General features: G+C 38.9%; 6 protein-coding genes across 9 annotated transcripts; 3 read left to right on the forward strand and 3 right to left on the reverse strand.

Moving 5' to 3' along the window:
* Positions 1-41,110: 41,110 nt before the first annotated feature.
* LOC130931771 (centriolar coiled-coil protein of 110 kDa-like) lies at positions 41,111-82,292 on the reverse strand. Of its 2 annotated transcripts, XM_057860786.1 has the most exons (14): positions 82,110-82,292; positions 81,541-81,700; positions 75,980-76,189; positions 73,403-74,501; positions 73,194-73,315; positions 67,101-67,239; positions 66,918-67,027; positions 66,734-66,850; positions 66,556-66,657; positions 63,891-64,007; positions 54,558-54,628; positions 54,379-54,444; positions 54,177-54,233; positions 41,111-44,706 (listed from the first exon to the last, which is right to left on the reverse strand). In XM_057860786.1, the coding sequence occupies exons 2-14, from the start codon at positions 81,685-81,687 to the stop codon at positions 44,622-44,624; spliced, it is 2,442 nt and encodes an 813-aa protein (XP_057716769.1). In that variant the 5' UTR covers positions 81,688-81,700; positions 82,110-82,292; the 3' UTR covers positions 41,111-44,621. The 2 variants fall into 2 exon arrangements, with proteins under 2 accessions (XP_057716769.1, XP_057716770.1); XM_057860787.1 differs by lacking the exon at positions 75,980-76,189.
* Positions 82,293-94,925: 12,633 nt separating this feature from the next.
* On the reverse strand, positions 94,926-106,726 carry LOC130931772 (uncharacterized). Its single transcript, XM_057860789.1, has 4 exons — positions 106,582-106,726; positions 102,256-102,872; positions 98,296-98,427; positions 94,926-98,193 (listed from the first exon to the last, which is right to left on the reverse strand). Exons 2-4 carry the CDS (start codon positions 102,856-102,858, stop codon positions 97,309-97,311), a joined length of 1,620 nt encoding a protein of 539 aa, XP_057716772.1. The 5' UTR covers positions 102,859-102,872; positions 106,582-106,726; the 3' UTR covers positions 94,926-97,308.
* LOC130931715 (keratin-associated protein 5-5-like) lies at positions 96,002-96,684 on the forward strand. Its single transcript, XM_057860693.1, has 2 exons — positions 96,002-96,260; positions 96,473-96,684. The coding sequence occupies exons 1-2, from the start codon at positions 96,002-96,004 to the stop codon at positions 96,682-96,684; spliced, it is 471 nt and encodes a 156-aa protein (XP_057716676.1).
* Positions 106,206-116,724, forward strand: LOC130931774 (RNA-binding protein with serine-rich domain 1-like). Of its 3 annotated transcripts, none has more exons than XM_057860792.1 (7): positions 106,206-106,809; positions 107,836-107,979; positions 109,978-110,139; positions 110,217-110,334; positions 115,189-115,342; positions 115,424-115,565; positions 116,179-116,724. In XM_057860792.1, the coding sequence occupies exons 1-7, from the start codon at positions 106,607-106,609 to the stop codon at positions 116,282-116,284; spliced, it is 1,029 nt and encodes a 342-aa protein (XP_057716775.1). In that variant the 5' UTR covers positions 106,206-106,606; the 3' UTR covers positions 116,285-116,724. The 3 variants fall into 3 exon arrangements, with proteins under 3 accessions (XP_057716775.1, XP_057716777.1, XP_057716774.1); XM_057860794.1 differs by having other exon boundaries at positions 109,981-110,139; positions 116,179-116,723; XM_057860791.1 differs by having other exon boundaries at positions 106,209-106,809; positions 109,954-110,139; positions 116,179-116,722.
* A 2,880-nt stretch (positions 116,725-119,604) lies between these two features.
* Positions 119,605-157,090, forward strand: LOC130931773 (arf-GAP with dual PH domain-containing protein 1-like). The gene is made up of 11 exons (XM_057860790.1): positions 119,605-119,759; positions 127,637-127,767; positions 127,912-128,003; positions 130,632-130,714; positions 136,645-136,757; positions 139,219-139,365; positions 143,052-143,135; positions 146,931-146,993; positions 147,061-147,132; positions 147,197-147,425; positions 147,494-157,090. The coding sequence occupies exons 1-11, from the start codon at positions 119,669-119,671 to the stop codon at positions 147,520-147,522; spliced, it is 1,134 nt and encodes a 377-aa protein (XP_057716773.1). The 5' UTR covers positions 119,605-119,668; the 3' UTR covers positions 147,523-157,090.
* LOC130931775 (ras-related protein Rab-26-like) lies at positions 153,095-240,387 on the reverse strand. Its single transcript, XM_057860795.1, has 9 exons — positions 239,974-240,387; positions 228,063-228,173; positions 189,190-189,231; positions 180,147-180,213; positions 179,797-179,849; positions 163,856-163,921; positions 163,176-163,232; positions 157,762-157,838; positions 153,095-157,695 (listed from the first exon to the last, which is right to left on the reverse strand). The coding sequence occupies exons 1-9, from the start codon at positions 240,139-240,141 to the stop codon at positions 157,596-157,598; spliced, it is 741 nt and encodes a 246-aa protein (XP_057716778.1). The 5' UTR covers positions 240,142-240,387; the 3' UTR covers positions 153,095-157,595.
* Positions 240,388-288,358: the final 47,971 nt, after the last annotated feature.

The raw sequence follows: 288,358 nt of genomic DNA on the forward strand, positions 1-288,358 counted from the left end.
AGATTGGGTCTTGGGCGCAGTTGGGTGGTCCAACAGGACAATGACCCCAAACACACATCAAAAGGTGTAATGGAATGGCTAAATCAGGCTAGATTTAAGGTTTTCGAATGGCCTTCCCAAAGTCCTGACTTAAACCCCATTGAGAACTTGTGTACAATGCTGAAGAAACAAGTCCATGTCAGAAAGCCATCAAATTTAACTGAACTGCACCAATTCTGTCAAGAGGAGTGGTCAAAGATTCAACCAGAAGCTTGTAGATGGCTACCAAAAGCGCCTAATTGAAGTGAAAATGGCCAAGGGACATGTTATCAAATATTAGCGCTGCTGTATGTATATTTTTGACCCAGCAGATTTGATCACTTTTTTCTGTTCACCCATAATAAAGTCATAAAAGAACCAAACTTCATAAATGTTTTTTGTGACAAAGAAGTATCTGTTCCAATCACTCTATCGGAGAAAAATCAGAGTTGTAGAAATAACTGGAAACTCAAGAGAGCCATGACATTATGTTCTTCACAAGTGTATGTAAACTTTTGACCACAACTGTAGTTCCTATAATTATAGGCCTCTCCAGTAGTTACAGGAACTATCCTTCACCAGGCAGTCGTGTTCGCACATGGGTACTGCACCAGATACGAACTGCTTTGACGTTGTAGTCCGCGCCGGTGACGCGTTATTTACTCGTCATACCCACCTCTAGCAAAATAAACCTGCGAAAACTAAGCTGAACGGAAAACAACGAAATGGAGACCGTCGAGGACCCGGTGCCAATTCTTGGATGTTTGAAGGGAATAGTTTCCATCAGCGAGCAAATCCAGCATTTAACGATGAGACTGTAATAGCACAAAGACAAATACAAGGAAGTTTTTTCAACACTAGAAAACCCAGCAGGCCGATTTGGCCTTTCCCAAGTCAAACACTCCTAATATTTCATAGCAATGGCCGATTTGGCCTCTCCTCCGTGACTCATGTCATAGTTTGTGTCAGTTGAAGTCAAGCTACATTTATTTAATTAACATTTATTTATGAAGTTTGACACTTTTCACACATTTTTTTAATTCACTTCTCCTACACTCCACACATAACGGCAGAAAGAATGGCTCAAATGTGTACATTGTTTTGAAGAAGAAAAAAAAAAAAGCGTTTTAGAACTGCAATTTGAGTGTAAAGCAGGAATTGTGTCTATATTTTAGATGGACTGAATCAGGGGCATGGAGAATGGATTGTGGTCATTGTGTCTGAAGTTAATGTATGTCTAGTAGTTGCATTTCCATATGAATGGCTGTTGTCTGTCAGACGACGACTTGCCAATTCAGAAGCACTTGGGTCATATTTGCCACCTCTGGGTTTTTCGGGGGAGAGGCCATATTGGCCATTGTTTGGGACTAGTAGGAGTACCAGAATTCTCTGGGACTTTTAGTGTTAAGTATGGCGGCTAGAGTACGGAAGGGGCGTAGCTGCTGATTTCAGCGAATCTACCAAACCCGTCATCGAGTTCCAACGACCCGACTGAAAGTCCCTACCTCAGAGTAGGAACTAAAATGGTTCTCGGAAACTTGTCCCTAGTTCCTCCACGTATGACATCAGCGTCCCCCAAAAGGTTCTAGGAAGTGCAGAGAGTTCTTAGTTCGTATAACTATAGGCCTCTCTAGTAGTTTCAGGAACTATCCTTCACCAGCAAATTGTTGCATTGTTGCAATTGGCTAACTTGCATCGCAAAAGTCCGCTAGCTTAAATGCTATATCATGCTAATGTTTACCAGATAGTTTTTAGTGCGCACTAGAAACAATCTAGTGCGCACCACATTGCTTAAATTTATTTGATTTCTGTCAATGTCCCTTTAGGAGCTCCGTAGAAACTGGAGCATTCGCAGCCAGTCTTTCCGATTATCTGAGCATTTACAGGTCACTTTCTGTTCATTTTAGGGCATTTACAGGTCACTTCCTGTTGAATTTGAGTCACTGCCTATTCATTTCTGGGTCATTTCTTGTTCAGTAACCCAAAAATCAACAGGAAGTGACCCATAAATGCCCCCAAATCAACAGGAATTAACTGAAAATCAATAGCAAATGACTTGAAATGCCCCCAAAATTAAACCCATTGGTTGCCATTGACCGCCATAGAATTATTAGCAGACCCATGGATAGATAATTGTTATGTCGCCATAGTGCGAGATAATCGTTATCGTGAGCCTTGTATCGCAAATCGTATCGTGAGCTACCCAGAGGTTTGGTTCAAAAGCATACCTGCAGGCTATTCAGCTTCCTGTCCTTGTGACCTCACTGCAGAGTGCTAAGTTAAATGAAAGCTGGACAAAAAGCTAAGTGTTGACTCTTGCCATGTCGGATTCTTTGACTATGCTTGTAATGAATGGACTCTTTCCTGTGTAAATCCATTAATATCATCAAGTGCGTCTTTCCCTTTGAACCCTTTTGCTATACGTGATGATGAATCACCGTGTTTGTAAAAGCCAGAATGAAAGAGTGAAGGAATGAAGTTCAAAAGTTCGAGTGACGTTTCTAGTCCGTCTATCGACACAGTCAACAAGTGGTTAGCGTGTTTCCTTACAGTCTCGATGTTTTGGGTTCAAACGTCATTGCGTGTTTTACCTGTGCCCGAGTGGCTTTTCTCACTCATTTCTCATTGCAGGAAACATGCTAGGTTCTCGAAAGACTTGGAAATTCATACAATGTCATATTTAAATTAGAATCCTGGTAGCCCCTTACAAGTGTGGTGCTTAGTGGCATGGCTATGGTCACCCTACTCCACCTGTGCAAACTGTAAAAAAATTTGTTTTTTCGTACACATAAAAGCACAATAAAGTAAACAACGTATAAGGCCACGTCAAACTAGTTTTTAAAAAGTTTCTTTATAGTATAAATAAAGTCAAATAAAATAAACGGACACACTTAAAATTACAACACTTAAGTTTCACTTTTGATGAGATATGCAGGGTCCAACATCAGGTTGCTACTGCAAAGGGGAGGAGCCCCACGAGGGGGTTTGCTGCTGCGGTGTCATTTTAAATTGCCACTTCTCGTTTCAGTTGAGTACATTTTGGCACCTCCGTGGAGTTGGCCCCCCATCAAACTAAAATGTATGTAAAAATGATGTCAATCGTTTCTGCTACGTTTGTGCTATAAATCCTGGAGTGGGGCTGCTGGGGGTAGTCTGGGGCGGGCCCCATCCAATCCCTCCTCCCGCAGCCCAGCAAAGGAGCCATCGTCCCCCCCCCTTCGGGATCCAGGGTGGTCCCCCGGGCCACCCGCGCTCCCATCAACCAGCCCTCAGTGATGGGAACAGGGAACGCGCCACCAACCCCACCCCTACTCCTGTCCGCCCCACCTGGCCTACGAGCCACAGCCGCAGCCCCCGAACCGGCACAGCACGCCACGGGACCCCCAGCAGCCAACCAAGCCCAGGGCAGTACAGGGTCCCCCGCCGGAGCATACAACATCCAGCCGATACACCGGCGTCCAGTCAGCGACCCGCGATGCGCAGGGCGGATACCCAACTCTGATACTATTCACTAAGCACTGTAACTATCTTTCACCTTGGCATCTACACACTCATTCAGGTCTTCGATGAGTGTAGGAACAGGGCCGTACAGTCCCAGGCCGGTTTACCTTTGATTTCAATGCATCACATGTTGTGGGATGGCTGGGACCTGTTGGAGGTGGGGGGGGCCCCTGGCGGCTTCTCGCCGCTCTCCTGCTTTCGCTGTCCCCTCTTTTCTACCTGGGTATCCTCCCTGCACACCGGTGTGGGTCGCTGGCTGGGTGACGTTGGGTCGGCCGGGTATCGCCTGCTCCGGGTGGGGATCCTGTCCTATCCGGCATTTAGTGGGCCGTGGGGGTCCCGCGGTGTGTGCTGTTGCTTGGGGGGGCTGCAGTGGTGGCTTATGGGTCGTGCAGGGCGGGCGGCGGCGGTGGTGGGTGTCATACTCACATGTGATACATTAAAACTAAATATGTCCCGATCGATCAGGATGCCGATCGATCGGGTCCGATTACGTCATTTTCAAAGTATCGGAATCGGCAAAAAAATATCGGACATGCCTTTTTTTAATATATATATATATATATATATATATATATATATATATATATATATATATATATATATTTTTTTTTTTTTTTTTTTATTAAATCGTTTTCTTGTTGTATTTAACGTTACAGACAAAATGTCTTACACTCATCCAGAGTCTTTAGTTTTGGCTTACAGTAGGGCTATCAAATTCATCGCATTAACGGCGGTAATTAATTCTTTAAAAATTAATCACGTTAAAATATTTCACGCAATTAACGCATGCACTGCACGACCCACTCACGCATTTTCGCGTTCAATCTATGATGGCGCCATTTTACTTATATATAGAGCTAAAAGGCAGCGTAAAATGAGTATAGTGAACTTTGGCAGCCTTTGGAGCTTTTTTTTAATTGGCTAAAGCCTTACTATCCCTCTCTCAACAATTAGAAATATCATGGGAAGCAATGTGGGGAAGAAAGGTAGTAGTTGGTAGGGTTGGTCGCCAACGGGCTTACACTTATAAGAGATTCACACGATCACTGGGTTCTAGATCACAGAACTGATTTGTGTACACTCTACGCCTTTCAATCACTTGTCTTATAGGCTTATAGACACCCCCACCCCCATCCCCCTCTTTCACTGGCCAATAGGCCCCCACATGGTGTAAACCGGAAATACATCTCGCTAACGATAGCACCAGCATATTAGTAACTAGTTTAGATGTTCAATGTATTTCTTGTTTTTGTTTGTGTATGTGTTTCTTTTCTTTCTTCTATTGTATTTCTTTTCTTCTGTCCCCCCATAATCCCTTCCTGTTCGCTGCTTTGTCATAATAAAAAGGTATTTTGAATGATCACAATGGGAGTATGTCAGACTCTCAATGTGAAACATTAAAACTGTTCAGACTATCCGGGCGCTTAGACTTCCATTCTCTGTGTCAAACAGCTGAACAGGACAGGTTACAATATATATATATATATATATATATATATATATATATATATATATATATATATATATATATATATATATATATACAGTGCCTTGCAAAAGTATTCGGCCCCCTTGAACCTTGCAACCTTTCGCCACATTTCAGGCTTCAAACATAAAGATATAAAATTTTAATTTTTTGTCAAGAAGCAACAACAATCGTGAAGTGGAACAAAATTTATTGGATAATTTAAACTTTTTTAACAAATAAAAAACTGAAAAGTGGGGCGTGCAATATTATTCGGCCCCCTTGCGTTAATACTTTGTAGCGCCACCTTTTGCTCCAATTACAGCTGCAAGTCGCTTGGGGTATGTTTCTATCAGTTTTGCACATCGAGAGACTGACATTCTTGCCCATTCTTCCTTGCAAAACAGCTCGAGCTCAGTGAGGTTGGATGGAGAGTGTTTGTGAACGGCAGTCTTCAGCTCTTTCCACAGATTCTCGATTGGATTCAGGTCTGGACTTTGACTTGGCCATTCTAACACCTGGATACGTTTATTTTTGAACCATTCCATTGTAGATTTGGCTTTATGTTTTGGATCATTGTCCTGTTGGAAGATAAATCTCCGTCCCAGTCTCAGGTCTTGTGCAGATACCAACAGGTTTTCTTCCAGAATGTTCCTGTATTTGGCTGCATCCATCTTCCCGTCAATTTTAACCATCTTCCCTGTCCCTGCTGAAGAAAAGCAGGCCCAAACCATGATGCTGCCACCACCATGTTTGACAGTGGGGATGGTATGTTCAGGGTGATGAGCTGTGTTGCTTTTACGCCAAACATATCGTTTTGCATTGTGGCCAAAAAGTTTCATCTGACCAGAGCACCTTCTTCCACATGTTTGGTGTGTCTCCCAGGTGGCTTGTGGCAAAATTTAAACGAGACTTTTTATGGATATCTTTGAGAAATGGCTTTCTTCTTGCCACTCTTCCATAAAGGCCAGATTTGTGCAGTGTACGACTGATTGTTGTCCTATGGACAGACTCTCCCACCTCAGCTGTAGATCTCTGCAGTTCATCCAGAGTGATCATGGGCCTCTTGGCTGCATCTCTGATCAGTTTTCTCCTTGTTTGAGAAGAAAGTTTGGAAGGACGGCCGGGTCTTGGTAGATTTGCAGTGGTCTGATGCTCCTTCCATTTCAATATGATGGCTTGCACAGTGCTCCTTGAGATGTTTAAAGCTTGGGAAATCTTTTTGTATCCAAATCCGGCTTTAAACTTCTCCACAACAGTATCTCGGACCTGCCTGGTGTCTTCCTTGGTTTTCATAATGCTCTCTGCACTTTAAACAGAACCCTGAGACTATCACAGAGCAGGTGCATTTATACGGAGACTTGATTACACACAGGTGGATTCTATTTATCATCATCGGTCATTTAGGACAACATTGGATCATTCAGAGATCCTCACTGAACGTCTGGAGTGAGTTTGCTGCACTGAAAGTAAAGGGGCCGAATAATATTGCACGCCCCACTTTTCAGTTTTTTATTTGTTAAAAAAGTTTAAATTATCCAATAAATGTTGTTCCACTTCACGATTGTGTCCCACTTGTTGTTGATTCTTGACAAAAAAATTAAATTTCATATCTTTATGTTTGAAGCCTGAAATGTGCCGAAAGGTTGCAAGATTCAAGGGGGCCGAATACTTTTGCAAGGCACTGTATATAAATAAAATGGCGCCGTTTTACTTATATATTGAGCTAAAAGGCAGCGTAAAATGAATATTGTGAACTTTGGCAGCCTTTGGAGCTTTTTTTTAATTGGCTAAAGCAAAAGAAAAGAAAAGATATATCAATTGGTGCCACTACGCACATTCATGGTTGCACTTCCCATCATGCATTTGGGCAGGACATTTAAATGGCTACAGTATCATTTACTGAAAGCTCAACAAATACACTAGATGGCAATATTTAGTCACAATATTCAAAGTCACATTTATCCTTAAGAATTACGAGTCTTTTATCCTTAAGAATTACGAGTCTTTCTATCCATGGATCCCTCTCACAGAAAGAATGTTAATAATGTAAATGCCATCTTGAGGATTTATTGTCATAATAAAAAAATACAGTACTTATGTACTGTATGTTGAATGTATATATATTCGTCTGAGTTTTATTCATTTTTTTCTTAATGCATTGCCAAAATGTATATGATCGGGAAAAATTATCGGGAATGATTGGAATTGAATCGGGAGCAAAAAAAAAAAAAAAGCAATCGGATCGGGAAATATCGGGATCGGCAGATACTCAAACTAACACGATCGGGAGCAAAAAAAACATGATCGGAATAACCCTAGTATATTTAGGGGTCTTGATAAAAAATCAGTCAGGAAGCTGCAGCTAGTACAGAAGACTGCAGCCAGAGTCCTCACAAATACAAGGAAGCTGGACCACATTACACCGGTTTTGAAATCGCTACACTGGCTTCCAGTGAGTCAAAGGATAGACTATACAATACTACTGCCCGTCTACAAAACACTTAATGGCCTTGGACCAAAATACATGCTTGATTTGTTAGATTCCTATGAGACATCTAGACCCCTAAGGTCGTCTGGAACCGGTCTCCTGCATGTTCCAAGAACAAGAACCAAGCAGGGTGAGGCAGCATTTAGTTATTATGCTCCTCACCTCTGGAACAAGTTACCTGAACGTCTGTAGTATGCTCAAACTGTTAGCGCCTTTAAATCAGGGCTAAAAACGCTTTTGTTTAGCAATGCATATCCATAACTGTCTATGTATTTCAATCTACTTGCTTTCTATTCCTCTTGTGCTTATCTCCATTGCTGATTTCAATTATTATTTAATAGTTTTTGTTTTATTTTCATTTATTTATTTTTATTCTATTTGTGATTAAATGCGATTTTTATGTATAATTTTATTTCCTAGTTTGATTGTCCTAGTTTTTACGTTGTATTGATTTAAATTAGGGCTGTCAAACGATTAAACATTTTAATCAAGTTAATTAAAGCTTAAAAATTAATTAATCGTAATTAATCGCAATTCAAACCATCTATAAAATATGCCATATTTTTCTGTAAATTATTTTTGGAATGGAAAGATAAGACACAAGATGGATGTATACATTCAACATACGGTACATAAGGACTGTATTTGTTTATTATAACAATAAATCAACAAGATGGCATTAACATTATTAACATTCTGTTAAAGCGATCCATGGATAGAAAACTTGTCTATAAAATCAGTCGCACCCAAGCACCAGCAGAGGGCGGCAAAACTCCATAAAACACAATTAACAAGTGAGCGTTTCACTGCACCGTATTTAAATCTGTCTAAGCGGGTAATCTGTGTCGGGTAATCTGTGTTAATTGCGTCAAATATTTTAACTTGATTAATTAAAAAAAAATAATTTACGCCCATTAACGCGATAATTTTGACAGCCCTATTTTAAATGTGATCTTTATGATCTTCATGTGATGTAAAGCACTTTGAATTGCCTTGTGTTGAAATGTGCTATATAAATAAATTTGCCTTGCCTTGCCTTTCTGATCAGGCAAAAGCAGAAAACAAGAGAATGGCATGCAGACTCCTTTCCAGCTCGTGTGTTTCTATCATTACAGCACCTCGGTGCCAACGTTTGTCCTTTTACACACTACCCGTCTACAGTGCGGTAGAGTGGAAAAGTCCAAATGGAGAAGTTGGAAAGTACAACCACAAGGATCCAATGCACAGGACACTTATTCATAGACTTTGTCTCTCACACACATGTGGAGGTGCTGCTAGCGCACGAGAAGCAGCAGCGGCAGTAGCAGTAAATTGGTACAGGCGTCCGTCAGAAGCCCCATGAGTCACCGGCTGGAAAACTCTCACAAGCCATACTCGATATCCATCAAATGTGATTGCGGCGGCGCGCCGGGCCCTTGCCATAACACAGCCAGATACACACACATACATAAGCATGTGCGTACCCACACATTGTAATTACTCCGCCAAGAGCGAAAACGACGACATGTGAGTGTATGTCGTGGGATAACGGCGTGTAGCGCGGAGAACCTCGAGGAGCCCTGCGTGACCATTTGTGCGTTTTTTTTCCCTCCCTTGACAGGGTAAACACCGAGTCCTTAAATCTCTCCTCTAATCTTTCAATAATCTTTTTGTCAATTCCAAACCGCAGGGAGTCGACACCTGCGTAGGAAAGAAATGGTCGGCTTGAGTTACGACGGCTTCCTCGCGGCAAAGACGAACTTGAGGCTTTCGCTTTTACAGTGGTATGAAAAAAGTATCTGAACCTTTTTGAATTTCTCACATTTCTGCATAAAATCAAGGCCGGCCCAGACTATACACAGACTATGCAGCTGCTTAGGGCCCCTGACCACTAGGGGGCCCCTAATCTGGCAACCTCATGTTATACGTTGTTAATAGAGCATCGCGAATAATGTGCCGCGTATTGCCGTTTATCCATGCAAACATCCATTTTCTTGTCATTACATGTCATTTGGGGTGAGAAGTTTGAAGTATGCAGTGCAACAAAATATGATTAATATTCAAAATATGGACATATGGGTTGGATTGCATGTATGGGTTTCACAGTACACTGTGACGAAATGGTTGGCCGAAAATATGGGCCCCTTGGCATTATTTTGCTTAGGGCCCCCAAATGGCCTGGGCCGGCCCTGCATAAAATCAGTCAAATTGTATCCGATCTTTGTCAAAATCACATAGATGAAAATACAGTGCCTGCTTTAACTAAAACCGCCCAAACATTTATAGGTTTTCATTTTTAATGAGGATAGTATGACAGCACAATACAATGACACAACAATGACGGAAGCGGGAAAAATACCGTATTGGCCCAAATATAAGACAGTGTTTTTCGCATTGAAATAAGACTGTAAAAGAGGGGGTCGTCTTATATTCGCGGTCTAGACATTATACCCATTCACGATGCTAGATGGCGCCAGATAGCATTGAAGCGATGTTCTGTCATGATAGATCTGATAGGGGCTCTCGAGGACCGGGATTGGGCACCCCTGACCTACGTCATTGAGTTCCTACAACCCGACTGAAAGTCCCTACCAAGTCCCTAGTTCACCAGACATGAACAGGATGAAAGAGGAAGCATGGAAGACGAAACCCAAGAATGTTTATGAACTCTGGGAGGCATGCAAGACTGCTTTCTTTGATGTTCCTGATGACGTCATCGATAAATTGTATGAATCCTTGCCGAACTGCATGGATGCAGTCCTTCAAGCCCATGGAAGTCATACAAAATATTTAATTTTGTATGCACCACAACTTAATTCGCTTATGTTATGTAACATATTTTTGTATTTGAAGTACCGTATTGGCCCGAATATAAAACTGCGTTTTTTGCATTGAAATAAGACTGAAAAAGAGGGGGTCGTCTTATAATGTATAGACCGCGAATATACCTATTCAGATGCTAGATGGCGCCAGATAGCATTGAGGTAATGTTCTGTCATGACAGATCTCAGCTACTCTCCCCATTCACGACGCTAGATGGCGCCAGATATTATTAAAGCGATTTTCTGTCATGACAGATCTCAGCTACTCTCGTTTAACCAGTTTGCATTATTTTATTGTAGGGCTGTCAAAATTATTGAGTTAACGAGCGGTAATTAATTTTTTTAATTAATCCCGTTTAAATATTTGACGCAGTTAACGCACAAAAGCCCCGCTCCCGCTCAAACAGATTAAAATGAGAGCACAGTGAAAGGTGTACTTGTTGTGTTTTGCGGAGTTTTGCCACCCTCTGCTGGTGCTTGGGTGGGACTGATTTTATATGGTTCAGCACCCATGAGCATTGTGTAAGTAATTATTGACATCAACAATGGCGGGCTACTAGTTTATTTTTTGATTGAAAATGTTATACATTTTATTAAAACGAAAACATGAAGAGGGGTTTTGATATAAAATTTCTATAACTTGTACTAACATTTATCTTTTAAGAACTACAAATCTTTCTATCCATGGATCGCTTTAACAGAATGTTAATAATGGTGATGCCATCTTGTTGATTTATTGTGATAATAAAGAAATACAGTACTTATGTACCGTATGTTGAATGTACTGGACTGTCTCAGGAAATTAGAATACACAATATTCTAATTTTTTGAGACAGTCCTGTGTATATATACAGGACTGTCTCAAAAAATTAGAATATTGTGTATTCTAATTTTCTGAGACAGTCCAGTATATATCCATCTTGTGTCTTATCTTTCCATTCCAACAATAATTTACAGAAAAATATGGCATATTTTATAGATGGTTTGAATCGCGATTAACTGCGATTAATTAATTTTTAAGCTGTAATTAACTCGATTAAAAATTTTAATAGTTTGACACCCCTATTTTATTGCAATGTTTTTCCTTATTCAGATTTGTTTCAAGACTACAGTTAGTTAGACTTCACTTTGATGGTTAATGCAATTATTGCAATTTTGTTGTTTTATCACAATAGATTGGTTAATTTACATTTCAAAACCCAGAAGCCATTCATTTATGAATGTGATTGCACTTTAGTTTACATATTTAAATGTTCAGATATTAAGATTTGAATGCTTTTTCTCTCAAATATATTGTTATAATCATTTGTTTCGGATGTACTGTAATTATTTTCTGTATAAAAATTAATTTGGTGTTCAAAAAGTCTTTTTTCAAACTTGAGTTTTGAAAAAGAAGGGGTTGTCTTATAATCAGGACTGTCTTATATTTTGGACAATATGGTATATTCTCTATGGCAAATATAAGAAAACAAACCTTACCGTGCACTGGTGAGTGTGTGTGTGTGTGTGTGTGTGTGTGGGGGGGGGTGCTCGGTCAGGACATCACATGAGTGACACAACCAAACACTGCTAAGATGCAGGCTAACTACACATAAAATGCCACATATGTGTGAACATGTGCGTCGTCTTATAATCAGGGCAGTATTATATTCGGGCCAATACGGTATATTCATTTGGTAGACAGTATTCATCAATGTTCTTGCGCTGCACATGTATTTCTTTGAACATAATACAAAGAGTTTCTGTGGACTGCCTTATCTGATTTTACTCCCTCTTGTACCAGCTACAGCTAGTTTCCAAGGTCATAACTCAATATGTTTTTTGTGTAAAATCCCCAGGTTGGGCTGTAATAAGTTTCACAGTAAGGAACCTTAGGTAACGCCCTTTCAATAGTACAAAGGAGTGGTAAACGGTGTTATACTTATATAGTGCTTTTCCCCCTTTCAAGGCCCTCAAAGCGCTTTACATTATCTTGCCATTCACCTACTGGTGACACAGCACCAGGAGCAACGTGGGGTTCAGTATCTTGCTCAAGGATACTTAGACGAGTTCATCAGGGCGAAGAATTGAACCTACAACCTCTGGGTTGGGGGACAGCTACTCTACCACTGAGCCACACCGCCCCAAGCAACTTGGCTCACTTTGTCTCACTGTACTTCTGAGCAGGGCCGGCCCAGCCTATACGCAGACTATGCAGCTGCTTAGGGCCCCTGACCACTAGGGGGTCCCCTATCTGGCAATTGTTTAATTTATATTTTATTTTGTTTACTACAGTTTGCTTTAGTTGACTTTTGTGAGTTTTGATGCTTAATTTCAAGCTTAAAAATAAAATTTCTTCCTTAACTTCTTTTCCTCTTTTAGAAAAAGGTTTGGCACTATCTACTGTAAGTACTGACAATCATTTGGGGTGAGAAGTTTGAAGTATGCAGTGCAACAAAATCTGATTAATATACAAAATATGGACGTATGGGTTGGATTGCATGTATGGGTTTCACAGTACACTGTGATGAAATGGTGGGCCAAAAATATGGGCCCCTTGGCATTAATTTGCTTAGGGCCCCCAAATGGCCTGGGCCGGCCCTGCTTCTGAGTGATCACAGCACTTGACTGGATCACATCATTTTTGTACCCTTGATATATATCTTGTTCATAAAGTCTTTGAAGCAGGCAATCCTTGGCTGGGTTTGATTCTTTCACTTATTTGAGCTATTGATTGCTACTTGACTTGGGGTTCAAAATTCAACTTTTCATATTTTAATGAGGATAGCATGCAAACAATGACAGAAGGGTGAAAAATAAGTGAACCCTCCGCTTAAAGAGTCTTAAAGAGCAATTAAAACCAATTTTTACCAAACATTCTAAGTCTGGTGTGTGCCTGCCCAATCACTGATGCGTGGTTTAAAGCTCCTCTAAAAGTCTGGATATTCATCAATCGACAGTCAGAGAAGTTGTCTACAAATGGAGAGAGTTTGGCACTGTTGCTTCTCTCCCAAGGAGTGGCCCTCCACCAAAGATGAAACTAAGAGTTCAGCGCAGAATACTCAGAGAGGTAAAAAAAAAAAAAAAGAACCCTAGAGTGTCTGCTACAGACTTATGGAAATCACTGGCACAGTCTAATATCACAATATATACACATGAACTATGTAAAGCTATGGCCAAAAAATGGGAAAAAGAGGCACTTGGACACTCCACAGAAGTTTTGGCAAAATATTTGGTGGACTGATGAAACCAAAGTTGAATTGTTTGGGAGTCATGTGTGGAGGAAAAACGGAAAAGCTCACCAACATCAACACCTCATCCCCACCGTGAAGCATGGTGGAGGGAGCATCATGATTTGGGGCTGTTTTGCTGCCTCAGGGCCTGGACAACTTGGAGTCATTAATGGAAGAATAAATTTAAAAGTTTGTCAGGATGTTTTGCAGGAAAACCTGAGGCTGCCCGTCAGACAGTTGGAGCTAAAAAGAGGACGATGATCTAAAACACAGGAGTAAATCAACTTCAGAATGGTTTCAGAGGAACAAAATACACGTTCTGGAGTGGCCAAGCCAAAGTCCAGACTTAAACCCCATTGAGATGCTGTAGCATGACCTAAAGATAACGATTCATGCCAGACATCCCAGGAATCTGACTGAACTACAGCAGTTTTGTAGAGAAGAATGGGCCAAGATTAGTCCTGATTGATTTGCCAGACTGATCTGCAGCTACAGGAAGCGTCTGGTTGAAGTTATTGCTGCCAAAGGGGGAGCCACAAAATATTAAATGTGATGGTTCATACTTAGTTTTCCCCCTTTTGTCATTGTTTGCATACTATCCTCATTAAAATATGAAAACCTGTAAATGTTTGGGTGGTTTTAGTTAAAGCAGACGCCGTTTTTTCATCTTTATGATTTTGACAAAGTCAGATCACATTTGATGGTGATTTTATTCAGAAATATGAGAAATTCCAAAAGGTTCAGATAGTTTTTGATAGCACTGTATGTGTGGAGTTTGCATGTTTGTTCTTCTGTATTTGTGGACCTTCACATGTTGTTAGAGCTCTGCCTCGGACGACTTGTTCATAGATTGTCGGTCAAACAGTCTTTATAGTTTCATGAGCAAAAGTGTTTTTTTAAATTTATTTTTTATTTTTATTTTTTAATGAGATTACTTGTACGAGTATACATACAGGCAAAGTTTTTCATGTACGTATCATAGTAGTTAGTAGAAAGTGTGCAACAGGATTATAAGACACAATCACAGGAATGCCATGTCAGCCAATAAAGTATTACGTCGGTTTCTTTCTTCCAAAACATTTGGTTAATCCAGAACTCTAATTAAGGTCAAGGTGAGAACCCTTAAAAAGATGAAAGTAAACACCTGAACACAACATCAGAGACGTGCCTCGCAGTGTGATGTGTTTATGCATGTGCGGGCGAGCGGGGTGTGTGCCACATTGTATTGCAAGCACATTAAAACTCTTTATAGGGCAAGTATTAATAATTAATTCACTAAAAACTCAAAACAAAAAAAACTGGCATCCACATACTGTATGTGGACATCACATTTTGCGTTTCTAGGCAACAATATTAACACTATAAGTGCCCTACATGTCCCAAAATGTGGTGTCCATGTATGTGGACACCAGTTCTAAAATATAATTACTAGAGCTGTCAAACGATTAATCGAATTAATTACAGCTTAAAAATTAATTAATCGTAATTAATCGCAATTAATCGCAATTCAAACCATCTCTAAAATATGCCATATTTTTCTGTAAATTATTGTTGGAATGGAAAGCTAAGACACACGACGGATATATACATACAACATAAAATATGCGAGATGGTCATTCACCCAAGAGCCAGCAGAGGGCGGCAAAACTCCATAACAACAAATGAGCTTTTCACTGTACTGTCATTTAAATCTGTCTGAGCGGGACATCTGCGTTAATTGCGTCAAATATTTTAAAGTGATTAATTAAAAAAATTAATTAACGCCCGTTAACGCGATATTTGTGACAGCCCTAATATATATATATATATATATATTATATATATATATATATATATAATATATATATATATATATATATTATATATATATATATATATATATATATATATATATATATATATATATGTGTGTGTGTATAACACGTACTGTATATATTTATTATTAATCTTTTTTTTCACCAGAGCAAGTCCCTTCGCTTCCGGCCGTTTTTCTCGATTTTGACTGATTTTGCAAGGCCCACAGAAAATTCTGTTCTATTGCTATATAAACATGGAACCCACCAAAACAAAGATTAGACTCTCTTCTTTCATCAGAAAAAAAGTAAGGTCATATCTTTTTCCATTCTTTAGAAATCAGTACTAGAAAATAGCTTAGTTTGAGCAATTTTCCAATTTCTGGTGAAAAAACTGAGAAAATTAGCTTTTTGTAAACGCATACATTTCAAACATAACTTTGATTTTAACAAAGGTATTTTTTGCATTAGTTACATCCCAAACATCTGAATAATGTTTTCCTTTTACAAAATACCATGAACAACCAGACAAATAGAGCTTTTGATAGCAAAGTAACAATTTATTTACACGACTACTGAGAGATGACGCTTTGTCGCCGAGATGACGCCGTTGTCACCACGTCAGCCGTGTAAACTTTTCCCTCATCATTGTCTGTCTCACAAAAATGGACTGTTTTTGCGTCTCTACGGGTCTGCTCGGCGAGCCGCTGCACTGGGGGTCCCACTCGTTTTGCTCGGTCGTCCAGCGTATGGCCTCCCAGGCGTCCTCTCTGTTGTTTTGTTCGGTCGGAGCGCAGCCTGGCATCATGCCGCCAGCGCTCTGACCGTGCTGCCCGGCCGTTCATTGCTGTTGAATCGGGTTGCGGATCTTCCAAAATGCGCTACTGCCCTCCAGTGGCCAGTTTTATTGCTTTAAAATGGGTCTGGAGCCTTGTTTTTTGTTTCTCAGATGGATCGCAAGCTATAGATGCTTCTTGTAAAAAAATAAAAATAAAAAAATGCAAAAGACATATAAATACGTTTTTGGGACAATGAAGCATTTAAAAATAGAACGTATTTATACGTTTCTGGGAGCAAATGAGTTAATATAAAAACTAGGGCTGTCAAACGATTAAAATTTTTAATCGTGTTAATTACAGCTTAAAAATTAATTAATCGCAATTCAAACCATCTATAAAATATGCCATATTTTTCTGTAAATTATTGTTGGAATGGAAAGATAAGACACAAGATGGATATATACATTCAACATACGGTACATAAGGACTGTATTTGTTTATTATAACAATCAACAAGATGGCATTAACATTATTAACATTCTGTTAAAGCGATCCATGGATAGAAAGACTTGTAGTTCTTAAAAGATAAATGTTGGTACAAGTTGTAGAAATTTTATATAAAAACCCCTCTTAATGTTTTCATTTTAATAAAATTTGTAAAAATTTTACTCAAAAAATAAACTAGTAGCCCGCCATTGTTGATGTCAATAATTACATAATGCTCATGGGTGCTGAAGCCTATAAAATCAGTCGCACCCAAGCGCCAGCAGAGGGCGGCAAAACTCCATATAACACAATTAACAAGTGGGCATTTCACTGTACTGTCATTTAAATCTGTCTGAGCGGGGCATGTGAGTTAATTGCGTCAAATATTTTAATGTAATTAATTTAAAAATTTTTAAAATTAATTAAAAACATGATCGGAACAACCTTAATTTTTTACTTTATTCTTGTTTAATAAAATGAAGTATTAGAATTAGAGACAGACAGACCATCAGAGGACATGACAGCAAATTTAATGTGGCGTTTTAGTAGAGTTTGTAACAAAATAGCCGATTTGCATGTAAAAATCCACTTGGGAATGAAATGATTTCATATGTTAAGGTACCGGTGTATTTTAATAAGTGCCCAAAAGAGGTTCAATTCTGTGAAAAGTAGATGAATTCACTTGTGTTCTTGTTTTCAGAATCTTTTCCGAGAAAGCTTTTGTGCTTTAAGGACTCAGCAGGTGGCTTCCTACTTATGAACCGATTTCAATGTTGGAGCACTGGTAGTCATGAGTACAGTTTGTCCCAGAAGACCCACACACACCTGCAGCAGATCTACAGAAAGCATCTGAAGAGGTGATAACAACGAGAAGAAAGACAGAAAAGATGAAAGCGGGACGAGCTGGGTCGGCCTCCGGACATTGTTTTTTCATGCTTTTCCCATCACATTGACGAGGCAGAGGAGGAGTGAACAATACCATCACGGGGAGAACGGCACAGTCAGCTCTTTTAGCGGGCCGGTAAGGAGAAGGGAGGGATGAGTGAAAGATATTTCACCAGGATTATGCAAAACGTGCAGCGACACGATCTGAGTAAAAGGCTGCTTTTCGAACCCACTTGTTAGGGTTTTTTTTTTTGTTGTTGCTTCTTTAGCTCGGAGGAGGCTGTGCATACCGCTGTGCAAAAATATTAGGACGCTTTTCAATCAGTGTGCTTGGTTCAATTCATTCAAGATTTTTTTTTTATATCAGATGGGGAGGAGAAATTTTTAAAAATAACTAGAAAGTGCAATTTCTGGAGAAATTGCCATGGAACTTTGCTGTAGTAAATACAGATCTAAGACCCGCCCAGTTGATTTTGGAGTCACTTCCTGTTGACTTGGGGACATTTAAAGGACACGTCCTGTTGATATCAGGTCAATTTCTGTTGATTTGGGGACATTTCGGGGACACGAGCTTTTGATATCGGGTCATTTCCTGTTGAAATTTGGACATACATTACCGTCAATGGCTTGGAAGTACATTAGTGTCAATGGCATGGACGTACATGACCATCAAAGGCATAGACTTACTTGGGCGCCAGTTGGCTGTCATGGTAACTGGTCAAAAATCACAAGAAGCCATGTTGGCCGGCCATTGAAAATTAATGGGCAATTTGGCCGTGCTTGGCTTTCAATGGCATCCGATTAGAAATGAATGGGAAAGTTTTGGGCACATTCTGTATACAACCTTTATGCCCCTTACCGTCCTGGAATCTTTTATGTGTAAGTGTTAAGATTTGTTCAAAAATTGAAGGACTAGATACATTTTGAAACTTTGTTTTTTCATAAAATCCCGCGTTCACTGGCGAACAGGAAATTCGGGGGAGGGGGGGGGGTGTCTTTTGAAAAATTCCGGTCATTTTGATATTGAAATGGTACCGGTCGGTCAAACAGTTTGGGCTGTGCGGCACGCCGAAAAAACGCGGAGAATAAGATGAATCAGAAGAAGAAGAAAGTTGAGGAATTTTATATGATATATGTATAATATATATAATAACTTCCTGTTGATTTGAGGACAATTCGGGGACACGTCCTGTTAATATCAGGTCACTTATTGTTAATAGTTGGACGTACATGGCCGTCAATGGCATAGACGTGCATGGCTGTACATGGCATTGACATACTTGGGCGGTAGTCGAATGTCAATGGGCTGGAATGGTAAGTGTATGGTCAAAAATCACAACAAGTTTTTTCGGCCATTGAAAATGAATGGGAAATTTGAACGTTCATGGCTGTCAATGGCATGGACGTACATGGTCGTCAATGGCATCGACTTACTTAGGCTCCAATTGAATGTCAATCAGCTGTAATAGCAAGTGTATGGTCAAAAATCAGAACAACACATGTTTTTCTGCCATTGAAAATGAGTGGGAAATTTGGACGTACATGGCCGTCAATGGCATCAACTTACATTGCCGTCAATGGCATCGACTTACGTGGAAACCAGATGAAAGTCACTGGGCAAGATTTTTTGGTCAAAAATCGCAACTACACAGGTTTCTCTGCCATTGAAAATGAATGGGAAATTTGGACGTACATGGATGTCAATGGCCTTGACCTACATGGGCCCCAGTTTAATGTCAATGGGCTGTAATGGTAAGCGGTAAAAAAATCACAACCACCTGTGTTATCCTGCCATTGAAAATGAATAGGAAATGTTTGCCATTAGAAATGAATGGAATGACATACATGGCTGTCACTGGCAGCCCATTAGAAACGAATGGGCAAGTTTTTGGCAAATTCTGTTTACAACTTTTATGCCCCTTACCGTTCTGGAATTTTTTATGTGTAAATTATGCGATTTGGTCCAAAATTGTAGGCTCAGAGACATTCTGAAAAAAAAAAAAAAATCTTCAAAAAACCCGTGTTTACAGGTGAACGGAAAATCTTGGGGGTCCATTTGAAAAATTCCCTGCGTGGCGCGAAAATTCCGTTCATTATCATATTTGAACAGTGACAGTCGGTCAAATAGTTTGGGCTGTTTTGGAATTTTACCATCTGGGCCTTTGAATTGCATAACCCCATCTAAGATGCCTGTTTGTGAAAATAATGAAATCATTTTTAACAGTGTGTTCGGAGCTGCCTTAAACACGTGATTAGCGATGTATCCGTTTCCAGCATGTAATGAAAAAAAAAATTGATGACTAATCACTCAGTTCCGCACATGCACATTCCTTGTGCACATGTGTGCGCTAGTATGACTCCACAGCAATGGAGACACCGGGACAGATGGCACCACACACACTTGACCCCGCCTGTGACAGTGGCATGAAAGATGATGCACGGAAAGGAACATCAACATGAAGACCAGTTTAGCTTGTTGCTGTGCTGGCACTCTGTTTAAAAAGAATAATTCCAATGAAAGTGAATTAAAGCCAGTAGCAACAGATGTTTGGAGCCTATAGACAAGAAGGAACTTGATACTTATCTCTATCCAAACTATGTGTTGGCACAGCGCATGAAGCCAGAGCATGGCTTGTGTTGCATTTGGACACCCTCTACAGGAAAAAAATATATTGCAGCACAGCGCTTCAATTCCACCAAAAACTAAACTCATAGAGGTGAAATTGCGAATATAAAAAGGCTTAAGAAATGGTCCACATCATAACTCCTTTGCTGCCATTGACGGCATCATTGTTTTTAATAGATGTACATTACTAATTACCATAGCACATAATCTGTGAATACTCAGTGGCGCCTCTAGATATTTTTCATAGGTGTGGCCAGATGGAGCCACTTAAAATCTTGGGGTGGCCAAAAGTAAAAGCCATAATTTCAGGTTTTCATTATATTATTGCAGTAAAAAGGTCAGCGGAAAACTATCGGAAAGACTTAAGGACACGGCTACTGATATACTTTGGTGTATTGTGTAATATTTGATGTTACTAATGATTTATTGTGCATAGTCCATAACTGTCCAGTCAACATTTTCAGTTCCACAACAATTGTTTTATTGTGTTATGTATATATTAGGCATAAGGTGTACATTTAACTAGGGCTGTCAAACAGACACCTTATTTGTTTCAACCCAGCCATAAAAAGAAAATAATTATATTTATTAGGGCTGTCAAACGATTAAAATTTTTAATCGAGTTAATCACAGCTTAAAAATTAATAAATCGTAATTAATCACAATTCAAACCATCTCTAAAATATGCCATATTTGTCTGTAAATTATTGTTGGAATGGAAGGATAAGAAAAGACGGATATATACATTCAACATACTGTACATAAGTACTGTATTTGTTTATTATAACAATAAATCCACAACATGGCGTTAACATTATTAACATTCTTTCTGTGAAAGGGATCCACGGATCGAAAGACTTGTAATTATTAAAAGATAAACGTGAGTTTGTATATTGTGACTAAATACTGCCATCTAGTGTATTTATTGAGCTTTCAGTAAATGATACTGTAGTGACTTAACTGTTCTGCCCAAATGTATGATGGGAAGTGGTGCAACCATGACTGTGTGTGGTGGCTGCAAGTGCGTTGGGTACACTACAGGGTATTAAGAAAAAGATCAACTCCTGTCATTCTTCCCCATAATATTTATAGTTGCTGTGGGAGATATGACAAAACTTTGGCCAATTAAAAGCACGACCCCAATGAATGCTTGTATCTACTCCACTCACTTGACACGGCCTCTTATATAAGTAAAACGGCGCTATTGTAGGCTGTTTGTACTGCGAATGCGTTAATTGTGATAAATATTTTCACGTGATTAATTTCAAAAAATTAATTACCGCCCATTAACGCGATAAATTTGATAGCCCTACATTTAAAAAAAATAATAATAAATTTGGGATGAAATGCATAACTGATGCTACAACAATCTAACGATATACTGGCAAGCAGGGTGGCCAGTGGGGTGGCCAACCAATTTATAGGGACGGCTGTGGACACCCCTGGCCACCCCCTGGTGGCGCCACTGTGAATACTATACAGTCCCTGACAAAAATCTTGTCGCTTATCCATTTTGCAGAAACAATTGCTAATAACTTTGAATTATTCAATTGGTTTCAGAAATGGCTCATATGAAAGCTAAGACCCTCCCAAATGATGTTGGATGTACAAAAATATATTTGTTTCACTGAAAAAAGATTTATCATTTAATGAAGACATAAAGGTCAAATTTTGGCAAGACAAAAGTTTCGTTGCCTACAGAAAGTAGTGTGAAAATTGAACAAAAAATGTACCTCAAATACAAAAATATGTTACATACAATAAGCGAATTAAGTAATGCTGCTGTGAGATCCAAATTTAGTATTTTGTATGAATTCCATGCGGTTCAGCAAGGATTCATACAATTTATTGAAGAAGTCATCAGGAACATCAAAGAAAGCAGTCTGGCATGCCTCCCAGAGTTCATCAACATTTTTGGGTTTCATCTTCCATGCTTCCTCTTTCATCCTATCCCAGACATGCTAAATGATGTTCATGTCTGGTGACTGGGCTAGCCAGTCCTGGAGGATCTTGATCTTCTTTGCCTTGAGGAACTTTGAGGTAGAGATTGAAGTATGCGATGGAGCACCATCCTGCTGCAGAATTTGTCCCTTTTTTATGGTTAGGAATATAAGAGTCAGCTAAGATTTGTTGATATTTCAGACTATTTATATTGCCTTCCACCCTGCAGATCTCTCACACACCTCCATACTGGATGTAACCCAAAACCATGATTTTGCCACCACCAAACTTCACTGTTTTCTGAGTGAATCTCAGATCCATGCGGGCTCCGGTAGGTCTCCTGCAATATTTGCGGCGACTGTGGTGTAATTCAATGGAAGATTCATCTGAAAAATCCACCTTTTGCCACTTTTCCAGCGTCCATCCTTTTGACAGGCTGTGGGCCTTGGCAAATCAACACGGTTTTTTAATTGTCTTTTGTTTAATGCTGGTTTCTGGGAACTGATTCAACCATGGAGGCCATTTCTGTAAACATTTCACTCCAGCGTTAACCCTTTGTACTGACTCAATTTTGAACGGTTTAAAGAGAGCTCACTGAGAACAGGTTGACAATTTATTTGTCGACAGTGATCAAAAAGCAAGGCAAAAAAAGACGACGGAGAGGCAATGTTGGATCCAGGGTCAGGAAAACAACGGATATTTCGAAATGTCCCCGAGAAGCGACAGTTGTTCGCTAAATGTTCAGTCTTTTGAAAACTGCGGTAGAGTGGGCCGGGCGGAAGGCATGCCTGGGTGTTGTCTTGGGATAATCCTTCTGTGGCAGGTTTGGGCAGTCAAGTTTGTGAGATATCTTTCGTGGGTGGGACGTGGTTGCCCCGGCAACTGAGGCATGTCTTGACATCTAAGGCGCCAAGCTATCAACTCGTTGTCTTGGTAGGGCAGGGGTGTGACCTCACCGAAGAGATGCTGACGTCCTTTCCTTCGCTTATCAGGCGAGGGCTGATAAGCTGGTACACTTTACTGTGTCAAAGGGCATGGAGTAACGTCTCCTTAAACTATGGTTAAATGCTTTACTATAATGAATGTGTTAGACTAATGCAAACAGTTATACGGTGTCTGCAAGAAAGGTAACTATCCCCTTCAGCCCACAGAAAAAAACGAGCATTATCAGGCTTATTCTTTTCTTCATTTAATTTTGTTCAAATCACTGTGGTCAAGCCTGTCTACTGCATAGTTCAAGCTAGGCGTTAACACTATTGCACAGCTACATCTCTGCCGTCTTGCCTGCCGCTCTCGCTCTTTGCTGACGTAATTGCCGCATGAATTCCGATTTGGGGGACTTGACAGTTCAGACTGCAGCCACATTCTGGAAAAACGTGGCCCAGATCGGATTTTAACGGTATACAAAGGTGACCCAGACTGGATTTGAAACGGTCCACTTTTATGCGACCTGTCCCGTTAAGACCGTCAAGTTAATGCCTGACTCGAGGCTGAAAAACACAAAAAAATCAGATTTGTGCATTAAGACCTGCGGTATGAACCTAGCCTAAGTGTCCTTCTATTTTGAACAGTTTTAATGTATCACATGGGAGTTTATAACAAGATTTAAAAATCCGCTGAGCACTGAAAGTTGAGCCGTGAAGTAGCTAGGATCACTAATATAAAAATAGATATCTTCTGCATGAAAAAATTAAAAATTAAGTCAAAAACATGACAAAATGGTTACATGTGGGAGGAAAGCCTCTCATTTTAGTGATCCTCTAACTTAAATACATGTAGGCTCTAATAAACCACAATTGTTCTCTTGTACTAAAATATGTTGTTAGAAACACATAAAATGTTAAATCAATGGCAGTATTTGATAATATTTACTACATATTTTGACCGTTAGTTGGCGCCATGGTTTGCGGGCTCGCAGTGATGACGTCATTGGGATCTTTCCAAATGTGTAGCGTGTTCAACAATTGCTTATTGCTGCCTAAACTTGCGAAGTAAAATGCCACGATGTGCTGCTTTTGGATGCAATTTCCAGTCAAATGGAAACAAGGGAAGTGAAGTAAGTGGTTAAGGTGGAATTATTATTTTTAGTGAATAAATGTGCATAAGTGGAAGCTTCTCCCCCTTTTTGGTCCCTGTATGCACGTATCCTACCCACCACGCGTTACAACTGGCGCCCCAACATTTTTCCTGGATCCTCAGTCAAGTAAGGGATCCGTCTATTTTCTGGATCCGACGGTTCCACCGCGTCTGCAACATTGGTTTCGGATCTGTCCATTTTTTTATTCGTCGGTCCCACGGCGGCTTTTTGGATTAGTCTATTTTGTGGAACCGACGGCCTGATCGCGGGTGCAACATTGCCATGGGATCGGTCTAATTCCTGGATCTTCGAGTGAGTAAAAAACGCGGATTTGGACAACTATTGCTATCTTTTTGTTGACTACTCTTCGTGGGAGTTTTCCCCAAATCGTACCAAATAATAAAAGCACTATGGCACGCTACAGTGAGGACAGTGACTCTGACATGGACCTTACAACAATGTTGGAGTTCGTCAGGGAACGTGTGTTTGCGTACTGCTAAGCTCCCGAGTGAAGAGTGGTCAAGGTGGAAATATTATTTTTTGTGAACACAAGTGCATAGCTGGAAGCTTCTCCCCTTTTTGGTACTTTTATACACGTATCCTAGCTACCACGCGTTACAATGTACAAGACATGGATTACACAAGGTGTGCTCTTTGGCCTGTACTGTATGTAAAGCACACGACAGCTCTGGATGCTAACAATCTGCGTAATTATGTTGGGATAAGTTTGAAAACGCAATATGCTTACCTTGAATATCTGCTAATAAAACCGGAGTTCCCAGCAGCATACACTCTCGCTCCCTACCGGAGTTCCCAACATTATACGCTCTCTCGCTCTGTTGTCATTGAGACTTTTGCCCAACTTTTGTCTTATCAGGTATTTGCTGCATGCATTTTTCCCTGAAGCTCGTCTTGTGAACGACCGACAGTGCTGTCCTGCTCCTCACTTTTCAGATCTGGTTCAAATAGGAAGGGTATAACCGACGATATGTTGGGAAAGTTAACAGGTGACACACTGGAATTTCGGCAACGGGCCTGGTGACGTCACACACTGCTACGTAAAAAGAATGGCGACCTATCACTTCAAAAAATTTTTACAAACTTTATTAAAGTCGATCGGGTCCGATCACGTCATTTTCAAAGTATCGGAATTGGCAAAAAAAATATCGGACATGCCTTTTTTCAATATATATATATATTTTTAAATTAAATCGTTTTCTAATTGTATTTAACGTTACAGACATAATATGTTACACTCATCCAGAGTCTTTAGTTTAGGCTTAAGGTAGGGTTTTCAAATTTATCCCGTTAACGGTGGTAATTAATTTTTTTTTTTTACAAATTTATCATGTTAAAATATTTAACGCAATTAATGCATACGCTGGACGATCCACTCACGCATTGTCGCATTCAATCTGTAATGGCGCCGTTTCACCTATATATAGAGCTAAAAGGCAGCGTAAAATGAGTAGAGTGAATTTTGGCAGCCTTTGGAGCATTTTTTTAATTGGCTAAAGCCTTACAATCCCTCTCCCTACATTAGAAATATCGTGGGAAGCAATGTGGGGAAGAAAGGTAGTAATTGATCTTTTTCTTAACACCCTATGTTATTTCCCAACGCAGAGAAGATATATCAATTGGTACCACTACGCACAGTCATGGGTGCACTTCCCATCATGCATTTGAGCATGGCTACAGTATCATTTACTGAAAGCTCAACAAATACACTAGATGGCAATATTTAGTCACAATATACAAAGTCACATTTATCCTGTAAGAATTACAAGTCTTTCTATCTGTGGATCCCTCTCACAGAAAGAATGTTAATAATGTAAATGCCATCTTGAGGATTTATTGTCATAATAACCAAATACAGTACTTAGGTACTGTATGTTGAATGTATATATTCGTCTGAGTTTTATTCATTTTTTTCTTAATGCATTGGCAAAATGTATATGATTGGGAAAAATTATCGGGAATGATTGGAATTGAATCGGGAGCAAAAAAAAAAAAAAAAAAAAAAAAAAAGCAATCGGATCGGGAAATATCGGGATCGGCAGATACTCAAACTAAAACGATCGGGATCGGATCGGGAGCAAAAAAACATGATCGGAACAACCCTAACAAAAACATTACGAGGGGTTTTAATATCAAATTATTATAACTCATACTAACATTTATCTTTTGAGAATTACTTGTCTTAAAAATAGAGGATCCCTTTAAAGGATTACAAGAAAAAAATGAACATAATTTTGCTATGTGTTTTTGATTTACAAATACAAGTTGAGCACGAGCGATTTTGCCACTTGTGCTAAGCGTGCACATTGAGTGGTGGTGGGTCCTGGCCTGAAAAGGCTCATTAAAAGTTGCAGGAACTGAGGGCAAGTAGAGGGATGCAACTCAGCCGCATGTTAACAAGCGGGCTGGGCCACACCGGTAGTGCAAATATTGATGCGGAGCTGCATGCGGCCACTCTTTTTTTGGACCGAAGAACTCGTACGTGCACGCGCCAACGAAAGACGGCGTCTCTCATCTTTGACCGGCGAACCTGTTTAGTTTTCCGCGTGGTTCCCATGCAAGCGCCCTCCGGAGGGAGGAAAAAAAAAGCGCTTGTAGTCAGCTGCTCTTCCTCAAAGTCTTGTTCTGTTTGGGAAGAAACCTTGAAGGAGGATCCCAAACACTGCCGCTCTTCACTGCCACTGTCAGAGAGGAGATGCCGCAGTCCGATATAGCTTTATTATGTTTGCACTTGTCAGAAAGGAGAAAATTATTTAGTCAAGCCTAGAAATAGAGAGGAGATTGATGGCGAGAAGCTTCGTTTACAAGCAGGCGATATGTATGCTAGGCTGTGTACAAGCCAGAAGGCTCACTTCAACTCAAATAATAACCAGGACACGTTTAACACTTAATAGAGCATTCATTGAACTCGTTAGCTACCATTAACGGCGCTCGACGTCCAATCCATTTTTATTAAATTACTTCGAAGACCTCTTCAATTCCACTGACATGCAGACGGGCACATATTGTAGCGTCTACAAGAACAACGCCAACTTGGTGACAATTAGTGTTGCACCGATACCATTTTTTTGCCCCGATACCGATACCTGGCTGTGCCGTATCGGCCGATACCGATACCACCCCGTGTATATATATATATATATATATATATATATATATATATATATATATATATATATATATATATATAGTGGGGAGAACAAGTATTTGATACAATACTTGTTCTCCCCAATATTTTTTTTTTTTCCAAAGAGCTACATAATTGGATGTGAAATCATTGCTATCAAGGCTTTGTCAGGCTGTTGCTTACCTTTGCAAAATAGGAAAAAGACTAGTACAAAGTGAATAGTCTACTAAACCCTAGTAGACAATAGTTGGATAAACCTTTGGCTCTCAAAGGCCAAAATAGTGCTACATTTGTGAAATTAATAAAACATGTATAATGCTAGCCCAATAGTAAGAAAGTAAAAATAAATTCATAATAATAAACTCTGAATGTACTGAATAAACTTTTTTAAACCTCTCAAAGGCCAAACAGTGCAACTTTCATGAAATTATTGTCACATTCTGCTGCTGGTTAGATTGTGTTTTGTTGCTGGCGTTCCTGACGTCGCACCTGAATCCAATGCAGGCTCATCAGCGCAGCATTTAAGCACAGCTGATCTCAAAGATATTTGCCTTGCTGACCGCCATTTGACATCTCGCACTAGTCTCTCGCTACATTTGCTTGTTACGCCCCTGCATTGGTTTTTTTTTCTGTTAGTGTGCTGCTCTCATTTGTAACCTCTACCCTGTGCAGGTATTTGAGTGTTTTTATTTTGGCTTTTTGGCTCGCTGCCTATCGTCTTAGTTAACCTTCGAGTTTGTAGTATTGAGCTCCGTCTACCTGCTGTCACGGACTCCTTTTGTTATTTCTTCTATCCCGCGATCGCGTGTTATTTTTTGTTTGCAATCATTAAACCCTTGTACGTATCCCCCGCTTGTTGTCTGCTTCGAGTTCCAACCTTGTTACCGCATTTGCGGACGCTAACAATTATAAGCAATAATTGACCACAGCATCCCGTCTCTCTATTAGCCTCCTTTTTTTCGGGAGGGGGGAGTCCCTTATTTCTATTTCTGAAAGGTGGCAACCCTACTTTGGAAACAGTTCCCAAATTACTGCGGCATTTCTTTCAGTAAAACACAATAAAAGTAAAGTAGACGTACTGAACTGACCAGAGATTGTTGCTCCGGTCCAGCGCGCTTCCTCTGGATAGCAGTCCTGCTCTTGCAGGTTCAAACTCGTTCTGTTCGTTCACATTTAGTCTTCAAATGTTTTAACAGGTTTGAGGTATTGAAATTGGCCGATTTAACTCCACATCTCGAAACTTTCAGGCCGCAAATCTTGCATGCAGCCATTGATTTTAATCGACGGGATTTCTATTTTGAAATACTTCCCGACCGCCGCCATTTCTCCTGGTTTGTTTTTCCTCCATATGAAAAAGCGGCCTTGTCATTGGTTAGGAGTGGCTATTGGCCCGCTCTCATTGGTCTGGAGCAGGCCAATAGCGATAGCTGCTTGGTGTACACGTGTCATCACAAAACACAGAGACAGAGTGTAGTGAGTGCCAGGAGAAAAAAAAGGCTGCGGTCAAATGTTATAATAATGGACCGGTAAATGGTATCGGCACCATCTTTGTTGGTACTCGCCGATACTGATACCACCATTTCGGGCTGGATCGGCGCCCCCTGCCGATACTAGTGTCGGTATCGGTGCATCTTTAGTGACAATACACACTCAGCAGGAAAACAGTAAATAATTTTCAATGAATTATACCCACCTGGACGCCACGAACTGCATCTAAAAAAACGTCCGAGAGTTAAGAGGACGCTCGCCCTTAGCTAGGGTGACCAAACGTCCTCTTTTGCCCGGACAAGTCCTACTTTCACGTAGTATCCTCGTCGTCCGGTTTGGTTTTATAAATTCATAAAAATGTCCGGTTTTTATGATTTTTCACGGACCGATTTGAAGAGAATCCCTCCGGCCGCTGGGTGGCAGCAGTTGACATGGCCCCTACTAGAAGGGAGGGAAGAAGTAGTTCTTCTTGTTTTTGTTGGCAGTTTACCCCTATCATGAGGCATTACCGCCATCTACTGGGTTGACGATTTGGCCACAACGCCTGCCCAGTTGTTAAGTTTTTTGCGATAAATACGGATATAATGGCAACTGTTGACTTCTGTCGGAGCTTTGACTGTAATGGGTGCTGACGCCTATAAAATCAGTCGCACCCAAGCGCCAGCAGAGGGCGGCAATACTCCATAAAACACAATTAACAAGTGAGCGTTTCACTGTACCCCCCGCCCGCCCGCCTTCCCTCCCCGGGCTGTGTGTGTGTGTGTGGGGGGGGGGGGGGGGGGGGCGTGGCCCTGGGGTGGCGCTTGCGCGGCATCTCTGCCCGTCTGCGTGGCTGTCGCATGTTTGGTGGGGCTCACACGCGGCTGGATGTGATTGGGTGCACTCAGGTAGGAGGCCCCGGTAACGGGATTGGTGATGGGGCGGCGTAGGGTTGGTCGCCGACGGGCTTACACTCACAAGGTATTCACACGATTACTGGTTTCTAGATCACAGAGCTGATTTGTATCGCAATTCAAACCATCTATAAAATATGCCATATTTTTCTGTAAATTATATATATATTCTGTAAAATAAATTGTTGGAATGGAAAGATAAGACACAAGATGGATACATACATTCAACATATGGTACATAAGGACTGTAGTGGGCATTTCACTCTACTGTCATTTAAATCTGTCTATGCTGTCCTCACTCCGAAGCGTCTACTTTTTCCAAAGCTAGACAGCTAGTGAACGACGCCTTAATAATTAGACTTCTTCCTTTTTCATCTGATTTATTAATAAAATGGCCTCAAACCATTGTCCTCTTTAGACCGTCGTAAAACTACAAAATAAAAGTACACAAGCATTGCATTAGCAACAACGTTAGCTTAGCACGCTATACAGGTTCACTAAACATAAACAAAAAGCGTCTCATACAAAAAATATAACATTTCGCTTACTAACATAATATGTACATTCTTTACAACAACCATACTTACGGACAAATCTTGTCCAAGGATCATATAAGCACAACATTATCAGCCCGAGACGTCGTGCAGCCATAATGAACTGGCAAGAAAACAATAAACCATGTCGCAGAGCGACCACAAGAGTTCGCTGTTGGACAGCACAAAAAGCCTTGCTGTAAAACTTACCAAAAGGCAGAATACTTTCTGAGCGGGACATGTGCGTTAATTGCGTCAAATATTTTAACGTGATTAATTTAAAAAATTAATTACCGCGCGTTAACGCGATAATTTTGACAGCCCTAATATATATATATATATATATATATATATATATATATATATATATATATATATATATATATATATATCGTGGCACCCAAACTGTGAAGTGGACAGTAGCGCTTTATGGGGGTTACATTGCTATTTTTTGTTGTTTAAATGACTAAAAATAGTCATGCACCCTACAACATTTTCATGTAACAAACAGGAAAACATCATGAAAAATATTGGAACTGTATTTTTAAATATAAAAGCCCACATAAATGCCCAGAAATGACTGAAAATTAAGTACGAAACATCAAGACCCAAACAAAAAAGGCAAAAACATCAACATCTTAGTGATTTTCTTTTCTAATATTACAGGAAATAAAAGGTAATGTCATGACTTTTTGTTTTAAAATCATTAAATCAGATAAATGAATACATAAATTTATGGTATAACTTTCCAGTAAAGACGATAAAATCTTGCGCCCCCTGCAGGTCACACAAGATGCTGAACAGCTCCATTCTTTATTTCCATTCCCATTTGCAGTCTTCAATGAGCACCCTATACATTTAATATCCCCACAGCTATTTGAAATAGCCCTATAAGACGCTCCATGACGTGCTTGTTTGTTGTATTTTGGTGAGGCCAAGAGGAAAATGGTGGCTTCACGCTAAGATTGAAAAGTTCCTGAACGCGCGCACGGAAAGTTGGAAATAAACACAAACGCGCCATTAAAGGAGGATTTCTCTAAGAAGTCTTTTGTGTGCTTATTCAGCGGCGAGAATGAATTCCAATTTGTTTTGAATGTAAATGACAAGAAAGGCATTTTAAATATTTGCCTAATTCTTCCACAGAACTTGAAAAATGTTTGGACTTCCGCGGATTGGCCCTCTTTTTAATAGCCGTTAATGATGCATCAAATAACAGGAAACTTCTTAAGTAGGCCAAGAAATACAACTTCCTCAATCATCAATAGGAATATTATAATGCACCAGAACAACATCTTGATTTATTGAAAACCAGTGTTCCACAGGCGAAAAATTGTAAAATTGTAAATCAATAAATTAATTAATTGTATTTTGTATTGTAATTAATTAATAAATTGTAAATTTATTATAATAAGTTGAAAATGAGCATTTTTTTTCCTCCCATTATTCTTGAGGGGAATTCTAAATCAGACTACTGGCAGGACAGTTATACTTTTCACAAAGATCATCATCCATTGAATATGGTACGCCCGCCGGTGTCGTGCCAATGTAGTTACCTCAGTCCAAAATTGTATCCCCTGGGCGGAGACAAATGGAGGTAGATTTGTGTCTTCATTATTCGATCAAAAAAAACAAACAAACAAACAAACAAACAAAAAAAAACACTTCAATCAAAATAAAAAGTTGCCTTAATCAAAATATATTTTCAATAAAAAAACGTGAAAAAAATGTGTTTGAATGCAAAAATAAATTTGAAACCCCAAAAAATGCATTTGAAAGCTATTTTCATTTTATTTATTTATTTATTTTTATTTTTTTTAATTGAAGCAACTTTGATTGAAGTAATGTTTTGTGTTTGGGCCACATTTTGGCTAGGACATTTGTGTCTTTATTATTCAATCAAAAATTAAGTTCATACAAAAAAAAATATATTTTCAAAATAAAAATCACTTCAATCAAAAAAGTTTTTGAATGTGAAAAAATATTTGAGGCTCAAAAATTTGCATTTGAACACTGAATTTTTCATTTTAAAAAATTGTATTTGATTTTAAAAATCCTTTTTGTGTTTGAGCCATATTATGGGTAGGACATTTGTGTCTAAATCATTCAATACCCCAAAAAAGTTCATTCAACCCAAAAAAAATATATATTTTCAATCAAAGAAAAATATCATTTGAAAAATAAAATTGCCCTCTATTTTTTTTTTTTTTTTTTTTTTTTGGGGTGGGGGGGATAATATGCAAAGCAAATGACCGTCTAAGGTACTAGTCACATAATCTGTTCAAAAAATAATTTTGACCCATTATAAAAATCTATTTTTTTTGTTCATTTCATTCATTTTTGTTGTTTTCTTGCTTTACAACTTTTATATACAGTGGGGCAAATAAGTATTTAGTCAACCACTAATTGTGCAAGTTCTCCCACTTGAAAACATTAGAGAGGCCTGTAATTGTCAACATGGTTAAACCTCAACCATGAGACACAGAATGTGGAAAAAAAAAAAAAAACAGAAAATCACATTGTTTGATTTATAAATAATTTATGTGCAAGTCATGGTGGGAAAATAAGTATTTGGTAAATACCAAAAGTTCATCTCAATACTTTGTTATGTACCCTTTGTTGGCAATAACGGAGGCCAAACATTTTCTGTAACTCTTCACAAGCTTTTCACACACTGTTGCTGGTATTTTGGCCCATTCCTCCATCCAGATCTCCTCTAGAGCAGTGATGTTTTGGGGCTGTCGTTGGGCAACACGGACTTTCAACTCCCTCTGCAGATTTTCAATGGGGTTGAGACCTGGAGACTGGCTAGGCCACTCCAGGACCTTGAAATGCTTCTTACGAAGCCACTCCTGTGTTGCCGTGGCTGTGTGTTTGGGATCATTGTCATGCTGAAAGACCCAGCCACGTCTCATCTTCAATGCCCTTGCTGATGGAGGGAGATTGTCACTCAAAATCTCTCGATACAGGGCCCCATTCATTCTTTCCTTTACACAGATCAGTCGTCCTGTTCCCTTTGCAGAAAAACAGCCCCAAAGAATGATGTTTCCACCCCCATGCTTCACAGTGGGTATGGTGCAATTCAGTATTCTTTATTCTCCAAACACGAGAACCTGTGTTTCTACCAAAAAGTTCTATTTTGGTTTCATCTGACCATAACACATTCTCCCAGTCCTCTTCTTGATCATCCAAATGATCTCTAGCGAACCGCAGATTGGCCTGGACATGTACTTTCTTCAGTAGAGGGACACGTCTGGCAGTGCAGGATTTGAGTCCCTGGCGGTGCATTGCGTTACTGATAGTAGCCTTTGTTACTGTGGTCCCAGCTCTCTGTAGGTCATTCACTAGGTCCCCCCGTGTGGTTCTGGGATTTTTGCTCCCCGTTCTTGTTATCATTTTGACGCCACGGGGTGAGGAGGGAGTTGAAAGTCCGTGTTGCCCAACGACAGCCCCAAAACATCACTGCTCTTGAGGAGATCTACTTGGAGGAATGGGCCAAAATACCAGCAACAGTGTGTGAAAAGTTTGTGAAGAGTTACAGAAAACGTTTGGCCTCCGTTATTGTAAACAAAGGGTACATTTCAAAGTATTGAGATGAACTTTTGGTATAGACCAAATACTTATTTTCCACCATGATTTGCAAATAAATTCATTAAAAATCAAACAATGTAATTTTCTGTTTTTTTTTTTTTTTCCCACATTCTGTCTTTCATGGTTGAGGTTTACCCATGTTGACAATTACAGGCCTCTCTGATATTTTCGAGTGGGAGAACTTGCACAGTTGGTGGTTGACTAAATACTTATTTGCCCCACTGTATATATAGGAAAGTCAATTACATGCAATGACACTTTTCGACCACCAAGGGGGGCCTGCCCCCCTGCCCCCCTTAAATTTCGCTTATGATTGTCAGGCATGAAAATGGGTGAGGGGTTAAAAAGGTGAGAAGGGTGTGGAGGAAATATGTTCCAGTACACTGTATTGTACACCCCAACAAAATATTGAGCTCTGTCGACCCACACTGTGTTTCAGCAGGGCCATGCAGAGACCGGTGGAGGGGTGGGTGCTCGTAGATCAAAAGGGGCACATGAACAAGTATTTAATACACCTTAAAACAACATAACTTCAATTTTAACCAGCTTTAGATAATAATTGGCTGCGACTGTGACATACTTTAATTGGGAGGGGGCAACAGTGAATAGAAATCAAAACTGTCATCAACACTTTCTGGCTGTGACTCAGTCAGTCTGCCTCTTTTCTTCTTTCAACGTCTGCATCAAAACTTCCTTCCTCAACTTGTTCATCTGAGAACAAACCACATCAGATGGTCAGTGAGCCACCAACAGCACAGTTTTCTTAAAACTATTATTTCATTATGATCCATACTTAACAACTCTAGCACCTAATGATTAATAAAGCAATGACATAAAAATCTTACAAAAAAATAACATTGTAATTGTGTTTATAATTGGATTTAATACCTGACTATCCTTGCAAACTTGTTCTTACCAGGTCTGCTATTCACCCAGCTGATGAGGTATCCAATGCCTTTAGCAGCCTCATCTAACTCCTTTTTTTATCCCTCAATCTCCCTTCCCTACGACGCATGTCTATGTAATGAAATATAAATATTTTAAAAAACAAACAGACTCCCCGGTGGCTTTTAGTTTTAAAGCTTTCTTAATTTCTTTCTCACTCAATAACGATGGAGTTAGATTTGTGTTTTTATTATTCAATCAAAAAACAAAGTTACTTCTATCAAAAACAAAGTTGCTTCAATCAAAATACAGTATATACTTTTAATCCCAAAAAGTAGCTTCAATAATTAAAAAAAATGTTTTTGATTGCAATAATAAATTTGAGACAAAAAAAGCATTTGAAAACTATTTTTCTTGATTGAAACAAATTTTTCCATTCAAGTAATGTTTTGCGTTTGGGCCACATTTTGGCTAGGACATTTGTGTCTTTATTTTTCAATCAAATAAGTTGCTTCAAACAAAAAAATATATATAAAAAGAAAAACTTTGCACATGTGCCAATCACCGTTTACCAAAGCCTGAGAGGGTTTGAGCAGACTCACTATGAAGCTTTTAATAAAGCCAAGCATTTTCTAACTACTTTATTCTTGTTTAAAAATAATTCGGTGGGGCAGTAACATGTTTAAAACTTATCATAATTCTTACATTTTGAAGTGCTTGAAAACCATTTATAAATGATACTTTGGTGAAAAAAGTGAAAAAACATGTCATATATATGTATCTTTTTTCCGATGTAAAATCTGAATAAATGCATTGAACACGCACAAAAAAATGGGGGGGGGGGGGGGGGGGCGCTACTTCGCGGTTTTCACTTATTGCGGCGGGTTCTGGTCCCCATTAACCGCGAAAAACGAGGGATCCCTGTATTTCTGAAAAGCTTTAAGAAGCAGGACTCATTCCCACCACTCGTCGGGCCGCTGTTGTGCCGACACCGGCCGTCAGCTCAAATCCAAGCCGAAAATAACGCGGACGACGGGAGCGATGTGAGGCGCCCCCTCCATCCGAGAGAATGCCACTTAATTTGACTCAACAGTGTGTTTCTTCGTTTATATCACCGCTAAATACACAAGCTTGACGCCAATTTAACGGGAGCTATTTTTTTTCATGGGAGATTTGGCTAGCTCTGGCAGTGTTCAACGCAAGCTGCAACGAATGGCAGTAACTTTTTTATATCGCAAAACGTGAAAACGATTGAAACCATTACTCACCAAATTCAATCTGCTGGCAAATACAGGCAAGTGTGTATGCTGCGCTCTGGTCTGCCCCGATGTGGATAAGGCCTGCTTTTTGTTTTCGCTGCTTTGCAATGCAACCGAAGGCTCTCCGAGCACTCCATGTACACGCGTAAGAGTGCGCGCGTTTGGAATAATGGAACGCAGCTTGGGCCGATGATTGGTTCTCGTCAGCGAAGCATCTAGAAGGATTTGCTGACTGTGTTCTTAAGTGCTCAGTTTACGTACCAAGTTAATCACATGATGATAATAATAATAATTAAATAAAACCGCCCGACCCCCCCCCCCCTCCCAAAAAGAATTTCTCCTCGGATCTACGCAATTCACGTAGGTCGCCCTTTTTGACTTCAAAACGGCGAATTTCGCCGAAAGGTGAGAGATTTTCATGCCTGGATTGTGACTTTATGATGGAAACTATGGCAAATTTCCATCTCGTTCTTGTGTCGTCAGACGAAAACTGGCATCCATCTCGTTACGTTTTAGTGTCCCATGATACGTTTTCAGCACTTCGTCGTGAAAAAATATTGTCGTTATCGTCATTGCTGACGAAAACAACACTGGAAAGCAGTGACTTTGTTGGGTTTTTTTCTAGTCACATGTGAGATACAATTGATGTCTGTTTTCAACAATGTACATCTAAAATAAAGATATTCTCTAGAAATGGTTCAAGATTATGTTTTCTCATGTATACTGTAATTTCTCTTCACCTAAAAAAATATTTTAACCGATTACTCGATTAAATTTTGAGTAGAATACTCTATTACTAAAACATTTGATAGTTGCAGCCCTACTTTAATCTGGTTGCTGATGTTTTAATTTATGTAAAAAAAAAAAAAAAAAAACAGCATTACCAAGTCAGGAAGGACAGAGAATGAAATATAGAAGGTGGTTCAGTGGTCGGAGGAACCGCAGTGACGAGGTGAAGCGGTACCTCGTGCCATCCATCACGCGGCATCCCTGCCTTTTATGGTCCCCTGCTGCTGGGCGGGCGAGACAAAAGGGTGTCGTGTTTGGTTACAGAGTAACCAAGGAAGATCACAATCTCCTGGCTCTGAAGCTTCGCCAGCACTGCTTATTTTTCCCATAAGAGACAACGCTGAAGAATGAGACGCACGACTCCGAATAAAAGCAAAACTCGAGTCGTTGCAAGTGTGTTTTGTTGTGTTGTGACGGCAGTGGAAAAATGGTGAAAAGTGTGAGCAAATTTGAACATCCAAGCATGTACATCAATTCCTTTAAATTATTCAGTGACTGCATATCTCATTTAATCATTTATTGTGGTCATAAAAAACATATCAAATTGACAGTTGGAATAAAACATACAGCAATGCCAGGAGATACACAAGCATCAACAGTACAGATATTATGCTAGTTACTGTAAATTAGGGGTGTGGCGATATATGGAAAAGGTGATATATCACAATACTTTGTAGCCCAAAAGGTTCTCAATTTATCGTTTTAAAAAGGAACCAACATGTTGCTATCAGAATCTTCCATTAGAATAGTACGCTACGTTAGCTCACTGGCTACCATTGACAGCGCGCTACATCCCATTCATTTGGACTGCATTGCACGTCTACTGCCGTCAATGGCACTGAAACCACAGCATTTTAGGTTACTTCCTGTTGATTTTGAGTCACTTCCTGTTCATTTGGGGACATTCTTGATTCACCTCCTTTTCAGTAACCCAAAATCAACAGTAAGTGAGCTGTAAAATAACCCAAAATGTACAGAAAGTGACCGAAAAACCACAGGAAATGACCTGAAATGCCCCAAATTTACTCATTGGCTGCCACTGACAGCCATAGATGTCCATTTTTTTTTTTCCAGTTTGCTGATTCGCTGCCGCCCCCCCCCCAGTCCAAATGGGTTGGGCATCTACTTATTCCAATTCACAGCAGAAGGATGCAAATAGCTTGTTTTTCTGTTTATTAGTTTTGTTGTACCACCATATCGTGAGATCATCGTTATCGTGAGCCTTGTATCGCAAATCGTATTGTATCGTGAGGTTCCTCCTTCTACTCTACATGTTCTATATTCATATTAGTGTTGTATCGGTCGCGAACGATTCGTTCTTTTTGAACGAATTGTTTGGGTGAACGAGACCGAACTAATCACCATCTGCACTGATTCGTTCTATGAAGTTGGTGGCGCTTGTTCGCTGCGTGGGAGGGCGTTGAGCAAGCGGCAGCGTCTTCTGACATCGCACACGACCAATCAGACGCCAGCCTCATCGCGGGCAGGGGAGGGAGCGGAAACAGAATCATGGCGTATGTCACTCATTTCCACGTGTGGCCAATAAGCAGCCAGCGTGCAGGCAGGGGGGAAAGACTGAGTTTTGTCACTTCCCGTTCAGTGATTCGGTCCTCCGGTTCCTGACCTAGCTTGCTGCTAACTTGACTTTCCAGTAATGACTATGCGGTGAACGAGTCATAAAATGAAAGGAAACGACTTTGTCACATATTTGTTAACGTGGAGCCTATCAAATGCTGCTCAAAAAGACAAAAACACCACACAAATCTAGCGAGCATGGTTTAGTGTTCTACTTTTCTCAACAGACTCAGGACTGTGCCTATGACGATATACTATCAAATTTACAGTAATTTAAAACACGCGTAGCTACGAGGCAAGCAAAACCTGAGCTGCGGTCGCGTGACGGCAGTGAAGCGGGCAGAGAACTGTCACTATATGGAGGCTTCATGGCAGCGATATGTACCTCATATGTGCACAGAAAAAAAAAAAAAATTTAGTATGATCACCATAATACTGATTTGCAATGAAACTGTATATACATGTCAATTTTTTCCGAGTGTTTTTTTTTTTTTTTTTTCCGTGTCAGAGGGTGTCGGTTGGTTTGACAAATTATGTCAATCCGTCCATCATGTGCTACTCAAGCGCCCCAAAAACAAAGCGCGCGGACACGGGAGATGTCGCAATATGTCTACATTTTTCATAACAGACTAATGAGAGTAGAAAGGCGAAATCATAAAGCAAACAATTATTTCTCGTCAGCATTTGACGATCTGAGATGCGGGGACGACAGGGGAGCTGACCGGATTATTTTATTTATTAATACCAGTGCAAAAATTCAAAACGATCATCTTAATAATAAAAAACAAAAATACAACAGAGCGAGAGGTTAATATGATGTGTTGGCCGTTCCATAATTAGAAATTAAACTTTCGATTTATTTTGATTTTCGTGACAGCAGGCATGCCGCGTTGGCTGTTAGCAGCAGCATTGTATATGTGAGCAAGATCATGCTAAAGAAAGTCCGTGCGCCCCCGACCCCAAACCCCGACTTCCCCCTCAAAAGGAAAATGTTTAACCGTGTCCTAATTCGAAATGCAAGCACGAGCCATGACTTTGAGCCCATAGAACTAGGACAGACGACGCGGAAGTTCTCCCTCGCTTTTGCAGCAGCGGGAGGGAGACGAGGCTGTCTCTGAGAGCAGAATGATATCGCCTGTCACTCATTTCTGAAACTACGACGAGTGGTCAATGTGCAAGAGAGGGAGGGACCAAGCAATGTCACTTCCCGTTCAGTTATACTGCGAAGCGGTCTTTGGTGATTCGTTCGGCAACGTCACTTCCCGTTCACTAACCGAACGATTCATTTGGGTGGGGAGGGAGATGAGGGGGGCGAACGATTCGTTGAACGATTCGTTTGAACGAATCGTTTTACTGAACGAACCGGAATGGATTCGTTTACTCAAGTGAACGACAGATCCCGTCACTAATTCATATATACTAAGAGGTGGGTAGTAACACATTACATTTACTTGAGTAACTTTTTGAGAAAAATGTACTTCTAAGAGTAGTTTTAGTAAGCCGCACTGTTTAATTTTACTTATTTAGATTTATGAAGAAGAAACGCTACTCCGCTACAATAGTCGTATATTTTTCCTCCTTATTCTACATATTTTACTTTATTTTTTTTCCCAGCGATGCCAGCAGTACCTCTATCAGTTGCACCAATGACACGTCTCACTAATAATCACAAGACCCCAATTTACCAATCAGATTAAAGCTTTCCGTTCTATCATCACGGCTGCTTGTTCCAACACGTGGCATCTTTAAAGCTCCATAAGTATTTAACAGAGCGCTGCCATCAACATGACTCAAAAGCGCGGATTTTAACCTTTCCCCCAGTTTTTATTTGCCACCGATTGACCACGAAAAACCGCAGATATTATCGTTTTAATTTCATACTACGAACAATAATGGAACTACAGTTAGTCCCCAGGTTATGAACGAGTTCCGTTCCTAGGCTGGCGACGTAACCTGAATTTCGGCGCTAAGTCGGAATTAACCCTTCAAGTACCTGTAATTACCCCCTAAATCTCAAAATAACTGTCCAAAAACATGTATTATTATTATATATATATTATATTAATATTATTAAGATAAAGTAAAAAATAAGATGCTGTGAGGCACGTTGTGCCGTTATATTAAATGACTTTTCTGGCTTAACGAGCAAGTGAGTTGCCTTGCTGAGAGAAAAGGACGCTGTGGTGAGAGTAGGGAGAGGGGAAAATCATGGCTGTTCAGGTCACCAGCGTCGCTTCTCTTAACACGAGCCCGCCATCCAAACTAAAAAAAACGGGTCACGACTCGCAAGAGCAGTCGGCGCTGGGGGAGAAGCAGCAGAAGCAGCATGAGAATAAGGAAGTGGGACCTGACGTTGTCAGGAACTTCAGGATGGTGGCAACGCTGCTGGGGGAGGAGGGGATCCTGACATGGCAAGAACAAGGTACTGTTCCAGGGCTGTGGGTCATGGGCCGGGCGGGTGTGGGGGTTGGTGGCGCGTCCTCTTATCCCATCCGTGTAGGCTAGCTGATGGGGCGCGGATGGCCTAGGGTACCGCCCTGAACCCGGGGGGGATGACGGCGACCCCTTTGCTGGGCTGCGGGAGGAGGGATGGGCTGCGCCCCCCCCCCCCCCCCCCCGATTGGCTTGGGAATGGCCATGGCCCTTTGGCAGCACCCGCACGGCATTTCCACCCGTCTGTGGCACTATCACATGTCTGATGGGATTCACGCATGACTAGGTGCCATTAGACACACTCAAGTAGAAAACCTCAGGTGTCAGGGTTAGCGATCGGGCAAAATAGAATAGGATGCCAACATATCTACATTCACAAGGAATTCACACAAATACTGGGTTGTACACCTCATATGGCTGATTTGTGAACACTTCACCCCTCCCAATCAATTACTCCATGGTCATCAACCCCTCCACATGGTGTCAAATACAATTAGCTAACGATAGCACCAACATATTCATACTAAGTGTAGGCATTCAATGTATTTCCTGTTGTTGTTTGTGCTTCTTGTGTCTCTCTCTCCTTCTTTTCTTCTGTTCCACCATAACCCATCCCTGTTCACTGCTTTCTCCTATTAAACAAGGTACGTTGACAGCTCACAATGGGAGTATGCAATACTCACATGTGATACTTTAAAACTGTTCAGACCAATCGGACACTCAGATTTCCATTCTCCGTGTCAAGCTGCTGAACAGGATACGTTAAAAAAAAAAAAAAAAAAAAAAAGAACGAAGTACTGTTTGTGCGGCTAAAAAAAACAAACAATAAAAAACCAACAACTGGAGATTGAATGGCGAACGGGACTCCAGCGTCGTAAAATCGAAATCACTTAAGTGGGGTACGTCGTAACCTGGGGACTACCTGTATTGACTATTTAACTATTCAAATCAAATGTATTTTCTCCACTAGAGGGCACTCATGCTCCTTGGCGGAATGATGCTTCAGTTCAGATTTTTCTTCTCGCCAGAATTCAATGTTTTTTTGGGGGTGGGGGGCTGCATGCGAATATGTAATAGGTTATAGTACAGTATAAAAATTACAGTTCATATAGATAACTTTGTGCTGAGAAAATTAAAATACCATTGCTTAAAGTGCATGTGACACAAAAAAAGCATGATTATTTCATAATACACGCGGTATTTTATGCTCCTGAATGATACCGCTTGGATGTATGTGGAAGTGATGGCTATATTTATTTAGTATTTTGAATCCCGCACCATGAAAATGAGTGACTTCTGCCTTCGGTCTTGCATTGAGGAGGAGGGCGCTGTGACGTGTACGGTTGAAGGCGTCCTCTTCACTTTCCAGTCGTACTGTTGTGTATGAGGACTATGGATTCAGCCGATTTTGCGGATTAATACATTTATTTTTTGCATCACACCAGCCAAACGGCTGCAGAAAAATCTTGCTGTATGAGGGAGAGGCGTGTGCGCCTTTTCGGAGTTTCAAAAGGTTCCCATTCACAGTGGATATTGGCCAAAACAAGCCCTACTATTGTGGGACCATTGGACTTGCGAGGAAGTGAGCAAACTTCTTGTTCTGTATTATGTCAAATACGAATACAGCGATTACAAAGTAAACACTACAAACTTTCTTTAAATAAAGGACTACTTACGTTTGATCATTAATAGGCATGTACAACAACTGCACAACAACTGCAGCCGCCCTCCTCCGGGGAACGAGCTGTAAATTGCTCTCCGCCGGGTGGTGTGCCAGTCCGCGAAGACCATTGACAACCCAGTCGTCATGTCAAATAATCCGGGCTAGTGTGTGTGTGATTTTCCACTTCGAAGACTTTGAAACATCACTCGGTTCGGGTTAGCATGTCGGCTAGCTGTCACGCCTCTTGGTTTGTTTACATTCTCCGAAGCCGGGGAAGGGAAATCTCATATGTCCGATTTAGGTGTCATAAAATATCGTTCGGGAGGTGCGACAGTAAAGGTGAAGTCGACAGTTTTGACCATTATGGAGTAATTTTGCCATGTCGTCCTGAATAAGTGCATTTTTATGATTTCATATTCCATTTAGCACAAGACTGTTATTTGTCATGACCACGCCATTTATTTAGCAGTTGGGGAAAATACTTGGATAAAAAGAATATCCTGTAAAAATATTAAAGTAAAAGAGACAGAAACAATGACATTTTGCAGCTCTCTTCGTCGCGTTTTCCTAGTTGTGAATACTTCCCCCTCGATGGGCTGACTGGTCCTTCTCAAGCCATTTATTTAGCTATAATGGAAAAATACTTGGATAAAAAGAATATCCTGTAAAAATATTGGAGTAGAGAGACTGAAACAATGACATTTTGTGGCTCTCTTCGTCGCGTTTTCCTCGTTCTGAATAATTCCCCCTCAATGGGCTGAATAGTAAAACCGATGAGCCCAGTCTTCAGCTGACGTCATCCACCTGTTGGGGACGCTCGAGCCCTATAACGGTAGGCGTGGCTAACCGGCAGATTAAAAGACTAATTTCTCGTCATCTGCGCTTTGCTAAATTGTTGTACATAGTCCGAATCATCTCAAAATATGATTATAATTCACATAATAATTCTATTTAAGACTTCTTTTCTCCTGTCGTACACTCTTTAAATAAAAAAAATCTAACATTATAAGCAGTTACTCACAATGTTACTCATGACTTGAGTATTTTTTCACCAAATACTATTTTACTTGTAATTTGGTACATTTTTTGGATGACTACTCTACTCTTACTTGACTACTATTATTTTGAAAAACTTTTTGGGCTACTCTACCCACCTCTGTATATACTGAATATTTGTGTCAGATATGTTCAATTTTTTTGATGAACATAATCAGGAACTGATCCCTTCACATGCGTTTTCTTAATTTCTCAACGATTTATGCAGAAATCCTAATCCCGAAATTCAAGCATATGCAATAAGTGGATATTCATGAGGCTACTGGATTTTTTTTTTTTTTTTTTGTCATTTGCTCTGTCTAGGGGTTTTAAGGCCACATAGCAAAGGAAAAATGTTCAACATTCCAAGAATAAAGATGCACCTTTGCAAGAAAAAATGTCACAAAATCCTGAGAAAAAAATTTATATTTCATAAATAAAAATAAAGTGAGAAATTGATAAGCAAAGTCATACATTAAAGTGGTAATTGTTTGCTAATTCATAACTAAAAAGTAGGACTATTGCACCCTACTATAATAATAATAATAATAGAGATGCAATAAAGTGAGGGTGTGCCAGTATGTAAACAAATACATTCAGGTTTCATTTGGTGATAACTTAAGACAAATATTTGCATTAATCAAAAGGTAAATTCAATACTATCAAAAAGAAACAAACAGACACTTAAAGCCCTTAACAGCTTGACAATTTATACATTTTTTAACCTCACACTGTGTGCTGTCAACTTTACACATCTACTTAAAGCACAGTTTGATATTAGAAATATTTAAGGTACAATTCAAACTTGAGATAAAGGCATTTTATATATCTTTAGGCACATTTCCAACAGGATTTACTGTATATACTGTGATAACTGTTGAATGCACTCGAGCCTTTTGTTTCATAGCACACTTAGTGAAATATTCGGAAATGAAATTTCAAAACTTGAAAATGAATACAAAGTATTATTAAGAAGCGTGCTGTATCATATATAAATTGTCATCGTGTTTAAAATCATTGCAGAGGTATCTGGACTTATGAGCAAAAGAGTTGCCTTGAGTTGCGAGCATATGTTTTAATTAAGCTCGTAAATCAAGTGACCACAGAATTACTCTTAAAAAATTAGGATCGCAACATTCAGCAGGAGAGCCATCATGTTCTTTTGACTTATTTTTGAGTTACTAATAATGAGTGCTCAATATACTAAGTGGTTAATACTGTATTTAAAATGATGTCAAGTGATGTGTTTGCCACCTGTTAGCCTAAAGAGTGCTGCTTCTTCAGGTTCTTCAAGTTGTCTGTGCGCTTCACTCTTGCTTCGGGGGTCTTTTTGTACCAGCTCCTAACAGGAAACAACTCAGATCAATGCCCAGATATGCTTAACGTTTTAAAGGGCACTCATTTAATTCATCTGCTGTCATTGAGTACTCTGGACATTGAAGGGAAATGTTATTTTTGTCAGGACGGGACCCAGAACAGGACTCAAACGCTCTGATAGTGAACTCAAACAGGTGGTTCACAAAAATATTTATTTCACAACTTTCTTACATAAGGCACAGAGTTCACTAACAGTTGACAGGACACGGGGCCGATCCGTAGGGGGCCTATTTTAAAAAACTTAAAATATTTTCAAAACCAAAGCTGCTAACGACCTAAAACCAAAACTGACACTGACTACTTTTTTTTTTGTAGTTTTACGACAGTCTAAAGAGGACAATGGTTCGAGGCTATTTTATTAATAAATCAGATGAAAAAGAAGGAAGTCTGATTATTAAGTCGTCGTTCACTAGCTGTCTAGCTTTGGAAAAAGTAGACGCTTCGGAGTGGAGGACAGCATAGACAGATTTAAATGACAGTAGAGTGAAATGCCCACTACAGTCCTTACGTACCGTATGTTGAATGTATATATCCATCTTGTCTTATCTTTCCATTCCAACAATTTATTTTACAGAATATATATATAATTTACAGAAAAATATGGCATATTTTATAGATGGTTTGAATTGCGATTAATTGCGATTAATTAATTTTTAAGCTGTAATTAACTCGATTAAAAATTTCAATTATAACAAAACTTAAAATTGCTATAAAATTCTCAAATTTTACGCTATATGCACAAAACAAAACAAAACATTAAAAAAATCACCAAATGCAGAGAGAATCACCCATATTTTCAGGATCAATAGCAATATTTAACATATCATTTAGGTTTTTGCTCAAAATAGTGACTTTTTTTTGTGTAATTTTGTTTAACAGCTGATAAATCACTCAGTTTTCACATCAGAAACAATACTTGAGGAAAGCATGCAGAATCATCTTAATTTTACTCAACAAAAGCAAAATTAGCATTTTTCTATATACTATAGAAACTATATACAGTACTATTCTATATACAATCACAACTTATATAGGTTGAATTCCGCTATTGTGTAGATATACAAAATCCAACATGGCGGCCGTCACGAAACGAACTTTTTACGTTGAAAATTCTGGCAAAAAAAAAAAAAAAAATCTTAAATCGTGGAATTTTAAATAGATATGAACGTAAAACAGTAGATTCTTGGTTAAAAGCAAAAATGGGCAGCTATCATTCTTTTTACGTAAATATTTCAAGCTAAAGTTAGGCTAATTTTTCTATTCATTTCATTGCATTCACAACGTTTCAAAGTGCATGCATGGTGCTATTTAATATAATAATTACCTTGAATCCTCGACCAAATCACTTTTGAGCCACTCCCGCCTGCTTATATGCAGTAAAACCTTTGTCCTATTTCTACCTAAATCCGGCGTTAGAACGCAGCATGTGTTTGAGTTTATCACAGTGAGTAGTGAAAGCCACCTCAATGCTTTATGGGTCGGCCCCCTACAGGAAGGCGTGGCGCTAAGTCTATGGGAGTTCTCTTGTCAACTGATGGTGGAGTCAATGCTTAAGGTAAAAACAAAGTAGGCAGGCTTTTAAAAAAATCCCTTCACCAAGGAGGACAAAAACGTTATCATAAACACAAAGTAGCCAACAAACACAAACAGGCCGACATACGATTCAGGGTCAGATTCTTTTCTTAGGCTGTGGACAAAAGGCTGGCTTGGGTGACACATCGGCGGACGATGACACTCTGGCACAAAACAAAGGGGAGACTGACTATATATACACACAGAAGGTAACGGGGAACAGGTGGAACCAATTGGTGATTAGAGAGGACATGAGGAGGGACAAGTGCTCTGAAACAAGGACGGACTTATTATATAACGCAGAAAATAGTAATCATGACACGACAAACATCACCACGGTGTGACAATTTTTGCTAACATGCTAATAGATAACCGAATACATGCCTGCTTCTAGTACTTTAGTTGCGGTGGCACTCGGGCTCTAGAAGGCCCGGTTTACAGGTATAGACCCTACTCACCTACGTCACAAAATGACGTGTCGCTGTACCCGGCCGCCATATTGTCCGTATTTTTTAGACCTATTCTCATTGTTTTCAATTAGTCATGCAAGTTATAGAGCAATTCATGGAAGCCCCGGTGTTATCTGACGCCGTAAACTCATTGGATGCGTTGCATAAAAGGCGTTATGTGGAAAAGCTTCAGTTTATCCATTCGCCAGATCCGTATTTGATGCCTAAATCGATGTTTTTCGACCCGCTGTCTTCGCCGTCTTTGCCTGACCCTGATATTTACAACTATCTTGTCCACACAAAATCAGCCTATTCTCACGAAAGTTTGAAAAACTTTAAGAGCTTGGAGGCTTATAAATGCTACGTTGCTGGTTGGGTGAAACAGGTCCTCGTACACGAAAATTCGGCAGGAATCTATCTTGTGCTCGGGAAGGTGAGTTACGAAATTTTCAATTCAAAATCTTTTGTTCTTGCTAACATCCACTGTCAAGTCTAATGTATTTCATTTCATTTGTCAATGGAGCTAGGGCTTTTAATGTTTATATGGTTTAGCGATAGCACTCTCACTACATACATATATAATATGTAATAAATATGAAGTGCGATAGCACTTCTCCAGATTGTCCCAAGTTGAATTTATTTTTTGGCTTTTGACCTCAATAGTGAAATTGTAAATTAATTGTATGACAACTGTCTTATTATCCCCTTATAATTATATATTTTCAGGTAGTTCATTCACAACGTCTGAGTGTATGTTGTCGGCGATTAGCCTAGCAATGATCTTAATTGTGGTTGTCAGCCCAAAACCCTCTAAATATATATTAAATGCATCTTACCAGATATAAAATGACTACTACATAATCTGTGGTAGTCGTCTGGAACCCAGTTTTCTCGTCGAATTGCAGCAGTCAATGTCGCTCTCCTCTCCGGAATACGGTAAAACTTCAAGTCTCTCCGTCTATCTTCTCTGTTTTTGCAACCGACTGCCACACACGACTTCACCATTTTGATTATTAATGTTAACGAGCAGAAAAACACGCCATAATAGGAGGAATTTACGAAGCGCTAATGCATTAACATGACGAGTATACGGACAACATGGCGCGGGGGCGTGGCTGTGACGTCACGTGAGTAGGGTCTATAAAGGGGGCGTAGTTGGGCCAGGGTAGGGTCAAATATAAAGGTAAGATGATGCACGGGCCTGGAATAAAGTGTTAACGTGTTGAAATATACCCCCACCGCCCAAACGCAACTGGGCCCGGTGTTCGGCCATTCCTTACTACGCGGCGAAACGTCTACACAATGCTCAGGGCGCTTGCGCATGCATCCACACGCATGCGCACATCGGTTAGAAGCGGCGAGTACTCACTATTTTTGTTTTTATTTAGTTATTTAGAACCTTTTCACTGCCTCGAAGATACTTTTTGCATGTATTACCCTCTCATACTTTTAACCATTGTGTTTTTTTGTGTTAGCGTTGAAGCTGTTGACCACATTAGTCACGTAGCGTATTTAAACCGTCCTTATTTGATATAACTACATTTAAGTATTTTCTACAGGCATTTTTTTAGTACGTTATTACTGTATGCATCTAAACAAAACAAGTTTAGAGCGCACGGTAGTACTTTAGTCGACTAATGTTGGACGTTTCGCCGATGTAGGATATTTTGGCAGAACACCGGTTTGTGGGCGACATCGGACGATCATTTAGAGGAGCCCGCGAAATTGTGGAAGGGATCACGAATAATGATCCACTAGCCCTAACCCCCACCCACTGGACATTCACCCGTTTATACTCACCGCACCCGAGCCCTGTTCACATTTGTTCCATCACTGGCACACAGTTAAAATTTTTAGAAAAATAGGAATTTTAATTGCACCTATAGTCTGAGAATAATTGCAATTAGAATTGAGACCTGGTGACCACTCCACATACAGTGAGGCAATAAGTATTTAGTCAACCAGCAATTGTGCAAGTTCTCCTACTTGAAAAGATTAGAGAGGCCTGTAATTGTCAACACGGGTAAACCTCAACCATGAGAGACAGAATGTGGAAAAAAAAACTGAAAATCACATTGTTTGATTTTTAAAGAATTTATTTCCAAATTAGAGTGGAAAATAAGTATTTGGTCACCTACAAACAAGCAACATTTCTGGCTGTCAAAGATGTCTAACTTCTTCTAACCATGTCTAACGAGGCTCCACTCGTTACCTGTATTAATGGCACCTGTTTTAACTCATTATCAGTATAAAAGACACCTGTCCACAACCTCAGTCAGTCACACTCCAAACTCCACTATGGCCAAGACCAAAGAGCTGTCGAAGGACACCAAAGACAAAATTGTAGACCTGCACCAGGCTGGGAAGACTGAATCTGCAATAGGTAAAACGCTTGGTGTAAAGAATTCTACTGTGTGAGCAATTATTAAAAAATGGAAGACATACAAGACCACTGATAATCTCCCACGATCTGCGGCGCCATGCAAGATCTCACCCCGTGGCGTCGAAATAATAACAAGAACGGTGAGCAGAAATCCCAGAACCACACGGGGGGACCTAGTGAATGACCTACAGAGAGCTGGGACCACAGTAACAAAGGCTACTATCAGTAAAACAATGCGCCGCCAGGGACTCATATCCTGCACTGCCAGACGTGTCCCCCTGCTGAAGAAAGTACACATCCAGGCCCGTCTGTGGTTCGCTGGAAAGCACTTGGATGATCCAGAAGAGGACTGGGAGAATGTGTTATGGTCAGATGAAACCAAATTAATAGAGGTGTGCATCGACACTGCCCTCATGATTCGATTCGATTACGATTCGGAGGGCCACGATTTGATTCGATTCAGAGGGTCACGATTCAATTCGGTTCGATTCGGCAATGCATTGCAATGCATTTAAGCCTGGGATGCATTAAAATTCTAAAGCAAAGCATATTTTTCGTGAATCATGAGCCAACACAAGCGGACAGACATTAAACAATTTTTTATTGGCTCTTGTGTCACTCCTGGTTGAAGTCAAATGAAAATAGTATACTTTCATATATATTTAAAAAAAAAAAAAATCAGATCACAGCATTTAATTAGTGCTTTGAATGAGACCAGGGCTTTCTCTTTTTTTTTTTTTTACACACAGCAGCAGCCTTTCACACAGTGCAACATCTGAACTCCTGTGCAAAATCAGTAATAACAGTCACTGTATTTTAGTCACAATGACCCATCAATAAAAATATTCAAGTAAATATTAAAGAAAACGACAAAGAAAATATTGTAGTGCAGCAGCATCTTTATCGCAATATCAATCCAGGGATCAGTTCAGTTGCAAACAAAACATCAACTAAATTGCAATGTAGAACAAAAGTAAAATGTAGGCCTAGCCTATCTTATATCTATAATATTTCTCGCTCCCTCTTTCTCCGTTTCAGCCATTGTTATGTTATGTCCTATCTCTCTGCTCTCTCGATTACAACTGCGCTTGTCTGTGACGTTACTCCGGTAAGGAAGCGGATTTGGGTTCCTCGTCCCCCCTGCATAGAGGTTAGATCTTGTGCCCGAACCAGACCCGACCCGAAATGTTAAGCATTCACGTTTCGGTGGGTCGGGTCGGGCCGCCGCGCCGGACTAATAAATTATTTAAAAAAAAAAAAAAAAAAAATGCGCAGAGGGCTGTGGCGCAGCCCTCTTTTTCTTCTTCTCCTCCCGTTATTTCGTTGTGTGAATGCTTTTATAATTCTCATAAAAATATGTAGACTATTTAAATATTGAGTAAACTTGCGTTTTTTTCCTGCCAACTGAGAATTCGTTACAAAAGACACTTTTATTTATGCACACAAAGGCAAATGTGATCCTTTTGAATCTTCTCCTCTGTGTGTCTGTAAAACCGTGTTTTTTGTTTTTTTAATTAAACTTTCCCAGCGTTATTTCGTTGTGTAAATGCTTTTATAAATCTCATAAAAATATGTAGACTATTTAAATATTGAGTAAACCTGCGTTTTTTTTTCTGCCAACTGAGAATTCGTTACGAAAGACACTTTTATTTATGCACACAAGGGCAAATGTGATCCTTTTGAATCTTCTCCTCTGTGTGTCTGTAAAACTGTTTTTTGTTTTTTTTAATTAAACTTTCCCAGCGTTATTTCGTTGTAAATGCTTTTATAAATCTCATAAAAATATGTAGACTATTTAAATATTGAGTAAACTTGCGTTTTTTTCCTGCCAACTGAGAATTCGTTACGAAAGACACTTTTATTTATGCACAAAAAGGCAAATGTGATCCTTTTGAATCTTCTCCTCTGTGTGTCTGTAAAACTGTATATATTTTTTTTTTCAATTAAACTTTCCCAGCGTTATTTTGTTGAGTAAATGCTTTTATAAATCTTTTAAAAATATGTAGAGTATTTAAATATTGAGTAAACTTGCGTTTTTTTCCTGCCAACTGAGAATTCGTTACAAAAGACACATTTATTTATGCACACAAAGGCAAATGTGATCCTTTCGAATCTTCTCCTCTGCGTGTCTGCCAAACCGTGTTTTTTTTTATATTAAACTTTCCCAGCGTTATTTCGTTGTGTAAATGCTTTTATAAATCTCATAAAAATATGTAGACTATTTAAATATTGAGTAAACCTGCGTTTTTTTTTCTGCCAACTGAGAATTCGTTACGAAAGACACTTTTATTTATGCACACAAGGGCAAATGTGATCCTTTTGAATCTTCTCCTCTGTGTGTCTGTAAAACTGTGTTTTTTGTTTTTTTTAATTAAACTTTCCCAGCGTTATTTCGTTGTAAATGCTTTTATAAATCTCATAAAAATATGTAGACTATTTAAATATTGAGTAAACTTGCGTTTTTTTCCTGCCAACTGAGAATTCGTTACGAAAGACACTTTTATTTATGCACAAAAAGGCAAATGTGATCCTTTTGAATCTTCTCCTCTGTGTGTCTGTAAAACTGTATATATATATATTTTTTTCAATTAAACTTTCCCAGCGTTATTTTGTTGAGTAAATGCTTTTATAAATCTTTTAAAAATATGTAGAGTATTTAAATATTGAGTAAACTTGCGTTTTTTTCCTGCCAACTGAGAATTCGTTACAAAAGACACATTTATTTATGCACACAAAGGCAAATGTGATCCTTTCGAATCTTCTCCTCTGCGTGTCTGCCAAACCGTGTTTTTTTTTATATTAAACTTTCCCAGTGTTATTTCGTTGTGTAAATGCTTTTATAAATCTCATAAAAATATGTAGACTATTTAAATATTGAGTAAACCTGCGTTTTTTTTTCTGCCAACTGAGAATTCGTTACGAAAGACACTTTTATTTATGCACACAAGGGCAAATGTGATCCTTTTGAATCTTCTCCTCTGTGTGTCTGTAAAACCGTGTTTTTTGTTTTTTTTAATTAAACTTTCCCAGCGTTATTTCGTTGTAAATGCTTTTATAAATCTCATAAAAATATGTAGACTATTTAAATATTGAGTAAACTTGCGTTTTTTTCCTGCCAACTGAGAATTCGTTACGAAAGACACTTTTATTTATGCACAAAAAGGCAAATGTGATCCTTTTGAATCTTCTCCTCTGTGTGTCTGTAAAACTGTATTTTTTTTTTTTTTCAATTAAACTTTCCCAGCGTTATTTTGTTGAGTAAATGCTTTTATAAATCTTTTAAAAATATGTAGAGTATTTAAATATAGAGTAAACTTGCGTTTTTTTTTCTGCCAACTGAGAATTCGTTACGAAAGACACTTTTATTTATGCACACAAAGGCAAATGTGATCCTTTCGAATCTTCTCCTCTGCGTGTCTGCCAAACCGTGTTTTTTTTTTATATTAAACTTTCCCAGCGTTATTTCGTTGTGTAAATGCTTTTATAACTCTTATAAAAATATGTAGACTATTTAAACAGTAAGAAAACTTGAAGAAATGAAAATAAATTGCTGCTGCTGCTGCATTTTTTTCCCCCATCACTCGGCTCGGGCATGCAAATCTATAGTTAATTGATCTGGCCGGTCGGGCTTCAATACCAGCGGGCCGTGTCGGGTTGGGCTGAAATGTTTTAGGCCCGATCTAACCTCTACGGGCTTGCTTTGAATGTAAAGTAGCTCTCTCTACAGGTAAACATGAGAATAACAATACAAATGGGGAAACCAAATCCATTGCATCACCGGAATTGCGCAGGGAAGATTTTTGAACGTACTTATATATTTTAAAATGCACTGAATCGATTCAGCGTGTTGCCCGCATCGAATCGAATCGTCCCTGCCCCGCAACGGGATGCATCGCCGCATCGATTATTGTTGACACACTTACAAATTAAAACTTTTTGGTAGAAACACAGGTTCTCGTGTTTGGAGGAGAAAGAATACTGAATTGCATCCGAAGAACACCATATCCACCGAAGCAGGGGGGTGGAAACATCATGCTTTGGGGCTGTTTTTCCTGCAAAGGGACCAGGACGACTGATCTGTGTAAAGAAAAGAATGAATAGGGCCATGTATCGAGAGATTTTGAGTGAAAATCTCCTTCCGTCAGCAAGGGCATTGAAGATGAGACGTGACTGGGTCTTTCAGCATGACAATGATCCCAAACACACAGCCAGGGCAACAAAGGAGTGGCTTCGTAAGAAGCATTTCAAGGTCCTGGAGTGGCCTAGCCAGTCTCCAGATCTCAACCCCATAGAAAATCTGTGGAGGGAGTTGAAAGTCCGTGTTGCCCAACGACAGCCCCAAAACATCACTGTTCTAGAGGAGATCTGCATGGAGGAATGGACCAAAATACCAGCAACAGTGTGTGAAAAGCTTGTGAAGAGTTACAGAAAACGATTGGCCTCCGTTATTGCCAACAAAGGGTACATAACAAAGTATTGAGATGAACTTTTGGTATTGACCAAATACTTATTTTCCACCATGATTTGGAAATAAATTCTTTAAAAATCAAACAATGTGATTTTCTGTTTTTTTCCCCCCACATTCTGTCTCTTATGGTTGAGGTTTACCCATGTTGACAATTACAGGCCTCTGTAATATTTTCAAGTGGGAGAACTTGCACATTTAGTGGTTGACTAAATACTTATTTGACCCATTGTTTGTGGACAAAAACTATTGGGCTATCTTGTCCACACTTGCATAGCAAATGTTAAAATTGTAGCCTGGACCCCCCCAAAAAATATTATTAATTTTTCAATGATTAATTAATTTAAATAGTCACTTGCCCAAGTGGTTAAATGAATTTATTTAGAAATTTCTCTCTTACGCTCAAAGTCAATTAAAAGTGTAAACATTGTGAAATGATTAACCCTGTGTTATTACATCACTAAAAGCTGGCATTTATCATGGGAATCTCCACTCTACTTTTTATATCCGCTGTAGAATGAGTGCCAACAGTTAAGCACTGTACAGTGAGCGAGACATGAACTCACCCCTGGCGGTTGAGCTGGCTTGGAACACATTTTTGGACTTGGCTGGACTTTTGAACTCTAGGAAAGGAATAAATCAGTGCGGATTTCGAGGCACGGTAAAAGAATAATAAAGAGCAGGAATGGGGAAAGACAAAGGACTATGGTAAACAGGCAGAAAAATTGTGGACATTTGGGCTGACAAAGCAGCACACATTTCTAGTACCTGATGGGAGTGGGACTTTTTGGCTTCTGCATCACCTTTCGTGCCTGCCCGGGAGACTCTCCCTCCCTGAAAGAGAACCCGCAGTGATGTCACCGTGCTTGATTTCATTATTACTAACGTAAACAATTGTAGAAAATGTCCCATTCAGAGTTGGTCTTTTTTTCCCCTCTTTACATTACCTCTTTTTTCGGTCCAAAGACCTTAGTGTGGCAGCAGACACCACTCTCTCCTTTTCCTTCTTGGCTTTCTCCTTCAGAATGAACATACTCAGTCACATAAAAAGCAAGTTTACAAAAGTATCTTTGTGCACCGCTGAGTTATTTCTTCCCCCATGTGCCATTTTCTATTGTGAATTTGTCATTTCTAGACGCGCTAAACAGCAAATTCATTTTGACTGCGAAAGGCTGGCAGCGAATGATTTTGCTTATAAACTTGCTTATAACCCTCCCAGTCCAAATGGATTGGACGTCTAATGCCGTCAATAGCACTGAAACATTAGCATTCACTGCCAGGCTTTCAGAGAATTGGACATCTATTACAACCCCTAGCAAAAAGTATGGAATCACCAGTCTCGGACGAGCACTCACTCAGACATTTCATCATGTAGCACAAACTCAGATAAAAAGCTTGAAAAAAATAATGAATTAGTTCAAAGGTGCAACTCTTTGGCATTCAGAAACACTAAAAGAAATGAATAAAAAACTGTGGTGGTCAGTAAATGTTAATTTTATAGAGCAACTGCAGGGAAATATATATAGAATCACTCTAGTCTGATGAAAAAAAACGGAATCATTAGAAACAAACAAAGAAATAACAATCAAAAGACATCGCGAGTATTTAGTAGCACCACCTCTGGCTTTGCAGTTGCCAGGTCATCCTTGCAGGTTGGAGCCTTGCTGTGGACCATTTTCTTCAATTTCCACCACAGGTTTTCAATAGGGTTGAGATCTGGGCTATTTGCAGGCCATGGCATTGACTGGATGAGTCTTTCTCCAAGGAATGCTTTAACAGTTTTATCTCTGTGGCATGATGCATTGTCGTCTTGGAAAATAACAAACATATTTTCAATCAAAGGGATAAGACAGCTGTCTAAAATTTCAATGTAAACTTGTGCATTTATTGAAGATTTGACCACAGCCATCACTAGAGGTGTGCAAAATTTCCGATTCTTAGATTATTCGCGATTCGGCCGTGGAAGATTCGAGAACGATTCACAAACATCCAAATTCCGATTATTGAAATATTCGAAGTAAAGCGGAAGTACACAACACTCAGCGCGCCGCGCGGTCTTTGGGACGGAACGGAGCGAGAGTAGCTAAACATCATGCTTCTCATTACCCGGCCCCTCGGGTAATGCCAATGCTCAACTCACGGCTGTAGCTCAACTCATGCAACGAGATAAAAAAACACAACAATATACCTGACTGCTGCCGAAAAGCTGCTTCAAAGTACATCCATATATGTTACGGTGGATATCATTTATATAGGACTAGATGCAATATAGATTTGGTAGTGTTAGCAGCACATCTACAAAAAGCTAGATGCGGGCGTTATCAACGGCCGCCATCTTAAAGCAGTACACTTCCCTGCAAGGCTGTTGTAGCAAACCTTCCAAGCAAACCTAATTAACTTTTTATCTAAAATACTCCTAAATCGGTAAAATATTGACTTGAATCTATCTTTAAAATAGTTTTAAAACTTTCTCATGTCGAAAGTAGACAAAAGGGAAATTATGGAATAACGGGGGCAATTTTACCAAATTTAACGGTTGATTCACAACATTAAATTAATTGAATGTAGTTTAAAGCTGCTGATACAGAATGGGGACTGGAGTTTTTCATTTAATGTTATTTTTGTATATTTGTTTACTCCTATATGTTAACTTGATACTGAAATAGTAGTGTGGTTTAGCCTGAGAGTATTTTTGAACAATTTTGGAACTAATGTACAAAACATTAAAAAAAAAAAAGAGAAAAAAAAAGGAGGGGGGGTGCATCAATAATAGTTTTATAATCGAATCGGAGCCTCTGAATCGTAATCGAATCGTTAGGTGCCCAAAGATTCCCAGCTCTAGCCATCACCTCAGTGCCTTTGCCTGACCTGCAGCCCCACATCATAAAGGACTGAGGGAATTTTGATGTCTTCTTCAGGCAGTCATCTTTGTAAATCTCACTGGAAAAGCACCAAATCAAAGTTCCAGCATCATCACCTTGTCAAGAGTCAAGAATCTGCATTTGGACAAGGTGTCAAGAGTCAAGAATCTGCATTGGACAAGGTGATGGTGCTGGAACTTTTGTTTGGTGCTGTTCCAGTGAGTTTTACAAAGATGACTGCCTAAAGCAGACATGTCCAAAGTCCGGCCCGGGGGCCAAATGCAGCCCGTGGTCGGATTTCATCTGGCCCCCAGCCTCTGTCATAAATTCAATAATGTCTGGCCCGCACACAGACTTAATAAATTGGTCAGCAGTACTGCTACAAGCATATGAAGTAGCTTACACACTAAATGCTGCTCCTCATCCACTAAAAGGGAGCGGCACTCTAAGCAACATTACCACATGTGACCCTTTACTCCCAATTTTCTAAAATGGCGACCATCAACAACAAAAAAAGTTGACTGCAACGGCTGGTGCTTCAAAGATAGGTGGAAACTGGGCTATTTCGTCACTAACATACGCAACGAATGTGTCTGCCTCATTTGCCAAGAGACAGTCGCTGTTTTTATAGAGTTCAAACAAGACACGCTGACATGTACGACAAGATTACAGGGTAGATACGTAGCGAGAAATTGAAGCAACTTGAAGCTAGTTTATTTTTCACAGCAGCAGTATTTCGCAAGAGCCCGAGAGTCGAAAGAGAACACCACAAAGGCTACTTGCAAAATTGTTGAAATTATTAATTAAAAAAAAAAAAAAAAGTAGTGCTGCAACAATTAATCGATTAACTTGAGTATTCAATTAGAAAAAAATATTCGAACTAAATTTTGTTGCTTCGAGTATTCGTTTAATTAAAGTGGCATTGTAACGGTTGATTTTAAAAGTGTTTGCATTTAATTTTACTGATGAGGGTGGATACAATGTCCTCTGGTCTGCCTCTTTTCACATGGCTGAATCCAACTGCTCCCTGTTAAGACCAACATAAGCTAAGTTTTTGTTTGAGTGAATGTTTTTTTTAATGCATTCTTAATTTAGTGTGTAGGTATATTTAGCCGTTTTTTGTGGGAATATGTGTCTGAACCACTTGTTAAGAGCATTGTAAAAAAAAATTAAAAAAACTAAAAAAAAAACTAACATTTTATAGCATTTAAGGTAGCAGACTTTTTCTATCCAAGTTAGCCAATTGTTCTTTTGTTGTACACAGATCCTCTTTTTTTTAAAAATTAAATTATATCGTTTGAGGCTCAGCTCAGGTGTTTTAAGTTTTCATGTTCCTTATCCGATTACTCGATTATTCGAACTAACTAGTCCATCGATTAATCGACTACTAAAATATTCGATAGCTGCAGCCCTATAATAAAACAAATGTGACACACAGAACAGCTTGCTAAAATTTGCTTAAATATATTGTTCTACGAAAAGGACGTCAGCCAAGGTCGGCCCCCCACATTTTTGCCACACCAAATCTGGCCCCTTTTGCAAAAAGTTTGGACACCCCTGGCCTAAAGAAAACACCAGAAGTCCCTCAGTCCTTTGATGATATGGGGCTGTATGTCAGGCAAAGGCACTGGGGAGATGGCTGTGGTTAAATCTTCAATAAATGCACAACTTTACATTGAAATTTTAGACAGCTATCTTATCCCTTTGATTGAAAATATGTTTGTCATTTTCCAAGACGACAATGCATCATGCAACAGAGCTAAAACTGTTAAAGCATTCCTTGGAGAAAGACTCATCCAGTCAATGCCACGGCCTGCAAATAGCCCAGATCTCAACCCTATTGAAAACATGTTGTAGAAATTAAAAAAAAAAAAATGGTACACAGCAAGTCTCCAACCTGCAAGGGTGATCTGGCAACTGCAATCAAAGAGAGTTGGTACCAAACTGATGAAGAATACTCATCAATTCCATGCCTCACAGACTGCAAGCTATCATAAAAGCCAGAGGTGGTGCCACTAAATACTAGAGATGTGTTTTGATTGTTATTTCTTTGTTTGTTTCCCATGATTCCAAATGTTTTCCCTCAGAATGGAGTGATTCCATATATATTTCCCTTCACTTGCTCTATAAAATTAACATTTACAGACCACCACAATGTTTTCATTCATTTCTTTTAGTGTTTCTGAATGCCAAGGAGATGAACTTTATAACTTATTATTTTTTTCAAGCTTTTTACCTGAGTTTGTTATACATAATAAAATGTCTGAGTGAGTGCTCGTCCGAGACTGGTGATTCCATACTTTTTGCTAGGGGTTGTATCATCAAGGGAAGGCATCGAGTTGAAAACTATGTTGGGTTGTAGGGAATTAACTTTACAGTGTTATTTAAGGTGATAATTAGTGTTTCTGTTCATTTTAATTAGAGGTCAACCGATATGGGATTTTCAAATGTCGCTGCCGATACAGATATATATACAGTGCCTTGCAAAAGTATTCGGCCCCCTTGAACCTTGCAACCTTTCGCCACATTTCAGGCTTCAAACATAAAGATATAAAATTTTAATTTTTTGTCAAGAATCAGCAACAAGTGGGACACAATCGTGAAGTGGAACAACATTTATTGGATAATTTAAACTTTTTTAACAAATAAAAAACTGAAAAGTGGGGCGTGCAATATTATTCGGCCCCCTTGCGTTAATACTTTGTAGCGCCACCTTTTGCTCCAATTACAGCTGCAAGTCGCTTGGGGTATGTTTCTATCAGTTTTGCACATCGAGAGACTGACATTCTTGCCCATTCTTCCTTGAAAAACAGCTCGAGCTCAGTGAGGTTGGATGGAGAGTGTTTGTGAACAGCAGTCTTCAGCTCTTTCTACAGATTCTTGATTGGATTCAGGTCTGGACTTTGACTTGGCCATTCTAACACCTGGAAACGTTTATTTTTGAACCATTCCATTGTAGATTTGGCTTTATGTTCTGGATCATTGTCCTGTTGGAAGATAAATCTTCCAGAATGTTCCTGTATTTGGCTGCATCCATCTTCCCGTCAATTTTAACAATCTTCCCTGTCCCTGCTGAAGAAAAGCAGGCCCAAACCATGATGGTGCCACCACCATGTTTGACAGTGGGGATGGTGTGTTCAGGGTGATGAGCTGTGTTGCTTTTACGTCAAACATATCATTTTGCATTGTGGCCAAAAAGTTCAATTTTGGTTTCATCTGACCAGAGCACCTTCTACCACATGTTTGGTGTGTCTCCCAGGTGGCTTGTGGCAAACTTTAAATGAGACTTTTTATGGACATCTTTGAGAAATGGCTTTCTTCTTGCCACTCTTCCATAAGGGCCAGATTTGTGCAGTGTACGACTGATTGTTGTCCTATGGACAGACTCTCCCACCTCAGCTGTAGATCTCTGCAGTTCATCCAGAGTGATCATGGTCCTCTTGGCTGCAACTCTGATCAGTTTTCTCCTTTTTTGAGAAGAAAGTTTGGAAGGACGGCCGGGTCTTGGTAGATTTGCAGTGGTCTGATGCTCCTTCCATTTCAATATGATGGCTTGCACAGTGCTCCTTGAGATGTTTAAAGCTTGGGAAATCTTTTTGTATCCAAATCCGGCTTTAAACTTCTCCACAACAGTATCGCCGACCTGCCTGGTGTGTTCCTTGGTTTTCATAATGCTCTCTGCACTTTAAACAGAACCCTGAGACTATCACAGAGCAGGTGCATTTATACGGAGACTTTAGCCACACAGGTGGATTCTATTTATCATCATCGGTCATTTAGGACAACATTGGATCATTCAGAGATCTTCACTGAACTTCTGGAGTGAGTTTGCTGCACTGAAAGTAAAGGGGCCGAATAATATTGCACGCCCCACTTTTCAGTTTTTTATTTGTTAAAAAAGTTTAAATTATCCAATAAATGTTGTTCCACTTCACAATTGTGTCCCACTTGTTGTTGATTCTTGGCAAAAAAATTAAATTTCATATCTTTATGTTTGAAGCCTGAAATTTGGCGAAAGGTTGCAAGATTCAAGGGGGCCGAATACTTTTGCAAGGCACTGTATAAAAAAAATAAAATAACCGAATGACGATATCCAGAGCCAATTTTGTAAACCGGTACTTGAGACCGAGATAATTTTTTAAAAGCACATAGGTCATGAAAAGCAATATTTTAAAAAATGACGACCTGAGACTAAAAGGATTAATTCGGTCACACGGCACTTCTTTTTATGATGATATGCCCTCAGCTCAGACATTATTTTCAAATAATTAAATCCACCAGGACGTCACGACGAGAGTAAGAGTTTAAAAGGATAGTAAAGGTGGAGGATGCTAAAGCTAATGCTAACGTGAATGATACGCTAAGGCTACGAGTTACATTTTGAATGTAAGAATCACTCAGTAAACACTTGAAATGGCTAAAGCAACATTGCAAGATAAAAAAAACAAATCTTACAATATTTACAAAACAGGCAAGTCTGAAGCTTCCTGTAGCAGCTTCAAGCTGCTGCAGGGTCCTTCCGGGGTCCAACTGTCAGTCAGTGGCGGCCACAGTTGCCCACCCAAATGCCTGATCAAAATTCTTTTTATTGGCTTTATTTTTGTTGTTGTTGTTGTTGATGGCCGATGGAAAAAAGTCCATATATCGCCCGGCCGATATATAGGTCGACCGCTAATCTTAATTTTACTAATTCATAATTTTATTTCCAGTGATCCCTCACTACTTCGTGGTTCGACTTTTGAGCCCTCAGTGTGTTGTGGATGTTATCATACAAAAGAGTACTTTATTTACACATATTTTTACTCACTTTATAGTATTTTTTAGGGCTGTCAAACGATTAAAATTTATAATCGAATTAATTACAGCCTCAAAATTAATTAATTGTAATTAATTGCAATTCAAACCATCGATAAAATATGCCATATTTTTCTGTAAATTATTGTTGGAATGGAAAGATAAGACACAGGATGGATATATACTGTACATTCAACATACGGTCCATAAGTACTGTATTTGTTTATTATAACAATAAATCAACAAGATGGCAGTAACATTATTAACATTCTGTTAAAGCGATCCATGGATAGAAAGACTTGTAGTTCTTAAAAGATAAATGTTAGTACAAGTTATAGAAATTTTATATTAAAACCCCTCCTAATGTTTTTGTTTTCATAAAATTTGTAAAATTTTCAATCAAAAAATAAACTAGTAGCCCGCCATCGTTGATGTCAATAATTACACAATGCTCATGGGTGCTTACGCCCCTAAAATCAGCCGCAGCCAAGCACCAGCAGAGGGTGCCAAAACTCCCAAAAACACAACAAGTACACATTTCACTGTGCTGTCATTTTAATCTGTTTGAGCGGGGCATGTGTGTTAATTGCGTCAAATATTTTAACGTGATTAAATTAAAAAATTAATTACCGCCCGTCAACGCGATAATTTTGACAGCCCTAGTATTTATACTTTGTTTCATGAATATTATTCATTTTATCAATATTTAAGTTTCAAACTCTTCTTTAATGGTTCAGTGAAAACATGTATTTATAGGGTTTTATATACACTTATTGATATTTTATATATACACAAAAAATGTATTAAAAAAATGATGGGGTGACACTGCGTTTTTTCACTTTACGCAGTCAGTTCTGGTCCCCATTTACAGTGATAATTGAGGGATTACTGTGTTCCTTTATTTACACATATACGAAGTTCGATTACTAATCAATGTTTTTTAAAAAAGTCATAAGAAGAATATAGATCGGGCCACATACAGTATCACAAAAGTGAGTACACCCCTCGCATTTCTGCAGCAATGCTGACAGCACTCCTGTAACGAGTCACATGACATTTTGGAGGGAAAATGACAAGCAGTACTCAATTTGGACATTTAGGGATGTACGTACTTCCCATGCGGTGTACTCACTTTTGTTGCCAGGAGTTTAGATATTAATGGCTATATTTGGAGTTATTTTGAGGGGAAAATAAATTACCTCTATTACATCAGCTGCACACAGACTACTTTTCATTGTGTCAAAGTCTCATTTTTGTCCCATGAAAAGATATACTTAAATATCTGCAGAAATGTGAGTGGTGTACTCACTTTTGTGACACACTGTATGTGGACATTGCGTTTTGAGTAAAGAAGGCAACACCAGGTGTTACAGCCTACATGACCCAAACGAAATGTCCATTTACTGTAGCTGGACACCAGGGTATATGACTTTAAGTTAATTAGCAAAAAAATAGTCACTTGCCCTATAAAGGGTTATTAAGGTGGTCTTGTGTAAGAATGTTTAAGTCAAAAGAAATAGTTTCAACAGCCCATTTTATTGAGTACACGAAGCTGCATTTTGTGACAAATTTCAAGTAACACAAATTGAGTAACTGCAGTTTAGCAATAGCACCACCATGTGGAAAACATTAGGGCTAAATATTATTTCTATGTGGCAGACTTTTTTTCTCAAACAACATGTAAGCGGGTTACCTCAGTGAAGTTGGCCCCCCATTAGACGCAAACTTATATAAAAATGATGTCAATTGTTTGTGCTACGTTTTTGCTTGTTGTCAGGACACCCCTCTGTTATTGAGAGAGTTTGTACGCTCCATCAGCCGCTGGAGTTTGTTACGGACAAACTGCGAGTGACATCATCTCTCGAAATTAATTTATCAATATATATGAAACGATAGCAGCACAAACGAAATTTTTTTACAGCACAAACCAGCACAAACATTTTTAATCAAAATGGGGGGCTGGTTGATTGACCTCAAAAACAATAACAGCACTAACGAAAAAACATTTTTAGCACTAACAAGCACAAACGAATGATATCATCATGGCGTTTTATTGGTTTGTTTTGAAAGTGTTTGCATTTTGGTTTATTGATTTGGTTGGATACACTGGCAACAGTGAATATGACATACATGGCAGAATCCAGCTGCTCCCTGTTAAGACCAACATAAGGTAAGATTTTGTTTCAGCTAATATGTGTTGTTAATGAATCCGTACTTTAGTTGATAGGTATATTTAGCCGTTAGCATTTTATAGCATTTAAGCTAGCGGACTTTTGCAATGCAAGTTAGCCAATTGTTCTTTTGTTGTATTTAGATCCTCTTTTTTTAATATACCTTTTGACGCTAAACTCGGGTATTTTAATTTATTTTGAAATGGAAGTGCAATTCTGATTAGTTTGGAGAAACAGTTGAAGAATTGTCACATTTAATGCTTTTTTGAAAGTGCAATCTTAGCAAGCCTTTGTTTTACATCTCCAAAAATTCTGCAACACATTAAATGTTCTTAATCCGATTACTCAATTATTCGAACTAACTAGCTGATAGATTAATCAACTACTAAAATAATCGATAGCTGCAGCCCTACAGTAAATGCTATCAAATGCAGTAAATTCTCCAAAACCGTACCATGTCACGTTGTCTCTTCTCAGCACAGAGCTCCCTATCCTGCTGCAGCAGTCCTAATCGATCCTCCAGAGGAATTTCAAAGAAGATTTCATAGATGTCGTAGAGAGCCGCACGCAACTGTTAAGGGTAAAAAGACTTATGAAAATGGAAGCTTACTATACACAAATGAAACAGTGATGACTGTACAGGTACTAGACATGTGCCGATTACCGGTTTCAAGGTATACAGTACCTTGGGATGAAAACGTCACGGTTTCAAAACCGCAAAAAATTTCCATCATACCGTCCCGAAGGAATTAGCTTTTTTTATGCATTGAGAAATCCCTCACTTGCAGCATCAAGGCTCAACCCTCCCCCGGCGGTTGTTGCTCAGTGTCAGTGAGTCAGCTGTGCTACACGATGGCTGAAGGAGGTGAAACTCCTGAACTTTTCCAGCCATCGAAGAAAACGAAGAGGAGGCAATACCTCCAATATTATTTCGCATTTATACAATTTATACAAGATAAAAGGATAGGTAACTCCAGCGTGTTTAGTGTGTCTAGCGGTGGTAAAACGTGTTTTTTTTTTCCTCTCTGGCAACTGTGTTGAGAAAGAGTGTGTGTACATAGGCGGAGTTTGACTTATGGGGCAGGGGGGCACAACATGTTGATGACCCCGAAACGCAGTGTCAGCAATAAAATTAACTTACAAGAATATTTATAATAGTAAGTTGAAAATAAGCGTGTGAATGTGTTTGAATGCAAAAATAAATTTGAAATGCAAAAAAATGCATGTGAAACATATTTTTCTTTGATCTTTTTTTTTTTGTTTGTTTTGATTCAAGCAACTTTTTTTGATTGAAGTAATGTTGATTTGTGTTTGGGCCACATTTTGGCTAGGATATTTTTGTCTTTATTATTCAATCAAAAAATAAGTTTCTTCAAAAAAGTATATATTTTAAAAAGAAAAATCACTTCAATCAAAAAAAAAGAAATTCAATCATAGAAAAGGTTTTTGGATGCGAAAAAATATTTGAGATTGAAAAATTTGCATTTGAACACTTAATTTTTCATTGAAAAAGTTTTCTTTGATTGAAGCAATCCTTTTTGTGTTTGGGCCATATCATGGGTAGGACATTTGTGTCTAAATCATTCAATCCCAAAAAAAGTTGCTTCAATCAATATTTTCAATCAAAGAAAAAAATCATTTGAAAAATAAAATTGCCCTCCCCTAATATTTTTTTGTGTGTGAAAATGATATGCAAAGCAAATGGCCGTCTAAGGTGCTAGTCACATGATCTGTTCGAAAAATAATTTTGACCCATTGTAAAAATATATATTTTTTGTTCATTTCATTCATTTTTGTAGCAGTTTTATATACTGTATATATAGGAAGGTTGTGTGTGTATAACGTAAATTTGATACGAGTCATACACATGTGCTTTTTATGGAAAATAATTCAATTATTTTTGTTCCAATGGTAATAATGTTGAGCTGTGGGTTTAGGTTCACCTTAAGGCAGTGCTTCTCAATTATTTTCTGTTATGCCCCCCTACAGGAAGACGTAAATGTTCCGTGCCCCCCCAACTCTCCGCCACCACTGTAAATATGCCGTAGTATCATTTGTCTACAAAATTATTATAATATAAGTACACCTTTGCATAACATTGTGTCCTTTTTAATATTAAAGAAAAAAAATAAAGTGTTAAAAAAAGAACACATCCGTACTGTAAACATACTCAAGATACATTGTTTGACCGTATGACACTGAAAAAAAGAAAGAAAAAAAATCAAAAAATAATCCTAAAGTCAAATCGATTAGCAACATTTACTCAAGAGAACAATATGCCAAACCATTAGACTGAAAAAACAAAAAATAATAGAACAAAAACGACAGTGTAATTGGACAGAAAGACAGTTTTTATTTTTGCTGCAGGCAGTATCAGCTCCTTTGCTGTGGTGTTGGGTTATTTTGCATTGAGCAACTTGGTATGCCACCTTATGTGATGCTGACAGTGCTCGCTGGTTTACTGATGTAACACTAACAAAGCGGGACGATTGTTGGCTATATTCGGCACCTTTTCGCTGAAAAAAAAAAAAAATCCTGTGCTAACATTTTTAGACAAAGTAAACAGACTGGTCTTTCCTCATCTCCCACTGTACTAAAAGTCAAAAGCCAGATGCTACATACGCTCAGTCATATTTCTTTGTCTTAGCTTTTCATATGTCCAGTGCTCTTTGCTGTGTGCTCTTGTTTGGTTAAAAAATACTGCGCACATGCTGAAAATGAGAGAGCCACTGCCACCCACTCAGCAGATGTGCAATTACACTTTATTCTAGTTCGGCAAAAAAGTTCCCCAAGGTCACATGCGCCACCCCCAGCATCACTCTGCACCCCCCTGGGGGGGCCCGCCCCACTATTTGAGAAGTACTGCCTTAAGGACTGCATTTATTTTTATTGAGAATATTTCAGTTATTTTTTTAAATCTATTTTAACTCATTATACTTATGCTCCAATTCGCTAATATGTTTTGAAAAATAAAAATCCTGTTATATCTCAAAGAAACACATTTTAGAGCTGTAATTGCAATACCGTGGTACTGTGAAACCGTGATGTTTTGGCTAAAGGTTATCATATCGTCAGAATCTCATACTGGCACATGCCTAACAGGTAAACTACATTTGTACCTGGGCTCGAACTCTGTCCTGAAGGGAAAGATCCTGAGCTGAGAAAGTGGTTTTCTTCTGTGGTCCTTCAGTCTGGAATGAACTAATGAACTCTTGTGTGTCCTGACCAAAAAATGCCCAAGTTTAATCCACGCCAATGTATAATTTGTGTGATCTTGGGTTTTCCTTTAGGCCTTACCATAATGGTCTGACGCAGATGTTGAACCTTGTGCGTTTTGAGCAGTCTGCGCACGAGGAAGCCACGAGCAATCGCGCCGATTCGACACAACGCCATCTGTTGTTCTGTTTTCAGAACCTGTGAACAAAACACAGTATTATAAAGATCGGAACATCTAAATGGTTTGAGGAAACCAAATTCTGACCTGATTGGGCCTTGCTTGAGGTTTGGGAGGTGCCCAAGTGGGCCCTCGTAGGTAGATGGGGGACTGAGCAGAAGGTGAGGTCATGTTAGGACTAACGGGACTAGGAAAACCTGGAGAAAAGAGAAAAACAAGGCAGTGATTCATCTAAAATATAAGGTTAAGAATGGAGACTGAAGACTATACTTTGTCCTGGTTTTGATGCGGATGGGCTCACAACTGGAAGCCCCTTGTTCACAGGCATGCGCTTCCACTGACAAGTATCCAGGTTCTGGAGCTTCGCGTTCTCCTGCTCCCTTAGTATTCTTTCGGTCTCTTCAAGCTCCTTTCACCAGACAAAAACACAGGTGTTAGTTGTCCAGAGCCAGCAATGAATTTGTTCTGATAAAGGATGTTGGAATTTGACCATTTAGCCATTGCCAGAATCACGCCAGCCAAACCACCGGAACTGCGCTAACGGAATTCCAACGACCCGGGCCGGTGCAACCCCAACGACCCGGCCAAAAGGCCAAACTCTGCACGTTCACCTTAGTTTTAACCCCTTGTACTGACTCCATTTTAAGAGCCAGAAAGAGGCTTCGAAACACAAGTTGACAATGTATTCGAGTGCAAACAGACAGTCGACAGCAAAAAGACAGCAAGGCAAATACAGCACAAAGACCAGATGAGGAGGAATGCTGGATCCAGGGTCATCATATCACAGGTCAAAAAAAGATTCCTGAAAAAAGACAGCGCTAGCTAAAGAATTCAGTCTTTTGGGCTCTGGTGATTCGGGCTGCAGTCCGGAAGAAGGGTGTGTTTGGGTGTTGTTTAGGGTAATTGTCTGTTTGCAGATTGGGCTGCGGAGTTCGTGCGTCACTGTTGAGTTGAGATTTTGTCAGCCTCGGTGCCAAAGGAGTGCTGAGTCTTCAAATTCTGGTCGTGGAGTCTTCTTGTTATCACGTGTTCCTTGTGGCAAGACAGGTTGTCCCGCCATTGTTCTGGACCAGTGTTGTTAATCTTACTTTAAAAAAGTAATTAATTACAGTTAAAAATTACTTCTCCCAAAAAGTAATTGTGTTAGTAACTCAGTTATCTGAATGTAAGAGTAATTAGTTACTTGACATATTGATAATATTCATGTTTTTTTCTCAAAACAAACAAACAAACAAACAAACAAACAAAAAACAGGCCACACAATGTGAAGTTTAAAGGGTTTTTGGGACAATTGGGCCTAGCCCAATTCTTTACCCTCCAGACACAGGTGTATTGCGGATATTGCAATAACTAGATAGTAACCTTTGCTATGTGTGGAAGTCATTTAATGTTGTGAATCAACCGTTAAAGTTGTTAAAATTGCTCCAGTTATTGCATTAGTTCCCTTCTGTCTTAAAGATAGATTTAAGTGAAGTTTTGCCGATTTAGGAGCATTTTAGATAAAAAATTACTGAGGTTCACTAGGAAGGTTCTCAACAACAGAGCCTTCCTGAGAAGTCTACTGCTTTAAAATGGCGGCTGTTTACTAACGCATCTAGTTCTTTATACTTGTTGCTAATGCCGCCGTGTCTGTCATTTGCATCTAGTTCTTTATATATGTGATATCTACCGTAGCATCATGTGGGCGTAGTTTGTAGGCTATTGGTTACAGTCAGGTATTATTGGAGACACCTAGCATAGTAGCATCGCGTATACAACGGCGTCAAAACTCCCTTGCATCCTCCCCACTCCTGCTCTGCTCTCTCGTCTCAGCAAGTCCATCTCTCTCAGACTTTTCTCGCATCTCAGTAAACCAACATAGTAACGCATAGTAACGCACACCTTTTCCGCCTCAGTAACGGTAACGGCGTTGCCAAGATGAGAAAAGTAATTAATTAGATTACTCACTCCATGAGTAACGGCGTTATATTCTAACACTAGAGATGTCCCGATCGATCGGCATCCCGATTGATCGGGTGCAATCAAGTCATTTTCAAAGTATCGGAATCGGCAAAAAAATATCGGACATGCCTTTTTTTTTATGTATATATATATATATAATCAATAGCTGCAGCCCTAGTCCAATCCATTTTGACCTGTCAAAACGTCGATTGCTGTCAGTAGCACTGAATTCACAGCCATTTGGTGACCCAAAATCAACAAGAAGTGTTGAAATTTGGTGTGCTATAATTAATTGACGATTCATTAACATAATACAATTTCAATTAGAGATGGGGATGCCGATTGATCGGGTCCGATCACGTCATTTTCAAAATATCGGAATCGGCAAAAAAATATCAGACATGCCTTTTTTTAATATATATATATATTTTTTTTAAATTAAATAATTTTCTAATTGTATTTAACGTTCCAGACATAATATGTTACACTCATCCAGAGTCTTTAGTTTAGGCTTAAGGTAAGGTTATCAAGTTTATCCCGAAAACGGCAGTTATTAATTTGTTTTAAAATGTATCACATTAAAATAATTAGTGCAATTAATGCATGCGCAGCATGACCCACTCACACATTGTCGCAACCAATTTGTAATGGTGCCCTTTAACCTATAAAGAGAGCTAATAGGCAGAGATAATGAGTAGGGTGAATATTAGCAGCCATTGGAGCCTGTTTTCAATTGGCTATAGCCTTACAATCCTTCTCCCTGCAATTAAAATTATCGTGGGAAGCAATATGGGGAAGTAAGGTAATAATTGATCTTTTTCTTAACACCCTTTATTATTTCCCAACGCAGAGAAGATATATCAATTGGTAGCACTACGCACAGTCATGGGTGCACTTCCCATCATGCAATTAGGCAGAAGTTAAATGCCTGAATTATCATCTCCTGAAAGCTCATAAAAATCCACTAGATGCAAATATTTAGTCACAATATACAAAGTCACATCTGTCCTTTAAGAATTACAAGTCTTTCTATCCGTGGATCCCTCTCACAGAAAGAATGTTAATAATGTAAATGCCATCTAGAGGATTTATTGTCATAATAAACAAATACAGTACTTATGTACTGTATGTTGAATGTATATATTCGTCCGAGTTTTATTCATTTTTTTTCTTAATGCATTGCCAAAATGTATATAATCGGGAAAAATTATCGGGAATGATTGGAATTGAATCGGGAGCAAAAAAAAGCAATCGGATCGGGAAATATCGGGATCGGCAGATACTCAAACTAAAACGATCAGGATCGGATCGGGAGCAAAAAAACATGATCGGAACAACCCTGTCTAACACCATTATTAACAACACTGTTCAGGACTGTTGGCCCCTAAAAGAGCTGATGGCCGGATCTGGTGGTCCAGACGTGGGCTCGTAGATGTCTTGACCATCACCGGCTCGTCTTGCTCCGTCAGCGTCAATCTTGCTCTGTCAGCTGAATTACGTGTACGTTGGGCTTCCGTAGTCAACAGGCATCCTTATCTACCCGTCTCGCTGCTGCAAATTTCAATCACTCCAACTCCACTCATACTTCAGATATATTCTACTGGTTTTCTTAAACGATGATTTAAATGCTATATATTTTATATTGAGTGTGTTACAGTAATACAAACAGTCAAACAGCAAATATGGGAGAGGATACTTTTCCCTTCAAGGATGTCCTCCTAATGAACTGCTTTTCACCTTCTGAATTGAGTACAGGTAGTCCCCAGGATACGACGTACCCGATAGGGCTGCAGCTATCGATTATTTTAGTAGTCGATTAATCGATGAACCATTTAGTTCGAATAATCGAGTAATCGGATAAGGAACATAAAAAATTAAAATACCTGAGCTGAGCCTCAAACAATATAAATGAGGATGTATGTACAACATCAGAACAATTGGCTAACTTACAAAGTAGGGCTGTATAAATTATCGTGTTAACAGGCGGTATTTGATTTTTTAAATTAATCACGTTAAAATATTTGACGCAATTAACGCACATGCCCCCCTCAAACAGATTAAAATGACAACACAGTGCAATGCCAACTTGTTAGTTGTTCTGCTGCCCTCTGCTGGCGCTTGGGTGCGACTGATTTTATGAGCTTCAGCACCCATGAGCATTGTGTAATCATTGAAATCAACAATGGCGGGCTACTAGTTTATTTTTTGATTGAAAATTTTAAGAATTTTATTAAAACGAAAACATTAAGAGGGGTTTTAATATAAAATTTCCATAACTTTTACTAACATTTATCTTTTAAGAACTACAAGTCTTTCTATCCATGGATCGCTTTAACAGAATGTTAATGCCATCTTGTTGATTTATTGTTATAATAAACAAATGCAGTACTTATGTACCGTATGTTGAATGTATGCACCCATCTTGTGTCTTAGCTTTCCATTCCAATAATAATTTACAGAAAAATATGGCATATTTTATAGATGGTTTGAATTGCGATTAATTACGATTAATTAATTTTTAAGCTGTAATTAACTCAAAATTTTAATCGTTTGACAGCCCTATTACATAGCAAAAGTCCGCTAGCTTAAATGCTATAAAATGCTAACTTTTTTTTACAATGCTCTTAACAAATGGTTCAGACATTTATTCCCACAAAAAATGGCTAACTATAACAACTATAAACTAAATTACGAATGCAATACAAAATTCAAAAATACAAAAATGCAAAAAAAAAAAAAAAAAAAACAAGCTCAAACAAAAACCTAGCTTATGTTGGTCTTAACAGGGAGCAGATGGATTCGGCCATGTGAAATGAGGTAGAAGAGAGGGCCGTTTATCCACCCAAATTAATAAAACAAAATGCAAACACTTTCAAAACAAACCCTTATAACGCCACTATAGTTAAACGAATACTCGAAGCAGCAAAATTTAATTCGAATCTTTTCTTTCTAATCGAATACTCGAGTTAAGCGATTAATCGTTGCAGCACTAGTACCCGACTTACCTGGTTTCGACTTAATGACGCCAGAGTCTTGTCCGCCATTCTGTCTCCAGTACAGCATCCTTCACTCGTCTCCCCATCTTTCCACATCACCCTTTTCTCTCAGCAAGGAGACGGATTCGCGAGTAAAGCCCGTTCATTGAATATAACAGCGTTTAACACAACCACCCTCAAAGTCGCTTACTTTTTACTGTATTTTATTAATGTGATTTATAATACATGCTTTTGGATAGTTATTTTGATATTTAGGTGGTATTCAGAGGTACTTAAAGGGATAATTCTGACTTACGCGGAAATTCGGGTTACATCGCCAGCGTAGGAACTAAAGATGTGCCGATCGATCGGGTCCAGTCACGTCATTTTCAAAGTATCGGAATCGGCAAAAAAAATATCGGACATGCCTTTTTTTAATATATATATATATATTTTAATTAAATCATTTCCTAATTGTATTTCACGTTACAGACAAAATGTCTTACACTCATCCAGAGTCTTTAGTTTTGGCTAAAGTAGGACTGTCAAATTTATCGCGTTAACGGCGGTAATTAATTTTTTTTAATTAATCACGTTAAAATATTGAATGCAATTAACGCATGCGCTGTACGACCCACTCACGCATTGTCGCGTTCAATCTATAAAGGCGCCGTTTTACCTATATATAGAGCTAAAAGACAGTGTAAAATGAGTAGAGTGAATTTAGGCAGTCTTTGGAACCGTTATTTAATTGGCTAAAGATTTAAAATCCCCCTCTCAACAATTAAAAATATCATGGGAAGCAATGTGGGGATGAAAGGTAGTAGTAGATCTTTTTCTTAACACCATATGTTATTTCTCAACGCAGAGAAGATATATCAATTGGTGTCACTACGCACAGTCATATTTGCACTTCCCATCATGCATTTGGGCAAAACAGTTAAATGGCTACAGTATCATTTACTGAAAGCTAAACAAATACACTAGATGGCAATATTTAGTCACAATATACAAAGTCACATTTATCCTTTAAGAATTACAAGTCTTTCTATCCGTGGATCCCTCTCACAGAAAGAATGTTAATAATGTAAATGCCATCTTGAGGATTTATTGTCATAATAAACAAATACAGTACTTATGTAATGTATGTTGAATGTATGTATTCGTCCGAGTTTTATTCATTTTTTTCTTAATACATTGCCAAAATGTATACAATAGGGAAAAATTATCGAGAATGATTGGAATTGAATCGGGAGCAAAAAAAAAAAAAAGCAATCGGATCGGGACATATCGGATCGGCAGATACTCAAACCAAAACGATCGGGATCGGATCGGGAGCAAAAAAACATGATCGGAACAACCCTAGTAGGAACGGAACTCGTTCGTAACCCAGGGACTACCTGTACACATTTGAGAGGAATGGTTTGTTCTTGTGATGTGTGCTCACCATAAGGAGGCGTTGTTGCTCTTTCTCCTGCTCGGCAAGGAGCAGCGACATTTGCAAAGCGTGTTCTTCCTGCAGACGCCTTTGCATGTCCTCCAGAACCTGCGCTCGTCTCTGTGTCTCCTCTGTGTGCCAAAACGTAAATGTCAATGTTTCATACAGCTTTGGAAGCTGTTTTGAGTCTGCCAATATTTAATAAATTGATCACATACCTATGTTATTGCTATGCAACTCCAAAACATGTCTGAGCGAAGCTGTTGACGTCTCGTTCGGAGACCCTCGAGGATCATCAGGTTCCATTCTGAGATTAACTTCAGATGGAATGTGAGGCCTTTGCAAATACGGTGATGGATTCTCTAACTTCTTGTTCGAGGAAGTGGAAGAGTTGCGCCAACTCGAAGGTCGCATGGTGACTCCCGCCATGAAGCGAGGTGTCCTTTCTTGACTGCGGTCAATGTTAACAGATTGGTCAGTGTGCAAGTGACTGTCCATGGTGTGGCAGCGCCGGCGGAACGTCGAAGACAGGCAGTCGTGTTGACCAAGCGGGCTAGGCAATGACGGACTCACGGGGCTATGAGTTTCCTGCATTGGACTAATGCCAGAATGACCCGATTGATGACTCCCCCGCCTGTTAAGAAGACCTAAACCGTTGCTTGATACTGAGTTGGAGCGATCCGGGGATCTTGCAGCTCCAGAGAGCGCTTCTTCCCAATCAGATGGCCCGGCTCCTTCCCCTGGTATTCCGGGGAACACAATGTGGATGTTTCCCGTGGAAAACGGCCGTGGTTTACGTTTCTGAACCCGGGGACTTAATCTAGACTCTGGGGTTTGGTATCGAATGTTCTGATCAGGAATGCTATGTGATATAGACTGTTTTAGTTGGGTAGCATCCAGATTTTGAGGGAAGGGAATTTTAGGAGGGCCAACAGGGCTACGATGCAAACTAAAACCAAATTCAACACCACTCTTTGGACTTGGTATGTCTTTTTCTGAGATGGCCTCTGGGGAAAGTTTCGGAATGACAACTTTTATCCCGTCCTTACTTGACTCTCTCCTGACATCTTTTGTTTGTTTGAGAAGGCTGTCCATACTAATATCTTCTTCATCACTCTTTTCTTCTGTCTCAACCTCTGCCCCATTCCCACCGATAAGACCATTAAGGATAGGAGTAGTTTGCTGATCGGTAGTTTGAAGTCCAAATCTTGAATCTACGGGAAGTCCAGGCAAGTCAGTTATCAATGTGTAACCACCCAGTGTCGTCGCTTTGGGACTCGGAGATGTTTCGGTTTTGCCGCTTGGTGCTTGAGGGGCCTGTTTCAGGATTAAAATTTGCAATGAATGATTTTTTTTAAGACAACTTTTGATTAGTTCAGAGTGTACACAGGACAGAAATTCTAAACAGCGACAGTGGGGCAAATAAGTATTTAGTCAACCACCAATTGTGCAAGTTCTCCTACTTGAAAAGATTAGAGAGGCCTGTAATTGTCAACATGGGTAAACCTCAACCATGAGAGACATAATGTGGAAAAAAAAAAAACCTGAAAATCACATTGTTTGATTTTTAAAGAATTTATTTCCAAATTAGAGTGGAAAATAAGTATTTGGTCACCTATAAACAAGCAAGATTTCTGGCTGTCAAAGAGGTCTAACTTCTTCTAACGAGGTCTAACGAGGCTCCACTCGTTACCTGTATTAATGGCACCTGTTTTAACCAGGGGTGAAAGTGGCTAGAATTTCTCGCCGGTACTATTTATTTATTTATTTATTTTTTCCCTTTCATTTTTTGGGGAGAAGGTCAAACCTGTTTAACTACTGAAATGCAAAGAAAACTGTTTTAGCACAGTTATTTCTATAACACATACAAAAAACAATTTTCATTCAAAATAGTATTTTTTTCAATAATTTGCAAAATAAAAGTTAACAAAAACAGCAATAACCCCAACTTCCATCTCCTAGTTTTTATTTTCCCTCATTTACTCACATATTAAATGCTAAATCTCAGTTTTAACTAGTTAAGAACATAGGATTTACAGTATATTAAAATTGAAGTTCATGTAAACATTTACTTTTTTTTTTTTTTTTTTTTACAATAAAGATATAAGGAATAGAGGAATGGGCCAAAATACCAGCAACAGTGTGTGAAAAGCTTGTGAAGAGTTACAGAAAACGTTTGGCCTCCGTTATTGCAAACAAAGGGTACATAACAAAGTATTGAGATGAACTTTTGGTATTGACCAAATACTTATTTTCCACCATGATTTGCTAGTAAATTCTTTAAAAATCAAACAATGTGATTTTCTGGGGGTGGGGGGGGGGGATTTTCTCCACATTCTGTCTCTCATGGTTGAGGTTTATCCATGTTGACAATTACAGGTCTCACTAATATTTTCGAATGGGAGAACTTGCACAATTAGTGGTTGACTAAATACTTATTTACCCCACTGTAACTAGGACCTGAATTCCAGGTTTCTTTTTACAGCCCTATTGGTCAAGTCACTGTCAAAAAATCGATGGTAGCATAGTGAGAACAGATAGAGGTTAACTGTTTTAGGTTTAGAGACTATTAGTAACTAGACGGACAAACGAAACAGTTTTACTGTAGTAGAGTGGACATTACAGAGCCAGTATCGTGTTATAAATAGCAATGCCTTCTGAGGAAAGCCTGAAGACAGACATATTAGGTTAAGTCTGCAAGCGTCATCAGGGATTCACGAGTTTGTGCTACATTCTGCAGAATCCTGAATGAGCAAACTATACTTGGAAAAAGCTGAGTTGACATTTGAATGTACCTTACAAGTGGGTTTGCTGCTGACTTTTATTTCATTATCCAGTGGCACCGGACCGGACCCCGTGCGTTCTTGTGACTGCACCGTACAATTTGTTGGTATGTCCCGAACTTGGGCGGAAGGCTTGTTCCTCTGCTGGTTCCGCCGCTCCGTTTCCAGCTGAACGGCCCTCCGCCTGAGGTCGCACATTTGTTGACGTTGCTCTGCATTCAACTGGGGAACGGTTCAAGTTTTCATTAACTGATTGTTGAGAATTTTGTCTGCGAACTTGGTGGTTGATTAATTACATCTTTAATGCAAAACAGAGTGAGCTACTTATTACAGTGGTACCTCTACTTACGAAATTACGAAATTAAATGGTTTTGAAAGTAGTTCCATAACTTACAAATTCTGTAAGTCAAGATGTTTTCCATGTAAACGCCCTAATCGGTTTCAACCCCCCCAAATTTCAGACATACGCTGCTGATGAAATGATTGCAATTACAAATGCTTTGGTAGTAATATCTTCATTTATTTTGCTAGCAATGAAAAAAATCAAAAGAGAATGTGGACAAAAAAATTAAATCATTATCATTTTACTAGGGCTGTCAAACGATTAACATTTTTAATCGAGTTAATTACAGCTAAAAAATTAATTAATCATAATTAATTGCAATTCAAACCATCTATAAAATATGCTATATTTTTCTGTGAATTATTGTTGGAATGGAAAGATAAGACACAAGATGGATATATACATTTAACATACGGTACATAAGGACTGTATTTGTTTACTATAACAATAAATCAACAAGATGGCATTAACATTATTAACATTCTGTTAAAGCGATCCATGGATAGAAAGCCTTGTAGTTCTTAAAAGATAAATGTTAGTACAAGTTATAGAAATTTTATATTAAAACCCCTCTTAATGTTTTCGTTTTAATAAAATTTGTAAAATTTTCAATCAAAAAATAAACTAGTAGCCCGCCATTGTTGATGTCAATAATTACTTACGCAATGCTCATGGGTGCTGAAGCCTATAAAATCAGTCGCACCCAAGCGCTAGCAGAGGGCGGCAAAACTCCATAAAACACAATTTACAATTGGGCATTTCACTGTACTGTCATTTAAATCTGTCTGTGTGGGGCATGGCATGTGCGTTAACTGCGTCAAATATTTTAACGTGATTAATTTAAAAAATTAATTATCGCCCGTTAACGCGATAATTTTGACAACCCTACATTTTACACAAAACTCCAAAAATGGGCTGGACAAAAGTATTGGCACCCACAGCCTAATACAACCTTTAGACAAAATAACTGCGAACAACCGCTTCCGGTATTCTTACAATGCTCTGCTGGAATTTTAAACCATTGTTCTTTGGCCAACTTCTCCAGGTCTCTGAGATATGAAGGGTGCCTTCTCCAAACTGCCATTTTCAGATCTCTCCACAGATGTTCTATGGGATTCAGTTCTGGACTCATTGCTGGCCACTTTAGAAGTCACCAATGCTTTCTTTCAAATCATTTTCTAGTGCTTTTCGAAGTGTGTTTTGGGTCATTGTCCTGCTGGAAGACCCATGACCTCTGAGGGAGACCCAGATTTCTCTCACTGGGCCCTACCTTATGCTGCCAAATTTGTTGGTAGTCTTCAGATTTCATGCCATGCACATGGTCAAGTACTCCAGTGCCTGAGGCAGCAAAGCAACCCCAAAACATCAGGGAACCTCCGCCATGTTTTACTGTGGGGACAGTGTTCTTTTCTTTGAAAGCCTCGTTTCTTTTCCTGCAAACTCTGCATTGATGAGCTTTCCCAAAAAGATCGTGGTCAGAACAAGAATTTGTGATGGACTGACTTGATGTTCTTCATCAACAGTTGCTCTTTCATTCCCAGCCAAGCGCTTATCTGATTACGGATTTAGAGGTCACACGTCCCACATTACTTAGCTGTGTGTCTATATCAAGGGTGTAGGTTTGGTCTCAATATTGGTAGGGACGATATAACAGCATAGCCTGCATGTACACTTTTTGCTGGGACGGGACATTAATAAAACCAAACAGATTGAGTGAACGGTGGTCAGAGCTACATTTTTAATTGATAGGGAAAATGATCAATGCAAAATAAATCTGGATTACTCTAACATTCACACTGCAAATTTATAACGTCTTGGTCTCTTAATTTTCTCCATCTTGTTTTGAGTGTTAAAGACTAGTTTCAAAAAATATGAGTAAAATTTTCTTGAAGCAGTGGCAGAAATTTTCACTTATTTCTAGTAGATTTACACTGAAAACAAGGGAATTTAACAAGTTATAAGAAGGTGAGATTGGTTATTGGTTCAGGTGATACATCGTTTGATTCAAACCTTTGTTTTCGGCACCTACTAAAGAAACATTTTGAAAACTTCCAGAATAAATGTCTGGATTTTATTAGCAAATTTAAATTGCAATATTTGAACATAAATTATATTAACAGACACAATAAATACAAACCTGTTAATAATCTCTTAATTACCTAGGTATGCCCAAAATAAAAATTAGTTTTAAGATTTTCAGGAGCAAAATTAGTGGTGTGTTCCCCGACTCCACAACACTGACGTCTTTTTACATTACTTACAGTGGCTGTTGCTGACGGGAAAAAAACCTAATAGGCGTGTGTGCGAGGCGGCATGTTATATTTCTGTCGGGGCTCAGGTTGCGTGTGTGTGGGCGCTGCCAGGGATTTTGGGCACCATGAAAAGATATCACTTTGGGGCTCACCACCACTGCCGGGACACACACACACACACACACACACACACACACGCACACACACACACACACATTTAGAGTATCAACTACGTAATTTCCTGCATTTTGGTGAATATTTACACACGGATTTGTGCATTTTCTGTATGAATTTAAGATGAAAATATATTTATGTAAACATACAGCGTATAGAGCAATAATGAATAGACTGATATCATCTATAAGAAATGTACTGAAGGCCATCTCTTACAATCTAAATATATTTTATTAGAAATATTCTTAAGGCAAATACCATAATGAATGACTTAGAATAGATGTTTTGTTTTAACTTAACTATACTACAGTATACATTACAGTATACCGTATACAACAGTTTTAGTATGAAGAGCTTGCTAAGGGTTTGCCCGCTGTACTGATTAAATGCAAGCAAAAAGTGGAGCAAACAATAGCTAGCAAAGAATTACAGTATTTCATTATGGAGTAGGCTTAGCCCCATCTGGAAACTCGCAATCTCCACTATAGGCTACATCTCCGACGCGAGGTCCCTTGTTAACAAACTAAATTCAATTGATGACAAACTAAATTCAATAAATTCTTGACAAACTGGATTCAAGCCGATTAAAAAAAAAATTTCTACTCCAACTTTCAACATCTGTAGGATACCAAAAAATGCCGTCATTATTTGGAATTCATGTTTTTGAATAGGTGAATGTCGCTCGTTGAGGCCGGGAAAATCCCGTATTTCTTACAGAGTGAGCTGGGACCTCGCTTCGGAGCTTTGTAATAGACAGCGCGTGGGTCCAGATGGGGCTGGAGTGGGCTAAGATAACAGGTTAATTTTCAGCACTACACTGACACAAGTAGTGCTGCAACGATTAATCGATTAACTCGAGTTTTCGATTAGAAGAAAAAGATTTTTGTTGCTCCGGCTATTCGTTTAAAGTTGCATTGTAATGGTTTGTTTTGAAAATGCTTGAATTTAGTTTTATTGATTTGGGTGGATACACTGCCCTCTAGTCTGCCTCGTTTCACATGGCTGAATCCAGCTGTTCCCTGTTAAGACCAACATAAGCTTATGTTTCAGTTAATGTTTTTTTTAATGCATTCGTAATTTAGTTTATTGGTATACTTAGCCGTATTTGTGGGAATATGTGTCTGAATCATTTGTTAAGAGCATTTAAAAAAAAAAAACGTTAGCATTTTATAGCATTTAAGGTAGAGGACTTTTACTATGTAAAGTAGCCAATTGTTCTTTTGTTGCACATAGATCCTCATTCAATTATTTTTTTCATACCGTTTGATGCTCAGCTCAGGTATTTTAATTTTTGATGTTCCTTATCCGATTACTCGATTATTCGAACTAACTAGTTCATCGATTAATCGACTACTAAAATAATCGATAGCTGCAGCCCTAGACACAAGACACCAACCTTCCTTTGTGAAGTACTTGGTCACATCCTGTTGGCCTTTTCTACCCCTCTCCTGTTTTGCTTTCTTTTCTTTACTCTTTTGATAACCAGAGTTTTGTTTTGAAAACATTCTGCAGTACCGCGCACTCAGAGTCATTGACTGATGTAAATGCGCACCGCTGCTCCTGGTCTGATCGAAGGAAGGGCGGACCAAACAATTTAATGAAAATACTGGGGGTGGCTGGCAATACATATGCTGTCTGGGTGTTTACTTTTTGCCAAAAACAAAACAAGAAAAATAAACTCTTCGTTTTATTTCTATTGAAATTATAATGATTAATATTTAAATTTGCAAACGATTACCTAATGTTCCAACTTCTTTGTGGGCCCCATCAGAGCATGGGCCCTTAGAATCAATTAGGGCTGCAGCTATCGATTATTTTAGTAGTCGATTAATCGATTACCTAGTTAGTTCGAATAATCGAGTAATCGGATAAGGAACATTAAAAAAATAAAATACCTGAGCTGAACCTCAAACGGTATAAAAACAAAACAAAAAAATGAGGATCTATGTACAACAAAAGAACATTTGGCTAACTTACATAGCAAAAGGCCGCTAGCTTAAATGCTATAAAACGCAAACTTTTTTTTTTTTTTTTTTTTTTACAATGGTCTTAAATTGTTCAGACACATATTCAGACAAAAATGGCTAAATATACCTATCAACTACTTTACAAATGCATTAAAAAAAACATTAGCTCACACAAAAACTTATATTATGTTGGTCTTAACAAGGAGCAGCTGGGTTCAGTCATGTGAAATGAGGCAGACTAGAGGGCAGTGTATCCACCTAAAATCATAAAACTAAATGCAAAAACTTTCTAAACAAACCATTACAATGCAACTTTAATTAAACGAATACTCGAAGCAGCAAAGTTTCATTCGAATATTTTTTTTCTAATCGAATACTCGAGTTAATCGATTAATCGTTGCAGCACTAGAATCAATATCACTTTTCACCCCTATACGGCGCCCCTGTGTGGGAGGGAAGGGGGTCAAGTCATCAGCCAATCAAACATCCGTTTGATTAAAAAAATAAATAAATAAATAAAATGACTGGCAGATTCAGCAAGTGAAAAGGGATAAATGTAAGTTTGAACATAAGGAAAGTAATTCACTTAATAGTTGTAGGGTCAATTCTAAACACTCTAAACTACCTATATATCTGGACTCATTATATAATGCAAATAAGGTTGCTTAAAAGTTGGTGGGGACAATTTGAGCATCTTGAAAAGTTGGTAGTGTTATGTTCCTACCTTCCCTATGCAAACCTACGCCGTTGGTCTATATGTTTAATTCATTTCACTGCATATCAAGTACACAGTTTGTAACAGCTGGGAAAGGCCTGACATGTTCATTTCCTTCTTACCAGAGGGGACAGAACAGCTTTCCCACAGTAGAGGATGACAGATGAGTACTTCACGGTCGGCTCACATGTCGTTTTCTTGAATTTGCCCTCCTCCTGCAGCGTGGCCACACTCCGCACGCAGAATTTCTCATAGCTTTCCATCCACATTGCCGCTGTTGGACTAAAGAGAGAGTTTGATGCACGCTTGTGTCAATATGTGACTGCAGGGACAGTGTAACAAAGGGAGATCTGTCTGCTTTTAGCCGTTTTCATCACACTCATCAAATTCCTGCCATTCCTTGTCTGACTCACCACACATACAGAAACAGTCTGCCGACAATTATCTGATTTTTTTTTTCTCTTCCCATTTAGAAAATGAACACTACTGACCAAGGTCAATGATACTTAATGCCAGGTCAGCCATTTAGCTGTAATTTAAGTTGGAGTCCTACTGACCCACATTTTAAAATTCTTACATATACTGTAAATGAGCAAAATATGATCAATTTTAGATTAGCAATTTTATTTTAGGATGCTGTAGTACAGATGTGCACACATGACACAGCTGATCCACCCATCTCATTGCCTACCCATTCTAGGGAGAACCCTCGACGTTTTTCCTCTTTTTCGCTGCTCGTTTGCTCTTTGGTGACAATGTACGTCCAGTGTGGGTTGGGGGGAAACGACAAAGCGACGGCAGTCATTAAAAACCTCCCATTTGTCCTCGTATTCCCGGCTTGTCCATCACCGCCGTCGACGTCCGCTCTTCCGGGCTACAACAGCGCCTCCTAGCAACAGCGCTCGGGCCGCGTCCCAATACGCTCTCTTGAGGAACTGGTCGCCTAACGAATTGCAAAATTTCTTTCTTAATGCAATTTAAAAAAACTTCAAAACAGTAATATGAGAATGTAGGGTTAAAAAAATCTATTCATAATTGTATATTTGGGTTCAAACCACTCTTTAAAAATGCAAATGGGACTTAGAGATTTGGGAAAAAGGTAGATTAGAGCGAAATGGAACCACTTTTTGTTACCTTATCCACAAGCCATTGAACACTAGCACTTAGCATTACATGCTTCAGTAATATTACTTAAAAAAAAAAAAAAAAAAAGTCTTACCACATATTTATGGATAAAAACTTTATTCTCCCTCTATTTCTTTTTAAAGAATTAAATTAAGGCAATGATATAATGTAGTATACAGTGATCCCTCACTTATCGCTGTTAATGGGGACCAGAACCAACCACGTAAATTGGAAAACCACGTAGTGTCACCCCCCCACCCCTCCCCACCCCACCATTTTTTACATATTCTTTTTGTGTATATATAACATCGCTTAATGTGTATAAACCCCTATTAATGCATATGTGACAATTAGAACATTAAAAAGTTTCAAACATGTAAATAAAAATATTTATATTATAAATAACATACCTAAAATCATTTAGAATAATATAAATAACACAGTATATACTGTATAATTATGGAACATTAATTCTCTCTCTCATATGACACGTGGGGGGGTGTATGTGTACATACATACGTAGATATAAATTAAGTGTACATAAATGTATTGTCAAAACTCTTTTATATATTAATATTAGGGCTATCAAACGATTAAAATTTTTAATTGAGTTGATCAAAGCTTAAAAATTAATTAATCATAATTAATCGCAATTCAAACCATCTATAAAATATGCCATATTTTTCTGTAAATTATTGTTAAAAGACGGATATATACATTCAGCATACTGTATATAAGTACTGTATTTGTTTATGATAACAATAAATCAACCAGATGGCATTAACATTAACATTCTGTTAAAGCGATCCATGGATAGAAAGACTTGTTGTTCTTAAAAGATAAATGTTTGTGCAAGTTATAGAAATTTTAATATTAAAACCCCTCTTAATGTTTTCGTTTTAATAAAGTTTGTAACATTTTCAATCAAAAAATAAAATAGTAGCTCGCCGTTGTTGATGTCAATGATTACACAATGCTCATGGTGCTTAAACCCAAGCGCCAGCAGAAGGCGACAAAACAAAAAACACAAGTAACAAGTGGAAATGACACTGTGCTGTCATTTTAATCTGTTTGAGCGAGGCATTTGTGTTAAATGCGTCAAATATTTTAACATGATTAATTAAGAAAAATAATTACCGCCCGTTAACGTGATAATTTTGACAGCCTTAATTATTATTTTTTTTTTTTAATGCCAGGACTCCAGACTGGCATTTTGCAGCTAAAATTAGAGCCAGAGCAAATAATTTTTTCATCTTCTTGCACATGCGTGACCAGTAGGATTGCGTTGTTTTTTGTTTTTAATTTTGCTGACAAACTCCTTCACTGTTAAATCGACTAGTTTGTGGTAATGTAACGAGCTGGTTTGCAAAGGGAAAATACAACAGAAGAAAAGGACTTCCTGGTCGTCTCTGGTTGTGGTTTGCCTGGGTTTTGACTCTTTATGTAAAACAGGTTCCCGACTCCTGACTTTAACCCATGACTATCAAAAGATTTTGCTTTTTTAAACTTCTTTTTCATTTATATAAATTATTTTTTTTGTCATGAATGGAATACTCCGCCTCCATGTTACAGCTGGGTCTCCCTAAAAAAAAATTCCAACATTAACCTAATTTGCAAGCAATATATTGGTTGATGTAAAAACTGATAGAGAATAAAATATTGACTGATACGTTTGTAGTTTCATGCATTCATTATGAAAGTATTTATCGGTTAAACAGTGAAAATTAGAGGAGCATTTAGCATGCCGATTTTAATTGTGCGCCCCTGAATCTTCTACCTATGCCCCTAAAATTTTAAGTTAGGGGGCAGTGCGCTCCTAGTTAAAAATGTTAGTCTTGGGCCCTGGATGCACTGAAGGCTGAACGGTTGAGCCGTGAAGTAGCTAGTGATCGCTGTACGGATGATCAATGGATGCCATGTTGCAGTGGTGGATGAAGTACTCAGTATTTTTACGTAAGTAAAAGTACAGATACAGAAGCAAAAAAGCAACAACAACAAAAACCTAAGTAAAAGTACAAGTATCTAGGAAAAAATACTCAAGTAAAAGTACACACTGTAAAATTTACTTTTACAAGTAAAAAGTAAGACTATTTTCTCCTGATGCAAAAAAATGTGATTTTATATACGTATATGGCAGAAAGCACTCAGGTGACTTGAAGTTCCGGTCTGAGACCCCCAATTTGGCCAAATATTAATATTGTCCGATATGCATGTCCAGAGGCGTAGCGTCCCATTAGGCATACGCAGGCAATTGCCTAGGGCCCCCAGCCAGCAGAGGCCCCCAGAGGGCCAACAGATTTAGCACGCACAGCTTTACTGCACTGTCGCAGCTACAAGTGTTGGGAGTGTTTCATTACCATGGAATCACTTGGCAGATTATCTAACGATTCTGTTATCGCTCCCAATCTGCATTAACCATGTCATGTAGATTATACATGTTTAAGAAAGTCCAGTCAGCTATTAACACCACATGATTGTTTAAAGAGTGACTCACCAAGTACTCTCTGGAAAGTCCTTGCTGAGTTGTTTTACGTTGATTTTCACAGGCCACCTCATTATTCATGTGACTACTTAAAGAAACTGTGATTTTTCCAAGAAAGTCTATTAATGGGTCTATCGTATTCCTCGTTGAATACTCTATAAGAAAAATATAAATTATATGCATCTAAAATCATCTTAAACGATTTTATTAGCAATTTTAATACTCCTTTTAGCAAGGTTCCTTGGGTATGCGTACGTTCCCATAGCAACCAGTCTTGTTATTATCCTACGTCACAAGCGCTGCGTATTCTGGGAGCAAGAATAGGCGTAAGGTGCGCATTTCGAGCCGAGGACGGCCACCTGATGTGTGTGTCCATGAACGAATGTAAGTACATCCATATGAGTCGGTGTAAAGTGCTTAGTTTTCACCACTTTTATGGCCAAGATGACCGCACGTGCACGCACCGCGCACTCGCACCCCCCACCTTTGTGTTCATTATACTGCGCGAGTGATGTGACTCAGAGTGAGAGTGGGTGGCGATCTGGCCTTTTTATAATTGGCAAAATGAAGAGAAGTTATCCTTCTGGAAGCGAAAAAAGAAAAAGCAGAAGAGGAGAAAAGGAAGCAAGACAGCGGTGAGTGTACTATGTTACTGTAGTTTTATGTCCTAGTATAGTAGAAGCACTGCAGACTAGTAGTAGTAGTAGTATTTTTATGTCCTAAACCAACTAACTGCCTTGACTTGTTGTAACTAGCTTGTTAGCGTTTGCTAACAGCATTGCAGCATGCTAGCGTTTCTTCATACATAAAGATGTTACCTAGAACATAAAATCAGTGTTTAGAGTCAACATACACACTGATCAGCCAAACTGATAAGATGTTACATGATTCACTTCTGTGCCAGAATGTTATCCTTACTAGGTAAAAGCAATATAACTTACCATCAAGTCAGTAGAATACGATACAGTATATGTAAAGCCTTTACACATACACATGTGCATGTCCCCCTTACTTGCACACGCTCAAAGGGCCCCATGTTGCTTGCTGCCTGGGGCCCGTGGGGACCCTTGCTACGCCTCTGTGCATGTCTGATACATCACTGGAAAGCTTTAAAATCTCAATTTTCTGGGGGAAGAAAATTTTTGAACAGGAGGGCATTTTAAAAAAAAAATTAAAAATTACACAGCAAAACCCTATCTGGAGGCGAGAGCATGAAAGAACAGAATTAAAGACGCCATGACTTTAAAGAGCATATGACACGAGAAAAAAAGTCCTAAATGGCATTATTATGTGAATTAGAATCATATTTTGAGACAATTCGACTATATACAACAATTTAGCAAAGCACAGATGACGAGAAATTAGTCTTTTAATCTGCCGGTTAGCCACGCCTACCATTATAGGGCTTTAGCGTCCCCAACAGGTGGATGACGTCAGCGGTAGACGACTGGGCTCATCGGTTTTACTATTCAGCCCATTGAGGGGGAATTATTCAGAACGAGGAAAACCCGACGAAGAGAGCCGCAAAATGTCATTGTTTCAGTCTCTCTACTCCAATATTTTTACAGGATATTCTTTTTATCCAAGTATTTTCCCCAATAGCTATATAAATGGCTTGAGAAGGACCAGTCAGCCCGTCGAGGGGGAACTATTCACAACGAGGAAAACGCGACGAAGAGAGCGGCAAAATGTCATTGTTTCTGTCTCTTTACTTCAATATTTTTACAGGATATTCTTTTTATCCAATTATTTTCCCCAATTGCTAAATAAATGGCATGGTCATGACAAATAACAGTCTTGTGCTGAATGGAATATGAAATGATGATTTTTCTGCAGCCGTTTGGCTGTCGTGATGCGAAAAATAAACGTATTAATCTGCAAAACCAGCTGAATCCTTCGTCCTCATACACAACAGTACACTGTAGCGTGAAGAGGACGTCTTCTACCGTACACGTCACAGCGCCCTCCTCCTCAATGCAAGACCGAAGCCAGAAGTCACTTATTTTCATGGCGCGGGATTCAAAAAACTAAATAAAAATAGCGATCGCTTCCACACACATCCAAGCGGCCCATATCATTCATGGGCATAAAATACCGCGTGTATTATGAAATAAACATGCTTTTTCGTGTCACAGGCACTTTAACGAGATATTATCGCATACTTACCTTGTTTTGCTCCAAAAACTCTATGTAGCATGTATCACTGAGTGTCAAGACACAGCTGGATTTTTGGGGGGATTTTATTGGTGAAACATGGTAATATAACATGAGAGCGAAAGCGAGAGAGGGAGAAATAGAGAGAGATTGCAAGCAACTATAAGGTGCACACCCCCACCTACTGTATAAAAGTGTGCAGTACCCATCTGCTCTCACTGTTGGTTTTTATTGGTCAATTCACCTGCCTAATCTTGCTTATAATCATGTTGCTGCCTCAATTACGGTATAGTTGCAAGGCGCTTATCGAATGCCCAGGAAGTACAAATACAAAGCCATCAATTCACAATGTGAAAACAAAAAAAGAAACAAAATTAACGCGTAACGCAGGTGACAATTTGAAATTAGTGGAGTAAAAAGTACAGATACATACTGTAAAATGTAGTGTAGTAAAAGTAAAAAGTACCACGATATATTTGTACTCAAGTAAGGTACGGATACACAAAAAATGTTCTTAAGTACAGTACTTTTACGTCGTTACATTCAACCACTGCCATGTTGGCAGAAGTTCCACCCTTTTCACAACTCATCTTTTGGGCCAGAATGTATAGGCCTGGAGATGCGTACATTTGCCTTATGCTCTCGAAGAAGAGCCTCAATGTGGTCCTCTGTGAACGGGATTTTGGAGCCCTAAGAAAAATGAGCATCAATTTTCAGTGTCTATTGTATGCTGGTATATCTTGATTTTGAAACAAACACTTTACCTCAAAAGAGTATCTTTTTACCCCGACACAAGCTTTGGACTTCTCATAGCACAGCATGACGTCCAGTCGATGTGGTTCGTGACTCAGCAGAGCTGAGTGAAACTGGTCGTAGTGGGAATCTGAACGTGGGATCAAATGAATGATCAATACATGAAAAAATGACTGTCAGAACAGCAAACTCACCTAAGAGTTGCATGCAGGCGGAGGTCAGCTTGTCTTTAGTAAAATGCTTGTAGGAATTCAGTCTGTTGCACACCTCGCCGGTGCTGATGAGATCCTCGACAAGCGCCCGTCGGCTATCAACAGGAACTTCTTGCAATTCTACCTCAAACTCTATAGGACAGCATATCAAAATCATGAAGAAATGTTGCGAAAAGATGGGAAAAGTGGTAGTTTGATGGTGTCAGGCACCATCTTGGCGTTATTCAGGCAAAATAATTGTTTTGACGCCATCTCGTGGCAACTGAAATAAGAAAAAAGTGCTTTGCTGCCGACTTGTAGGCAATTATAAAGTCTTTAGGGTCATATTAGTCACGGATTTTCACTCAACGCAGTAAGGCTGAACGTTTGCGTTATTGTGCTCACTCAGTCATGAAACAAAACTCAGAAGTCAGGGTATTGTATAGTAAGAGTGGGAAGCTCTGGGTACCTCATGACGCTGTACAAGGCTCACGATAACGATCTCACAATATGGCGATACAACAATTATCGATAGATTGGTGAGGAAATCATTCGACGATACAATTAATAAACAGGAAAAAAGAGCTATGAGGGGTATTCAAAAAGTAATGCACCCAACATTATTATGTACAAACAAATTATAATAGCAACATCTACAGTGCCTTGCAAAAGTATTCGGCCCCCTTGAACCTTGCAACCTTTCGCCACATTTCAGGCTTCAAACATAAAGATATAAAATTTTAATTTTTTGTCAAGAATCAACAACAAGTGGGACACAATCGTGAAGTGGAACAACATTTATTGGATAATTTAAACTTTTTTAACAAATAAAAAACTGAAAAGTGGGGCGTGCAATATTATTCGGCCCCCTTGCGTTAATACTTTGTAGCGCCACCTTTTGCTCCAATTACAGCTGCAAGTCACTTGGGGTATGTTTCTATCAGTTTTGCACATGGAGAGACTGACATTCTTGCCCATTCTTCCTTGCAAAACAGCTCGAGCTCAGTGAGGTTGGATGGAGAGTGTTTGTGAACAGCAGTCTTCAGCTCTTTCCACAGATTCTTGATTGGATTCAGGTCTGGACTTTGACTTGGCCATTCTAACACCTGGATACGTTTATTTTTGAACCATTCCATTGTAGATTTGGCTTTATGTTTTGGATCATTGTCCTGTTGGAAGATAAATCTCCGTCCCAGTCTCAGGTCTTGTGCAGATACCAACAGAATTTCTTCCAGAATGCTCCTGTATTTGGCTGCATCCATCTTCCCTGTCCCTGCTGCAGGCCCAAACCATGATGCTGCCACCACCATGTTTGACAGTGGGGATGGTGTGTCCAGGGTGATGAGCTGTGTTGCTTTTATGCCAAACATATCGTTTTGCATTGTGGCCAAAAAGTTCAATTTTGGTTTCATCTGACCAGAGCACCTTCTTCCACATGTTTGGTGTGTCTCCCAGGTGGCTTGTGGCAAACTTTAAACAAGACTTTTTATGGATATCTTTGAGAAATGGCTTTCTTCTTGCCACTCTTCCATAAAGGCCAGATTTGTGCAGTGTACGACTGATTGTTGTCCTATGGACAGACTCTCCCACCTAAGCTGTAGATCTCTGCAGTTCATCCAGAGTGATCATGGGCCTCTTGGCTGCATCTCTGATCAGATTTCTCCTTGTTTGAGAAGAAAGTTTGGAAGGACGGCCGGGTCTTGGTAGATTTGCTGTGGTCTGATGCTCCTTCCATTTCAATATGATGGCTTGCACAGTGCTCCTTGAGATGTTTAAAGCTTGGGAAATCTTTTTGTATCCAAATCCGGCTTTAAACTTCTCCACAACAGTATCTCGGACCTGCCTGGTGTGTTCCTTGGTTTTCATAATGCTCTCTGCACTTTAAACAGAACCCTGAGACTATCACAGAGCAGGTGCATTTATACGGAGACTTGATTACACACAGGTGGATTCTATTTATCATCATCGGTCATTTAGGACAACATTGGATCATTCAGAGATCCTCACTGAACTTCTGGAGTGAGTTTGCTGCACTGAAAGTAAAGGGGCCGAATAATATTGCACGCCCCACTTTTCAGTTTTTTATTTGTTAAAAAAGTTTAAATCATCCAATAAATGTTGTTCCACTTCATGATTGTGTCCCACTTGTTGATTCTTGACAAAAAAATTAAATTTCATATCTTTATGTTTGAATCCTGAAATGTGGCGAAAGGTTGCAAGATTCAAGGGGGCCGAATACTTTTGCAAGGCACTGTATTATATATCAAAAGACAGGTACAAGTGTGAGGATTACATTTTTACCTCTCCACATAGTCTCCACCTCTCTCAAGAGCTACAGTCCACCTATGAACGAGGGCATGTATATTATCGGGATGACGTCATAATTCCTATTATCGGACCGATAATTATCGGACCAATAATTATCATGCACCAGTACCTTCAACAGACTGAATGTTTAACTAATGGTGGTCATTTTTCTCGGGAACCTTTGGTTGGCTTCTGATATGGTGACCTTGGAATGAGTTTTCCTCCTCGCCTGAGTCTGTTTTGCCTTTCTCATTTATCACTGTCGACCCGAATAAATTGTCAACTTGTTCTTGGTGAGCCTTCTTTAAACCTATAAAAAGGGACTCAGTACAAAGGGCTAAGACTAAGGTGAACGCGCGAAGTTTGGCCTTCTGGCCGGATTGCCAGGGTCCCGCCGGCCCGGCTCGTTGGATCTGCGCCAGCGCAGGTCCGGCGGTTCAACTGGCGAGATTCCGGCGGTCTGGCTAGAAGGTCACATTTCTTCAAAACATAGTTGTGCTACACGCAAAAATGGACCAAGCCGACGAGAGTATGATCGAATAGGTCCACAAATAAACATGCTTTTTTGTTTAACAGGCACTTTAAAGCAGGACTCTCACATATAACATAGTAAATGCCTCATTAACAACGATGTCTTTTTCATTTTAAGTTGGCCAAGTCATTTATATTAAAAGTAAACCAATAGCATTTTTTAATGAGCCATGTAACTTGCTCTGATCCAAGGTTCTGAACAGGCGTGATACTGGTGTGTGGCCAACGTGTACCACATCTGGTGTTGTTCACCGTGGTCTGCAGTGTGCTTGCTCAGGGAGCTTGTGTGTCTGCTCAGACACATGAAAAATTAGAGGGAACACTCCTACTATATAGGCGTAGAGTATGGTTTTGGACTAAGCACTAGTGAAAAGTGGTGTCATGAAGTACTTTTTCACAAAAAAGGACAATGCTACAGTATGTAAACCAGAGATAAAATGCACCGATAAACATACCGTACCCTTGGCCATGATAATGCAACTTTCACAGAAGGTATCTGTTGAGTAAAAAAACAATGAATACAAAGAAATCACAATTTATTACTGTACAATGTGTGTACTTACCGCGGTCTATGTCTTCAGTTTGAACACGCAAAAAGAAGCAGCTGCACAGAGCAAAAAAGAAGATCTTCATGGTTTTTGACTGCACAACAACTATGTCAACTGACAACAACCAGGACTGAACGTGTAGAAATATAATCTTTTGCATTGCGTGCGGTCACATGATCTCAAGAGACAATAGGATCGCATCACTGGCGCGACACACAGGACAGATTTCGAGTTTGTCTGGTTTTCTCTGAAAGAAATTACATGGAAAAAAATGAAAAAGCCGTCTGTGGTATTTACGTGCTATTCTGTTATTACACATGCAAAACATGTATGTGCTTTGGTTTTGTTTCTAGTTCAAATCAATAGCTGTGTAATACTTGTTACATAGAGAACCTTACCAAAACATTTGAACTTTAAAAAATTATATCATGGAAAAGTTGATTTTCAGGAAGTTCTAATTTTGAAAAGCATATTGTTTTCTTTTGGAAAGGGTCTATAAATGTGGACATTTTTCATTTCGGTGTATCTAATACTTATAAGCATTAGTAAAATGTCAATCTTTACGGTTTAATGTACAAATTCAAATGTGCTGTGATGATACGTTGTGGCTTTGAGTACTCAACAAGACGCTGGATTTAAAAAGAAAACATTTTTTTTTAATATTAAGAAGGGATTCATTTTGGCTGAATATTCATACTGTAGCGACTTTTATTTTTCATGTGTTACCCCGCAAGGGATCATGGGTAGTTACGGCAACCATGACTGAGAGTTGTGGTTGCTGTTGTTGTGTTTTGGTGTTTTCTGTCCAAGAAAGGCGCTGTCTATTGGGGTCGCCAGATCAGCAAGTGTAAAACATAAAAACTTTCTCTCATTCTTTCAGTTACTCGCCACAACACTGTACACAGTGATGGAAAAGTGACTAACCCCTTTCTGGTTTCCTTTTACTTACATTCCAGCCAGTACCGCGGAGAGTGGGGTGCGGAGAGCTGCAGCACCCCCTGGTGTTGGGGGGTGTTTTGTTAGAATCTTTGTTGTTGTTGTTGTTAAAATATAAATAAAACCCATAGAAACAATAGCGTATTTAACTTTGGGGATTAAATATACAAGTTGAAAAAGTTTTTTTTTTTTTTTGTTACTAACATGGTCACCACCTGACACCTTGCTTGCTAAATCTACCTTTGGTGTCTTTAAATAGGACATGCTTGCATTGTAGCCATATTACAGTTTACTGTTGCTGTTGAGCTGCCGCCGTGCCGAGCGCTGTTGGATATTCGTGTGCAATTTATTTTAGTGTTGTGAAAAGGGGGTGTTAAACCTAGGCTTATTGGGCCTTTTATTTTTCAAATGTGTTCGTGTGTCATTGCGCTGTCTAGCTGTGGGGATTTGCATTATAACACACGGGCGTTTTTTTTTTTTTTCACAAAAGCTCCAACACACACTGTAGATGAAAGACAATGCTGTCTTTATAGTAGCCTAGTAGTACAGGTAGTCCCCGGTTTACGAACGTCCCAATGCTGGCAACGTAAACTGAATTTCCGCTTAAGTCGGAACTAACCCTTTAACTACCACAAAATAACTATCTAAAGTATTGTAGTTTGTTTAATGATGGAGGATACACTGCCCTCTGGTAGCAGCGTTGGGTATGGCTGGACTGAGGAGCAGTTTTGGATTGGCCCACATCAGGGCCATAAGTTGTTTCAGCTAATGTATGGGTTTAAGCTAACAAAAGTCTGCTAGCATTTAAAATAGCAGACTTTTGTCAGGCAAATTAGGCTAATTTAATCTACCAAATTTACATATTGATCAGACTGGATGGACATTTTTACACCAATTGTTTTGTGTGGAGTGTTTTATTTTTTAAATGTGTGTCATTTTGAACATAAGTGGATACATTCATACAAATTGTCAAAAGAGAAAGTATGGTAATTTTCGCACTATAAGGCGCACCTGACTATAAGACGCACCCTTCAAATTTGGCACGGAAATGGCATTTGTTCATAGATAAGCCGCACTGGACTATAATCCGCAGCTGTCCTCACTGTATTATGGGATATTTACACCAAAAGATATTAACCAGTAACATTTTATTTTACAGCGACATCAAAAGACATAAGACCAAATGAACCACCATGAAGATTTGCAGCCAGTTGGTTCAAAGCTTCATTGCTTCAAGAAGTTTCATTTGGCCATCACTGCTCCCTTTGGGGAGACAGTCAACCTCTGCTGCCACCTGCTGTCAACACTCTTTTCATCCAACATGCCTCCTAGCATGCAGTGCAGCGCTACAGTTGTGCAAATTATTTCTTCATTTACTGTTCCAGTTGTTTCATTAATTGCTAGTTATGGTATTTGGTAAGACTTTATTTGACAGTGGCGCCATAAGACTTTTATTTGACAGTGGCGCCGTAAGACTGTCATTAGACAATCATAATTACGACATGAAACCGTCATGAGCATTAATGAATGCTTATAACATATGTCATTTAGGGTTATGCGGCAAATTATATCACTTTTGAATGGATGTTAAAGATCCGAGCTGGACATAAATGGAGTTAGTGAGATAATTTGCCAGATTACACTTAAGAACATCTGTCATGAGCATTCAGTAATGCCCATGATGGTGTCATGTCATAATTATGACGGTCTTATGACGCCGTTGTCAAATAAAGTATTACCCATTAACCCAAATAAATCAACATATAAGCCGCACTGGACTATAAGCCCCAGGATTCAAAATGAAGGAAAAAAGTAGCATCTTGTAGTACGAAAATTACTGTAAGTAAAAAGCTTCAAAAAGCACAATTGCCTTGTTTGATGCCTATAAAGCTGAACAACTTCACGTTTAGTGAGGACAAAACATGTCATATTAGGAAAATAAAAAATAAGATACTGTGAGGTCCAATAAGGTACTATTTATGCGCCTAATAAAACAAAAAACAAAAAAACGACTGTAGACAAAATGGCGTACGAGATTCCAGCGTCATAAAGCTGAAATCGCGTAAGTCGAGTACGTAACCCAGGAAGGACCTGTAGTACGTAAACTATCCAGGATGCGTGTGTACTGCCATTATGCGTACGTTGTATGGAGAAATCGTCCGAGCATGACAAATCTGGACCGAAACGGCTGTTTTTGGATGGGGAAACTAAAAAAAAGATCCTCAGCACCCTGCTGTGAGTAACTTCCAGCTCCTCTGATTCCAGCTGCATCTCTAAGGAAAGTAGGTGAAGCAATGCTGGGCTATACCGCTCGATACATCTATCCAGCAAACATAAAAATAAAAATAAAAAATCATGGGGAAACTGATTTCGAGGTTTCTTATGTGTCGATTTAACAAACCTTGAACCCATTAACCCAGCACAAGTAGTATGCCCCGGACAAAAACACACGAAAAAAAAAAAAAACACTAAAACATTCATTCAAAATTTCAAACCTTTTATTTAGGTTTAGTGATATAAATAAAAGACTAAAACACTGGCTATGCTACATATGACTTTTCATTCAGCCATGACGGTGACCGGCATCTATAGTACTATGAAACCGTTATTTTGCTTTGTCATTGGTACAGAAGGCACCAAAATATCAAGGAGGAAGGGTGGGGGGAACATGATGACCTTGGGAGTGAAAAGGGCACGTATCAGTCTAAACGCCAACAATGGAAGACAACAATGCTCTCCTGTATTTACACCTCAGCATGTGGCTGTTGTCCACGATAAGGACACTAAAGGCCTTTGTGCCAACTCATTCGCTGTCATTGACGGCGATGGACTGCAAATCGGGAAGTTTGGCAGTGCACGATCGTTTTTCAGTGACAAAGAAGGCAATAGACGTTTAAATGGATTGGGCGTCTCTTGCCATCAAATTAGTTATAATACTGCAGCGTCCAGAGGTAAGGCACAGCAACAAAGTAAGTAATGCTAACACCTGTGCTTACAGACCTGCTCGTCCACCACGTTGGCTTTATCAGGTCACACGGTTGAGTTTGGGTTGGATTGTTGGGTGCACATTAATACATGGGCCACAAAATTAAGCAATTAGCAAGTGTCAAACTCAGATTTGGGCCTGCTCAGACCAGACATTATTGCCACACCTAACCGGTTGCTGTGGCAACAAAGGTGTCATCCAGCATAGAGTGACACCACGGAACGTCAAAACCCATCTTAGCTGTTCAGACTGAGACACATCTTGTCCATATCTGATTTGAAACTACCTCGGTATATAGTTTCAATCTGTCTTGCAAAAATCTGATTTGTGTGCTTTGTGACTTTTCAGACGACATAAGAGCCATCCAGTTTCAATCTGGATGGGCTAAAAATCTGATTCTAGCTGCCTATCTGAACAAGGCCAGTGTTATTTCTTGAGGTGGGACGTCCAATCCATTTTGACTAGAAGATATCAAAATGGTTTGGAAGTCTAGCACAGTTAATAGTAGCTAAACATGATCAATGACAGTGAATGAGTTTAAAACATTAGCAGACAATTGCACAAGTCACTATGATCCCGGTCACCAGTAAACCAAGAGTCAAGTTGAGTCGAGTCAAGGGTTGTGAGGACGAGTCGTGTCAAGTCAAGGGTTGTGAGGACGAGTCGTGTCAAGTCAAAGGATGTGAGGACGAGTCGTGTCAAGTCAAAGGATGTGAGGACGAGTCGTGTCAAGTCAAGGATCGTAAGGACGAGTCGTGTCAAGTCAAGCATCGTAAGGACGAATCGTGTCAAGTCAAGGGTCGTAAGGAGGAGTCGTGTCAAGTCAAAGGTTGTAAGTGCAAACAAGTAGTGTCAAGTCAAGGGTTGTAAGTATGAACAAGTTGTGTCAAGTCAAGGGTTGTAAGGACGAGTCGTGTCAAGTCAAGGCTTGTAAGGACGAGTCGTGTCAAGGCTTGTGAGGACGAGTCGTGTCAAGTCAAGGGTTGTGAGGACGAGTCGTGTCAAGTCAAAGGCCGTGAGGATGAGTCGTGTCATGTCAAGGATTGTTGAACGAGTCGTGTCAAGTCAAAGGATGTAAGGACGAGTCGTGTCAAGTCAAAGGATGTAAGGACTGGTCGTGTCAAGTCAAAGGATGTAAGGACTGGTCGTGTCAAGTCATAGGATGTAAGGACGAGCCGTGTCAAGTCAAGGGTTGTAAGGACGAGTCGTTCCAAGTCAAGGATTGTAAGGACGAGTCGTGTCAAGGATTGTAAGGACGAGTCGTGTCAAGGATTGTAAGGACGAGTCATGTCAAGTGAAAGGTTGTAAGGACGAGTCGTGGCAAGTCAAAGGTTGTAAGGACGAGTCATGTCAAGTCAAGGGTTGCAAGGACGAGTCGTGTCAAGGGTTGTCAGGACGAGTAGTGTCAAGTCAAGGGTTGTAAGGATGGGCCGTGTCAAGTCAAAGGTTATAAGGACAAGTCGAGTCACCGGTTAGTCAATGTCTAGAGTCAAGTAGTCTCAAGTCATCGTCTCACGAGTCGAGTCGAGAGTTAATGCCTCACAAATTGAGTCGAGTCTCGAGCCTCAGACTCTCCCAGCTCAAACGAGTGAGGTCCGAGTCTGCATTTTTCTTCTTCAAGTCTCAATAATGTTGAGAGTTATCAAATTTACGACTCGAGTTGACTCAAGTCCAAGTCCCGGGGACTCAAGTCCAATCATCTGAATATTAGTTCACACATTTGCAATGTTCTACAGTGGTGACAGTTCCAGATAGCAGAATAGATTGTTTCCATTCGTTTCTGAATAAATTGGTTTTCAATAATCTACTCTCTATAAAATATAAATAAATATGTTATTACAAAATTATAATAAAGGATGCAATATGCTACGATCAGTCTAGGGTCCTTCCACTTTTATAATATTGAGGTGTTGATCCTGCGTGGACACGCTGCAGTCCTGAAGATCACTTCCCGAACATCTGGTTTGGAATTCCGACGTTTTACTTCCTGGCTCCCTAAATGCCTGAGGATGCGAGCGGTCGTAAGCAGGTGTGTAAGACTGGGCATAGGGTGTAATCAGACAGTTTTGCTGAGGATACACGTCCGCGTACGCTTGCTGAGTCTGCGGTGGAGTGTGAGCGAGCGGGAGGTTGTCGGTGCCGCTGCATGGCGGGAAGCCGTTGACGCCCTCGGCGTTCAGGACTGGCAGTTTAAAGGCCTCCACGGGTTCCAGACTCTCCAGCGAGTCGTAAGCTGGCTGCATTTGGCTGCACTGGCTGAACGTGATTTGGTTGAAGTTGAACGTGTCTTGACCGAACGAGGAAGAGTTGGTGGGCAAACAGGAAGGGGACGGAGTTTTGTCCTGCGCCTGCCGGGCACTCTCGCAGGCTCCCGCTTTGGACGCGAGGCTCTGCAGGGTGTTGAGGATCTGCTTCTGAATGTGCGTCTGCTGCGCTTGCTCCCTCTCCATGCGGCTCTGCTGCTCCACCAGCATCTTCACGGCCAGGCCCAGGGTGTGCACCTCCGAGCCCAGGGTCCGGATCTGATCCTGAAGTCCGCCTCTCGCCCCGGCCTCCTGAGTCATCTCGCCGCTCGTCCCCGCTCCCGACGATTGCGTGTGAATGACGGCGCCCCCGGAAGACGGGGAAGATAAAGGAGGAGGTGCACGGTTGGGAAGCCGGATCCCGACCCGAGGCAGCGTGTGAAGGGTGCGTATGGAAAGACTTGCTCGCTGTGGGACAAACCGCCTACCTGTGGTCGCTTCTCCATCTGTCAATCCAGTCTGTAAAAGGAGGAGAATACATACTTCACTTATTAACTGCCAGTGACATGGTAGACGTCCAATCCAAAGCACACCATGTATCATATCATCGCATTTTGTCACCTTGTCTGCGGTCAGATCATAATGTGTTGATGCTGCTGCTGATGATAGTGGTGGTTGTTGTTGTTGTTGTGACACTGCGGTTAAATCGGATCTTTGGATATTTGATTGATCCCGCCTCAATAAAGCTGCCACCTGGTGGAAAAACATCAGAATATGGCCGGTGAGTCAGAAGGTGTGTGGGTTAGAGCAGCGTTTTTCATTCGACAGGCCGAGTTGCAGTCGGAGGAAAGGATTAGATAGAAAGTTGCAGTCGTGTCCAGATGAGTATTGCTCGTGTCGCGTTCAATAACTGCTCAGATTTCTAGCCATCAGCAACCTTGCCGTCCGCGACAATGTGGACCACAGCACGTCTACTGTACATCATTTAATTAGACTCGTCAAGAGTCAATATACACGAAAGTGTCCTTTCCATTTTATCCATATGTGACGACCGTCAATTTTCCCGTGTTTTATTCCAACACATTGTCGAGGACAGCAAAATGGCTGTCGGCTAGAAATCCGAGCAGTTCTTGAACGCACACGAGCAGCAATCCTAAACGTCATCTCTAAACGGAACACCTGTCACTTCAAATCTAGTCGATGGACTATTTTGTTCGCCTTCGTGAGAACACAGAGAAACAGGCAATTTTTTTGAGAAAAACTACACAGGTAAATGATAAAGCCCTCAAAGCCAGTAACCCTGTGTTGCTAAATAAAAAAAAAAAATAATCCCACACTGTGGCAGAGACCTTAATACTACCTGCCTGCAAAACCTATTGTCAGTGAGATGCTCTGCCCTGATGCGGTTAAAGACATTGGTAATGTCAGGGTTTGCGGGCAGGCAGGTGGTATGGACCCAAACACAGGAAAAACGAGTTGAGGCAAATGAACGGTGCAAAAAATGATTTAATTAAAGCCAACAAAAAACAAAGTACAAAACAAAGTCTGTGGGAATCCAAAGAAAGCACCGAGGTAAACAAAACTGTCACTAACAAAAGACTGCTTTTCAAAAAACTTACTTGGGACACGAGGACTTGGATAGATGCGAAAATGCTGACCAGAACGTGGACATGGACATTGACAATGACGCAACAAGGAGTGCAAAGAAACTGGGAGCTTATATACACACAGTGACAAGGGGTAACGAGACAACAAGGAACAGATGGGTGACACAGAATGATGCAGGTTTGCGGATACACTAGGAGCAGGCACAACAGGTGAAAACAATGGGCAATCACAGGAACACACTAGGAGGGAACCAACACAAAACCTAACAGCTAAAGTCCCCCTGTCTGATAATTCTGAGCTTTTCAAGCCTAACTGCAATAAAAAATAATAACACAGACTGAGAGCTGTTGACGATGATTCCTGCTAGGATATCGGCTTTGTGTTCATCTAAACAGGCTCAAGTTTCACACTGAGTAAGTATAAATATTGAGAAATAATTTTAAAATACTGTACAGAAAGTAATTTTGGAAGATTTTTGGTTTGTAGTGTGCCACGAGATTTTTTCCAATGTAAAAATGTGCCGTGACTTTGAAAAGGTTGAAAAACACTGGGTTAGAGGTCAACTGATATGGGCTTTTCAAAAGCAGATGCTGATACCGATATCACCCACCCCCAAAATTTCAACCAATTGCCGATATCCAAAACCGATTTTGTAAGCCGATAATTGAGGCCGATACACCGTAATTGTCGGACTATAAGGCGCACCTGACTATAAGCCGCCACTCACCAAATTTGACACCAAAATGGCATTTGCTCATACTGTAGATAAGCCACACCGGACTCTAAGCTGCAGCTGGCCTCACTGTATTATAGGATATTTACACCAAAAGATATTAACCGGTAACACTTTAATTGACAGCGGCATCATAAGACTGTCATAAGACCGTCAAAATTATGACATGACACTGTCATAGGCATTAACGAAGGCTTATGACAGGTGTCATTTAGTGTCATCCGGTGTAAACACATTGGCTATTTTCTCTTGCAAGATAAAAAAAAAAAAAAAAATCCAATATTTACAAAACAGGCAAACCTGAAGCTTCCTGTAGCAGCCTGTCTTCAAGCTGCTGTGGGGTCCTTGCCGGGTCCTACCGTCAGCCAGCAGCGGCCAAAGTTGCCCACATAGATGCCTGATCAAAATCCTTTTTATCGGGTATTTTGGATCTAATGTGAATTTTTTATCGATTTACAGGGTGCATATTTGAGACCTTGTCGCCTAGGAAGTTAGTTGACGTCTCTCGTTATAATTTCAGATGAGGATTTCGAAGTACAGTATTTTGGAAACACAAAAGTTCCTGAATACGAGGGTCTGCTAACAAAATGACCATTATTGTTGTGGTGATCTAGACCGTCACGTTTCTAAATACTGAATTAGCGTCTGAAGCTAATTAAATATTTCAGAACCAAATGGTTATGGCAAGCAGTGTATTTTAATGTTTATACAAAGTTTTAAATGAGGCAAGATCACAGCTGGAGACGCAGATCAGGAAAGCGCACAGTTCAGCGTAGGAGAACTCTCAACTAAGCAAAATAGCTAACAGAGAATCTAGCTGGGACCAAACATGCACAGAAATGGCAAAGTTCAAGTCATTGCTGTACCACACAAATCAAGGTGAGTGTTAAGAATCCTGAACCTATTATATTTATTAATCATAAATTATAAATTGTAATATTTTACCTTAAATTCTGGTGTTGAAAAAGGTTAATTGTCTATAAACTATAGACATTATGATTATTGTCTATAACCTGGCATATTCCTTATACAAAAAATTACAATACAGATGGCGTATTTACATTGAAAGAAGTATTTTTCATCTCATTGAAACAAATCATTATATGAATTTGCACTAACAATCAGAACAGTAACTCCAACAAAGACTTCAGTTTGAACTGAAGTCGGATTGACTAATGTAAATTAGACATATTTGATTTAAATCCAAATGGGTAAAACATTGAATGTGTTTCAGAATATGGACCAGGTCAGATGTCAAAAATGGCATCACAGACTGATGAATGGGGAGTGCTACTGACGGCAACTGTCGCCCATTGCATTGACAGTGCCCATCTCAACAGTGAACTGTGAGAGACATTTGTCTGCAATGAACAGAGTAACACATTTAGTCAACTGTACAATGTCAGTTAGAGATGCTTGAATGTCTTCATGTCCCAGATCTATTTTTTTCTTATTCCTGATTAGGTGAAGACAGACTTGAGAATCAGGGGGACCATCTTGCAGCACGCCTCACTAAAAATTGACCATTTATTGCTGATTTCCCTTTTTATTTATTTTTTAGTCCAGTAAAATCAAATGTTCGCAGGCAGGATGCAAACTTTGCAAAGGTTAACGTTCTTAGAAAAAAATAAATGTTGTGAAAAAAATCTTATTTGTCATGATATGAAACAAATTCGCCGCGGCACTTGATGGGGTTGTCCAACTCTAACGCGGCCCACCACCAGCACCACCACAGCTTCATAAAATCCTAAGGGAAACACTGCGAACTACATATATATATAAGGAAATGTCACACATTGTAAACCTATGACAGAAACTGGTGAATTTTTTTCTCGTTCTCTTCTCGTTAGACGGAAACTGGCATTCCTCCCTTTTTTTTAGTCTCGCAAGACACGTTTTTAGCTCGTCATCTTCATGAAAAAAAAAATAATTGACGAAATATTTTCGTTATCATTGATGAAAACGACACTGGCTCTCACAGGTCAAAAAACAGCAGTCTGATGGATATTACGGTTGTGGCTTAGCAAATGAACAGCTACATTTGTCAGTTTTCAACAGCTTTAGGAGGGTCGCCATTTTGTTAAACGACCCAAAATGACATCACAAAGCCCAGTGATGTGAATGTCATATGACTGAACCCAACTCGCACACTTTACATTATGCTTTAAACAAAACCTTTCAATCTGTAGTCATGCTCGTTTTTTTTTTTTTTAACAATTGTGACAAGATGAGACTCCAACCTTCATCCTGTGCGTCAGCGCTTTATCCAAAATGCGTTTACGGGCCGCCAGCATGGAACTAGTGGCTGGGGAAGGCGTCACTCTCCTCCTGGCGAAGGCCACAGAAGCGGTTCCCGGAGAAGAAGTCGCACTAGTTTCTGCTCTTTGCTGACTTGGCGCAAGAGAGGTAACGCTCACAATCTGAACGTCGTTATCGTCCACACTCGGCTGCTGTTGCTCCGGCCGGCTGTCCGCGCTGCTTTCCCCACACCCAGATGTTTTAGCATTACCGTCCGCTTCCGTGGACGCCTGTTTGGTGAATTTGGTAAAGCCGGCGTTATGTGACGTGCCCCGCAGCAGGTGTTGCAGACGTATATTGCTCCAGCTCTCCTGTAGACCTCCGACTAAATTTTGCATATGAGCTGGTGCAGTGTTACACCCGACCTCCAGAGGCCGGACCCTGCCTGGCCTTCTGCCTTGGAACTCCCTAAGGAACAGGTAAATAGCCTGCGCCGAAACCTTGATGTTCTCCAACTCCAGTACGGCTTTGATCTTGCGGAAACTCAGGCCGGCTTTCCTCAGCTCCACCACTTTGCGCTTGGCTGCGTCGTCCAGGCGACCCATGGCGTCGATTGTATCTACGGAAAGGAACATAACATAATACACACAATATTTGAGATAAGTCGAGAAAAGAATATTTGAAGCACACTTTAACTATTATTAGATGACAGTTCACTATTGAAAGTATATTATGTTAATGAATCGTCAATTAATTACAGCACACCAAATTTCAACAATTCCTGTTGATTTTGGGTCACCAACTGGCTGTGAATTCAGTGCTACTGACGGCAATAGAGGTTTTGACTGGTCAAAATGGATTGGACTAGGGCTGCAGCTATCGATTATTTTAGTAGTCCATTAATCAATGAACTAGTAAGTTCGAATAATCGAGTAATCGGATAAGGAACATTAAAAAATAAAATACCTGAGCTGGGTCTCAAACTGTATAAAAAAAATAAAATAAAAATAAGGATCTATGTACAACAAAAGAACAATTAGGTAACTTAACTTACATAGCAAAATTCCGCTAGCTTAAATGCTATAAAATGCTAACTTTCTTTTTGTTTTTACAATGCTCTTAACAAATGGTTCAGACACATATTTCACAATAACATGGCTAAATATACCTATAAACTAAATCACGGATGCATTAAAAAACATTAGCTCAAACAAAAACTTAGCTTATGTTGGTCTTAACAGGGGGCAGCTGGATTCAGCCAATTGAAATGAGGCAGACTAGAGGGCAGTGTATCCACCCAAATCAATAAAACTAAATGCAAACACTTTCAAAACAAACTAGTGCTGCAACGATTAATCGATTAATTTGAGTATTCAATTTAAAAAAAGATTCGAATGAAATTTTGCTGCTTCGAGTATTCGTTTGATTAAAGTGGCGTTGTAATGGTTCGTTTTGAAAGTGTTGGCATTTAGTTCTATTGATTTGGGTGGCTACACTGCCCTCTAGACTGCTTCATTTCACATGGCTGAAGCCATCTGCTCCCTGTTAAGACCAACATAAGCTAAGTTTTGGTTTGAGCTAATGTTTTTTTTTTGTTTTAATGCATTCGGAATTTATAGGTATAGTTAGCCATTTTTGTGGGAATATGTGTCTGAACCATTTGTTAAGACCATTGTAAAAAAACGTTAGCATTTCTAGCATTTAAGCTAGCGGACTTTTGCTATGTAAGTTAGCCAACTGTTGTACATAGATCCTCATTTTTTTTTTTTTATACCGTTAGAAGCTCAGCGCAGGTATTTTAATATTTTATGTTTCTTATCCGATTACTCGATGATTCGACTAAATAGTTCATCGATTAATCGACTACTAAAATAATCGATAGCTGCAGCCCTAAAACAAATAATTACAATGCCTCTTTAACTAAACGAATACTCGAAGCAGCGAAATGTAATTTGAATCTTTTTTTGGTAATCGAATACTTGAGTTAATTGAGTAATCGTTGCAGCACTAGATTGGACGTCTATCGTCATCAATGGCAACCAATGAGTTAACAATGAAAATGTAAAAATATCCCCCATTTCTATCATGAGTAGTACAAAATTCTAATTTCCCCCATGACAACAAATCTCTGGAGACCTGCAGTCGCACAAAAACAAATAATTAAGTACCGATACTTTTGCAATCAAATATGGTATCCGGGAACAACTTTCAGTATCGATACGACGATACGTTTGACAACCCTACAGTAGTACAGTATAAGAGACTAAATGCTCATTAAACACTTATTCCAGTTCAAGTACACAGCTGGCCAAAAGTATTGGCACCCCTGCAATTCTGTCAGATAATGCTCAATTTCTCCCAGAAATTGATTGCAATTACAAATGCTTTGGTAGTAATATCTTCATTTATTTTTGCTTGCAATGAAAAAACAGAAAAGAGAATGAAAAAAACAATCACATCATTATGATTTTACACAAAACTCCAAAAATGGGCCGGAAAAATGTGTTGGCACCCTCAGCCTAATACTTGGTAGCACAACCTTTAGACAAAACTGTGAACAACCCCGTCAGGTGTCCATCAATGAGTTTCTTACAATGCTCTGCTGGAATTTTAGACCATTCTTCTTGAGCCAACTGCACCACGTCTCAGATTTGAAGAGTACCTTCTCCAAACTGCCATTTTCAGATCTCTCCACTGGTGTTTTAAGGGAATCAGGTCTGGACTGATTGCTGGCCACTTTAGAAATCTCCATTGCCTTCTCTCAAACCATTTTCTAGTGCTTTCTGAAGTGTGTTTTGGGCCATTGTGCTGCTGGAAGACCCATGACCTCTTAGAAAGACCCAACTTTCTCACACTGGACCCTAAATACGCAGCAATTTTTTTTTGCAGTCTTCAGACTTCATAATGCCATGCACACAGTCAAGCAGTCCAGTGCCAGAGGCAGCAAAGCAACCCCAAAACATCAGGGAACCTCCGTCATGTTTGACAGTGGGGACCGTGTTCTTTTCTCTGAAGGCCTCGTTTTGTTTCCCTGTAAACTCTATGTTGATGTTTTTCCCCAAAAAGCTCTACTATTGTCTCATCTGAACAGAGAACTTTCTTCCAAAACGTTTTTTGGCTTTCTCAGGTAAGTTTTGGCAAACTCCCGCCTGGCTTTTTATGTCACTGGGTCAGAAGAGGGGACTTCCTCAGAACCTACCAGTGTCCTTTTCATTCAGATGTTGACGGATAGCACGGTTTGACACTGTTGTACCCTCGGACTGCAGGACAGCTTGAACTTGTTTGAATGTTAGTCGAGGTTCTTTATCCACTATCCGCACAACCTTTCATTGAAATCTCTCGTCATTTTTTCTTTTCCGTCTACATCTAGGGAGGTTAGCCCCAGTGCCATGGGCTTTACACTTATTGATGACACTGCGAACGGTAGACACAGGAACATTCAGGTATTTGGAGATTGACTTGTAGCCTTGAGACTGCCCATGCTTCCTCACAATTTTGCTTCTGAAGTCCTCAGACATTTATTTGGTCTTCTTGCTTTTCTCCAAGCTCAATATGGTACACGCAAGGAGACAGGACAGAGGTTGAGTCAACTTTAATCCATTTTAACTGGCTGCAAGTGTGATTTAGTTATTCCCACCATCTGTTATGTGCCACAGGTAAGTTACAGGTGCTGTTAATTACACAAATTAGAGAAGCATCAAATGATTTTTCAAAGGGTGCCCATACTTTTGTCCAGTCCCCCCCAATTTTATTTTGTATTTTGATTTCATTGCAAGCAAAATCAATGAAGATATTAATACCAAAGCATTTGTAATTGCTATCATTTTCTGGGAGGAATTGAGCATTATCTGACAGAATTGCGGGGTGCCAATACTTTTGGCCAGCAGTGTTGTAGTTCAAGTAAAATTATGCAACGTTTGAGCATTGAATTGAATCACACATATGTAGGGAAATACTGGGCTAAATTGTTCTGGTAAGGAACACAAAGTAAACTACTGTACATTGTTATGTCCTGGTTCCCCAAAACAACTGATCCGAAGGGTCATAACACATCACCAAACAGACCAATGAACTACGTTCATTCACGAGACTGTTGGTTTGAAAACCACCAGAAATATACCATATTTTACAACGCATTGCATATGAAAAACAAACTACCAATAAAGAACCCAACATATATAAATGAAGTTCAACAACCGTGCAGTATATGTACCGTTTTCTCTCCAAATATCAACATGTTAACATCAAACCTTGCTTTCTTGTACAAACAACATCCATAAAAACGATAGTTTTGCGTCGCCAACTACTAAAAAAGAGTCAACGCTCACCTGGTGGATGTAAGAAAGATTGTTGATGAGTTTCGAGACGGGCTTCGGTACAAAATCCGCTCCGTCTACAAGCTACAGTTTCATTTTTATCCCGGAGCGCATAAATAAACAAATGAGTTGTAAGTGGCGCTCAGTTAGTGTCGTCACTTCCGGTGAATGTCGTCATCAGGTAGCGACTCTTGAGGACCGTAGTCGCCCGGGAGTATTCCACCTGTATCAAAAGAAGATGTAAGTTTACTTGTTTATTCAATAGTTGCAATTGATATAATAACGTTATTTGCTATTTATTACGGCATGCAATGATTTACCGTCCAGCGGAGTGTTTTATATGCGTAATATGTCGAGCATTTTACGCTTTAACATCAGCCCCGTGGTGTCCGTCTGCCTGAGTTGAATCGGCCTCAATTAAATGAATGGATGGCGGCGTTTTTTTTCCGACTTCCAAAATTATTATTTTTTAAAATCCCAGTCGGCTTTTTGTTTCTTGAATTTAACCACCCCATGCAACTGCTGTTTATATAGGTTATATTATCCATTAAGTTGAGGCCACGATCCTATTCTGGAACCATTTGCGGTCATGGTGTGAAGCTAACAAGTTAGCATAAGAGCTGCTGCCTTTATTAATTGATATGTTGGGGATTTTTTTCAATTCATATAAATCGGCTGATGCATATATTCTATGACAATTTTTATGGGTACCGCAAGCAAGATGATTATACAACCATATTTCAGTATTTAGTAAAACTCATCATACTGAGGTGTTTCTAATAATTCGGTTGTCCCACTTATGATACAGCTACTTAACTCAAGGTCAGTTTTGTGTTTGTCGATGACACAAATGTCGACAGATGATTAAACAGGCTGTCCGAAATACAACTAGTAACGAAAGTAATTAATTAATATTATTACATAAACAATATTAAGAAAAGTAATAGTCTTCATTCAATTATTTCTATAGAAGTTGTTGCCATTTAATGTTGGTGGAGAAATAAAAAACAACTGGGGGAAAAAATTAAGAACTCAGATTTCTATGACATTTAGAAAATAATAATTAAAAAAACAGCAAATTGCAAAAACAACTAGTTTTTATGTGTGTTTTTCAGAGGTGGGTAAAGTAAAAAGTCTACTTGAAATCTACTCGAGTAAAAGAAGTATTGCGTGGTAAAACTAAGAAGTACATTTTTCTCAAAAAGTTACTCAAGTAAATGTAACGTGTTACTATCCACCGCTGTTTATTTATTTTTTTTTGTGTAGGGCTCCATCGCCGACCAAGCGAAAGGAAGAGGAGAAAACTAAAGACCGAGCCAAGGAAAAATCCGCTAAGGATGGCGAAAAAGACCGAGGGCGGGAGAAAGCCAGGAAACGCCGCAGCGCGTCCACTGGAAGCAGCAGCAGCAGGTCTGGAGTCCACAATCGCAAGTTATTAAAACCAACAAACACTGAAAAAAAAAAAATCACATTGGTATTGTTCAAACAAGTGCAAACACATGCTTCTGCCGTGTTTTTCCGACTTTTGCGTCAATAATTCTTAGAAAGAAAACGTTAGTATTAGAGGCGTGCAAAATTTCCGATTCTTAAGGCTCAAACACACCAGCAACGTGAACGTCGCGTCAACGATCTCGCCGCGATGACTCTTCGAAACGCGGCCGTTAAAGTCAGTCAGCCAATGCACACCAGTCGCAGTGCGTCCGCGTGTTAGACGTGTCCCAGAAGCGCTAAACGCGATGGACGTGAAAAGAACAGCAGAGTTTGTTTTTTGACGCGAGACGCGGCCCCCCTGCGTCAATACTACTAGGTAGGATCGGGCAGGCCGAAAGTCACTCGTGTAAAAATACGGTGGATCCGGTCGTTTTTCAAAATAATATGCAATCGTAACTTACTATATAAATAAAATAAACTGAAATGAGCTAAAACACATGCAATTAATACGAATAATACACAAATACTGCTACACAATTAAATTAATTCCTGCGTGGTGCTTTAACCTGAGAAAAAACATCAATAAAGCTTAGAAAAATGTTCATAAGACAAAAAATGTTAAAATCTTTGTCATTGGGATTGCTTTTTGCCTTAGCACGGCTTCTTTTTTCTTCTTTCTTTCAAAAAGAAAGCTGGCCAATACGCGGGGTCTGAAAGGCAAAGTGTTGTTGTTTTATTATCTTTTAATAGCCGCTATTCTCGCGCGATCTTGCAATCCTCGCGTGAACCGATCAAGCCGCTCCACAGACGCGCTGCTCGTAAAACGCGTCCTATGGAAATTGACGCCGAGCGTCACTGGTGCGTTATCGCGGCGGGATCGTTGACGCGACGTTCACGTTTCTAGTGTGTTTGAGCCTTCAGATTATTCGCGATTCGGCCGTGGAAGATTCGAGAACGATTCACAAATATCCAAATTCTGATTATTGAATTATACCAGGTAAAGCGGAAGTAAAACACAGTCAGCGCGGTCTTTGGGACGCAACGAGAAACGGACCGAGAGTAAATATAATGTTCAACTCATGCCGCTAGATAAAAAACCAATCATACCTGACTGCGGCTGACAGCCGCTACAAAGAACGCCCAGTTGCGAGTTGCTACAAACATACGGCTAAAGTAGATATCATATATATGTAGAACTAAATGCAAAATGACAGACAACGTTGGGGTTAGAACATGTATTATTGAACAGAGATGCGTATTGACAGACCTTCCGGCGTAAGTAAACAGCCGCCATCTGAAAGCAGTAGACCTCTCTAGAAGGCGCTGTTGTAGCGAACCTAATTAACTTTTTATCTAAAATACTCCTAAATTGGCAGAATCTTGTCTTGAATCTATCTTTAAATGATGAAATAGTTTTAAAACTTTGGCAAAAGTAGACAGAAGGGAAATAATGGAATAACGGGAGCAATTTTAACAACTGTAACAGTTGAGTCACAACATTAAATTAATTGAATGTAGTTTAAAGCTGCTGATACAGAATGGGGACTGGAGTATTTTATTTACTGTTTTTTTGTATATTTGTTTACTGTAATATGTTAACTTGATACTGAAATAGTAGTTTGGTTTAGCCTGAGAGGATTTTTGAACAATCTTGGAACTAATGTACAAAACATTAAAAAAAAAAAAAAAAAAAAAAAAAAAAGGGAGGGGGGTGAATCAATAATCGTTTTATAATCGAATCGGAGCCTCTGAATCGTAATCGAATCGTTAGGTGCGCAAAGATTCCCAGCTCTAGTTAGTATTACCTCCACGCTCTCAATCGCCGACTCCAACCTGGCCGGAATTTATTTTTATTTTCCTTGCTCCAAGCCCAAATTGTCGCGCTTTTGGGGATTCGCCACTGTACGTTCCCCTCGAACGAGTTGAATGCTGACCGGTCACGTCCACAATCAGGTCCCGATCGAGCTCCTCTTCCAGCAGCAGCTCCGGTTCCAGCTCGGGCTCGTCCAGCGGCTCCAGTTCCTCCGGAAGCAGCCACTCGGGTTCCTCCAGCTCCAGATCGTCGTCCTCCTCCAGCTCCTCGGGCTCGCCCAGCCCCAGCCGTCGGCGCCACGACAACCGCCGACGCTCACGCTCGGCGTAAGTCACGCTTGATCACCAAGTTCAAATCCAGTCGCTTTAGCGCGATTATCATGTTTGTTGTCGTCATTGTTCAGGTCCAAAACGCAGAAGAGGGGAGATGATAAGGATAAGGATAAAGAGAGGAGGAAGCGAACACCCAGCCCCAAACCAACCAAGGTTCACTTAGGGAGACTGACCAGAAATGTCACCAAGGTCTGCTTTCTTCTTTATTGATGGCGATAGACAAGCAGTCCATTTGAACTAGGGTTGTTCCGATCATGTTTTTTTGCTCCCAATCCGATCCCGATCGTTTTAGTTTGAGTATCTGCCGATCCCGATATTTCCCGAGCAGATAGCTTTTTTTTGCTCCCGATTCAATTCCAATTATTCCCGATAATTTTTCCCGATCATATACATTTTGGCAATGCATTAAGAAAAAAATGAATAAAACTCGGACGAATATATACATTCAACATACAGTACATAAGTACTGTATTTGTTTATTATGACAATAAATCCTCAAAATGGCATTTACATTATTAACATTCTTTCTGTGAGAGGGATCTACAGATAGAAAGACTTGTGACTTTGTATATTGTGACTAAATATTGCCATCTAGTGTATTTGTTGAGCTTTCAGTAAATGATACCGTAGCCATGCCCAATGCATGATGGGAAGTGGAACCATGACTGTGCGTAGTGCTATCAATTGATATATCTTCTCTGCGTTGGGAAATAATATAAGTTAAGAAAAAGCTCATTTGCTACCTTGCTTCCCCACATTGCTTCCCATAATATTTCTAATCGTAGGGAGAGGGATTGTAAGGCTTTTGCCAATTAAATAAAGACTTCAAAGGCTGCCAAAATTCACTCTACTCATTTTATACTGCCTTTTATCTCTCTATATAGGTAAAACGGTGCCATTACAGATTGAGTGTGACAATACGTGGGTAGGTCGTGCAGCGCATGCATTAAATGCGATAAATTTGATAGCCCTACTTTAAGCCAAAACTAAAGACTGTGGATGAGTATCAGACATTTTGTCTGTAACGTTAAATACGATTAGAAAACGATTTAATAAAAAAAAAAAAAAAAAAAAATATATATATATATATATATATATTTAAAAAAAAGGCATGGCCGATATTTTTCTGCCGATCCCGATACTTTGAAAATGACGTGATCGGACCCGAGGGACATCTCTAATTTGAACTGGTTAAAGCAGGGGTCCCCAAACTTTTTCCTGTGAGGGCCACATAACTTTTCCCTTCTCAGTTTGTAACAGAAAAAGTGAGACGATTGCAGGAGTGCCTAAATGTAAAAAATTATTGTTTTTCAGAAACTCACAACCAAATGACCCTTTCTGGATTTTTCAAGGCACAAAAGTAAATAAAATAAAAGTATTAATACAATATAATATAATAATAATAATAAATTATAATAACACTATTAATTAAATAGATAATAATTAGGGGTGTGCGAAATTTCCGATTCTTAGATTAGTCGCGATTCGGCTGTGGAAGATTCGAGAACGATTCACAAACATCCAAATTCCGATTATTGAATTATACCAGGTAAAGCAGAATTAAAACACTGTCAGCGCAGTCTACGGGACGCAATGAGGAACGGACTGAGAGTAAATATCATGTACAACTCATGCCGCTAGATAAAAAAACAATAATACCTGACTGCGGCCGAGAGCTGCTTCAAACAATGCATTTACTAGTTGCTACAAACATACGGACACATACGGCTATAGTAGATATCACATATATGTAGAACTAGATGGAAAATGATTGACGACGCCGGCGTAAAAACATATAAAGAGAAGTAGATGCGAAATGACAGACTTGCCGTTTAGTAGTTGCCGCGTTGTAAACAGCCGCCATCTTAAAGCAGTAGACTTCTCTAGAAGGCTCTGTTATAGCGAACCTAAATAACGTATCTAAAATACACCTAAATCGGCAAAATCTTGACTCGAATCTATTTTTAAATGAAGAAACAGTTTTAAAACTTTGACATGTCGAAAGTTGACAGAAGGGAAATTATGGAATAACGATAGCAATTATAACAATTTTAACGGTTCATTCACATCATAAATTAATTGAATGTAGTTTAAAGCTGTTGATTCAGAATGGGGAATTAATGGGGACAGTATTTAATTTACTGATTTTAACAGTTAACCGATTTATTAAAAGCCGGGGGGGGGGGTGGATCAATAATCGATTTATAATCGAATCGGAGCTTCTGAATCGTAATCGAATCGTTAGGTGCCCAAAGGTTCCCACCTTTTGTAGTCCATATACTACATTGATGTAGGGATGTCCCGATCCAGGTTTTTGCACTTCCGATCCGATACCGATATTGTTTTGCACTTCCGATCCGATACCGATACTGGCCGATACCGACCTATCTGAGCATGTGTTAAAGTTATTTAGCCTCCCTACTTAGTTGTCAGACTCATGTTGAAAAAGGTTTTAGTACTCTTGATAACAACTAGCCAGCTGAATTAGGTGAGTTTGAGTAACACATAACGGTTGGTAACAAGAAACTGACCTGTTTATTCAGTGACAAACACAAAACATTATAAATAACAAACAGAAATGGCATAGTCGGTCAGTAAAACGTGCTAATAATATTGTAAACTGTCTTAAAAAAAGCAAAACACACCAACAACCTCAGTGGAAATCCCACAAATCCCCCAAGCTATTAGATGCTTTTAATGTTTCGTGCATTAGTTACAAAAAATTGTATAAAAAGCCTTTCAGGTTTAAATAAACGACTATTTCAGTATCAAGTTAACATTTTAAAACAGTAAATAAAATACTCAAGTCCCCATTCTGTATCCGCAGCTTTAAACTACATTCAATTCATTTAATTTTGCGAATCAACTGTTAAAGTTGTTAAAATTGCTGCCGTTATTCCATAATTTCCCTTCTATTTTCGACATGTCAAAGTTTTAAAACTGTTTTGAAGATGGATTCAAGTCAAGATTTTGCCGATTAAGGAGTATTTTAGATAAAAAGTTAATTAGGTTCGCTTGGAAGGTTCACAACAGCCTACTAGGGAAGTCTTCTGCTTTAAGATGGCGGCTGTTTACTAACGCATGCTAACACAGTCGAGTCTGTCGTTTTGCATCTTGTTCTATATAACTATGATATCTATTATCTCCAGTAAAACGACGTTGACGTAGTTTGTAGCGGCTGTCAGCAGCAGTCAGGTATTCTTGTGTTTTTTTATCCAGCGGCATGAGTTGAGCTAAAGCCAAGAGTTGAGCATTGGCATTACCCGGGTCTATGACAAGCATTATGTTTACTTTCGGGACGCAATGCGGTCAGTTTCTCATTGCGTCCTGAAGACCGCGCTGTGTATTAGTTCCGCTTTACTTGACATATTTCAATAATCGGAATTTGGATGTTAATGAATCGTTCTCGAATCTTCCACGGCTGAATCGCTCAAGGATGTAATGACGGCTGGGCATGTTGTACCGTTGTTCTAAGTGTTGGAAGGTGCGTCTTTACTCACGTGAGATAATGGCTCGTCATCCAGAATGAATTCTTCGGCAATTACTCTTGTTATCCCCTGGGCTTTGGGACTGTCGAGTGCCAGTTTGTGATAAAGTTCCTGCCAGTGTTAGTTGCGTAGGACCTTTCTTTTTGTCTTCGGTTTTCTTAACATACTCCTCATATTGTTTGTGGTGGTATTTCGCTAAATGCTTGATTAGGTTGGTTGTATTAAAACTTTTTACAGCTTTACCACTACGCTGACTTTATTGTGGCATATGTTGCACTCTGCCTCTTCGTCTTTGTCGTCCTTTAAGGTGAAATGATGCCACACAGCTGACATTTTTACCGATAAAGTCTCTCGGTAAATTGGGAGACGGTAATGTAAATGTAGTGTGTTGAAGGTGTGCCGTAAAATGCGGACCGGAGTTTTGGGAAACCGAAGCAAAAACTGGAATGGATTATGTAAATCGGTGCGCTGAAAAACCTAGACCGGACTTTAAAAAAAAATAAAAAAAAAAAAAACTGGATCGGAAGTTTGGATCGGAATTTTTCCGTGTTCCTATCCAATATCGATGCGCATTTTTTTGCCCATATCGGCGTCCGATCCGATCCAAACATCGGATCGGGACATCTCTACATTGATGTATTATAAACCGCCATGACTGAATGGAAGTTAAGCAGGCCAAATCAATCCATACCAGTGACTATAGATAATGCTGTAAATATTGTTAATTCGGTACATGACACAGATGGATTCGGACCACAAATAGGATGTGTTGCTCATGTAGTAAACCTAGCTGCTAAGAGAGTAGCAGCAATCAACAGTGTGCCCCGCCTCACTTTACAAACAGTAAAGATTGTTCTTAGCACTTTTATACAATATTTCTTCGGCTCAGTAAGTAAGCACATAAATAATATGCACTAAAATGTATGTTGCATGCAAAAAAAGAAAAAAACAAAACAAATACAGTTGTTATTTTTCTGACCATTAAATGTATTGAATCGAAAATAATGTCCACCGCATCGAAAATCGTACCGAACTGTGACATAACTGTATCGTTGCAGCCCTACTGCACATGACCGAATCTTTCTGCGTACCCCTTCTTCCCTACTACTACTCCGCCTGACAACGGGGGGGGGATAAAAAATGCGATAGTGGATGTTTTCTCGCGGCACACCTCACGGAACACGCCTGTTGAAAAACACTGCTCTAGACAACAAAGATTGACTAAATGATGATTGATACATTTTTGCCTTTGATCATAAAGCTACAGATCCTTCACTTGCAAGATCAAAGCAACAAACCTGTCAATCATCGTTAACTTTAAATGGCAAACTCCAGCTCCACTGCTGACCAAGAAAAGCAGCAGGAGGGAGAGTGAGAGGCTGTACGAGCATGAAGCAGAAAAACATAAATACGTTTTTTAAATTAAAAACCCGATCTTTTTCACCCAAATCCGATCCTATGAAAAATGGCGGGATTGGCCAGAGCTCCGATCGGGACCTCCCTCTCCACGATGTTTTTATTTGGAATGAAATGACAATTTTCTCCTCGGGCACAGGATCACATCCAAGAGATTTTTGCCACATACGGCAAAATCAAGTCGGTGGAGATGCCAATGGAGCGGCAGGTGCCGCACATGTCCAAGTGCTTCGCCTACGTGGAGTACGAGAGCCCCGAGGAGGCCCAGAAGGCCCTTAAATACATGGATGGAGGTGGGAGTTGGCTTTTGCCTGTAAGCCCTTTGACAGGCTGTCTTCAGTTCACGCTTAACGCTTTGTAACGTTCGCACATAGGTCAGATTGACGGACAGGAGATCACGGCATCCGCCGTGCTGCCCCAGAGGGTGCGTCCTCCTCCTCGTCGCCTGTCACCCCCTCGCCGAATGCCCCCTCCGCCGCCTATGTGGCGACGCAGTCCGCCGCGCATGAGGAGAAGGTCGGTCTTAGTCACAATTAGAGCTGCAACTAACGATTATTTTCATAATCAATTAATCGGATGATGAATGGATTGATCGGATGAATGTGACTTTTTAAATTACTTTCACAATTTACCTTGAAGTTGTTTTAGGCATGTTGTAAGTACCAATGAAGAAAAAAATCGATGACTATTTCCTTCAAAAATAATACTTTTTTTACAGCTTCCTGACTTAACTGTAGTCTAAGACTGCATTGATTATCAAATCCGGTACAAGAATTTTCCCTAGATTTTACAGGTTACAGGTAGAGTTTTATATTCAGGAAATTACGGTATATTATGTACTTAGCTAGCTTTCAAATGACTCCTTATGTATTGTTTTTAAAAAACATTTTTTTAGTTTTGTTTTATTTGAGAACAGTTTCTTGCATTTGAATGGTGATTTATTATGATGTCACTACATTAGAGGTCGAATTGGTTTTAGAAAAAAAATAAAAATATCGCATAGTGGCAATCATATATGAGACAATATATCGCCTACTAAAATTTATCATGACAGCTTAATCACAATCTTAAAAAATATTTAGTTCAGAACCTCAGATGCTGATTCCCTACCCCTCCAACGTGCTTTCAGGTCCCGCTCCCCAAGGAGACGTTCCCCAGTACGCCGTCGTTCCCGTTCAAGATCTACCGGTCGCAGACGTCACCGTTCTCGGTCCAGTTCCAACTCGTCCAGATAAATAACTTTGCCGGTTCCAGAAAATTTCCTTTTTTTTATTTTTATTTTTTTGATTACAAATAGAAACAAGCTCAAAAGTTAATGTCTTGCTGTTGTTCTGATTTTTTTTTTTTTTTTTTTTTTTTTAAACATTGTGTTTCTTGTCCTTTTTTTTTTTTTTTTTTTTTTTTTCTGCATTGATCCTATTGAGTCCAAGCTGAAGTTTTGACTTTTCACATCACTGTATTGAAGTTTAGGCAGTTGGAAAAATAAAACTTGTTCAAATTCATCTGTTTCAATATGGTCTAGTCCGGGGATCGGCACCCCGTGTTTTTAGAGTCCCATGCGGCTCTTTAGCGCTCCCCTAGTGGCTCCCTGGAGCATTTTCAAAAATGTTTGAAAATTGAAAAATATGGTTGAGGTAAATATATTTTTTGTTTTGATAGCATGTCTGTAGGAGGACAAAAATGACACAAACATTCCTAACGTTTTTCATTGCTGTAAAAATGTGTAGAATAAATATTAAATTTCAAATTTTCTGTCATAACCTGCGACACGTTTGTATCAGCAGGGCAGGATGCCAGGCAGGTGGCTATTGTAAATAAACCGACGGCTGAGTACCCAGTTGGGAGTGAAAGAAACCGTGCGATTCCATTACATCTGAAGAACTTAAAGGAGCGCAAAAATAGATTTAAGAAGTGGACTGCATCGCCAAACTCCACTACTGCTGCATGTTTTGTTGCAACCCGAGAGATAATAAAGTGTGCAAAACCGTTCACAGATGGTGAGTACATGAAGGAGACATTCATCAACATATCAGAACACCTATTCGCGGACTTCAAAAACAAAACCGAGATAATAAAATCAAAGACATGCCCAGATAAGGGGCATGTTATGCACATTCCATTTTGTTTTTTGAAACCTCAAAATAAAAACAACAAAAATTGGATTTCTTTGTAGCATTTATCTAATTTCATAAAAGCAATTAATTCATTGTAATGAAGTTAAACTTGAGGTGGCATCATACAACAGAGTAGTCACATGGTGCGTTGGAAAGACTGCAGGGAAAATTAAACATTAAATCATGACTGCACATTATGTATTTTTAGCCGACATAGTTATTCTGATAGTAGGCTAATATAGCTAATGCAGATACATTCAAGCATGTGTTGCCTTCATTATTTAAAGCTTTGAATTTTTTTTTGCTGCTCCAGACATATATACAACCCTTAGCAAAAAGTATGGAATCCTCAGTCTCGGACGAGCACTCATTTTATCATGTAGAACAAACGCCGATAAAAATCTTGAAAAAAATAACGAATTAGTTCAAAAGTGCAACTCTTTATCATTCAGAAACGCTCAAAGAAATTAATAAAAACATTGTGGTGGTCAGTAAATGTTACTTTTATAGAGCAAGTGCAGGGAAGTATATATGGAATCACTCCATTCTGAGGAAGAAAAACTGGAATCATGAGAAACAAAGAAATAACTAACAAAACACTAGTATTTAGTAGCACTGCCTATGGCTTTTATGACAGCTTGGAGTCTCTGAGGCATGGACTTGTTGAGTATTCTTCATCAATTTGGTGCCAACTCTCTTTGATTGCAGTTGCCAGATCATCCAAGTCGGAGCCTTGCTGTGGACCATTTTTTTCGATTTCCACCACTTGTTTTCAATAGGGTTGAGATCTGGGCTATTTGCAGGCCATGACATTGACTGGATTAGTCTATCTTCAAGGAATGCTTTAACAGTTTTAGCTCTGTGGCATGATGCACTGTCATCTTGGAAAATGACAAACATATTTTCAATTGAAGGGATAAGAAAGCTGTCAGTGTAAACCTGCAACGTGCATTTATTGAAGATTTAAACACAGCCATCTCCCCAGTGCCTTTGCGTGACATGCAGCCCCATATCATCGAGCACTGAGGGAATTTTGATGTCTTCTTCAGGCAGTCGTCTTTGTAAATCTCACTGGAACAGCACCAAACAAACGTTCCAGCATCATCACCTTGTCCAATGCCGATTCTTGACTCTTGACAAGGTGATGATGCTGATCTCGCACTGCCCCCACAAATAACACACTGAGCTTGAGGGTGGGTGGGGGAGCAGACCCTTCACTATTGCTGCCCCCTCCCTTTGGAAATCACTCCCTAAACCCATCCGCATCTGTTTAGACCAGACATGTCCAAAGTCCGGCCCGGGGGCCAAATGCGGCCCGTGGTCAAATTTCATCCGGCCCCTAGCCCGTCATAAAATCAATAACGTCCGGCCCGCACACAGACTTCATTGGTCAGCAGTACTGCTACCAGCATATGAAGTAGTTTACACACTAAATGCTGCTCCTCATTTACTCATTAAAAAGCAGCAGCACTCTAAGCAACATTACCCAGTGTGAACCTTTACTTCCAATTTTCTAAAATAGTGACAATCAACAAAAAAAGTTGACTGTGACGGCCGACGCTTCAAGGGTAGGTGGAAATAGGACTATTTCTTCACTAAAACACGGAACAACTGTTTCTGCCTCATTTGCAAAGAGACAGTTGCTGTTTTTAAAGAGTTCAATGTGAGGCGATATTACCAAACAAGACACGCTAACATGTACGATAAGTTTACAGGGAAGATACGCAGCAAGAAATTGAAGCAACTTAAAGCTAGTTTAATTTCACAGCAGCAGTATTTCGCAAGAGTCGAAAAAGAACGCCACAAAGGCTAATTGCGAGATTGTTGAAATTATTAAGTAAAAAAAAAAAAAAGCAAATGTGACAGACAGAATGCCTTGCTAAAATTTGCCTAAATATATTGTTCTACATAAGGGATGTCAGCCAAGGTCAGCCCCCCACATGTTTACCACACCAAATCTGGCCCCCTTTGCAAAAAGTTTGGACACCCCTGGTTTAGACCTTCCGACGTTTAAAAAATTGTAAAAACTCACCTTTTAAAATGGCTTTTAATTCATAATTCTTTTCTCTATTTTTCTGCTCACGTTGTTTGCTGCTTTGTTTCAACTGTAAAGAGTCTTTGAGCATCGGTAAAAGCGCTCTATAAATGTTTTATATTTTTTTATAATTTCATTATTTCAAATTACCAAACGCTATCTAATGCTCAGTTACTGTCGTTTTTGGCTTATTTGTGCCTTATTCCAGTTATACAAGTTATTTTTTTTATTCAAATACTGAATTTACAACTGCGTTCCGTACAAATCATGGTCACGCAGCTCCAGTGTTGATGCAATACATAATAATGACGCTAGAGGGCTCTTCCTACTCCGCACCGCAAACTATTCTGTGTCTAGTTGAGAGTTAATTGTCGCCGTCATTCCATCCTTCCATGCAGCGAGTTCGGCGACGTCTTCTTGTAGTACGGGACTTTGAGACCTTTTATCAGTCAAGAAGAGCCGTTTCGAAGATGTCTTTAGAGAGAGAAAACTGCAGAAAGAGGGTGATGGAACTTGTGGACAAACCCGGAAATAGAAACTGCGCCGACTGCGGAGCGACAGGTAGGCTACATTCCATTGATGCTCGAATTTTGGGTCACTTTTTTCCTCCATGATATATAAATATATAATTACTCCTTTACGACAATAACTGTACTGGACTATGCCTGCCGTTTTGTTAGCCACCGGAAGAAAAGGTCATTTCTAGGGGATCTTTAAAAATGAATCATTTTGAATTAACTTAAATTGTTGTTTTTCCTTTGCTATTTGTGTGTTGTAAAGCAACTACAGCTTTGTTAAAAGTGTGTGTTCTCAATTTCTTTTCCACATACTATAAGCAACTAGTCAAGACAGCCTTTTTTGTAGGCATATTAACTGGTGGGCTTAGGTTGGCACCTCTGCGTCTGATGTGAGTTGCCCCCCATCAGACAAATTTATCTAAAAAGGATGTCAGTCGTTTGTGCTACGTTTGTGCTGTAAAAAGTTTCGTTTGTGCTGCTATCGTTTTTAAAGCAACACTAGGTAACTTTTACACCTTTATAAAATATTTTCATAACATTTGTAGTAGAGCTGAAACGAATACTCGAGTAACTCGAGTTTAATAACTGATCCGAGTAATTTTATTCACCTTGAGGAATCGTTTAATTTTGCCAGCTCTAAGCATCACGTTCTGCCCGGACTACTTTTAATGCGGGATTACGCGCTGACATCACGTGCGTAGAGGAAGAAGCAATAAAAAAAATACCTTACTGCAGCCGACAGCCGTTACAAACTGCGCCGACGTAACTAAAAACTACGCCTGCATGTTGCTACGTGGTAGCAGGTAGCGCCTGTATGCGTGTCATAGATATCACATGTACGTAGAACTAGATGCGCAATGAAAGACTCGGCGGCGTTAATAAAACAGCCGCCATCTTAAAGCAGTACACTTCTCGGTGCTCATAAATAAGATTAACTTTACTTTCACTCGCTCACGTAACTTTATTCCTGCGGAGGGCTAGGTTTCTATTCATTATGACCTCTGTCGATGCGTGGCTAACTCTTACATACAGGCTTTAATGAATCTGTGAAAACTGCGCTGTAGAGTGATTAGGGTGTAAAATAGAAACATAATAATGCTAACTGTCAATTTTAGCTCAGTAGTCATTGCTGGATAAAACACCAAGTAGCACTGGTGCCTAATGTGCTCCAATACGGCACAGCATTTATTTTGAACACTGCAAAAACTCAAAATCCTATCAGGACTTACAGTTTAGACTCATTTAAGACTTAATTAGACCTCATAGCTTGACACAAGTTGAAATTCAATTGAAGCACGTACGAAAAACACCTAGCTTTTAAGTCGTATGTTATCAAGCGTAATGACATTTTTAGGTAAGAAATATATATATATATATATATATATATATATATATATTTTTTTTTAAATAAGATCTAAAAGTTTTTTGAGTGAAAGCAGTGAATTAGTCTTTTTTTTTTAAAGTCACATTTGAGATGCAATTGTTGGCTTTTTTCAACAATGTACATCGAAAATAAAGACATTGATTGACTGAAAATCGTTCAATATTAAATGAAATGTCTTGTTTTCTCATCTATATGTATAATTGCTCTTTAACTAAAAAAAGTTTTATCCGATTACTCGATTAATCGATAGAATTTTCAGTCGATTACTCGATTACTAAAATATTCGATAGCTGCAGCCCTAATTTGTAGTGATATGTCGACTGACAACTAGTTGAATGATACCTCTATTATAACTTGAGCAGGGGTTAATTTGAGCCGGATCATGCCGGTACATGTTCCGGTACCTCTTGATTTTGGGCTCCATGTGTTCCGGGACTTATTTAGGCCGATCCGGCACCTCTTGAGTATAAACATTACTGATAATATTGTGGCGAACGGCCACGGGAGCCTGCTTCTTAACTCACGCACTTCTCACTTCGACACTGTAAATATCTTTCACCCTGGGACTTACAGTTGTGGTCAAAAGTTTACATACACTTGTGAAGAACATAATGTCATGGCTCTCTTGAGTTTCCAGTTATTTCTACAACTCTGATTTTTCTCCGATAGAGTGGTTGGAACAGATACTTCTTTGTCACAAAAAACATTCATGAAGTTTGGTTCTTTTATGACTTTATTATGGGTTAACAGAAAAAGTGATCAAATCTGCTGGGTCAAAAATATACATACAGCAACACGAATTAGCAATTTCTTGTGAGTGATTATTGACTTGAACAATCATTGACTTGAACAAGTCAGAAAAGTCACTTGGAGCCATTTCAAAGCAGCTGCAGGTCCCAAGAGCAACAGTGCAAACAATTGTTTGTAAGCATAAAGTGCATGGCACTGTTTTGTCACTGCCAAGATCAGGAAGAAAATGCAAGCTATCACCTGCTGCTGAGAGAAAATTGGTCAGGAGGGTGAAGATTCAACCGAGAATCACCAAAAAGCAGATCTGCCAAGAATTAGAAGCTGCTGGAACACAGGTGTCAGTGTCCACAGTCAAGCGTGTTTTGCATCTCCATGGACTGAGAGGCTGCCGTGCAAGAAGGAAGCCCTTGCTCCAAAAGCGGCACCTTAAGGCTCGACTGAAGTTTGCTGCTGATCACATGGACAAAGATAAGACCTTCTGGAGGAAAGTTCTGTGGTCAAACGAAACAAAAATCTAGCTGTTTGGCCACAATGCCCAGCAATAAGTTTGGAGGAGAAAAGGTGAGGCCTTTAACCCCAAGTACACCATGCCTACCGTCAAGCACGGTGGTGGTAGTATTATGCTGTGGGGCTGTTTTGCTCCCAATGGAACTGGTGCTTTACAGAGAGTAAATGGGATAATGAAGAAGGAGGATTACCTTCAAATACTTCAAGATAACCTAACGTCATCAGCCCGAAGATTGGGTCTTGGGCGCAGTTGGGTGTTCCAACACGACAATGACCCCAAACACACATCAAAAGTGGTAATGGAATGGCTAAATCAGGCTAGAATTAAGGTTTTCGAATGGCCTTCCCAAAACCCCATTGAGAACTTGTGGACAATGCTGAAGAAACAAGTCCATGTCAGAAAGCCATCAAATTTAACTGAACTGCACCAATTATGTCAAGAGGACTGGTCAAAGATTCAACCAGAAGCTTTCCAGAAGCTTGAGGATGGCTACCAAAAGCGGCTAACTGAGGTGAAAATGGCCAAGGGGCATGTTACCAAATATTAGCGCTGCTGTATGTATATTTTTGACCCAGCAGATTTGATCACTTTTTTCTGTTCACCCATAATAAAGTCATAAAAGAACCAAATTTCATGAATGTTTTTTGTGACAAAGAAGTATCTGTTCCAATCACTCTATCAGAGAAAAATCAGAGTTGTAGAAATAACTGGAAACTCAAGAGAGCCATGACATTATGTTCTTCACAAGTGTATGTAAACTTTTGACCACAACTGTACATACTCATACATTTCTCCGGGGAGAGTTGGGATGGGGCCATACAGTCCCGGCCCAGGTCCCTCCCTGTTTTTAATGCATCACACACCAGGGTTGTGGGATGGTTGGGACCTGTTGGTGGTGCATCCCCTCTTGCCATCCCTGAAGGCTGGCTGATGGGTGCGCAGCTGGCCCGGGGGACCACCCTGGATCCCGGAGGGGGGGACGGGACGATGGCTCCTTTGCTAGGCTGCGGGAGGACGAATGGGCTGCGCATAATTTACCATACCGATGACAGCCCCGGTGATGCTACAATATAAATACGTTTTTAAAAAATGTATAAAATAATAAGATCCATGGATTCATTTACAGAACATATCACAAGAATTGCATTTTGTTTCCACTCTACACTTTTGGTTAGCGGTGCTTTCAACTCCGAACCGTAGTAAGTCAACACCGTGCTTCCTTTCTCTCCCCCATACGCTCACCCACTTCTTCTACGCCAAATTGGCAATGCCGGTCACACTGAAACGGGATAGCGGCCACTTGGAGATGCTGGTAACAATGTTGTTTATAAAAATGTTATGTCAGAGATTTGTTGATACGCTCAAAAGCTGGACCAACAAATCAGCCCCTGACATAAATTAGAAAAAAAAAAAACTGAATCAGACGGTATTTCAACATGCCTAAAAGACAGACAAATGAGTCAGACAAGCAACAATGACAACTAGGAATGTTTTGGACAACTAAAAATATGGTAAGCTAAATAGGCCGCCGTGCCAATCTTTTTTTTATACTTTACAAGTTAGACCTGTTGAAAAACCTTGGGGTCAAAGAAGACGGGAGGTGAAACTCGCAAAAGAATGGGTTTGTGTTACTTATTGTAATCTCTGATTTTTTTGTTTTGTTTTAGAAGTTAGACTTGTTGAGAAACTAATTGCTGACTGTGTACTGTAAGTCCCACCTGTGGTTATATGAGCAATTGCCCGTGCTGTGCAGAGTATAGCCTAAATCTAAATTGTCGTCATAACATTTATACCATGGATATTACGCTTTTAATCTTTTTATGAATGTTTTGCTGGTACAATGATTCCATCTCTTGTGAAGCGTCTTTGTATGGCTTGAAAAGCGCTCTAGAAATACAATGTATTATTATTATTAGAGATCTCCTGATCGATCGGGTCCGATCACGTAATTTTCAAAGTACCGGAATTGGCAAAAAAATATCGGCCATGCCTTTTTTAAATATATATATATATTTTTTAATGAAATCGTTTTCTAATTGTATTTAGCGTTGCAGACATAATATGTTACACTCACCCAGAGTCTTTAGTTTAGGCTTAAGGTAGGGTTATCAAATTTATCCCAATAACGGCGGAAATTAATTTTTTAAAAAAATATCACGTTAAAATATTTAATGCAATTAATGCATGCGCTGCACGACCCACTCACGCAATGTCGCGCTCAATCTGTAATGGCGCCGTTTTACCTATATAGAGAGATAAAAGGCAGCGTAAAATAAGTAGAGTGAATTTTGGCAGCCTTTGGAGCCCTTTTTTAATTGGCTAAAGCCTTACAATCCCTCTCCCTACGATTAGAAATATCATGGGAAGCAATGTGGGGAAGCAAGATAGCAAATGATCTTCTTCTTAACACCATAAGTTATTTCCCAACGTAGAGAAGATATATGAATTGGTAGCACTACGCACAGTCATGGTTCCACTTCCCATCATGCATTTGGGCATGGCCTTCAGTATCATTTACTGAAAGCGCAACAAACACACTAGATGGCAATATTTAGTCACAATTTACAAAGTCACAAGTCTTTCTATCCGTGGATCCCTCCCACAGAAAGAATGTTAATAATGTAAATGCCATCTTGAGGATTTATTGTCATAATAAACAAATACAGTACTTATGTACTGTATGTTGAATGTATATATTCGTCCGAGTTTTATTCATTATTTTCTTAATGCATTGCCAAAATGTATATGATCGGCAAAAATTATCGGAAATGATTGGAATTGAATCAGGAGCAAAAAAAAAGCAATCGGATCAGGAAATATCGGGATGGGCAGATACTCAAACTAAAACGATCGGGATCGGATCGGGAGCAAAAAAACATGATCGGAACAACCCTAATTATTATTATTATCTGAAATTGAGGCTTATTATATGCAAGTGGGCATTTGCATGTTGTTTCAGAACCATTTCTGCTTATGTTCCGGGACCTGTGCCCGTCTTGTCATCCCTGCGCTGTCGTATGTACTTTGCATTCCGCCACCTTATGATTTACAAATTAACCACTGATCTTGAGGGGATCTGTGTCGCTTTCACTGGCATTAATTAACTTTAAAGAGGGTGGCAGGAACCCTTGCCACACAAAAAAACCTACAACCTACAAATGTACTGCTTTACGGCATATGTGACTTCCCCCTTTCCTCATTCGTTTTAAAGACTGAAGTCAATGCGAACGCTTTTTGCGCAAATTCTGAAAAGATGGCAGAGCAACAAAGAAACCAAAAGTTTTGTCTGAGGTGGAAAAAAGGGAGGCTACAAGGATATGGCGGAAAACACAGACTAGACTGAAAAAGCAGTTTCTGTTCTTGCACTCCTCTTTAAAAGAAACTGCTGTATTTTAAGCCAAAACAACTGTTGTGTTTGATAGAACAGTGTCTATATGCTGCCATAGCAGATTCATGGCGCGTTAAGCCCACAAACTATTTTTAATTTGTCCGTTTTACCCTGGAAACCCCACGTTTACAGACAGCGCGCAACCGCTTTTGTTGTATTGTTATAATTATTATGAAATGTCAAAAATGTAATTTTTAGCTAAGAATCATTATTGATGTCTAATATTTAGTTAAAAAAAACTAAACAAAAAAAAGTAACTTTAATAAATTTTTCACTCGCATATTTTATACTTTTAAACAAATTACGTTACAATGAAATAAATGGCGTCTGTAAAAAAGTCACGGATACAGTATCTACCTCATAACTATCGCTTAATTGTTTTGTTTTTGTTACTGTCGCATTTTCTCCGATATCTTAGATGATAAATAAACGATCCAAACAAAGAAAAATTGAAGAAAAAAAAAAACATTCAAAAGTGTAAATATATGAAAAAGAAAATCTCGACCACTCCTTGATGTCTGCGATTTCTGCATCGCGACCCTTGTTATATTACCATGTTTCACCCATAAAATCCCCAAAAATCCAGCTGTGGCCATTCACAGCTGTGTCTTGACACTGAGTGATACATGCTACATTAAGTTTTTGGATCGAAACAAGGTAAGTACGCGATAATATCTCGTTAAAGTCATGGCGTCTTTAATTCTGCTCTTTCATGCTCTCACCTCCAGATAGGATTTCGTTGTTTACTTTATTTTTTTCTTTTTAAAAATGCCCTCCTGTTCAAAATTTTTCTTCCCCCAGAGAGTTGATATTTTAAGCTTTCCAATGATGTATCACAATGGCGTACCGCAAGCAACACGTCACTTCCACTCATTAATATTCATGACATTAGCTACTGTTGCTAAGTAGGGACAAGCCAATGTTTGTCCCTAATAGGAAATGAATGGAAATCGTGTACGAAGGAGATGTTTACAGTGCTAAATCTACCAATTCTCTCCGAAAACGATGTGCCTGGTGCAAAATTGACTGGCAAAGATGTGGAAGAACATAACAATGTTCAGTTAAAGAGATGCCTTTAGTGTCGAAGGCTGAAAAAGACGAAAAAAACGAGCCGACCTAAACATAGCTTTAGCTTTTTTATCAACGCGACTGACAATGACATTCTCCTGTTACATCAAGCTATCCTTTACCATCAGCCCTGTTTTTCTTATATATCCTCTGGTTGTCCTACGTCTCTTACCGTTCTTGGGGGTAATTTAGTTAGCTTTGTGTAGCGATCGCAAATGCTACTCAGTGACAGCCAACGAATACTTTTAATTTTTTCATTGATAACACATCTTAATTTTGAAAGATTACCAGAGAAAAGTAGCACAAATTACGTTGGGTCTATGCGAGGGCGGGTCTATAATGTCCCACTTCGGCTTTACTTCCGCTTTACGATGCGACGTCACGGTCTAAAAATAGCCTGCGTGCGGTACGCCATTACTATTCATCCTTCACGCTGCCGCTGGAAACAGAAATGTTCTTTAATCCATCTGCAGTCGACCGGGAGATTGATTTTTGATTGATTGATGATGTCACGACACTGTACGGGTGTGCGCTGGTCCTCGTGGGAAACCCAGTCTTTCTTAACGCAAATCACTACCGCTTTTGTCCACCGGCGTCGCTAAAATCCATCAAAACTGAAAAGTTACCAAGTGTTGCTTTAAAATAACTTTGTTTTTGCCAGCTTGATTCCAAATTCAATCCAGATATTCTCAAGGACACATGCTAAAAAGGACAAAATATTTCAGCCTTTTCTTCAGACTTATTTTTGCCCATTTGAAAAAATACAACTTAATTTTCTGCCCAGATACCACATTTGATCTTGTGGGCGCTTGTGCGTTGTAGATCCAGAGTGGGCATCGTATACTCTAGGTGTGTTTGTATGCCACAGCTGCTCAGGCCTTCACAGAAACATCGCACAGATCAGCAAGGTCAAGTCTCTTCTGTTGGACCCTTGGACCACAGAACAGTTGGAGGTAAATGCTTTCCTTTCATTGTTAATACGAAAGAAAAAGCACCAGAGCAGCTTCTTTTCAAATGTGCAACCACAAACAAGCGTGCGAGCACGACGATAGTGTATCACTCTCAAACATCAAGTTTCTCTTCCTTCCCTTATGCAGTTCATGGACTCTGTGGGAAACCATGTCGCCAAAGCCAAATTTGAGCAGAACGTCCCCGCTTTCTACTACCAGCCCTCTCATAAAGACTGTGCGTAAGTGACAAGAAAGTCATGTCTTTTTTTCAATTCCTTTCTCGCCATGGACAAATACAGTATACTCTTCAATTAGGCATGTGCCAGTATGAGATTCTGACGGAATGATAACTTTAAGCCAAAATATCATTGTTTCACAGCATTACGGTATTGCAATTACAGCTCAAAAATGCGTTACTACAGATATCTGGGTTAAAAAAAGAAAAATTATTGTTATTTTTTTTTTCCATTGAACAGGACTTTAATTTTTTCAAATCATATTAGCAAATTGGAACATAAGTATAATGATAAGTTAAAATAAATAAGAAAAAATAAAATATTCTAAATTACTATAAATGCAGTCCTTTAAGTGAGCCTAAATCCAGAGCCACAGCTCAACATTATTACCATCAGAACAAAAATAATTGAATTGTTTTCCATAAAAAGCGTGTGTGTATGACTCGTATCATATTTACATTATACATAGAGTGACCAAACGTCCTCTTGCCCGGACAAGTCCTACTTTCACACAGTATCCTCGTTGTTGTTTTATAAATTCATAAAAATGTCCGGTTTTTATGATTTTTTTTTTTACGGGACCAACTTGAATAGAATTCCTCCGGCCGCTAGGGGGCAGCGCTTGCCTGCGTTGACGTTGCTCCTACTAGTAAGGGCGGGAGAAGGAGTAGATCTTCTTCTTCTTTTATGCTGGCAGTTAGCCCTTTGTTTCATGGGGAATTACCACCATCTACTGACGGTTTGGCGAGAGCTCAGACTACAGTAAGGAGTTCAATAAGAAGTTCTAAAAGACGTGGCTCCATACACCTTTCTGTAAGTTTCTCCTGTTAATGCCGATCACGTGTCTTCTGTTGTACATAGGGTTATATGTGTACACAGAGATGCAGTATATTGTATGAGTCTTGTAATTGTTCTGCGTTCGTTAGTGGTTGAATGCTAGTATAGCTAAATAGACGTGTTGCTTATGATTTTTTTTTACGATAAATACGTATATAATGGCAACTGTTGACTTCTGTCGGGGATTTGTACTGGTGTAATCTGTAAAATCCCGTTTGTTGTCACATCTTTGCGCTGCCAATGGTAGTAAACTTTTATAGCAAAGTCTGATTTTGCCTCGGCTCCCATATTCGCTAATAGGGTTGCAATCGGTGAGCTCAGCTGCGCTAGGCATTATGGGCAATGTAGTTTTGAATTTGAACTGCTGGGTTTGGAAACATGCTGGTTGAATCGCTTGTCAGTTTTTTTCAGTTATTGTTTGCATACAATTTAGAACATTGTCTGAGAATAAAAATTGAGTGGGAATAACATTTTGTCAACGACAATTGTCGTGATCGTAATTTTAAAAAATGTTGAGTTGGCACATAGCCAACTGTGTGTGTGTATTAACTGGACTACATTTCCATGAGTCTGCATTATATTATTTTTTAAAATAATAATTATTATTTTTTCATTTTTTATTTTTTATTGTTTGATTATTTTTTTTAGGCAGAATAAAGCCTGTTGAGTAAAAAAAAGTGGGAGATATACGCATCTTTGAGTGATCTTCGAGTAAAATTCAAGTATCTCGAGGCCGGGCCGAGTGTCCTCTTTTTTGGAAATCAAAATATGGTCACCCTAATTATACACCCACTCTCTTTCATGCTATGCTATGCTATGCTATACTATACTATACTATTTACTATATTCTATGCTATGCTATGAAACGTTCATGACAGTATTAACTAGGGCTGCAGCTATCAATTATTTTAGTAGTTGATTAATCAATGAACTTGTTAGTTCGAATAATCGAGTAATCGGATAAACATAAAAAAATTAAATACCTGAGCTGAGCCTCAAACGGTATAAATTAAAAAAAAAAAAAAAGGATCCATGTACAACAAAATAACAATTGGCTTACTTACATAGCAAAAGTCCGCTAGCTTAAATGCTATAAAATACTAACGTTTTTTTTTTTTTTTTTTTTTTTTTTTTGCACTGCACTTAAGAAATGGTTCAGACACACGTTCCCTCAAAAATTGTCTAAATATTCCTTTCAACTAAATTACGAATGCATTAAAAAACATTAATGTACACAAAAACCTAGCTTATGTTGGTCTTAACAGGAAGCAGCTGGATTTGGCCGTGTAAAATGAGGCAGACTAGAGGGCATTATATCCACCCAAATCAACAAAACTAAATGCAAACACTTTCAAAAACACACCGTTATAATACCACTTCAATTAAACGAATATTCGAAGCGGCAAAATTTAATTTTTTCTAATCGAATACTCGAGTTAATCGATTAATCGTTGCATCACTATACTAAACTGTTTTGTTAGTTAATTGACCTTTTTTTTTTTTTTTTAACCTAAATACCGTCAAATTATCTTCTTTGAGCCTCTGAACAGTCTACCCGGTGTTTTTTTGTTAAATTTAATTTTTCTTCCAGTTGCCATATATTAATATAACAGGGTATTATGTGATTTATGTATGAGCCCATTTGTTGACTAATCCCAACAATCATTGGTGCTTAATTGACTATTAAACATTTTTCCAGCCTTATTTTATGTTGTTTTTAAAAAGAAAAACATTTTTTTTATCAGTGCTCTATAAAGGCTGAGGACACTTGTTTTCCCTTTTGGTATTCCACAGACTTTTGAGGGAGCAATGGATTCGCGCAAAGTACGAAAGGAAAGAGTTCATGCCTGGGGGGACGCAGGAATCCTACTCAGCAGGTAACAACTGATCGTGCCGCTTACAATATGTGCATGCGACATCATTCTTTTGTCAAATCGGCCTTTAAAGCGTTTCTTTGAAAATGTTTTCTGACTTCACGCAAGATGCTATCTCTCAACTGAAGTCAAACCAAAATGCTTCCTCCTTACTTTTACTCGGTGATAATAATCATGTCATAAAAATGTGTGTGGATTACGGTAAAGCGAGATTTAAACTATCAGTGAATCATCTTGTCGATCGCTGCCAGCGCTTCAATCTCAAATGGGTTGGACGAGTTAGGGACACGGATTGAAGTGAGTTAGGTTCAAAGCGCTTGTAACAACAACGATCATATCTTCAAGGGCAGTTGAAGAGCTATAGGATTTCGGTGTAATTTTAGGAATATAAACGTTGGACGAGTTCGTCAAAGCAATCCGTAATTCAGTAATTGCAAAAACAGACGAGGAGTTACAGTGGGTCAAATAAGTATTTAGTCAACCACTAATTGTGCAAGTTCTCCCACCTGAAAATATTAGAGAGGCCTGTAATTGTCAATATGGGTAAACCTCAATCATGAGAGACAGAATGTGGAAAACCCTCCAGAAAATCACATTGTTTGATTTTGAAAGAATTTATTTGCAAATTATGGTGGAAAATAAGTATTTGGTCAATACCCAAAGTTCATCTCAATACTTTGTTATGTACCCTTTGTTGGCAATAGCGAAGGCCAAACATTTTCTGTAACTCTTCACAAGCTTTTCACACACTGTTGCTAGTATTTTGGCCCATTCCTCTATGCAGATCTCCTCTAGAGCAATGATGTTTTGAGGCTGTTGTTGGACAACACGTACTTTCAACTCCCTCCACAGATTTTCTTTGGGGTTGAGATCTGGAGACTGGCTAGGCCACTCCAGGACCTTGAAATTCTTCTTACAAAGCCACTCCTTTGTTGCCCTGGCTGTGTGTTTGGGATCATTGTCATGCTGAAAGACCCAGCCACGTCTCATCTTCAATGCCCTTGCTGACGGAAGTTTTTCACTCAAGATCTCTCGATACATGGCTCCATTCATTCTTTCCTTTACACAGATCAGTCGTCCTGGTCCCTTTACAGAAAAACAGCCCCAAAGCATGATGTTTCCACCCCATGCTTCACAGTGGGTATGGTGTTCTTCAGATGCATTTCAGTATTCTTTCTCCTCCAAACATGAGAACATGTGTTTCTACCAAAAAGTTCTATTTTGGTTTCATCTGACCATAACACATTCTCCCAGTCCTCTTCTGGATCATCCAATTGCTCTCTAGCGAACCGCAGACGGGCCTGGACGTGTAATGACTTCAGCAGGGGGAGACGTCTGGCATTGCAGGATTTGAGTCCCTGGCGGCGCATCGTGTTACTGATTGTAGCCTTTGTTAATGTGGTCCCAGCTCTCTGTAGGTCATTCACTAGGTCCCCCCGTGTGGTTCTAGGATTTTTGCTCACCGTTCTTGTTATCATTTTGACGCCACGGGGTGAGATCTTGCATGGAGCCCCAGATCGAGGGAGATTATCAGTGGTCTTGTATGTCTTCCATTTGCTAATAATTGCTCCCACAGCTGATTTTTTTTACACCAAGCGTTTTACCTATTGCAGATTCACTCTTCCCAGCCTGGTGCAGGTCTACAATTTTGTCCCTGGTGTCCTTCGACAGCGCTTTGGTCTTGGCCATAGTGGAGTTTGGAGTGTGACTGACTGAGGTTGTGGACATGTGTCCTTTATACCGATAATTAGTTAAAACAGGTGCCATTAATACAGTCAACGAGTGGAGAAGAAGTTAGACCTCTTTGACAGCCAGAAATCTTGCTTGTTTGTAGGTGACCAAATACTTATTTTCCATTCTAATTTGGAAATAAATTCTTTAAAAATCAAACAATGTGATTTTCTGTTTTTTTTTTTTCCGCCACATTCTGTCTCTCATGGTTGAGGTTTACCCATGTTGACAATTACAGGCCTCTCTAATCTTTTCAAGTAGGAGAACCTGCACAATTGGTGGTTAACTACTGTATTTTTCGGACGACAAGTCGCACCTGAGTATAAGTCGATCCAGCCATAAAATGCCCAACGATGAGAAAAAAAGACATACAAGTCGCACCGGAGTATAAGTCGAATTTTTGGGGGAAATTTACTTGATAAAATCCAACACATAGAACAGACATGTCATCTTGAAAGGCAATTTAATATAAAAATACAATAGAGAACAACATGCTAAATAAATGTACAGTGTACAGTGCATGAACAACAAAATGTAAATATACTGTCCTACGCTACGGCTCGGTCCTGGCTATACAGCGAACTCCCAAAAGACAATGCTGGACGTCCGTATAATTTGCTGAATCAATTTGGTCCTCGATAGAAAACAGGTTCGCATCAACGTAAATAAATGATAATTAGGTACTATTAGTAATAAGTAACAGGTTAGCATGCATTCGCTATCATTAGCACATCGTTCAAACAACCACACAACTGGCTCTAAGTGTCCGATCACGGGTGGAAAACACACAACAACAACAGAAAAGATGATACACGCATGCGTTGCCTCTGTAGAGATAATTTAAAAGCATGAACTATGAAAGTAGGTTCGCAGCAGTCTTTTCTCTCTCGCTAGCTCGCCCACTCACTCACTCAGAGCTACGTAGCTGTCCGTCTTCTTCTGGCGTGTGAGCACTCTTCTTCACGTAAACAAGTGCGAGTGCGCCCTCACGTGGGCGTGAAAGCGCCACAAACTAAATGCATCCATTTCAAGATAAAAAAGTCAATAATACAATTGAACATACTCTGCCAAAGGCAGAACGCGAACGTGGCCATAGCTATAAAGAGTTATTCAGATAACTATAGCATAAGAACATGCTAACAACTTTACAAAACCATCAGTGTCACTGCAAAACACCAAAATAACATGTGAAATTATATCATAATGTGTTAATAATTCCACACATAAGTCGCTAGTGAGTATAAGTCGCACCCCCAGCCAAAATATGAAAAAAAAAAACGCGACTTATAGTCCGAAAAATACGGTAAATACTTATTTGCCCCACTGTATATGTACCATGTTTGGAACTTTTGTTCAAATAAAAACTTTTTCTTCCCGGTATTGGTTTGGGACTCAAAATCTCAAAATCAGATGACTCATACTCAGACTCAGGTGCAAAAATACATGATTGGGACATCCCTATTTAGTACCTCACAGCATTCTGAACCCATATGTGCATTAGAGCTGAAACGAATACTCGAGCAACTCGAATAACTCGAGTTTAAAAACTGATCCAAGTAATTTTATTCACCTCGAGTAATCGTTTATTTTGACAGCTCTAAGCATCACGTTTTGCTCGGTCTACTTTTAATGCGGGACAATGCGCTGATGTCACGTGCGTAGAGGAAGAAGCAAAAAAAAAAACTCTTACTGCGGCCGACAGCCGCTACAAACGACGCCGACGTTGCTAAATACTAGCCCGCACGATGCTACGTTGGTAGCAGGTAGTGTCTGATGAGTCTCATTGAGATCACATGTATGTTGAACTAGATGCGAAATGACAGACTCGGCCAGCGTTAGTAAACAGCCGCCATCTTAAAGCAGTAGAGCGCTAAGCGCTAATAAAGAACGCTAAGCGCTAATTAATAAGATTAACGTTACTGTCACTAGCTCAAGTAACGTTAGCCCTGCGGAGGGCTAGGTTTCTATTAATTATGACCACTTTCGATGCATGGCTAACGTGTCTTACATACAGGCTTTAACATAACATAGCTTTGTGGAGTGATGAGGGTGTAAAATAAAAACTCAATAATGCTACCTATCAATTTTACCTCAGCAGTCATTGCTGGATAAAACACCAAGTAGCACTGGTCCCTAATGTGCTCCAATACAGCCTGTATCATACATTTATTTTGAACACTGCAAAAACTCAAAATCCTATCAGGACTTACAGTTTAGACTAACTTAAAACTTAACTAGAATTTAAAAATGGCTTGACACAAATAGAAATTCAATTGAAACACGTGGGAAAAAATCCTAACTTTTAGGTGGTGTGTGTTATCAAGCGTAACGGCATTTTAAGATATATATATATATATATATATATATATATATATATATATATATATATATATATATATATATATATATATATTTATTTATTTATTTATTAGGGCTGTCAAAATTATCGCGTTAATGCGCGTTAATTTTTTTAATTAATCACGTTAAAATATTTGAACAATTAACGCACATGTCCCGCTCAGAAAGTATTCTGCCTTTTGGTAAGTTTTACAGCAAGGGTTTTTGTGCTGTCCAACAGCGAACTCTTGTGGTCGCTTTGCGACATGGTTTATTGTTTTCTTGCCAGTTCATTATGGCTGCACGACGTCTCGGGCTGATAATGTTGTGCTTATATGATCCTTGGACAAGATTTGTCCGTAAGTATGGTTGTTGTAAAGAATGTACATATTATGTTAGTAAGCGAAATGTTATATTTTTTGTATGAGGCACTTTTTGTTTATGTTTAGTGAACCTGTATAGCGTGCTAAGCTAACGTTGTTGCTAATGCAATGCTTGTGTACTTTTTGTAGTTTTACGACGGTCTAAAGAGGACAATGGTTTGAGGCCATTTTATTAATAAATCAGATGAAAAAGGAAGAAGTCTAATTATTAAGGCGTCGTTCACTAGCTGTCTAGCTTTGGAAAAAGTAGACGCTTCGGAGTGAGGACAGCATAGACAGAATGTATATATCCATCTTGTGTCTTATCTTTCTATTCCAACAATTTATTTGACAGAATATATATATAATTTACAGAAAAATATGGCATATTTTATAGATGGTTTGAATTGCGATTAATTGCGATTACGATTAATTTATTTTTAAGCTGTGATTAACTCGATTAAAAATGTTAATCGTTTGACAGCCCTAATATATATATATATATATATATATATATATATATGTATATATATATATATATATATATATATATATGATTTAAATAAGATCAAAAGGTTTTTTGAGTGAAAGCAGTGAATTAGTCTTTTTTTATTCTAGTTACATCTGAGATGCAATTGTTGGCTGTTTTCAACAATATACTTTGAAAATAAAGACATTGATTCACTGAAAATGGTTCAAGATTAGATGAAATGTCTTGTTTTCTCATGTATATTTATAATTGCTCTTCACCTAAAAATATATATGTTTTATCCGATTACTCGATAATCGATAATTAATCGATAGAATTTTCAGTCAATTACTCAATTACTAAAATATTCGATAGCTGCAGCCCTAATGTGCATTACAATATGCTTAGAATTGGACAATCTAAACAAGTATAATCAAAATCCCATGACAGGCACTGCCTTCTGTCAATAGCGCTTTGTGTCATGGCGCTGCTCAGAAACGCGTCATCGAGGAAGAACGAACCTCTTTTGTGCTGCCGTTATTGAATTATTCGACATCCACTCGCCTGTAGCATCATTTCCTATGCTGGGAACTCTATGTCAAATATCTTCCTCTTTTTGCTACACACAACTCTCGATGGAAACGCTTCCTTTCTTACTTCCTCTGGGAGGACAGCACATTATCACTTGTTTTATGAGTATTTTATGATATCACCATTGCTGTCAAAAACTAATCAAAACAGTGTTATCTTTGTCTTTTCTTACTTTGTTGTGTGAGCACACGTGCGCTTTTGTGGTTTAAGTCTGTGTGTGTTAGGCAATGATAAGGCGTCTTCCTGCATCGCAATTTCTGGTCAGTGTCGGAAATAAATAAGAGATAAGAGAAAACAGTGGTTTTCATCCAGGAAATGAGTTGAATTGTTGATATGATGGACAAATAAAGCGTAAAGTTGGTGTAATATTTAACATGAATGCTGTCGCTAATGTGTCAGATGGTTGTTTGAATACAATCACACTCTGTGTCATTGCGTGTCAGGTTACCGCGAGAGGTTTCTATGGAAACGAGGCAGAGACAACGGACAATACCTCAGCCGAAAATTCGTCCTGTCAGAACAAGAGGGTGTGCTCAAGTATTTCAACAAGCAGGACGTTAGTGACAAATGTGTTTTATATTAGAAATTCAGTGATCCCTCACTTACCGCTGTTAATAATAACTGACCCTGTAAAGTGAAAAACTAGTAGTGTCATCCACCTTTCCATTTTCCACCTTTAAGGCCTACAAGATGAAGTAATTGTCAGAGAATCCCAAAATTAAAAAAAAAAAAAAAAAAAAAGGTCTTAAAGGAACCTTTTTGTCAAATTTGTAAAAAACAACAACAACAATCAAAGTGAATATGTGTAATAAGTCCTATAATATCTATAACCCTTGTTAAATCCAGATTTTTTTCTCACGGAACCAGCAGATGTATGTGTTGGCCTGCATCCATCAATTTTTTGAGAAAGAAATTTTAAAATCTGAATTATAGTCTCAAAATCATGAAATTCTAACTTCTAAGTGTATCAAATGTGTTACATTTGGCTATAAAGGGTTACAGTGCTGGCCAAAAGTATTGGCACCCCTGCAATTCTGTCAGATAATGCTCAATTTCTCCCAGAAAATGATTGCAATTATCAATGCTTTGGTAGTAATATCTTCATTTATTTTGCTTACAATGAAAAAACACAAAACAGAATGGGGAAAAAAAATCATTATCATCTTACACAAAAGGCCGGACAAAAGTATTGGCACCCTTGGAAAAATCAGGTGATGCTTCTCAAATTTGTGTAATTAACAGGACATGTTACTTACCTGTGGGCTGTGGCACATAAAAGGTGTTGGCAATAACTAAATCACACTTGCAGCCAGTTAAAATGGATGAAAGTTGACTCAACCTGTGTGCTGTGTCCTTGTGTTTACACAATGAGCATGGAGAAAAGAAAGAAGACCAAAAAACTGTCTGAGGACTTTAGAAGCAAAATTGTGAGGAAGCATGGGCAATCTCAAGGCTACAAGTGCATCTCCAAAGACCTGAATGTTCCTGTGTCTTCCGTGCGCAGTGTCATCAATAAGTTTAAAGCCCATGGCACTGTGGCTAATCTCCCTTAGATGTGGGTGGAAAAGAAAAATTGACGAGAGATTTCAACGAAAGATTGTGCGGCCGTTGGATAGAGAACCTCGACTAACATCCAAACAAGTTCAAACTTTCTGAAGTCCAAGGGTACAACAGTGTCAACCCGTACTATCCATCGGCGTCTGAATGAAAAGGGACTCTATGGTTGGATACCCAGGAAGACCCCACTTCTGACCCAGAGACAAAAAGCCAGGCTGGAATTTGCCAAAACTTACCTGAGAAAGGCAACAACGTTTTGGAAGAATGTACTCTGGTCAGATGAGACAAAAGTAGAGCTTTTTGGGAAAAGGCATCAACATAGAGTTTACAGGAAAAAAACAAGGTCTTCAAAGAAAAGAACACGGTCCCCACAGTCAAACATGGCGGAGGTTCCCTGATGTTTTGGGGTTGCTTTGCTTCCCATGGCACTGGACTGCTTGATCGTGTGCATAGAAAAAGCACTGGAGACTTCTAAATTGGCCAGCAAATCCCATAAGAACACCTATGGAGAGATCTGAAAATTTCACCCTTCAAAATAAATGTCATAGACCTGGAGCAGTTTGCCAAAGGAGAATGGTCTAAAATTCCTGCAGAGCATTATAAGAAACTCATTGATGGATACCGGAAGCGATTGTTCGCAGTTATTTTGTCTCAAGGTTGTGCTACCAAGTATTAGGTTGAGGGTGCCAATACTTTTGTCCGGCCCATTTTTGGAGTTTTGTGTAAAATGATAATGATTTAATTTTTTTAAAAATTCATTCGCTTTTGTTTTTTCATTGGAAGCAAAATAAATGCAGATATTACAACCAACACATTTGTAATTGCAATCATTTTCTGACAGAACTGCAGGGGTGCCAATACTTTTGGCCAGCAATGTAACTTATTATTGCTAATTGTATTGTGACGCCCCATTAAATGCTTTAATAATGATAAATGTCACAACTTTTCCAAATCAAATAAACATTCTGTGAAAACTAAGACAACTTCAACTGAAGCTATAGAAAATAAATGTCCCATATAAATAATATAAATAGAAATAAACCATATTATCCCAATTCCCTAATTAATAATCGGAATCACCCACAATTAAATCACCTTTACAGGAGTTACCACAAAGAGCCACTCGGGGGCGACCAAAGCATTACAAATAAAGGCAGTTAATCATAGGACATGCCAATGCATTTCCAAGATGCATTTTGCTGGACTTTTGAACATATTTTTGTATTTTATTACTTTTCTAGTTTCTTTCTGGTAACGTAGTAGTTATATGTAATGAGTTTACAATTCATTATTTCTCAATCATTCATTGTTCATTTAATTTTTGCACCATGAATGCAAATAGTCTGCTCATAGAACAACAAAGTAGCGAGGGATCACTGTATGTCTCCGTATGATGCATTTCTACTACAATCAACATATTGTTGAAAGAAAACTGAACTTTGTATTATTCCCGTGTGCAGGCCAGAGAGCCTAAAGCGATAATGGACATCAGTACAGTGAACGCAAGCTTCCAGCCAGCCAAAATTGGCACAGCTCACGGGCTTCAGATCACCTACTTGAAGGACAACAGCACTCGCAATATCTTTGTTTACCATGAGGATGGCAAGGTGAGGGGACACGTGACCACGTCGGGATTCAACAGGATGTAGTGGCTTCCAAATTTCATGTTACTAACCAACTTGGTAGCAGTTAGACCGAACTTTGTAAGACAATTTCCTTTTAGAGGAACTCATAGAAATGTCAAACATGACCAGAAAGTGGTATCATCCAACAAAAATGACAGACTTCCTATGTCTTTAAGTGAAACTGGCTTTGGGTCTTCATTAAAGGTTTTGCCCAAACTGCTTTAATAAATTTGGGGGGATCGGTGAACTGTCGATCCATAAATATACTAGTACAACTAATCTTGTCCGCCGATCACATTGAATGTCAGTTAGCTAGATTAGCCTGTTAGCATTTGGTCGTTGACATTCATGTTTATTAATATGAGCTCATCAGTGCAGTTGTTGGGTGTTTTCGTACTTTCGTGACTTCAACATAATGTTAAAAATTGTGATGTCCGACGCTCTTTCCTAATATGTGAAGGAGTTAGTTAAATTTGTATTGATGTTCCATGACAATTGTTCTGCGGCCGAGAGATGGCCTCATTACTCCTTCTTTGCTTTGTGATTGTATTCAGTCTGATAAGTCAGGTAGTCCCCGGTTTACGAATGAGTTCCGTTCCTACCTAACACGAATCTCCAAATCGGAATAAAATTAAATACCCCCCCAAATGTCAAAATAACTATCCAAAAACATGCAATATACATTATTGTGCTGTCCTTGCCAAGACGTTGGAGCTCATTCCTCGCTAGACAGCGAGCCATGTTCCCAAACGACGATGTCAGACGTCCATGTGGTTTGCTGTGTACTCGTAACATCAACACTTGCAAAATGAAAGTAAAATAAACAAATTAAATCAGTTTGATTTTCAATAACAGCAATTCAAAAATTTGTGTTTATAACTGACTGCTTATACAGCAATAATAATCCAAACAAACGATTAGCATGTATCAATTAGCGTCACATATCGTCAAAACCAATCACAAAAACTCGCAGCAAGTATTCGTCGACAATTGAAAACGCACAATAAACATTACAAAAGGTGTTACCGTAATTTTCGGACTATAAGTCGTACCTGAGTATAAGTCTCACCATTATAAAATGCCCAACGAAGAGGAAAAAAAAAAACATATATAAGTTGCACCGGAGTATAATTCGCATTTTTGGGTGAAATTTACTAGATAACATCCAACACATAGAACAGATGTCATCTTGAAAGGCAATTTAAAATAAAAATACAATTGATAACAACATGCAGATGTCGTCTTGAAAGGCAATTTAAAATAAAAATACAATCGATAACAACATGCTGAATAAATGTACAGTACGATAATGTTACATGATGCATGAATAACGAAATGGGAACGTGGCCAGTATGTTAACGTAACATAGCTATTAAGAGTTATTACGATAACTATAGCATAAAGAACACACTAACAAGTTTACCAAACGATCAGTGTCATTCCAAAACACCAAAATAACATGTGAAATGATATAATAATGTGTTAATAATTTCACACATAAATCGCTCCAGAGTATAAGTCGCACCCCCAGCCAAACTATGAAAAAAAAAAACCCCTGACTTTTAGTCCGAAAAATACGGTATATCTCAAACTAGAGACTCTTATGTACTTGTCTTCTTGCTTGGTTGTGCAGCGGGGCCTCCCGCTTCTCTTTGTACACTGGTTAGATCTTGTTTGTGCTGCTCTCCGAAGGGAGTGGTACATAGCGTATAGGAAATCTTATAGTCTTATAGACGCATTGTCCGAAAAATAAGGTATATACAGGTGTTGCCTCTGTGGATGCTTCACAAGCAACAAATATGCGCACAGGCTTTCTTTTCCCTCTGTCTCTCAATCGACTCCGACTTCTTCGTGTGTGTGCTCTTCCTCGTGTACGCAAATACATTCTTCTTCGTGTGTACATAGGCTCTTACTCACCTGTGGTAGTACTACCTGCTTTATGCTTCTTGCGGCAAAATAAAAGCATGCATTACAAAACAAAAGTCAACATTTAAAAAGAAACAAAAAAAAAACCGACTGGAGACAAAATAGCGGACAAGACTCCAGCGTCGTAAAGTCGAAATCACGTAAATTGAGTATGTCGTAAACCGGGGACTACGTGTACCTGTTGTTTAGTGAGTGCTCACATTTGGCTCACATTCAGACTGCTCTAGCATACAAAAAACATTAGGATGCGAAAAAAATAGACCTGATGTAGTTTAGTCGTTTTTTTACTCCATAAAATTTAATTCATCAATTTCCTTAAACCTTGTGATTCTCTTTATGTAAAGTACTGCTGCATTTATTATTAGTAGTATTTAAAAAAACATTTTTTTTTTTTAAATAAGATATAATTTTGGAGTTAATTTTTCAATTATAAAAATCAAGCATAGACTTCATAATGATATTGACTGGGCGCGGGGCCAATTAATAGGGGGCCTGCATTGTTGGCGTGGCAGTCAAAGCTGACCGAGTGGAATCACAGAAAAAGAGTTTTTTCGTCGAAGATTCTTGTGAATAAATGCTGAAATCCCTGATTTCTTTTGAGATATGGACGTAAAACAGTCCGGATTCTTGGTTAAAAGCAAAAAAAAAAGTGCAGTTAGCATTAATCTTACGAAAATATGTCGAAGTACGATGCTAGTCTGTCAGTCAATGTGGCGGCCGCCATATGTTAACACAGCTTTCCGGTGAAAATTCTCGTGACTAAATGCTTAAATCCCTGCATTCTTTATATATATGGACATAAAATAGTCTCGATTGTTGGTTAAAACCAAAAAAAAAAAAACCAAAAAGTGCAGTTAGCATTTATTTTGCGTAAATATATCGAAGTACGATGCTAGTCTGTCAGTCACTGTGGCGGCCGCCATATCTAAACAGAGCTTTTCCGGTAAAAAATTCTTGTAAATAAATGCTTAAATCCCTGAATTCTTTATAGATATGAACGGAAAACAGTCTTGATTCTTGGTTAAAAAAGAAAATAACGTGCAGGTAACATTTATTTTACGTAAATATTGCAAACTATGAGGCTATTCAGTAAGGAAATTAGCGACCCCCCATATGTAAACAAAGATTTTTTTCCGTTGAAAATTCTTGTGAATAAATGCTTAAATAGCTGAATTCTTTATAGATATGGACGTAAAAGTCTCGATTATTGGTTAAAAGCAAAAAACTGCAGGTAGCCTTCATTTTATGTAAATGTTGCAAAGTGTAATGCCAGTGTTGTAAGTGGCTAATTTCTCCCATTGATTTTTTTCACAGCATTTCAAAATGCATGCATGATACGAAAAATATAATAATTACCTTGAATCCTCGAACAAATCCCAAGATACAATCCTTCCTGCTTGTATGCGGTACAGCTTTCATACTTTTTCAACATAAATCCGGCGTTGGATCACTGCATGTGTCGCTGCGACCGAATGCGAATAACTGAAGCGGATTGTGGTATGGCACCATACTTGAAGGTGTGGCCCACTGTAGTGCGAATCTGACCCGTCAATATCATTATGAAGTCTATGATTCAAGATTGATTGGATTATTAAAGATGTATGCTGTAATCCGCCAGGTCGGGTTTTTCAAAAATCGATAATCAGCTAGAAAATTGTGATCTTTGCGTCCTAAGTCTCCATACGGTGAGTTCGGCTTTATTGTTCAATGTCACTTAGCAACATTTGTGTCCTTTTGTGAAGGAAATGGTGGACTGGTTTAACGCCATCCGAGCGGCCAGATTACACTACCTGCAGGTGGCTTTCCCAGGAGCTCCCACAGATGTTGTAAGTCACTTCTACAGTCCCTGACAAAAGTGTTGTCGCTTATCCATTTTGTAGAAACAATTGCTAATAACCTGACTTTGAATTATTCAATTGGTTTCAGAAATGGCTCATATGAAAGCTAAGGCCCTCCCAAATAATGTTGAATGTACAAAAATCACTGAAAAAAGATTTATCATTTCATGAAGACATAACTCTCGCACACCCCCATACTGGATGTAACCCCAGACCATGATTTTGCCACCACCAAACTTCACTGTTTTCTGAGTGAATCTCAGATCCATGCGGGCTCCAGTAAGTCTCCTGCAATATTTGCGGCGACTGTGGTGTAATTCAATGGAAGATTCATCTGAAAAATCCACCTTTTGCCACAAAAGAGTGAAGTTTGATGGTGGCAAAATCATGGTCTGGGGTTACATCCAGTATGGGGGTGTGCGAGAGATGTGCAGGGTGGAAGGCAACATAAATAGTCTGAAATACCAATAAATCTTAGCAGCCTCTTACATTCCTAACAATAAAAAGGGACAAATTCTGCAGCAGGATGGCGCTCCATCACATACTTCAATCTCTACCTCAAAGTTCCTAAAGGCAAAGAAGATCAAAATCCTCCAGGACTGGCCAACCCAATCACCAGACTTGAACATCATTGAGCATGTCTGGGGTAGGATGAAAGAGGAAGCATGGAAGATGAAACCCAAGAATGTTGATGAACTCTGGGAGGCATGCAAGACTGCTTTCTTCGATGTTCCTGATGACTTCCTCGATAAATTGTATGAATCCCTGCGAAAGCCCATGGAAGTCATACAAAATATTAAATTTGGATCTCGCAGCACCACTACTTAATTTGCTTATGTTATGTTATTATGTCATTTTTGTATTTGAAGTACATTTTTTTGTTCAATTTTCACATTATTTTCTGTAGGCGACAAAACTTTTGTCTTGCCAAAATTTGACCTTTATGTCTTCATTAAATGATATCTTTTTTCAGTGAAACAAATATAGGTAACACTTTATAATAACTATCCGTTTTACTAGTTAATAGATCATTAATAAACTGTTGATAAATGATTTATTGTTGATTTGTGAAGTATTTGTTAACAGTTTGTTAAGCATTTACAAGGTGTTCTTAACCTGAAACACAGTTTGCGTAGAAACCTTTCAAGTTTTGTGTGTAACGTTTGGCATTTCTATCTTTTCAGGTTAAGAAATGCCGTTCACTTCAAAAGAAAAGGCATTTTGATAAGGCATTTTGCAGGCAGCGCTCATGTTGCACATTTATTAAAATCTGCCATAGAACCACCAAATATTTGTACTTTTCTTTGTATATTTAATAGGGGTGTCAAACGATTAAAATTTTTAATCGAGTTAATTACAGCTCAAAAATTAATTAATCGTAATTAATCGCAATTCAAACCATCTATTAAATATGCCATATTTTTCAGTAAATTATTGTTGGAATGGAAAGATAAGACCGAGATGGATATATACATTCAATATACGGTACATAGGTACTGTATTTCTTTATTATAACAATAAATCAACAAGATGGCATTACCATTATTAACATTCTGTTAAAGCGATCCATGGATAGAAAGACTTGTAGTTCTTAAAAGATAAATAAAAATAATAAATAAAATATATAAATAAATAAATAAAATATATAAATATTTATTAAAAAAATATAGAAAATAAATAAAAGATAATAACTAGTACAAGTTATAGAAATTTTATATTAAAACCCCTCTTCATGTTTTCGTTTTAATAAAATTTGTAAAGTTTTCAATCAAAAAATAAACTAGTAGCCCGCCATTGTTGATGTCAATAATTACTTACATAATGCTCATGGGTGCTGAATCCTATAAAATCAGTCGCACCCAAGCGCCAGCAGAGGGCGGCAAAACTCCGAAAAACACAACAAGTACACCTTTCACTTTGCTGTCCTTTCAATATGTTTGAGCGGGGCATTTGTGCGTTAATTGCGTCAAATATTTTAACGGGATTAATTTGAAAAATTAATTACCGCTCGTTAACGCGTTAATTTTGACAGCCCTAATATTTAACCAATAAAACTTATGACCTTCAACATAAAGTGTATATAGTTTTATTAAGATCCATCAACTAGCATGGGCATTTAGAATGGGGTCAACCATATTGGAACACCCTGTAAATGCTTAACAAACTGTTAATAAATACTTCACAAATCAACAATAAATCATTTATAAACAGTTTACTAATGATCTATTAACTAATAAAACGGATAGTTATTAGGCCTGAACGATATATCGTTTAAACATCGCCATCACGATGTGCACATGTGCAATAGTCCCATCGCAAGGACGTGCGATAGTTTTATTTTTTTTAATCCACAAATGTATGTTGCTCCATGCTTTCTCTGTCCTGAGCTGATCGCTTTAGTGACACTCACACAACCTCCCTCTCCCCCTCCCTTCCTCTCCTAGGTCCTTGTTCCTCTGCGCACTTGCTTATTAAAGTTAACGATGGTTGTGTTTGATCTTGCCACAGAGGCGAACTTCAATCACACCGCATCTTTCAGTCATCGTTTAACTTGTTAAGCACGTGTTGCATGAAGGAAGCGTGCGCTGGAATGAATGTGTGTGCGTGGAAACGTTGGGGACAGCCGGTGTTCTGACGAATGGGTATGCTTGGTACACCTGTTGTGTTGTGTCCTGGAAATAAACACTAGAAGTGATTCTTCAGCCAAGGTAGATAAACAGAAGCATTAAATAAAGCAAAGCATTTTTCTACTACAGTACATTATTCTTGTTTAAAAATGATTCGATGATCTGCACGTGGTACATGATTGGAAAGCTTAAAATCTCAACTTTCTGGGGGAAGAAAAATTTTTAACAGGAAGGCATTTTTTTAAAAAAAAGAAATGTTTTTTAAACAGCAAAACCCTAGCTGGAGGTGAGAGCATGCGAGAGCAGAATTACAGACACCATGACTTTAACAAGATATTATCACGTACTTATCTTGTTTCGATCCAAAAACTCCATGTCGCATGTATCACTGAGTGTCAAGACACAGCTGTGACTGGCCGCAGCTCGATTATTTCATTTTATTTTATAGGTGAAACATGGTACTATAACAGGGGTCGCAATGCAGAAATCGCAGACATCAAGGAGTGGTCGAGATTTTCTTTTTCATATATTTACCCTTTTAAACGTTCCCCCCACCCAATTTTTCTTTTTTTTTTCGGATAAGGTATTTATCATCTAACATAGCAGGGAAAATGCGACAGTAACAAAAAAATACAATTTAGCGAAAGTTATGAGGTAGATATCCGTGACTTTTTTACAGACACCATACTGTTCATTGTGACGTAATTTGTTTAAAAATTTAAAACATGCAAGTGAATCATTTTTTAAAGTTAGCCATATACATTTTTTAAAGCATATTTATGTATAATATGCATCTTTTTCCAATGCAAAAAACAAATATATATATATATTTTTTTTTTTAATATCGCAATATAATATCGCAATATATTGCAACCCCCCAAAAAATAGCAGCAATAGTTTTTTCCAATATCGTTCAGGCCTAATAGTTATTATAAAGTGTTACCCAAATATATTTTTGTACATTCAACATCATTTGGGAGGGTCTTAGCTTTCATATGAGCCATTTCTGAAACCAACTGAATAATTTAAAGTCGGGTTATTAGCAATTGTTTCTACAACATGGATAAGCGACAAGACTTGTCAGGGACTGTACTGCTAAAAACTCAAAACATGTTGCGTCAAATGCTTCAAAACTTTTTGCTTTCTGTTTTCCCAGTTGTTGCCCAAATTGACCAGGAACTACTTGAAGCAGGGCTTCATGGAGAAAACCGGTCCTAAGGTGACATCCGCCATTATAGTCTTTGTTATGGAGTTTAAAATAGTCATCATGCTTATCTGGTGTACAGCACACAGAGGGTTTTAGGAAGAGATGGTTCGTCATGGATGATAGAAGGCTCATGTACTTCAAAGATCCACTGGTGGGTAGCGGAGAACGCTTCATTCCGATAATTCTCACTTTAACGGAACGACCTGCTTTGCAAGGACGCATACGCGCGAGGCGAAGTGTTTATCGGTAGCAAGGAAAGCGGCTACTGCGTCCTGCCGGACCTCCCGCCGGGTGTTCAGAGCACCCATTGGCAGTTTGGGATCACCATAGCGACGCCGGATAGGAACTTCCTTTTCGTGTGCGAGAGCGAGCGGGATCGGACGGAATGGATAGCAACTTTCCAGATGGTCGTCGACCGACCAATGCTTCCTCAAGAGTATGCAGGTGTGATTAGATCTATTTAACTTGAGAGATATTACATTGAAGCGTGTTAATAAACTTTCTTTCCGCAGTGGAGGCCCATTTTAAGCACAAACCCTGACTATCTGGCTGTTAGAAGGATGAGTAGGAAGAAACTGATGAACAATTTTTCCGAATCTTCCTTGTCGAACATGACTGTCACACTATGAGCGGAAAGACAAAATGCGTAAGTCAGAAGATAATATTCGTCATCATTGTTATAGATGTATTAATTTTATTATTCAAAGCCAGTATAACAAAAAATTCCTGAAATCAATGCCGCAATTTTGCTGCTTATGTAGTTTTTTTTTCTTGTTCAGTAGGGGGAAACAGATTGTTTTGACTGTTCAATTGATTTTGTAAAACCTGCAAAGTAATGGGGGTAATTGACATGACGTCATACACTCTTCCGGGTTTGCCGATAGGAGTGTACAGCGAGGAAAATAAGTATTTCAACACCCTGTGATTTTGTAAGTTCTCCAGCTTAGAAATGATGGGCGGGTTTGAAATTTTCATAGTAGGTGCTTGTCCACTGTGAGAGACAATCTAAAAATATCCAGAAATCACAGTGTATGATTTTTAAACAACGGCTGAAAATAAGTATTTCAACACCTGAGAAAAATCAAAGTCAATATTTGGTACAGTAGCCTTTGACTACAATTACAGAGGTCAAGCATTTCCTGTAACTCTTCACCAGGTTCGCACAGACTGCAGCAGACATTTTGCGCCACTGCTCCACACAGATCTTACCTCCATCAATCAGGTTTCTGGACTTTCAGTGAGAAGCACAGAGTTTTAGCTTCCTCCAAAAATTTTCTATTGGGTTTAGGTCTGGAGACTGGCTAGGCCCCTCCAGTACCTTGATTGTTTTTTACGAAGCCCAGTCATGACCCATTTTCAATACTCTAAGGTAGGCATGTGCCGGTATGAAATTTTGATGATACGATAACCATGAGCCAAAAATACAGCGGTTTTACGGTATCACGGTATTGCAATTATAGTTCCAAAATGTGTTGTTTTGAGAGGTATGGGTTTTAAAAAAAAACAAAAAAAAAAAACACTTTTTTCTGGGTTTTTATTTTTCAGAAAATATTCATATTTTATCATTTAAACTAATTTAATAATAATTTTACTATATTTAACTTTATGTTTATATTTTATTTATACAAAATGGAACATGAATATAATGTTAAAATAAAAAAATAAATAAATATTTTCAAGGGTATGACAACACCTGGGGAAATGCTAATATTCCATCATTTATCCATCAACGCATGCGTTTTGAATTCATATCATGCCACTTTGTGTAATTACACACATCGCAACACCAAGAAAACGATAGAAATTAGGTCGATTGTCAAGCTAAAAGGACCCGCCCCCGAGATGCCGGAAATCTAGCATATTGTGTGCGTGACGTCACTTTCGGGAAACAGCCGGCTCAGTGCTTGGTACTGAATGGCGGCGATGATGGCGGACAATTTTGTTTCTATTTGCAGCGGGGAATCCGACGAAACGAACATTCTTCTAATGGGGACGAGGAGAGTTATGAACCTTTCTTTGGTGTTTTGGGTTATCAATTTGAGCCCAAACGAAAGCCAATGCAGCCTAATGAAAGGATCATTGAGGAGAGCAATCACACTGATGAAACACCGGCGGCAACAGAAACACCGAATGGTTTGTTTTGCATTTCTTTTTGTGAAGCTGATACACCGTGACCGCAAAATAAAGTAATGTATAGAATAATTATCATTTAATATGCTATCATTGGTTTCGCTCTGCCAACCGACACAAATATGAATGGGATTAGAGCAAGGGTCCCCAACCTTTTTTGCACCACGGACCGGTGTGATTTGGGTCTTTTTTTCACGGACTGGTGTCCCACTTTTATATTCAGTTGGACTCTCAATGTTATCCAATGGTGCTAAAAAACTATTTACATCACAAACATACATGTGCAACACGGAAATGGCGTAAATTAACGCTTAACGACACGGCGAAGTCGTTAAGTGAGAGGGCTACGTGCAGTTGTTGTGTGCGCCAAACATGGCAAACGTAAGTTAATATTCCTTTCGTTAAAGAAAGTTTGTAGTGTGTACTTAGGAATCGCTGCATTCGCGGTCCTTTTTAACGTTACGCGCATGCCAACTTTGTCAGAACACCGGCAATGGGCGGCAGAAAAATACAGCAAATATAAAATAGCATTTGTTTTTAGCCCCGTCGTGTTAAGTGCAGGGAAAAAATACGACTCACCCGCTGAATCGGTGGGAGGGCTGAGTTTGTTTCGTTGAGACGACATGGTCCCGAGATGGGAGAGTGAGAGAAGCTAGCATCACAAATACACGATGTTGGAAATTGTAGCACAGTTTTCAGCTCGCTCCTAGCGATGTCGGGATATTCCGAAATGACTTTAATCCAGAACTTCGTTAGAGTTGTTGTCTCAAATATACGTTTAAGTCGCCGTGATTTGCGATCTCTACAAGCTGATATTCCTGTTCCACAGACATGCTCGAATCACTCGATTTATTCACATACGGGTCACGAATTCACTCCTTCGCAGTTCGTGGGTCTTTAGTGATTGGGAAGTAGCATAAATTTTGTTTTCTTTGAGGTTGTAGGCACATTTTCTGGCTCGTCAGGTTCCCGTTTCCCTGTAAAATTGCAAAATTAGCCCTCTTAGCACTGACGAACTTTACTCATTGTCTGCGTAGTCCAGCTCTTTTTCTCGCGTTCGGGAACTCATGGGTACCACATTGCGACAAATGGCTATGTGTAAACCACATAGCATGACAGGTTTGAACCATTTTAGCGATTTTTTGATAAAACACGAACGCAACTCTCTCGTCGATAAACAACGATGGCACCTGCCTCGACCTTTTGTTTCCTTGTTATGACGTCTCCGCCCCATTCGGCTGTTTCCGGAACACTTTCGGAAATGTTCGTCATTTTCGATCTATTTTCGATAATTGCTCATTAATGTGATTGATTTTTTTGTTAACTTTATCAATATTTGTTATCTTGGCACATAACGGTTCTATTGATGTCTCACACCCCCTTTGCGTTTTCATACAGTTTAAATAGAATTAAAATATATAGATATTTATAGACTACCCACAGCCACAGCCTGGGTTGCTTAAGATTGGGTTGCAAGAACTAGATTAATTGCATAAAAAGGTAAGTAAAAGTTGTTTTTTTGAGGGGGCAAAAGCTCAAGTAAAGTTTTGCCATTTTCAGCCACTGGGTCAACTCTAGTCTACATGTCATGCCTTAGTGTCAAAAAGAATTCATAAGTTAATAATTTAAAAATGGATAAGTTAGTTAAGATGTAAATATTGTTGTGTAAAGGTTTCATCTAAAAAACACTGGGACTGAGACCATTCCTTGTCCAGCGAATGTGGATTTGTGCTTAGAGCAAGAGCATCTGTCGCAATTATCGATCTTTGACGCTATTCTTTTCCCCTTCATTCAAGCTTGTATCTCAGCGGCTATAACGTCGACGAAGTTTCTCTCCCAGCTAAGACTAGGCTAACAGTCGTCTTTGTAAGTTTTTAGTTAGTTTGTATTTTGAATTTGAAAGGAAAATGTGTGTTTTGTTTTTGCCGAACTTTTTCATGATGTTTATGGATATGATGACCAGTGTTTGGAGTAACGCCGTTATAAATAACGCCGTTACGTAACGGTGTTATTTTTTCAGTAACGGGGTAATCTAACTAATTCCTTTTCCGCCGTTACAATGCCGTTACCGTTACTGACGGTCAAAAGTGGTGTGTTACTTACTCTGAATAAATTGAAGAAACTCCCAGCCGTGTCGAGTCGACTCTCTGCTCTGTTGATTTGTCATCCAAGACTTGGGGTGCGTTCAGGTTCGAGAACAGCGCACGTACTTCAGACTCCAAGCTGTTTGTCCCTGCTCATTCAATTAGACAATGCTTTCCAAAGTTTGGTAACGTTTCTGTGTTTGCTACACCTGATGCTAGCCACGTTCCCATCTCCCACTGTCAGCCAGCAATAATTCTGCTTCCATCTTGAGGACGGCAGACGCTTTGAAGGTGACGTGAATTGTCGGGAAACAAGCCTACCTGAATGCAGCCCCTCGAGAGATGCGATGGAAGTGATTGCTATTGGCTGAGGGTTAGAGTCATGTGTCGTGGTAAGCCAATCAGAGCCGGTGATTTCACAAGCAAACCAGAACAGCGCGTGCGGCAAACACATACACGCAAAACAGATGCACAGGGTCGGGATGGCAGAGCATTCAGAAGAAAAATTGTCCTTTAAGAGGTGGAGATAAAGACACTATTTCAAGTTTGTCGAAATTAAAGGAAAGAACCTGCATGTAATGTGTAATTTATGTCCCGGGGCAAAGCTTTTGTCGACATCTGTGGTAAGCAATTCAAATCTGCTGAAGCACCTAACAAGTTAACTACCTGTCTGTTCTTCTCTATTCCACTGACTCGAATACTGCTCAGAAAATTTCATATTCTTTGACATACAACAAGTTCTTTTTAAAGTAACGGAAATAGTTACTTTCCCTGGTAACTAGTTACTTTTACTATAGAGTAATTCAGTTACTAACTCAGTTACTTTTTGGAAGAAGTAGTGAGTAATGTAACTACTTTTTTAAAGTAACGTGCCCAACACTGATGATGACTTCCTCAAATTCTGTTGTGTTTGTGCTAATGAAGCTACTCGCACGTGTAAAATACTATTGCACAACATTTTAAATGTATTCATTTTGTATATTTCAGTTATCATGTTTTGAGACCTCCATAAATTCAAGAAAAGTACGCCTTTTGTTTGGAGTGTTTCTGTTTTGGTTCGCCGGCTGATTAGCAGAATAGCGTCACTGACACACACACACACAGCAACAACAGGAGAGGGAAGAGTGAGAGCTGCCGCTCCAAGACAGTTCTGGCTGCATTTTTGAGACATGTAAACTAGCGAATACCGAATATGACGGAAAATTTTAGTGGTTTTGAAACCGTGACGTTTTCATACCACGGTAAACCTTGAAACCGGCACATGCCTACTCTGAGGGAAGGAGGTTATTCCCCCAAATCTCACAATGCATGGCCCTGGTCATCTTTTCCTTAATACAGTGCAGTCGTCCAGTCCCATGTGAAGAAGAACACCCCAGAAGCATGACGCTACCACCCCCATGCTTCACAGTAGGGATGGTGTTCTTGGAATGGTACTCATCATTCTTCTTCCTCGAAACACTATGAATGGAATTAAGACCAAAAAGCTCCATTTTTGATCTCATATGACCACATGACTTTCTCCCATGACGCTTCTGGATCATCCAAATATCTGCATGGAGGATTGGGCCAAAATACCAGCAACAGTGTGTGAAAAACTTCTGGAGAGTTACAGAAAATGTTTGGCCTCCGTTATTGCCAACAAAGGGTACATAACAAAGTATTGAGATGAACTTTTGGTATAGACCAAATACTTATTCTAATTTGCAGATAATTTCTTTAAAAATCAAACAATGTGATTTTCTGTTTTTTTTTCCCCACATTCTGTCTCTCATGGTTGAGGTTTACCCATGTTGACAATTACAGACCTCTCTAATATTTTCAAGTGGGAGAACTTGCACAATTAGTGGTTGACTAAATACTTATTTGCCCCGTTGTATTTGCAGTATTTTTCGCCATATTGCTAATTTATTCACTTGAACACATAATATTTGAGGAACTGTTGAGTTCCATGCCAACAAAAAGCACACCACACATGCTTCAAAACCTTTTGCCAAGTATTTTTGATCATATTTCTTTATTAACAATTATACAGATTACAATACTGTCTTGTGTTTTTATTGCACATATTGCATCTTACTTACATACTGAAAAACAATGGCCAAACGTGAAAAAACCCAACAATAAACACAAACTTAAACGCCATTTGACTATTTCTAATACTCCTAATTCCTACAACTGAAGCAAACATTGTACAAAAAGTGTAAGGCTTAACACTTAAATGATTCCACTGAAGATTATTTCAAATTGACTGACACTATAGTGAAAAATATGAGCATTTTAATTCAGGGTGCGACAATATATTAGGGGTGAGAACCTCTTTTTAATTCACGATACGATATGATTTGCGATACAAAGCTCACGATACGGCGATACGACGATTATCGATACATTGGTCAGGAAATCTTTCTAGAATATTCTACAAATGAACTAATAAACAAAAAAACAAGCTATTTTCATTATTCTGCTGTGAATGGGAATGAGTTTACTACTAGTAGACATTCGTTCATTCGCTGCCATCCATCCCACTTCAAACTGAGAGGACGTCTACTACTAATAAGCATTCCAAATCACAGCAGAAGAATGAAAATACCTTGTTGTGTGTTTATTAGTTGTGTTGTAGAATATTACAGAATGATTTCCCGATAATTATTATCCCCCCATTAGGGTTGTTCCGATCATGTTTTTTTGCTCCCGATCCGATCCTGATATATCCCGATCCGATTGCTTTTTTTTTTTGCTCCCGATTCAATTCCAATCATTCCCGATAATTTTTCCCGATCATATACATTTTGGCAATGCATTAAGAAAAAAATGAATAAAACTCGGACGAATATATACATTCAACATACAGTACATAAGTACTGTATTTGTTTATTATGACAATAAATCCTCAAGATGGCATTTACATTATTACCATTCTTTCTGTGAGAGGGATCCACGGATAGAAAGACTTGTAATTCTTAAAGGATAAATGTGACTTTGTATATTGTGACTAAATATTGCCATCTAGTGTATTTGTTGAGCTTTCAGTAAATGATACTGAAGGCCATGCCCAATGCATGATGGGAAGTGGAACCATGACAAGTGAAACCACGACTGTGCGTAGTGCTACCAATTCACCTATCTTCTCTGCAATGCGATATAACTTATGGTGTTAAGAAAAAGATCAATTGCTACCTTGCTTCCCCACATTTCTCCCATGATATTTCTAGTCGTAGGGAGAGGGATTGTAAGGCTTTAACCAATTAAAATAAGGTTCCAAAAGTTGCCAAAATTCACTCTACTCATTATACGCTGCCTTTTAGCTCTCTATATAGGCAAAGCGGCACCATTACAGATGGAGCGCGTCAATGCGTGAGTAGGTCGTGCAGCGCATGCATTAATTGTGTTAAATATTTAAACGTGATACATTTTTTAAAAAAATAACTCATTTGCTCCCAGAAATGTATAAATACGTTGTATTTTTAAATGCTCCACTGTCCCAAAAACGTATTTATACGTCTTTTGCGTTTTTATTTTTTATAAGAAGCATATATAGCTTCCGCTGTATCTGAGAAACAAAGAACAACGCTCCAAACCCATTTTAAAGCAATAAAACTGGCCACTGGAGGGCAGTAGCGCATTTTGTAAGACCAGGCAACCCGATTCAACAGCAGTGAACAGCCAGGCAGCATGGTCAGAGCGTTGGCGGCATGAAGCTAGGCGGCGCTCCGACCGAACAAAACAACGAGAGGACGCCTGGGACGCCGGGCGCTGGACGACCGTGCAAAACAAGTTGAAACCCCCCGTGGAGCGGCTCGCCAAGCAGACCCCGCAGAAATGCAAAAATAATCCATCTTGGTGAGACAGACAACGATGAGGGAAAAGTTTACACAGCTGACGTGGCGACAACGGCGTCATCTCGGCGACAAACCGTCATCTCTCAGTAGTCGTGTGTGAATAAATTGTTACTTTGCTATCTAAAGTTCTATTTGTCTGGTTGTTCATGGTATTTTGTAAAAGGAAAACATTATTCAGATGTTTGGAATGTAACTAAAGCAAAAAATAGCTTTGTTAAAGTCAAAGTTATGTTTGAAATGTCTGCGTTTACAAAAAGCTAATTTTCTCTGTTTTTTCATCAGAAATTGGAAAATTGCTCAAACTAAGCTATTTTCTAATGCTGATTTCTAAAGAATGGAAAAAGATACGAACTTACTTTTTTTTTCTGCTGAAAGCAGAGAGTCTAATCTTTCTTTTGGTGGGTTCCAAGTTTATATAGCAATAGAACAGAATTTTTTGTGGGCCTTGCAAAATCAGTCAAAATCGGCCGGGAGCGAAGGGCCTTGCTCTGGTGAAAATGACTGGGAGTGAATGAGTTAAATACCGCCGTTATTGGGATAAATTTGATAACCCTACCTTAAGCCTAAACTAAAGACTCTGGATAAGTGTTACATAATATGTCTGTAACGTTAAATACAATTAGAAAACGATTTAATAGAAAAAAATATATAAAAAAAAAAGGCATGGCCGATATATTTTTGCCAATTCCGATACTTTGAAAATGACGTGAGCGGACATCCCGATCGATCGGAACATCTCTACTCCCCATATAGTAAGATCGTTATCGTGAGCCTTGTATCGCAAACTGTATCGTGAGGTAACCAGAGGTTCCCACCCCTAATTTCGATCTAGAAATGAACACGACGCACCAACTGAATATGAAATACAAGAAATTATACAGAGTACTATACACATTTTTTTAAATACTTAACATTGAAAACATTCTGTAGTTAATCAGAATTTTTTTACATGCAAAATGTACACCATTCGATGTTATGTTAATCACATCCTTCCAAAGCAGATGTATACTCGTACAGTGATCCCTTGTTTTTCCTGGTTAATGGGGACCAAAACCTGCCACGATAAGTAAAAAACAGTAAAACAAAAAAGTAGCGCCCCCACTAAAAAAAAAAAAATAAATAAATAAACATTGGTATTTTGGCCCATTCCTCCATGTACATCTCTCGAGCAGTGATGTTTTGGGGTTGTCGTTGGGTAACACAGACTATCAACTCCCTCCGCAGATTTTCTATGGTGTTGAGATCTGGAGACTGGCTAGGCCACTCCAGGAACTTCAATTGCTTCTTACGAAGCCACTCCTTTGTTGCACTGGCTGTGTGTTTGGGATCATTGTAATGCCGAAAGACCCAGCCACGTCTCATCTTCAATGCCCTTGCTGACGGAGGAAGATTTTCACTCAAAATCTCTCGATACATGGCCCCATTCATTCTTTCCTTTACACAGATCAGTCGTCCTGGTCCCTTTGCAGAAAAACAGCCCCAAATCATGCTTTACAGTGGGTATGGTGCAATTCAGTATTCTTTTTCCTCAAAACAAGAGAACCTGTGTTTCTACCAAAAAGTTCTATTTTGGTTTCATCTGACCATAACACATTCTCCCAGTCCTCTTCTGGATCATCCAAATGCTCTCTAGCGAACCGCAGAAGGGCCTGGACGTGTACTTTCTTCAGCAGGGGGACACGTCTCGCAGTGAAGGATTTGAGTCCTTAGCGGCGCATTGTGTTACTGATAGTAGCCTTTGTTACTGTGGTCCCAGCTCTCTGGAGGTCATTCACTAGGTCCCCCCGTGTGGTTCTGGGATTTTTGCTCCCCGTTCTTGTTATAATTTTGATGCCACGGGGTGAGGAGGTAGTTGAAAGTCCGTGTTGCCCAAACGACAGCCCCAAAACATCACTGCTCTAGAGGAGATCTGCATGGAGGAATGGGCCAAAATACCAGCAACAGTGTGTGAAAAGCTTGTGAAGAGTTACAGAAAATGTTTGGCCTCTGTTATTGCCAACAAAGGGTACAAAACAAAGTATTGAGATGAACTTTTGGTATAGACCAAATACTTATTTTCCACCATGATTTGCAAATAAATTCTTTAAAAATCAAACAATGTGATTTTCTGTTTTTTTTCCCACATTGTCTCTTATGGTTGAGGTTTACCCATGTTGACAATTACAGGCCTCTCTAATATTTTCAAGTGGCAGAACTTGCACAATTAGTGGTTGACTAAATACTTATTGGCCCCACTGTATAAGTTGCCACAGCAAGTGTTTAACAAGCTAAACGACGATTGACACATGCGGCGCTTTGAAGTTTCGGCTTCCAAGCATGTCCGGCAAGATCAGACCTTAACGTCTGTCAATCATCGTTAACTTTAATGAGCAAATCAATTGAACTGCCTTATCATGAAAAGAAGTAGGGCGAGTGAGACTATGTGATCGGATCGGGACAGCTCATCTGTTTTTATTTATTCATTTTTTTAATTGAAAGAAAATCCGAAATGGATGGAGGACGCGAAGTTTGAAGCGTGAAGTAGCGAGGGATCACTGTAATACGCATTTGGGCTCACAATTTTACGACCGGCAGCAGCTAGCACTCTTGACCTCGTTGTTGACAAATTCTTGCAGTTTAAAGTTCTCGCAAGGATCCTTCCCAGAACGATGCTTGAGCTCCCTGAGAAATAAGAAACAACTTTTTTTTAACACATATTCAATCTTTTGGAACTTAAATTTTACTTACTTGGCCACAGCGGTGAAGGCCAAGTCAACGTTGAGACCAGACCTGGCACTCGTCTCCATGAAGGGGACCCCAAACTCCTGCACCACAAAAACATGATTAATTAAGCAGATTTTGATAATCAGTTCAAATGAATGTTAGCTTGTTATAGTGCTGCAACGATTAAATCGATTATCTCGAATATTGGATTAGAAAAAAATATTCGAATTAAATTATGTTGCTTCGAGTATTCGTTTAATTAAAGTGTCGTTGTAACGGTTTATTTTGAAAGTGTTTGCATTTCATTTTATTGATTAGGGTGGATACACTACCCTCTGGTCTGCCTCATTTCATATTGGGACAATCCAACTGCTCCCTGTTCAGACCAATGTAAGCTAAGTATGTGTTTGAGCTCATGTTTTTTAATGCATTCGTAATTTAGTTTATAGGTATATTTAGCCATTTTTTGTGGGAATATGTGTCTGAACCATTTGTTAGGAGCATTGTAAAAAAAAAAAAAAAACGTTAGCATTTCATAGCATTTAAGCTAGCGGAATTTTGCTAAGTAAGTTAGCCAAGTGTTCTTTTCTTATACATAGATCCTTATTTATTAAATTTTTTATACCGTTTGTGGCTCACCTCAGGTATTTTAATTTTTCAAGTTCTTTATCCGATTACTCGATTATTCGAACTAACTAGTTCATTGATTAATCGACTAAATAATCGATAGCTGCAGCCCTAATTCAATTAGAAAAAAATATTCAAATTAAATTTTGTTGCTTCGGCCATTCGTTTAATTAAAGTGACGTTGTAATGGTTTATTTTGAAAGTGTTTGCATTTAGTTTTTTTGATTAGGGTGGATACACTGCCCTCTGGTCTGCCTCTTTTTACATGGCTGAATCCAACTGCTCCCTGTTAAGACCAACGTAAGCCAAGTTTTTGTTTTAGCTAATGTTTTTTTTAATGCATTCATAGTTTGGTTTAAAGGTATATTTAGCCGTTTTTTGTGAGAATATGTGTCTGAACAATTTGTTAAGAGCATTGTAAAAAAACCTTTAGCATTTTATAGCATTTAAGCTAGCGGACTTTTTCTATGCAAGTTAGTCAATTGTTCTTTTGTTGTACATAGATCCTCATTTAAAAAAAAAAAAAATCCGTTTGAGGCTCAGCTCAGGTATTTTAATTTTTCATGTTCCTTATCCTATTACTCGATTAGTCAAACTAACTAATCCATCGATTAATTGACTACTAAAATATTCAATAGCTGCAGCCCTGTTTGTTAGTATTGTTAAGTTATTAATGTTTACAGAAATCTGAGAATATTTAGTTTTGGTATTTTTTTTCCATAATAATTTAAATGATATAGTTAATTCATTTTAAATTTGAATTTTCTCCTTGAGACAGTGGTGGTTGAGTAGCTCATATAGAAATGAAGTTATTACTGTTAAAAGAAATTAGATATTTCCAATGTTTTTTTTCTTTTTTCTTTATAAAACAAATGAAATGAATTTTAAAATGTAATTCAAAACCATTCTTCCATCATTAAATTTCATAACTAACTAATATCAGTCTTTTAAAGTCATTGTCAAATTTTCAATAGGATTACGTACTGTAAATCATAATATTCCACGGTCTAGTTTAGTTTCGGGCGAAAGAAATATACAGGTAGTTCCCCGGGTTACGACGTACGTTTGGGTTAGGGTATTTACAATTCTCATAGCAAATTGCTCCCACATAACTCTACAAAATGTAGCTCTAAACTTCATTACAAATACATACACAAACATATTAGCTGAAACAACTTACAGCTTTATGTGGGCCAAACCAAAATGCTATCCTTTACCCATGTCAGACATCTGAGTCTGCTCCTCAGTCAGACAAGGCGACAGTCCAGCCAGACCCAACGCTGTCACTAGAGGGCAGTGTATCCTCCATCGTTAAACAAAATACAACACTTTTGGATAGTTGGGTCCTTAAAGGATTAATTCTGATTTACGCAGAAATTCGGGTAACATCGCCAGTGTAGGAATGGAACTTGTTCGTAACCCGGGGACTACCTGTATAATTTTCTATTTATAAGGGAGCCTTTTTAAGTTTAGGGCTCAAACCCCTATAGCTAAGTTTAAAGTGAATCGTGGGTAATCAGGTTGTTAATTAAAAGGTGATATGTGTACATTGGTATGAAAAACTATCTGAACCTTTTGGAATTTCTCACATTTTTGCATAAAATCACCATCAATTGTGATCAGATCTTTGTCAAAATCGCACAGATGAAAAAAAAGTTTCTGCTTTAACTAAAACCACCCAAACATTTATAGGTTTTCATTTTCTAATGAGGATATCATGCAAACAATGACAGAAGGGGGAAAAATAGTGAGAGAACCCTTTGCCGAAGGAGACATAAAGAACAATTTAAACCAATTTTTACCAAACAGTTTAAGTCAGGCGTCTGCCCAATCACTGATGAGTGGTTTAAAGCTGCCCTGCCCATTATAAAACACACACCTGGTAAGAATTGTCTTGATGAGAAGCATTTTCTAATGTGCATTATGGCTCGGTCAAAAGAGCTGTCTGAAGACCTGCGATCAAGGATTGCTGATTTGTATAAAGCTGGGAAATGATACAAAACCATCTCTAAAAGTCTGGATGTTCATCAATCGACAGTCAGAGAAGTTGTCTACAAATGGAAAGAGTTTGGCACTGTTGCTTCTCTCCCAAAGAGTAGCTGTCCACCAAAGACGACGCCAAGAGTTCAGCGCAGAATACTCAGAGAGGTAAAAAAGAACCTTAGAGTGTCTGCTAAAGACTTACAGAAATCACTGGCACAGTCCAATATCTGTGTAAACACATCAACTATATGTAAAACTATAGCCAAGAATGGTGTTCATGGGAGGACTCCACGGACGAAGCCACTGCTGTCAAAAAAAACCCCAACATTGTTGCTCGTTTAATGTTCGCAAAAAGGCACTTGGACACTCCACACAAGTTTTGGAAAAATATTTTGTGGACTGATGAAACCAAAGTCGAATTGTTTGGGAGTAACACACAACGTCATGTTTGGAGGAAAAATCATCCCCACTATGAAGCATAGTGGAGAGAACATCATGATTTGGGGCTGTTTTGCTAACTCAGGGCCTGGACAACTTGCAATCATTAAGGGAAGAATGAATTGAAAGGTTTCTCAGGATGTTTTGCAAGAAAACCTGAGATGGATGCTGCAACAAGTCAATGATCCAAAACACAGAATTAAATCAACTTCAGAATGGTTTCAGAAGAACAAAATACACGTTCTGGAGTGGCCAAGTCCAGACTTGAACCCCATTGAGATGCTGTGGCATGACCGAAAGACAGCGATTCATGCCAGACATCACAGGAATCTGACTGAACTGACCGCAGTTTTGTTGAAAATAATGGGCCAAGATTAGTCCTGATCAATGTGCCTGACTGATATGCAGCTCCAGGAAGCGTCTGGTTGAAGTTATTGCTGCCAAAGGAGGGGCCACAAAATATTAAATGTGATGGTTCACTAACTTATTTTTCCTTCTGCTGCCATTGTTTGCATACTATCCTCATTAAAATATGAAAACCTGTAAATGGGTGGTTTTAGTTAAAGCAGACACTGTTTTTTCATCTGTGTTGTTTTGACAAAGATCACATTTGATGGTGATTTTATGCAGAAATGTGAGAAATTCCAAAAGGTTCAGATACTTTTTCATACCACTCTATATGGGTAACTCCCCATCCTCAACATACAGTGGGGCAAAAAAGTATTTAGTCAACCACTAAACGTGCAAGTTCTCCCACTTGAAAATATTAGAGAGGCCTGTAATTGTCAACATGTGTAAACCTCAACCATGAGAGACAGAATATGGAAAAAAAAAAAAAAAAAAAACTGAAAATCACATTGTTTGATTTTTAAAGAATTTATTTGCAGATCATGGTGGAAAATAAGTATTTGGTCAATACCAAAAGTTCATCTCAATACTTTGTTCCGTACCCTTTGTTGGCAATAACAGAGGCCAACGTTTTCTGTAACTCTTCATATGCTTTTCAAAACTGTTGCTGGTATTTTGGCCCATTCCTCCATGCAGATCTCCTCGAGAGCAGTGATGTTTTGGGGCTGTCGTTGGGAAACACGGACTTTCAACTACCTCCTCACCCCGTGGCATCAAAATGATAACAAGAACGGTGAGCAAAAATCCCAGAACCACACGGGGGGACCTAATGAATGACCCACAGAGAGCTGGGACCACAGTAACAAAGGCTACTATCAGTAACACAATGCGCCGCCAGGGATTCAAATCCTGCACTGCCAGACGTGTCCCCCTGCTGAAGACAGTACACATCCAGGCCTGTCTGCGGTTCACTAGAGAGCATTTGGATGATCCAGAAGAGGACTGGGAGAATGTGTTATGGTCAGATGAAACCAAAATAGAACTTTTTGGTAGAAACACAGGTTCTCGTGTTTGGTGGAGAAAGAATACTGAATTGCATCTGAAGAACACCATACCCACTGTGAAGCATGGGGGTGGAAACATCATGCTTTGGGGCTGTTTTTCTGCAAAGGGACCTGGACGACTGATCTGTGTAAAGGAAAGAATGAACGGGCCATGTATCGAGAGATTTTGAGTGAAAATCACCTTCCATCAGCAAGAGCATTGAAGATGAGACGTGGCTGGGTCTTTCAGCATGACAATGATCCCAAACACACAGCCAGGGCAACAAAGGAGTGGTTTCGTAAGAAGCATTTCAAGGTCCTGGAGTGGCCTAGCCAGTCTCCAGATCTCAACCCCATAGAAAATCTGTGGAAGGAGTTGAAAGTCCGTGTTGCCCAACAACAGCCCCAAAAAAAATCACTGCTCGAGAGGAGATCTGCATGGAGGAATGGGCCAAAATACCAGCAACAGTGTGTGAAAAGCTTGTGAAGAGTTACAGAAAACGTTTGGCCTCCGTTATTCCATAAAAAAGGGTACATAAAAAAGTATTGAGATGAACTTTTGGTATTGACCAAATACTTATTTTCCCCCATGATTTGCAAATAAATTCTTTAAAAATCAAACATGATTATTTTCTGGGTTTTTTTCCACATTCTGTCTCTCATGGTTGAGGTATACCCATGTTGACAATTACAGGCCTCTCTAATATGTTCAAGTGGGAGAACTTGCACAATTAGTGGTTGACTAAATACTTATTTGTCCCACTGTATATATTCATTCCTATATATAATAATTAGGGTCGTTGAAAGAAGGGGGAAGGGTTAGCGTGGTTGGTGGATGATCTGATTGGTCATTGAAAGAGAGGGGTGCGGTTGGCTTGTACTGCGGGCAGCAGCTGGACCCTTCTCCAGCCCCTCCCATTCAAACTGAATTGGATGTTTATCGCCTTCAGTGGCAATCAATGAGTTAACTCGCCATTCAGAAACAATAAAATCCCTCACCTTTGCAAGCCTTTCGCCATCCTCTCTCTTCACCACCCGCTCATGAGTGGCGTCAGCCTAGCAAAGACAAAAGGTACGTCACCAAGAGTCCACACATAGCAGCTCTAAAAACCTGTTGGCTCTCTTGTCCACAGTTTACATCGCGATTGCCTTTGGCATCCAGGTAGTAGTGATTTGAGGTTGCTATTGGGAATGCTAATTTAAAGGCTGACAGGAAGGTTTGTCAACCATCTGCTGAGAGGGAGGCAAGCCAAATCACAACAGGATGTGTAATCGCTCATATTTGCAAATGAGCTGGTGGGAGGTGTGCGTATGTGTGCTAGAAATGGATTCAATCATACTTTATGAAAAAACAGTAATTCCCTGCGAGTCTCATAGTGAATAGTGGCAAATGGAATCATTAACGTCTCCTAAAAAGTGTCAAAAATTGCCCATATTAATTCTTTGGCGGCCAGTGACGGCGACAGACATCTAATCCATTTGAACTGGGAGGGTTGGCAGAGATCATTCCATCGCCCTCTCAGTTCTAATGGCTTGACCGTCCATCATCAACGGCACTGAAACTTTCACTGTTAGCTTCGCCCAGTTTCGGTTTTGACAGGAAATGAATGAATGAGTTCAAGAATTTGTATCATGAATTCTAAACAAAATGGCTGAAAGATGTCCATTTAAATTCTTGCCTTGTTCCCGAGTAGCATGAGCACCACATCCTGTTGGGCGTACTCGTTGATCTCTGTCAGCCAAGCCTGGGGATGAAAAACAGAGTTAAATACGGTCTTAAACTTGCACTCCGGGGGCCAACAGTGGTATTGCAACCCTTACTTGATATCCTAGGATCTAAGAGTTTGAGTGGACCTGTTTCTTTGTTTGTTTTATTTGATCAATCTCTACAGAATAAGCTAGCATACTGTAGCTCAGGCTAGTGACAATTTTTATTTGATGTTTATCCAAAGAGAATTTGTTAGACAAAGATTCCTCTTTTTAAGAGCCTCCTAATAGCAAATGTTTTTTTTTATTTCTTTTTCATTAAACTGGATTGAAATTATTTTGTCAGAAAAGCAAAGATGGAAAAACTGAATATCTTAAATGTTTTTTATTCAAAAAACATGAGAAAAACACTTGAAATATTCTGTATAATTAAAAATGGGGGAAAACGTTTATTCTTCATTTTAAATATTAACTCATTTACTCCCAGCCATTTTCACCGGAGCAAGACCCTTCGCTCCCGGCCGTTTTACTGGATTTTGACTGATTTTGCAAGGCCCACAGAAAATTCTTTTCTATTGCTATATAAACATGGAACCCACCAAAAGAAAGATTAGACTCTATTCTTTCAGCAGAAAAAAAAGTTAGTTCATATCTTTTTCCATTGTTTAGAAATCAGCATTACAAAATAGCTTAGTTTGAGCAATTTTCCAATTTCTGATGAAAAAACTGAGAAATTTAGCTTTTTGTAAAAGCATACTTTTCAAACATAACTTTGACTTTAACACAGCTATTTTTTGCTTTTGTGACATCCCAAACAACGGGATGTTTCCCTTCTACAAAATAACGTGAACAACAAGACAAATCGAGCTTTTGATAGCAAAGTAACAATTTATTTACACATAACTAAACTACTGAACTGAGAGATGACGCTCTAGTGGCCGCCGCGACAGCCGGGGTAAACTTTTCCCTCACCGCCACCTGTCTCATCAAGATGGATTTTTTTGAGTCCTTCATTTGTGGTGACCACTGCCTTATGGCGGAGTTCGCCTGGGGAACTTGTGTGTGGCATGTTGTGTTTCTGGTAGGGAACTGGTTTGGCTGTGCGTGTTTCCGGCTAAGTCGCGGGACACTGGAGGGGAGCGGGGGACGCGAGCGGCCAAGCACGGCGTCGCGGGCTCTACTCGGCGAGCAGCACGGACTCAACAGCATCGTCTGATGAATGATAAAAAATGAGAAAATATTTATTGACCCCTCCCCCTACCTTTTAATATTTAAAATTTAAAAAATAAACTTTTCCTTCCATTTTTAAATTATACAGAGTATTTCATGAGTTTTCCTTTGTTTTTTTTTAATAAAAAACATTTAAGATATTTACAGTTTTTCCATTTTTGCTTTTTTATCAAAATAATTTAAATACTTTTAAATGAAAATGAAATAAGAAAACATTTGCCATTAACTCATTTGCTCCCAAAAACATACAAATACATTCTATTTTCAATTGTTTCAGTGTCCCAAAGACTATTTTACGTTTTTTTTTTCACAAGAGACATCTCTAGGTTCTGATGCAACTTGTTCCAAAGCACAAAGCTGAAAATCCATTTTAAAGCAATAAAACTGGCCACTGGAGGGCAGTAGCGCATTTGGTAAGACCCGCAACCCAATTCAACGGAACGCGCCCACAACAGCGTCATCTCTCAGTTATGTGCAAATAAATTGTTACTTTGCTATCAAACACTCTATTTGTCTTGTTGTTCATGTTATTTTGTAAAAGGAAAACATTCCGATGTTTGGGATGTCAAAAAATGGCTGTGTTAAAGTCAAAGTTATGTTTGAAATGTATGCTTTGACAAAAAGCTCAATTTGTCTGTTTTTTCATCAGAAATTGGAAAATTGCTCAAACTAAGCGATTTTCTAATGCCGATTTCTAAAGAATGGAAAAAGATATGAACTTACTTTTTTTTCCTGCTCAAAGAAGACAGTGTAATCTTTCTTTTGGTGGGTTCCATGTTTATATAGCAATAGATCAGAATTTTCTGTGGGCCTTGCAAAATCAGTCAAAATCCAGTAAAACGGCCGGGAGTGAAGTGGATTGCACGGGTGAAAATGGCTCGGAGTGAATGAGTTAATTCTCCTTAGGCAGAGGGTTCACTTACTTATTTTCCCCCCTTCTGTCATTGTTCGCATGCATGTTTAGGTGGTTTTAGTTAAAGCAGACACGGTTTTACATCTGTGTGTTTTTTGACAAATATCAGATAAAATTTCATGGTGATTTTACGCAGAAATATGAGACATTCCAAAAGGTTCAGATACTTTTTCATACCACTGTATTTAAAATCTCGCGTAACCTCTGTGTCAGGGAAATTCAACTTTGAACTCCAAGACAAGTGCCAACTCGATAGCTCGATGAGAAATGAATCAGACTCAGCCAAGGCTTGTCTTGCTTCGAAGGCTTTATGAACAAGAGCTCTCGGGTACAGACGCGGAGCCACACACAAAGCGTCCTCTCCGCATGTGGACAAAAGAGAAATGCCTCTATTTATGGGTTGACATCATAGAAACAAAAGTGAAACTTACTATAGCATATCCCGGTAAAGACATCTCAAGTTACAGAAAAACATCTCCAGTAGGGGAAAAACACCTCAAGTTATGACCTTGAACACCGGCTCTGGCTAGAACGATGATGAGATCAGTCTGGTAAACCACAGTCGCCCATTGTATTCATTCAAGGCATATTGGAAATCACAGGAACATACAGTGCCCTCCATAATTATTGGCACCCCTGAAAAATATGTGTTTTTTAGCTTCTAATAATTTTTTAAAATTCAAATAATATGGGACATTAATGGAAAAAAAGAAAAAAAATCCAACCTTCAATACAAGTGCATTCATTCAGTGGGGAAAAAATCCCACATAAAGAAAAAAATTATTTGACATCGAATAATGTGTGTCACAATTATTGGCACCCCTGGTGTTAATACTTTGTACAACCCCCTTTTGTCAACAAAACAAGGTTTGGCGACTGAGATGGCCATGGGAGGAGCTTGATTTTGTGTCTGGTGAACCATTTCTGTGTAGATTTGGCCATATGTTTAGGGTCACTGTCTTTCTGAAAGACCCAGTGACGACCCGTCTTCAGCTTTCGGGCAGAGGGCAACAGATTTTGATTTAAAATTTCCTGGTATTTCAAAGCATTCTTGATGCCATACACCCTAACAAGGCTCCCAGGGCCTTTGGAAGCGAAACAGCCCCACAGCATCACTGACCCACCCCCATACTTCACAGTGGGTATGAGGTGCTTTTCAGCATGTGCATCTTTCGTGGCACGCCAGACCCGCTTAGAGTGTTTGTTGCCAAAAAGCTCAATCTTGGTCTCATCTGACCAAAGCACACGGTCCCAGTTGAAGCCTGTGACCGTGTGTATTTTTGTGTAAGACCACTGAATGAATGCACTTGTATTGAAGGTTGGATTTTTCTTTTTTCCATTAAGGTCCCATATTATTTGAAAAAAATATATATTAGAAGCTAAAAAACACATCTTTTTCAGGGGTGCCAAAAATTATGGAGGGCACTGTAACAGTCCATATTTGGGCATATTGTGATCAGTGTTGTTAATAACGGCGTTACAATATAACGGCGTTACTAACGGCGTTATTTTTTTTAGTAGCGGGTAATCTAATTAATTACTTTTCTCATCTTGGCAGCGCCGTTACCGTTACTGAGGACGGAAAGGCATGCGTTACTATGCGTTACTATATTGGTCGAAAAGTCTGAGGGAGACGGACTCACCGAGACGACAGAGTAGAGCAGGCAAGAAAGTTGTGACGCCGAGCAAACGCGATGCTAGGTAGCTCCAATAATACATGTTGTAGCCGATAGCCTACAAACTACGCCCGCATGTTATGGTAGATATGGTAGACATGTTATGGTAGACATGGTAGATATCACATGTACTGTACATAGATATAACTAGATGCAAAATGACAGACATGGCACTAAATGAGTTAGTAGACAGCCGCCATCTTAAAGCAGTAGACTTTTTAGGATGGCTCTGTTGTAGAGAACCTTCCTAACGAACCCAAGTAACTTTTCATCTACAATACTTCTAAATCGGCCAAATCTTGACTTGAATCTATCTTTAAATGATGAAACAGTTTTAAAACTTTCATATGTCGAAAGTAGAGAGAAGGGAACTAATGCAATAATGGGAGCAATTTTAACAACTTTTAACAGTTGATTCAGGGTAAAGGGTAAATTAGGGTAAAGAATTGGGCTCGGGCCAATTGTACCAAAAACCTTCACACAAAAAATCACATAGTGTGGCCAATGTTTTTTTTGTTTTGTTTTTTTTTTTTGAGGGGGGAAAAAAAAAAGGAATTATCACCAATTACTTTGCCAAGTAACTAATTACTCTTATATTCAGATAATTGAGTTACTAACGCAATTACTTTTTGGGAGAAGTAATTTGTAACTATAATTAATTACTTTTTTTCAGTAAGATTAACAACACTGATTGTGATACAGTCTACAATAGTCAAGGCTATGGGAAGGCACACTCAAACAGGTTAATATAACAATGATGCTCTATGCTTCATAGTTCTCATGCAAGCATAACAAAAGCATACAAAATATGATGTATAATGGTTGTGTTTTAAGCTAAAATTCTCTCACACTCTGGAGTTCCTTCAAGTACCCCCAGGGGTACACGTAACCCCATTAGAGACCCCTGCTCGAAAGCATATGGCTAACTTAAAACCGCAAGCCTTAAACACAAAGCCCACCCACCAACTGAGTGCTTCTCATATCAAAGCATCTACTCAGTCAGCGGGAATAAAATCTCTTGGAGTCGACAGCTTCTCTCCTATGCTGCTGATGACCCACGACTTGTAATGAGATCATTGAGCTGTTTATAGCTCACTAGCGCCTCTTCCTCGGCTCACTTGGCATATATGCCACTATTGATTCCATCATTAGATAACTATTATCTCAACCATCGGTGATGAGTGATGATGTTGTCTTTAACGCGAGTTGAACGAAAAACAAATAATGCTCCTTTAAGGATTATAAGGATGATAAAACAGTGAGTGCTTCTGTGTCAGCAGAACAGAAGTGCTTATTGGAAGAGGCATTTAATGAATATGAATGCAGGAAAAATAAAGAACAACAATCTAAATACAAGCCAAAATGGTAATTAGGTGGGATTCATATGATATTTCCAAGTCATTAGAATATTCATCATTGGCTTGGCTCAAGTGAAGACATATTTCATTCTAGAGCAGCACTGGCGAAAAATCAGTCAAACCAAAGCAGCAGGTAGAAAAATACAATACATAAAGCAAATATTCGATTCTAAGGGGCCGTTTACATGGTGACTCTCCGAGAAGACGAAAAATGTCATGTTTGCATTTATATTTACAGTGCCTTGCAAAAGTATTCGGCCCCCTTGAATCTTGCAACCTTTCGCCACATTTCAGGCTTCAAACATAAAGATATGAAATTTAATTTTTTTGTCAAGAATCAACAACAAGTGGGACACAGTCGTGAAGTGGAACAACATTTATTGGATAATTTAAACTTTTTTAACAAATAAAAAACTGAAAAGTGGGTCGTGCAATATTATTCGGCCCCTTTACTTTCAGTGCAGCAAACTCACTCCAGAAGTTCAGTGAGGATCTCTGAATGATCCAATGTTGTCCTAAATGACCGATGATGATAAATAGAATCCACCTGTGTGTAATCAAGTCTCCGTATAAATGCACCTGCTCTGTGATAGTCTCAGGGTTCTGTTTAAAGTGCAGAGAGCATTATGAAAACCAAGGAACACACCAGGCAGGTCTGAGATACTGTTGTGGAGAAGTTTAACGCCGGATTTGGATACAAAAAGATTTCCCAAGCTTTAAACATCTCAAGGAGCACTGTGAAAGCCATCATATTGAAATGGAAGGAGCATCAGACCACTGCAAATCTATCAAGACCCGGCCGTCCTTCCAAACTTTCTTCTCAAACAAGGAGAAAACTGATCAGAGATGCAGCCAAGAGGCCCATGATCACTCTGGATGAACTGCAGAGATCTACAGCTGAGGTGGGAGAGTCTGTCCATAGGACAACAATCAGTCGTACACTGCACAAATCTGGCCTTTATGGAAGAGTGGCAAGAAGAAAGCCATTTCTCAAAGATATCCATAAAAAGTCTCGTTTAAAGTTTGCCACAAGCCACCTGGGAGACACAATGGCCACAATGCAAAACGATATGTTTGGCATGAAAGCAACACAGCTCATCACCCTGAACACACCATCCCCACTGTCAAACATGGTGGTGGCAGCATCATGGTTTGGACCTGCTTTTCTTCAGCAGGGACAGGGAAGATAGTTAAAATTGACGGGAAGATGGATGCAGCCAAATACAGGAACATTCTGGATGAAAACCTGTTGGTATCTGCACAAGACCTGAGACTGGGACAGAGATTTATCTTCCAACAGGACAATGATCCAAAACATAAAGCCAAATCTACAATGGAATGGTTCAAAAATAAGCGTATCCAGGTGTTAGAATGGCCAAGTCGAAGTCCAGACCTGAATCCAATCGAGAATCTGTGGAAAGAGCTGGAGACTGCTGTTCACAAACACTCTCCATCCAACCTCACTGAGCTCGAGCTGTTTTGCAAGGAAGAATGGGCAAGAATGTCAGTCTCTCGATGTGCAAAACTGATAGAAACATACCCCAAGCGACTTGCAGCTGTAATTGGAGCAAAAGGTGGCGCTACAAAGTATTAACGCAAGGGGGCCGAATAATATTGCACGCCCCACTTTTCAGTTTTTCATTTGTTAAAAAAGTTGAAATTATCCAATACATTTTGTTCCACTTCACGATTGTGTCCCACTTGTTGTTGATTCTTGACAAAAAATTAAAATGTTATATCTTTATGTTTGAAGCCTGAAATGTGGCGAAAGGTTCAAGGGGGCCGAATACTTTTGCAAGGCACTGTATATGGTTCTGTCTCCATTCGAACAATGTCGCAATTTCGCATGAAAATGATGTAGTATTCATGCCAGGCCGTAGGGGGCAGTGCAGATTTACAAGGCGACAGCGAATGATGCACTTTGACCTCCTCAGCCCGGAAGACAACATGCCTGCCCACTCCAAGCAATGGCATTTTCTTTTGTTCAAAAAGGCACAAAAATGTAAACATTCAACCTATTTAAATTAAAAATATTATAAAAACAGTAAATTAAAGCCGACGTTCCGCCATATTTGCTGTTTTTAATGTTTAGTAGCACCGCTGCGGACGCCCAATGTGACGTGTACGTAGGCCTGTCGCGATAACAAATATTAGTGTGCGATAATTATTCTCATAAATTATTGCGATATGCGATATTATTGCGCCTGCCCAATTTTTTTTAACCAATTTACAATAACACAGTGAGAATACAGTATACATTAATAGATAAATTCAAAAATACTTTTTAAGAAATCACAACTAAAAACAATAGACCATTCCTCTTAAGTAAAAAAAAAACAATATTGATACCGCACAGCACCACAGAATAAATAAAATGTGTTAAAAAAAAAAAGGAGAAAAAAAAATTGCACTTAATAACTTAAGCATTTAGGCAAATGAAAACTTTTCCCCGTCATAGCTTCTGCAATGGTGTTCCATAGGGATGCAACGATACAGTTAAGTCACGGTTCAGTACGATTTTTGACGATTTTCAGTACGATCAAGCCCCCCCCAAACCCCCGCAATCGAAGTCTTCCACTTTGGAGGCAGGATTCCAAGGTTTGTGTCTTTGCCTTCCGTCTCCGCCGACATAGAATCTCAATGAATTTTCAGCATACTCGATTACTAAAATATTCGATAGCTGCAGCCCTAGTTTAATCAGTCGCTGCCAGAGTGAGCAATAGCAAAGTATTTAAAAAATGTCACCAAAAAAAACTTCTTTGCAAAACATCATGTAAAACATCCAAACCACTCCCAGTCATCTCGCCTTTTGGAATAAAGAGAATATTTGAGTAAAAAAAAAACGTCTTTAGCTGAACATCTTGTCACGTCACCTGTGTTCCACATCCGTCTTGGGGATTGTCTGAGAACGACTGAAAGCTTTGATCTGAGCTATAGCGCGAGGAAGACGTTTGCTCCAGGGGCTGATGTTACCCACAGGAGTCGCGACCAAAAGTAGGCCTTCTCCCACAAGACTGGCTTGAAACTCCGCCACGGTGCGACTATGTTCGGTAGACAAAACTCTCATGCTCTGGCCCGTCTGGGACAACACGTACAGAAGTGAAACCTAAGATTGATGCGTACGTTCCGATACATTTGAGCACTTTTTCTTCTTTGCTACTTGCTTCCGTTTTGAATTCTTTTGTGGTTGTAAGCAGCCTTTTAAGTACAAAAAGGTTCATTAAAATCTTCTTGTCCATCAAAAATAACAACCATGACAGCTTTGTAAGCACTTTTGCAAGCGCTGGCGGAGCGTGTGACGCATGTCTGGATGACTGATGGGCTTTGAAAGTATCATAAAACTTGCAGTCTTCCTTCAGTTCTCGGCAGCATTTAATTTATTCTTATTTTTATTTAACCCTCATTGACTGAAGAATAGAATAAAAGAAACGCTGCCAGGCTTCCCAGTCAAAACGGATTAGACATCTAGCGCTGTTAACAGCAGTCAATGAGTAAAACAAGTTTTGTAAAAGAAAAAAAAAACTACTTTTAAGTGTTATCATAGACTTCATAATGGTATCGACGGGTCAGATCGGTCATGCACTGCGCCTCGCATTCAATTAGGGGGCCGCCCACATCAAGGGGAGCTATTCACAAACACACGCACGCAGCGATATAATGCCTGAGTTCTGTTGAAAAGTATGAAAGCTGTACCATATACAAATAGGAAGGATTGTTTCACGAGTGGATTGTTCGCGGATTCAAGATAATTATTATATTTTTCGTACCATGCATGCATTTTGAAACATGAAAAAAACCAATGGGAGAAATTAGCCAGTACCGCATTGGCATCATAGTTCGCAATATTTGCGTAAAATAAATGCTAACTGCACGTTGTTTTTTTGCTTTTAACCAAGAATTGAGACTGTTTTACGTCCATATCTATAAAGAATTCAGAGTTTTAAGCATTTATTCACAAGAATTTTCAATGGAAAAGCTCTGTTCACATAAGGCGGCCGCTAGCTACATTTACTAACAGACTAACATTGTACTTCGACATGTTTACGTAAAATAAATGCAAACTGCACGTTGTTTTTTGCTTTTAACCAAGAATCGAGCTGTTTTACGTCCATATCTATAAAGAATTTGGCGATTTAAGCATTTATTCACAAGAATTTTCACCGGAAAAGCTCTGTTTGCATAAGGCGGCCGCTAGCTACATTCATGAACAGACTAGCATTGTACATCGACATATTTACAGAAAATAAATGCTACCTGCACATTTTTTTTTGTTTTTTTTTGCTTTTAACCAAGAATCGAGACTGTTTACATCCATATCTATAAAGAATTCGGAGTTTTAAGCATTTATTCACAAGAATTTTCAATGGAAAAGCTCTGTTTACATAAGGCTGCCGCTAACTTCATTCACTAGCAGACTAGCATTGTACTTCGACATATTCACGCAAAATAAATGCTTACTGCAAGTTTTTGTTGTTGTTTTTTTGCTTTTAACCAAGAATTGAGACTGTTTTAGGTCCATAGCTATAAAAAAAAATTCGAGGATTTAAGCATTTATTCACAAGAATTTTCACCGGAAAAGCTCTGTTTACATAAGGCTGCCGCTAGCTTCATTCACTAGCAGACTAGCATTGTACTTCGACATATTCACGCAAGATAAATGCTTACTGCAAGTTTTTGTTGTTGTTGTTTTTTTGCTTTTAACCAAGAATTGAGACTGTTTTAGGTCCATAGCTATAAAAAAAATTCGAGGATTTAAGCATTTATTCACAAGAATTTTCACCAGAGAAGCTCTGTTTACATAAGGCAGCCACTAGCTACATTCACTAACAGACTAGCATTGTACGTCAAAATATTTACGGAAAATAAATGCTCATTGCACTTTTTTTTTTTTTTTAAATTTAATTTATTCATTTATTTTGCTTTTAACCAAGAATCGAGACTGTTTTCACGTCCATATCTATAAAGAATTAAGGGATTGAAGCATTTATTCACAAAACTTTTCACTGGAAAAGCTCTGTTTACATAAGGCGGCCGCTAGCTACATTCACAAACAAACTAGCATTGTACGTCGACATATCTACGGAAAATAAATGCTAACTGCACTTTTTTTTTTTTTGCTTTTAACTAAGAATCGAGACTGTTTTAGGTCCATATCTATAAAGAATTCGGGGAATTAAACATTAATTTACAGGACTTTTCACCGGAAAAGCTCTAGGCGGTATTTAGGAGTACTTAACACCTGAGACTGTTTTGTCCAAATTTGCATGCCTTTGATGTGGTCTTTATATTTCAAAGACAAAATTGTTCACAATGGTCAGGTTGAGTCCCTTTTTTTTTCAGAACACCATAACCTTCATGTCCAAACTTTTGCTTTCTTCACTGACCAATTATAATCAACATTTTGAATGCAAAAAGACAAAGACAAAAATATTTAAATGTTCAGATATTAAGATTTGAATGAGGCAAAATAATATGCTTTTTCTCTCAAATATATTGTTATAATCATTTGTTTCGGATGTACAGTAATTATTTTCTGTATAAAAATTAATTTGGTGTTCAAAAAGTCTTTTTTTCAAACTTGAGTCTTGAAAAAGAGGGGGTCGTCTTATAATTATGGCCGTCTTATATTCGGGCCAATACAGTATCTTTTCTCGTATTTAATGTTTGACTGTTTGTATTACTCTTAACACACCCAATATAAAATAAATAGCCGTCAACCTGCTCAGAAATTAATTTGCCCTCACATTTTTACACGTTGAGACACACGTTGGAAATTAAAAAAAAAAAAATTTAAATAATAAAAATGTATTTTTCAGGCAAACCACAAAAATATAGCTAATGTGACATCAATCCACATTGGATATTTGACTAATGGGTTGGCTTTTAAGGTTGCTCAGCACTTATTTAGAGCAAATGAATACAAATAGACAATATGAAACAGGTATAAATAATTCAAAGGCCAAAACAGTCCAAAAAGTCCAAAGCTTTAGTACACTCATTATTCTTGTTTATGTTGTGTGCGCACCCAATCACTCTTGTTATGAAGGAAATCAATTTCTGAATGCTTTTGACCATTATTTCATTCATTCTTCATCACTGTAAGTGATTGTCGCAAAGTTTGTGAGCAAAATGAGCACTTGCTAAATTCTGGTGCTAATGTAAAACACTGTCAAAATACCTCTTAAGTTGCTAACTATTGAATTTGCACTGTCAGCAGGGGCGGAGTCACCACAGTGGCTTGTGCGAATATACAGTGGTATGAAAAAGTATCCGAACTTTTTGGAATTTCTTACATTTCTGCATAAAATCACCAAATGTGATCTGATCTTTGTCAAAATCACACAGATGAAAAAACTGTCTGCTTTAACTAAAACCTACCTATCATTTATCGGTTTTCATATTTGAATAAGGATAGTATGCCAACAATGACGCCCTTGTTATATCACCATGTTTCACCCATGAAATAAAAAAAAAAAAAAAATCAGACTGTGGCCATTCACAGCTGTGTCTTGACACTCGGTGATACATGCTACATGGAGTTTTTGGATCGAAACAAGGTAAGTATGCGATAATATCTCATTAAAATTGTGGCGTCTTTAATTCTGCTCTCGCGTGCTCTCGCCTCCAGTTAGGGTTTTGCGGTTTAAAAAAAATTTTTTTTGAAAATGCTCTCCTGCTCAAAATTTTTCTTCCCCCAGAAAATTGAGATTTTAAGCTTTCCAATGATTTATCACACATGCATATGGGACAATTTTGAAATTTGGCCAAAATGGGGGTCTCAGAGCGATACTTCAAGTCACCTTAGTGTTTTCCGCCATATAGTTATTGTGTGCACAGACATATTGGACTGTGCCAGTGATTTCTGTAAGTCTTTAGCAGACACTCCAGGGTTCTTTTTTACCTTTCTGACTATTCTGCGCCAAACTCTTGGCGTCATCTTTGGTGGATGGCCACTCGCTGGAAGAGAAGCAACAGTGCCGAACTCTCTCCATTTGTAGACAACTTCTCTGATTGTCGATTGATGAACATCCAGACTTTTAGAGATGGTTTTGTATCCTTTCTCAGCTTTATACAAATCAACAATCGTTGATCGCAGGTCTTCAGACAGCTCTTTTGACCGAACCATGATGCACATCAGACAATGCTTCTCATTGAGACAATGCTTACCAAGTGTGTGTTTTATAGTAGGCAAGGTAGCTTTGAGCCACTCGTCAGTGATTGGGCACACACTTGGCTTCAATTGTTTGGTAAAAATTTGTTTCATTTGCTTTTTAAGTCTCCTTAGGCAGAGGGTTCACTAACTTATTGTTCCCCCTTCTGTCATTGTTTGCATGCTAGCCTCATTAAGATATGAACAGCTATAAACGTTTGGGTGGTTTTAGTAAAAGCAGACACTGTTGTTACATCTGTGTGATTTTGACAAAGAACAGATCACATTTGATGGCAAGGGCGTAGGTTTGCGCAGGGACGTTAGGGACATAACTTACCAACTTTTCAGGGTGCTCAAATTGTCCCCACCAACTTTTAAGCAGCAATATATCAGCTATAAAGGTAATTTAGATTGTCTTCCCATGTGTTGTTAGGATAGAATTGACCCTGACATTATTAAGTGCATTAATTTCATGATGTTCAGACTTACATTTACCCATTTTCACCTGCTATTCAACAGTGCCGGTCCATGTTTTTCCCCCTCAAACGCAGGTTTGATTGGCTGAGGACAATCCCAACAGAAAATACACGTCAATATACCGCCTCCTCTGCTCCTTTTGAAGAGGAGGGATAGTAGTAGTTGTGTTTTTCGGCCAGCAGCAGCCACTGTAAGTAATGTAAAAAGACGTCAATGTTGTGGAGGTGGGGATCATGCCACTAATTTTGCTACTGAAAGTCCGACCTGTCTCAGAGTTAGCATAACATTAAATGGTGTTATCAGAGAATCGAACCCACAGTCTCTGGGTTGGGGGACAACTACTCTACTACTGAGCCACGCTATCCCCGTTAAACTGTGTGAACTTGCTGATCTGTAAAACTCAACTATAAAGCTGCTTTGAGAGGTGTTTTCCTGTATGTTTTCTACTGTTAATGTAAATTCAACTGTGCCTTTTGTGCATTTATTCATACATAAAATGTATTTTTTAAATTAAATTAAATTAAATTAAATTTTTAATCAAGTTAATTACAGCTTAAAAATTAATTAATCTAATTAATCGCAATTCAAACCATCCATAAAATATTGTTGGAATGGGAAAATTAGACACAAGATGGATATATACATTCAACATACGGTACACAAGTACTGTATTTGTTTATTATAACAATAAATCAACAAGATGGCATTAACATTATTAACATTCTTTTGAAGCGATCCATGGATAGAAAGACCTGTAGTCCTTAAACGATAAATGTTAGTACAAGGTATAGAAATTTTATATTAAAACCCCTCCTAATGTTTTCGTTTTAATAAAATTTGTAAAATTTCCAATCAAAAAATAAACTAGTTAACCGCCATTGTTGATGTCAATAATTACACAATGCTCATGGGTGCTGAAGCCCATAAAATCAGTCGCACCTAAGCGCCAGCAGAGGGCGACAAAACTTCAAAAAACACAAGTAACTAGTGGAAATTGCACTGTGCTGCCATTTTAATCTGTTTGAGCGGGGCATGTGCGTTAATTGCGTCAAATATTTTAACGTGATTAATTTGAAAAAATTAATTACCGCCCGTTAACGCGATAATTTTGACAGCCCTAATATTTTTATTTGCAGCCTATGCACTCCCCCCCCCCCTTCGCCTCCCTGCAAAAAAAAACTCAACCACTCTAAATTTCATTTAAACGAAACAAGCATTTTGAAAAGTGACTCTTTCGTTAGGAAAATATTTTTTAACTTTTTTCATTTTTATGTAGGAACCAGCTATTTTTGAGAAATCAACCCAATCTGTTTGGTCTTATTAATGTACCGTCCCTAACAAAAAGTGCAAATGCAGGTTATGCTGTTATAGCGTCCCTACCAATGTTGAGACCAAACCTATGCCCTTGTTTGATGGTGATTTTATGCAGAAATGTGAGGAATTCCAAAATGTTCAGATACGTTTTCATACCACTGTATATAATCGTAGTTGCATGTTGAAAGTTTTTGTACAAGAAGAACACAGCGTGACGGTTTCTTAAAAGAGTGACAATTAATTGTCGGCGCCAAGTACGATACATTATTCACGCCGGCGATCACAAATGAGGACACTCGTCTGACTTCAAGTTCTTCATCAAGACGGAGAACAGCCCAGCGGGGTCATTTTATTGTCTGACTGAACGATGTGGAGAAGAGACACGTTGTGATTTTTGATGGACACTTATGGAAGGACTCTGTCTGCTCCATTAACAATAATGAGAAAAAAGAACATTGAAATGTTTCAAACACATTTTGGGGGAGAGAGGAAGATGCAGAAGTAACGCAATGAAGGTGATGGCATTCATTTTGTCATTTTTGGCAAAGTATTGTAGTTATTTTTGTGTGTTTTTATACTGATATTTTTGTAAATGAGTTTGTATTTTTTATCTTATCATTTGTCATATTACTAATATTTTTGCATTTTCATTTGGAATTTTTGCTTTTTTTCATTCAAGGTTATTGTTGTTTTGTATTTTAATTAGCTATTATTTTTCTATTTACATGTCTTTTTTTTGTTTTTTTTTTAAAAAAATCTTTTTATTTCCCAAGAAACTCTGAATTTTTCATTTATTAATTCACATTTTGTCTAATATTTACGAACTTATTTTTTCATAAATATGTATCTTTTGGTAAAATGTGCTCAAATTTTGTAACAAAAAAAATACATGATTGAAGCAGTGGGCTATATATGTATATGTACTTTATATAGGAAAGTATGTGCAAAGATTTTGTAATTATCTTATTATTTTTTTTATTATTATTATTATTTTTTTAACATTATTGAAGCATATTAACATTTCGTCTAATATGTACGTATTAATTTTTCCTTTATAAATATTTATATATTTTTTTGTAATATTTGCGTCAATTTTGTAATTGTTATTTTTTTTACATTATTGAAGCATTGGACATTTTGTGTAATATATATGTACAGTGTCTGTTTTCCTCAAGCTATATGAATTTTTTTGTAAATATTTGCAAAAAAAATATAATACATATATATACATATATGTATATAAATGTTTTTTTTCTCCATTATTGGAGCATATTAACATTTTGTCTAATATGTACGTATTCATTTTTCCTTAATATATATATATATATATATTTTTTAAATATTTGCACAAATGTTGTAATTATTATTTTATTTATTTTATTATTATTTTTACTTTATTGAAGCATTAGACTGACTGTCTAATATGTATGTATTTATGTTTTCCTTAATCTATATTAATATTTTTTAAAGAATATTTGCACAAATTTTGTGATACAAAAATAACTTAATAATAAATTATTGAAGCGTTAGCATCTTTTTCATTTGAACATTTTTTTAATATTACTTTATCCTCTCCCTTTTTTAAATACATTTTTCTTTACCTTATTAATGTTATGTTTTTATGAAAGGTTTTATGCATGTGTATTTTCAAATTATATTTGAAATTTTAGGTGTAAATGATTTTTTTGTTTGTTTGTTTGTTTTTGTTTGTGTATTTCCAGCCACTCCTCCAACAATATTGTGACTCGTGTGATCATTTTCAAACGTATTCAAAAATAAATGAAAATCCACTCACCTGAATGTTGTCAAAGGATGTTTTGTTGGTGACATCGTAGAGCAGTAGCAAAGCTAAAATAAGAAAAAAAAAAGCATACGCGTAATTGACAGGGTGCAAACATTTTCAAAAGAGGATTGATTAAATAATAATTCAAAACATCACCTTAATATTTCATCACAAAATAAAGAGACTTCCTTTAGAAAACAACCATCAAAAATGCTTTGAAATTCCAATTGATCCTCATATAATGTATGACTTTTGGTAACTTTACTATTTTAATTGGGCCACCAGAATGGGTGGGAAAAAAGCAGGAATCGGTTGAAGGATTTCTCAAATTCTATCAGAAGCTAGCGTCAATTAGTTCTGACCGTTGGCGTCGCGGTAGTAAGCGTGGGTGACGCTGCGGAACCTCTCCTGGCCGGCCGTGTCCCAGATCTGCAGATGGAGAGAAAGCGCATCCGTTGATAAGAATTCGCTCCTAATTAACGTTTTTTTTTGTTTGTTTTTGCAGTCTGCACTGCGATTCAATTGAGGATAAGCTTAAAATGAATGCTCATCTGCCCTTGCAATTGGCCAAAATGTTTGAATCTTTGCTCTTATCTGGCAGGTTGCTCATTTGCCTCACTTATTGATAGAGATGTCCCGATCAATCGGCATCTCGATCGATCGGGTCTGATCATGTCGTTTTCAAAGTATCGGAATCGGCAAAAAAATATCGGACATGCCTTTTTAAAAAAAAAAAAAAAAAAAAAAATATATATATATATATATATATATATATATATGTGTTTTTTTTTAATTAAATCGTTTTCTAATTCTATTTAACGTTACAGACATAATATGTTACACTCTTCACAACCCTAAAAATAATAGCGAACTAAAATACAACTAACCAATAAACTTAAATGAAAAAAGCAACGATTTCAAATGAAAATGCAAAAATATTAGAAATATGACAAATTACCGTAATTTCCCGAATATAAGGTGCACCTGTGTATAATGCGCACCCCAAATTTACTTATAAAATCTGGGGAAAATAATTGTACCCGTTTATAACGCGCACCCTAATTTTAGCACCAATAAATAGAAGAATACAAGAAAACAGAGCCCGTGTACAGATACAGAGATGTCATTTTACTGACTGGTGAAACACAGCACAAGCATAGCACATTGGTAGTTCAAAACATTACCGTAAACTGACAATATTTACGGTAATAATATGATTTGACAACTTCTCCAACTTACCAGAATCTAGGAGAAAACAAAACAGATGTGACTTTTCTTTTAAAGGCTGCTGTATAACTTGCTCGCTTCCTCATTATGAATAAATGTTTCTTCCATGGATTGATACGGTAAAACTACTGAACTATTGTTATTTGGGTTTGAGTTTCCCGAGGGACCGATATAGTTGACGGACACAGGAAGTGTGTGTCCTTACATTTGTTATGGTCCGAATTGTGGAGCTGCAATAAACGTCGACTCAAATGAGTTCAAGAAACTAAATTCTGTGCTTTATGAAGAGTGAAAAAAGCAGAATTTAACACAGACGAAATCATTCAGCCGATTAGAGTGAAGTGTTACCGAAACAAAATGGTGACGTCACGTACCGTAATGGTCGGCAACGGGTCGCCGCATACGTTTCTTCAACACAACGTGGCCGTGTCAATGAAAAAAATCAGTTTATATATATATGTAATACATATATATTTCTGTCTCCATCCATGTACCCGTTTATAATGCGCACCATGAGTTTACAAGTTGATTTTGGGGAAAAAAAGTGCGCGTTATATTCGGGAAATTACGGTATAAGACAAATAATACCAATGTTTTTATTAGGGTTGTTCCGATCATGTTTTTTTGCTCCCGATCCGATCCCGATCGCTTTAGTTTGAGTATCTGCCGATCCCGATATTTCCCGATCCGATTGCTTTTTTTTTTCGGTCCCGATTCAATTCCAATCATTCCCGATAATTTTTCCCGATCATATACATTTTGGCAATGCATTACGAAAAAAAATGAATAAAACTTGGACGAATATATAGATTCAACATACAGTACTTAAGTACTGTATTTGTTTTTTATGACAATAAATACTTAAGATGGCATTTACATTATTAACAATCTTTCTGTGAGAGGGATCCACGGATAGAAAGACTTGTACCTTTGTATATTCTGACTAAATATTGCCATCTAGTGCAGGGGTCCCCAACCTTTTTTGCACCACGGACCGGTGTTATTTGGGTCTTTTTTTTCACGGACCGGTGTTCTGACAAATTTTGCAAAATTGCAACGAAGCGGTTCTGCGCATGCGCGTAACGTCAAACATAGCTGCAAAATGCGCAAATGCAGCGCTTACAAAGTAAACACAACAAACTTTCTTGAAAGAAAGGAATATTAACTTACGTTTGATCATGGAAGGACTTGTAGAAAAGTTCTCCTCAGATTCATCCTGCCATGTAAGCTTCACACGACAGCTGCACACCGCGCTCACCATTAACGACTTCGCCTTGTCGTTAAACATTAATGAAGAAGCCCCCTTCACAAAGATACGATGTTGGAAATTGTAGCAGGGTTTTCAACGCTTTTGTCGCGATGTCAGGATATTCCAGAATGACTTTAATCCAGAACCTCGGTAGAGTTGTTGTCTCAAATGTACGTCTAAGAAGGTCGCCGTCATTTGCGATGTCTCTGTTTATTCACAAACGGGTCACGAATCCACTCCTTCGCAGTTCGTGGGTCTTCGAGGTTGTAGGCTCGTCAGGTGCCCTTTTCGCCGTAAAAATATCTTTTTCGCCGTAAAAATATTTCCAAAGACGTCTGTTTTCCTGTTATCTTCGCTCGTGTGGGGGCTAATTATTTCCGGGAACAAATGTGCTGCGCCGCGGCCTAGTAATACGCTATTATTATGGAGGACAAGCGCACATAGATATATTATATTCACAAACAAGATGTACTGCTAGCAGTCCAATCAATGGACTTCTATGACATCATTGTAATCTATCCCATAGTATTATATCTAGAGTAGACAGAGATATTGTTGTGTTAAGAAAGGGCACAGGGTTAATTCGGCCAGAATGCGGTCGTTATTAAATTATTTTTTTCTTTGCGGCCCGGTCGCAAATGCGCCACGGACCGCTACCGGTCCGCGGCCCGGCAGATGGGGACCCCTGATCTAGTGTATTTGTTGAGCTTTCAGTAAATGATGCTGCAGCCACCCAAATGCATGATGGGAAGTGGAACCATGACTGTGCGTAGTGCTACCAATTGATATATCTTCTCTGCGTTGGAGAGTAACATAAGGTGTTAAGATAAAAATCAATTGCTACCTTGCTTCCCCACATTGCTTCCCATGATATTTCTAATCGTAGGGAGAGGGATTGTAAGGTTTTAGCCAATTAAAAAAAGGCTCTAAAGGCTGCCAAAATTCACTCTACTCATTTTACGCTACCTTTTATCTCTCTATATAGGTAAAACGGCGCCATTACAGATTGAGCGCGACAATGCGTGAGTGGGTCATGCAGCGCATGCATTAATTGCGTTAAATATTTTAACGTGATACATTTAAAAAAAATTAATTACCGCCGTTATCAGGATAAATTTGGTAACCCTACCTTAAGCTTAAACTAAAGACTCTGGAAGAGTGAAACATATTATGTCTGTAACATTAAATACAATTAGAAAACGATTTAATTAAAAAAAATAAAAATAAAAAAAGGCATGGCCGATATTTTTTTGCCGATTCCGCTACTTTGAAAATGACATGATCGGACCCGATCGATCGGGACATCTCTAATTTTTATGTTTATTTTTTATCTTCTATCACATCCTCGCCTCACATACTATTTTCATGACTTACAATATGTCGCAAATATATATATATATATATATTTTTTTTTAAACGCAGTGCACGTTACACGCAAGTCTGTTGTAGTTCCTCGTACCAAGTGAGAGTCAACCTTCCACTGAGCAAACCAGTTTCTCCTCCCATCAGATAGAAGACTAGCAGTTGAAAGAATTGGAATAAACCCTGTAAATATACGACTAACCAATCCAAAACCTGGTCTAAAACACCACTTTGCCTAGATTTAGTCAGCGTAAAAAAATAGGGCCTTGCATGTCTTAACCTTCACCGAACCCCTGGGGTTCCATTGAACCCAGGTTAAGAACCACTGGTCTAAAGGTTGTGCTACCAAATATTAGGCTGAGGGTGCCAATACTTTTGTCCGGCCCATTTTTGGAATTTTTTGTAAAATGATAATAATTTTTCATTGTCATTTTTTTGTGTGTTTTTTCATAACAAGCAAAATAAATGAAGATATTCCTACCAAAGCATTTGTAATTGCAATCACTTTCTGGGAGAAATTGGTCAGCACTGTACATGCAGTATTGTTGTAACACCTCTTAGCGGTTCCGCCACACAAAAATAATAAATCTATTGTTCAAATATGAATACCTCTTGACGGTGTCAATCAAAACGAACATTTTTCTCTTTTTTTTTTTTTTTGTCAACGGTGCCTAATAAGATTTTCCCGACTTTAACAAATGTTCCCTTCTTCTGCTGTAATTATACCCGCAGCCCAGTATTTATTTATAATTGTTGACTTTCTATTGAAGGTTGTCCCCACCCACGGGACGTGCTGTTCGCCACCACGCAAAATTCAAAGGAGGGGGCTGAAAAAAACAACAACTCTCCTTCTGAAGTGATGGAGAGCCAATTAACCGAGCGCTCGCCCACATGCACCCGTACACAATCAGTCCACTCACTGAACAATAGCAGTTTGTTCACTCATTCACTGCCATGGACGGCGATAAATGTTCAAATGGATTACCGTAATTTCCCGAATATAACGCGCTTTTTTCCCCCAAAATCAACTTGTAAAATCATGGTGCGCATTATAAACGGGTACATGGATGGAAACAGAAATATATACAGTATATATTACATATATACTGTATATATATAAACTAGGCCTGAACGATATTGGAAAAAACTATTGCTGTGATTTTTTGGGGGGTTTGCAATATATTGCGATTAGAGGTGTGCAAAATTTCCGATTCTTAGATTATTCGCGATTCGGCCGTGGAAGATTCGAGAACGATTCACAAACATCCAAATTCCGATTATTGAAATATGTCAAGTAAAGCGAAAGTAAAACACACTCAGCGCGCCACGCGGTTTTCGGGACGCAATGAGGAACGGAGCGAGAGTAGCTAAACATCATGCTTATCATTACCCGGCCCCTCGGGTAATGACAATACTCAACTCACGACTCTAGCTCAACTCATGCCGCAAGATAAAAAAAAAACAACAACAACATACCTGACTGCTGCGACAGCTGCTACAAAGTACGTCCACATAATGTTACGATAGATATCATATTTATATAGGACTAGATGCAATATAGACTCGGTGGCGTTAGCAGCACATCCACAGAAAGCTAGATGTGGGCGTTAGTAAACGGCCGCCATCTTAAAGCAGTAGACTTCCCTGCAAGGCTGTTGTAGCGAACCTTCCAAGCGAACCTAATTAACTTTTTATCTAAAATACTCCTAAATCGGTAAAATATTGACTTGAATCTTTCTTTAAAATAGTTTTAAAACTTTCACATGTCGAAAGTAGACAAAAGGGAAATTATGGAATAACTGGAGCAATTTTAACAACTTTAACGGTTGATTCACAACATTAAATTAATTGAATGTAGTTTAAAGCTGCTGATACAGAATGGGGATTTGAGTATTGTTTTTAACTGTTACCTTGATACTGAAATAGTCACTTATTTAAGCCTTTTTTTTTTTTTTTTTTTTTTTACAGTTTTTGTAACTAGTGTACAAAACATTAAAAGCAGGTAATAGCGGGGGGGGGGGGGGGGGGGGGGGTGTCATCAATAATCGATTTATAATTGAATCGTAGCCTCTGAATCGTAATCGTAATCGAATCGTTAGGTGCCCGAAGATTCCCACCTCTAATTGCGATATTATATTGCGATATTAAAAAAAAAAAAAAAAAAAATTAAAGAAATTTTTACTAGATGACTTGAATAGCTGTTTGGAAAGACTTTGGATGACTCATCATGACCACAGTGTACAGTATTCCATCGTTTTTCGCGGTTAATAGGGACCAGAACCCGCCGCGATAAGTGAAAAACCGTGAAGTAGTGCATACCCCCCCCCCCCCCCCCCCCCCCCCCCCCATTTTTTGCGTGTGTGTGTGTGAGCTCGATGTATTTATTCAGATCTAGCACTGGAAAGAGGTATATATAAGACACGTTTTTTCTCACTTTATATATATATATCTTAATAAATGCTTTTTAAGCACTTCAAATGTAAAAATTATGATCAGTTTTAAACATAACTGTCCCACTGAATTTAATAAATGCTTTTTAAGCACTTCAAATGTAATAATTATGATCAGTTTTAAACATAACTGTCCCACTGAATCATTTCTAAACAAGAATAAAGTACTGTAGTAGAAAAATGCTTGGCTTTACTACCGTATTTTTCGGACTATAAGTCGCGTTTTTTTTCATATTTTGGCTGGGGGTGCGACTTATACTCAGGAGCGACTCATGTGTGGAATTATTAGCACATTATGATGTAATTTCACATGTTATTTTGGTGTTTTGCAGTGACACTGATGGTTTTGTAAAGTTGTTAGCATGTTCTTATGCTATAGTTATCTGATTATCTCTTTATAGCTATGGCCACGTTCGCGTTCTGCCTTTGGAAGTGTATGTTCAATTGTATTATTGACTTTTTTATCTTGAAATGGATGCATTTAGTTTGTGGCGCTTTCACGCCCACGTGAGGGCGCATTCGCACTTGTTTACGTGAAGAAGAGTGCTCACACGCCAGAAGAAGACGGACAGCTACGTAGCTCTGAATGAGTGAGTGGGCGAGTTAACGAGAGAGAATAGACGGCTGCGAACCTACTTTCATTGTTTATGCTTTTAAATCATCTCTACAGAGGCAACGCCAGCGTGTATCAACTTTTCTGTTGTTGTTGTGTGTTTTCCACCCGCGATCGGACACTTAGAGCCAGTTGTGTGGTTGTTTGAACGATGTGCTAATGATAGCGAATGCATGCTAACCTGTTACTTATTACTTATAGTACCTAATTATCATTTATTTACGTTGATGCGAACCTGTTTTCTATCGAGGACCAAATTGATTCAGCAAATTATACGGACGTCCAGCATTGTCTTTTGGGAGTTCGCTGTATAGCCAGGACCGAGCCGTAGCGTAGGACAGTATATTCACATTTCGTTGTTCATGCACTGTACACTGTACATTTATTTAGCATGTTCTCTATTGTATTTTTATATTAAATTGCCTTTCAAGATGACATGTCTGTTCTATGTGTTGGATGTTATCAAGTAAATTTCCCCCAAAAATTCGACTTATACTCCGGTGCGACTTGTATATGTTTTTTTTCTCTTCGTTGGGCATTTTATGGCTGGATCGACTTATACTCAGGAGCGACTTGTAGTCCGAAAAATACAGTAAATGCTTTTGTTTAACTAACATGGCTGTGACTCTTGGAGTGACATGTAGAAATTACAAACTCCTCATAATCACTTCTGGCATTTATTTTATATGTCTTGAACGTCACCACAATCCCCCCCCCCCCACAGACACACACATTCATTCCAGCCCGCGCTTCCTTGCAGAAACTGTTTAACAAGTTAAACGATGATTGACAGAACAAAGGTTTGTGGATTGGAAAAAAACAAAACAAAAACTATCGCACGTCCTTGCGATGGGACTATCGCGCATGTGCACATCGCGATGGCGGTGTTTATTTTTTTATTTATTTTTTATTTATTTATTTTTTATTTTATTTATTTTTTTTTTTTTATGGCGATGGCGATGTTTAAACGATTTATCGTTCAGGCTTAATATAAACCGATTTTTTTTTTAATTGACACGGCCACGTTGTGTTGAAGAAATGTATGCGGTGACACGTTGCCGAGCATCACGGTACGTGACGTCACCATTTTCTCTCATCGGCCGAATGATTTCGTCTGTGTTAAATTCTGCTTTTTTCACTCTTCATAAAGCACAGAATTTAGTTTCTTGAACTCATTTGAGTCACAGCTCCGCAACTCAGACCATAACAAACGTAAGCACACAGACTTCCTGTGTCCGTCAACTATATCTGTCCCTCGGGAAACTCAAACCCCAAAAAAATAGTTCCTATTGTTACTGTCGTGTTGACAGCGATGAGCTCTCACGGATTTCCGACTTACATTCTCACTTTCATTTTACCGTATCAATCCATGGACGAAACATTTATTCATCATGATGAAACGAGCAAGTTATACAGCAGCCTTTAAAAGAAAAGTAACATCTGTTTTGTTTTCTCCTAGATTCTGGTAAGTTGGAGAAGTTGTCAAATCATATTATTACTATGGCTGTCAAACGATTAAAATTTTTAATCGAGTTAATTACAGCTTAAAAATTAATTAATCGTAATTAATCGCAATTAATCGCAATTCAAACCATCTATATAATGTGCCATATTTTTCTGTAAATTATTGTTGGAATGGAAAGATAAGACACAAGATGGATATATACATTCAACATGCGGTACATAAGGACTGTATTTGTTTATTATAACAATAAATCAACAAGATGGCATTAACATGATTAACATTCTTTTAAAGCGATCCATGGATAGAAAGACTTGTAGTTCTTAAAAGAAAAAATGTTAGTACAAGTTATAGAAATTTTATATTAAAACCCCTCTTAATGTTTTCGTTTTAATAAAATTTGTAAAATTTTCAATCAAAAAATAAACTAGTAGCCCGCCATTGTTGATGTCAATAATGACTTACACAATGCTCCTTCCTGGGTGTTGAAGGCTATAAAACCAGTCGCACCCACCCAAGCGCCAGCAGAGGGCAGCAAAACTCCGCAAAACACAATTAACAAGTGAGCCTTTCACTCTACTGTCATTTAAATCTGTCTGAGCTGGACAAGTGCGTTAATTGCGTCAAATATTTTAACGTGATTAATTTAAAAAAATTAATTACCGCCCGTTAACGTGATAATTTTGACAGCCCTAATTATTACCCTAAATATTGTCAGTTTACGGTAATGTTTTGAACTACCAATGTGCTAGGCTTTTGCTGTGTTTCACCAGACAGTAAAATTACATTTGTGTATCGGTACACGAGGTCTGTTTTCTTGTATTCTTCTATTTATTGGTGCTAAAATTAGGGTGCGCGTTATAAAGGGGTACAATAATTTCCCCTAGATTTTACAAGTAAATTTGGGGTGTGCATTATACACGGGTGTGCCTTATATTCTGGAAATTACGGTCAACGTCTATCGCCGTCAATGGCAGTGAAAGACCTTTATGTAATCGGCGTCTGGTTTTAACTTGACTTAGTCCACATGACAAGGTCTTACCTGCAGCTTGACCTTGACTCCGTCAATACTGAGAACTTTATTCTGAAAATGAGAGAGAGAAATCATTAACGGGACTGCAGCTCTCCTGCCTGTTATGAATTATTCATGTCTTCATCTCACTTCGCCTCAGATTGATAAGGCCCACCGGACCCCCATGAGGCGCGACCCTCTTCCTCATGTAAGAGGAGAAAATCCTATTCATAGAACTTTTAGAACCAAGGTGAGCTCAGACACCTCAAAAGGTTAATGCAGCTGACGGCAAATTGACTTGACGCATGGCGAAACACGAGAGCTGGATCTAAATATTATGTTACTCTGTAAAGAAGGCCCCCATCAGATTCAAATTTTTTAAAACTTCAATGTCAACTGTCAATTGTTTATGTTATGATTGTGCTGTAAAAAGTTTTGCTTTTGCTGCTATGGTTTTTGAGATATTTACAAACTATTCCCACATGATGCTACGGGAGATATCACATGTATATAGAACTAGATGCGAAATGACCAAAATGGCGGAGTGGCACATGCATAGAGAACTAAATGCGAAATGATAGACACACAGGCGTTAGTAAACAGCCGGTGTGGTCAACGTGGTTTTCTTTTGACCAAACAAAAATACTAGCCCTGTCAAACGATTAAAATTTTTTAATCGAGTTAATCACAGCTTAAAAATTAATTAATCGTAAATAATCGCAATTCAAACCATCTAGAAAATATGCCCTATTTTTCTGTAAATTATTGTTGGAATGGAAACATAAGACACAAGACGGATATATACATTCAACATACTGTACATAAGTACTGTATTTGTTTATTATAACAATAAATCAACAAGATGGCATTAACATTAATAACATTCTGTTAAAGCAATCCATGGATAGAAAGGCTTGTAGTTCTTAAAAGATAAATGTTCATACAAGTTATAGAAATTTTATATTAAAACCCCTCTTAATGTTTTTGTTTTAATAACATTTGTAAAATTTTCAAACAAAAAATAAACTAGAAGTTCGCCATTGTTGATGTCAATAATTACACAATGCTCATGGTGCTGATACCCATAAAATCAGTCGCACCCAAAGCGCCAACAGAGGGCGACAAAACACAGAAAAACCCAAGTGAGAAGTAGGGTTGTTTCTTTGCTCCTGATTCAATTCCAATCATTCCCGATAATTTTTCCCGATCATATACATTTTGGCAATGCATTAAGAAAATAATGAATAAAAGTCGGATGAATATATACATGAAACATAGAGTGCATAGGTGCTGTATTTGTTTATTATGACAATAAATCCTCAATATGGCATTTACATTATTAACATTCTTTCTGTGAGAGGGATCCATGGATAGAAAGACTTGTGACTTTGTACATTGTGACTAAATATTGCCATCTAGTGTAGTCGTTGAGCTTTCAGTAAATGATACTGTAGCCATGCCCAAATGCATGATGGGAAGTGGAACCACGACTGTACGTAGTGCTACCAATTGATATATCTTCTCTGCATTGGGAAATAACATAAGGAGTTAAGAAAAAGATAAATTGCTACGTTGCTTCCCCACATTGCTTCCCATGATATTTCTAATCATAGGGAGAGGGATTGTAAGGCTTTAGCCAATTAAAAAAAGGCTCCAAAGGCTGCCAAAATTCACTCTACTCATTTTACGCTGCCTTTTATCTCTCTATATAGGTAAGACGGCGACATTACAGATTGAGCGCGACAATGCGTGGGTGGGTCGTGCAGCGCATCCATTAATTGCGTTAAATATTTTAACGTGATACATTTTTGAAAAAATTAGTTACTGGCGTTATCGGGATAAATTTGATAACCCTAGCTTAAGCCTAAACTAAAGACTCTGGATGAGTGTAACATATTATGTTTGTAACGTTAAATACAATTAGAAAACGATTTAATTTAAAAAAAAAAAAATTAAAAAAAGGCATGGCCGATATTTTTTTGCCGATTCCGATACTTTGAAAATGACGTGATCGGACCCGATCGATCGGGACATCTCTAGTAAGAAGTGGACATGACACTGTGCTGTCATTTTAATCTGTTTGAGCGGGGCGTGTGCGTTAAATGCGTCATATATTTTAATGTGATTAATTTTTAAAAAATTAATTACCGGCCGTTAACGCGATAACTTTGACAGCCCTAAAAAATACAATGCACATTCTGATTAAATAAATATAAATTAACGAAGCATTTTCTTGACCTAAAATAAAAATACAAATCAAAAAAAAAAAAAAAAAAAAAAAAAAAAAAATGGAAGTACAATGTTTCCACATGTACACTAAAGTGTTGACAAAATCTGTCATTAAGGTGCAAACAATAACTATTGACAGTACATTTTGTAACTGTAAAACACTGCTGGACAAAAAAGAAAACGTGCAAATAGCAGTACAGTACATGTTCAAATGTACAGAACAAAAATGACAAGCTCGGTCATTGAGGTGCAAACATACAGTGGGGCAAATAAGTATTTAGTCAACCACTAATTGTGCAAGTTCTCCCACTTGAAAATATTAGAGAGGCCTGTAATTGTCAACATGGGTAAACCTCAACCATGAGAGAAAGATTGTGGAAAAAAAAAACAGAAAATCACATTGATTCATTTTTAAAGAATTTATTTGTAAATCATGGTGGAAAATAAGTATTTGGTCAATACCAAAAATTCATCTCAATACTTTGTTATGTACCCTTTGTTGGCAATATCGGAGGCCAAACGTTTTCTGTAAGTCTTCACAAGCTTTTCACACACTTTTCACATCCATTCATTCTTTCCTTTACACAGATCAGTCGTCCTGGACCTTGAAATGCTTCTTACGAAATCACTCCTTTGTTGCCCTGGCTGTGTGTTTGGGATTATTGTCATTCTGAAAGACCCAGCCACGTCTCATCTTCAATGCCCTTGCTGATGGAAGGAGATTTTCACTCAAAATCTCTCGATACATGGCCCCATTCATTCTTTCCTTTACACAGATCAGTCATCCTGGTCCCTTTGCAGAAAAACAGCCCCAAAGCATGATGTTTCCTCCCCCATGCTTCACAGTGGGTATGATGCAATTCAGTATTTTTATTCCTCCAAACACGAGAACCTGTGTTTCTACCAAAAAGTTCTATTTTGGTTTCATCTGACCATAACACATTCTCCCAGTCCTCGTCTGGATCGTCCAAATGCTCTCTAGCGAACCGCAGACGGGCCTGGACGTGCACTTTCTTCAGCAGGGGGACAAATCTAGTAGTGCAGGATTTGAGTCCCTGGCGGCGCATTGTGTTAGTGATAGTAGCCTTTGTTAATGTTGTCCCAGCTCTCTGTAGGTCATTCACTAGGCCCCTCCGTGTGGTTCTGGGATTTTTGCGCACCGTTCTTGTTATCATTTTGATGCTGGGGGGGGGGGGGGTTGAAAGTCCGTGTTGCCCAACGACAGCCCCAAAACATCAGAAAGTAAAGGGGCCGAATAAAAAAGTTTAAATTATCCATGAAATGTTGTTCCACTTCACGATTGTGTCCCACTTGTTGTTGATTCTTGACAAAAAAATTAAATTTCATATCTTTATGTTTGAAGCCTGAAATGTGGCGAAAGGTTGCAAGATTCAAGGGGGCCGAATACTTTTGCAAGGCACTGTACACGCAGACTATGCAGCTGCTTAGGGCCCCTAACCACTAGGGGGCCCCCAATCTGGCGATTGTTTAATTTATATTCTATTTTGTTTCCTACAGTTTGCTTTATTTGACTTTTGTGAGTTTTGATACTTGATTACAAGCTTTAAAAAAAAAAAGTTCTTCCTTAACTTCTTTCTTTCCTCTTTTAGAAAAAGGTTTAATGCTATCTGTTGTTAGTACTGACAATCATTTGGGGTGAGAAGTATGCAGTGCAACACAATCTGATTAATACAGTTGTGGTCAAAAGTTTACATACACTTGTGAAGAACATAATGTCATGGCTCTCTTGAGTTTCCAGTTAGTTCTACAACTCTGATTTTTCTCTGATAGAGTGATTGGAACAGATACTTCTTTGTCACAAAAAACATTCATGAAGTTTGGTTCTTTTATGACTTTATTATGGGTGAACAGAAAAAAGTGATCAAATCTGCTGGGTCAAAAATATACATACAGCAGCGCTTATATTTGGTAACATGTCCTTTGGCCATTTTCACTTCAATTAGGCGCTTTTGGTAGCCATCCACACGCTTCTGGTTGAATCTTTGACCACTCCTCTTGACAGAATTGGTGCAGTTCAGTTAAATTTGATGGCTTTCTGACATGGACTTGTTTCTTCAGCATTGTCCACAAGTTCTCAATGGGGTTTAAGTCAGGCCATTCGAAAACCTTAATTCTAGCCTGATTTAGCCATTCCATTACCACTTTTGATGTGTGTTTGGAGTCATTGTCCTGTTGGAACACCCAACTGCGCCCAAGACCCAATCTTCGGGCTGATGACGTTAGGTTAACTTGAAGAATTTGAAGGTAATACTCCTTCTTCACTATCCCATTTACTCTCTGTAAAGCACCAGTTCCATTGGCAGCAAAACAGCCCCACAGCATAATAATACCACAACCGTGCTTGACGGTAGGCATGGTGTACTTGGGGTTAAAGGCCTCACCTTTTCTCCTCCAAACATATTGCTGGGCATTGTGGCCAAAGAGCTCGATTTTTGTTTCGTTTGACCACAGAACTTTCCTCCAGAAGGTCTTATCTTTGTCCGTGTGATCAGCAGCAAACTTCAGTCGAGCCTTAAGGTGCCGCTTTTGGAGCAAGGGCTTCCTTCTTGCACGGCAGCCTCTCAGTCCACGGAGATGCAAAACACGCTTGACTGTGGACACTGACACCTGTGTTCCAGCAGCTTCTAATTCTTGGCAGATCTGCTTTTTGGTGATTCTCGGTTGAATCTTCACCCTCCTGACCAGTTTTCTGTCAGCAGCAGGCGATAGCTTGCGTTTTCTTCCTGATTGTGGCAGTGACAAAACAGTGCCGTGCACTTTATACTTACAAACAATTGTTTGCACTGTTGCTCTTGGGACCTGCAGCTGCTTTGAAATGGCTCCAAGTGACTTTCCTGACTTGTTCAAGTCAATGATTCGCTTTTTCAGATCCATGTATGTATATTTTTGACCCAGCAGATTTGATCACTTTTCCTGTTAACCCATAATAAAGTAATAAAAGAACCAAACTTCATGAATGTTTTTTGTGACAAAGAAGTATCTGTTCCAATCACTCTATCGGAGAAAAATCAGAGTTGTAGAAAAAACTGGAAACTCAAGCGAGCCATGACATTATGTTCTTCACAAGTGTATGTAAACTTTTGACCACAACTGTATACAAAATATGGACGTATGGTTTGGATTGCATGTATGGGGCTCACAGTACACTGTGACATAATGGTGGGCCAAAAATATGGGCCCCTTTGCATTATTTTGCTTAGGGCCCCCAAATGGCCTGGACCGGCCCTGCCCTCAGCCAATCACAATCACTTCCATCGCATCTCTCGAGGGGTTGCATTCAGGTAGGTTCGTTTCCCGACAATTCACGTCACCTTCAAAGCGTCTGCCGTCCTCAAGATGGAAGCAGAATTATTGCTGGCTGACAGTGGGAGAAGGGAACAAGGCTACCATCAGGTGTAGCAAACACAGAAACGTTACTAAACTTTGGAAAGCATTGTCTAATTTGAATGAGCAGGGACAAACAGCTTGGAGTAATAAGTACGTGCGCTATTCTTGAACCTGAACGCACCCCAAGTCTTGGATGACAAATCAATAGAGCAGAGAGTCGACTCGACACGGCTGGTAGTTTTTCAATTCATTCAGAGTAAGTAACGCTCCGCTTTTGACTGTCAGTAACGGTAACGGCGTTGTAACGGCGGAAAAAGTAATTAGTTAGATTACCCCGTTACTGAAAAAATAACGCCGTTACGTAACGGCGTTATTTATCACGGCGTTACTCCTAACACTGTTAATCAGACAATGATTTGAATAAAAAAGGAATACTGTATGTGAATGTAAAGTAAAATATATTAAGGGTCATTCAGGGGTATGTGAAAACATACCGGGTTGCCCCCCCCGTCGACGGGCTTGATGACATCACGCAACCCCCCCATCTAGAGCGCAACGGAACAGCAAAGATGCCGTTCGTTTGTGCTACGTTTGTGCTGCCAGGTTATGAACAAAGAGGACAATATTGCCAAATATGGAAAAACATTTTCATTTTAGGGAATAAATAATAGGAAAAAAACCTGAAACTGTAATGTGTTCACAAAAAAAAAAAAATTAAAAAAATGAAAGACTCTCACCCTTCTTTTATAACCTCAGTTACCTGGTTTTGTTTTTACCAGGCAAAATTCTGAGTTGAGTTGATAAAAAAAAAAAAAAAAGATGACTTCAAAGTAAGTGACTTGAGAGGGCTGACTTTGGGGTGTCGTGTTCTTTTTACTAGAATAAACACGCTCGCAGAAATTAGCAGCTTCAGGTCTGTTGAAATTGTTGAAATGCCCCCCAAAACTTCCCAATGTAGTGAATTAATTCTTCTCGAGTGATCAAACTGTTCTTTGGGGAATTTTAAAAACAAACAAAAACACTTTTGTCGGTAGTGGCGCGCTTTGGCCTGTGGTGCAGCATCCAGACTGAAGAAAATTGATTTGTAAATCAATTCAGAAGAGAATAATTCCTCAGCGCCCCCCAGACGCTCCTTCTATTGATATATTTTTTTAATAAATCTCCAGAAAACAGCCGCCTCATGCCTACTAAAAAGGCAAATAGAACAAAATGAAGAATGACTTCACACTGTATTTTACTTGAGCCATCGAGCCACCCGTTTTTCATTTATGCTTATCAGGGTAGTGTGCGTTCGTTTTAAACCATATGCAATACTGGTACTAGTCATTTATCAAGTTTGACCAATGAACTCATTCATTCCCATTGAAAGCAATAATTACCAAACCCATTTACACTGGGATGACTGGCTTTTAAAGTGCCTGTGACACGAAAAAGCATGTTTTTTTCATAATACACGTGGTATTTTATGCTCCTGAATTAAATGGACCAGTTGGATGTGTGAAGAAGCAATCGATATATACTAGGGCTGTCAAACGATTTTTAAACGAGTTAATTACAGCTTAAAAATTAATTAATCATAATTAATCGTAATTCAAACCATCAATAAAATATGGCATATTTTTCTGTAAATTATTGTTGGAATGGAAAGATAAGACACAAGATGGATATATACAGTGGGGCAAATAAGTATTTCGTCAACCACTAATTGTGCAAGTTCTCCTACTTGAAAATATTAGAGCCCTCTAATTGTCAACATGGGTAAACCTCAACCATGAGAGACAGAATGTGAAAAAAAAAACAGAAAATCACATTGTTTGATTTTTAAATAATTTATTTGCAAACCATGGTGGAAAATAAGTATTTGGTCTATACCAAAAGTCCATCTCAATACTTTGTTATGTACCCTTTGTTGGCAATAATGGAGGCAAAACGTTTTCTGTAACTCTTCACAAGCTTTTCACACACTGTTGCTGGTATTTTGGCCCATTCCTCCATGCAGATCTCCTCTCGAGCAGTGATGTTTTGGGGCTGTCGTTGGGCAACACGGACTTTCAACTGTCTTCTCACCCCGTGGCATCAAAATGATAACATGATGGGGAACAAAAATCCCAGAACCACACGGAGGGACCTAGTGAATGACCTACAGAGAGCTGGGACCACAGTAACAAAGGCTACTATCAGTAACACAATGCTCCGCCAGGGACTTAAATCCTGCACTGTCAGACGTGTCCCCCTGCTGAAGAAAGTACAAGTCCAGGCCCGTCTGCGGTTCGCATTGGGATGATCCAGAAGAGGACTGGGAGAATGTGTTATGGTCAGATGAAACCAAAATAAAAACTTTTGGGTAGAAACACACGTTGTCTTGTTTGGAGGAAAAAGAATACTGAATTGCACCATACCCACTGTGAAGCATGGGGGTGGAAACATCATGCTTTGGGGTTGTTTTTCTGCAAAGGGACCAGGACGACTGATCTGTGTAAAGGAAAGAATGAATGGGGCCATGTATCGAGAGATTTTGAGTGAAAATCTCCTTCCATCAGCAAGGGCATTGAAGATGAGACGTGGCTGGGTCTTTCAGCATGACAATGATCCCAAAAACACAGCCAGGGCAACAAAGGAGTGGCTTCGTAAGAAGCATTTCAAGGTCCTGGAGTGGCCTAGCTAGTCTCCAGGTCTCAACCCCATAGAAAATCTGCGGAGGGAGTTGAAAGTCCGTGTTGCCCAACGACAGCCCCAAAACATCACTGCTCTAAAGGAGATCTGCATGGAGGAATGGGCCAAAATACCAGCAACAGTGTGTGAAAAGCTTGTGAAGAGTTACAGAAAACATTTGGCCTCCGTTATTGCCAACAAAGTGTACATAACAAAGTATTGAGATGAATTTTTGGTATTGACCAAATACTTATTTTCCACCATGAATACGAAACAATGTGATTTTCTGTTTTTTTTTTTCCACATTCTGTCTCTCACGGTTGAGGTTTAACCATGTTGACAATTAAAGGCCTCGCTAATATTTTCAAGTGGGAGAACTTGCATAATTAGTGGTTGAACAAATACTTATTTGCCCGACTGTACATTCAACATACAGTACATAAGTACTGTATTTGTTTATTATTACAATAAATCAACAAAATGGCATTAACATTATTAACATTCTGTTAAGGCGATCCATGGATAGAAAGACTTGTAGTTCTTAAAAGATAAATGTGAGTACAAGTTATAGTAATTTTATATTAAAACCCCTCTTAACCCTTAAATACCTGCAACATGAAGCAATTATCAGAGAATCCCAAAATTTGAAAAATAAGCTCCAAATGAAACCTTTTTTTCAAATTTGTAAAAAGAAAAGTCAAAATGAATATGTGTTATACGCGCTCTAATATCTATAACCCTTGCTAAATCCTTTTTTTTTTTTTTCTCATGGAACCTGCAGATGCATGTGTTAACTTGCATCCATCATTTTTTTTTCAAAAAGTAATGTCAAAATTCATATTTCGTCTCAAAATCATGACATTTTAGATGTAGCAAATGTGATACATTTGGCAATAAAGGAGTTAATGTTTTCGTTTTAATAAAATTTGTAAAATTTTCAATCAAAAAATAAACTAGTAGCTCGCCATTGTTGATGTCAATAATTACACAATGCTCATGAAGTGCTGAAACCCATAAAATCAGTCGCACCCAAGCGCCAGCAGAGGGCAACAAAACACACACACACAAAAAAAAAACAAGTAACAAGAGGTCATTACACTGTGCTGTCATTTTAATCTGTTTGAGCGGGCATGTGCGTTAAATGCGTCCAATATTTGAACGTGATTAATTTAAAAAAAATAATTACTGCCCGTTAAGGCGATCCATGGATAGAAAGACTTGTACTTCTTAAAAGATAAATGTTAGTACAAGTTATAGAAATTTCATATTAAAACTCCTCTTAATGTTTTCGTTTTAATAAAATTTGTAAAAATTTTCAATCAAAAAATAAACTAGTAGCTTGCCATTGTTGATGTCAATAATTACACAATGCTCATGTAGTGCTGAAACACATAAAATCAGTCGCACCCAAGCGCCAGCAGAGGGCGACAAAGCACAATGAAAACCACAAGTGACAAGAGGACATTACACTGTGCTGTCATTTTAATCTGTTTGAGTGGGGCATGTGCGTTAATTGCGTCAAATATTTTAACGTGATTAATTTAAGAAAATTAATTATCGCCCGTTAACGCGATAATTTTGAACGCCCTAATATATTTATTCAATTTTTTGAATCCCGCGCTACAACAATGACAAGACTTCCGGCTTCAGTCTTGCATTGAGGAAGAGGGCGATGTGACGTGTACGAGAGAAAGAGTCCTCTTCACTATACAGCCGTACTGTTGTATGAGAAGGACGAAGGATTCAGTGGATTTTGCGGATTAATTCGTTTATTTTTCGCATCATGCCATTCAAACGGTTGCAGAAAAATCTTGCTGTAAAAGGGAGAGGCGTGTGTCGTGTGAGCCTTTGTGGGGTTTCAAAAGGTTCCCATTCACCAGTGGATATTGGCCAAAACAAGCCCTACTACTGTGGGACCATGGGACTTACGAGGAAGTGAGTAAACATCGTGTTTTATATTATGTCAAATACTGTGATCATTTGAATACGTAGTTGGCTTGCATTTTGTGGCTAACATGCCCCTTGTCCCCTCGGCCGACGACCGGCGGCTTGTCGCACATCCCCCCGCCGGGAGAGCACTATACTTGGCTTATTGCCCTCTTCATGTGCCCAATATTCTGTTAAATTTTCCAACCGATCAGAAATTGCAACTTTTTGTAAAAAATAGCTGCGAATACAGCGATTACAAAGTAAACACTACAAACTTTCTTTAAATAAAGAACTACTTACGTTTGATCATGGATGGGCATGTAAAAAGCTCTTCTCATACACATATTGTCATGTTAGCTGCCCTCCTATGAGTCTCTCGCTGTTTACGAATTCACCGAGTAATAAAGCATTATTTTGCCATATTCGTGTAACCCTATGGCCACACGCTCCTCCGACGTCGGCCGGTTTGTCCGGCGGTCATTGTCCAACCGCTTCCCCAAAAACGAGCCCTCTGCCCTCAGCAGGGGAACGACGAGGTCTAACTCGTTCGCCGATCGGCAAAGACAATCGACAACCCAGTCGTCATGTGAAATGATCCGGGCTAGTTATGTGTGATTTTCCGCTTCGAAGACTTTGAAACATCACTCTGTTCAGGTTAGCATGTCGGCTAGCTGTCACGCCTCTTGGTTTGTTTACATTCTCCGAAGCTGGGGAAGGGAAATGACATAAGACCGACTTAGGTGGCATAAAATATCGTTCGGGAGGTGCGACCGTAAAGGTGAAGTTTTGACCATAATGGAGTAATTTTGCCATGTCGTCCTGAATAAATGCATTTTTAATATTTCATATTTAGCACATGACTGTTATTTGTCATGACCATACCATTTATTTAGCTATTTGGGAAAAATACTTGGATAAAAAGAATATCCTGTAAAATATTGGAGTACAGAGACTGAAACAATGACATTTTGCTGCTCTCTTTGTCGCGTTTTCCTCGTTGTGAATAATTCCCCCTCAATGGGCTGAATAGTAAAACCGATGAGCCCAGTCTGCCGCTGACGTCATCCACCTGTTGGGGACGCTAGAGCCCTATAATGGTAGGCGTGGCTAACCGGCAGATTAAAAGACTCGTTACAGGAGTGCGTGTCAGCATTGCTGCAGAGTTTGATGTAGAGCATAGGTGTCCAAACCTGTCCTCAAGGGCCGCTGTGGGTCCTGGTTTTTGTTCCTACCAATCGAGCACAGACAGTTTAACCAATGAAGTTTGCGCTAAAACAAGCAGCACCTGACTGCAATCAACTGATTACACTTGTGAGACACCAGATTGGTGAAAAAATGTCGTCTTGTTTGGTAGGAATGAAGTCCAGCACCCACTGCGGCCCTATGTGGAATAGTTTGGACACCACTGATGTAGAGTGTGGCGTATGGTCTGAGCACTAACAGGCTGACCCCCCACCTCTTCAAGCTCAGCAGCAATGCTGACAGCACTCCTGTAACGAGTCACATGACATTTTGGAGGCAAGGCAAGGCAAGGCAAATTTATTGATATAGCACAATTCAACACAAGGCAATTCAAAGTGCTTTACATCACTTGAAGATCCTAAAAATCACATTTAAATCAATACAACGTAAAAACCAAGACAAAAGATCGCATTTAATCACAAATGGAATAAAAATAAATAAATAAAATGAAAACAAAAACTACTACTACTAATAATAATTGAAATCAGCAATGGAGATAAGCACAAGAGGAATAGAAAGCAGGTAGATTGAAATATATAGCCAGTTATGGATATGCAGTGCTAAACAAAAGCGTTTTTAGCCCTGATTTAAAAGAGCTAACAGTTTGAGCATACTTCAGACGTTTGGGTAACTTGTTCCAGAGGTGAGGAGCATAATAACTAAATGCTGCCTCACCCTGCTTGGTTCTTGTTCTTGGAACATGCAGAAGACCGGTTCCAGACAACCTTCGGGGTCTAGATGTCTCATAGGAATCTAACAAGTCAAGCATGTATTTTGGTCCAAGGCCATTAAGTGTTTTGTAGACGAGCAGTAGTATTTTATAGTCTATCCTTTGACTCACTGGAAGCCAGTGTAGCGATTTCAAAACCGGTGTAATGTGGTCCAGCTTCCTTGTGTTTGTGAGGACTCTGGCTGCAGCATTCTGTACTAGCTGCAGCTTCCTGACTGATTTTTTATCAAGACCCGTAAATATACCGTTGCAATAGTCCAATCTGCTGAAAATGAATGCATGCATAAGTTTTTCCATGTCTCGTTGAGTCAGAAGCCCCTTCATTCTGGTTATATTTTTTAGGTGGTAATAAGCAGTGTTGTTAATAACGGCGTTACTAACGGCGTTATTTTTTTCAGTGGTGGGTAATCTAATTAATTACTTTTCTCATCTTGGCAACGCCGTTAACGTTACTGAGGACGGAAAGGCATGCGTTACTATGCGTTACTATATTGGTCGAAAAGTCAGAGGGAGACGGACTCACCGAGACGACAGAGCAGAGCAGGAGTGGGGAGGAGGCAAGAAAGTTGTGACGCCGAGCAAACGCGATGCTAGGTAGCTCCAATAATACATGTTGTAGCCGATAGCCAACAAACTACGCCCGCATGTTATGGTAGATATGGTAGACATGGTAGATATCACATGTACTGTATAGATATAACTAGATGCAAAATGACAGACATGGCACTAAATGCGTTACTAGACAGCCGCCATCTTAAAGCAGTAGACTTTTTGGAACGGCTCCTTTGTAGAGAACCTTCCTAGCGAACCTAAGTAACTTTTTATCTAAAATACTTCTAAATCGGCAAAATCTTGACTTGAATCTATCTTTAAATGATGAAACAGTTTTAAAACTTTCATATGTCGAAAGTAGAGAGAAGGGAACTAATGCAATAATGGGAGCAATTTTAACAACTTTTAACAGGTGATTCAGGGTAAAGGGTAAATTAGGGTAAAGAATTGGGCTCGGGCCAGTTGTACCAAAAACCTCCACAAAAAACTTCACATAGTGTGGCCAATGTTTTTTTTTTTTTTTTTTTTTTTTTTTTTGAGGGGAAAAAAAAAAAGAAGTAATTATCACCAATTACTTTGCCAAGTAACTAATTACTCTTACATTCAGGTAATTGAGTTACTAACGCAATTACTTTTTGGGAGAAGTAATTTGTAACTATAATTAATTACTTTTTTTCAGTAAGATTAACAACACTGGTAATAAGCGGATTTAGTGACGGACTTTAGATGGCTATCAAATTTTAGATCTGAGTCAATAATTACGCCAAGGTTTCTGACTTGATTTGTAGCTGTAAGTGACATTGTGCTAAGTTGCCTGCTTATCTTTGACCTTTCCTTTTTTGGCCCAAAAATGATCACCTCTGTCTTCTCCACATTTAACTGGAGAAAAAGACAAGCAGTACTCAATTTGGACATTTAGGGATGTGGTTTCTAAGGGGTGTACTCACTTTTGTTGCCAGGGGTTTAGATATGAATGGCTATATTTTGAGTTATTTTGAGGGGAAAATAAATGAAACTCTTTCATATAAGCTGCACAAAGACTACTTTTCATTGTGTCAAAGTGTCATTTTGTCAGTGTTGTCCTATGAAAAGATATGCTTCAATATCTGCAGAAATGGGGGGGTGTAGTCACTTTTGTGATACAGTGTATAATTTTTAATGTATAGTATGAATGCACTACAAGGTAAGCAGAACAACTGCGGATTGGAAAACCTAGAAATGGATATCAATGAATTTGAATGAAAAGGGAAAAAAAAGATTAAACTTCAGTTCAACTTTTAGAGCAAGTCTCGTTCTATCTTTCGCTGTCAATGGTAGCCAATGAGTTAATCAATAAACCTGTTTAATCTGAATTCATTATCATCACCTTAAGGAGTTGATGTGATTAAAACAGAGAAAATTCAACTAAATCCGCTTTTAGTGACCTCTTCTCTCACACGACAACAGCGCAATGTTGAAGCAGGCCGGATAGTCCAGTCATGACAACGACATGTCAGCGCGGACCTTTCAACGCCGCTTACGTCGCTTGTTGCCACGGCAACGAGCGTCCTCTCTCTGTGAGGCTCTTGTTTTTCCTTGTGCGATACTCAACCTCGATGCGAAAAATAGCGCGTTTGTACTCCCCCTTGTCATGTGCGATGACAGTTGACGGCAGATAAAAGACCCGAGCACGTGATGTTGGGTCAAATGTCCAATAAATGGATTGGAGGAGTCTACTTTCACACAGTTCATACAATGTTGGCATCATGGCACTACTTGGCGCTGACTCATGTCGCAGATTGAACAACAAGCTGTTGGAAGGAACTTTTAACATTTCTTGTTTTAGAATTTCCTTTTTCGTAACAGCTTTATGCAGATCTAAATGGAAAGAATCGAGGATGAAATTCCGACGTTTCTACAACAATTGCACTGATTTATTTATTTATTTTTTGTCTTTACATTTTGCGCTGTTTGAGCCTTCGAAACATGCCACTTAAATATTCATGCAACGTGACATTAGGCTAGCGGGGGGGAAGCGGCTCTCTGTCAATTGCGCACAGATGAGCACACCAGTAAAATGCAAAGATGAGCTTTTCATACCTTGCTATATTAATGTTAATTATTCATATATTAATGCACGGTGGCTGATTTAAGGCAGGCGGGGTGGCAATTGGATGGCAGAAAAATTATAATTGAGACAAATCTTAAAACCATTTAAAGGTAGCGTTACTGAAGAAAAATGTTCTGATATCTGACAGCTGAAAAAAATTTAATCTGGGGAAAAAAAAAAAAAAAAAAAAAAAAAATATATATATATATATATATATATATATATATATATATATATATATATATATATATATATATATATATATATATTAGGGCTGTCAAACGATTAAAATTTTTAATCGAGTTAATTACAGCTTAAAAATTAATTAATCGTAATTAATCGCAATTAATCGCAATTCAAACCATCTATAAAATATGCCATATTTTTCTGTAAATTATATATATATTCTGTAAAATAAATTGTTGGAATGGAAAGATAAGACACAAAATGGATATATACATTCAACATACGGTACATAAGGACTGTAGTGGGCATTTCACTCTACTGTCATTTAAATCTGTCTATGCTGTCCTCACTCCAAAGCGTCTACTTTTTCCAAAGCTAGACAGCTAGTGAACGATGCCTTAATAATCAGACTTTTTCCTTTTTCATCTAATTTATTAATAAAATGGCCTCAAACCACTGTCCTCTTTAGACCGTAGTGAAACTACAAAAAAAAAAGTACACAAGCATTGTATTAGCAACAATGTTAGCTTAGCACGCTATACAAAAAGCGTCTCATACAAAAAAATATAACATTTCGCTTACTAACAAAATATGTACATTCTTCACAACAACCATACTTACGGACAAATCTTGTCCAAGGATCATATAAGCAGAACATTACAACGTAGGCGTCAGCCCGAGACGTCGTGCAGCCATATTGAACTGGCAAGAAAGCAATAAACCATGTCGCAAAGCAACCACAAGAGTTCGCTGTTAGACAGCACAAAAAACCTTGCTGTAAAACTTACCAAAAGGCAGAATACTGTCTGAGCGGGACATGTGCGTTAATTGCGTCAAATATTTTAACGTGATTAATTTAAAAAATGACTTACCGCGCGTTAACGCGATAATTTTGACGATTAAAATTTTTAATCGAGTTAATTAACAGCTTAAAAATTAATTAATCACAATTAATCGCAATTCAAACCATCTCTAAAATATGCCATATTTTTATGTAAATTATTGTTGGAATGGAAAGATAAGACACACGACGGATATATACATACACATCAGTACTGTATTTGTTTATTGTAACAATAAATCCACAAATGGCATTATTAGCATTCTTTCTGTTAAAGTGATCCATGGATAGAAATACTTGTAGTTCTTAAACGATAAATGTTATAGTTACAAGTTATAGCAATTTTATATTGAAACCCCTCTTCATGTTTTCGTTTTAATAAAATTTGTAAAAATTTCAATCAAAAGTAGAGTTAATATAATAATAAGAAGAATAAAAATAACAATAATAAAAATAGAGTGAAAAGTTTTACGTGTATTTTGCAAAGCTATTTTGATATGGAATGCCAGTTCATTTTGCATTGTTGTTTAACTGTGTGTCAGAATAGGGCCTCATTACTATAGACTGAAGTGCTTTTCTTTTTGTGAACATTATTTTTTTTTTTTGGAGAGATAAGAATATTATTTTTGTTGTGCTTTCACAAAATGATACTTATGTTTGTTGTGAAGGAGTTGCCGTAGCTTATGCCAATAAACGGCGCAGTCCAAAGAACGCCTGTGTCCACTCGCCTTTACTGTTTAACATATAAGGGGAAAACCTATTGGCAGTGTATCAAATACTTGTTCTCCCCATTGTATCCGTACATATCTTACCCAAAACACAACAAGAGACACATAATTGCCACTAAACGAAAGAAAAGTTACCAAAATATGTCTGGAGCACAAATAGCAATTTGCATTGCATTGTGAATACAGCATAAACGTCTCACAACTACTAATTCTCCCACGTTTGAAGAAATAACATGAGTATGGAACGGCGCTGCCCCCAAGCGGCCAGTGGCATTCTCTTCACTCTTAATGTCCATAAATGGCCTCATTGTAATCTGTTTGAGGCAATATGCCAGCGGGTCATTCATTGCATGCGTTAATTGCGTCAAATATTTTCACGTGATTGATTAGAAAAATTAATTAACGCCCCTTAACGCGATAATTTTGACAGCCCTAATATATATGTATATGGCGGAAAACACAGACAACACTGAAAAAGCAGTTTCTACTCTTGCAACCCTTTCTAAGCTTAACTGCTGTATTTTAAGCCAAAAAAACTGTTGTGTTTGAAAGAACAATATGTCTATATGCTGCCATAGCTGATTCATGGCACATTAAACCCCGAACTATTTTTAATTTGTCCGTTTTATCCTGAAAACCCGTTTACAGACATTGCGCAACCGCTTTTGTTTCAACCCGGCCATAAAACGTAGGTAATTAATTATATTTATTAGGGCGGTAATTAATTTTTTCAATTAATCACGTTAAAATATTTGACGCAATTAACGCACATGCCCCGCTCAAACATAAAAATGACAGCACAGTGAAATGTGTACTTGTTGTGGTTTTCGGAGTTTGGTCGCCCAGTGCTAGCGCTTGGGTGCGACTGATTTTATAGGCTTCAGCACCCAGGAGCATTGTGTAAGTAATTATTGGCATCAACAATGGCGGGCTACTAGTTAATTTTTTGATTGAAAATTTTACAAATTTTATTAAAACGAAATCATTAAGAGGGGTTTTAATATAAAATTTCTATAACTTGTGCTAACATTTATCTTTTAAGAACTACAAGTCTTTCTATCCATGGATCGCTTTAAGAGAATGTGAATAATGTTAATGGCATCTTGTTGATTTATTGTTATAATAAACAAATACAGTACTTATGTACCATATATTGAATGTATATATCCGTCTTGTGTCTCATCTTTCCATTCCAACAATAATTTATAAAAGAAATAGCATATTTTATAGATGGTTTGAATTGCTATTAATTGCGATTAATTACGATAATTTTTAAGCTGTAATTAACTCGATAAATTTTTAATCGTTTGACACCCCTAATATTTATTATTCAAAATGTTATTTTTAGCTTAGAATCATTAATTGATGTCAAATAAAAGACAAAAAAAAGACAAAAAAATTATTCACTCGCATATTTTAAATTTTTAAACAAATTACGTCACAATGAAAAAAATGGTGTCTGTAAAAAAGTCACAGATATCTACCTCATAACTATCACTTAATTGTATTTTTTCTTTTTTTGTTACTGTCGCATTTTCTCCGATATGTTAGATGATAAATAATCAATCCAAACAAAGAAAAATTGAAAAACAACGTTTAAAAGGGTAAATATATTAAAAACAACATCTCGACCACTCCTTGATGTCTGCGATTTCTGCATCGCGACCCTTGTTATATTACCGTGTTTCACCCATAAAATCACCCAAAAATCCAGCTGTGGCCATTCACAGCTGTGTATTGACACTCGGTGATACATGCTACTTGGAGTTTTCGGATCGAAAAGAGGTAAGTATGCGATAATATCTCGTTAAAATCGTGGCGTCTTTAATTATGCTCTCTCATGCTCTCACCTCTAGTTAGGGTTACGGTGTTTAATTTTAAAATGCCCTCCTGTCCAAAATTTTTCTTCCCCCAGAAAATTGAGATTTTAAGCTTTCCAATGATGTATCACACATGCATATCGGACAATTTTTAAATTTGGCCAAATTGGGGGTCTCAGAGCAGAACTTTAAGTCACCTGAGTGTTTCCCGCCATATATATAACTAGAAACTGCAATTTCTGGAGAAATTACACTGGGTCTTTGCTGTGTGGTGATACAGATCTTAGCCCCGCCAAGGCATGTTTGGGGACATTTCAGGGTCAGTATAAGGTCACTTCCTGTTGATTTGGGGACAGTTGGGGGTTGTATCCTGGTCAAATCAGGTCATTTGGGGACATTTCGGGGACTTGTCCTGCTCATATCAGGTCATTTGGGGGGCGTGTCCTAGTCATATCAGGTCATTTGGGAACATTTGGGGGGCGTGTCCTATTGATACCAGGTCATTTCCTGTTGATTTGAGGACATTTATTTATTTATTTATTTATTTTTTGGATGTCCATTGCCGTCAATGGAATCGACTTACATTTGCGTCAATGGAATCCAAGTACATTGGCATCAATAAAATCAACACACCTGGCTTTCAATGGCATTAAACAAAGTCAATGCAATTGAAAATGAATGGGAAAATTGGACATCCATGGCCGTCAATGGCATCGACATCCATAAGCGTCAATGGAATCCGAGTACATTAGCATCAATAGATTCGACATACATGGCCGTCAATGGCATCAAGGCAATGGAAATTCCATTGGAAGTGAATGGGAAATTTGAACCAACGTTGCATCCCATTAAAAATGAATGGGAAAGTTTTTGGCAAATTTCTGGGGAACTGTACATTTTTTCCAAATTCTGTATGCAACTTTTATGCCACTGTGCCGGAATATTTTATGTCCAAATTATGTGATTTGGCCAAATATTATAGGACTAGATACATTTTGAAAATTTGTTTTTTTTTTTCCTTCGAAATATCTGTGACAAATTGGCGTTTACGGGTGGACAGAAATTTTTTCGGGGTTGTTCGAAATATTCCCTGCGTCGTGAAAATTCCGGTCGTTTCGATATTTGAACGGTGCCGATCGGTCAATTGGAAAATTGCTCAAACTTAGCTATTTTCTAATGCTGATTTCTAAAGAATGGAAAAAGATATGAACTAACTTTTTTTCCTGCTGAAAGAAGAGAGTATAATCTTTGTTTTGGTGGGCTCCATGTTTATATAGCAATAGAACAGAATTTTCTGTGGGCCTTGCAAAATCAGTCAAAATCCAGTAAAAGGGGGGTTGCACCGGTGAAAATGGCTGGGAGTGAATGAGTCAAAAGAGTCTTCTTCTTTTCCTTTCGGCTTTTCCCTTCAGGGGGTAGCAACAACAAATCAGTTGTCTCCATCAAACAAGCATTCACACCTACGCTAATTGGATTCCAGGTGAACTGCGTTCAACAAAACAAAAGCAGTCCTCCATTCGACCTTTCGCGTCTCTGATTGTTCCTGTGACAAATGCAAATACTCGATTCGCCGATGACTAATCCACACTAGTTTCAAAACCTGAAATGTCAGCCGCCGCCGTTTGCATACACAAGAGAAGATGACTGCTCAGGAGAGCCGACGGCAAGCCAAGGTGGGCGGAAAGTTTAACAAATGCATGTCAAGAGGTGATTCATCGGCAAGGACGGAACGGCTCCCGACGAACGCCGAGGGACACGGGCTCATTTGGTTTGCATGTTTTAGAACGCGGAGTTCATAATGACTTCCCGAGTTGGTCACGGATGGCGAACCAGCAGCCATGAAAAGAAGTGATCGACGGTTAAAATCGCCAAACCGCGAGGGACGCGTGATAGATTGCGTGGTTTTCCGGAAGATGTGATTGTCTCCCCATTATGGGGGTCAGAGGTTCCAAAAGAGATCAATTTTTACAACCGTGCGGGATTATATTTTCTAAAATTCAATCAGCGTGACTTGTGCCTATCTTTGCTTGACTTCATCTGTCAGTGCGCAAAGCATTTCCATTTTCTTCCTCATAAAAATGATAACATAATTGAGCCCTAGAGTCCCGGGATGCGCGCAAATAGTCAGTCTGCCTTCCATCGTGATCTCCCCCATCCACAAATATTTTCCAATTTGAGGTGGTGTGTGAATATCAGTCTTTAGGTGTGAGAACCTCTGGGTACCTCACAATACGATACAATTTTTGATACAAGGCTCACGATAACGATGATCTCAGCAATTATCGATACATACAGTCCAAAAGTCTTGTCACCTATCTATTTTGTCGAAACAGTTGCTAATAACTAGGGCTGTCAAAATTATCGCCTTAACGGGCGGTAATTTTTAAAATTAATCACGTTAAAATATTTGACGCATTTAACGCACATGCCCCGCTCAAACAGATTAAAATTACAGAACAGTGTAAAGTCCACTTGTGTTTTTGGGTGTTTTTTCGCCCTCTGCTGGCGCTTGGGTGCGACTGATTTTATGGGTTTCAGCGCCACATGAGCATTGTGTAATTATTGACATCAACAATGGCGAGCTACTAGTTTATTTTTTGATTGAAAATTTTACAAATTTTATTAAAACGAAAACATTAAGAGGGGTTTTAATATAAAATTTATATAACTTGTACTAACATTTATCTTTTAAGAACTACAAGTCTTTCTATCCATGGATCGCCTTAACGGGCAGTAATTAATTTCTTTTAATTAATCACGTTAAAATATTTGACGCATTTAACGCACATGCCCCACTCAAAAAGATTAAAATGACAGCACAGCCTAATGTCCTCTTGTTACTTGTGTTTTTTTTGTGTTTTGTCGCCCTCTGCTGGCACTTGGGTGCGACTGATTTTTTGGGTTTCAGCACTACATGAGCATTGTGTAATTATTGACATCAACAATGGCGAGCTACTAGTTTATTTTTTGACTGAAAATTTTACAATGTTATTAAAACGAAAACATTAACTCTCTATTGCCAAATGTATCACATTTGATACATCTAAAATGTCATGATTTTGAGACTAAATATGAATTGTGACATTTTGAAAAAAAAAAAAGATGGATGCAAGTCACCACATGCATCTGCAGGTTCCATGAGAGAAAAAAAAACAGGATTTAGCAAGGGTTATAGATATTAGAACGCTTATTACACATATTCATTTTGACTTTTCTTTTTACAAATTTGAAAAAAAAGTTTCATTTGGACATTATTTTTCAAATTTTGGGATTCTCTGATAATTGCTTCATGTAGCAGGTATTTAAAGGTTAAGAGGGGTTTTAATATAAAATTATTCTAACTTGTACTCACATTTATCTTTTAAGAACTACAAGTCTTTCTATCCATGGATCGCTTTAACAGACTGTTAATAATGTTAATGCCATCTTGTTGATTTATTGTTATAATAAACATATACAGTACTTATGTACCGTATGTTGAATGTATATATCCGTCTTGTGTCTTATCTTTCCATTCCAACAATAATTTACAGAAAAATATGGCATATTTTAGAGATGGTTTGAATTGCGATTAATTACGATTAATTATTTTTAAGCTGTGATTAACTTGATTAAAAATGTTAATCGTTTGACAGCCCTACTAATAACCTGACTTTTAATTATTCAATTGGTTTCAGAAATGGCTCATATGAAAGCTAAGACCCTCCCAAATGATGTTGAACGTACAAAAATATATTTGTTTCACCGGGAAAAAAAAAAAAAACATTTAATGAAGACGTAAAGGTCAAATTTTGGCAAATCAAAAGTTTTTCGCCTACAGAAAGAAGTTTGAAAATTGAACAAAAAATGTACTTCAAATAAATATATATTTTACATAACATAAGCAAATTAAGTAGTGGTGCTGTGAGATCCAAATTTAATATTTTGTATGACTTCCATGGGATTTGGCAAGGATTCATACGATTTATTGATGAAGTCATCAGGAACTTCAAAGAAAGCAGTCTGGCATGCCTCCCAGTGTTCATAAACATTCTTGGGTTTCGTCTTCCATGCTTCCTCTTTCATCCTACCCCAGACATGCTCAATGATGTTCGTGTCTGGTGACTAGTGGTGTCCGCTAATATGCTTACGGACGAGCATCATAGTTTGCAATACTTACGTAAAATAAATGCTAACTGCCCTTTTTTTTTTTTTTTGCTCTTAACCAAGAATCAAGACTGTTTTACGTCCATGTCTATAGAGAATTCAGTCATTTAAGCATTTATTCACAAGAATTTTCAACAGAAAAAGCTGTGTTTACATATGGCGGCCGCTAATTTGCTCACTGACTAGCATCATAGTTCGCTATATTTACGTAAAATAAATGCCAACGGCATGTTTTTTTTTTGCTTTTAACCAAGATTTGAGACTGTTGTGCGTCCATATTTATAAAGAATTCAGGGATTTAAGCATTTATTCACCAGAATTTTCAACGGAAAACGCTCTTTGTCTGTGTTTCCACTCGGTCAGCTTTGACGGAGATAGGCCTCCTTTGAATAGGCCCCGCTCTCCGTGTCCTGTCAATACATTATGAAGTCTATTTATTAATATTATATAACTTTTTGGGCTACAAAATATCGCAATATTTAACCGTTTCGATATATTGTCACACCCCTATCGATCATCATGTTAAGACAGCGTGACGGAGATGCTTTGCATGGCTCTCAAAGATAGGCCAGAGCCATTTGCCCGACTTGCACTCATAGACATACTAAGTACACCCAAAAATAACATCAGAAGCAGGACATTAGCATAAAACGGACCGGCTGATATTCATGAAATTCTGCTTGCGCTCACATAAGCGGAATACATCTACAGTGAGGAAAATTAGTATTTGAACACTTTGAATACTTTGAAATGATGGGTGGGTTTGAAATTTTCATGGTATGTGCTTGTCCACTGTGAGAGACAATCTAAAAAAAAAAAATCCAGAAATCAAAGTATTATTATTTAAAATATATATATACATATATATATATTTGTATTATACTGTTGCAAATAAGTATTTGAACACCTGAGAAAATCAATGCTAATATTTGGTACAGTAGCCTTTGATTACAATTACAGAGGTTTGAACAGACTGCAGCAGGGATTTTGCACCACTGCTCCACACAGATCTTCCCTAGATCAATCAGGTTTCTGGACTGTCACTGAGAAACACGGAATTTGAGCTTCCAAAGATTTTCTATTGGGTCTAAGTCTGGAGACGGGCTTGGCCGCTCCAGAACCTTTTTACGAAGCCACTCCTTGGTTATACTAGCTGTCTGCTTCAGGCCACTGTCATGTTGGATGACCCAGTCACAACCCATGCTCTAACTGAGGGAAGGAGGTTATTCCCCAAAATCTCACAATACCCTCTCCTTAACACTGGAAGTCCCGGGGTTCTTTTGGCTATAAAGAAAGACCACAAAGGCGTCAAATGACCCCAATACCAAACGGACAACTTGTTTTTGTCAAACAATAGACCACTCAAACAAACGATCAAGCAAAAAAAACAACAACAAAAAACCCTATACACTCATGTGGAGTTGCTACCTAGGTGAGAAGGGGGGGGGGTCACTCTGGATAGCTGCAATTAGTATCTTGAATATTTGCAAATCCAGGGCTCTCTTGACTTTGTGAAACACGGAGGAACACGGAGATGGCCAGTTCCCGTGTTCTACAATATGATTGACATGGCAGCACTACATGCATATGTGTTGTAAAAGGCATGCACCGGAAGGCAAGAGAGACGGGTGGACGTCTTGGTGGGTCTTGCAAAGGAATTGGCTCACTCTCATATGGGCGCAAAGAAGGCGCAGAAGGAAAAATTGCTTCGGCAACAACCTTCAACACCTAGCCCCGGGAAAAAAGCTAAGTTTCATATGTCACCAAATAAAACTGTTTTGTATTTTATTACACCATCCCTTGTACGTATATAGTTTCTTTTGTTGTCTTTTTCACATTTTTCTTTAATCAAATAAAATGCTTTTTGTGCCAAAAATGACTTGTGTTGTGCATCATCAGCCATTCATCATCAGCAATATCACAATTATAGCTCCATACATCCAAGAAACATTGCAACTAAATATTCAGAGAAATTGAGACAGCTGTTCTTTCTCAATGCAGTAATGTCCGACAGTCCTCTGCAAACAGGCAGCCCTGCCCTGCAAACACTCAAGATGCTCATGTGAGTGTGAACGGGAATGACTAATGAGGACCTCAATGCTTACAGAAGATATGCTGATTAGAGTCAAATGACCCGTCTCTGGATACAAAAGTGATTTGTATCAACTGATCCACCCTTGGTAGCTCTAGTTTAGTTAAAAACTGCAGTTGTCCAGTCCTGTGTGCTGAAAAACACCCCCAAAGCATGATGCTACCACCCCCATGCTTCACAGCAGGGATGGTGTTCTCGGGATGGTACTCATCATTCTTCTTCCTCCAAACATTATGAGAGGAATTAAGACCATTGAATTGATTTGATCTCATATGACCACATGACTTTCCCAAATGACTCCTCTGTATCATCCAAATGGTCATTGGCAAACTGAAACAGGCCCAGACATGTCCTGGTTTAAGCAGGGGAACCTTCCTTGCCATGCATGATTTTAAACCATGACGTCTTAGTGTATTACCAACTGTAACCTTTGAAATGTTGGTCCCAGCTCCTTTCAGGTCATTGACCAGTTCCTACTATGTAGTTCTTGGCTGATTACTCACAATTCTTCGGATCATTGAGATCCTACTACTCGATCTTGCATGGAGCCCCAGTCCTGTTTAGCTTCTTCCATTTTCTAATAATCCAACGGTGGATCTGAAGTTGCGTTGCAATTGCCCCGCAACTCTTTCCAGCCTTGCAGAGGTCTACAATTCTGTCTCTGTTATCTTTGGACTTCTCTTTGGGGTGTATGGGGTGGACAGGTGTTTGTATGGAGCTAACCGCCTCAAACAGGTCAAAAAGTCGGACTCAAAAGGTCCACCTCCACTCCACTTATTTAGGAGAATAAGTGGATTTGAGGTGGACTTTTTAAAGGCGACTACCGGGTCTTTGAGGCTCACAATTCCAGCTAATGGATAGGTGTTCAAAAACTTATTTGCAGCAGTATAATACAAATAAATTGTTAAAAATTGTCATTCCGTGTACAGACTTCACCGTGTACAGTCGCACTCTGAGCTCCTGAAGCACTCTCTTATCTTAACCGGTAAGCGCTCAGGGCCAGCAAGCTCGACTCTCAGTATGGCTCCAAAGAATTTGAAACCTGGACACTTGGGAGGAATAAAATCCTCCATACAGAAGTTGGAGGTCTCCTTGAATGGCTTGATTCAAAACCAGAATCAAGAAATCGTCAGAGAGCTCCGGTCAATTCGCGCTGAAAACGAGAAACTCAAGCAGGCTGTCGAGGAGAGAGATGTTCGCATCAAGAGGCTGGAAATTTTGGCTGACGATCTCGACCAGTGCCGACGCGCAAATGAGCTCATCATTTCTGGATTACAACTGATGCCTAGCTCAGGTGACACAGTGGTGCAACTGGCAATTGCTAAGCTGAAAGAGTGTCGAGGTAATTATCGAGGTTTGATCGATTAAATATTTGCTTGATTGATTGATTGAATATTTGCTTGTGCTCATACATACCATAAATAATACATATTGCCATATTTTTCTTACTAATATAACCAGTAAATGATTATTGCTTGCTATACCAGGTTGTAGTATAATGCTTAAGTGTTACAAAGAGTAAAAGAGGGTCGGGATGACAACTGCCTTGATTCATGGCCGCATCATTGCGTAACTAGACCTTCCGAGGCATCTTCAGCACCTGGCGTCTGGACTTTCGTCTAGACCTTCGAGGACAATTTTCCATCCGAGGACATCTTCCATGGCCGCAGCGTTGCATAACTGAAATGTATGGGTCATTTTGACTGTTAACATGATTGTTTTGACTGTTTACATGATTGTTTACATGAGCTCTTGCTTACACACGTGTATTTACTTAGTTCCACCTACATGCACACACATATCCAATCGAAAACCACATGGGTGTCTCCAGCTTGCTCTCCCCTCCCTCAGGGCAGCATCCATTTTTTAGGACAAACCCCTAAATAAAATACCAAGGAGGATTTTTTTTTTCTTTAGATCAATTTTGGTGACTGTCAGTAGTCACTTTTTGCTCTCCTTGGCCAAGAAAACTGAGCGTCTTCTCTCCTTATTTCTGGGTAATTTTACAAATGTCTACCTAAGGGTCTATTTTTTGATATTTTTGAACTTGACAAAGAGTATGGAATAAACATGGACCCGCTGGACATCCGTCGCTGCTTTCTGCTCCCATCTGGGGGGGGGGCACCTGCGTCGGTGCTCATGAAGCTGGCAAACCACAAGACCAAGACTTCCCTGCTTAACCAGTGCCCCCACCTGAAAGGGTCGAAGATTTTTTTCAATGACAACTTAAAATGCAAGAAAAGCACGTCAACTCAAGAAAGCTGGGAAAATAGCCAACACCTAAGCATATGCTTCATTCCGTCCGCCTTTGTCTTCTTCTTCGGTTCCTTCGGGCAAATCATATCACATTTTGTAATTATCAATGATTGTCAATGATACTGATGATGATGACAATAAAATTCCCTTCCATTCCATTCCAAAAAAATCATACACTGTGATTTCAGTTTTTTTTTTCTTCATGATTTTCTTTCACATTGGACAAGCACCAATCATGAAAATTTGAAAAGTGGGAGAAGTTGCAAAAACGCAGGGTTTTAAAATACTTATTTTCCTCGCTGTATTTTTTTTATGAATAGTTTCCCATTTACAACTGCTTTTTACTGTACTGTTCAAGTCCGGAAGCTGTAGAAAGCACGCGCCTTTATTTCGACAACGTACTTGGCTAATGTAAAAGCAGAATACTCCCATTGCCGCAAGAATAAATCTTTTTTTATTCTATTGTGCTTCCCGCTGAATGCTAATATGAGTGTCGCTATTTCACATTTTGCTCACACATTTGAAAGGAGAGTAGGGAGGGGAGGAGCTCCCCCGGGTCAAGGTTGCGCCGGCATCTCAATGTGAGAGAGGCAGCGGTTTCTCTTAACTCAATCTGTCAAGGAGTGCATGTGAAGGACGCCTATTCTGAACAGAAATTAGCTATGAAAAAAAGACCTTTGAATGAATGGTCAGGACTGGGAATAAAGCAGCATCTCTTAACCTTAATAATTTAATGTGTAATTATTTATGTGACACTTTTTACACACACACACAAATAATTCAATACTGCCTCCTAATCCTGTTTTTTTTTGTTTTTTTTATGACAACAGAAGGCAAAGGCTGGAATTATACTGTATTTCAAAATGGGTCTCAAAATTTTAAGTCTTGACTCATTGGCTGCCATTGACGGTGATAGACGTCCAATATAATTTGACTGGGGGGTTGGCATTCCCAGTTATTAGGGGTGTGACGGTACACAAAAATCTCAGTTCGGTACGTACCTCGGTTTTGAGGTCACGGTTCGGTCCGTTTTCGGTACAGTAAGAAAACAAAAAGCAAAATATAAATGTGCTAGTTCTTTATTACACACCTTTGTGCTTTCAACAATAGGAACATTAGCCTATACAAAGCTACAATTCTGCTCAAAAAGTAGCGGGTATTTAAAGATAATCCAACAACAATTTGCCTTTCAGACCCCGCGTATTGGTCAGCTTTCTTTCTGAAAGAAAGAAGAAAAAAGAAGTCCTGTGCTAAAGAGAAAAGCAATCCCAAAAAGATTTTAACTAGAGAGATCGGAGTCCGATCACATCATTTTCAAAGTATCGGAATCGGCAAAAAAATATCGGCCATGCCATTTTTTAATATAATTTTTAAAATCGTTTTCTAATTGCATTAAACGTTACAGACATAATATGTTTCACTCTTCCAGAGTCTTTAGTTTAGGCTTAAGGTAGGGTTATCAAATTTATCCTAATAACGGCGGTAATTAATTTTTTAAAAAACTATCACGTTAAAATATTTAACGCAATTAATGCATGCGCTGCACGACCCACTCACGCATTGTCGCGCTCAATCTGTAATGGTGCTGTTTTACCTATATAGAGATATAAAAGGCAGCATAAAATGAGTAGAGTGAATTTTGGCAGCCTTTGGAGCCTTTTTTTAATTGGCTAAAACCTTACAATCCCTCTCCCTACGATTAGAAATATCATGGGAAGCAATGTGGGGAAGCAAGGTAGCAAGTTATCTTTATCTTAACACCTTATGTTATTTGCCAACGCAGAGAAGATATATCAATTGGTAGCACTACGCACAGTCATGGTTCCACTTCCCATCATGCATTTGGGCATGACTACAGTATCATTTACTGAAAGCTCAACAAATACACTAGATGGCAATATTTAGTCACAATATACAAAGTCACAAGTCTTTCTATCCGTGGATCCCTCTCACAGAAAGTAAGAAAATCAGAAAATCTTGAGGATTTATTGTCATAATAAACAAATACAGTACTTATGTACTGTATGTTGAATGTATATATAATGCATTGCCAAAATGTATATGATCGGGAAAAATTATCGGGAATGACTGGAATTGAATCGTAATTATTGACATCAACAATGGCGGGCTACTAGTTTATTTTTTGATTGAAAATTTTACAAATTTTATTAAAACAAAAACTTTAAGAGGGGTTTTAATATAAAATTTCTATAACTTGTACTAACATTTTTCTTTTAAGAACTACAACTCCCTCTATCCATGGATCGCTTTAACAGAATGTTAATAATGTTAATGCCATCTTGTTGATTTATTGTTATAATAAACAAACAAATACAGTCCTTATGTATCGTATGTTGAATGTATATATCCATCTTGTGTCTTATTTTTCCATTCCAACAATAATTTACAGAAAAATATGGCATATTTAATAGATGGTTTGAATTGCGATTAATTGCGATTAATTATGATTAATTAATTTTTAAGCTGTAATTAACTCGATTAAAAATTTTAATCGTTTGACAGCCCTAATTAATTATATTAAGTTTTCCCTGCTGTATCAAACACATACCGGACTGTGACCCCCGCACCGAGGTACGTACTGAACCGCGACTTGTGTGTACCGTTACACCCCTATACAATATCTGTCGTAAAGCATATAGAGATGGTTTTCTTGCAAAGGGAAGAAGGAAACTGTGTAGTTACATCAGAGCCTCCCAGGCCTGCTGTCTGTCACTAGAGGTGAGAAGTGCTGCTCTTCACGATAACACAGGAATGATAATCAACGCACTGGGGGAATTCAGACTAAAGTCAAGAAACTTTTTGCCCTCATTTCACTTTTTTCCCCCTTGTCATCTACATGCTTCAGCTTTTATTCCCGAGCATATCTATTGTGAAACGCCGGTGGTGACGCGAAGCGAATTCCCATTTAAGCCGAAAGCGACATTATGTGTGTGTGTGTTTTAAAATAACATTTCATGAAAAATAACATTTGGGACTCATTAGGTTGATACAACCTTGCTATTGAAAATAGTAAATGTTTGCCCTCGAGGCGGTGGTATTCAAACGGAGAAACGACACATTTGGAGTTTGGGAGTGAAGGGAAAAAAAGCAATGGAGGGGGATAGAAGAATGGCACACAAAAGGCAAATTTGTGGATGAGAAGTAGGGTTGTTCCGATCATGTTTTTTTGCTTCCGATCCGATCCCGATCGTTTTAGTTTGAGTATCTTCCGATCCCGATATTTCCCGATCCGATTGCTTTTTTTTTTTTGCTCCCGATTCAATTCCAATCATTCCCTATAATTTTCCCCCATCATATACATTTTGGCAATGCATTAAGAAAAAAATGAATAAAACCCGGACGAATATATACATTCAACATACAGTACATAAGTACTGTATTTGTTTATTATGACAATAAATCCTCAAGATGGCATTTACATTATTAACATTCTTTTTGTGAGAGGGATCCACGGATAGACTTGTAATTCTTAAAGGATAAATGTGACTTTGTATATTGTGACTAAATATTGCCATATAGTGTATTTGTTGAGCTTTCAGCAAATGATACTGTAGCCATTTAACTGTTCTGCCCAAATGCATGATGGGAAGTGCAACCATGACTGTGCGTAGTGGTACCAATTGATATATCTTCTCTGCGTTGGGAAATATTAAGGGTATTAAGAAAAAGATAAATTACTAACTTTCTTCCCTACATTTCTTCCCACGATATTTCTAATCGTGGGGAGAGGGATTGTAAGGCTTTAACCAATTAAAAAAAGGCTCCAAAGGCTGCCAAAATTCACTCTACTCATTTTACGCTGCCTTTTAGCTCTATATATAGGTAAAACTGCGCCATTACAGATTGAACGCAACAATGCATGAGTGGGTTGCTGAGTGGGCGTTAATTGCGTTAAATATTTTAACGTGATAAAGTTTAAAAAAAAAAAATAATTACTGCCGTTAACGAGATACATTTGATAACCCTACCTTAAGCCTAAACTAAAGACTCTGGATGAGTGTAACATATTATGTCTGTAACGTTAAATACAATTAGAAAATGATTTAATAAAAATATATATATATATTAAAAAAAGGCATGTCCGATATTTTTTTGCCGATTCCGATACTTTGAAAATGACGTGATCTGACCCGGGATGCCGATCGATCGGGACATCTCTAATGAGAACACTTAACTCATTCACTCCCAGCCATTTTCACCGGTGCAACCCCCTTCGCTCCCGCCGTTTTACTGGATTTTGACTGATTTTGCAAGGCCCACAGAAAATTTTGTTCAATTGCTATGTAAACATGGAACCCACCAAAAGAAAGATTACACTCTCTTAGCAATGGGAGAAGGTCATGTGGTTGGATGAGACCAAAATTGAACTTTTTGGTCTAAACTCGGCTCGACATGTTTGGAGGAAAAAGAAGGATGAGTACAACCCCAAGAACACCATCCCAACCGTGAAACATGGAGGAGGAAAAATCATTTTTGGGGGCTGCTTCTGTGCCAAGGGTACAGGACGACTGCACCGTATTGAGGGGAGGATGGATAGGGCTATGTATCGCCAGATCTTGGCTGACAACCTCCTTCCTTCAGTGAGAGCCCTGAAGATGGGTCGTGGCTGGGTCTTCCAGCATGACAATGACCCAAAGCACACAGCCAAGGCAACTGAAGAGTGGCTCCGTAAGAAGCATCTTAAGGTCCTGGAGTGGCCTAGCCAGTCACCAGATCTGAACCCGATAGAAAATCTATGGAGGGAGCTGAAAGTCCGTGTTGCCCGGCAGCAGCCCCGAAACCTGAAGGCTCTGGAGAAGCTTTGGAAGGAGGAGTGGGCCAAAATCCCTGCTGCAGTGTGTGCAAACCTTGTCAAGGACTACAGGAAACGTTTGGTATCTGTAATAGCAAACAAAGGTTTCTGTACCAAATATTAAGTTTGATTTTTGTGATGTATCAAATACGTATTTCATGCAATTAAATGCAAATTTATTATTTAAAAATCATACAACTTGATTTTCTGTTTTTTTGTATTAGATTCCGTCCCTCACAGTGTAAGAGAACTTATGATACAAATTACAGACCTCTACATGCGTTGCAAGTGGGAAAACCAGCAAAATTGGCAGTGTATCAAATACTTGTTCTCCCCACGGTACATGGAACACCCCCCCAAAAAAACATATATATATTTTTTTTTTAATGTAAATAAGTTACATCTGTTCTTCACAGATTTCGATTATCGCGTGCAGTCCCCATTAAACGCGAAAAACCAGGGATCACTGTACTGTCGACCTAATCTGGGGACTGCCTGTAATATGGAATGATAGCATTTCTGTCTTCATTTTATCCAGAAAACACAAATAGATTATTTCAGCTTTCTCTTTTGCAAACATGTTGCATGTCCACTTTCCGCTTCAGATGACGGAAAGAACTCTCCTCCACGGTCGCTGGCTTGCGATGACTCATAAACATCTTTAGTAAGTGAAATACTGTGATTGAATATGTCAGAGTGCACAGATGAATAGCGGGAATGAAAAGAAGCCCACGACCTCTGGGCACCCGAGTGACAGTAAACAACCAAAATGGCGCATACAGAAGCCGTCATTCATTTTTTTTTTTTTTTTTGCCTGAGTGCGAGCATTTACCGCATAAAGCCTGTCGTAGGTGTTGTGACCTCGCCATTGAAAATGAAAAGAAAGTAACAGGCAGGCTTCACAATGATCTGTGTTGCTGTGGAAACACACTAAATGCTCATGTTGTCTCAGTGCCATTGATGGCGATAGGCGTCCAATTGAACATCAGTGGACACCAATTAGTCAAACTTTGATTTATCCGATGCACCACGATGAATGTGTAGTTACTAGAGTTGTCTGATAATGACTTTTTAACTGGAAAATGATACCTCGATATTGTCCAACTCCAAAAATCCGATACGATATCAAACCGATACCGATATTTGCAGTCGTGAACTTAACATATTACGGCTAATTGTATGGTGATGCCCAGTGTTGTCAGTAACGCGTTAGTTAATAACGCGTTACTGTAATCTGATGACTTTTTTCAGTAAAGAGTAATCTAACGCGTTCATTTTTCTACACCAATAATCTGATTAAAGTTAGTTTCCTTAGTGTCTCTGCGTTACTATTGTTTCATTGCTTGACAGAACACCGTACCATCGCAGGCACTCACCGATGTCACACCCCCGTAGCGGTGCCCTATTTTCGGCTTGGACTCCATCAGAGCCTGATGGCTGGATGGAGCCCTGGTGGCCATTATTCTTACTTCCTGCTTTTATGCCATTGGCGTAGTCACCTGCCACTCAAACATGTCGGAGGTAGCATTGAAGTTGGCTCTTTGTGTCAAAATGATTCAATCGAAAAAAAAGTGCCTTCAAAGCTTTTTCCACTTCAAAAAAAAAAAAGTGTGTTCAAAACTTTTCCACTTAAAAAAAAAAAAAAGTTTAAAATGTTTTGCTTTTCAAAAAAAGTGACATGTCAATAAAAATATATATATATATATTTCAAATTTAAAAAAAAATTTATTAAAAGTTTTTTTTCTTTGATTAAAAAGTTTTTTTTATTGAAGCAACTTTTATTGGGATTGAATGATTTAGACACAAATGTCCTACCTATAATATGGCTCAAACACAAAAAGGATTGCTTCGATCAAAGAAAACAGTTTCAATGAAAAATGAAGTGTTCAAATGCGAATTTCTGAGTCTCAAATATTTTTTCACATTCAAACCTTTTTTTCTACGATTTAATTTTTTGAAATTTTTTATTGAAGTGATTTTTCTTTTGAAAATATATATTTTTTTGTCTGAAGCAACTTATTTTTTGATTGAATTATAGAGACACAAATGTCCTAGCCAAAATGTGGTCCAAACGCAAAATTACATTACTTCAATCAAAAAAGTTGTTCTAATAAAAAAAAAAAAATAGGGCTGTCAAACGATTAAAATTTTTAATCGAGTTAATTACAGCTTAAAAATTAATTAATCGTAATTAATCACAATTAATCACAATTCAAACCATTTATAAAATATGCCACATTTTTCTGTAAATTATTGTTGGAATGGAAGGATAAGACACAAGATGGATATATGCATTCAACATAGGGAACATAAGGACTGCATTTGTTTATTATAACAATAAATTAACAAGATGGCATTAACATTATTAACATTCTGTTAAAGCGATCCATGGATAGAAAGACTTGTAGTTCTTAAAAGAAAAATGTTAGTACAAGTTATAGAAATTTTATATTAAAACCCCTCTTAATGTTTTCGTTTTAATAAAATTTTTAAAATTTTCAATCAAAAAATAAACTAGTAGCCCACCATTGTTGATGTCAATAATTACTTACACAATGCTCATGGGTGCTGAAGCCTATAAAATCAGTCGCACCCAAGCGCCAGCAGAGGGCGGCAAAACTCCATAAAACACAACAAGTGAGCGTTTCACTGTACTGTCATTGTAATATGTTTGAGCAGGGCATTTGTGCGTTAATTGCATGAAATATTTTAACGTGATTAATTTAAAAAATTAATTAACGCCCGTTAACGCGATAATTTTGACAGCCCTAAAAAAAAAAAAAACAACTAATTTAGTCAGTGTACGAAAACAGTGCCCTTCGCCGAACCCCCTTGAACTTACTCACCGAACCAACGACTTTTCCATAAGTGGGTCAAAAATTACCCATATTAGAAGCAATGTGTTTTTATGCATTTTTGTTTTAGAATAATCACTTGTATATTAATTCGTATGATATTTAAGGCCACACAAGAATGATTTCATGCTTGAAATATCTTTGGGGGGGGGGGGGGGGATAAATAAATAAATAAAACAGCAACAGACTTCATCCTTCTTTGTATTTTATCATCAATGATGAAGAGCTCCCATGCATTTTTTTGGTGAGACAGTGGTGCTAAGCCCTTGTGGAGGCACAGACCGATGTGGATATTGTGGCTCTGTGTTCTGCCCTTGGTGGGAGGTAATTCTCTCTAGTAAGAGTCATTCTGTTGGCCATGATTTGGACACTTTTTTCTTCAGAGGACACATAAGTGGAATCTTATGAGTCAGATTGATCCTGTTCAGTTGGATTTCCAGGTGGACAACTGCCACCTGGACAATAGTCTGGGTCCTCATCATCAGAAATTTCGGACACTTGAGTCCAACCTCGTCACTGCCTCTCCATCACCCAACATCTATAGGACCATTTCAGCTGTAAATCTAGCACAAATCCGATTTTTCTTTGGTGTTTTTCCGACTCAACTGAATGGGAAAAGTCGCATAAAAGTGGACCATTTTCAAATTCGATCCAGGTCACTTTCGTATGTGGTTAAAATCCCATCCGGGCCACATTTTTCAAGGATGTGGCTGCGGTCCGAACTGTCGAGTCCCCCAAATTGGAATTCATGCAGCAATTAAAATCAGCAAAGAGCGAGAGGGACAGGGTGCTACGGTAGCGGTGCAGCTGTGCATTAGCGTTAATGCCTAGCTTGAACGCGACTTTTGGGGAAGGAGCGGGCTTGACAAAAGTCATTAAAAAAAAAAACGGGTTGAGAATAAGCCTGACAATGCTTGGTTTTCTCTCATGCGGGCCAGTTTGCTCAGCGCATCTCGGACTACGAATTAGAGCGCATGTGTGAAACTTGAACAGGCTCAATGGACAAAGGCAGTCTGAACAGGTATGCCAAAAAAACAGATATGACAAAAAATCGGAATTGTGCATTAGGACCCGCGGTATGAATTTAGCCTTAGTTATGAAGTAGGTCAGTTTGTTGATAAATAATAATAAAGAGTCATGAAAGACACACACACAAAATACTATATGGACATAATACTTACAGTACACGTATCAGCTCTTGCTGTGTAAAATAATCTTAAGGGATGTCACTTTTTACATACCTAGTCTGTGTGGTCCACGGTAAATTTATTCCTGACAGCTAAAGTTGATAAGAATGAAAGATTCCCATTGGATTCCATAGAAAATGCATGTGGGTCATTTTTGACCCACTTGTGGAAGCTTAGGGTAGTAATACAAAAATGGCAATTTCATCAAATGTATAAAAAGTTCATCAAAAATTTGAATGGCATTGTATCAAAAACATGTTTTGGAGGAATACCTTGAATATGAATTGATAACAATTTTTCATTCCGAAGATATTTCAAGAAATTAACCTCACCGGGTCATTTTTGACCCACTTATGTATCTAAGGGTTAAGAACCTCGAGAAAACAATCTAGAGGTATGAAAGAAGTCATAATTGTGTTAAAATAGTTCATGGTTAAACTAGTCGTAAAACTCAAAAGTAGACTAATCGGTTGAAAAATAAACGTTTGGGACAGCCCTAGTATGAAGCTTCCTTAATGAATTTCATCCCACATCCATGTTTTCATCCAAAATACGACATGAAAGCGAAAGCTGCTTCTTTTTTTAACGTAATGCGGCACACATGCTGAGGCTTTAACGAGACTAGACGACAACAAACGGCGCCTTTGAAGCAGCAACAGAGACAAATCTCCAGAAGACGCTCGCCTGCACCAAAAAAAGACCCTTATTTTCTGCTCGGAAAATAAGCCAATTTTGTCAGGGGAAAAAAAAGCCTCATCCAGAGTCCGGGAAAGATTTGTGCACTACAACAGCAAATGTTTATCCAGAGCGATTGAATTGCCCTAATTAGCAGAACAGCAATTTACAAGCTGTTAATTACTGCCAAAGAGAGTGCGTGTTACTCAAACAGAGTTGTTTCTCTTTCTCAAAATAGATGCAAATGGAAGCCTAAAGGAAGGATGAGTATATTGTCACATTGCAGGGACTGATTGAATCATGTTGGAGAAATGTAGCAGAAAAGCAGGACTAAGTGGATGATTTTTGGGATCGTTTTGAAAGAGAAGGACGACATTTAAGCAGTGTTGATATCGCCAACAATGACTATAACGAAAATATTTAGTCGACAAACAATTTTTTCATGACTATGACGTAACGATGACAAGCTAAAAACGTGGCTTGGGCAATAACGAAATATTTCGTCAACCAACGCTTTTTTCATAACGATGACGAGACGATAACGAGCTCAAAACATGTTTTGGGAGACTAAACAATAACGAGACGAATGCCAGTTTTCATTTGACCATTGGCGCCGTTAGGCTCATTTTAGAGGGGCTTCAGCCGTTATCCAATCAATTCCACTTGTTCAGATAGAGGATGCCCACATCACTGAAAATCCAGTCTGTGTTTTCCCTGTGACCTTGCTTGCAGTTGGTACGGGCAACGTGTGTGTGTGTGTGTGTGTGTGTATACCTCTTACGCACACAGACCAGAGTGTAAATAGATGGGATTAAGGATGGACATAAGAAGGTTTTTCAAGAAAGAGAGTATTTATCACTCTTACTGGAAGTAAAAGTTAGTTAGCTTTAGCTTCAGCCCCTAGCTAACAACAGAAAGTCCCATGTAATTAATAAACCAAATGTTCCATGTTTGACAAATAAAAATCTGGCTTTCACACTACTGACAATCTCTGCGCATGTCTTACCTATGTTGTTTTGCGGTTAATAGTTACATCCCAGTTCTAAAATAACGCTGTTAGTCAGCTGCTGCTGCTGCTGCTAGGTAGTTAGTCTGAAATGCATTGTAAAGTTCCTGGTTGTTTATAGAGTTAGGTGTGAATTCTTTTTAACTCTATCTTTGGGGTGACTTCCTTCTGGAGGATCAGCTGTGTTTCTCACTTTACGCATAGACGAGTACAGGAGTTGAGCTCATTCACATATAATTATTATCAATGGATAGTCATAATCATACACTAATAATAATCACTCAACCCCCTTTATTGGCCTTTTAGGAGTGGGGCACAGACCTCTACTGGAAAGGTGAGTAGGAGAGTAATTAGAAAGTGGAGAAAGCCAAGAAGATGATTATATACATATATACACATACGTATATACATACGTATGTGTATATATGTATATATATATATACACACACAGATATGTGTCGATATTTAAAGAAAGAACCAGAACAGTAATCGACTGCTCAGTTTCATTTAAATCCGTGCAGAATTGAAAAAAACAAGCAAAAAATTTAACTGCACTGTACACAGAAGCTTAACAAGCTCAAAAACTCCAAAACCTCCAAAACACAACAAGTGAGTGTTTCACTGTACTGTCATTTAAATCTGACTGAGCGGGGCATCTGCGTTAATTGCGTCAAATATTTTAACGTGATTAATTTAAAAAATTAACGCCCGTCAACACGATAATTTTGACAGCCCTGGTAAATATATATATATATATATATATATATATATATATATATATATATTACATGGTTTTAAGCACTTCAAATGCAATAATTATGATAAGTTTTAAACATTTTACTGTCCCACCGAATTATTTTAAACAGGAATAAAGCAGAAAATGCTTGACTTTATTAAATGCTGCAGTGAGTCCACTCAAATCCAAAGCTTCTCACTTACACACAATGAGCTGCCACAGCAGCTGTTTAACAAGTAAAACGATGACTTATGCATGCGGCACTTTGAAGCTCATTTTTCTGGCAACATCAAGCATCAACGTCTGTCAATCATTGTTAAATTTAATAAGCAACTCCAGCGCACTCACTGCCTGGAGCAGGGAGAGAGAGGGAGAGTAAGACTACGCGATCGGCTCGGGACAGCTCATCTGTTTTTGTTTTTTTTTTTTAAGGAAAAAAAAAATCAGTGATGAGCTGACGACGTGAAGTAGCGAGGGATCGCAACCCCCCGACAATTCGCAATGTCAGTTTTTTCTAATACCGGTCAGCCCTACAGCTTTCATTTCAATTTTTTGGGACAGGTCCAGCGATCACGTTGATGATCGCAGCCAATGAGAGAATGGATGGACAATTGGGACCAGTAAAACTGGCACATCAGGAGGAAATGGAAAGCATGTCAGAACTAATTTAAGCAATCAATACACACGGATAATCGGGGATGGTGAGACTTAAGATCCCAGGGGTGCAATTGGCCTTGTTTTATCAATCCTGAAGGCATCTGTGCATGTACATGTGTCGTGTGTGGACGTACCCGGAAGTCGATGCCCACCGTGGAGATGAAGCTGCCGGCCAGGAAAGCGCCGTCCTTGAAGCGAACCAGAAGGCAGGTTTTGCCTACGCCCGAATCGCCCACCAGCATCACCTAAGGATCACGACATGCTTCAGAGTTATTATTTCAATCTCTGTCATTAATGTTAGATCGCTGCCAACCCTCCGAGTCAAGGGCGGACTGGCATACATGCGATGAAGGGGATTTCTCCGGTGGGCCGGTGTAGGGAGAAAAAGGTACAGTAAGGTCGCAATTCCTAAAATAAGTAGGGTTTGGTGTCACTACATATGCGAGTACTGCAACTCTACATATTTTACACGTGCACGGGAAAAAACGGTTTTGGGTAAAAATATGTAGGAATTGTGGTGGCCAAATGACCTGAGCCTGAAATTGGAGCACTCATATAATCCAAGCATTATGGTAAATGCAGTCCGACCGAGCGGCAAGGCAGTTGACTTCCGTATACTCGCGTTGTTCCCAACTCTTAAAGACACTGTCAACAGTCTAAAATATATGACGCAACCATTGTCATCATTTAAGGAAACAAACTCGCATAATCTTAAAATCGCTCCATCTACATTAGCGTTGTGTGCGCTGTCATGTCAGTATAATGTTATCTGATCCCCCTGAGCAATGGGTCGTTTTAGTAAATGGTTACAGTTCTCATTTTTGTGGCACTGTAAATCCACAAATCTGAATAAATTCTGGACAAAGTTGGTGAATATTAGTAGCAGACCTCTATGACTACTAGCGTAGTCAAAACTAGGCATTTTTGCCGTACCAATATTTAGAAAAATGAATTAAAAGTCCTACATGTACACTTCGATCAGGTTACAGTTCTCATTTTTGTGGCAATGTAAATCCACAATGCTGAATAAATTCTGGACAAGGTTGGTAAATATTAGCAGTGGAGCTCTATGACTACTCACAAACTCAAAACTATGCATTTTTGCTGTACCAATATTACGATAATTTGAATTAAAAGTCCTACATGAGCACTTTGAGTAAGGTACAGTTCTCATTTTTGTGGCACTGTAAATCCAAAATTTTGAAGAAATTCTAGCCAAGGTTGGTGAATTTTAGTAGTGGACCTCTCCGACTATTCCCATCCTCAAAACTAGGCATTTTTGCCGTCCCAATATTTAGAAAAATAAATTAAATGTTCTACATGTGAACTTTGATCTGGTTACAGGTTACAGTTCTCATTTTTGTGGTACTGTAAATCGACAATTCTCAATAAATTCTGGCCAAGGTTGATAAATATTACCAGCGGAGCTCTCTGACTACTCAAAAACTCATAACTATGCATTTTTACCGTACGAATATTTTGAAAATTTTGAATTAATAGTCCTACCTGTGTTCGTTAACGTTCTATAATGATTTACTCATGTTATAATTTTTTGTATCAATGACCTGTTTGTAATAAAGGGAACCTCGGACCTCAATAATAAGCCACAGTTGTTTTCTTTTATTAAAATCTGTTATTAGAAACACATAAAATATTGCCACTGATTTAAAAATTTATAATATTTACTCCATGTTTTGACCTAGGCGCCATGTTTTATGCGCACAATGGACACTGGGGGTAGTTTGTCACTAGACAAACACTACAGGGTTATTGTTATTACTTCTAAGCGGCGAAAAGTGGCAAGTACTTACTATTTTTGTTTCTAGTGAGTCTTTTATTACTTTTTCATTGCCGCAAAATACCTTTTTCAAGTGGTTCCCTCTCATTTATTTATGCATTGTGTTTTCTTATGGTAGCTTTAACGCAGATTGTTGATCTGGTTACCACATTAGTCCCGTAGCGTATTTAAACCATCCTTATTTGATATTACTACATTTAAGTATTTTCTTAAGGCCTCTTTAGTATCTTCTGTCTGTAAGCATCTAAACAAAACAAGCTGAAAGTACACGGTAGTACTTTGGCTGTCAAATTCGCCTCTTGTAGACGTTTCGCCGGTGTAGCACACTTTGGCAGAACACTGTTTTTTTTCCTATTCTCATCTCATCCCATCTTTCCTATTCATTTTGCTTTTGCTGCTCATTTTGTGAAATATCGACAGTGCTGTCCTGCTCACTAACTCATTTGCTCCCCGAAACGTATGAATACGATCTATTTTTAATTGTTTCAGTGTCCCAAAAACGTATTTATACGACTTTTACGTTTTTTTTCACAAGAGCATCTCTAAGTTCTGATGCAACTTCGCTAGACTGTACAATGCTCAAAACCCATTTTAAAGCAATAAAATTGGCCACTTGAGGGAAGTAGCGCATTTGGTAAGAATTTATCGAGGACCACGAAAGGAAATGAAGTGAAGAAAAAAGTCAGGAAACGGAAGCTGGAGGAGCCTTGTGAAGAAGCGTGAGAAAAATGTGGAGAACGATGGAAAACAAAAGGCAAACGAAACTGGAGGAGTGTTTTGGAAAGAAAACGATACAATCGTCAAAGAAAGATTAAAAAAAATCTAACTTGATGAGAGTTAACTCCATCTGCCGAGACCGCCGCGGCCACAAAAGCGTCGTGTTTCACACGCGTTCGGCAGAGCTCACGTCGCGTTACACCTGAGCCCGAGGTCGAAACCAACGATGAAGATGATGAAAAAAGTGAGACCGATCTTGAGCCAAACTCATCATATTACTGGGAGCCACCTCATTCAACTGGGAGCAGCCGAGAGCCTTCCCCGCTGTTATGTGCGCAAATATGGGCTGTCAAACGATTAAAATTTTTAATCGAGTTAATTACAGCTTAAAAATTAATTAATCGTAATTAATCGCAATTAATCGCAATTCAAACCATCTCTAAAATATGCCATATTTTTCTGTAAATTATTGTTGGAATGGAAAGATAAGACACATGACGGATATATACATACAACATACTGTACATCAGTACTGTATTTGTTTATTGTAACAATAAATCCACAAATGGCATTATTAGCATTCTTTCTGTTAAAGTGATCCACGGATAGAAATACTTGTAGTTCTTAAACGATAAATGTTATAGTTACAAGTTATAGTAATTTTATATTAAAACCCCTCTTCATGTTTTCGTTTTAATAAAATTTGTAAAATTTTCAATCAAAAGTAGAGTTAATATAATAATAAGAAGAATAAAAATAGAGTGAAAAGTTTTACGTGTATTTTGCATAGGTAAATTGATATGGAATGTCAGTTTATTTAGCATTGTTGTTTAACTGTGTGTCAGAATAGGGCCTCATTACTATAGACTGAAGTGCTTTTCTTTTTGAGAACTTTTTTTTTTTTTTTTTTTGAGAGATAGGAATATTATTTGTGTTGTGCTTTCACTAAACGATACTTATGTTTGTTGTGAAGGAGAAGCTTATGCCAATAAATGGCGCGCCTGTCTCCACTCGCCTTTACTGTATAACATATACAGTGGGGAGAACAAGTATTTGATACACTGCCAAAACCCATTGGCAGTGTATCAAATACTTGTTCTCACCACTGTATCTGTACATATCTTACCCAAAATAAAACAAGAGACACATAATTGCCACTAAAAGAAAGAAAACTTACCGGAATATCTGTGGAGCACAAATAGCAATTTGCATTGCATTGTGAATACAGCATAAACGTCTCACAACTACTAATTCTCCCACGTTTAGAAGACATAACATGAGTATGGAACGGCGCTGCCCCCAAGCGGCCGGTGGCATTCTCTTCACTCTTAATGTCCATAAACGGCCTCATTGTAATGTTTGAGGCAATATGCCAGCGGGTGCGTTAATTGCGTCAAATATTTTAACGTGATTAATTTAAAAAATTAATTAACGCCCGTTAACGCGATAATTTTGACAGCCCTAGCGCAAATATTTCAACAGTTCAATCAGTTCAGTTATGTTTAAATAAATTGTTACTTTTTGATCAAAAGCTCTATTTGTCTTGTTGTTTATGTTATTTTGTAGAATGAAAATATTATTCAGATGTTTGGGATGTCACAAGATCAAAAAAATAGCTGTGTTAAAGTCAATGTTTGAAATGTATGCTTTTACAAAAAGCTCAATGTCCGTTTTTTCATCAAACATTGGAAAATTGCTCAAACTAAGCTATTTTCTAATGCTGATAGCTAAAGAATGGAAAAAGATATGAACTTACTTTTTTTTCCTGCTGAAAGAAAAGAGTCTAATCTTTCTTTTGGTGGGTTCCATGTTTATATAGCAATAGAACGGAATTGTCTGTGTGCCTTGCAAAATCAGTCAAAATCCAGTAAAACGGCCGGGAGCAAAGGGGGTTGCTCCGGTGAAAATGGCTGAGAGTGAATGAGTAAAATGTGATGGTTCACTTACTTATTTTCCCCCAAATTTGTGTCATTGTTTGCATACTATCCTTCATTAAAATATGAAAACCTATAAATGTTTGGGTGGTTTTAGTTACAGCAGACAATGTTTTTTCATCTGTGTGATTTTGACATAGATCAGATCACATTTGATGGTGATTTTATGCAGAGATGTGAGAAATTCCAAAAGGTTCAGATACTTTTTTCATACCACTGTATACTTTCCTGCGCTGTATTTTGTGGGTCAACTGTTGTTGATTATTTTGCGATAGTTTTTCTTTTTTTTCTTTTTTTTTTTTTTTTATGGGGGAGGCGCGAAAGGGTCGGCCAGGGCACCATGTAGGCTAGGAACGCCACTGGACATCAACGACACTGGAATATATTCGTCTAATGCCAGCTATCCTATTTCGAGTGGATTTAATGCTGTCAACGAGTCAAAGTTTCTTAGAGGAATGAACACATTTGAGTGAAGTGATGCAAGACTTGCGCTTTATCTCCGCCTATAAATAGTCGACTTTTATGTGTGCAGATGTTCATCAGTCGCTTTTAAAGCCTCTGCCAGCACAATCAAAGGTGCAGAACAAGAACCTCGCTCTATTTGAGGAGGGCATAAAAATACAATGAAGAACGCGACGCTCCATCAAACTTTGCCTAGATGAAACGTGAAAACATAGTTCTTCTCCGATCAAACTCGATGGGAGACTGTCGCTGGGAGGAATTGGAATTTTTTGGTGTGCGCGTTACTGAGGGCGCCCAAGCCACGCTGTGTTGATTGTGCGCGTTATCAGCCGACATGCCTCTCTCCACGTTATCGATCGTCTATTGACACAGCTGGCCGCGGGAGCGTGCTGCTGTGTAATGAATAAAAGCTGCTTGGTTACAAAAAAATAAAAGGAAGGCTTGCAAAGCAAGAGTGGAGGAAAAACAAGGAAGATGTCATCACTGCAGCGCAAATTACCCAGATTTCATGAATGACTGACAAATAAATAATGTATGAAAATATAATAAAGACTAGTGCTGTAACGATTAATTAATTAATCGAAAAAATATTCGAATTAAATTTTGTTGCTTCGAGTATTCGTTTAATTAAAGTGGCGTTGTAATGGTTTATTTTGAAAGTGTTTGCATTTAGTTTTACTGATTAGAGTGTATACACTCCCCTCTGGCCTGCCTCTTTTCACATGACTTAATCCAACTGCTCCCTGTTAAGACCAACGTAAGCTAAGTTTTTGTTTGAGTTAATGTATTTAACGTAGGGCTGCCAAATGATTAAAAGTTTTAATCCAGTTAATCACAGCTTAAAAATGAATTAATCGTAATTAATCGCAATTCAAACCATCTCTAAAACATACCATATTTTTCTGTAAAGTATTGTTGGAATGGAAAGATATATACATTCAACATACTGTACATAAGTACTGTATTTTTTTATTATAACAATAAATCCACAAGACGGCATTAACATTAATTCTTTCTGTGAAAGGGATCCACGGATAGAAAGACTTGTAATTCTTAAAAGATGAATGTGAGTACAAGTTATAGTAATTTTGATAGTTTGTATATTGTGACTAAATATTGCCATCTAGTGTATTTGTTGAGCTAAACTTAATGTTTGAATAGAGTATTATTTTGCATAGCTATTTTGATTGGGAATGCCAGATCTCTTTGCATTGAGTGCTTTTCTTTTTGTGAACATTATTTTATTTTTAAGAGATAGGAATATTATTTTTGTTGTGCTTTCACTAAATGATACTGTATCGACTTAAATGTTCTTAACTGCCCAAATGCATGATGGGAATTTGAGCAACCATGAGTCACAGTGGTTGCTGCAAATGGTATATCTTCTCTGCGTTGAGTACATTACATGGTGTTAAGAAAAAGATTATCATTCCAGGTATTCTTCCCTTGTCGCTTGCCACAATAGTTATAACAGTTGTGGAAGAAATGCCACTGCTTATTCCATTAAATAGCGGGGCTCCAATTAATGCCTGCGTTACCAATTCGCCCTTCTTGGTAATTAGCCGTGCTATGGACTGGCGTTTCATGTTGGCTCGTTGTCGTCGGTTTGGCTCGGTTCGTCCTATTTCCTCCTGAGGAAGACGGTGGCGTACATATAAACACTGAGAGGCGTTGGATGGCGTTTTGTGGGTACTTTTATTAACAAAACAAAAGCATGTGTGCGACGCAGCACTTGAGCCTGCGCTAACTGCGCACTTTCTCTACTCTCTCGCTCCCTCTCTCGCTCGACCGCTTTCTTCCTCACTGCTCAATCTGACAATGCCGGTCACATTGAAAATAACAGTGGCCCCTTTGGCGGGTGCCGGTAACACCTGCGTCTACTCCACTTTTTTTAGCTCTCAATATACTTCAAACGGCACCATTGTAGTCTGGTCGCGGAAATGCTTGAGTGGGTCGTTCCGCGCATGCGTTAATTGCGTTAAATATTTTAACGTGATTCATTTAAAGAATTAATTACCGCCCGTTAACACGTTAATTTTGACAGCCCTAATTTAATGCATTCATAATTTAGTTTATACGTCTATTTAGCAGTTTTTTTTTTGTGGGAATATGTGTCTGAAGCATTTGTTAGGAGCATTGTAAAAAGAAAACCTTTCAGAACTTTAGCATTTTATAGCATTTAAGCTAGCTGACTTGTTCTATATAAGTTAGCCAATTGTTCTTTTATTGGACATAGATCCTCATTTAAAAATAAAATTGTACCGTTTGAGGCTCAGCTCAAGTATTTTAATTTTTTATGTTCCTTATCCGTTTACTCGATTATTCGAACTAACTAGTCCATCGATTAATCGACGACTAATATATTCGATAGCTGCAGCCCTAATAAAGACATTCGTGAATTAATACAAATAATATATAATTGTGAGCATATGCTGTTACGCACAATCATATTAAGTAAAGGTAGTTCCCGGGTTACAACGTCCTCAATTTATGCGTTTTTGACTTTACCGACGCCGGAGTCTCGCCCACTATTTTGTCTTCAGTCGTTTTTTTTTTTTAGTCGCATGAAGAGTACCTTATTGTACCTCACAGTATTTTTTTCTTTTATTTTCATGACGTGTTCTGTCCTCACTAAACGTTAAGTTGTTCAGCATTACAGACAGCAAACAAGGCAATTGTGCTTTTGAAGCTTTTTACCTCCTTCACGTTTGTCAATTTATAAAGCTGTAACATACAGTATGTACACTTGTGCACAAAACGACACACATTTTAACAAAAAAAAAAAAAAAAACACTTGTTACAAAACATATGGTTTTCAAACATCCATCTAGTCTGATCAATATGTAAATTTAGTAGATTAAATAAGGCAAATTTGCCCCTAGCATAAATGCTACAAATGCTAAAGTATTTACAATTCTCATAGCAAATCGCTTATACGTAACTCCACAAACCGTAGCTGTAAACTTAACTACAAATGCATACACAAACATATATTATCTGAAACAACTTACAGCCTTATGTGGCCCAAACCAGAGCGTAGCTATTCATTATCCATGTCAGACGTCTGAGTCCGCTTCTCTGTCATACAAGACGACAATCCAGTCAGACCCAACGCTGCCACCAGAGGGCAGTGTATCCTCCATCATTAAACAAAATACAATATTTTTGGACTTTTTGGATAGTTATTATGTAGGGGTACTTAAAGCAAAACTTGGTAACTTTTCAGTTTTGGTCAATTTTAGCGACGCTGGTGGACAAAAGTGGTAGTGTTTGCTAATGTATTTACAATTCTCATAGCAAATCGCTCATATATAACTCCATAAACTGTAGTAGTAAACTTAATTACAAATGCATACACAAACATATATTAGCTGAAACAACTTACAGCCTAATGTGGGCTTAACCAGAGTGTAGCGATTCTTTATCCATGTCATACAGCTGAGTCCGCTTCTCAGTCATACAAGGCGACAGCTCAGTCAGACCCAACGCTGCCACCAGAGGGCAGTGTATCCTCCCTCATTAAACAAAATACAATACTTTTGGACTTTTTGGATAGTTATTATGTAAGGGTACTTAAAGCACCACTTGGTAATTTTTCAGTTTTGGTTGATTTTAGCGACACTGGTGGATAAAAGCGGTAGTGTTTTGCCTTAAGGAAGACTGCGTTTCCTATGAGGGCCAGTGCACACCCGCACAATGTCGTAAAATCATCAGTCAATTAAAAATCAATCTCCCGGTCAACTGCAGATGGATTACACAACATTTCTGTTTCCAGCGGCTGTGTGAAGCATGAATAGTAATAAGTTAATGAATCCAGTTGTTGCTAAACAATAGCACCCCAGCGAATGAAAGCCGGGCCAATGTTTATTCTGTATATCCTGGTGGCATCCCTTTTTTTCCTCCTCAGACAAAACTTTTTGTCTCTTTTGTTGATGTGCCATCTGTGCAGAATTTGTGTGAAAGCGTTTGTATTTACTTCCTTCTTTATGACGAAAGTGGGAACTAATGTATGCTCTAAAGGAGTCAGCACATTTGTCGTTTTTTTTATGAGGCAGGATTCCTTCCAAGGTCCTCAAAGTTGATTAGTGCCGGTGAAAGCGATACAGACCCCCTCAAGGTATAAAAGAGGTGTCATTCAACCAGTTGTCAGTCGAATCAAAAATGTTATGACAATATTTTATAAAGGTTGAAAGGTTACCTAGTGTTGCTTTAACTGGTTAATTCCGATTTACACGGAAATTCGAGTTACGTCACACGCGTAGGAACCGAACCCGTTCGTAAGCCAGGTACTACTTGTAAAATTACATGCATTAATGACCATAATATTGAAAATATGATAGCAAACGCAAACAAATACTATAGTTAAAAAAAAACTATTTGGTAACACTTTATTTGATAGTGGCATCATAAGGCTGTCTTAAATATGACATGACACTGTCATGAGCATTAATGAATGCTTATGACAGATGTCATTAAGTGTCACCAGGCAAATTTTGTCATCACCATTCACGTCTTGTCCGCATCTTTTACATCCACCCAAAAGTGACAATGTCATCCAGCATAAGCATTGATTAATGCTGATGACAGTGTCATGCATACCTGTCAACCAGAGGCTGTTGGCAATCTTACAAATAGTGACCAATGCCCTTACAAATTGGTGACGAATCTTACGTTTTGTAAAGCGTGCAATATGAAACAAAAATAAAACTAAATTTTTAAAACAATATGAATTTATTGGTAATATTGTGACATATAACCTGGTGCAATCAAAGAACAATCAATATCTTCAGCTACATCATGATTACTAAAATTTAACAGTGACTTTTGTTATAATTGTATGTAGCATTTTTGGCAATTTCTATCATGTGTTTTGATAGTTTGTTAGTGTGTCCAATTTAAAAGGTCAATTGATAAAATGAATTTACCGATGCAAATCTTTGAGTCAGGGAACATTTCTTTAGCTAATTCTGAGAAGTGATCAGCGATAGTTGCCGGCAAATTGTGTTCGGCAACAAATTGGCAGAATAAAATCTCCGCTTTCGACACTTTTCATTCTGCAGACTGCATCTTTATGACCAGTTTTGTTAATCTCACTTTAAAGTAAGTAATTAATCACAGTTACAAATTACTTCTCCCAAAACGTAATTTAGTAACTTAGATACCTGAATGTACGAGTAATTAGTTACTTGGAAAAGTAACTGGTGTTACCTTTCATGTTTTTTTTTAAAAATTTCATTAAAAAAAAAAAAAAAAATGAAAGAAAAAACATACCGTAATTTCCCGAATATAACGCGCACTTTTTTTCCCCAAAATCAACTTGTAAACTCATGGTGCGCATTATAAACGGGTACATGGATGGAGACAGAAATATATATGTAATACATATATATATAAACCGATTTTTTTTCATTGACACGGCCACGTTGTGTTGAAGAAACGTATGCGGCGACCCGTTGCCGACCATTACGGTACGTGACGTCACCGTTTTGTTTCGGTAATACTTCACTCTAATCGGCCGAATGATTTCGTCTGTGTTAAATTCTGCTTTTTTCACTCTTCATAAAGCACAGAATTTAGTTTCTTAAACTCATTTGAGTCGACGTTTATTGCAGCTCCGCAATTCGGACTATAACAAATGTAAGGACACACACTTCCTATGTCCGTCAACTATATCGGTCCCTCGGAAAACTCAAACCCAAATAACAATAGTTCCTTTTGTTACTGTCGAGTTGACAGCTATGAGCTCTCACGGATTTCCGACTTACGTTCTCACTTTCATTTTACCGTATCAATCCATGGAAGAAACATTTATTCATCATGAGGAAACGAGCAAGTTATACAGCAGCCTTTAAAAGAAAAGTCACATCTGTTTTGTTTTCTCCTAGATTCTGGTAAGTTGGAGAAGTTGTCAAATCATATTATTACCGTAAATATTGTCAGTTTACGGTAATGTTTTGAACTACCAATGTGCTATGCTTGTGCTGTGTTTCACCAGTCAGTAAAATGACATCTCTGTATCTGGACACAAGCTCTGTTTTCTTCTAAAATTAGGGTGCGCGTTATAAACGGGTACAATAATTTCCCCTAGATTTTACAAGTAAATTTGGGGTGCGCATTATACACGGGTGCGCCTAATATTCGGGAAATTATGGTAGTAACCGTTGCTATGTTTGGAAGTCATTTAATGTTCTGAATCAACCGTTGAAGTTGTTAAAATTGCTCCCGTTTTTGCATTAGTTCCTTTCTGTCCACTTTCAACATGTAAAAGTTTTACTCAGAGCCTTTCTGAGAAGTCTACTGCTTGAAGATGGCGGCTGTTTACTAACGCTGGTAAGTGTATCATTTCGAATCTAGTTCATATACATGTGATATCTGGCGTAGCATCATGTGAGCGTAGTTTGTAGGCTGTCGGCTACAGTCAAGGAATATTGGAGCCACCTAGCCTAGCATCGCGTTTACAACAGCGTCACAACAGCGTCACAACACTCTTTCCTCCTTCCCACTCCCGCTCTTCTCTCTCTGTGTCTCTAACCTTTCTCGCGTCATTCAACCAATGTAGCAACGCATGGTAACGCACATTGTCTCGTTGCCGAAACGGTGACAAAATCCGAACGGAGAAAAAAAACGTAATGCATGAAAAACGTACAGATTTTGAACGTACGGCGTACACATTTAAAAATCAGTGCTCACTTGTACAAATTACGCCGAAACCGTACAACTTGACAGGTATGTCATGATTATGACGGTCTTATGACACCACAGTCAAATAAAGTGTTACCAACTAGTTTTATATGCAGGGATGATAATTCATCATCATATATAAATTTAGAATCAATTAAAACAAATTATTGTTGAAGCAGCGCATAAATACCAACCATAGTAGTAATATACCTGAAATATTATGTTCCTACTAATAGTTAAATCAAATGGTGATGAGTAAAATTGCAACTAAAACCGAATTTATTAACAGCAAATGTTGGATAAGTGCTGCACAATGTTTCTAGTCTTCTGTCCCTCTCGTGTAAAATAGGTTGAGGTAACTAAAATACACCTTAAAATTAATAAATATAATTCTAGTAAGAGCGAAATGTACACCTCATGCCACTTTGAACCGCAATACAATGCTGAACGTACCTTGAAGGCGATGTCGTAAAACTCGCTGCTGTTGCTGATGGGGGGTCCGCTGGGATGGACCACCCCGTTCAAGTGCGCCATGGCCGGGCTGCTCCGCGCACCTTTGCCGCTGCCTTTCCCGGAGGGGCTGCCAGTGTTTCTGCTCCTCGTTGCCTTCTTGCGAGACATGCCCTCGGAATTCAAGGAACTTCCTCAAGTTAATGCAACAAAAACAACTCAAAAAAGCTTTTAAAAAAAAAAATCACACAAAAGTTAAATGAGGCAGCCAAAAAAGGAGAGACGTTTTTAAATATCCACGAGGATGTTCGAAATTGTTCTGCTTGGTGGTCGTTCTTCTTGTGGCACCGTGTGATGCATGCACTCTGTGCTGCTGATGCATATGAACGCACCTTCAGCTCTGACTGCGAGGAGCTGTTTCTCCTCACTGGGGAGACGTCATCGACTCGGACACCTGTGGAAGCCAACGTGTGATTTCAATGGAACGCCACAAGAGGGAGACACACGAACACTTTCAAACAATCATTTGAGTTTTTTTGTTTTTTTGTTTTAAATACACATGAAAACCTTTTCCCTAACGCAACACATTAATATTTGTAGGAATTCATGTTTATTTTATTTTATTTTTGCAATTTTCATCATAAAAAAATTATCATTCTTTGGTTTAACAATTTATCAAGTTAAAACATTTTTTCCCCACCATATTACCACATTTTCATTATCATTCATTTTTTACCATTTAATAATGATTATAAATCTGCTTCTTTTTTTTTTCATGTACAGGTAGTCCCCGGGTTACAAACAAGTTCCTTTCCTACACTGGCGACTTAACACGAATATCTGCTTAAATCAAAATTAACCCTGTAAGTACCTCTAAATCTCAAAATAATGATCCAAAACCATGTATTATACATCATATAAATGAATGATAATAATAATAATAAATACAGTGTATCACAAAAGTGAGTACACCCCTCGCATTTCTGCAGATATTTAAGTATATCTTTTCATGGGACAAGACTGAGAAAATGACACTTTTACATTGGGCTGTCAAACGATTAAAATTTTTAATAATTACAGCTTAAAAATTAATTAATCGTAATTAATCGCAATTAATCGCAATTCAAACCATCTATAAAATATGCCATATTTTTCTGTATATTATTGTTGGAATGGAAAGACAAGACACAAGACGGATATATACATTCAACATACGGTACATGAGTACTGTATCTGTTTATTATAACAATAAATCAACAAGATGGCATTAACATTATAACATTCTGTTAAAGCGATCCATGGATAGAAAGACTTGTAGTTCTTAAAAGATAAATGTTAGTACAAGTTATAGAAATTTTATATTAAAACCCCTCTTAATGTTTTCGTTTTAATAAAATTTGTAAAATTTTCCATCAAAAAATAAACTAGTAGCTCGCCATTGTTGATGTCAATAATTACACAATGCTCATGTGGTGCTGAAACCAATAAAATCAGTCGCACTCAAGTGCCAGCAGAGGGCGACAAAACACAAAAAAACACAAGTAACAAGTGGACATTACACTGTGCTGTCATTTTAATCTGTTTGAGCGGGGCATGTGTGTTAAATACGTCGAATATTTTAACGTGATTATTTAAAAAATTAATTACCGCCCGTTAACGCGATAATTTTGACAGCACTACTTTTACACAATGAAAAGTAATCTGTGTGAAGCATATAAATACAGTTAATTTATTTTCCCCTCAAACTATAGCTATTAATATCTAAACCCCTGGCAACAAAAGTGAGTACACCGCATAGAAACTACGTACATCCCTAAATGTCCAAATAGATTACTGCTTGTCATTTTCCCTCTAAAATGTCATGTGACTCGTTACAGGAGTGCTGTCAGCATTGCTGCAGAGATTGAAGAGGTGGTGGGTCAGCCTGTTAGTGCTCAGACCATACGTTGCACTTTACATTAAATTGGTGTGCATGGCTGTCACCCCAGGAGGAAGCCTCTTCTGAAGATGGTACACAATAAAGCCTGCCCAATTCATCAGACCATAGGACATGGTTCCTGTAATCCATGTGCTTTGTTGACATGTCTTCAGCAAACTGTTTGAGGGCTGTAGGTCCCGTGATGACATTTTAGGATTTTTGGAGACTTCTTTTAGCATCTTGCAATCTGCTCTTGGGGTGAACGTGCTTGGACAGCCAGACCTGGTAATGTTGGCAGTTGTTTTGAATGTCCTCCACTTGCAGACTATTTTCCGGACAGTGGAATGGCTGATTTTATTTTCTTTTGAAAAAAAATGAGATCTTTTGAAATCCTTTACCACTCTCATAAGCTTCTATAATCTTCTTTCTGAAGACCTCAGACAGCTCCTTTGATTTCACCATTGTGTTTTCTCTCACTTCAACAGTCAGGGGCACAACAAACTAAATGTGAGGTTTAAGTAAGGCAAGCCTCCTTCAAAACACTGGGTAATGATGTTCTAATAATGTCCACCTGATGTGATACCTCAGTGATTTTAGCCATTTTAAGTGAGATTGAATGTGTGGGGGTCCTAATTTATTCCTCAACAGAAATTGCATTTATTTAAAATTACATTTTACAGAAACTTATTAAAAAAAAAAAAAAAAAAAATTCAGTTTTAAATATTTAGTTCTCTTACTTGAATCTCTCAAGATTGTTAAAATTGATATCAAATATCCATATGACCATATTTATATCCATATTTTTGAAAACACACAGGGTTCCATAGGGTGTCCTACTTTTTTCACATGGCTACATGTGATGATCGGATTTGGTCAGACAATATTTTTGTAAATAAAGACGCCAACAAAAACACCAACAAAAATAAATAAAATAAATGAATAAATAAATAAATGAATCACATACATGGTTCAGAGACAACTGCCTGTGATTATACACTTAGCCAGTAGGTGGTACCGTGCTTACATGAAGCTTTGAGAAATGAACCCTTTCTTGAACCGATTGGCTTATGTGGTTCAATGCTTCATGAGGCTTCATCTCACCACTACTAGTGTCAACGAAGAACCACAACAATTGCTGGAAACCAAAAATACAAAGTAATAAAACTAAAAAAAACATTGGTTCCAACATTAATTTAGGTACAAAGCTTACAAAATGTTGGACGTAGCAGTGTACAAGACGAACGGACAGGGGCAGATGCACACAAATTATAGTCACAGGTGGATACAGTCAGCATGATTGGGAAACATAAGGGGAGGAAGTACAGGTGAAACAAGGAGGAACATAGCTACCAAAATAAAAGCCTACATGAGGAAACCCTAATAAGGATTACGGGGCATGACAGTCTTCCTACAACTCTGAACAAAACCAGTGGATTTGTAAATTGATGCATATATAAAAAGATAGGCTTGTCTAGAATGACAAGTCAGCGTTAAAGTGATATTAGGAGGACTTTGCGCTTCTGGCAAGGTTTCAGTCACTTCTCCTTGTCTTCATCTATGATGGAAGCATTCCAGTTCTGCTCCCTCTGAACCCTAAAAGTTGAAGTTTGCTTCTTCAATCTCCCGCCTCCCCTTCCAAATCATCCAACAACCTCCGCGGCACATTCTGGCTGACAGCTGAGATTGGTTCTGCCAGCCCGGGCAGCTGTCACCACGGCAACAGCTGTACGTTTAGGAGGGAATACGTTGCCGTCTTGTCATTATGAAATGGGAGGCATATAGTTACAACTCATTTAAGATAGATAACATGTTTAACATTTTGATTTATTTAAAAAAAAAAAGAAATCGCTGGAAAGAAAAATGGCCAAATTCTAAGGGAGAGAAGAAATAAAAAGCAGTGAGAAGGAAAAACTTTGATGTGTATGCAAGTTCACCAAGTTGGAGGCCTGTAAAGGCGACACTTGAGTAGTTGTTGTTGTTAGGGATGTCCCGATCCGATCACGTGATCAGAAATTGGGCCGATCGCGCCATTTTTCGGAGGATCGGAATTGTTTTTCTGCTCCATGCTCGTACAGTGCCGCAACCTCTCACCGTCCCTTCTGCTAATCAGTGCGGCCAAACTGTCCAGCTTACTTAAATTTAACAATGATTGACAGGTTTATAGCTTTGATCTTGCCAGAGAAGCTTAGTCGCTCTACGATCAAAGACACAAATCTGTCAATTAACGTTAAACTTACGTGTTTTGTGGCAAATTATAGTGTTAGTGAGAGGCTGTTCTCTCTAGCGTGAGCATCAAAGCGAAACATTTAAAAAGATACTCTATTTTTAAGACAAGTAATTGTTAAAAGATAAATGTTAGTATGAGTTATAATATTTTGATATTAAAACCCCTCCTAATGTTTTTGTTTTAATAAAGTTTGTAAAATTATTTCAAGTGATAGGTCGCCATTCTTGTTACGTCGCAGTGCGTGACGTCGCAGAAATTCCAGCGTGTCACTCGTTAGCTTTCCCAACATGTCGTCGGTTCTACCCTTCCTATTTGAACCAGATCTGAAAAGTGAAGACCAGGACAGCACTGTCGGTCATTCACAAGACGAGCTTCAGGGAAAATGCGTGCAGCAAATACCTGCTAAGACAAAAGTTGGGCAAAAGTCCCAATGACAAAAAAGCGTAAGAGCGTATGCTGTTGGGAACTCCGGTTGGGAACGAGAGCGTATGCTGTCCGGTTTTATTAGCAGATATTCAAGGTAAGCATATTGCGTTTTCAAACTTATCCCAATATAATTATGTAGATTGTTAGCATCCAGAGCTGTCATGTGCTTTACATACAGTACAGGCCAAAGAGCACACCTTGTGTAATCCATGTCTTGTACATTGTAACGCGTGGTACGTAGAATACGTGTATAAAAGTACGAAAAAGGGGAGAAGCTTCCACCTATGCAAATTTAATTCACAAAAAATTATATTTCCACCTTGACCACTCTTCACTCGGGAGCTCAGCAGTACGCAAACACACGTTCTCTGATGAACTCCAACATTGCTGTAAGGTCCATGTCAGAGTCACTGTCGTCACTGTAGCGTGCCATAGTGCTTTGATTATTTGGTATGATTTGGGGAAAACTCCCATGAAGAATAGTCAACAAAAAAGATAGCAATAGTAATCCAAATCTGTGTTTTTTACTCACTCGAAGATCCAGGAATTAGACCGATCCATGGTAATGCCGCGATCAGGCCGTCGATTTCACAAAATAGACTGATCCGAAAAGCCGCTGTGGGACCGACGAATCAAATAAATGGACAGATCCGAAACCAATATTGCAGACGCGGTGGGACCGTCGGATCCAGAAAATAGACAGATCCCTTACTTGACTGAGGATCCAGGAAAAATGTTCGGGCACCAGTTGTAACGCGTGGTGGGTAGGATACGTGCATACAGGACCAAAAAGGGGGAGAAGCTTCCACTTATGCACATTTATTCACTAAAAATAATAATTCCACCTTGACCACTCACTTCACTCCCCTTGTTTCCATTTGACTGGAAATTGCATCCAAAAGCAGCACATCGTGGCATTTTACTTCGCGAGTTTAGGCAGCAATAAGCAATTGTTGAACACGCTACACATTTGTAAAGCTCCCAATGACATCATCACTGCGAGCCCGCAAACCATGGCGCCAACTAATGGTCAAACTATGTAGTAAATATTATAAAATATTGCCATTGATTTAACATTTTATGTCTCTAACAACATATTTTAGTACAAGAGAACAATTGTGGTTTATTAGAGCCTACATGTATTTAAGGTAGAGGATCACTTTAAAAAAAATGTTTAAAAATAATTCACATTATGAAGGCAGCAAGGTATCAAGCCCCCTAAAGGGACACCAATAGAAATAAAATAAATTAAAGCAATCTGGTGCGCACCAGAAACTATCAGGGAAACATTCGCATTATACAGTGTATCACAAAAGTGAGTACACCTTACATTTCTGCAGATATTTAAGTATATCTTTTCATGGGACAACACTTACAAAATGACACTTTGACACAATGAAAAGTGGTCTGTGTGCAGATTATATAATAGATAGGGGTGTAACGGTACACAAAAATCTCGGTTCGGTACGTATCTCGGTTTTGATGTCACGGTTCGGTTCATTTTCCGTACAGTAAGAAAACAAAAAGCAAAATATAAATGTGCTAGTTGTTTATTACACACCTTTGTGCTTTCAACAATAGAAACATTAGCCTATACAAAGCCAGAATTCTGCTCAAAAAGTAGCGGGTATTTAAAGATAATCCATCAACAATTTGCCTTTCAGACCCCGGGTATTGGTCAGCTTTCTTTCTGAAAGAAAGACGAAAAAAGAAGTCCTGTGCTGAAGAGAAAAGCAATCCCAATGACAAAGATTTTAACATGTATTTACAAATGAAATGCCTCAATGAATATTTTTTTTTTTCTTATGAACGGTTTTCAAAAGCTTTATTGATGGATTTTCTCAAGTTAAAGCGCCACACAGAAATTGATCAATTTAATTGTGTAAGCAGGATCTGTCTATTATTTTTATTTTTTAATTACAGGTGTTTTCGCTCATTTCAATTTATTTTATATAAATGGGCTATTATTTATTATGTGTTTATATTTTACAAATGTGATGTGGTATTCATTTATATTGTATATTTTATGTTGTGTAACTTTAGTTCCAATGTGAATATTAGTTCCTACTTGTTTTGTTGTGGTAGGAGGGTTTTGTATTGAACACGGGGCCGTGTTGGTTATTATTATAGCAAAGAAGACAGCAGTAAATCAACAAAGACAAGTCAACTGTGCCCCGCTACCACTCAAGAGATCTGATGGAGTCAAAAAGTAGGTTACGATTGCATATTAGTTTGAAAATCGACCGGATCTACCGTATTTTTACACGAGTGACTTCCGGTCTGCCAGATCCTAGCTAGTAGTATTGACGCAAGAGGGCCGCGTCTCGCGTCTAATAATAAACTCTGCCGTTCTTTTCGCGTGCGTCGCGTTGAGCCGCTTCTGGGACGCGTCTAACACACGGCCGCACTGTGATTGGTGTGCATTGGCTGATCGACTTTAACGCCAGCGTTTCACTGTGTTCTCGCGGCGGCCACGTTGTCGCGCCGTTGACGTTTCTGGACTGTCCTACCGTGTTGGTCCTCATTATAGTAGAGAAGACGGAGTAAATATAATCTACACAAAGAAACTGTAACCCTATCGACTCACAGAGTCGAAAACTAAGGGTTACATTACGTCAGAAACTTGATAGGTACGCCTCCATTCCGAACCGAGCACCAAGTACCGAAACGGTTCCATCCAAATACATGTACCATTACACCCTTAATAATAGAGTTAATTTACAGTGGGGAGAACAAGTATTTGATACGCTGCCAATGGGAAAACCCATTGGCAGTGTATCAAATACTTGTCTCCTCAAAATAACTCAAAATATAGCCATTACTATCTAAACCCCTGGCGACAAAAGTGAGTACACCCATTACAAACTACGTACATCCCATAATGTCCAAAGACAAGCCGCCAGTCGTCGGCCGAGTGGCATTCTAATTTATTGATTTTATTGCATTTAATTTTTCAGTATCAAATGGTAAGAAAATGTACCTTGAATGTATTTTTACAGTTTAGATCAGGGGTCCCCAAACTTTTTCCTGTGAGGGCCACATAACTTTTCCCTTCTCTGATGAGGGGCCGGGGTCAGTTTTTAACAAAAAAAGTGTGACGATTGCAGGAGTGCCTAAATGTAAACATTTATTGTTTTTCAGAAAGCCACAATCAAATAACCCTTGCTGGATTCTTCACGGAACAAAAGTAAATAAAATAAAGATAATAATAAAAAAATATATAATACAATATAATATAATAATAATATAATATAATATAACTAGGGCTGTCAAAATTATTGCGTTAACGGGTGGTAATTATTTTTAAAAAAAATAATAATCAGGGTAAAATATTTGACTCATTTAACGCACATTCTCCGCCCAAACAGATTAAAATGACAGCACAGTGTCATGTCCATTTGTCACTTGTGTTTTTTGGTGTTTTGTCGCCCTCTGTTGGCGCTTGGGTGCTACTGATTTTATGGGTTTCAGCACCTTGAGCATTGTGTAATTATTGACATCAACAATGGCGAGCTACAAGTTTATTTTTTGTTTGAAAATTTTATTAAAACAAAAAAATTAAGAGGGGTTTTAATATACAATTTCTATAACTTGTACTAACATTTATCTTTTAAGAACTACAAGTCTTTCTATCTATGGATTGCTTTAACAGAATGTTAATAATGTTAATGCCATCTTGTTGATTTAGTGTTATAATAAACAAATACAGTACTTATGTACAGTATGTTGAATGAATCTATCCGTCTTGTGTTTTATCTTTCCATTCTAACAATAATTTACAGAAAAATATGGCATATTTTATAGATGGTTTGAATAGCGATTAATTACGATTAATTAATTTTTAAGCTGTGATCAACTTGATTAAAAATTGTAATAGTTTGACAGCCCTAAATATAATATAATATTATATTATATATACAATAACAATATTATATTATATTTAGGGCTGTCAAAATTATCACGTTAACGGGCGGTAATTAATTTTTTAAATTAATCACGTTAAAATATTTGACGCAATTAACGCACATGTCCCGCTCAGACAGATTTAAATGACAGTAGAGTGAAATGCCCACTTGTTAATTGTATTTTATGGAGTTTTGCCACCCTCTGCTGGCGCTTGGGTTCGACTGAATTTATAGGCTTCAGCATCCATGAGCATTGTGTAAGTAATTATTGACATCAACAATGGCGGGCTACTAGTTTATTTTTTGATTGAAAATTTTACAAATTTTATTCAAATGAAAACATTAAGAGGGGTTTTAATATAAAATTTCTACAACTTGTACCAACATTTATCTTTTAAGAACTACAAGTCTTTCTATCCATGGATCGCTTTAACAGAATGTTAATAATGTTAATGCCATCTTGTTGATTTAGTATTATAATCAGGGGTGCACATAATTTTTTTGCCCAGGTCCTCAGAGGAGGACCTGGAGATGTGACTTGGTCCTCATTGAGCTTGAGAGCCGACCCGCCTAATGCGATACATTTATGACAAGCTTTACTTAGAGCCAACTAACTTTAATTAATTATATTAACAATTAATGCCTGATTAACATCAACTGGCACAACAAAATTGCCATTACTTTGAAGTGAAATGTAAAGAAATAAACATAAACGCACCAATTCAAAATAAAGGGCATTATGCGGCTCCCACATTAACTCCAAGCCTTTTTAAAAGTGGGATGTCCTCCTCATAAGACCTCATTGAACGTGCATATTTAGCTTTGTAAAATACGAGCAAAAACACGTTTGTCAGTGCACGGCGCTGTTTTCATTACCTTTATTCCGCCACTTGTCCATAGGGTGAGTACGGTGCTGTCTGACATTGATAGTTTGCTTAATTGCCACATGCTCTCTGTTTTTTTCGTGCTTTTCAAAGTTTGGATGGCTGAAATTCTTTGACCCTACATAAAATGCGCTGCTCTTACCGGCGACATTGGGATTCTCACGGCACATTTTGTACCGCATTTCCATGCGAGCATCATTTACTTCTAGCCATGGTACCTCCTGCAGCAACTTTTCAGCTAAAGTCCTTTTTTCGGTAGCTCCGGTCACGTCTCTGTCGTCTGTCTGTCTTTTGACGGGAGTGGGGGAACACGGAAGTAATTACTCAGTGTGGCCTGCCTCTTCGACATTTTGAGAAGTTATTTTCTCGTGTCCGCCGCAAATACAGTGGTCAGCCATCGGTACGCAAAAGCGTATGGAAACCGTTGAGGGCCAGCGCGTTTGTCTATGTCCAGTACGCATGCGCACATGCGTACCACTTATGTGCACCCCTGAATCTAATATAATAATAATGTAATATAATATAACTAGGGCTGTCAAAATCATCGCGTTAACGGGTGGTAATTAATAATTAATAATAATAATTAATAATTTTTTTAATTAATCAGGTTAAAATATTTGACGCATTTAACGCACATGCCCCGCTCAAACAGATTAAAATGACAGCACAGTGTCATGTCCATTTGTTACTTGTGTTTTTTGGTGTTTTGTCACCCTCTGCTGGCGCTTGGGTGCGACTGATTTAATGGGTTTCAGCACCTTGAGCATTGTGTAATTATTGACATCAACAATGGCGAGCTACTAGTTTATTTTTTGTTTGAAAATTTTACAAATTTTATTAAAACAAAAAAATTAAGAAGGGTTTTAATATAAAATTTCTATAACTTGTACTAACATTTATCTTTTAAGAACTACAAGTCTTTCTATCCATGGATCGCTTTAACAGATTGTTAATAATGTTAATGCCATCTTGTTGATTTAGTGTTATAATAAACAAATACAATACTTATGTACAGTATGTTGAATGTATCTATCTGTCTTGTGTTTCATCTTTCCATTCTAACAATAATTTACAGAAAAACATGGCATATTTTATAGATGGTTTGGATTGCGATGAATTACGATTAATTTTTAAGCTGTGATCAACTCGATTAAAAATTGTAATCGTTTGACAGCCCTAAATATAATATAATATTATGTGTGTAATAACTAGAGCTGGAAATCTTTGGGCACCTAACGATTCGATTACGATTCAGAGGCTCCGATTCGATTATAAAACGATTATTGATGCACCCCCCTCCTTTTTCATTTTTTTTTGGTTATTATTTATTTATTTATGTTATAAATGTTTTGTACATTAGTTCCAAAACTGTTCAAAAATACTCTCAGGCTAAACTAAACTACTATTTCAGTATCAAGTTAACATATAGCAGTAAACAAATATACAAAAATAACAGTAAATAAAAAACTCCAGTCCCCATTCTGTATCAGCAGCTTTAAACTACATTCAATTAATTTAATGTTGTGAATCAACCGTTAAAGTTGTTAAAATTGCTCCCGTTATTACATAATTTCCCTTTTGTCTACTTTCGACATGTGAAAGTTTTAAAACTATTTTAAAGATAGATTCAAGTCAATATTTTACCGATTTAGGAGTATTTTAGATAAAAAGTTAATTAGGTTTGCTTGGAAGGTTCGCTACAACAGCCTTGCAGGGAAGTGTACTGCTTTAAGATGGCGGCCGTTTACTAACGCCGCATCTAGCTTTTTGTAGGTGTGCTGCTAACGCTACCGAATCTATATTGCATCTAGTCCTATATAAATGATATCTCCCGTAACATTATGTGGAAGTACTTTGTAGCAGCTTTTCGGCAGCAGTCAGGTATGTTGTTGTTTTTTTATCTCGTGGCATGAGTTGAGCTAGAGCCGTGAGTTGAGCATTGGCATTACCCGAGGGGCCGGGTAATGACAAGCATGATGTTTAGCTACTCTCGCTCCGCTCATCATTGACCGCGCGGCGCGCTGAGTGTGTTGTACTTCCGCTTTACTTTGCATATTTAAATAATCGGAATTTAGATGTTTGTGAATTGTTCTCGAATCTTCCACGGCCGAATCGCGAATAATCTAAGAATCGGAAATTTTGCACACCTCTAATAATAACAATATTATATTATATATAGGGCTGTCAAAATTATCGCGTTAACCGGCGGTAATTAATTTTATTAATTAATCACGTTAAAATACTTGACGCAATTAACGCACATGTCCTGCTCAGACAGATTTAAATGACAGTAGAGTGAAATGCCCACTTGTTAATTGTGTTTTTTGGTGTTTTGTCGCCCTCTGCTGGCGCTTGGGTGCTACTGATTTTATAGGCTTCAGCACCCATGAGCGAACTCTTGTGGTCGCTTTGCGACATGGTTTATTGCTTTCTTGCCAGTTCAATATGGCTGCACGACGTCTCGGGCTGATGCCTACGTTGTAATGTTGTGCTTATATGATCCTTGGACAAGATTTGTCCGTAAGTATGGTTGTTGTAAAGAATGTACATATTATGTTAGTAAGCGAAATGTTATATTTTTTGTATGAGACGCTTTTTGTTTATGTTTAGTGAACCTGTATAGCGTGCTAAGCTAACGTTGTTGCTAATGCAATGCTTGTGTACTTTTTTTTGGTAGTTTTACTACGGTCTAAAGAGGACAATGTTTTGAGGCCATTTTATTAATAAATCAGATGAAAAAGGAAGAAGTCTGATTATTAAAGCGTCGTTCACTAGCTGTCTAGCTTTGGAAAAAGTAGACGCTTCGGAGTGAGGACAGCATAGACAGATTTAAATGACAGTAGAGTGAAATGCCCACTACAGTCCTTATGTACCGTATGTTGAATGTATATATCCATCTTGTGTCTTATCTTTCCATTCCAACAATTTATTTTACGGAATATATATATATAATTTACAGAAAAATATGGCATATTTTATAGATGGTTTGAATTGCGATTAATTGTGATTAATTACGATTAATTAATTTTTAAGTTGTAATTAACTCGATTAAAAATTGTAATCGTTTGACAGCCCTAGTTTTAATATAAAATTTCTATGACTTGTACTAACATTTATCTTTTAAGAACTACAAGTCTTTCTATCCATGGATCGCTTTAACAGAATGTTAATAATGTTAATGCCATCTTGTTGATTTAGTGTTATAATGAACAAATACAGTACTTATGTACAGTATGTTGAATGTATCTATCCGTCTTGTGTTTTATCTTTCCATTCTAACAATAATTTACAGAAAAACATGGCATATTTTATAGATGGTTTGGATTGCGATTAATTACGATTAATTTTTAAGCTGTGATCAACTCGATTAAAAATTGTAATCGTTTGACAGCCCTAAATATAATATAATATAATATAATATAATATTATATATATATAATAACAATATTATATTATATTATATTATATTATATTATATTATATTATATTATATTATATTATATTATTTTATAACACTATTAATCAAATAATCGATAACCAAATAACCCTCTCTGGGTTCTTCACAGAAAAAGCCAGAAAATAAATAACACAAGTTAAAAAAAATAAATAAATAAATAAATAAATTATTCAGGGGGCCGGACCAAATGTGGAGGCGGGCCGTATCTGGCCCGCCGGCCGCCTGGTTTAGATAATAGATTTTTTTTTTTTTTAACATTTTAATTCAGGCAAATTGATGTCTTTTCTGTTACAAATAAAACAATGTTGATAAAGTTATACTTTATTGGAAGTTGATGTATTTTACTTTTTTTATTTAATAGAAAAAAGGACACTTAATGTTAGGCAGAGGTGTGCTTAGAATAATAATAATCTTATCGCCAAATGATAGAGAGTTGGGGGGGGGGGGGGGGGGGGGACATTGACGTCTTCCTAGGGGGAGGGTTTAACAGAAAATAATTAAGCACTGCACTAGAGGGAGACGAAGTACCACATTCTCACAACCGCATATAAAATACTGTATCATATTTTTCCAACTCATAAAAATGTTTGGACTACCTTTTGTTAAACAGTTTGTGTGCAGGCCATCACTCGTTAGTTGGTTTGTGTGGGGTCAAGTGACCAAAAATGTTGGACGTAGTGGCGTGCAGCCGTCTGACCAGTCGCTAAGAGCGGGCCCGCAACTGTTGATCTATTGGCTGCCTTTCCTCGCCATTTCCCCTATGCGCGTGCATGTGTGTATGGAGGGGAAAGGGGGGTGTGGGGCATCCTGCCAGCCAGCCGCTAACCCCTTGGCAAGAACAGCCTTTGCTGGACTGGTACTGCCTGGCACTCATTTGCTCCCTGAGGCATTAGAAAATGTGAGTGGATGTGCGAGAAAGACTTCACTCTGTATGATAGAAAAAAATCCATCTTCAGATTCAGGACAGGGATTTTCCATGTGGGTGCGCTGTATTTGTTTAGTTGGATTCGACTCTATAGTGCAAATTGTGCATTTGACATTTTTTGAACATTGTTTTCTTGTACAGTATTTTTTAGATTTTAAGTCACACCAGCCCAAAAATATGCAGTGAAGAGGAAAAAAACATATGGCGAAAAACACAGACAAGACTGAAAAAGCAGTTTCTGCTCTTCCACTCCTCTTTAAAAGAAACTAGGGCTGTCAAACGATTAAAATTTTTAATCAAGTTAATTACAGCTTAAAAATTAATTAATCATAATTAATCGCAATTAGTCGCAATTCAAAGCATCTATAAAATATGCCATATTTTTCCGTAAATTATATATATATTCTGTAAAATAAATTGTTGGAATAGAAAGATAAGACACAAGATGGATATATATATTCAACATACAGTACATGAGGACTGTAGTGGGCATTTCACTCTACTGTCATTTAAATCTGTCTATGCTGTCCTCACTCCGAAGCGTCTACTTTTTCCAAAGCTAGTGAACGACGCCTTAATAATCAGACTTCTTCCTTTTTCATCTGATTTATTAATAAAATGGCCTCAAACCATTGTCCTCTTTAGACAGTAGTAAAACTCCCAAAAAAAGTACACAAGCATTGCATTAGCAACAACGTTAGCTTAGCACGCTATACAGGTTCACTAAACATAAACAAAAAGCGTCTCATACAAAAAATAGAACATTTCGCTTACAAACATAATATGTATATTCTTTACAACAACCATACTTACGGACAAATCTTGTCCAAGGATCATATAAGCACAACATTACCACGTAGGCGTCAGCCCGAGACGTCGTGCAGCCATATGGAACTGGCAATAAACCATGTCGCAAAGCGACCACAAGAGTTCGCTGTTAGACAGCATAAAAAAACCTTGCTTTAAAACTTACCAAAAGGCAGAATACTGTCTGAGTTGGACATGTGCGTTAATTGCGTCAAATATTTTAACGTGATTAATTAAAAAAATTCATTACCGCGCGTTAACACGATAATTTTGACAGCCCTAAAAGAAACTGCTGTATTTTAAGACAAAATAACTGTTGTGTTTGTTAGAACAATATATCATGCTGCCATAGCAGATTCATGGCGCATGAAGCCCCCGAACTAATTTTAATTTGTCCGTTTTACCCTGAAAACCCCCGTTTACAGACGTCGCGCAACCATAAAACAAAGATAATTAATTATATTTATTATTCAAAATGTCTGTCGTTTTTAGCTTAGAATCATTCATTGATGTCTCATATTTTGTTTAAAAAAAAAAAAAAACTTTAAAAAATTATTCACTCACATATTTTAAACTTTTCAACAAATTATGTCACAATGAAAAAAATGGCGTCTGTAAAAAAGTCACAGATATCTACCTCATAACTATCGCTTAAAAGTATTTTTTTGGTTACTGACGCATTTTCTCCGATATGTTAGATGATAAATAATTGATCCAAACAAAAAAAGTTGAAAAAAATAACATTTAAATTAAAAGGGTAAATATATGAAAAAGAAAATCTCGACCACTCCTTGATGTCTGCGATTTCTGCATTGTGATCCTTGTTATATTACCATGTTTCACCCATAAAATCCCATAAAAATCCAGCTGTGGCCATTGACAGCTGTGTCTTGACACTCAGTGATACATGCTACATGGAGTTTTTGGATCGAAACAAAGTAGGTACGCGATAATATCTCGTTAAAGTCATGGCGTCTGTAATTCTGTTCTCGCGTGCTCTCACCTCCAGATAGGGTTTTGCTGTTTAAAAAATATATTAAAAAAAAAAAAAAAAAATTCCCTCCTGCTCAAAATTTTCTTCCCCCAGAAAACTGAGATTTTAAGCTTTCCAATGATGACATGCATATCGGACAATTTTGAAAGTTGGCCAAATTGGGGGTCTCAGAGCGGAACTTCGTCACCTGAGTGTTTTCCGCCATATACAAGTTGCAGTATAATTCGCATTTTGGGGGGAAATTTATTTGATAAGATCCAACACCAAGAACAGACATGTCATCTTGAAAGGCAATTTAAAATAGTACTCGTCAAAAGGGCATTTTGTGTTCCCAACAGGCCAGGCCTAATGGGTAATATTTAAATGCAGTCGTGTTCAGGCTGGGATAGCTCTCATACATGCTTTTGTCACCCCGCCCAGGTCAGGCGCGTGATTGAAAACTCACCGTTTTGTTAACTTTTGATTTTATATGTCTCATGAACAGTCTCACCAATTTTGAGGGAATCCAACTAACTCCCTAGGTGCCAATGTCTCAATTTTGCACACTGTAAATCGATAAAAATTGCACGTTCAATCCAAAATACCCGATTCCGTGTTGGGTTTGGGATATCGGCCCAAGAGACATTTTGGTGCAGTTTTGCACAAGGTATCGACCCTCCAATTTTCATCGCTCTGCGTTGAAAAAATCTAATCGGAGAGGTCTTTTGAAAAATTCAAGGGGGCACTGTTTAGCCATTTTGTTACGGTTACGAGATTTATGCTAAGCCAAATATATGTGCAACCTTTGTTGAGTTTTCGAGCATGATAAGACCACCAAATGTTCAATTTTCATTTGCCCCTAAAAACATAAAGAACAAAAAAGAATAATAATCATCTTTTGGGTTACAATAGGGCTCTCGCACCACTCGGTGCTTGGGCCCTGATAAGTGTGTACGGTATGCTAACGTTACATGACACATAAACAACGAACAGAGAATGCCAGGTCGACATGTGCCGATTACCGGTTTCAAGGTATACCGTGGTATGAAACGTCACTGTTTGAAATAAAAACTTTTCATCAAAAACATAAAAAAACAGTTCAAATGGATTGAACATCTACTATCGACAAACTAATTCAAAATGTCCCCGAGTAAAAAATAATTTAAGATACGAGAGTTTTGAACGAAAAAACTGGGATCACAAGAAACCACTGCATCGACCCATTTATTAACCGGCAGCGTACGCAACATGTTCCCCCAAAAGTGTAAAACGTCAATTTACCGTCACATTGCTTTGGCGTGCTCCATTTTTATGCGCTCTGGTGACAAATCCAAACCTCAACATTTGTCAGCGCACTGAATTTTCTTTGCAGCGTGTTGTAAAAGTGACACGTTTTACGATGACCAACTTTCCACACACGTCATCGCAGCATCGAAAACGCTCACTCTTAACACGTTTAATGTCAACGTTCCTCAGCATGGGGTCCGTCTGCAGTATTCTGAAGTGTTGCAAAATATAATAATATGTGCCCGACACTCAGACTTAAAACGATCCAGACATGTGTGCGCAAGGCAGAAATGAGCCAAGCGGTGCCAGAATCACCACCGAGAGCCCAATTTGGCCTCCTAAAAACAACCTTTCAATATCAGCCACTTTTATTCCAGTCTTCTCTGGTTACATTTAGACTGGACGAATTAGTAGCGCTTCATTTTCCACCTTTATAGTTTTGGAAGACTAATACTAAGAAGAAAAACATAAAATACAGATTCTGATAAAGTTGTGAATGTAATCTTTAAACTGCTGTCCTGTGTCTGTCGGTGACACTACACCTGAGCTTTTCCCCCCTCAAAAAAGACAAGGTCACTAGTATGGGAGTACTTCGGCTACCGAAAAAAAACGGACGACCGCAACTCAGAGGAGGAAGGACAGCCGAAATGATTGCGGACGGTGGTTGCCAGGGAACGCAACACCTTCAACATGAATTCACATTTACAAGACAATCATCATTCTCTTTCTTAGAGCTGAAACGAGTACTCGAGCAACTCGAGTAACTCGAGTTTAAAAACTGATCCGAGTAATTTTATTCACCTCGAGTAATCGTTTATTTTGACAGCTCTAAGCATCACGTTTTGCTCGGACTACTTTTAATGCGGCACAAAGCGCTGTCACGTGCGGAGAGGAAGAAGGAAAAAAAAAACTTACTGTAGCCGACAGCCGTCGACGTTGCTAAATACTAGCCCGCACGATGCTACGTTGGTACAGGTAGCGTCTGATAAGTCTCACAGAGATCACATGTATGTTGAACTAGATGCGAAATGACAGACTCGGCAGCGTGTGGGCAGTGTTAGTAAACAGCCGCCATCTTAAAGCAGTAGAGTGCTAAGCGCTAATAAATAAGATTAACGTTACTGTCGCTACTAGCTCACGTAACGTTAGCCCTGCGGAGGGCTAGGTTTCAATTAATTATGACCACTGTCGATGCGTGGCTAGCGTGTCTTACATACAGGCTTTAACATAACATAGCACTGTGGAGTGATGAGGGTGTAAAATAAAAACTTAATCATGCTAACTATCAATTTTAGCTCAGTAGTCATTGCTGGATAAAACACCAAGTAGCACTGGTCCCTAATGTGCTCCAATACAGCCTGTATCATACATTTATTTTGAACACTGCAAAAACTCAAAATCCTATCAGGACTTACAGTTTAGACTAACTTAAAACTTAATTAGAACTGAAAAATGGCTTGACACAAAGAGAAATTCAATTGAAACACGTGGGAAAAAATCCTAACTTTTAAGTGATGTGTGTTATCAAGCGTAACGGCACTTTTAGGTAAGATATATATAATTTTTTTTTTTTTTTTTAATAAGATCTAAAAGTTTTTTGAGTGAAAGCAGTGAATTAGTCTTTTTTTTAAATTCTAGTTACATCTGAGATGCAATTGTTGGCTGTTTTCAACAATATACATCGAAAATAAAGACATTGATTGACTGAAAATGGTTCAAGATTAGATGAAATGTCTTGTTTTCTCATGTATATTTATAATTGCTCTTCACCTAAAAATATATTTGTTTTATCCAATTACTCGATTAATCGATAGAATTTTCAGTCGATTACTCGATTACTAAAATATTCGATAGCTGCAGCCCTACTCTCTTTACACAAAATTTAAGGTAAGTAAACACTGTGATGAATGTTTCACACCAGCTACGAGAGTTCACTCCAGTGTGTTTAATATGTATAGCGATGGTAAAACAAATACTATAACGAAAGCTTGTTAACAAGGCAGATAACTAGTTTCCTCTCGACCATGAGCCTACTTTTGTACAGTCTTCCACCATTGTAAACATTTTTTCAAAATAACATTTTCATAATACAGCCTGTGGTGTTTTTTTAGGGATGTCAAAATTATCGCGTTAACGGGCGGTAATTAATTTTTTCAATTAGTCACGTTAAAATATTTGACGCAATTAACGCACATGGCCCGCTCAAACAGATTAAAATGACAGAACAATGTCATGTCCACTTGTTACTTGTGTTTTTTTGTCTCCCTCTCCTGGCGCTTGGGTGCGACTGATTTTATAGGCTTCAGCACCCAGGAGCATTGTGTAAGTAATTATTGGCATCAACAATGGTGGGCTACTAGTTTATTTTTTGATAGAAAATTTTACAAATTTTATTAAAACGAAAACATTAAGAGGGGTTTTAATTAGGGCTGTCAAAATTATCGCGTTAACGCGCGGTAATTAATTTTTTAAATTAATCACGTTAAAATATTTGACGCAATTAACGCACATGTCCCGCTCAGACAGTATTCTGCCTTTTGGTATGTTTTACAGCAAGGTTTTTCTTGCTGTCTAACAGCAAACTCTTGTGGTCGCTTTGCGACATGGTTTATTGTTTTCTTGCCAGTTCAATATGGCTGCACGACGTCTCGGGCTGACGCCTACGTTGTAATGTTGTGCTTATATGATCCTTGGACAAGATTTGTCCGTAAGTATGGTTGTTGTAAAGAATGTACATATTATGCTCGTAAGCGAAATGTTATATTTTTTGTATGAGACGCTTTTTGTTTATGTTTAGTGAACCTGTATAGCGTGCTAAGCTAACGTTGTTGCTAATGCAATGCTTGTGTACTTTTTTTTGTAGTTTTACGACGGTCTAAAGAGGACAATACTTTGAGGCCATTTTATTAATAAATCAGATGAAAAAGGAAGAAGTCTGATTATTAAGGCATCGTTCACTAGCTGTCTAGCTTTGGAAAAAGTAGACGCTTCGGAGTGAGGACAGCATAGACAAATTTAAATGACAGTAGCGTGAAATGCCCACTACAGTCCTTATGTACTGTATGTTGAATGTATATATCCATCTTGTGTCTTATCTTTCCATTCCAACAATTTATTTTACAGAATATATATATATATATAATTTACAGAAAAATATGGCATATTTTATAGATGGTTTGAATTGCGATTAATTCCGATTAATTATTTTTAAGCTGTGATTAACTCGAATAAAAATTTTAATCGTTTGACAGCCCTTGTTTTAATATAACATTTCTATAACTTGTACTAACATTTATCTTTTAATAACTACAAGTCTTTCTATCCATGGATCGCTTTAACAGAATGTTAATAATGGTAATGCCATCCTGTTCATTTATTGTTATAATAAAGAAATACAGTACTTATGTACCGTATGTTGAATGTATATATATCCATCTTGTGTCTCATCTTTCCATTCCAACAATAATTTACAGAAAAATATGGCATATTTTATAGATGGTTTGAATTGCGATTAATTGCGATTAATTACGATTAATTAATTTTTAAGCTGTAATTAACTCGATTAAAAATTTTAATCGTTTGACACCCCTAGTTTTTTTCTCTCTGGTGACGTTCTGAGTTGAGAAAGAGTGTGTGTATAATCTTTAAACAATGATATGAGTCATACACACGTCCTCTGTCTCTTACTCTCGCTCTCCATTAATATTCAACTAACTAATTAATTAATTAACATGCCATTTTTGTCGAAAACCAGCATGCACGTTGAGACCATTGCGCCGAGGCAGTTAGTTGGATCCTCCTCAAAATTAGTGAGATTCCTCATTAGACATATGAGATTTTAAGTTATCAAAATGGTGAGTTTTCATTCACGAGCCTGACCTGGGTGGAGTACTGAAATCGGGCTTATTTGGGGATTAGGGTTAGGATTTAGGGTTAGGGCTTCTTCAGGGCAAATGAAAATGGCCAATTTTAAGTTCTGAACACGCTTAAAAACTTAACAAAATTTGCACATATCAAAATGGTGAGTTTTCATTCATGGGCCTGACCTGTGCAGGGTACTAAAGTTGGGCGTTTTTTTGGTGTTTAGGCTTAGGGTTTAGGTGTAGGGCTTCTTCATGGCAAATGAAAATGGCCATTTAATTTTTATTATTATTATTATTAGGTGGTTGTATAACTTTTTCATGGCAAATGAAATAGCCAATTTGAAGGTCTTACCATATTAAAAAAAAAAACACCGAAAAGAAATTGGAGGAATCGATAATGAAGCATTGACTGATCCAATTGGATTCAAAAAACTTAAATCCAAATAGATATGTTTACATGTGGTAACAGAAAATACAACAGAAATATTTATTTGAAAAGCATAATAAACATAATTAACAGACATTTAGCATACACGTATAATGTATTATTTTCTTGCTTTTTTTGACATTACATCAAAGAGTAAGGCAAATGTATTTAGCACCCCCCCACCCCCAAAAAAAATCGAAAAGAAATTGGAAAAATCGATACGTTCCCCGAGGGCCAGTGGAGTAGTGCTCGCAGGGCTAGTATTAATTGTAGTAGTGGTATGTGTTTCACATGGAATCAATTTGATCATATATTGTTTAAGTTCAGTTCCGCTTTGCCGGCAATAAGTCAAATTCATTCCCAGTGAGGGTTGGACTCCGTCAAAGTTGCCCATTGTCACCGATTCTGTTCATAATTTTTATGGACGTAATATCTAGCGGCAGCCGAAGCATTGAGGAGGTCCGGTTTGGTGGCCTCAGCATTGCATCTCTGCTTTTTGCAGATGATGTGGTACTGTTGGCTTCATCAAACCGAGACCTCCAACTCTCACTGGAGCAGTTTGCAACAGATTGTGAAGCAGTTAGGATGAAGATCAGCATGTCCAAATCCGAGACCGTGGTCCTCGGTCAGAAAGAGTGAAGTTCCCTCTCCCAGTCGGAGATGAGATCATGCTCCAAGTGGAGGAGTTCAAGTTTATTGGGTTCTTGTTCACGAGTGAGGGTAGGAGGGAGCAGGAGATCGACAGGCGGATCGGTGCAGCGTCTGCAGGGATGCGGACTTCGCACCGGTCTGTAGTGGTGAAGAAAGAGCTGAGCCAAAAGGCGAAGCTCTCGATTGACGAGTAAATCTACGTTCCTACACTCACCCATGGTCACGGGCTGTGGGTCATGACCGAAAGATGATGATCCTGGAAACAAGCGGCCGAAATGAGTTTCTTCCGCAGGGTGTCCGGGCTCTCCCTTAGCGATAGGGTGAAAAATCCGGTCATCTGTGAGGGCCTCTATTTTGAGCCGCTACTCCGCCGTGTTGAGATGAGCCAGTTGAGGTGGCTCAGCCATCTGGAGCGGATGCTTCATGGACGCCTCCTTAGAGAGGTGTTTCGGGAGGGTCCCACCGGCAGGAGGCCCTGGGGATGACCCAGGACACGCTGGAGAGACTATGTCTCTTAGCTGGCTTGGGAATCTCTGGAGAAGTGTTCCGGGCATGTCCCACCGGCAGGAAGGCCTGGGGATGACCCAGGACACACTGGAGAGACTGTCTCTTGGCTTGCTTTGGAACGCTTTGGGATACCGCTGGAGGAGCTGGTTGAAGTGGCTGCGGAGTGGGAAGTCTGGACTTCTCTGCTAAAGCTGCAGACCCCGTGACCCAACCCCGGATTAAGCGGCAGATAATGGATGGATCAAAAGGAAGTGACCTGAAATCAGCAAGAAGTGACCACAAGGGGTTTACCTGCTCAAGCAAAGCTACCATCGCGATTTCTCCAGGAATTGTATTTCCTAGTTATTAACCAAAAAATTTTTAACCCTCTGATGCATGAATTATGAGATCCTTGGTCAAGATTTTCTGAAGTGTTTTTAATCCAAGGCATTCAAGAAAAACATACGTTTTCGTAGCTGTCCACTGTAGTGACCCATATGCACCAGACGGTTAAGGAATAAAATAAATAACTAAGTAATGGCACATACTGTATAACAAAATCACAAACCATTGGGAGATCAATGTAAGGCGTAAGGATGGAAAAGTACATTTCCAAATGTCTTGCGCAAATATAATCCACCTAATCTGTGATGTTTCCTGACAGCGTTGGATTGCGTTGCCCTGGCAATCAAGATTTATGACCTTGCACATGTTACTTGGAAAAAAAAAATTGGCCTGCCATACACGACTGACTCACTCACTCAGTTTTTAGGATATACAGTATTCAGTAAAATGACTGATTGGTGCGGATTGGACGCCGCATGTCAGATGGCACCGTGACAAACACACACGCATCCTTACAAAGACACACAAATGCGCAGTCGCGAGTGGGCACCAACTGGAGCCGGCCGTTGCGAGCGGGAATAGGTGTGAGCGGGAAAAGTGCTGTGCCGGCGTGCGTGTGTGTGTCTGCATGCGTGGGGGTGAGCGAGTGTGAATGTGTGTGTGTGTGTTGCGTATTTGTGGAGTTGTTGCAGTTGTGACAGCTGGGATGAAGGAGTGGAGGCGGTGTGTGTGATGGGAGGAGCTGCCAACAAGAGCAAGTGTCTCTTTATTTTCACCGCACGCGTGTTGTGTGCGTCTGTGTGTGTGTTGTTCTACTGTACATTCGCTTACATTATGTACATCTGTGTTTAGCATCTAGTTTATTTAGGGTCGGATTGTCTTTGGTACAATATGGAGTGCAGCTATATGGAGTATACAGTATGCAAATGATTCCACGGTTTATATGACACATTCAGTTCATTGCCAATGCTCAACCAATGAGCCCAAAATGAACGATTCAAACCAAAAGGGCGGACTTTCTGATACTTTCTAATATTGGTCCAGGACCGGCACTAGGTGCCCTAGGCCAGGGGTTCCCAACCTATTCCACTAAGGCACACTGTGGGTGCAGGATTTCATTCTTACCAAACAAGATGACAACACTTTTTCCCCAATCTGGTGTTTTACAAGTGCAATCAGTTGATTGCAGTCAGGTGTGGCTTGTTTTAGCAGAAGCCTCATTGGTTCAACTGTCTCTGCTGGATCGGCTGGAACAAAAACCAGGACCCACAGTGTGCCTTGAGGACTGGGTTGAAAACCCCTGCCCTAGGCGACGTGTAGCCAGGAACAAATGGTCAGCCAATACAGCAGTGGCCCAAGCAACAAGCACGCTAAAATTAAAGGACATCGTTGGGAACCCGTGCATAGGCAGAAAAGGACATGGATCCACTCACTTCAAGCAATGGGGCAAGGCAGACCCAAGGCAAGGAAGTAATATTATCCAACCTGTTATGACCCTGTGGGTCAATTGTTCTTTTACTGCTTTTTCCACTGTGTGTGTGCGTGAGTTTGGTGGCTAATTGAATGAATTAGGTGCAGGTGCTGCTGTATCAACCACTCCTGATTGGTGACCCCTCATTGGCCAAGGTGTGGACTTCCTGGCCTATTTAAGAAGCCTGCCACCAGCACTCGTCCTCCTCGCCAGCCAGACCAGCATTCAGAAACGCCAGTTCGCATGTGTTCGGTTTTCGGTGATTCCTGCTTCGTTTACTCTGTGCTGTTCTGTGTTTGCTGGCCTTTCTGGGTGAGGGTTGGTCGGGAGGAGCTCGCCCCAGTCTTAAAGTGATTTGGGGGCTCGTCCGTTGCTTTTTTATCGTCGTTCGTCGCCTTTCCTGGTGAGTGTCTTTGGTTGTTTTCTGCCTCGTTGGCTGCTTTTGGTTGGCAGTTTTTTCTTTTTGGTGGTGGCGACTATGGAATTTAATGTAATTGATTTTGTTATCAATCCGACTGTACAGGTACTTGGTACGTGTAGAAAGAACGATCTTGTTCTAATTGCACACGCTTTTGAGGTGGTTGTGCCTCCTAACATCAGGAAACCTGAACTCCGTGAGCTCCTGTTCAATGTGTTAAAAGACAGGGGTTTGTTTGGTGAGCCAGCCCCGACAGAGGGGCCAGGTGCTGTGCCTGGTGTTCCCCCACTCCGTACCTCCCCCAAGTCAGGCTGCTATGTCGGCCGAGGAGCTGAGGATAACGCTTCGCATAAAAGAGGTTGAGGAGAGACACAAGGAGTTGGAGGTGGAAGCCATGCATCTTCGGGTGAAAGCTCTGGAGCTAGAGCGGGGTGCGGCTCCTACAGCCAGCCCCTCAACCCCACAGTCACCGCTCACAGGTATGCCTCATGAAGGGTTTGATGTTAGCCGGCACATCGCATTAGTTCCACCTTTCAGAGAGTCTGAAGTGGACTCCTACTTTAATGTGTTCGAACGTATTGCAGCTACATTGAATTGGCCCAAAAATGTGTGGCCCTTATTGCTTCAATGTAGATTAGTTGGTAAAGCCCAGGAAGTGTGCACCTCGCTGTCTTTAGAAGACGGCCTAAATTACGATGTTGTGAAAGCCACCGTCCTTCGCGCGTATGAGTTAGTGCCAGAGGCATATAGGCAAAAATTTAGAAAATGTGGAAAAACTGCCACCCAAACTTATGTAGAGTTTGCGAGGGAGAAAACTGCTTTATTTGACAGATGGTGCCAAGCCAGTAAGATACACAATTTTGATAATTTGCGTGAATTAATATTGATGGAGGAATTTAAGAATTGTCTTCCCGAGAGAATCGTCGTTTATTTAAATGAGCAGAAAACCACCTGCCTGACTGAAGCCGCAGTATTGGCGGATGAATTCGCATTGACACACAAACATTTGTCCTCGCCAATAACTCGTCGTGATTCGGCTCCCGTTGACAAACCTCGATCCCCTACAACCTATCGCCGTACCCCTGTCACTGTTTCTTCAGCTAAAGAAACTCGCGAATGCTTTTACTGCCATGAGCAGGGACACCTGATTGGCTCCTGTCCCATCTTGAAAAGGAAAGAAGCGAAAAGCACCAAACCATCCTCAATTGCATCAGTTCAGACTACACAATCCGTTCCGCCTCGCATGAAGTTGGCCACACCAAAACGGCAGGTTGATTCAGGTTTTCGGCCCTTTGTCTCCAAAGGTTCAGTAAAATTAGAAAACACAAAGCCAGTCGCTATCACTATTTTGCGGGATACTGGGGCAAAACAATCACTTATTCGCGGGGATGTTCTCCCATTTTCAACTGAGTCCTATTCTGGCTCAAATGTTTCAGTTTTGGGTGTAAAATTGAGTGAGGTGCGTGCACCTTTACATTTTGTGAATTTGAAATCTTGTTTTGTGAAAGGCAGAGTAGAAATTGCCATTAGACCACAGCTCCCAATTAATGGAGTTGATTTGATCCTGGGAAATGATTTGGCCGGTGGGAAAGTTTTTCCTTCTCCCAAGATAAAGAAAAATCTGTGTGCTAGGGCAAACCGAAAAGAATTAGTTCCTATTGAGTCCCATTCTGTTAATGAAAATCTGACACCACCCGTAGACATAGATCAGCTAAGCGCCGCCCATAATTTGTGTCATTGTTTTTGTTTGTATAAAACTTGCTCGCCCCTTCAAAGTAACCTTGGCGCAGGTGCCGTATTCCTGCAGTAAGATGACTATAATGTTCATCATCCATTTTGTTACTTTTTGGAAAGGTTAAAAACACTAGTTACATTAGAGCAACTCTGAATCGCACATTTACACTGGGGGGTAAATGTCCGATTTTTAGGTGGTGGGGTGTTATGACCCTGTGGGTCAATTGTTCTTTTACTGCTTTTTCCACTGTGTGTGTGCGTGAGTTTGGTGGCTAATTGAATGAATTAGGTGCAGGTGCTGCTGATTCATCCACTCCTGATTGGTGACCCCTCATTGGCCAAGGTGTGGACTTCCTGGCCTATTTAAGAAGCCTGCCACCAGCACTCGTCCTCCTCGCCAGCCAGACCAGCATTCAGAAACGCCAGTTTGTGTGTTCGGTTCAGCAGTGATTCCTGTTCGAATAATCTTTGTACATATTGTAAATAGTTGAGCAGTAATGTAGGAGGGAGATGCCTTTTTGTTTTGCACAGTTTTCTCCTGTTTTTGTTGCAAGGAGGTAGGTAAAGGAAATGTCTTTAATTTGACCTTTTTAGTTTTGTTAGGGAAGACAGGGTTTTCATAGATTGTTTTGTTTGTTATTTTGGCGACTGTCTCCCTCTGAGCCAAATAAAGAAACTGCTCTTGACTTTTTTTCGTTTTCACTGGCTTTTCTGGGTGAGGGTTTGACGGGAGGAGCACACCCAATGTTGCGTCCTGAAACCCCTAGACCGGGGCGTAACAAACCTGAGGTCCGATACCTAGAGGAGGAAAGGCGGAGGGTGAGGGCTGTGGAAGTTGGACTACAAGGAGCCTGGACAAAGTGGGACCTGCCAGAGAGGAAGATCACCTGGACTGAGCTCTGGAGACTGGAGCCATTTCTCTTTCCTGCTCCGATCAGTGTACGACACCCTACCATCCCCATCAAAGCTCCACAGATGGGGAATGAGGGAGGACCCATTGTGTAGGCTATGAGGAGGTAGAGAAACCATGGCGCACATACTGGCAGGGTGCAAGACTGCCCTAAGCCAGGGTAGATACAGATGGCGCCACACAAGGTCCTCCGGGTACTGGCAGACATCTTGGAGCGGGAAAGGGTGAAAAAGCGGCAGACCAAGGCAAGACAAATGTCAGCTTTCCAGTTCATTAGAGAGGGAGAGAAACCACCACCCTCCAAGACAATCAAGAAGAGCCTCCTGCAAGCAGCACAGTCGTGGGAGATGAGGGTGGACCTGGGAAGAAAGCTACTCTTCCCCCAGGTTGTTGAGGCTTGATGTGGTCGTATGGTCTGAGGTGGCAAAGAAGATCATTTTGATCGAGCTGACGGGTGCAAGGAGGCTGCGGAGAGGAAAGCTACCAAGTATCAAGACCTCCTTCTTCAATGTAAGGAGAAAGGATGGCAAGCTTTGCTCTTTCCGATTGAGGTTGGCTGCAGAGGTTGTCCAGCACTGTCAGTATGGAAAAAACCTACTACCCTGGGAATTCAAGGACGTGAGAGGAGGGCAGCGTTTCGTAGGTTGCTGCTGTCAACACTGTTGTCGTACAGCATGCCTCCCAGCATGCATTGCATTGAACAAAAGTTCCAGAATCATCACCTTGTCAAGAGTCAAGAATCTGGATTGGACAAGGTGATGATTCTGGAATTTTTGTTTGGTGCTGTTCCAGTGAGATTTACAAAGATGACTGCCTGAAGAAAACATCAAAATTCCCTCAGTCCTTGATGATATGGGGCTGCATGTCAGGCAAAGGCACTGGGGAGAGGGCTGTGGTTAAATCTTCAATAAATTATTGATTAAAATAAATAATTCATTATTAAAGTAGAAAACTATATAAGAGAAAATTACATATTATTTTATAAAAATCCCCACAATAAACCTGGTGTAATAATTTTCACTCCAGTATTTGCTCGAACACGGTTTAATAGGGTAATACCACTTGTTTTTAACTACCAGATGTCTTCAGACTCCTCACCACACACCCAGGTCACAGGGGAAGAGCGTGCAGGGGATGTGGGAGTTATGCGCTGCCTAAGTGGCACACAGATGGCTTTTAAATTTAATTTTTTTTTCACTCCCAGCCATTTTCACCGGAGCAAGGCCCTTCGCTCCCGGCCGTTTTACTGGATTTTGACCGATTTTGCAAGGCCCACAGAAAATTCTGTTCTATTGCTATATAAACATGGAACCCACCAAAAGAAAGATTAGACTCTCTTCTTTCAGCAGAAAAAAAGTTAGCTCATATCTTTTTCCATTCTTTAGAAATCAGCATTAGAAAGTGGCTTAGTTTGAGCAATTTTCCAATTTCTGATGAAAAAAACGGAGGGAGAAATAGAGCTTTCTGTGAAAGCATACATTTCAAACATAACTTTGACTTATACACAGCTATTTTTTGCTTTAGTTACATCCCAAACATTTGAATATTGTTTTCCTTTTACAAAATAGGATAAACAACAAGACAAATAGAGCTAAAGTAGCAATTTATTTATACATAACTAACTGAAAGATGACGCTGTTCTGGCTGCGAAAGCTGGTTTAACTTTTCCCTCATCGCTGTCTGTCTCATAAAGATGATTTTTTTCTTTAGTCTCTGCGGGCTCTGCTCGTGAGCAGCACTGACTCAAAAGGCACCGTCCGCTGCACTAGTGGTCCCGGTTGTTCTGCTCAGTCGTCCAGCGCCTGGCATCCCGGGCGTCCTACCGGTTGTTCTGCTCGGTCATCCGCCGCCTGGCATCCATTCGGTCGTCTTCTGCTGCGCACGGCCGTGCGGCTTGGCCGTTCGTGCAGTTGAATCGGGTTGCGGGTTTTACCAAATGCGCTAATGCCCTCCAGTGGCCAGTTTTATTGCTTTAAAATGGATTTTCAGCTTTGTGCTTTGGAGCTAAATTGAATCACGACCCAGAGATGTCTTTTATTAAAAAAAAAACAACAACAACAAAAACGTAAATGACGTATAAATACGTCTTTGGGACACTGAACCAATTAAAAATAGAACGTATTTATACGTTTTTGGGAGCAAATGAGTTAAAGGTGTTTTCGGTGTTCAGCCAGAACACACATACACACACACACGAACAAACACACAAAAGAAAAAAACAAAACAAAAAAATCCCAATCAAAAGGGGCACTTTGGGCATGTAGGGGCAAAGGGGCAGGTGCTCAAGCCCCCTCCGCCACCCCTTCTGCACGTGCCTGCCCCTAAGTGACTTAAAGAAGCAATTAGAGCAAGGGCGTAGGTTTGCATAGGGACGGTGGAGACAAATCACTACCCACTTTTCAGGAGGCTCAAATTGTCCCCACCAACTTTTAAGCAACCTTATTTGCATTAGATAATGTGTTCAGTTATAAAGGTCATTTAGATTGTCTTTCCATTTGTTGTAACGATAGAATTGACCCTGCCATTATTAAGTAAATTATTTTCAGACTTACATTTACCCCTTTTTCGCTTGCTGAATGTGCCATTCCATGTTGTTTTTCCTCAAACGCACGTTTGATTGGCTGATGACTTGACCCCCACCCTCCCCCGCTCCCTCTCCACCCATACACACGCAACTCTCACAGTACAGATTTACGTTACATTGGGATATTAGAGGTTTTTTTCAGCCAGCAGCCTCTGTAAGTAATGTAAAACGTAATTGTTGTGAAACGCACCACTAATTTTGCTACTGAAAGTCCGACCTGCATCACAGTTTCGCATTACCATTACATTAAACTGTGGGGACTTGCTAGTAGGAAGCTGTTTAGGAGAAGTGTCCTACTGTATGTGTATTCTACTATGGTAACTGTCGAAATTTGATTGTTTACGTGTGAGTCAAGGATCACACTTAAGATGAACAAACCACTAGTTTATGAATAACACAATTAACTGAATGACCGATTGCCTCGCGTGCACACTTCCGTGTTAGTCTGATCAATACTGCCGCTATAGACCCTACCCACCGACGTCACAAAATCACCTGCTCGCTGTATGGTTCCGCCCCCTTGTCCGTCATTTTGTGTCTGTATTATCAATGGTCTCAATTGATCGAGCAATTTATAATGCATTTCATGGAAGACCCGGTGCTTTCGGATGCCGTAAACTCACTTGATGCGTTGCATAAAAGGCGTTATGTGGAAAAGCTTCAGTTTATCCATTCGCCAGATCCATATTTGATGCCTAAATCGATGTTTTTCAACCCGCTGTCTCCGCCGTATTTGCCTGACATCTGCTAGCTACCCTGAACTGTACAACTATCTTGTCCACACAAAATCAGCCTATTCTCACGAAAGTTTGAAAAACTTTAAGAGCTTGGAGGCTTATAAATACTTCGTTGCTGGTTGGGTGAAACAGGTCCTCGTCCACGAAAATTCGGCAGGAATCTATCTTGTGCTTGGAAAGGTGAGTTACGAAATTTTCAATTCAAAATCTTTTGTTATTGCTAACATCCACTGTCAAGTCTAATGTATTTCATGTCGTTTGTCAATGGAGTTAGGGCTTTTAATGTTTATATGGTTTAGCGATAGCACTCTCACTACATACATACATGTTGTCGGCGATTAGCCTAGCAATGATCTTAATTGTGGTTGTCAGCCCAAAACCCTCTAAATATATATTAAATGCATCTTACCAGATTTAAATGACTACTACATAATCTGTGGTAATCGTTTGGAGCCCAGTTTTCTCGTCGAATTGCAGCAGCCCATCTCGCTCTCTTCTCTCCGGGTCTCTCGGAATCCGGTAGAACTTCAAGTCTCTCCGTCTTCTCCGTCTATCTTCTCTGTTATTGCAACCGACCGCCACACACGCCTTCACCATTTTGATTATTAATGTTAACGAGCAGAAAAACACGTCGTAAATAGGAGGAATGTACGTAGCCGTAACAGGTAAACATGATGTGTTGACGGACAATTGGGCGGCACCAGTCAGGAGGAAGGAGTTGTGACGTCACGTGGGTAGGGTCTATATCGGTGATTGGCAACTTACTAGTACATATGACAGCAAGGCTACGGCAGCTCATGAGTGTCAAACAACATTTAACCAAATGTTCTACAGTAACGTTAATTAAACTAAGAAATAGAGTAAATTATGCTCAGCTGTAAGAAATTTAGTGTACCAAGGCTTACCACCTTTCTCTCCAGTTTTCATTTTTATTTTGCTTATGTGGTCTTAAAGCAGCCCAAACGTGCTTTCATTTTTTGTTGCGTTTTGCTGTGCTTGTGGACAAAAGCAGTAGTGTTTTTCCTGAAAGAAGGCTCAATTTTTACTTATTTTTGTTATTACCTGACTAGGAAGTTTTTTGTTGTTGTTGTATTTAATTTATTTAGACAGACAATTTTGAGTGGTATTAAGACAAATGTTGATTTATTTATTTATTTATTTATTTATTTTGCATTCCTGGATACTTAAGAGATGATTAACAAGTTGGTATTTCTTGTGTATATTAATATAATTTGTGTTCACATAATGCAATTTAAATTTCCTAATAAAATCCAGACATTTATTCTGGAAGTTTTTTAAATGTTCCGTAGCAGTTTTTGAAAACAAAGGTTTGAATCAAACAGTGTATCACCTGAACCAATACATATGCTCTGCAAAAGCCCACCTCCATAAAATTGAAGAAAAAAAAAAAAATTCCCTTGTTTTCAGTGTAAATCTATTAGAAGTAAGTGAAAATATTCGCTAGTGCTTAAGTAAATTTTACTCAGATTTCTTGAAATAATATAAAATAGCTGGCTAAAAATAAGATTAACAGACTTATTTTAAGTAAAAAAAAAAATTCTGTATATTTAGTCTTAAAAATTTTGTTTGCCAGAAATGGTCTTAATTCAATAATACAACTAGCTAATGATAGCGCCAACATATTCATAGTTAGCTTTGGCGTTCAATGTATTTGTTGTTGTTGTTTGGGATTCGTCTGTATCTCTCTCTCTCTCTCTCTCTCTCTCTCTCTCTCTCTCTCTCTCTCTCCTTCTTTTCTTCCGTTCCCCTCCTGTTCGCTGCTTTCTGCTAATAAACGAGGTACGTTGAATGATCACAATGGGAGTATGTCATACTTTTAAGCGTCTTTGTGTGGCTTGAAAAGCGCTCTAAATAAATGTATTATTATACTCCCATGTGATATATTAAAACTGTTTAGACCAATCGGACACTCAGATCTTCATTTTCTTTGACAAGCAGCTGAACAGGACAGGTTAAAGAAAAAAAAAAGTTCTTAATTCAAGAATAGATACTGTTCAAAACATTATTTGAAAGCATTTTTTTCTTGATTTAGGTGAAAAATGACCGACTTTTATATGTATAGGCTTAATAAGAACAAATGGTAATATTTACTGAAAGTGGAAGAATCTGATGCATCTATATGTTAACTAGCCTTTAAAACTCAAAACAAGATGAAAATTATTCAACTAGATTCAAGAAAAAGTAACAGATTGAGACGTTATACTGTAAATTTGCAGTGTGAAAGTTAGTATCGGTCAGTACAGATTAATTTTGCATCAATCATCAAGCCTATCAATTAATTAGATTCTTCTTGGAGAGAGATGTAGCCCTGACCGCCGTTCACCCAATCTGTTTAGTTTTATTAATGTCCCGTCCCCAGGAAAATGTGTACATGCAGATTATGATTCAGGTTATATTGTCCCTACCAACACTGAGACCAAACCTACACCCTTGAATTAGAGACTTGATCAATTTAAAGAAGGTGAAGAAACACCTGCGGTTACGCTTAAGATGTTATTTAACAAGTCATCGAGTTTTTAAACGTGCGAAAAGCAAAAAGCAAAACGTGTGGTCGCAAGTCTGTCAGAAGTCATCATAATCGGCATCCTGAAATGGGGTTCCCGCCTCGTGGTTCTCCTGAGGCGAAATCTGCGGTTCCGCTGACAAGCTCAGCCATATACGTTTACTTCCACGAAGCGCACATTATAACGGTGTGCAATTTCCTCATTTGCACTTGAAAGAACATAAAACATGGTGGACCACCGCTAGGCTTTTCTACCAGCAGGCTTTGCAAGTTTTCCGGGGGAAATCCTGCACATTTCAACACTTTTGGCTCAACTGACAGTTGTCATGAACCCAAATCAGTTTTATTTGCATTTGCAATAGTTACTTGCCCGGGCATGTTTGTGTGCGCCGCCCAGTTAGCTGAGGTCACTCCAGCCACGGAGGCCTCGACGGCTGCGATGAGGTCATCGCTCCGAGCGGATTAAGGCAGTGACAACTGGCGCTCAAGCGACTGGGTCGCCCTCGTCCATGTCGTTCCTCCGTCTCCTCTTCTGTCCGCGCTGTTGTCTTTTCATAAAGCCGGCGATTGGCCGCGTCCCAGCGTGAGGCTTGCCAGAACTGCGGTGTGAAGCCGCAGTTGTTGTCGGGTTTTTTTCACGGGGGCCCTTTCACTCCTCGCCTCCTGGCTGGGAGTGCAGAAGAAAAAGGAGAAGGCGATCGGGTTACCGCGCAAACACTCATTAACTCAATTATGCAATACTTTGATGATAAATGGAGATAAATTTGGGATTATTAGGCAGACAGATGCCATGTGACAGGCGGTAATCGGCATAATTCGGGGTCCCTTCACAGGCGACGTGTTCAAAGGTGACCCCAAAAGTTGTCATTTTCTGGTATCTGCAAACTGTAACTCTCTGGCATTACGTCGCCATTGGTGGTTATTGACGTCGAATCTATTTTGATTGAGTAGGTTGACAGCGATTGATCAGTTGATCATCAAATAGGAGCCAGGATTTATTAGATGCAGTCCAATGTAAGCCGCACGGGGTTAGTGCACAACAACATGTCCAGTTGGGGAAATAAGTATTTAGTCAACCACCAATTGTGCAAGTTCTCCTACTTGAAAAGATTAGAGAGGCCTGTAATTGTCAACATGGGTAAACCTCAACCATGAGAGACAGAATGTGGAAAAAAAAAACAGAAAATCACATTGTTAGATTTTTAAAGAATTTATTTCCAAACTAGAAACTGCAATTTCGGGAGAAATTACACCTGGGTCTTTCCTCTGTGGAGATACAGATCTTAGCCCCACTCAGGTCTATCAATAGAATGGACAATAATGGCAGTCAATGGCATTAAACAAAGTAAACGCCATTAGAAATGATTGGGAAAATTGGACGTCCATGTCCGTTAATGGCAGCACCCTCCATAAGCTTCAATGCAATCGGGGATATTTGGGGTACACGTCCTATTGATATCTGGTCATTTCCTGTTGATTTGGGGATAATGTTTTTTTTTTTTGCCATTAAGAATGAATGGGAAAAATGTTGGACGTCCATTGACGTCAATGGTATCAACTTACATAGGTGTCAATGGAATCTAAGTACATTGGCATCAATAAAATGAAAAAAAAAACATGCTAAAATGCCATTGGAAATGAGTGGGAAGTTTGGACGTCCACGGACGTCAATGGCATCACCCTCCATAAGCGTCAATGCAATCGGGGACATTTGGGGTACACGTCCTATTGGTATTTGGTCATTTCCTGTTTATTTGGGGACATTGTTTTTTTTTGCCATTGAAAATGAATGGGAAAAAATTTGGACGTCAATGGTATCAACATACATAGGTGTCAATGGAATCTAAGTACATTGGCATCAATAAAATGAAAAAACATGATGAAATGCCATTGGAAATGAATGCGAATTTGGACGTCCATGGACGTAATAGCATCACCCTCCATAAGCGTCATTGCAATCATTTGGGGTACGTGTCATTTCCAAATTAGAGTGGAAAATAAGTACCGTAATTTTCGGACTATAAGCCGCTACTTTTTTCCTTCACTTTGAACCCTGCGGCTTATAGTCGAGTTGTGGCTTATTTGTTGATTTATTTGGGTTAATGGGTAACACTTAAAAGCGGGCTCATAAAACTGTAATAAGACTGTCATAATTATGAAATTACACTATCATGGGCATTACTGATTGCTTATGACAGATTAAGTGTCATCTGGCAAATTATGTCACTAACTAAGACTATGTCACTAACACTAACGTTTATGTCCAGTTCGGATCTTTTACATCCATTCAAAAGTGAGATAATTTGTGGGATAACACTAAATGACATATGTTATAAGCAGGGGTGCACATAAATGGTCCGCATGCGCGCATGCGTACTGGACGTAGACAAACGCGCTGGCCCTCAACGGCTTCCATACGCTTTTGCCTACCAATGGCTGACCACTGTATTTGCGGCGGACACGAGAAAATAACTTCTCAAAATGTTGAAGAGGCAGGCCACACTGAGTAATTACTTCCGTGTTCCCCCACCCCCGTCAAAAGACAGACAGACGACAGAGACGTCACCGGAGCTACCGAAAAAAAGGACTTTTGCTGAAAAGTGGCTACAGGAGGTACCATGGCTAGAAGCAAATGATGCTCGCACGGAAATGCGGTACAAAATGTGCCGTGAGAATCTCAATGTCGCCGATAAGAGCAGCGCATTTTATGTAGGGTCAAAGAATTTCAGCCATCCAAACTTTGAAAAGCACGAAAAAAACAGAGAGCATGTGGCAATTAAGCAAACTATCGATGTCAGACATGACCCCACTCGCCCTATGGACAAGTCGCGGAATAAAGATAATGAACAGCGACATGCACTGACAAACGTGTTTTTGACCGCATTTTACAAAGCTAAACATGCACGTTCAATGAGGTCTTATGAGGAGGACATCCCACTTTTAAAAAGGCTTGGAGTTAATGTGGGAGTCGCATAATGCCCTTTATTTTGAATTGGTGCTTTTTATTTCTTTACATTTCACTTCAAAGTAATGGCAATTTTGTTGTGCCAGTTGATGTTAATCAAGCATTAATTGTTAATATAATTAATTAAAGTTAATTGGCTCTAAGTAAAGCTTGTCATAAATTTATCGCATCAGGCGGGTGGGCTCTCAAGCTCAATGAGGACCAAGTCACATCTCCAGGTCCTCCTCTGAGAACCTGGGCAAAAAAATTATGTGCACCCCTGGTTATAAGCATTCATTATTGCTTATGACAGTGTCATGTCATAATTATGATTGTCTAATGACAGTCTTTTAGCAGCACACGGTGTAATAATGTGTAACCAAATACCATAACTAGCAATTAATGAAACAACTGGAACAGTAACCGAAGCAATGATTAGGACAGAACATGAATTTTGATTGTTATTTACATATGTAGCACTGCAATGCATCCTAGGAGGCATGGTGGATAACAACAGTATTGACAGTAGGTGGCAGCAGAGGTTGACTGTCTCCCCCATGGGAGCAGCTATGGCCAAATGAAACATCTTGAAGCAATGAAGTTTTGGAGCAAATTGGTTCAAAGTTTCATGGTGGTTCATTTGGTCTTATGGTAGACACTCATAATACAGTGAGGACGACTGAGGCTTATAGTCCAGTGTGGCTTATCTATGAACAAATGCCGTTTATGTGTCAAATTTGGTGGGTGGCGGCTTATAGTCAGGTGCGCCTTATAGTGTGAAAATGACTGTATTTGGTCACCTACAAACAAGCAAGATTTCTGGCTATCAAAGAGGTCTTACAAGGCTCCACTCGTTACCTGTATTAATGAGACCTGTTTTAACTCATTATCGGTATAAAAGACACCTGTCCACAACCTCAGTCAGTCACACTCCAAACTCCACTATGGCCAAGACCAAAGAGCTGTCGTAGGACACCAGAGACAAAATTGTAGACCTGCACCAGGCTAGGAAGACTGAATCTGCAATAGGTAAAACACTTGGTGTAAAGAAATCAACCGTGGGAGCAATTATTTGAAAATGGAAGACAAACAAGACCACTGATAATCTCCCTCGATCTGGGGCTCCATGCAAGATTTCACCCCGTGGCGTCAAAATGATAACAAGAACGGTGAGCAAAAATCCCAGAACCACACGGGGGACACAGTGAATGACCTACAGAGAGCTGGGACCACAGTAACAAAGGCTAATATCAGTAACACAAAGCGCCGCCAGGGACTCAAATCCTGCACTGCCAGACGTGTCCCCCTGCTGAAGCCAGTACACGTCCAGGCCCGTCTGCGGTTCGTTAGAGAGCATTTGGATGATCCAGAAGAGGACTGGGAGAATGTGTTATGGTCAGATGAAACCAAAATAGAACTTTTTGGTTGAAATGCAGGTTCTCGTGTTTGGAGGACAAAGAATACTGAATTGCATCCGAAAAACACCATACCCACTGTGAAGCATGGGGGTGGAAACATCATGCTTTGGGGATGTTTTTCTGCAGAGGAGCCAGGACAACTGATCTGTGTAAAGGAAAGAATGAATGGGGCCATGTATCGAAAGATTTTGAGTGAAAATCTCCTTCCATTAGCATTCGCATTGAAGATGAGACGTGGCTGGGTCTTTCAGCATGACAATGATCCCAAACACACAGCCAGGGCAACAAAGGAGTGGCTTCGTTCTGTTTTTTTCATCAGAAATTGGAAAATTGCGCAAACTAAGCTATTTTCTAATGCTGATTTCTAAAGAATGGAAAAAGATACAACTTATGTTTTTTTCCTGCTGAAAGAAGAGAGTCTAATCTTTCTTTTGGTGGGTTCCATGTTTATATAGCAATAGAAAATAATTTTCTGTGGGCCTTTCAAAATCAGTCAAAATTCAGAAAAATGGCCGGGAGCGAAGGGGGTTGCACTGGTGAAAATGGCTGGGAGTGAATGAGTTAACCATGATTCAAGATTGTTTTACGTCCATATCTATAAAGTATTCAGGGATTTAAGCATTTATTCACAAGAATTCTCAACGTAAAAAGCCCTTTGTCGGTGTTTCCACTCGGTCAGCTTTGACAGAGATAGGCCCCCTATTAATCGACCCAGCACCCCGTCAATATATTACGAAGTCTATGGCTACAAAATGCAAACTTTTTTTTCCACAATGCTCTAAACAAATTATTCAAACGGCAAAATATACCTCTAAATAGAGATGTCCTGATCGATTGGCATCCCGATTGATCGGGTCCGATCACGTCATTTTGAAAGTATCGGAATCGGCAAAAAAATATCGAACATGCCTTTTTTTTAATATATATATATTTTTTAAATAAATTGTTTTCTAATTGTATTTAAAGTTACAGACATAATATGTTACCCTCATCCAGAGTCTTTAGTTTAGGCTTAAGGTAGGGTTATCAAATGTATCCCGTTAACGGCGGTAATTTTTTTTTTTTAATTTATCACGTTAAAATATTTAACGCAATTAATGCATGCACTGCACGGCCCACTCACGCATTGTCACGTTCAATCGGTAATGGCGCCGTTTTACCTATATAGACCCTACTCACCTACGTCACAAAATGACGTGTCGCTGTATCCGGCCGCTATATTGTCCGTATTTTTTAGACCACAAAGGGCCGCAGTGGGTGCGGGTTTTTGTTGCAACCCATTAAGAGGACACCTTTTCACCAATCTGAAGTGCAATCAGTCGATTGCAGTCAGGTGCTTCTCATTTCTGCTGAAACCGCATTGGTTAAACTATCTGTGCTGGGTCAGTTGGAACAAAGACCAGGACCCACTGCGGCCCTCGAGGACCGGTTTGCCCACCCCTGGTCTATATAGAGCTACTGTAAAAGGCAGCGTAAAATGAGTAGAGTGAATTTTGGCAGCCTTTGGAGCCTTTTTATAATTGGCTAAAGCCTTACAATCCTTCTCCCTACGATTAGAAACATCATGGGAAGCAATGTGGGGAAGAAAGGTAGTAATTGATCTTTATCTTAACACCCTATGTTGTTTCCCAACGCAGAGAAGATACATCAATTGGTACCACTACGCACAGTCATGGGTGCACTTCCCATCATGCATTTGGGCAGAACAGATGGCTACAGTGTCATTTACTGACAGCTCAACAAATACACTAGATGGCAATATTTAGTCACAATATACAAAGTCACATTTATCCTTTAAGAATTACAAGTCTTTCTATCCGTGGATCCCTCTCAGAGAAAGAATGTTAATAATGTAAATGCCATCTTGAGGATTTATTGTCATAATAAACAAATACAGTACTTATGTAATGTATGTTGAATGTATACATTCGTCCGAGTTTTATTCATTTTTTTCTTAATGCATATGATCGGGAAAAATTATCGGAAATGATTGGAATTGAATCGGGAGCAAAAAAACATGATCGGAACAACCCTACCTCTAAACTAAATTACGAATGCATAATTAATTATATTAGCTCGAACAAAAACTTACCTTATGTTGGTCTTAACAGGGAGCAACTGGATCCAGCCATGTTAGATGAGTTATGCCATATTCACTGTTGCCACTAGATAGCAGTGTTTCCAACCACATCAATAAGCTAAACGCAAACACAGTCAAAACCAACCATTCAAATGCCACTATAATTCAACGAATTCTAAAGAGTAGCATTTCTTCGATACAAATCTACTCAAGTAAAAGTAATAAATATGCGTGGTAAAACTACTCTTATGTTAAATGTTTACACTCACAAACAAAATGTGCAACACAAGGTCGCGGTGTTGACCAGCAGCGCAACACCTGCTCTGCTGTCCTCATTGCACAAAAAGATTTGTTTTCCATCACCCTGACAGAAAGATGGCCACGTCGGCAGGAAGCTTACATCTTCCTTCACACGGCTGCCATCCCTGCACAACATCTAAGCGTGCTCATGACATCCTCACCTTCATTCATTCAGATTTTCTTTCCTTAAACTGCAGCCAAACGTCTCTTCCTAACCAAGCCCAAATGGCTGTTCTGTGAAATTCATGTGGAGTGAACCCAAAAGCCTCCAGCAAGAAATGAAATCAAAAAGATGTCCCTTATGTAAATGTATGAACCGTCAAAGAAATGAGACTTATTTGGATGGTGCTGAAACAAAGTGGGATAAAAGGGGTGCTAAAGGTGAGCCTGGAATTAATAACATTTTTTTTCTTTTTTCTTTGGGCTGAACAAGAGCGAGGAGAAACAAAGCTAAAAAGAAAAGCATCCTTCATTTCTGGAAGGCATCACGGGGACAGGAAGGGCCACAGTGAGGGGGAGCCGGGTCATTGGGCCACTTCCTGTCAAGGTCACCAAGGATCATGGGATAAGTACATCCGGGTCATGAGAGGAGCCACCTGCGTGTGATTGTCTCTTTCTGCTTTGGGTGGCTGCCTTAACCTCAATCACAGCCAGGTGGGATTATGGGAGCTAACCAGAAGAAACCCTCAAGGAGCTTGGACAGTGTCATCATAGTCTATACTGGACAAAAATGTTGGAAAATCCACCAAAAATGGGAAACATTATTGTCCTCATCTTGAGGTATATAATAATGATAAGGTATACACCATTACGGTTAATTATTATTATCAAACAATCCCCATTAAGCGTGTTGCAAAATGTCAAAGTGGTGAAATATCGTGATACTTTGTATCCCAAAAGGCAAGGGTGTTGGTGTGCATAGGGGCAGTCGGGACATAACACTAACAACTTTTCAGGATGCACAAATTGCCCCCACCAACCTTAAAGCAACCTTATATGCATGATATAATGAGTTCAGTTATACAAGTCATTTAGATTGTCTTCCCATATGTTATAAGGATAGAATTGACCCTACTATTATCAAGTAAATTACAGTGGGGCAAATAAGTATTTAGTCAACCACTAAGGCTACGTTCATACTACAGGTCTTAATGCACGAATCCGATTTTTTCGTGTTTTTCCGACTCGAGTGAGGCATTAACTTGACGGTCTGAACGTGACAAGTCGCATAAACCTGGACCATTTCAAATCCGATCTGGGTCACTTTCGTATGTGGTTCAAATCCCATCTGGGCCACATTTTTCCAGACTGTCGCGGCGGTCTGTACTGTCCAGTCTCTCAAATCGGAATTCATGCAGCAATTACGTCATCAAAAAGCGAGAGAGACACCACGGTAGCGGTGCAGCTATGCGTTATTTGCGCTTAGCTTGCCTTGAACACGGCTTTTTAGGGAGGGTCGGACTTGACAACAGTCATATAAAATAAAAATGGGTTGAGGATAAGCCTGAGAATGATCGGTTTTCTGTCTGCTCCATATGAGCAATATTTCAACATTGCTTACACGGCTGAGAGTCAGAGCAAACTGCACGTATGTGTGTGTGACATGCACGGACAGTGCGTGGATGCTATCGATCCATATACATTGAATATAAGCCTAAACTGGGATTATTTATGTCTATTATCGGTGTCCTCTTTTTAAAAAGCAAAATATGATAACCCTGGAATGACGTATGACAGCCAGCATGTGTGGTCATTTGTTTTGATGCTTCTGTGCATGCGGGTCTTCTTGCTCAGCGCGTGTCGGACGGCGAATTAGTGCGCATGCGTAATACTTGAATGGTCTCAGTTGACAAAGGCATTCTGAACGGGCACGCCAAAACAACAGATATGACAAAAAATAGGATTCGTGCATTAAAACCTGTAGTATGAACGTAGCCTAATTGTGCAATTGAAAATATTATAGAGGCCTGTAATTGTCAACATGGGCAAATCTCAACCATGAGAGACAGACTGTGAAAAAACAAAACAAAACAGAAAATCACATTATTTGAATTTTAAAGTATTTATTCGCAAATCATGGTGGAAAATAAGTATTTGGTCAATACCAAAAGTTCATCTCAATACTTTGTTATGTACCCTTTGTTGGCAATAACGGAGGCCAAACGTTTTCTGTAACTCTTCACAAGCTTTTCGCACACTGTTGCTGGTATTTTGGCCCATTCCTCCATGCAGATCTCCTCTAGAGCAGTGATGTTTTGGGGCTGTTGTTGAGCAACACGGACTTTCAACTCCCTCCACAGATTTTGTATGGGGTTGAGATCTGGAGACTGGCTAGGCCACTCCAGGACCTTGAAATGCTTCTTATGAAGCTACTCCTTTGTTGCCCTGCCTGTGTGTTTGGGATCATTGTCATGCTGAAAGACCCAGCCACGTCTCATCTTCAATGCCCTTGCTGATGGAAGGAGATTTTCACTCAAAATCTCTCGATACATGGCCCCATTCATTCTTTCCTTTACACAGATCAGTCGTCCTGGTCCCTTTGCAGAAAAACAGCCCCAAAGCATGATGTTTCCACCCTCATGCTTCACAGTGGGTATGGTGTTCTTCGGATGCAATTCAGTATTCTTTCTCCTCCAAACACGAGAACCTTTATTTCTACCAAAAAGTTCTATTTTGGTTTCATCTGACCATAGCACATTCTCCCAGTCCTCTTCTGGATCATCCAAATCCTCTTTAGTGAACCGCAGACGGGCCTGGACGTGTACTGGCTGGCGGTGCATTGTGTTACTGATAGTAGCCTTTCTTACTGTGGTCCCAGCTCTCTGTAGGTCATCCACTAGGTCCCCCCGTGTGGTTCTGGGATTTTTGCTCACCGTTCTTGTTATCATTTTGATACCACGGGGTGAGATCTTGCATAGAGCCCCAGATCGAGGGAGATTATCAGTGGTCTTGTATGTCTTCCATTTTCTAATAATTGCTCCCACAGTTGATTTCTTTACACCAAGCGAAGAGTGAAGAGTTACAGAAAATGTTTGGCCTCCGTTATTGCCAACAAAGGGTACATTACAAAGTATTGAGATGAACTTTTGGTAATGACCAAATACTTATTTTCCACCATGATTTGCAAATAAATTCTTTAAAAATCAAACAATGTGATTTTCTGTTTTTTTGTTTTTTTTCACATTCTGTCTCTCATGGTTGAGGTTTACCCATGTTGACAATTACAGGCCTCTCTAATCTTTTTAAGTAGGAGAACTTGCACAATTGGTGGTTGACTAAATACTTATTTGCCCCACTGTATTTTCATCATGTTCAAACTTCAAACCCGACACACACATGCACGCTCACACTCACACAGCCCAGACAGAAATAGATGTCGACAACATGCCCCCTTCAAAGAGCAGTGATAGTAGGCGTTTATTTTCCGGCCAGCAGCAGCCACTGTAAATAATTTAAAAAGACACCAATGTTGCGGAGGTGGGAAACACACCACTAATTTTGCGACTGAAAGTCCGATCTGCATCAGAGTTAGCATAACATTAAATTGAGTGAACTTGCTAACCTGCAAAATCGAGTGGAAAGCTGGTTAGGGAAAAGTGTCCTACAGTTTGTGTTTTCTGTTAACTAAACTGTGAGAAATGTAGTGAGCTCTGCTGGAAACTATAGAACCAGAAAACACATGAGCAAGAAGCTGCTTAGAGAGAGACGGGTGCTGCATAACCTTATATGCTGCTCACACAACATAATCAAAATTAACTATGAACTTAGATTTTTTTTTTTTTTTTTTTAATTGAAGGGGGGGGGGGGGGGGGCACCGCAAGCTGCACACACCATTGTTGCGATCGACTGCTCGATCGTGATCGAGGTAATGAGCACCCCTAATTTAGCATAACAGTTAATTACCGTATTGGCCCGAATATAAGACGGCCCTGATTATAAGACGACCCCCCTCTTTTTAAGACTCAAGTTTGAAAAAAGACTTTTTGAACACCAAATTAATTTTTATGCAGGAAATAATTACAGTACAGTACAATATATTTGAGAGAAAAAGCATGTTATTTTGCCTCATTCAAATCTTAATATCTGAAAATTTAAATATGTAAACTGAAGCGCAATCACATTCGTAAATGAATGGCTTCTGGTTTTTGAAATGTAAATAAACCAATCTGTTGTAATAAAACAACAAAATTGCAATAACTGCAATAACTATCAAATTGAAGTCTAACTGTAACTGTAGTCTTGAAACAAATCTGACTGAGGAAAAACATTGCAATAAAATAATGCAAACTGGTTAAACTACGAGTAGCTGAGATCTGTCATGACAGAACATCGTTTCAATGATATCTGGCGCCATCTAGCGTCGTGAATGGGTATAATGTCTAGACCGCAAATATAAGACGACCCCCTCTTTTTCAGTGTTATTTCAATGCAAAAAACACCGTCTTATATTCGGGCCAATACGGTAGGTTCATAGTCGTGAGAAATGTAGCCATGACCGCCGCTCACCCGATCTGTTTGGTCTTATTAATACAAATAGTGTTCATGCAGGTTAAGCTGTTTTATATATATATATATATATATATATATATATATATATATATATATATATATATATATATATATATTATATATATATATATATATATATATATGTATGTATATGTCCCCATCAATGTTGAGATCAAACCTACGTCCTTGCCAAAAGGCTAACTCTCATTTCATTGGAGTACCCTGAATTCAACATCTCTCACAATCCTGAGGTACAAACCAGCCTTGTCCAAATTATACCCAAATTCCGTCCTTGGGGGATGCATTGGACCATCACAGAATACACTCTCAGAAAGGAAGAAAAATGTAAAAACTGTGACAAAAAGAAGTGATCTGGGTTCATGTGATCAGCGCGCATGCATTTAGTGCATTTACGTAAGCACGCGATTGAGAGCGTGCCAGTCCTTGCAAGGGGGGGACTGACCAAATAAACCTCAGATGTTCATCAGAATGTTGGACCCCACCTCCTCCAAACACACAAGGAGCTCGAAGAGGAAAGGCAAATTGTCATCCCGGCCGGCTCGTTGGAGGTGAACAGATGTTCAGATTTGTCCAAAAAGGACAACGGAAATTGTTCCACGATGCTACCTAGGTCAATAGTTCAAACACATCAAGTGTATAAATGACACTGCTGTGAAGTGAACCACAAGAAGCGCTGTCTGGTTTTCAGTCATTTCATCAACTTGCGTTGATTTCCTAAAAAACAAACAAGTGTCTAGAATGATATTAGTGTTGTAAACCAAAGAACAGTCATGATTCAAGACCAGTGGTTGCTGGTGGTCTTTCAGTTAGGGGAAACTCAAAGTGTGTCCACTTGTGAGTGCTTTGTGACAGTGGAGGAGCTAAGCGGCACCCGCTGCTCAGTAGGGAAAGAAACTTAGAGTGCCAGTCGTCAAGTCTCCAAACACAAGCAGCTACAAAAACAAAACAAACAAACAACAACAAAAAAACACCAGAAAGAGAAGCTCAATTTTTCGCTAGTCATTTTTAACAAAGCAAATGTTGCTAGGGTGATTATGAAAGTCTCCGGTTCAACTCAGAACAATGGAATGAAAACTGAAAAATGCCTCCCGTGGATGTTAATACGAGAAGATCACTGATTTGCAAATTTCGCTGTCAATCAAAAAGGGATTGAGCCTTAGACAGGTCATCCAATCATCATGCAGAGATGCAGAGCGTCCAGGCTAGCCAAGCCCCACCCACTTTCCATACACCCCCAGAAATGCACGGGATGGTGTGAATAAACCCAGCTTTTAGCCAATAATGTGTCTCATTTCAGTGTTCCACAACAATGCACTCTCAACTCTCAAGACGCACAGCATACACACTGCTTAAAGGACCGTGAAGCTGCTTGAATGAATGAAAAGCAAGCAGGGAAGCCCTGACTTCCCTCTCCCAAGCCACTTCAACCAACTCCGCCGGCGGCATCTCAAGGTATTCCCAAGCCATTCCAATCCAGTTGAGAGACATAGTCTCTCCAGCGTGTGTCTTGGGTCGGTGGGACATGCTGGGAGCACCTTTCCAGGGAAACGTCCAGGAGGCATCTGAACCAGATGCCCAAGCCACCTCAGGTGGCTCCTCTCAATGCGGAGGAGTACCAGCTTGACCCCTCCACTCGAGTCCCCCCCGAATGACCGGACTTCTCACACTACGTCTAACGTAGAGCCTGGACATCCTGCAGATGAAACTCATTTCGGCCGCTTGTATCCAGGATCTTGTTCTTTCGGTCACGACCAACTCCGCCGGCGATATCTCAAGGCATTCCCAAGCCAGCTGAGAGACATAGTCTCTCCAGCGTGTCCTGGGTCGGTGGGACATGCCCGGAACAGCTCTCCAGGGAAACGTCCAGGAGGCATCCGAACCAGATGTCTGAGCCACCTCAGCTGGCTCCTCTCAATGCAGAGGAGTAGCAGCTCGTCCCCATGTCTCTCCCGGATGACTGAGCTTTTCACACAACCTCCTGCAGTTAAAACTCATTTCGGCCGCTTGTATCTAGGATCTTGTTCTTTCGGTCACGACCCATAGCTCATGACCATAGGTGAGGGAAGGAACATAGATCGACTGGTAAATCAAGAGCTTCACCTTTTGGCTCAGGTCCTTCTTCACCACAAAGGACCGGGGCATAGTCCGCATCACTGCAGACACTGCACTGATCTGTAGTTGAGCATGTTGTAGCGCATTTTTAGTCAATGACAAGACAAATAAACACATCAGTATATATTTGATCACTTATTTTTGACATTTTGGGGGGAAATGAGCTTCTCTTGCAGTCTGAGAGCAATTGATTCAAGACCATATTTTGAATGTCTTGGCCTGGTCTTGGTCTGGACTTCCAAAAGACTTCATCTTAGTCTTGGTCTTGACTCCAAAAAGCCTCATGCTCAACTCATTTGCTCCCAAAAAGTATAAATACGTTCTATTTTTAATTGTTTTAGTGTCCCAAAGACGTATTTATACTTCTTTTACGTTTTTTTCACAAGAGACATCTCTGGGTTCTGATTCAACTTAGCTCCAAAGCACAATGCTGAAAATCCATTTTAAAGCAATAAAACCGGCCACTGGATGACAGTAGCGCATTTGGTAAGACATGCAACACGATGCAACAGAACAAACAGCCGGGCCGCATGGCTGGGGCTCCGGCGGGAGATGACCAAATGGACGTCCAGGATGCCAGGTGGCGGACGACCGAGCAGAACAACCGGGTTGATGCCCTGGATGCCAGGTGCTGGACAACCGAGCAGAACGACCGAGACCGCTAGTGCAGCTGACGATGCCATTGAGTCCGTGCTGCTCATCAAGCAGAGCCCGCGCCGCCATGTTTGACCGCTCGTGTGCCCCGCACCCTCCAGTGTCCCGCACGGAAACGTGCACGGCCAAAGCAGTTCCCCCCCAGGAACACAAGTTCCCCAGGCGAACTCTGCCACGAGGCAGTGGTCACCACAAAAGAAAGACTCAAAAAAAATCCATCTTTATGAGACAAGTGGCTATGAGGGAAAATTTTACCCCGGCTGTCATGGCCACAACAGCGTCATCTCTCAGTTAGTTATGTGTAAATAAATTGTTACTTTGCTATCAAAAGGTCTATTTGTCTTGTTTATGTTATTTTGTAAAACGAAACATTATTCAGATGTTTGGGATGTAACTAAAGCAAAAAATAGCACTGTTAAAGTCAAAGTTATGTTTGACATGTATGCTTCCACAAAAAAATTCAGTTTTTTCATCAGAAATTGGAAAATTGCTCAAACTAAGCTATCTTTCTAATGCTAATTTCTAAAGAATGGAAAAAGATATGAACTACCTTTTTTCCTGCTGTAAGAAGAGAGTCTAATCTTTCTTTTGGTGGGTTCCATGTTTATATAGCAATAGAACAGGAATTTTCTGTGGGACTTGCAAAATCAGTCAAAATCCAGTAAAACGGCCGGGAGCGAAGGGGGTTGCACCGGTGAAAATGACTGGGAGTGAATGAGTTAACTTGGTCTTCGCGATTTTTAGTTTAGGCAAGTCTTAGTCTACAGCACAACAGTATTACAAATTGCGGATATACAGCCGCCAAGAATGTACCCTGTTTCCAAAGAACATACCCTAACCCATGTCTGTAAACGATACTGTCCAGCTTTCCTCCACCAAGTCCAGCCTGGTTAATTAGCCCTATTGGCATGAAGTTGAGCTATCAACGATGACAGCCCATGGAAAGTGCAGAAAGCATATGGTTCATCACCTGTTCATGTCATCGCTATATAACCTCGGGGAGTCTGTTCTGTGCACTGCCATGCATTTGAGGAATGCTGAGACATTTCCTCATAAAATCTAATAGTGTTGCTGCCAGATAATCGTATTGAATTGTCAATTTGCAGACAGAAAATGTACCGTGAAGGAACTTTTGGGGCTGAATATTTGGAATGGTTTTTTAGTTGAAATGCCAGAAGACTCCCCATGATGGCAAAACATACCAAACCACAGCAGCACCTTAATGTATTATTTTCCTGTCATTTTTGACATGTTCTGTTTTTGCGATCAAAAGTCAGCACCAATTCTCTTACCAACTAACACTACAAGGCTCAAAGTGTTCAGGCGCTTCTTGCAAAACATCACAAAAAGCTGGTGTGAATTTCCATCATGTCTGTTACACTGAATGTCTT

This window comes from Corythoichthys intestinalis, chromosome 16 (assembly GCF_030265065.1).
Source record: "Corythoichthys intestinalis isolate RoL2023-P3 chromosome 16, ASM3026506v1, whole genome shotgun sequence".
Classification (NCBI taxonomy): Eukaryota; Metazoa; Chordata; class Actinopteri; order Syngnathiformes; family Syngnathidae; genus Corythoichthys; species Corythoichthys intestinalis.

Excerpts from the sequence above, each read along its gene's own strand:
- LOC130931771 (XM_057860786.1), bottom strand. The coding sequence starts at position 81,687 with ATGTGGATGGAAAGCTATGAGAAATTCTGCGTGCGGAGTGTGGCCACG. Across the intron at positions 66,658-66,733 it reads ATCTGCGTCAGACCATTATG|GACACACAAGAGTTCATTAG; the intron begins GTAAGGCCTAAA and ends TTTTTTGGTCAG. Across the intron at positions 54,629-63,890 it reads AGAAGAGACAACGTGACATG|GAGAAAGCCAAGAAGGAAAA; the intron begins GTACGGTTTTGG and ends TTCATTCTGAAG.
- LOC130931715 (XM_057860693.1), top strand. The coding sequence starts at position 96,002 with ATGATCCCGGTCACCAGTAAACCAAGAGTCAAGTTGAGTCGAGTCAAG. Across the intron at positions 96,261-96,472 it reads GGAGTCGTGTCAAGTCAAAG|GATTGTTGAACGAGTCGTGT; the intron begins GTTGTAAGTGCA and ends TGTCATGTCAAG.
- LOC130931772 (XM_057860789.1), bottom strand. The coding sequence starts at position 102,858 with ATGGGTCGCCTGGACGACGCAGCCAAGCGCAAAGTGGTGGAGCTGAGG. Across the intron at positions 98,428-102,255 it reads CGCTGACGCACAGGATGAAG|GTGGCAGCTTTATTGAGGCG; the intron begins GTTGGAGTCTCA and ends TTTTTCCACCAG. Across the intron at positions 98,194-98,295 it reads ATGATCTGACCGCAGACAAG|ACTGGATTGACAGATGGAGA; the intron begins GTGACAAAATGC and ends CTCCTTTTACAG.
- LOC130931774 (XM_057860791.1), top strand. The coding sequence starts at position 106,607 with ATGAGTTTCGAGACGGGCTTCGGTACAAAATCCGCTCCGTCTACAAGC. Across the intron at positions 106,810-107,835 it reads CACCTGTATCAAAAGAAGAT|GGCTCCATCGCCGACCAAGC; the intron begins GTAAGTTTACTT and ends TTTTTTGTGTAG. Across the intron at positions 110,140-110,216 it reads CGCCGACGCTCACGCTCGGC|GTCCAAAACGCAGAAGAGGG; the intron begins GTAAGTCACGCT and ends GTCATTGTTCAG.
- LOC130931773 (XM_057860790.1), top strand. The coding sequence starts at position 119,669 with ATGTCTTTAGAGAGAGAAAACTGCAGAAAGAGGGTGATGGAACTTGTG. Across the intron at positions 119,760-127,636 it reads CGCCGACTGCGGAGCGACAG|ATCCAGAGTGGGCATCGTAT; the intron begins GTAGGCTACATT and ends TGTGCGTTGTAG. Across the intron at positions 147,133-147,196 it reads TGTACTTCAAAGATCCACTG|GACGCATACGCGCGAGGCGA; the intron begins GTGGGTAGCGGA and ends CTGCTTTGCAAG.
- LOC130931775 (XM_057860795.1), bottom strand. The coding sequence starts at position 240,141 with ATGTCTCGCAAGAAGGCAACGAGGAGCAGAAACACTGGCAGCCCCTCC. Across the intron at positions 189,232-228,062 it reads CGGTGGGCATCGACTTCCGG|AATAAAGTTCTCAGTATTGA; the intron begins GTACGTCCACAC and ends TCTCATTTTCAG. Across the intron at positions 157,839-163,175 it reads ATGGCGAAAGGCTTGCAAAG|GAGTTTGGGGTCCCCTTCAT; the intron begins GTGAGGGATTTT and ends TTTGTGGTGCAG.